This window comes from Hippopotamus amphibius, chromosome 11 (assembly GCF_030028045.1).
Source record: "Hippopotamus amphibius kiboko isolate mHipAmp2 chromosome 11, mHipAmp2.hap2, whole genome shotgun sequence".
Taxonomy (NCBI): domain Eukaryota; kingdom Metazoa; phylum Chordata; class Mammalia; order Artiodactyla; family Hippopotamidae; genus Hippopotamus; species Hippopotamus amphibius.
Window position 1 is genome coordinate 107,877,357 of NC_080196.1, and position 288,358 is coordinate 108,165,714.

The following is a 288,358-nucleotide window of genomic DNA, read 5'->3' on the forward strand; positions in this document are numbered from 1 at the left end:
AAAATCCTTGCCATCATGGCACTTACATTCTAGTGGGAGGAGACAGAAAATAAAATAAAGTACGAAATAGAGTTAGGTGGTAACTGCATGAAGAAAAGCAGAGCAGGAAAGTGGGGACGGGGATGGGGTGGTAGTGCTTCCCCCTGGATAGGAAGCCAGGGGGGTCTGCACTGAGAACGTGAGGTTGGAGCAGAGTCTGCAGGGCACGGGGGAGGGGCCTGCAGCCCCCCAGCGGGCACAGCCCACCGGGCGTGGCCTTCCTGTCTCCTCTACCTTTTTGCTGACTGCAGGCATTTGCTTCGGGGGTGAGGGAGGGACCACTGAAGGCCCTCCAGATACCAAAGTATCGCGGCTCAGGGTACATACAAATCCACCATTGTCACTCATTTTTTTTTAACTTTTTATTTTGAAATAATTGTAGAGTCACAGGAACTTGCAGAAACAGTACAGAGAGGATCTGTGTACTCTTCACCTAATTTCCCCTGACAGTTCCGTCTTATATCATCTTAGTAGGTACGTCATTGCCCCTTTCCCTCTCTTGTAAAATAACAGTTCAGTTTCCTAAGAACTTGCCAGGAACGTATAACCATGTTGGCATAAAAATATGTTATTTCCTCTGTAACAAGAGGCAATAATATAAGAATGCATTTGACCCCCGATTAGAAGGTCAAAATAAAAGGTGGGTAAAAATTGAGCAAAGGGGGAGCAGGAACGACTAAAGAAGACTTTGTCTGATGCTGACTCCAAGCCTATGTGGGTCCACCCAGAAGCTCACCTGTAGCTGCCTTCTCCTTAGCATCAGCATCTAATGTGGGACCTTTCTCAAGAAACATGAATCAAGTATGACAGAAAAATGTAATGAAAATCAGAACAAAATTATAATGTGTCTGTATAATAACGTATAGTGTTGCCTTACGTGCACAGAGCATTCTGTTTTCCAAAACATTTCACATCTATATTACCTGTGCCTATAACAGCTCTGTGATATAGTCAGATGAGGTAACTCTTGTCTCTGTTTTGTAAGTAATTTAATCAAACAATTTAATGAAAATTTTACTGAGCTCTACCAGGGACCCTGCTTAGGTCCTGGAGACACAAGCATGAGAAAGACACGCTCTCTACCCTCCAGCCATGCATAACGTCTTGGGGAAGAGATTAAAGGAGCAATTTATTATAATAAAACTAGATCATTTCTTTGATCAAGTTCTATGACATCCCATAGAGGAACAATTCATTCTAGCAGATTTGGGGAATATTTCATAGGAAAAGTGAACCACACCCTGAGCCTTCCAAGCTGAACGAAACTTTCTAAGTAGAGAAATGAGAAGAGGAGAAAAAGGTGCAAAAACACAGGGCATTTTCAGGAAATGATGTGACTACCATCTAGGGAGTGGGAAGGGACAAAGAAGAAATTGGGTCTGGACTGAAAGTGTCTTGAATGACATCCGTGAAGGAGTTCAAACTTGGCATCTTGCTTACATCTGTTACTCCAGCACCAAGCACAATTCCTGGGACATGTGTCTATGGCATAAATAATCACAGCTCTGGAGAGAACTTTAAAAAAAAAAAAATCATTGTAGCTGGAGCCATTGAGGGGAGATGGGGACCAAAAATGATAAGAGATTAGATGGCGTAGATAGATAGGGTGAGGTTATGTCTGCCCTTGTAGACTTTCTGGTATGATTCTAAGAGCAAGTGGAAGCTGTTGGAGGCTTTTAGGCACCAGAATTACGTGATCTGGTTTAAATTCTTAGAAAGAGAGGTGAGCATCACCCATTTCCCTCTCCTCACTTCTAACAAACACCTGTTTGGTTTGGGCATCCACTTCTCCCACACCACTGGGAGATTCAGACAAAACAGAGCCATTCCACTGGCAACTATGACTAAACTGGGGGGTGGAGGTGGAGAAGCCCAGCGTGGACTGAGCAGGTCCAATCAGAGTCAAGGAAATGTTTTACATTTCACGTCAGAAAGACAGAAAGATCCTCAGTGAACTCCCACCCCACCCCCACCCCCTGCTGGGTGTAAGGACTCAGGGATGTGGGGGGATTGCTGGGAAAGGGGGGCTCATTGACAATAACCTGTGGTAACCCCTTCACTTCCAAGGCATCCAAAGCCAGTGTAGCTAAGAGATGAAGGGAGCAAAATACACTTGTGTTCTGAAGTGTCTAAACTCAAGGGACCCAGAAGTCGCAGATGTGAACAAATGGTGCAAGAAGACATGGGGCTGAAGATAAAGCTCAGCTGTGACAGCTCTGCTAAAGGTGAGCCCTATTTATCAATATCTAACCAAAGGCAAACGGAGACTGCGCTGGAGCTATTTTTGTTGTATAGGCAGCCATTTTTTGCATGATTTATGAAGGGATTCTGGCTCAAGGTTTTTTTCTAATAGAGCTGTCTATATAAAAGAGCTTCATTCCCAAGCATGGCATTAATCAAGATATTCCTGGATTTCTCTACTGTTGAACACGTCTCAGCAGACCATGCAACTGTGACTTCATCTCCCAAGTTCACCTAGGCTGGCTGCCCCTTGGTGGCCTGGCCTCGGTGCCCCTCCGCAGACCCGCTGCATCCTCTCCTGGCCGTCCTCACAGAGCTTCTCCACCTTCTCAGCCACGCTGCTCTGCTCTGTGAGATGTTCTGCTTTCCCAGATGCTGGTGCCCTTTCCGAAGCTGGGAGGATCCCATCTCTACTTGGTTCCCCAAGCCCGCCTTCCCGGCTTGCGCTGAGACTCCTGCTGTGTCTGGGCGCCCGTTCCTGCTCCCACATCCTTCCTCCCCGGCTGGGACAGCTGTCCACAAGCTGGGGAGCCGAGGACTGTGAGACAGAAAGCCTGGGCTATGCCCTGAACACAAGCCACAGGGCCGGGAGGGTCGCAGCTGTGTGGTCCTTTGTCCCTCCCTTGTTTTCACAGGCAGAGCTGATGGTGCCCGTGGCTGGGAGGTCTGGGCTGCGCAGAGGCTCCTGCTTCCAGCAGATCAGGGGAAGCAGGTGGTCCAGGTGTCCCTGCCTCACAGCATCTCTTTAAGAGAATCTTTCCAAGCAGGGCCTGTGGCGAGTCAAAGACCTGCCCCCAGGACAGGTTCCCCCGCTTCTGAGGGGCCATAAAAACTCATTTGCATTCAAAGCAGAGACTTCAGTTCAGCCTCAGGGGATCCTCTGGAACACGCCAGCCCACTGTCCCAGCTCTGGAAACAGTGTAGCTGGACCTCAGACACTCCCGTCTGTCAATGTGGCTACGGCTGTTTCTGTGCCGTAATGAGAGCTGCATTGGAGACCGCATGGACTGCAGAGCCCAAAGTATTAACTTTCTGGCCCTTGGCAGAAAAAGTTCACCAGCCCTTACCTAGGGTTATTTACACTTGGAGAGCGAACCTTTATTATTGAAGTTCATCCTTGCTCAGGCTTTCTTGAAGGAGGGTAGATTAAGCCTGATCGCCTGACCCTGGTAAAAGAGCTCAATTTTCTTATTCTCAAGATCCAAACTATCAGATTTCCCCAGGAACAGACTGAGAAAAAGGACTTTAAGCAACACGCTTTTATTAAACTATGCCCGTCAGTAGACTTAGAGATTCACAGAGATCAACCTTTCTGAGAGTTAGTTACAGCTTCTCCGCACAGCTCTTCTCCTGCTTTACCTGTGGGTCATCCTGCTGTATCCACCTCCCCCACCTTCCGCACACCGATGATTTTAAAATCATGAACTTGGCCACATCCAGTCTTTTTTCTAGAAGGTTACTAACCTTGAGATGTGACAGCTCTGCTCGCTCTGACTCGTCTCTCCCGGTGTGTGCCTCGGGTAAGGGCTTCCTGTTTACTGTGGCCTCTCGGCCTCACCCCCTTTTGGTAAAGGCCATGTCCCCGCTCATCCCCTGGTTGGCATCGCGGGAGCAGCCGGGGGCCTTCGTCCCAGGGCCTCTCTCGTCCCACGCCCTCTCCACCAGAGCTCCCTCAGGTCGGAGATGAAGTAAATCACTAATATTTCACTACGGAGGATTAAAACCAATCAAGAAGTGTCCCTGATTCTGGAAGCATCTTTACCGTTTTAGCTACTCAGACTCATTCCCAGCTCAGATATATTTCTGTCCCTCTCTTTCCCCCACCTAAGCATCTACAATTTGAAATGATGTATTTTCACTGTGAGTGTTCTAATTCTGAACTGAAACTACACACAAAAAACTTGAAATTGGTTACTTTGCCTTTTCTTCCCCATTTGTTTTCCTGCCAATCAAAGCACCTCAGAGTCAGAAGTCTCTGAAGTGCAGGAAGCTTATCTATGCCCATATCTAAGGGCGTTTCAGTCCTACCTCCTAGGTACTCTTTTTCAGTTTTGTTTTCTGACTCTCCAGTTCTCTGACACAAAAAGCACACAAGTTGGTGGTTTCCTAAGAACTGTCCCCACAAGTCTCTCAGCTTCTTTGTCTCAGACACACAATAATCTCTAGGCTGTGCCAGAGGACAGCAAAGTTAGTTTTACTTATTCTTTTGAATTACTCAGGAATGGAGGCTTAAACACCAAGAAGGGTTGCGGCTGAGGTTGAGGTCATGCAACCGTGGAAATACTAGGGAGAGAAGACACATGTGACAGAAGACAAGGTAGCTGCTGGGGACTAACCCGCCCCAAACGTTGAACGACGGGTCACAGCCTAGGGCTGGCCTCTTCTGCAGACCACGTATAAGCCTGAAAGTGTGCAAAAGACCTGGAAGTGCTGCCTTCATTACACAAATATCTTTTGAGCACTTAATTGTGGGACAGAGGACGCTTCCTAAAGCACCTGCTTGACCCATGTCACTCTCTTCAACGCCTTACGATCCTCAAAAGAATATCCAACTTCTTACTGAATTACAAGGACGGACGCACTTGAACTCTGCCATTTTTTCCAATCTCTCTCCCTTCCTCCACTCCAGACCCACCTAATAGTTTACAATTTGGGGAACGTATTCTGAAGGGCAGGGCCTTTGCATGTGGGATCACGTCACCTTGACTTCTCTCGTCCCTTTTCCATCCAGCAGGTCTCAGCTCAGACGTCCCGTATAGGGTCCTCTCCCTGAGACCCCCAAGGCAGGGTAGGTGTTCCTCCTTTGAGTTCCCTGGAAATCCCAGATATATCCTTACTGAAACACTTATCACATCCTTTGCAACTGCCCATTTATTTGCTGAATTTCTTATGCTACCTAAATAAACCCCTTTGATGCGGGGCTAAGGTCTCATCCACGCTCCATCCACAGGGCCTTGCATGGTGCCTGGCACGTGGCGGGTGTTCCATCAAAGTGTGATGAATGCGGGTGAAACAGTGACTTATTTTAGGTTTCATGTGTGTGATCTAATCACAGTGTGGAATCTGTCCTGTTTTCAATGTATGATTTTTTTTTTTGTCTCATCTTTCTATTTCTCCAATGAAAAAGACAAAAAAAAAAAAAAAGCCTTCATCCAAAATTCAGGACCAACCCAAAGACAAACTTTCCAGTTTGGGGCCAACGCTTTCTCAAAATGACACAAGAGGCCCCTCAGTTGAACCTCAAACATCGGCTGGAACTGTCACTGTCTACGCAGATGATTCACATCACACCGAATGTTGGAACCTATTGTAACGGACGTGCTATTTACATCTACAGGGTAACGCTTGAAAAGTAGTTTTGTCTGACACAAAATCCAGATTTATATAGGCTAGGAGTTTTTCCAAAATTGCTCTTTTATGATCACTTCCTAAGTTTTCATCTCCATGCAAACACAAGCATCGTCATCACACCAACATCACCCTCAGTATCACCTCATCTCATAATAAACATTGCTATTATTAGGACAGGAGAGATGGAGACACCTTTCGTTGCTTCTCTGTAGGATCCATCACTTTTTTTTTTTTTTTTTTTTTTTTTGTGGCTACACTGTGCGGCTTGTGGGATTTTAGTTCCTCAACCAGGGATCAAACCTGGGCCCTCAGCAGTGAGAGCACGGAGCCCTAATCACTGGACCACCAGGGAATTCCTCTGTAGGGTCCATCTTTAGATTCTTCTTGGGACTCTTGAAATCTTGCAAGAACCTAACCATTAGCTTTGTATCTGTTCCCGCAGGGATACAAGCATCTCAACATCTCGGCCCCGGGAAGGCAAATTGTTCTCCCCAACATGAGCCTACATGATCTCACACAGCAAAGAGGGAAAATGTTAAAAGACCACGCGATCAATAATGAACCAAAAACAGACAATAACAACATCCTGAGCAAATGAAACTGCCTTAACACCTCCAGACAATAGTCGTCCTAAGTGTTTTCAACCAGAACAATGGCATGAAGACAAGGAACGTTAGCGGGGCAGGCTGAAGGGTACCTACCACTCAGAACAAAAGTCATGAACAAAAGTCCTCCCTCCAGTGTTTTTCGTGACCCTTATTAAGGGCCTTTTCAACAGTTTAAAAATACAAATACTTTTTACCATTTGTTGACAGAAATAGAAAGCACAGCTCAAACCCTCACATCTCTGCGAGGAGCACGACCCCCTGCCTCTGTCCTCTCGGGTGGCCAGGGCACCAACGCGTTGTTCTAACACATGGTGAGTAAATGGAAAAGCAAACGTTTACCCTGCCTTTCCTGTACAAACTACATTTCAGGGTGACCTAAATTTCTCTTTACAGAAAACTTCAGCTACTAAGTGGAAAAAAACAATAATAGATATTTTCAGATCACTGCTTTACAATTCCTGTTCAAGTAATAGATGGAGGCAATTGTCACTAGATGCTAAAGCCATTGGGTGAAAGGTTAATGGGGGTTTTATAACGACATATACTGATGATTGACAACACCTGAGCCCTCTGATCAGCCTAACCTCACTAACATGGTACAACCAGACAGGAGGGGACTCCAGACATGATGCGGCAGAAGGAACACAGTGCCACCTGGGAAGGACTTCTATCAGAGTGACGCAATCTGCATCCAGTCCCGGCTCTAGAGTTGGGGACATACCGGGAAGAGGAGAATGGGGCCACGAGGAAGCAATGGACTGAACACAGAAAGCAAGAGATACCACAGAACAGATGTCTTAGGTTCTCAATAAATAAATGGCAATTATGATTAACATGAGAAAATACCACTTAATCCAGTAAATTCTCAAAAGGCACTTGATAATTTAAAATATCTTTTCTGGTGCTTCCTAGGTGGTACAGTGGTTAAGAATCCTCCTGCCAACGCAGGGGACACGGGTTCGATCCCTGTTCCAGGAAGATCCCACATGCCGTGGAGCAACTAAGCCCTTGCACCACAACTATTGAGCCCATGTACCGCAACTACTGAAGCCCAGGCGCCTAGAGCGCATGCTCCGCAACAAGAGAAGCCACGGCAATGAGGAGCCGGCGTACCACAACAAAGAGTAGCCCCCACTCACCACAGCTAGGGAAAGCCCGCGTGCAGCAACAAAGACCCAACACAGCCAATTAAATAAATAAATAAATACATTTAAAAAAATAAAAATAAAGTATCTTTTCTGGATGAAAGCTCAGAGTGATTTTGGAATTTAATTAGCATAATAAAAAATTGATTAGAAACGAATGACAAATTTGATGGTAAGACACTAGAAGAATCTTAATTAAATTCCTAAATAAGATAAGTATGACCACTATCGAATGCCACTTTTTGACATTGCTCTGGAAGTTTTCACTGATACTAAAGTTGAAAAAAAGGAATAGAAGTTGTAAATACTGAAGAATTATTTTAAACTTAATATTACTGTAGATGATCAACAATGTGTGTAGAGAACACAAAAGAATCGGATAAAAAAGAACTGATAAAAGAATAAACGAGGTGTCTAGCAAAATGATTTCATAAGGCTCAACAGCTTTATTTTATGTCATATCCAAAGAGCAGCAAAATGTACACATGCATATGTAAGTGTGTGTATACATATGTATGTATAAATATATAGGAATATTCCTTAAGAATGCAGTAATTATACAAAATCTGTGAATTCTATCAAAGGAAATAACATGTCTTGAATAAATGAAGGTAACATGTTCCTCTACGGCAAGAACCAATTTGGGGAAAACATATCAAAAATATTTTAATTTAACTGGAATTTTAAAATCTTTTATATTCTTGAGCAGGTCAGGCTGTGAAAGACTGATCATGAGACCCTCGTTGACTCCTGAGATGGCAAAAGTCGTGGAAGGCAGTTGGGGGAACTTTTCCTCCGCACTTAGCGTGGTTTGTGTGTATGAATGTTCACAGGACAAAAATCTCTTGAGAGCAAGAGCTTTGTTTAAACACATAATAGCAAAGTGCATTTTTAATAAGGCAAAAATGGAGTTAAGTCACCAATACTACCAGATATTAAAATGTATATTAAAACAACAGTGTGAACGGGCTTTATTCTGTTAGAATCGATAATTCGGAAACAGACCCAAAGAATTACAGACGTTCAGGGGTCAAGATTCGAATTTGGTTAGATGAAAAGGACACTTGCGGCCTCACCCCTAGGTAGCCCCTGAAGTCTGCAAGATGGTGCTGAGTGAGGGGTCCTGGGGAACCGCTGGAGCCCAGAAGATGTGAGAGGCCTGCCCTCACTGGGCTTCTTACCCCAACACCCTCCTCCCACATCTAGTGCCTGCATTTCTCTGCTGAAAATCACGTGGGGAGCAAGAGTTCCATCATTATGGTCTATACATCACATAAATACACCCGCTTTACTTCTCCAATAAGAAGACCTTCCGATGTCACAGTACATTGATGGTAACGGTAATAAAGTGGAAATTAAGGAAAATGTGTTCACCAGCAAAGATTCTGAGGGATTATGCAGATGTATTCACAACAGACACCCGGCACACAGTACTCTCAGAAGCAGCCTACTGAGTTCCTCCAATGCATGTATTTGAAAGACGAAGAAACTGAAACTGAGGAGCCTCGCATATCCGATGTGGTTATTTATTCAGTCAGGACAGATGATGTGTGTGCATTTATACCAAGGTTTGGGCTTAAAGGTGCTGTGTACCTAAAAAATGAAGATGGTTTAGTGAGCTCATGCAGCCAAGGAGCAGCTCTGAATGGAAACCACGATCCCTTCAGCAATTTCAAAACAAATGTACCTCTCCTGGGGCAGGAAGGGTAACACAAGAATATCTGCACAGGCGTTGCCATTCTGATACAATCAGGCTTTAAATAATAATAAGCAACAAACCATGCAGGAAACCAATACAGAAGTTTTTCATCAGCGTTCTCTCTGGCTAAACAGTGAGTCAGTGAAAGAAGTAACCAGATCTGTGGCGGAAGCTCAGCCCGCCTGAGATGTCAGCCAATCTCATTCAGGAATAATATCAAGAATATGGCCAAGCCAAGAGAATAGGCCTCCTAGAGGAGAAAAAGATGCTCTGAGCAACTGTGGGACATGAAATACTCTCTTACTTCATTAAAAGGGCTCTCTTTGTCTTATGTGAATGGTTTAGCATCTTTTCAACACGAACGTCTAATCTCCTCATCAATGTTCTAGTAGGTCAGGACTGGGTAAATGTTTCACATGTGTGTAACATGTTTTCCCATAATTAAGTTGCCCCAAATAAAATGTAATTAGGTTACATGGAAAATGATTTTTCAGAAATGAGTAGACAGTGAATGGTGGCTCGGCAAGTCAGGTTGTCAGCCTCTTTTTAATAAACCCATAATTAATGTGGGTTTAAAAAAAGGAATTACAGATTTTCAGCATGTGACAACTGTGACATTTCAGCACGGGGGGAGGAGTTGTGGGAGAAGAAGTCATTGTCTAACGTATGGTGTTAGAGAAAGGGACTCGCTATTGGGAAAAGCTGCAGCTGGCTCCCACCGCCAACCTGTGGAGATTTGCCTTCCCTGAGCAGCGGGACCTCCCCACGCCCACCTGAGGGAATGCACAGCTAGCCTCTGGGTGTAGGACCTAGGCTCTTGCCAATACATTTATTCCATCAGAATCCAAATCCAAAGCTTAAGAATTCAAAGCAGGGTATCAGTAGGGCCCCAAGGGTCCATTCTAGCCTGAGGGCGACAGGGCTGCAGCCCCACCCCCACCCCCCCCCCATGACGGCAGCACACACGTCTGCCAGCAGCAGGGGAGCTGGGTGTCCCTGCGTAGGTGGCGGCAGGGCCTATGCCAAGTGACAGCTGTAGGGGTGTCTTCACAGGCCCGCAGTGGTGGCCCTGGGGGAACTGTGGCCCGCCCAGCAGCAGGGAGCCAGCTCCCCTCAACTCACACCATTCATTCTGTGACCTGCTCGGTGTCCCCGGTCCTTTCAAGTCGCTTCCTTCTCAACTTAGACAGAAGTACTGTACTTTGGGAAGTTACAGCTAAGAACTTGACACTCAACTGTCACAGCAGCACACATTTCAAATGTATTAATAATTTGAATAAGGAAAGTATTCTAAAAAAGGGGAGAATATGTTTTATAAACTTGAGGATAGAGATGGATTTTTGGTTTTGAGATTACATAGGTATATAATATGTATATATATAAAATATATTAAGATACACACATTAAGATGTGTATATACATATATTTTATATATATATGTATTATACGAGGGTGAGTCAAAAATTATCCACACTCTGGCTGTGTGGCCAACAGAAGTTTTACCATAACCAAAGTGCGGATAATTTTTGACTCACACTCATATATGTATATGTGTATTTTATATATGTATTTTATTATATATATTATATATAATATTATAATATATAATATATAATTATATTAATTATGATCATTTAATATTATCTATATTATATATAACATATATGATATATACTATAAAATATTATATATATTATATATATATATATATAAAATGCCAAAGCCGAGGAAAATGGGATAGCTTTTCCTACATAAAATTTAAAACTCTGGCATGGCAAATATCACACACTAACAAAGCAAAAGGCAAAACAATTGGGAGAGGGATAACACAGAAGTATAATATTTTCTAAGTGCAAAGTACTTAAATATCAACAGCAAAAAATCCCACAGATGCCCCAATAAAAAACAGGCAATGGACACTAAACATCAATCACATAAGGAGGCCTACAGGTAGAAAGATGTGAAAAGCTATTTAATTTCACCAGTTGTGATAAATGAAAATGAAAACAGTGACAAACTAGTTTTTGCATGTCAAATATGTAAATATAAAAATGAAAATAATGGTAGTGACCATTGCTAACAAGAGTGGATGGAAACACAAACGCCAGATGCTGTGAGTGCCAGTGCAAACAGGTATGCCTTTTCTATGGGGAAGAGGGAAGCAGTGACTTATTGTATCATCTGACCCAGCAAGGCCACCACAAGATATTTATCCTGAAGAACAGTAAATTTAGCAAAGATCTGTGTTTAAAAATGGAAATGTTTATTACAGCATTATTTCTATTAATGAAAATTGGGAACAACCTGCATGCCTTTCTCTAGCGGACTGGCTCAATTAATTGTGCTAAGTCCCTCGCTTGGGATGCTCTGTGGCTCTTCAATTGTTATGCAGATCTATGTTTAGACATGCAAAGTATCTGTAATATACCAAGCGAAGAACTTTTCTCAACACATATCCATAAAAATTAGACAGCGAATGAGCGATTCTAAAAAATTCTACCCAGACTGGGTGCCCATGCCCTCTCCTCACCTGGTGTGGCATTGCTGGGCCCAGCAGGCTGCACCCAGGACTCCACTGGCCACTGTCTTCTTCTTCCTCCTCTGTTTATAAACCTCCTCTCTCCTGACAGTCTCAAGGTTTCAAGGAAATAAATTCTTGAGCACACGTTTTCTGGACTCCTGGCGTGAGTATCAGGCCTGGGTAAGTACTAAGTTCCTCTTTGGGAATTTGTTCTAAAGACCCCAGGAAGCAGCAGCCACTGTCCACAGACAGACAGGGACTTTCAGATATCCACTATCTCTTCCCCACAGCCATCCCCTGACAGAGCTCCTTTCTTTCTCCTCTGCATCCCATATTACTCTGTGCTGCTGTTATGTGATAACATTCCCTCTGCATTATGATTAGTTAGTGAGAGAAAGCAAGAGTTACTCCCCCATAAACAACAGAGTGTGGGCTTTGCAAAGAGACTTGAGTTCAAATCCCAATCCATCTTGGACTAGCTGTGGGGCCTCCAGCTCCCAGTACTTTGATGACAGCACAGACTCTGCCAGCCCCAGAGGAGCACCCAGGCTGAAAGACCCCACCCTCATGTTATCCCAGCCAAGTGCCCTCCACCCAGATGGGGAATTTCAGACCTAAAGCTCTGAATATCTTATTTGTCCTCTTGTACTCTCAATATTGCTGCATCCCAGGTAATTTAAAGAAATTTTTTACTTTCCAAAACAGCACAGACCATACATGTGCTAGGATACAAAATTAATATACAGAAATCTGTTGCAGTGAACTATCAGAAAAAGAAATTAAGAAAACAAACCCACTTACAATTGCATCAAAAAGAATAAAATATCTAGGAATAAACCTACCTTAGGAGGTAAAAGATCTGTAGTCAGAAAATAAGACACTGATGAAAGAAATTGAAGATGTCACAAACAGATGGAAAGATATACTAAAGCTACAGTGATCAAAACAGTATGATAGTGGCACAAAAATAGACACATAGATCAATGGAGCAGAATAGAGAGACTGGAAATAAATCCACACAGTTATGGTCATTTAATCTATGACAAAGGAGATAAGAATATTCAATGGAGAAAAGACAGTCTCTTCAATAAGTCGTGCTGGGAAAACTGGACAGCTACATGTAAAAGAATGAAGTTAGAACATTCTCTAACACCATATACAGAAACAAACTGAAAATGGATTAATGACCTAAATATAAGACCAGAAACCATAGACCTGCTAGAGGAAAACATACTCAGAACACTCTTTGATATAAATTGTAGCAATATTTATTTTTGGAACTGTCTCCTAAAGCAAAGGAAATAAAAGCAAAAATAAACAAATGGGACCTAATTAAACTTAAAAGCTTTTGTACAGCAAAGGAAACCACCCATGAAACGAAAAGACAATCTACTGAATAGGAGAAAATATTTACCAATGAGTGACCAATAAGGGGTTAATATCCAATATATATAAACAGCTCATTCAACTCAATGTCAAGAAAACAACCTGAATTTTAAAAAATGGGCAGAAGACTTGAATAGGTGTTTCCAAGAAGACTTATGGATGGACAACAGGCACATGAAAAGATGCTCAACATGGCTAATCATCAGGGAAATGCAAATCAAAACTACAGCGAGTTATTACTTCGCAACTGTCAGAATGGCCATGATCAAAAAGAACATAAATAACAAATGTTGGCGCGATGTGGAGAAAAGGGAACCCTTGTACACTGTTGGAGGGAATGTAAATTGGTGCAGCCACTGTGGAAAACAGTATGGAGATTTCTCAAAGAACTAAAAATATAACTACCATGTGACCCAGCAATTCCACTCCTGGGTATTAAAAAAAAAAATTCATTCAAAAAAATACATGCACCCTAGTGTTCATGGCAGCATTATCTACAATTGCCGACATATGGAAACAACCTAAGTGTGCAACAACAGATGAATGGATAAAAAAAGATGTGGTATAAATATATACAATGGAATACTACTCAGCCATAAAAAGGAATGAAATTTTGCCATCTGCAACAACATGGATGGACTTGGAGGGTATTATGCTAAATGAAATGTCAGATAGAGGAAGACAAATACTGTATGATATCACTTATATGTGGAATGTAAAAAACAAAACAAACTAGTGAATATAACAAAAAAGAAACAGAATCACAGATAGAACAAACTAGTGATTACCAGTGGGGAGAGGAAAGGGGGAAGCGGCAAGATAGGAGTAGAAGATTAAGAGATACAGACCACTATGTATAAAATACATAAGCCACAAGGATATATTATACAACACAGGGAATATAGCCAATATTTTATAATAACTATAAGTGGAATATAGTCTTTAAAAATTGTGATTTATTGCACTGTACACCTGAAACATATAATATTGTACATTATCTATAGCTCAATTTAAAAAAAACATATATATGCTTAAATTAGATCATTGCTAGATATTTTTATTGCAGATTTCTGAACTTTTGTTGCTGTTGTCATGGTTGTTCCTCTGCGTTGCTGGTGCCCTGAGGACAATTTTGTCTGCATTCTGGTAGTGGAGCTTATATTTGAGCTGTGTGGTTAACAATGACACCAAGGTCCCTGTCCCCATAGCCTGTCACCATGGCAGGGTGCCTAGATAAGGGAAGGTTTGCTGCCTCAGCTGCTCAAGGCCCCACATCTTCCTGGAATTTGAATCCAGAATAAATATAGTGTAATATAGATCGGGTCTCAGGCTCTCCAGGATGGCTCCAATATAGAGCTGGTTGCACTGGTGTGTTTATTAACAACCTCCCATTTCGTTCTCGAAAGTGTCTTGGTTTGGATGATAGGTCATCTTAAAACCCTCCTTATTTTGCTGTGGGTTTGAAGTCTCATGAGCCAGGAAACCCGTCAGTCCTGGACAAATCAGGATAGTTGGTCTCCACTTACACAGCACTAACCAAAACCACCTAGGCCCTGGTGCTGGGTCCAGCCCACCTCCACTCCTGGTCAGCTCCTGGTCAGCTCCTGGTCAACTTGGGAGGCTATGGTGTCTTTTCTATCCAGCCCTCAATCAGGATTACCCTTATCCATCAGAAAGCTTCTAGCACTGCTGGCTCTTAAGGAGGCGGGGCCAGAGTCTCCATCCTCCTCTTCCCTGTGCATGCGGCCTCTTTAAAGGTTTCCACCAGGTACTGTGAAGGGCAGCCTGGGTCAGAAAAATGGTCCTTCTATTCCTTTCCCTCAGGGCAATGGGAGCCTATCACTTCATGTGTATCCACTCTGAGGGGGTAAACAGTGATCCTTCTGAAAGCCGAATTATGACCTAGGGTGACCCTCTCTTTCCTGCACCAGATATAGAAGGAGCCAGCTCCTTTTTCAAAATGAATAGATGAACCGATATATAAATAGTTTACATTCCTTCTAACCGGATGCTGCACTATATATAAAACTGTGCCTTTTGTTCTATTTTTATCTGCTTTGTGGCTGTCTCTGGACCTCCCAGCTCGAATGTGAGTTCCTGGAGCGCAAAGACTGCCTTGTTCACTGCTGTGCCAAGTGTGACCCGCCGTCCTGGTTTGCCTGAGACCAAGCAGTCTCCTAGGATGTGGGATTTCAGTGCTAAAACCAGGGCAGTCCCAGGCAAACCTGGGCAGTTGGTCACCCTAATGGTATCCCCAATTCAAGAGCAATACCCAGTATGTAGCAGGTGTTCAATAAACAAAAACTATGATCTAACTTTTACTTTCAAGTTTGTTTTTATAGTAAGAAAATGCCCAACAGGAGCTTGATAAATAAGAGAGTTGGCAGGAAAGAGTCAAATAGAATCTCAAAGTGACTCCAGCATGACAGCTATGCGCCAACCATGGAGATCAGTCAGCCCAGACTGGGGCACTTCAGAGATACGATGAGGGGTTTCTGAATGAAATGAAATCTGATAATTTTGAGAAGAGATTTAGACAACTAGTAGGAATTTGGGGACTGAATTAGTAGTAAGAACATGAAATCATAAGTAAATGAAAAATAATGCAATGATCGACTTTAGGGAAAATAAAGCATGATTCAAGAAAGGAACAGCGTCACAGAGATCCTAGATGGTTCCCCTGGAAAGAGCACGTGCACAGCCATAGCCGTGTCAACACTCAATATTTATGGTGTAAATATGTTGGGAGGATGAGAGTGATGATGTGTCAGTCAGATTTTACTAGGTTATATTGCAGGAACGAAATAAGTCTCAATGGCTTACAAAAAACAAACAAACAAGCACAGAAACAAGAGTGTCAGCTCAACAAGTGAGTTTAAGGCTTTCTCCTCCTAGGCTCTCACCAAGTCCTGGGAGGAGACAGGATGCTGTGGTTGACCAGATGTGCCAGCTCATCTCCTGGCCAAGCAGCACTGTCCTCTCTTTCCATGTTTTCCCCTGCATTTCAGGAGCTAGAACACTAGGCACTGCATTTACCAGATCCCTGCCAGTAGGATTCTAAGCTATATTTTGCCAAAGAAATGCACCTGCATGAGATCTGGAAATCAAAAGCAGGATTTCATTTCTGCTGAACTGATGTCACACTCTCTGTAAAATTATGTTTACTGTTATTCTTCAGCTGCAGTAGGCAGATGTGAGAGGCCTTGCAGGCGGGAGGTTTGAAGCAGCCTCCCCTCCAGGGCCTTCCTGGAAACATATCTATGCTCGAGGTCACTGTGAGTGGTCCAATGGGGTCCCCTTCTACATCTTCAAAGTCAACAACATCACATCTCTATGACCATTCTCTGACCATTCACTAGTCTCAGCGCCTTCTGACTCTCCTCTCTGCCTCCCTCGTCCACTTTTAAGGGCCCTGCGACTTCAATGGGTCATCCCAGATAGTCCAGGATAACCTCCCTACTTAAAAGTCCTTACCTTTAATCACATCTGCAAAGTCTCCTCTGCCGTGAAAGGTAACATATTCACAGGTTCCTGGGATTAGGACATGGACATCTTTGGGATGTCATTATTCTGCCAATCACAACAGCGAAATACAAATTAAGTGATTTCCTTCCTTCTTCCCCAAAGCATTGACTCTGGTTTATTCAAAGCCCTACTACTTGGCACAGAAATAAGCCGTATCATCTGAGAAAATTCATTCATGAATTTGGAGGAAGAGCTAGTGAAAAACAGATAGAAAGAAGAAAAATTTTAAACTAAAGTTTAGTAATATACAAATGCACACACATACACATTTATCGACTAAGATGCTAACTCGTTAAAATATTTCTTGCTCAAATGTTTTAGACTTGTTACTTTCAGATAATGCTGTTCTGGTCAGTTCCCAAAGGTTGGGATCCAAAGGCAGTATGTAAGAAAATGAGAAGGTGAAAACAAAATCGGGATATATTCTAACTCAAAGCCAAGTCCGTGATTATGCATGCAGCATGTGTTAAATCTTACACATTTGGCTTATTTTAAGTAATTTTACCAAGTTTCCCATTTGCTCCAATCTTCTCTGCTATTGCGATCCCATTTTCCTTGTCTCCCATTCTTTAGGTTATGCTTATTGATTTCTCTAGGGACCTTTCCAATTCCTCCTCACTGTATTGTTTTTCTTCATTCTGAGCACCAGCATGCCTTTCTCTCTCTTAATTTCCTCTGAGGAGCAATCCACCGCTTCAGTGCCCAAAATAAAAAGCTGAGACATCCTCAAAGTTCAAAGTTGCATCACGGGCATAATTTTCCTTGTAGTATAGCAATGTAATCAGATCGTTCCTTTACCAACATTGATCAGATTTCATACTTCAGCATAAACAGAATGAAACTCTTTATTTTCCTGCATTTATTAAAACCAGAGATTAAAATACTTATTATTTTTTAACTAGAATGCTAAATTACCTGGCTGACATATTAATATCCAGGACACACTTCATTCTTGGGGGTACAACATCCATTTCCCTAATGCTGAGGCTGAACCCTGGTGTCATCTTTGGGTCATTTTTTTCAACCCCCCGTATTCAATCACCAAATACTGCAGAGTCAAAAACATATTTTAAAAAGCAATCTCTCCATCTGCATGCTCACTGTCCTGTTCCTCAAAGCATCCAACATGGAAGCATAGATTCACTGCTTCTAACTCATCCTCCTAACTTGGATTTACTTTCCTAATAACTACTTTCTTAATAATAAAATTGATAGGTGTTTTTCTGATCATCTCACTTAATCCTTCAACTATTATCAGCACAGGGAATGACTATTAAATTGCTAGCATTTGCCTGACACTTCTCTAAGGCTTTGTATGTTTCATTTTTAAACCCTTTTAAAATCTTGGAAAATAGGAATTGTTACTATTCTTACATTACACTTGAGGAAACTGAGGCACAGAGTGATTAAGTAACTTACACAATGTTCCCCACACCTTTTAGGTAGCAAAGCCAGGATTTGGACTCAGATATTTGACTGTATAGCACACACTTTTCACCTCAACACCCATCTGGCCACCCATGGGAGTCAGGTGGGCACTCAGCAGATAATGAAGTGAGCCTTCAGCAGGTAGGAAACCTGCCTGAAGTTCCATGTGTAAGAGCCACCACGGCACACTGCCTTTCTATACTCTCCAGGTCAGAAATTTTCATTGGAAAAAATTATTTCCTATGGCAATGTTTCCCAAAGTGCATCTTCCAATTACAGACATTATGGAAAATGTGGATTTTTGTGGATAAACTGGATTTGGAAACTTTACACACTTTATTCCCTTTTTGGATATACAGATATCATTCAATGCAGCATATTAAAGGTTCTGACAAATTCGGCAGCAAAGAAACCTACTGAGTTTAGTTTCACCCACTGTTTCTCAAACTAGTTTGACTGTGAAATCACATTTATGTATCCTCTATTAGAATATATCACAGGACTACTTTGGAAAATGCTGTGAAATAGATTCACATCTAAAAACCTTGGCTTCATCTTCAAGGTTTTACACAGTCTACTCCCTTCTTTACCTGTCCAAAGTCACTTCTCATTTGAGAATTAAATAAATGTAATCCAATATATCAACAAGTTAAAGAAGAAAAATTGTGTGATCATATTGATTGAAAAGAGAAACAAACAGAAAAAGCATTTGACAAAAAAATGTAACATCCACCCAAAAATAAAAGCCCTTCATGAGTTAGAAATAGAGGAGCATTACCTCAACTTGACCAAGATCATCTGCAAAGAACATATAGCCAGGACTGAATGCTTTCCCCTTAAGACTTGGGGGAAGTAAGGAGGTCTGCTTGAACCACTGCTGTACAACATAGTACTGGATGTTCCAGCCACTGCAATAAAGCAGGAAAAGATACGAAAGGCATACAGATTAGGTAGGAAGAAATAAAACTATTCCTAACTGCAGAGGACATGATTGTTTATGTAGAAAACCCAAGAAATCTACAAAATCTTCTAGAACAAATAAGTGAGTTCAACAAGGTTGCAGTATTTGAGATCAACACCCTGAAACCAACTGCATTTCTACATGCTAATAATAATCATAGGGAACCCAAAATTTAAAACATAATACCATTTACAATCACTCCAAATAAAATTAAAAAACAAGTATCTGGTATATCTCTGCCATGGGATACTACTCAACAATAAAAAAGGATCAAACTATTGATACATGCAAAAACTTGGAAAAATCTGCAGGGAATCATGCTGAGAAAAACCAAAAAAAGCCAGCCTCAAAGGTTTCATGGTGAATGTATGCCATCGATTCAACATTCTTGAAATGACAAAATTTTTTAAATTTAACAATTTTAGAACAGATTAGAGGTTGCCAGGGGTTATAAACAGGGAGTGATGTGGGAGAGGAGTATTTGTTACAACAGGCAACACAAAGCATCCTCATGATGTTGGGACTGTTTAGTATCTTGACTGTGGTGGGAGATATGCAAATTTACACAGGTGATAATGTCGTATAGATCTTAATTTAATTAATGTGATTACTTTTGTATTAATATACTTATGCATCTTACACAGCTTAATACAACAGAACTTAAAACACACACGCACCCACGCACGAATGAGTACAAGTAAAACTGGGAAAAGCTGAATACTGTAGGTGGATTGCACCAATGTCAACTTCCTGGTTGTGATGTTGTACTCTATTTTGTAAGATGCTACTGTTGGGGGGAACTGGGTAAAGAATATATGGAGTCTTTCTGCATTATTTCTTACAATTGCATGTGAACCTGCAATTATCTCGATAAAATTTTCAATTAAAATAAAGAGAGAAGGCAACAACATATCATAACTTTTATGGTTCTTCGGTGCTCCACCACCAGGCATCTCCTGCCAAGAGTCGGAACTGGGGACTCATTCACCTTTTAGGTGCCATCAAGAAGGGTATTTAACACGGGCTTTTGAGAGTTACAATTCCTACACTGCCTGTGAGTTTCCCACCTCAAACAGACTGTGATATAGACAGAAAGTAGCACAGGAGATACTAAACACTGCAGTTCCCTCTTCCCCATAACTTTAAGGAAAGCAGGGGAATCATCCAGGCAGAATCCAAGAGCTTAGGCAATGCTAGCAAGTGAAAGCAGATGCCACAGCAGCTTGTAAAACAGTGGCGAGGACTTGATTTTCTTCCCTTATGCTTAGCAAGAAAAGAGAAGGAAGAAATACACTACACTGTCTTCAGCTGGTAGAACAGGAGTGATATTTTCTTTTTTCTCTGATATGAGCATGCTTTCATTTGATAAAGGAGAAATTAAAAAAAAATGAATCTGCCATTTTTCCTGCCACTAGGCAATTACCTTATTGAGAAGTTAAATAAGTGAATATGATACCACGATGTAAATGGTGGTGGTTGTCTGGGTTGGTGCCTTAAAGGCAATCTTTATATTTTTATTCATGAATCTCTTTATTTTACAAATTTCATACGAAAATGTATTATTCTTACAATCAGGAACATTTTAAGTGAAAAAGGCAGTGAGTAATTATTTATTGGGTGGATTAATAAGTGCTGCAGTCAAATCTTGTATAACCTACTGCAGTAAAACAATCCATGAAAATGTGGACAATCTCTCCAACAAGTATTGATTGACCTGAATAGGTTCTGAATGAAAATAGGTGAGCACAAAAACTGTGTGAATGTGTGAATGTGCTTGATTCTTAGGAAGAGAAAGTCATTGCTAAAGCCTATTTCAGGGAGAGAACAGTGCCTTGGAAGCAGTTTATTTAGACCATGTAACTCTGAACATAGGTCCCACACAGAGCAGACACCCTCATTCGAGTTTGTGCTCTGCAAATGGCATACGGTGTCCTTCACAATTTGTCCACAATGGGTCTTTATGAATTTCCAAATTACACACTCCAGTCACATTCACAGCAGCGAATTTCAAGCTGTTTTTCAAACAAAGCATTCTCTTCCAACCTCTGTGCTTTCACATTGAAATGGGCCTCCCCTCTGAGTCTAGTAAACTCCTGCTTCTCCCTCAGGATGAGGAGAGAGACACAGGTGCTGGAAGTGGGCAGCTGTCAGTCACCTGGAAACTGTCAATTGCAGCTGTGGAACTCAGGTGGGGTTGGGGAACGTGCACCAGAGGTTAGTGCATCTCCTACGGCTCTGGAGAGACAGGCCTCACATACATTCCTGGGACAGGTGGGGTGGGGCGGAGACCAAGGCGGGGCCCCAACAAAGGAATTTGGAAGGAGTCAACAAAACTACATCTGCTTTTACCCAATTGACCTGGCAATTCTACTTCTAGAAATTTGCTCTGAACAGACACCCCTACAAGCACAAAACAACATAGGAACAGGTTTTTAATACTCGTGGCATAATTTGTAATAGCACAACATCAGGAACAACTTGACAAACAACCATGAGAAACTGGCTGAATAAAGTACAGAACATCCACATGCTGGAGTCCTAAGAATCGGGAAGAGCCCCTGAACTCATGAACAATGACCTCCAGGATATATTTTACATGAAAAAAAGTACAAAAGAGTGTGTACAGCATGCTGTCCTTTCTGTAAGAAAGAAGGAATAATTATATATATATATATATATATAAAAAATCTATCTATATATAATTTTTCTTTGCAAAAAAGAACTGCAGAAGGGATGTCACAAACCAGGGATGATATTCATACGCAGGGTTGATGGGAAGCAGGTGGGATGTATGGATAGGAATGAGACCTCTCTTTAGTTGATTTTGACTTTTTAGTTATGTATGTTTTACATACATTCAAAAGAAAAAAGTTAAATGTAAGGGTTAAAAAAATCAAACTAAAATTGACTGCATAAAAATTAACCTAAGTATACATCAAATATATAACCACACAGAAGAAAAATTAATTCCAGCCACTTTGTAACTCAGTTCTCTGACTATAAACTTTAATACTACCAAAATAATTGCAACTCCCCCCCAACCCCCCTCCCCCCAAAAAACAAAAGATTTGAACTTTACTTAGTAGTAAAACAGGACCAACTTGTTGCTGGTGATATCACTCATGTAGTGACTCTGAAACTAGTTTGCTGGGATTGTAGGGTAGAGGAAATGAGTAGATATATTCATTCTCATGTTATAGGGAACCAGGGTTCTCCCTGTGGAAGAGAGATACACATACATGGAATGGGGAAAAGGGGAAGAGCTGTATGTTCCTAGGCTAATATTAAGGTTATTAGTGTAAACTCATGAAATTTAAAAATGTTTCCTGGCTCTGTCCACTGAAAGGGTCTAGAAGCAATGACAGCTGAATAGCCAAGTACAAGCCTATCTACCCCCATTGGCTTGGTTTCTAGATCTCATTCCCTATAGTATTTTGGAGAGTTATGAATATATTAGCAACATTGTACATTTGATGACACAATCGGACACTGAGGCGCCTTTTACTTTAGCCACCCATAAAATGAGGTTGTGTTAATTTTCCGAATCTAAGGCCCTTGAAGAGGAAGTGGGAGTGGAAAGTAAAGGGACCAGTTGTGAGAGTGTTCTGGGTGGGGCCATTGCAAAGCATACTCGGTTATGCTGTAATTTTGAGAAGGTCAGTGGACATGAGAGAGCAGAAGTGTTGCCTATTGAAAATTTGGAAACATTTTAGAAGAGATAAACATGAGCTTCTAGTAGTATATTTCATTCCTTTTCAAAGTCAATCATTTATCCCTTTATTATTCTTTAATTACCATAATTATAAAAATTTTTGTATAAGACCAAAAAAATTCTCCAAATTACTTGCCACAATTCTCTGCAGTCTGCACAGGTCCTGCCAAGACTGTCAATAACCTTGGTTGTCTGATTGCTGTCATGTCAGCTTGAACAAACAGCAGTTACAGTGACAAAGAGGAAGGAAGTATTAACAACTGGATGATTCCACAATGTAGTGCATGGAATGTGGAGGAAAGCTTAATTCCCCTGGGACGGGTGGCCACTTAGATCTAAAAGGACCTGAGAAATCAGGCCGACAGGGAGGCATACGGATAGCGAGAAGGAACAGTAGGAATGAGATGAGGGTTTACAGGTAGAGTCAGGGTCTTCCCAGTAGAGGCAATAACTGAAGTCAGAGGGGGTGATATGACATCCTGGGGAAAGTACACAGGAAAAAGAGCTGAAGAATGTTTATAGTAAAACTAAACCAAAAATGACACCAACCAAACCCTAAACCTTACATCTGTAAAGGGTCCTTAAAAGATCAGAGGACAGATCTTATGGTGGGTTCAAATTCTCAGAAATGAGAATGAGCTCATCACTGAGTAGAAAAGTGAAACACAAGCCCTTGCCACAAGTGTTTTCAATTTAGCAACCATCCTATAGCTAACAATCAATAATAACAGTTCTCTTCTATAAAAGAGTACCAACAAGGTATGCCAAATAAGAAGGAGGTCTGGAGAATAAATAATAAATGTTTAGCCATCCTAAAATGCTAGAAGAAGACTATTAGGGGTCCACAAGACACACACACACATACTGAATTCAGATATATGAAATGTCTCACCTAGTAATCGAGTAGAGGGAAAGAAATGAGTGACTATTGCCTGAGAACTTGGGACATACGATTCTCTAAGTATGGAATAGAAACAGACCTGCAGTTGTTTTCTTTTCAATTTAATAACTGTATTAACTTGATCTGTGCTCTTATCAGCTCTAAGCAGAGAGGAGACAGACCTTTAACTTTATTGGGATGTAGAACAATAAAACACAATTCAAATGTTTCAGGCAGTGAGGCTGGTGATTACTGTTTGGCATCCAAATGTAAAATTCAGTTGAGGATCACTGTATAATCAGAAATACCCTATTTGTGGGAGTCAGTGGATGTTCAAGCTGGAGGTTGGTGGAGCACCGTCCAGTGCAAGGTGACGGGACGCAAGTAAAGGGCTCTGCAGATCAGGGCAGCCCTGCCTGTGGCCTCGGAGCCCAAGCCACCTGGGGGTAGCTTTTGCACAGGAGCACGGCCCCACCCAGCACAGAGTATCCGAGCCCAAGCGATGCTGCAGTCTGAACGGGGTGTTAAGTAATCAATTTGAAGATGTTTGTGCTGCTTGATATCAATCTGTCTCTGTCTCTAGGTATTTTTTCTAAACTCTAACATATATGCCCATGACGTGTGTTTGTACACACGCGTTGTGCAAGGCAGAGGTCTACTTTCTCCTGTCCTAGAGGATACTGGGGGTCAAATCCACGTATTTCCAAGTCCATTCAGAGCTAACCTCTTCCTTATCCACTCCTCTCCATTGGGATTGAAGTACTATTCAGTCTTTTGTGGATTGTGTCTGAATACGAGTTCAAATTATACTTTTCTAATTTTAGAAGTAACCTGAAGACAACCGTGAGCTGAGGTAGTTTTAAGGTGCCCCATGAAGTCAGCATTGACTATATAATAAGTGATGTCTTCAGCACTAGTGGTCTGGGGCCAGGTAAATTTAGCTACCTCATCTGTTGGACTCTAGGAGCATCATTCTTATTTGGGTCACGTCACCTGGCAGTCAATGTGTGTACATTTGTCTCTGTCCTGAAGGCTGGGAGCTGCTGAACCAGGAGCTCTGTGTTTCATCCCATGATGTCCAGACTTGGAACATAGTAAGTGTTCAATACATGTGTGCTGAGTTAATACAAGTCTGTGCCAGGGGAAATGCACAGCAGCCTAGTACATAGCATTTTTTTGAGATTTTAGACAGTGATGCTCAAAATTCCAGGTATGCTTTCATAACAATGAAGTCTGAGAGGTTCTTTCTAAATTAAGGCAATAGGTTAAAGGCTTTTTAAAAAAAAACTTTTCGATTACAAATGTTGGTAATTAGAGCCCTTTTTAAAGAAGCATACCATTTCCATTTTTCTTATTCTACCAATTTATTTCTCAATTTGTTTCCAAGTCCTGAATCAAATAATGCTTTTTTCCTATGTTATTCATACATAACCAGAATAAGAGATAAAGCAGTCAAATTGAATAGTATACCAGACTTACAAACTATATGAATATATATTATCAGGTTTTGTTCTGTGCATTTGTGACATGAACTTTTAAAAACCCAGAACACATTATATAGCTTGAAGCAACCTATATGAAGGAATCAATTCTACAAAATCAATTAAATAAAAAGCTCCAAGTGACTACTTTCACAGGTTGTAACTCAAAGGAAAAGAAAAAAACTTCCACTCTCAGTGCAAATATCAAACCTCACCCTGAAACCCTAAGCAGCCCATGTGGGGAAGGGGAAGAGGTACATGATCAAGAAAGTTTGAGTCATGCCCCTCATAACCACCAGAATCTATACTGATCTCAACAAAGGAGGCTGGGAAAACTGGACATCCACATGCAAAAGTATGTTCCCTCTATACCAACTTTCCTGGGTTTTACTGTGAATGGATGTTGGATTTTGCCAAAAGCTTTTTTTCTTTTCTTTTCTTTTTTCTTTTCTTTTCTTTTTTCTTTTCATTTCTCTTCTTTCCTTAAGAACTTTTATTGAGGTATAATTGACATATAATAAACTGCATATATTTAAAGTGTACAGTTTGATATTTTTTTCTTATTGGTAATGTATATATGGCAATCCCAATCTCCCAATTCATCCCCCCCACCCACCGCCCACCACTTTCCCCATTTGGTGTCCATATGTTTGTTCTCTACATCTGTGTCTCTCTTTCTGCCTTGCAAACCAGTTGATTTGTAGCATTTTTCTATATTCTGCATATATGCATTAATATACAATATTTGTTTCTCTCTTTCTGTCTCACTTCACTCTGGACAGTCTCTAGGTCCATCCATGTGTGTACAATTGTCCCAATTTCGTTCCTTTTCATGGCTGAGTAATATTCCATTGTATATATGGACCACTTCTTCTTTACCCATTCATCTGTTGATGGACATATAGGTTGCTTCCATGTCCTGGCTATTGTAAATAGTGCTGCAATGAAAACTGGGGTGCATTTGTCTTTTTGAATTATGGTGTTCTCTGGGTATATGCCCAGTAGTGGGATGGCTGGGTCATATGGTAATTCTATTTTTAGTTTTTTAAGGAACCTCTATGCTGTTCTCCATAGCGGCTATATCAATTTACATTCCCACCAACAGTGCAAGAGTGTTCCCTTTTCTCCACACCCTCTCCAGCATCTATTATTTATAGATTTTCTCATGATGCCCATTCTAATCAGTGTGAGGTGATACCTCATTGTAATTTTGATTTGCATTTCTCTAATAATTAGTGATGTTGAGATGCTTTTCATGTGCCTCTTGGCCATCTGTATGTCTTCTTTGGAGAAATGCCTATTTAGCTCTTCTGCCCATTTTTTGATTGGGTTGTTTGTTTTTTTGATATTGAGCTGGATAAACTGTTTATATATTTTGGAAATTAATCCTTTGTCGATTCATTTGCAAATATTTTCTCCCATTCTGAGGGTTGTCTTTTCATTTGTTTATAGTTTCCTTTGCTGTGCAAAAGCTGTTTCATTAGGTCCCACTTATTTATTTTTATTTTTATTTCCATTACTCTAGGAGGTGGGTTAAAAAAGATCCTGCTGTGATTTATGTCAAAGAGTGTTCTTCCTATGTTTTCCTCCAGGAGTTTTATAGTGTCTGGCCTTACATTTAGGTCTTTAATCCATCTTGAGCAAAGCTTTTTCTGCATCTATTAAGACAATCATGTGATTTTTTTATCCTTGATTTTATTAATGTGTTGTATCATGTAGACTGATTTGCAGATACTAAACCATCATTGCATAAATCTGGAGTAAATCTCACTTGATCACAATGTATGACCCTTTTAATGTATTGCTGAATTTGGTTTGCTAATATTTTGTTGAGGATTTTCACATCTATGTCCATCAGCGATATTGTCTATACTTTTCTTCTTTTGTAGTGTCTTTGTCCTGTTCTGGTTTCAGGGTTATGCTGGCCTTATGGAATAAGTTTGGAAATGTTCCCTCCTTTTCAGTTTTTGGAATAGTTTGAGAAGGTTAGGTATTAACTCTTCTTTAAATGTCTGGCAGAATCCCCCCATGAAGCCATCTGATCCTGGTCTTTTGTTTATGGATAGTTTTTTGATTAACAATTCAATTTCATTGCTAGTAATTGGTCTGTTTAGATTTTCTTTCTTCCTCATTCAGTCTTGGAAGATTATATGTCTCTAAGAATTTATTCATTTCTTCGAGGTTGTTCAATTTATTGGCATGTAACTGTTTATAGTATTAAGATTGTATTTCTGTGACACTGAGTAACTTCTCTTTCATTTCTAGTTTTATTTATTTGGGCCCCTTTCTCTTTTTTTCTTGATGAGTCTGGGTTAAGGTTTGTAAATTTGGTTTATCTTTTAAAAAGATCTTTTCATTTATCTTTTCTATTATTGTTCTTTGTGGTTGTGGTCTCTCTTTCATTTATTTCTACTTTAATCATTACTTTCCTTCCTTCTGCTAACTTTGGGTTCTGTTTGTTCTTCTTTTTGTAATTCCCTTAGGTGGAAATTTAGGTTATTTATTTGGGATTTTTCTTGTTTCTTGAGTAGGCTTGTATTGCTGTAAATATTCCTCTTAGAATTGCTTTTGCTGTTTGCCATAGATTTTGGAAAGTTACATTTCTATTTTAATTTGTCTCAAGGTATTTTTTAAATTTTCTCTTTGATTTCTTTGTTGACCCATTGGATTTTTAGTAGCATGTTGATTGGTCTCCACATATTTGTGTTTTATTCCAGTTTTCTTCCTGTAATTGATGTCTAGTTTCATAACCTTGTGGTCAGAAAATGATACTTCATATAATTTCAATATTCTCAAATTTATTGAAACTTCTTTTGTGGCCTAGCATGTGACCTGGAGAAAGTTCCATGTGCACTTGTAAAGAATGTGTATCCTGTTTTTGGATGGAATGTTCTGTAACTATCTGTGAATTCCAAATGGTCTAACATTTCATTTAAGGCCATTCTTTCCTTATTGATTTTCTGTCTGATCAACAATCATTGATTTAAGTGGGGTAGTAAAGTCTCCTACTATTAATGCATTATGACCAATCTCTCCCTTTATGTCTGTCAATATTTGCTTTGTATATTTAGATGTGCCTATGTTAGGTGCATGTATGTTTATGAACGTTATTTATATTCTCCTTGTATTGACTTCTTTATCATTACGTAATGCCCTTCTATGTCTTTTGTAATAGACTTTGTTTTAAAGTCTATTTTGTTTGATATTAGTATTGGTACCCCAGCTTTCTTTTCATTTCCATTTGCATGGAATATCTTTCACCATCCTTTCACTTTCATGTGTGTGTGTCTCTAGCTCTAAAGTGAGTCTTTTGCAGGCAGCATACATATGGGTCTTGTTCTTGTCTGTTTATTATTATTCATTCAGTCACTCTGTATCTTTTAATTGTGGCACTTAGTCCAGTTACCTTTAAAACAATTATTGATAAGTATGTACTGTCATTTTGTCACTTATTTTCTGGTTGTTTTGTTGTTCTTTTCTTCTTCTTTTAGGCTTTTCCCTTGTGGCTCGGTGATTTTATTTAGTGTTTTGTTTGGGTCCCTTTCTTTGTGTGTGTATGTATCTATTGCAGGTTTTTCACTTGTGGTTACCATGAGTTGCATATATGTTACTGATATATTGATATATATGATATATATATTGATATATATCATATATATATGATATTGATTATATATATATATGTTTTAAACTGGTAAGATCCAACATAGCCTAAAAACTACACTTTTACCCCCCACAATGTTTTATGTTTTTGTTGCTATGTTTTACATCTTTATATGCATCCTCTGTTTATTGTAGTTGATTTTACAATTTTTGTCTTTATTCTTCATACTAGCTTTCTTAAGTGCTGATCCACTGCCTTTACTATATGTTTGTCCTTACCAGTGAGATTTTTTTCCTTCATATATTTTCTTATATCTTCTTATGACCATTTTTCTTTCACTTAAATAATACCCTTTAACATTTTTTTGTAAGGCTAATTTAGTGGTGATAAACTATTTTAGCTTTTGCTGGTCTGGGAAACTATTCCACCTCCTTCAATTTTGAATGATAACCTTGCTGGGTAGAGTATCCTTGGTTGTAGGTTTTTTCCTTTCAGCATTTTAAATATATCATGCCACTCCCTTCTGGCTTGCAGTTTTTGCTGAAAAATCAGCTAACGGCCTTATAGGGGTTCCCTTGTATGTCACTCTGTTTTCCTCTTGCTGCCCTAAAATTTTATCTTTAACTTTTGCCATTTTAATTATATGTCTTGGTGTGGGTCTCTTTGGGTTCATCTTGTTCAGGACTCTGTGCTTCCTGGACCTCAATATCTGTTCTATCCTCCAGGTTATGAAAGTTTTCAGCCATTATTTTATCAGATATATTATCTATCCCTTTCTCTCTCTCTTCTCCTTCTCGGACCCCTAATTGTAAATGTTAGTATGCTTGATGTTGTCCCAAGTGGTCCCTTAAAAATTTTCTTTTTCCTTTTGCAGTTCTGATTGTGTGATCTTCACTATTTGACTATTTGACTATTCTGTCTTCCAGGTTGCTTATGCATTCTTCTTTATCACCTAATCTGCCATTAATTCCTTCTAGTGTATTTTTCATTTCAGTTACTGTGTTCTTCAGTTCTAACTGGTTCTGATATTTTCTAATTCTTTGCTGAATTTTTCACTGTGTTGGTCTATTCTGTTTTTTTAAATTAATTAATTAATTTACTTATTTTATTGGCTGTGTTGGGTCTTTTTGGCTGTGTGCAGGCTTTCTTTAGTTGAGGTGAGTGGGGGCTACTCTTTGTTGTGGTGTGCGGGCTCCTCGTTGCTGTGGCTTCTCTTGTTGCGGAGCTTGGGCTCTAGGTGCATGGGCTTCAGTAGTTGCAGCACATGGGCTCAATAGTTGTGGCTCACAGGCTCTAAAGTGCAGGCTCAATAGTTGTGGAGCATGGCCTTGTTGCTCCACAACAAGTGGGACCTTCCTGGAACAGGGATCAAACCCATGTTCCCTGCATTGGCAGGTGGATTCTTAACCACTGCACCACCTAGGAAGCCCTGTGTTGGTCTATTCTTTTCCCAAGTTCAGTGAGCATTGCTTTGAACTCTCTTTTAGGTAAATCAATCATCTTATATCATTTGTTGTGTTTTGTTTTTTTTCCCCTGGGGTTTATCTTGGACCAGGGCCTTTTCTGGGATGTGCTGGGGCTGTCACTTTGGTGGGGGTGGGTTGGAATGGGGGATGGTGGCTAGAGACAGGCTTGTTGTGAGCCATGGCTTCTCCTTGGTGTGCTGGAGGTCAATCATGTAGGTGAGGGAAGGGCTGGAGCCACAGCCTATTGTGAGCTGCAGCTTCTCTCCTGGGGTATATTGACAGCCAGAGCCCTGTGTGGGCTGGGGGGGATGCTAGGTGGTCTTGGGAGGCCATCCAGAGCACCAGCCACTTTTCAGACTGCTGCCTTTATGCAGGGACTAGCAGCAAGCAAAACTGGGTGCACACAGTTTAAGAGTGGAGTCTCAGTTTCCTATAGCCCTCTGGTAAGCCCAACTGGTTTTTGAAACCAGCCAAGGAGGCTCAACTTCCTGGTGCTGGACCACTGGGCTACGGTGCCCAATGTGGGGCTGAAACCCCCTGCTCCTTAGGGAGGCTCCCCAAACTTGAGATTTCACCCTCCTCTTCTTGGTCACCCACTGGGGGTGTGGGTCCCAACTAGATAGCTTCTCTTCCCCTCCTACCTGTCTCGGTGTGTTTTTTCTTTATATCCTTGGTTGTAGAAGGCTGTTCTGCTAGTCTTCAGGTTGTTCTCAGAGAGAGTTGCTCTATGTGTAGCTGTAGTTTTGGTGTGTTCGTGGGAGCAGGTGAACTCAAGGTCCACTCTGACATCTTCATCCTGCCTCCCTGGATGCCAAATTATTTTTGCCAAGTGGTTGCAATTACTTACACTTCCCCTGACAATTTATACAAAGCTCCCATGGATTTATATCCTCTCCAACATTTGTTATTGTCAGACTTTTTACTTTTGGTCAGTCTGATTGTGGTCTTAATTTCTATTTCTCTAAATGAAAATGATATTGAAGATCTTTTTATATGTGTATTGGACATTTGAGTTTACTTTTCTTTGAAATGCCTGCTCATGATTCTTGCCTATTTTTCCATTGGATTGTTCGTGTTCTACTTACTGATTTTAGAAGTTATTTATATATCATTGATATTAATCCATTGTCAGTAGCTTATGGTTCAAATATTTCCTCCCAGTTTATAATTTGTCTTTTCAATTTCTTGTTGTTTTTTAAATTAACAAAGTTCTTAATTTTTATATATTAAAATTTATCAATCATCATTTTCAATGCTTTCTAAAATCTAGTTAAAAATTTTTTTTCTTAGCCCCAAGTGTAAAATAGACTAATATATTCTACTAAGAGTGTTTATGTTTTCTCTTTAACATATCAGTCCTTAGTCATTTGGAATTGATTTTTACACATGCTGTGAAGAAGGAATCCAATTTCATCTTTTCCCTTATGGATAACATTTTCTCATCTCCTATTAATTGAATTGGCCCTCCTTTCTCCATTATCTATCACGCCACTTTGGTCATATACCAAACTTCCATAAACATCTTTTGCTTATCTCTGCACCGTGTCAGACAGTTTTAATTACCATAATTTCATAAGAAATTCTGCTGCTTATAAGGTAAATCCCCTCCTCCTCCTATTGTTCTTCAAAAATGTCCTGGCTATCTCATTATTCCTTCATGTAGACTTCAGAATAATCTCATCAAATTCTACCAGGAATACCCTGTTGAAATTTTGGGTGGAACTGTATTAAATCTATCTGTCAATTTGAGCAGAATTGAAAGTTAATGATATAAAACAACCACCATTTTGTTAGTCAGAAATCTGTCGGTCAGGATTCAGAGGAAGCACAGCAGGGACAGTTCTTCTCCTACAGTGACATCTGGGCCCTCGAGTGGGAAGATGGAAAGGCTTGAGGGGACTCAGTGGCTCACAGCTGGACTCATTTGAAGGCTCCTTCATTCATATGTCTGGCTGTTGAAGCCACCGTCTGCTGGAAACTCAGTGGTGGCTGTCATTCAGAACATCCACTTGTGGCCTCTCCACGTGGCTGCCTGGCTTTCTCACAGCATAGTGGCTTGGTTACCAGACAACCAAGAGGAAGCTGTACCACCTTTTATGGTCTAACCTGGGAAGATATGTAGCATCATGTCTACCCTAAAATCATAAACCCACTTCTGAAGGGAGAAATACTAGTCACTTTCTAAGAGAGTAGATGGGATAGTAGATATTGCTGTGGCTATCTTTGGAAACTACAATCTGCCATATAAGCCTCTCTGTCTATTCACGTGGTATCACTCATTTTTATGTGTTTTTAGTTATGGCTTAATAAACATTTCTAATTTTCCCTGCAGAAATAGTGTGTGTTTAGCTAGATTTACAACTCAGTACATTATATGCTCCACAGCTATTGTTAATGATGTCTTCTCTTTAAATGTTTTTAGTTGCCTGTGATGTAAAGAAATGCAAATGATTTTGAATCCAGTCACCTTGCTAAACTCTCAACTTCTAAAATGACTTAAATTGTTTTGACTTTTTCATATGATTGTGTCATCTGAAAATAATGATACTTTTATTTCTCCTTCCTAATTTTTATGATTCCAGTCAGTATTTTTTTTAACCTCATTATACTGCAAAGAACTTCCAATAAAATTTGAATAGAAGTGATAATAGCAAGCCTCCTTGTGGCACTCTTTAATTGTAAGGGAACAAATACAGCCATCCCCTGATATCCACAGGGGGTTGGTTACAGGACCCACACAGGTACCAAAAATCCGCAGATACACAAGTCATATAAAATGGCATTGTATTTGTGTAGGGACATCCTCCCTCACACTTTAAATCATCTCTAGATTACTTATGACTCTTAATACTATGTAAATAGCTGTAAATACAATGTAAATAGTTGCTGGTATGTGGCAAATCAAGTTCTGCTTTTGGAACTTTCTGGAATTTTTTCCTAATATTTTTGACCTGCGGTTGGTTGAATCTGAGAATGCAGAACCGCAGGCACAGCACGCCAACTGTACTTCTACTGTTTCCCCATTTAGAATGATGGTGCTCTATGTTTTTTGAACATACTCCTTATTGTTTAAGGTATTGCCTTCTACTTCTGATTCACTAAGAGATTTTGCCATTAATTAGAATACTATCAAGTACTTTTCCTACATCTACTAAAAGAAACATAGATGTTTTTCTCTTTTTAATACACTGTCTACTTGATTTGCTAGTAATATTGTTTAGGATTTTTGTCTCTATTCATGAGATAAGTGGGCCTACACTTTTCCCTTCTCATACTGTTCTGGTTTGGTTTTGGTATCGTAGTTATATAATGAATTGGTATTCTTCCTTCTTTTCCTATAACTCTTGCAAAGAGTTTGAATAAAATTGGGATTGTCCTTGGAATGTTTGTTAAAACTTGCCTATGAAACCATGTGTCTTGTGTTTTCTTTATGGGAAGATTATAATCACTACTTCAAGTTCTTTAATAGCTATAGGACCACTGAAGTCTTATTTTTGAGGTCAATTCTAGTAAATATTTTTCCAAGAATTTGTCCATGTATGCTTTCAAATTTGCTAGCATAGAATTGTTGATAATATTCCAGTAGTAATGTTTTATTCTACTTTTTCTGTACTTATGTCCCCCTTTATGTTCATTATAGCATCCTTGTCCTTTTGCTTTCTCAGTCGATCATTTATGGCAGAAATTTGTCTATTTTTTTCAAAATTCCAATTTTTGCTTTGTTGATTTTCTATATTGTAAATAATACCTTTGATTCTATTTCATTAATTTCTGCTCTTGTTTTTCATTATCTCTTCAACTTAATTCAGGTTTATTCTGTCATTATTTTTCTAATTCTTTAAATACATAGCTTATTCATTTTGAGGTCTTCTTTTAGACAGATTTAAAGCTAAAAATTTCTCAAGGATTAAAAAAGTGAGGGAACTTTCACTTTTGCTACATCCCACAGGTCTTTTTGTATAGAGTTTTCATTATCATTCACTAACTTTCCATTGTGGTTTCTTTTCATTGTGAGTTAGAAGTTTGTCTTTTAATTTCCAAATATACAAAGATATGCTCCTTATCTTTTTGTTATTAAATTTAACTCAATTACATAGCAGCAAGAGTTTATTCTATAAGGACCTATTCTTTGAAATTTATTGCATTTTTGTTGCCTGATACTTGACTCAACTGTAAATGCTTCACATGGATTAAGGAAAAAATGTGCCTTCTCTAATTCTTGGTTGCAGAATTCTGTACACACCCATTAGATGAAGGTTAGCAATTGTGTTATTCTGATTTTCTATATCTTTTTTGAGTTATTGCCTACTTGACTTATAAAAAATCAAGAGCGTGGGTTGAAAGCTACTCCTGAAATACCAGATTAACCATTTTATCCTTATACTTCTGCCACTTTGGGGTCCAAATATTTTGAGGTTATTTTGTTACATGCACTTATGTTAAAATTGCCACATCTTCTTGATGAGTTGAATCTTTTATCATTATAGTGACCTTTTTCATCTCAATTTAAATGTTTTATCTTAAGGTCAGTTTCATTGTATATTAATATCAGTTTTATTTTTGTTACATGTGCTTTTTCATTCTCTTATTTTAACCCTGTAAACAGCATATATTTAGATTTTTTTAATTCAATCTTTCAAGATTACCTTTCACTTGAGTTTAGCCCATTTACTTTTACTGATGTACTCAGATGTGGTTCTGTCATCTTATTCCTTCAATTTGTCATCCCTTTTCTGTTTTTCATCCTTACTAAAAAGAATCTGTTATCTGCATTCCCCTCTCAATAACAATACAGCATTCTTCTACTTGCTTTATTCTTCTCCTCACTAATGTCCATCTTGTTGATATTATCTAAGCTTAATTTTTTTCTTTCAGGTGTCTTACTGAGGTATAATATACATATACTAACATGTACATTTTTAAGACTTTTTACATATGCTTACACCTCTGTTACCACAACGTGGATCAAGGAATAAAATGTCATAGATCAAGATACAGAAGCCAGATGACTGCTTTGTGTGTTTTCAGTTAACACACCCAAAGAGACGATCATTATTATAAACTCCTGTAACCAGAGGTTAGTTTTACCTGTTAACTTCATATAAGTGGAATCATCCAGTATGTTCTCTTTTGTGTCAGACTTCTTTTGCCCAATTTAATGTTTTTGACATTTATTCATAATTTGTGTTTACCAGTATTTTCTTATTTTTTATTGCTGAGCATATTTCATTGCATAAGTATACCACAATACTTTTTAACTTACTCTCTTACTGATGGGCATTTAGGTTGTTTCCAGTTTGAGGTTATTATCATTTCTTTTGGGTTGTTTGGGGGTTTTTTTGTCTTCAATGCTGTTAGATTTTTGCAATGAGTGTGTGTATATATATATATTTTTTCTTCCCTCTCTTTTTCAGCTTTCTAGTAAGCTGTTTAAGTATAAACTTTACAGTCCCTTTTTAGTATTAGGAAACTTATTTCCACATTTCTCTAAGTACTTATTTCATTTTTGTTCTTTTTCATTTCTGAGACTTCTGCCATCCAGATATGAGCACTTCTACTTCTATCCTCCATAGCTACTCATTTTTATATTTTTATTTTCTATTTCCTACTTACTGTTGCTCTCTTCCTTCTCAAGATTTCCTCAATCTTGTTTTCTGATTCATTAATTCATGTCAGCTGGATCCATTCTACTACCTATTGTTGTCTTTCAACTTTCATATCTGCGGTACATATTTTTTGTACCTTATTAATGTTTTCTCATTTGGGTCTTATAGCTTTAATTTCTTTATCTCTTTCAATGTATTTATTTGGCTACTTTAAAATTCCTGGCTCATCTGTTTTAGTATTTCTGCTTCTTTGAAAAATGTATTTCCAGCATGTGATTTTCCTTTTGAAGTGGCTGTACTCCTCTAATGTCTCATTGTTTTGGCCAGTGAGCTCATTTTCCCACGGGAATGTAAGGCAAATACTCACAGTGAAAGGCCATGCTCTCGTCTGCAGAGGCCCCGACAACTCAAGGGGTGGAGAGTGCAGAGTCCAGGTACCACTGATCACAGTCACTTCCCCCTCCAAACACTACCCCGCTGGTGGGCGAGAAGCAGCGTTAGGAAGAGACACTTCTGCACGGCAGTGCCCAGGCCCTGCTCTGAAGCGGCAGGGCACAGGTGGCCTGATGGAGTCAGTGAGCGCCACCTGTTTTCTCAGCACCTCGCCAGTGCAGGGGTTCTGTGTTGCGGCCTCGAGTTTGTTCATGAGCACGCCAGGCCCACAGATCTGAACGGAGGGGCAGGCACTGCTTCCCTTGAGGCAGCGCCTGGTGGGAGGGAGAGCAGCTCCCCGGTGTGTGCTTTCCCCCACATAGCCCCGTGGGGCTGTCTTCTGCCGCCCCCTACACATGGCAGTTCCAACAGCTGCCCTGACACCGGGGTCTGCTCACGGTTCTCCCTCTCCACCCTGGGAGTGAGTTTGGGAGGAGGCGCCAGCAGTCCTGATGGTTCAGCATCATGGTTACTACCAGCCCCAGTCTCCTTAACAACTTCAAATCCTTAAATCAGACAGAGAAAATGCCATGTATGTTGGAGCTACCAGTTCCGAATCGGATTCTGTACACCTAAAGCTTCCCCATTTGGGTCAAAACTCAAAACCACTGTGCAGGGTCTGTAGTGTTACCCTTACCGTGCAGATGGAGCTGCATGTTATCAGCTGTGGATAGGAAATATGCAAGAAAAATGAAAAGTGATGCAATCGCAGACTTCACTCCCCATGGCAATGGTACCAATAGAATAAGCATTTTCCCCAGTTTTAAGTCAAACTATTAAAAGTTTCCTTTCAGCCTTTACCACTGCCCTCTCCTCTGTTTCTGTGCAAAGCAGTGTCACGTTTATTTTAGTCGAAGTCAGATTCTCACAGTGCCTGCTGTGCCAAATGTGGGCACTAAGAAACAGGAACTGGAAGGAAGCTGACAAGTTATCGGTTGATTTGTGCTTTTTACACAGCATGGGTGATGCAAACTGGCTGCTTCTGTGTTTTCCAGCCTGCTGGAGCTGCAGCTTATATAACTTTCCAATTTTAAGGTTCTATTTGCAAAAAGCTGATACCTATATCCTGCCTCCCCAAAAGAATAGCCCAAATAAGATTCCTAGTAAGCAATAGATCTTGAAAGTTTAGAATCTTTGTTCCATGTCAGTGCTGGTTATATTTTCAAATTGTATCTAAAATATCCGGGTTTTATTCCTTGTCTACTAAACTAAAAAAAATATTCTAAGGATTTTACAGTGTTTTTAAGCAGTGATTTCTGCTTTCATTCTTTATCTTTAGAACCTAACAAAAATCTATTCTCATAAAAAACCACTTATAGTAGTGCACATTTTGACAAAGTTTACAGAATTTTAGCCTAATTTACACTATGAAATTCTGTAGCTTTCTCTAGTAAAGTATTTCCCATATTCATCTATTCCTCCATCCATCCATTCATTCAAGTAAATAACTATAAATTGAACAGCTGCTTTGTGAGGACTGTGGAAGGCAGGGGGTCATAAGCTCAGTCAGAAGTCACGTTTTGAAGCAGACGGTGGGAACAATGACTTTATGCAAATGAGTACAATACATGGGGAAAAGGGCTGATATAAAAGTGAAAAAAGAAATTAAAAAACGACTAAAATTGGTGTGGAAACTCAAAGAGTAAAGACTTTCCTGCCAGCTGGGGAATCTGACACAGCTTCGTGGGAGAGGTGACGTTTGGTCTTGGCCTTTCAAAGCAGGCAGAAATGGAAACGTAAAGGTGGGTGGAGGCACACGGGTGAAGGAAAGTTAAAAGAATTAAATCAAAGAGGTCGGAGAAGAAAGGGCATGGATAAGCAGGCCTGAGAATGCGAAGAAGGTAAAAGGTGAGTTGAGAACAACGTCCGAACAAGGACCCGTGTCCTTTAACCTCTGGCCATCTTTGTGTCTAATATAAGGAGCCAGGCAAGGATTAACCACAAAAACAAACAAGAGTAAGTTCAAAGTTTCAAGAAATCTTAGAAGCTCGTAGTGTAACCTTTTGGAATCTGCCACCATAGAATGGATTTGCTAAGCTTCAACAATTCTCTCCATTTTCCCAACAAACATACTGGCCAACCAACGCCAGAGCACACAAGCATGGGGGCGAGTGGACCTCCCTCCAGCACAGGCCTCTCTGGTGTCCCCCAAGCGAGTTTCATACTGACCAGGATCTGGCTGTGTTTGTTCCTAAAACCTCTGTACCACTTGGACTCATTACTATAATTACAGAATCTGGTTAAACACTAAGGACAGAGGTGAGATGAAAAACAATTATTTCTATAAGAATTAAGTTGAATGCTTTGCAAAAAATTAGAAACAAGGAGTCACGAATTGCTGTTAAATCTGGTATGGTGACTTATGTACAAAAGAAAGTCAGAAATAATAGAAATCTGGAAGAATTCCTAGATAAAATGGTAAAGAAAAATCTGGAAGAGGTTGAGGTTTAGATCACCTAATAAGTGTCTTACTTTTCGCTCCAATTCCAGAAACTGACACTGGAAATTGTCCAGAGATGTGATTTATGCCAAAAAAGAATGTTAACATCAGTGAAGGAACCACCTTCACAAAAGGCCTCAGCCCTTATTAGGAGGCTGGATAATGAACACATATTTACATATTTGAAATAAATGGTAAAGGTACATATGTTTTTTAATTTTCCAATTAATTTTTTGATGAAACAATCACTGAGGATGCTGGAGTCTGCTCAGACCAACTACTCTGTCTTCACAACCATATCTCTCTCTGATAAGCAGGTGGGTTCCGACAGCTGAAGGCTTTCATGTTACGGGGATAAACCTGCACCGGAAAGTCATCTTACTTTACTCTCTGACATTCTATTTCTAGTTCTAAACGCAACTAGAATTAACCACAAAGTCTAAATGCAGACTGAATAAATTTAATAAGCAACAAATCTCTTATTTTTAATTTTTGGAATACAATGTTTTTACTTGTATCATGTTTTTCTCTTAAATCAGCTAGAACGTTGGCCAGTGGCGTAGAAACTGGTGGTTGCCTAACCGAACCCCTCATCCCTTCCCGCCCAGCAGAGGCCTGTGTTACTAAACACGCAGCTGAAGGACTATGGACCTTCGCCTCCCTTGTAGTCAATACATTGTTCTGTCCAAGGATGAAAGGGCAAGTTGTTAGACTGCTCTACTGGGGAGGCTCCTGAAAGGGGCAACAGACAGCTGGGGGAGTTCTCCTCCTTCCAGATGTCCACGTGATAACCTGCTGAAGGAAGAATGCATCAAAGAAGGATGGGCCCTTGAGTCCCTGAGGACACTGTCAGCCAAGGACTGCCCCCCACCCCCCGGGGGCGGGGGCGGTTTCCTGGCTGTGGAAAAAAACAAAAAGAAAAAGAAATTCTTCTCTTACTGCAGCCATTACTATTTTGGACTTTCTACTCTGTGCAATCATGGCTTTTCCTAACAGATATAAGAGGTAACTTTTTATAAGAGGTATCATATCCATAAACTGATTCTTGGTAATCCAATCTTCACAAATATCATCAGAAAACGATTAAAAATAGTTTTCCATTTTATAATCTGTCTCTTTCCAGGGTAAGCCAAGGGAAGAATGTTCTAACAGAGTATCTGAGGAAGTCATGTTTCCAGAACTTGCCCAGAACTGCAAGCAATCTGCTACGGGACGCCGAGCATTGCCGTCCAGACACATGACGCAGGAGGGGAGCAGCCGCTGCAAAGGCACAGCCGGGGCGGGGCGGGGCCGTGGGGAGAGGCATCGCTGGACACGGGGAGGCACACGCCAGAACCTCCCCCTCGAGTCTACACGACAACACAGGCACGTCTCCTGCCTTTCACGTGAAATTAGCTACAGAGAAATTTATTGAACACTACCGTATGGGTCTTTTACGAAAAACACTGTTTTAAAAGAGCAGGGTTTTTTTCTGAAGCAGATTTCCCACATGCAGAAGGAGCAAACGAAACGCAAAGATGCAGGCGGTTGGGAACAGTTAAAACAGGATCACGCCGAGCTCCTCGTGTGTGGCCCTGAGCCTCAAGGCCCCACACGCTCTCACTCCACCCTGGCGACGTGTTCCCTGAGTTTTATAAGGAATTTCCTCTGAGGAATAACTTCTGACTGAAGGAGAATAAACTCTAAGTTCCCCAAAACTAAGTCTCCTGATTCACAGAAACAATGGCCTTTCATCATCCACTCCCCTCACTCCCACAGGTCGACAACAGGTGGCAAGAAGGAGAGGTCTGCTCCCAGACGGAGGGATTCTGTAAGCTAGGGTTTTCTTTTGGCCGCTAAGGCTATCATTTCTTGTATCTTCCACTTGCACAGTCCACATGGAGAAAGAGCAACACTTCACCAACTTACACTCAACCACGACAACCTGAGCCAGAGAAAAAGCAGCGAGCCACCCGGCTGTATTTAGCACTTCTGTGCAGCGCTTTGCGAGACCTCGTTTTCCCCGACCACTTGCTCAGCGTCTGTGCCATCGGCAACCTCAGGTCTGTGGACGTGAACCTCCACCTGAAGCAGCCGATGCTTTCAAGGGAACGTGGGAGCCTTACTTCTGACAACGAAACTCGCTTTCCTGTACATCCTCTCGCCAAAGGCAGAGAAGTGTTGCAAGGACACAAAAGAGTTAATGTGTTAATGAAAGAGAGAGAGATTTTTGAGACTGTAAGGATAATTAATCATTGATAACATCTAAGACACAATCAACTATGTACCAGGTACACAGAGAGGACCGGGCACTCTATCCTCGCCCCAGTTTCACAAGGTGGGTGTCCTTATTTCCAGTGACAGCGGAGGAAACAGCCTGGAAGCTGTCCCAGGCCCCCGCAGCTGTGCAGGGTGAGGCCAGGACTGGCCCCAGGTCCGCATGATTCCAAAGCCCTATGCCTTAACCATGAACCACTTCGCCACGCTCTCCCGTTCCCCGGAAGAACCGTGGGCACACCTTGCACGGCAGGAGCGGGGACACCGACTGTTATTCTTACCCATCAACCTGCCAAATCTGAGAAACATCATGGGTCAAGCAGCAGATCTCTGGAAGTGGGGGGTAGACAAGGCACAGCCACAAAGGCTAATGATGGAAGCTTACTACGGATGATGAGTATGTGTAACGCTACAAAGGAAAATGGGTGACCTGCAGTTAAACGGGCAAATTCTATTTTTCACTCCATTATTTACAGAATACCAAAGAAAAGTACTTCCAGTTATTCACTTTTGAAGCCGATTTTAGGAAGAGTGGGGAAAGGCTCCAACGAGCTCAGCTAATTATTCTATTTGTTTCCTCTGTTTTCAAAACCAGGGGCTGCCTCCTCGCCCAGACTGCTCCAGGCCTTAAACACAGACGCCTCAGGATCAATGTCTGCCTGCTCTGGTTAACACGGCACAGTCTTCAAGCTCATTCTTAGCACAGACACACACGAACCCAACCAACTAAAGAGGCTGGGAAATGGGAATCTGCAGACCGCGAGGCATGAACTTGTTCCCTGCACCTGCCTTCTGGACCTCTGCCTAAGCGAGGGATGTGTGAAAGGAAGAACCCGTGACTAGCATTCATGAGATCCAGATGCAAGTTCTGATTTCCTCACTAAGTAACTGAGTGCTGTGAAGCCAGTTTCATGTTCCAGGCAGTCTTCTATAAGGTCAGGGGATTCATCAGTGGTTCTCAAATTGTGGTGAGCGTAAAGATCACCTGGCGAGTTTGCTAATGATTCTAGACACAGGCCTAAAGCTATGCTTCAGTGGGCCCAGGAATCTGCATTTCAACAAGCATCCTGGGGATTCTGATGCTGGCGGGTCCCCAAGGTTGTGCCATGGCAGCGGCTGAAAAAGTGGGCCGGTCACCTCAGGGGTCTTCTGCTTAACAGCTTCCTCACTGCTTGGCTGGACATAATCTGAAGAGACACAGGTGGGCGGGAGAGCCACCAGGGCCCTGGAACACCACATGCCCCTGAGGTTCAGGTCCCGGACATGTTCTCTTGAAGCCAGGACCTCTCTCCCTCTTCCCAGGGCTTCTGGGCTTCAGCAGGTAACATCCCTGCTGGGGTTACAAATCCCCCTGTAGCACTACCTTGACCTGCTAAGGAACATAATCAATTATAATTCTCTCCGATTCCAAAGGCACGAGGCAAAGCAAACCCTGAGATGTGAATCGATCAATCAATGAACCATAAGGGAAGTGATCATTTCCCTCAGAGACCTAATTTTTGCAGAAAAATGGAAGTTATCTATAAGATCCAAAGACAAAGACAGGGATTTCAATGAGAAAAAAAAGGCGGGGGCCGGGTGTGGGGGGGCAGCAGAGCACAGTGGTTAAAACCCTGAAGCTTCTCAGCAGTTATCCCGGGTTCCAACCTCAACTTCCCTCTTCATCACCCACAAACGGATCACCCAGCCACTAGGTTCACTCACCTCTGACACAGGAACAACGGTAGTATTTTAGAGGAAAACCGATTAAATAATAAATGTTCTGTGAATAACGCCTGTGATGTGAAAGTGCTCTTAAATGGAAGTTACACAGAAATCCACTCTATCATTCATCAGTGAGGGCTTAAAGGTAATACCAAGAAAATGACACAGAATATAAGAAACCACAGGAAAAAAGGAAGACATAATTCCTAAGATTCCTGCTCTTAATATTTTTCAGAATATTGGCATGTTCCTTATTTCAACTTAATTTGGGTTGCCCAGAAACTTCTGAACTTCCCAGATCTATTTTTCAGATCTCTAATCAATAACTCTCAGACACTACAAAATTTTCTGCTTCTATTTCAGTATTTAACATATATTTTGTCCCCATGCTTCCAGCTTCAATAACATCACATGGCTTATTTTATTAATGATAGCAATTTGCCAACAGTACTTAATAAAAAATGGGTTTTTTCTTTTTCTTGTTAACCATCATTTAATTAGAAAACTTTTTCCTAAATAATGAGTGTTTGTATATGTGTGTGCTGTATGTGTGTATAGGCAGGATTTTAGTTCCCCGATGAGGGACTGAACCTGGTCCATGGCAGTGAAAGTGCCACGTCCTAACCTGCAGGGAACTCCCGATCTGAAGTTCTGAGTTCAGAGCTACCTGTTAGTTAAGAGTTATGTCAGGAGGCCTCGACAGAGTTGTTCTTGCTAGATTTTTCACATTCTTGTTCTTCATGATGTTCTGAGCTGAGACAGAATTTGAACCCAGGCGTACATGACCATGAACTCTATTTCTTTCTTTTTTATTACACATTTCAGAAGCTGAAAGGTGAAAATAATAGAATATGATGTTTTTATAAATCATATGGAAAGGAGTTAATATCACTGAAAATTGCAACAAGAAGCTGCTCACAAAATTATACACCTTTACTACAAATATCCCTTCACTGACATGCATGCTTTGAAAAATAAAGATTTGTACTGACAAGAGCCAAATTTCATGTAAAAATTTTTTTAAAAAAAGGAAATCAGAACACAATGTCTTCTTTCCATTCCTAACATTTACATTCATGAGATTGATAAAAGCCTGCAAGCAGCAATTATTAGTCAATTTCAGTTGCTAAAAGTTTATTTTATTAAATAACTGATAAATAGGATTTTTACAAAACACACTGCATAGAAAAAGATAAAAAGTCTGTGCTCCCAGGACTCCCTGTGCCCTCGGCTGCAGAGGCTTAGCACGTCTACAGGGACAAGTCCGTACACACTGGCTTCAGGGTTGGCTCACCTGTCCCCGTGCGGTGGCCGCCAGCTCCGGGGCAGGGCATCTCAGGGCTCTCATGAAGAGCTAAGCTGCTGCACGAGGTTTTCAAGACATTTCAAATAATAGGCGTTTAGAGGGGTTTCTTCCGAGTTTGAGAAAGCTGAGATAGAAAAATAAGAGTGTAGAAGAGCAAGTTTATTAGTTTAGCACTTCACTGAGCAGTGGACACACAAACATACGTGAATAGGATTAAGTGTAACAAAGTTCCATTTCAATTCTTGATGTTATAGCATTACAAGAATGTTTTTAAAATTTAATATTTAAAATATTAAAGGTTTAAAAAATTGAGACGTTATGGAATTTATTTTTATTTTTAATTAATGGTTTAGCCAAAGAGTACAAACAAAAAACAATATACCTCCAAAATGGACACGATTACCTACAATCCCAAACGAACGTCTCGCTCTTTTTATGTACCACCCCTCCATAAACGCATAAACTTTTCACATAAACTCAAATATTCACTACCTCCAGAAACTCATGGTCACAACTAGAAACAAACCGAAGGTGGGAAAAAACCCCACAACCAAACTACTTACAAAAAATCAGCCTATAAAAACACAAATTAATAACCAGCAGACCCAGAACAGTATAGGAAAGAGTTCAGTGTCTTAGCAGAAAAAAAGTTTAGAGAATAATGCTCATTGAAAACTGATGTCACTTAAAATGAAAAATGCACTTTGAGAGGAAAAGCTGCCTCATACCACGATCACATCGCAGGGCCGAGTGGATGCAGCGGCAATGGGATCCATTCTTGGAAGACTGTAATTCAACTCCCTGACGTTAGATCAAAGTTTTCTGTTCAAGGTCAATTCTAATTGGGCCCAGTTCTTATCACCTCACAACACACTTTAGCACAGTGGTAGCCACTGGCAAAAAGAAATTTGGTACAAGAAAAAAATAACTTGGAGAAAGATCACTGCCATGTCTTAAGAAACTACTGTATCTCAAGCATTTCTCTATTAGAACATTTTATTACATAAAAAATGTTACAATGAAAAGCATGGACCAAATATTGGCACACTTCACAATGCTTCATCAAAAAGCTCCTCAAACATCAGTGTAAAACATCAGTGTAGAAAACTGTCATTTTACTGCGAACTGTCCAAATATTTCATTTATCAGAGAATTCAGTGAATAGCTTCCAAGTTTAATCTATTTAATAATAAAACTTACTTTTCTTTGCTATGGAATATGCTTCATCCACTCTTCTTTTTATTGACGGACTTTTCAAAGTTGTTTTTGCCTAGAGATAATATAGAGCAATCCATTAATTAGATTTATTCCCATGTGTTTAAGAACAGTACTAACTCTGCGCTTGTTGACTATAGCACTAAACAGGATGCTCTGGAAGAGCACAGTGCAGCTGGAGGGTTACACACCAGCCCGTCCCGCTGTGCTGCCGCCTACATCCTCCCCTATCTGACTTGCTTCTTTCTCTACTGTCCCGGGTTCTTCCTTTCCTCTCCTTTACCCCTTCTCTAATCTCAATTTGCTATTTTAAACTATGCAATCTTAGTTTCAGTATTTCATTATTTTCTCAAACTTCAGATTTCACATCAAGGATATGGAATATTAGCAGTCGGTCAGTTGGTCAACAAGGATTTACTGAGTGACTCCAAACTGTGCAACCCTGTGCTGAGCCCTGGGGGTACAGGGGTGACCGTGACAGGAACGCCTCTGTCCTCAAGTGCGCTGACACCAGCCGGCAGGAGGGCAGGCAGCGCAGACCAGAGATGGCCAGCTATGAGGGCACCATTCGAGGATCGCCGTCTATCCTAATACTGTCACCTGGCCACTACTCAACCACTAGGCACACGCAGGCATTCCTCTCAGGAATGAGACGTCTGCAATCAAAGAGAAGACCAGAGGCCAGAGAGAGCAGCTGCAAGTCCCACCTGCCGGCCGCTCCCCCGGGGCCGGCCCTGTGCCTCAGCCTTACAAGAACCGACCTGACTTCAAACTCAGCGATGACGCCTCCTAGAGGAAGGTGAATCCCACAATTGGATAAAACTTCATTGTTTGGCTTGATTTCAGGATGAATTTTTTCTTGACGTGTCTTTTTGAAGAAACAATTCATACTAATATTGCACCAATATGGCAAACCAAGCTATATTAACGGAGAATTCACTCAAGAGAGAGATACTTCTAAACTGAGACACCTCCTGTTGAAATAATTACATGGAAGATCTCAACTGACCGTTTACTAATGGTCTGAATGCACAAAGGCAACACTGTCGCAGACTCCGATTTTTTCCTTGCTGACACTCCTCTGATGTCCCGGGACGCTTGGTATTTCCCCCCAGGGACAATGGCGATTTTAAAAACTGACCTTTTGGTAATTGTGAATCAGAGCCCAAAGCGCAGCTGCTCCAATCCTCTGAGCTTGTTGATTCTCACTTTCCAGACAGGCAGCTAGCACACCAATGACTTTTTCTAATAATAAATACATGAAAAAAAAAGGTCAGTCCCAGAAAGTACATTGTATTCATATCTCAGACTAGTCAGACACCCCCTTTTTACCCATCAAATACATACAAAGTTGGCAAAAACAATCTTTTATACCATGTGGTGTGTGGGAGGACAACCTCGAAACAAACTTTTCACAACAGACACAGAACTGTCAGCGAAGCCACGGCTGCTTAACTTTTTCGGCCCTAATTCAGCAAAGGCACATTCGTTGAAAGACAACGACCGAGCAGGAAGAAGCAGTTACACAATGAGTTCATTAACGAGCTGTCTGATCGTATCTCACACTTTCATGTGCAGGAAAACAGGACTTGCTCTTAACGATAAATTATAGATATTATACACACCTGTCAATAGCATGTGCTGCTGTATAACACAATGATCAAGAATGACCATATTAGTTAAGCCTTTTAAGAAAGGACTAAACATTTCAAAGCGTGTGTGTGTGTGCGTGCGTGTGTGTGTGTGTGTGTGTGTGTAAAAAGTTATTTAAAGGCATAACAACACACAAGATTCGCGCCCTCTGGGCAAAGCTAGCCAGAGTATGAAATCAAGGCTTACAAATTACCCGCAGCAGCCTACTCATTTTAAAGAAGTGGAGACGTCTAGCCCCAAGGAGATCGTCCAAGTGTTTCAGCACAATACAGGAACCTATTTTATTACTTAAATTTATGTATCATTAAACTCCTATCAAGTTAGTTCCCCTCCAAAATGTGTGATTTTAGAAACATGTTGTGGGCTTCCCTGGTGGCACAGTGGTTAAGAATCTGCCTGCCAATGCAGGGGACACGGGTTCGAGCCCTGGTCTGGGAAGATCCCGTGTGCCACAGAACAGCTAAGCCCGGGCATCACAACTACTGAAGCCTGCACGCCTAGAGCCCGTGCTCCACAACAAGAGAAGCCGCCTCATGAGAACCCCGTGCACCCCAGCAAAGAGTAGCCCCCACTCGCCACAACTAGAGAAAGCCCGCACACAGCAATGAAGACGCAACAAACCAATGAATGAATAAATAAATAAATAAATAAATAAATTTATTTAAAAAAAAAAAAGAAACATTGCATTCTTAGGGGTGAAACACGTGCGACTGGGAACTCTCTATGCACTATCCCTGCCCCACCCCGAATGCACCTAATGAAACTGTAACCTGGTTGAGGGCAGAGTCTGCATGTCTGCTCACTGGTGAATATTCCAACCATAGTGCAAGGTTACTGTAGGGGCACAATAAATACTAGTTGGATGAAAGACTCCATAATGAAAGCAAACAAAAATGCTGTTTAAGTGATTCTATTTAGTGTTTTAAAAAAAATTTTTAAGAAATTTAAAATCTTTTAAAGAAAAAAAAAAAAGCTGCTCCACAGAGCTCTGTGCAGGGGAGGGACAGAGAGTGTGGAAGGGGGTGTGGGTGCTGTGACCTTCCTGCCTCACCACCTGCTCTGCACTCCCTGCTCCCCCTAGATCACAGCCTTCCTGGGACCAGCCGACACACAGTGTTACCCGACGCGATTCACCACGTGAGGTGATGGGTGATACTCTTAGGGAACACCATCAAATGGGAGGGTGATTTCTGTGTTCTGCATCTGAGTATCATCCAGGGATGTTTTCATACTTTGTACTGAACCCTCAGAACATATAACCCACGGTCTAAATAAGTTTATATAACTCCTCTGACCAGTTATTATCTTAAATTTTTTTTAATAAAGTACATATATAGGTCAATTAATGTAGTGCCCCCTCTAATTATGCAAGTGGATCAATTTTTTTAAAAAACACATTTTATTGTGAAATATAACACGTGCACAAAAAGCATGTAAAACATTTTTAAGTTTAACAAATAGGTATGAAGTGAACGCCCACAGAAACATAAAAATAACCTCAAGAGAAGAGATGTGGATTTATTTTTATTTATCTGCTTGGAATTATCTGGGTCTCCTGAACCTATGGATTAGTGTCTGATGAAAACAGTTCTTAAAATGTTTAGCAATCATTGCTTCAAACATTTCCTCCCTCTTCTCCTCTCCTTTGAAGACTCCAATTAAACATGCAATTAGACTGTCCCAATGTATCTATGTCACTTCCTTTTTTTTTTTTAACCCTTTATTCTTTTAATCCTTTCTCATCTTTTTTAGCTCTGTGCTGCATTCTGGATATTGCTTTTCTGATCTATCTTCTAATGCCTAAATTTTCTCCTCCACTACACCTAACTTGCTGCCATGCATGTACACTGAGTTTTTAATTTTGGCTGTTGAAGTTCTAGAATAGTCCTGTCCAACAGAACTTCCTACAATGATGGAAATATTTATATGTATGTGGTCTAATAAGATAGCCATGTGCAGCTAGTGCAATTAATGAATTAAATATCTTAATCAATTTATATTTAAACACCTATAAGTGGCTAACTGATTATCACACTCAACAGTGAAGTTCTGTTTAGTTTTTTTCAAATCTTTCAATTTTTCAATTTCCTATTCCCTGAAAATACTTTCAAGTTTGCCATTTATTTACCTAAATATGGCACAAAGTCGTTTCCACATCTGTGTTTCATAATGCCAACGGCTGAAATCTACACAGATAAGTTGGTATTTCTCCCCCTGTTGTTTCTCACTCATGTGGCCATTTTCCCGACATGCTTGGTCACCTGTAACTGTGTACGGGCTGATGCTTTTGAAAAACTGTCTGTGGAGGTTCCCTGAGGCCTAGTGTGAACTTGCCCTCCATCCGTCAGAAGGCAGCTGCTCCTGCTCAGCCCCTGGTGGCACTGTCAATCGAGGCTTGGCTCCAGCCAAGGTCACAGGCCGCTTGCCTATGCCTCTCTGGGGTGCGGAGCTGTGAGGGGCAGTCGCGGTGCCATCCTCACACTTGTTTTTCATTTCTTTATAGTTGCCTGGACGAGGTTTTGGGCACCAATTCTGATTCACCCTTTTCTAAGAGGTTAGTTCTTTGGGATTCCAGCTCAACACCTGCAAGATGGTCCACAAGAGTCGGGAGAGTCCCAAGGTCTAGCCCTCCCCACTTGGCACTCCTGGACAAAAGCCCAAGCACATATGGCAGGCAAGTGTCCTTGGAGCAAAACAGCCTTCTGCAAACTTCTTATCACTCTGGGTACAGACTTTCAATCAAAACTGGTCTGGAAGTTTCCCACTATCTCTTTAGTCCTTTGATTTCTTAAGGTGAATTTTAATATATTTTACTCAGCATGTTTTTGTTGCGTTCAGAGAGGAGACCTAGCCCGACATGAACAGAAACAAGGCGTACTCCGGATCTGTTTAAACAGCAGAGTCAAGCACCACTGCCCACTCTACTCCTGGCCGTCTAAACCGGATGTTCGGCTGCTACTGATCTGAGCCACGCAGCTGCTGCTGACTCTGCCAAGCACCTCCCTCCGGATCCCGAGTGGACGCGGAGGCAGCGCCTATGACCTGGCCATGTAGGAACTGCACGGTTGCTGCCTCCTACCGTGCCGTGAAGGCCCCTGATCTCAAGTCTGGAGGGCTGGGGAAGCTCTTTTGTCAAGCTAACAAAGGAGAGAGAACATTGCTGATACAAGGAAAGGCTTAAAAATAAGTCCTGAGTGATCCAGAAATGGAAAATGCAGACTCCTCCTTCAGCTCCCTAAAGCCTGACCTCCTCCCAACCTTCTCAAAAATAAAACTGCAGTTAGCAGTCCCCAAAGAAAAAATTTCTTCTGAGAAAGGTGAATGCTAACAGGTGACGGCAGGATGGGAAGAGACACCTCACACAGGCTGTCTCCCTGCCCTGTGAGGTAGGGCCCTCTCGTTACCCTTATTTCACAAATGTGACGACTGAGGGAGACAGTGAAGGAGGATGGGAACCTGGAAACAAAGTCACCCCCCTCCCCAGCCCCTCCCCCATGTCCACACAGGGTCAGCAGAGGGGCCACACAAAAGATCACAGTTAATTTAGATAAGTTAAAGGCTGGCTGAGATTCTAAAATCTTTCCTTGCTTTTCCAACAATTCAATAATGATTATCAGAAAAACAGAATCATGACTATACACAACAGAATGTAAGCAGAATCCTTTCCACTTGGAAAACTCCATGTTTCATAGAAAAACACCTCTAAGAAAAGAGTAAGTGAAAAACATGAATGGAAAAAACTAATACATCTACCAAGTACCACAGATAGTGATAGACACTTTATGTGTAAAAAACTGATTTCTACCAAAGTCAAGAAAGGAGGGACCATTTTATAGATGAAGACACGGGACCCAGAGACGCTGGCCCAGGCGGTGATGAGTGATGCACGAGGGCCTGGCATCCGGCATGAGGAATGTGGGGGCCTAGAGCCCACTCCCCCTTTTTTTCATGATAACACAACGTCTCCTTATAAAATGTGAAATCACACACACTCTGAGAAACAGCACATGGCTGCACAAACAGATCTCCCCATTTCTCTCCTTCTGTCTCAACATTTTTCTGAATCCCCAATCAGTCCTGGCCTCCATCTGTCCTGAGATCAGAGAACAAAGCCGCTGTAAAGCTGATGTCACCATGTGCTCTTGGTCCTGAGCTCTGCTGCCTGCTCAGCACCTGTCTCGACCTCACACAGCCACCGGGTGCCCACTGGGGACAGGCACGATGCTAGCTGCCCCAGATAAACACGAACAAGAGAGACAGAAACCTCTTGACCTGTAAGAGCTTATGCGCTAGCGTGGGCAGACGAGGAATACCAAGAAATATACTGAAAACACAGTATAGCAGCTGGTGGTAACGCTGCGGAGAAAAATAAAACAGGGAAAGGAGGTTGGGGGTGGGGGTGGGGTGGGCAGGAGGAAGGGCGTGGGGATTACCACGTGGACAGCCTGGTCTTACAGGCCCCACGGACAGGATAGCACCTGCTCAAAGGTGAGGAGGAGTCAGAGGACCAGGAGGAGGGGCAGGAGGAGCAAGGTGGGGCCCAGGCCCTCCTCAGTACCACCTCTTGGGTCCAGCCTGGCCCCCCATGGGGTGACCAGCTAACACAGGAGATCTCACAGCTTCTCGAGGGCTGGAGTCACGCCTGATTCGCTCCTACAGCCGCTGCCTCCCACGGCGCCTTGCACATGGTGGGCGCTGAATACACACCTGGCACGTTACTTACAAAACTAGTCTGCGTTTTAACCTGAATGGAAGGCTCTACGAACAATCACATGTATAAACGGGTGCACGTGGTGTACAAGGAGAATACTCACCGTGAGCCAGGATCCTGGGCTTATTGGCAGGACTGAAGCAAATGTTATGAAAAATAAGAAGCGGTATGCATGGGGTGCTCTTACGCCTGAAGCTGCTCATCTCTGTGAGCAGGTCCAGACAGCCCTCGAGCCTCAGGATCATCTGCTGCCCGTCTTCTGCAAATGACATATTCAGGAGCAACTTCAACCAAAGGACGGTCAGCTTACTGAGATGTTTATCTCCTCCTTTTGGCAATGTTAGAGACAGAAAGTTCTGTAAGAAGTTACTCTGTGGATACATAGAGAGAATATTATTTTCTTATTAAGTCTTTTCATTATTTTCCTAGTCCCTTAGCAATCAATTAACTAGCATTCTGCTCCTCTTTTCCCCAACGATAATTTCTCCTTCCTCCCAATACCTTCCAAATACTCTATCTATATTGTTTCCAGGTCTAAGTGAAAAAGTTAAGGAGAGCAAAATAGTGCTCAAATTTTAATTCTTACTAAATCCTTTCCTGATGACGGTTAAAGTAACCAGTTAACTCTTAATTGTTTAGGACTGATTATCCACTTTGGGGATTATTTCAAGCTTCTTGAGTGTTCTCTGTCTGTCTTCTGGCAATTTTGCTACTCATTTAAAGGCATCCTACAGGGAGGAAAAAAAAAACAAAACCCCAGTCAGTCTTGGACACCAGTTAACAACTCTGATAGTACCAAGGATATCTGAATCTTTATAGCTACAAGTATCTTTTTAAAAACATCCGTGGGTACATCTTATATTCACTTTACCCCAGCTGCTTCTCATTACAGATGATTTCTCATGGCTACATGTCACGCTTGTAAACTTCCAGATGAGAAAGCTCCATTACTTGAACTGTAAGAGTCATTTCAACCTCCAGATAGAACCCCTTCCATAAAACCACACCAAACCCTGAACTATGTGAAAGACAATAACCTATTGCCTAGAATAACCTATATGCAAACAAGGAAAGAAAGCATAGAAGTATTCTCTCAAGAAGAAGCCCAGGACAGCATGGGAACCGTAGTCAGGTGGGCGCTTGGATCCGGGTGCAGACACAGGATCACTCAACTTCCACAACTCTCCAGAACACCTCAACTCTCCTCCTGTTTAACAGTATACTCTGGCTTATTGCTTGGATTCCCCTACACCTAAGTCAAGATTTTGGCTTGAATCCATAAGATAAATTTAGCATTTTTATGTAAAAGGACTCTGAGTACAAGAAGGAAAGAAGCTACAGAAACACGAGCAGCACCACCCGAGCAGCAAGTACACTGCAGAACCGCTCCCCTCCGCCCTGCCCTTGCCATCGCTCGCATCTGCTCCCCACCTCTCAGCCCAAATCAGTGCTCTTCAGAGTCATCCTTGTCTTTCCCATCAGCTAGATTCTGCCATGATCTTGGAGACCTGGGGTTGACAACAGTGATAAAATACGTGCTTTGAATTGTAAATGTGCTGTGGGCATTCCTCCTTTTTGCCAGGCCTAGAGACGTTTTTAGACAATTTCCTACACTGGGTAGGATGCAAAGAAACATGCCATGGAAGAGAGAAAACAGATATTATAGAATCTTGGTTGTACAACAGCATTCGCTACATGCTCTAATAGCCACAGATGAGTTAAGGGAGATGTAATAAAAGTGTCCAGGGCTTGTAACAATGCAGCAGAGGAAGGCTCAGAGGATTCCCAATTAGAGCAGAGGAAACACAACCTGATTGATCTGCACCTGAAACAGTGTGATCACACTTCTATCAAAATATGCTTACGTACAGTACCAAAATCATACACTGGGGCTTGAAATATCTTAGAGATCATTTTGTTCAACCTAAAGTTTTTTTGAATGAAGAAACTGAAGCTTAAAGAGAATAAACGTCAGCTCAGTCACGCATTAGATCCAAGAGTGGCACTTACATTCTACTTGAGAATTTCTACTTTGCTTCCTACCAGCCTTCTCTCCACAAGGAAGTGGCAGAAAACACTGGCCCCACCCCGAGTCTGTGTTCTCACGTACGTGGAAGTATGATAACCACAAAAATCCAGTTCACGATGACTACACACACACACACACACACATACACACACACACAGAGCAAATATCCAGGCATCTGCTGGTAAATAAACAGCTGAGGTGAGAGTAGTTGGTCCCTGATTTACATGGTGCAAGTACTCCCACCATGGCTGATTTCAAGATACCACCCTGATGTCAGCTGGCTTGCAAAATCCCTGAAAATTAATAAGACTCATGAACCAACATGGAGTTAGCGCAACATACCATGGAAAAGATCTTTCTTTAATAAGACTGCTATTTATTTAGAGATTGCACTCAAAGTGTGGCTTTTTTTAGGGGAAGGGGCAGTTGGGGAGATGATACAGTAGAGGAAAAGGAGACTCAATTCTTTTAAGAGCCATCAACTTTTGCAATTTATCTTGGCCTTCTTGTAAATGAAACAGAAGCACTCAAATTACTATGTACTAGTCACAGCTGATTGTATTCAAATTTTAAGGGATCTTCCAAATTAGGGATTCTGTTTATATACATCTAAATATAGTCTAACGGAACATGTGTACCAGATTTTGTTTAAATCAATCCTAAATTAAAACTACTGATAGGAAGTCAAGCTTTGGCACAGGAGTCTCAGAGGACTGAAAAATCACCTATACATTGTAGAGAAGTTAGGTCAAATTGGAGGAAAGGGGTCTGTGATCTAACCATTTGACAACGTAAATTGAACTAAAATTGTTACTGCTCAATTTGATCTGTTTAAAGACCAATATATTACTTTTATGATCTCAAATAAATGTAAGACAGCTGTGTTTCTACAACCATCATTTTTGAGAGAGAGAAAATACAACCCAAAAGCTAAGAAGACAAATTAAAAGGGAATGGTATGATCATACTCTAGTTTCTGTCACTTTACACACATCGTCTATCAACAGGCTTTAAACAAAGTGAACTTCCTAACCCTTTTACAATCCTTTAAAATAAAATGCCTTGAAACCATAATAAATTAATCCCAGAAACTGAGTTCTAGACTTTTCACACATGTCCTTGGTTGGAAGGATTATTTTACTGAGTCTCTTTTTTATGACACGAAGGAGAGGTTAAGTACTCACTTTTTGAATCACCCCTTTACAGTCATGAGACAAGGCCAGGTTTGAAAGAAACATGAAGACCATTTGCTGGACTGCAGTGTTCTCGAGAGACACCTGGGAAGCCATCTTCAGGATACACAGCATCAGGGAGCTTCCGGGGGCCCCTCGGTGTGCAGCCTGAACAGGATACTGTCCGTAACTTGACCAACAGAGAGAACTGCAACCTTCAAAAACAACAGTCCATCACAACGTGGCTCAGAAGCTTTAGTTCGGCAACCTGAGTGGTAAAGCATGCCTGTCTATCAAAGACTCGGCCATTAACCTGTGAACTGCAACAGCATGGAGGCTGGTGCTGATGCCTGCATCCGATCTAACAGACTGAGGGCCTAATGATCTCAATAAAGCATTTAAAAACCCTGTGCTCTAATGCCTCCATTTTACAGAAGAAGAAAGTGAGGAACACGATAACCCTGGGTGGGGGGATGGGACAAATGCCACCAGCCATATACACTGGAGTGGCTCAGGGCTCAGAGATGTTAACGATTTACTCAAGGTCACACAGCATACAAGCAGACAGCGCCAGCAGCGGCATCAACCGGTTTCCCAGAGTCCAGTATTTTCTCAGTAAATTAAACAACTCTATGGGACTTATCAAGGGAAAAAAGTAATCATAAAAGAATTAGAAATGCATTTTACCCTATTGTAACATAAACCTAAGGTGTAATTAACTTGTAAAAGTCCATGCAGGGAGGCCAGCTTAAGCATAAGTAGATCCAAATCAAATACATTCTGTAAAATGAACTCATAAAAGGCATGTAAGCACAAATAAATACAGTGATCTTTCCTGTAGGCATACTACACAGCAGTATCCAAATACCATGGTTTCCATTAATGTTGTATAAAACTATCACTAAATGATGCAGCTTTGCTTGGAAACAAACAAGACAGGAAAATAAAAAGCTTTTTCCTCAATTTTTCCTCAATTAGAACCACATTCTAATATTTGCATCCATTATAAGTATGTAAGTAACACAGATTGTGGTTTCAAAGACTTAAAGTATATGTTTCTTTTGCTCCATATTTTACAACAGATTCTTTTCTTCCCCTAAGTATGCTTCCCTAAACCCTAAGTTAAGGAGTGAAGGGTGGGGTAAAGCAGGACGACGTGCAGAAGCCACGCTGCAGAGACAGCCACGCCTTGCCGGTCACGGTCACTGGCGGGAGGCGGTGAGCGGGGGCGTGGGGAGCACGGACCGCCGGGCAGAGCAAGGCCGGAGAGGCCGCGGGTGCAAGTCCAGGAGCCAGAGCCGCCAGGGGCAGCGTCCGCGGCCAAACCTGGGGGGAAGAGCCGCCCACAGCGCAGAGTGGTGGCGAGCCGGGCTGGGCCTGTTCCCGGGGCCGGTCCCTTCTCTGTCTGTGTTGCGGTATTTGGAGAATCCCATTGCTGAGCTGCTGATGTTGCTAGAAAACGCACGCGAATCTCAACCTTGCCGGCTAACCCTTCCATCTGTGGCCCGACATCCACGCGGGAGAGCCCCGCTGCCCGCAGTGGCCCTCGCCCGCTCCGCGCACACAGCTGCTCCACACCTGGTCCCCTCCTCCCAGCTGGCCTCCCGCGCTCTGCTCACGCTGGGCTGTGGGCGGCTAACAACACAGGCCCTCAGGAGGCTCCCCTGAAATGTGCGTCAGATACAGGAATGAAGAGGCACCCCAGTGATGTCTGCCGTCACCAAGCCCAGTGAGCCCTCAGCCACCCTCCTCACCAGCCCCCTGCTGCACAACCTCTACAGCCTGTGCCCTTGCCCTGGTTTGAGGTCCTCCGTCACGATCCCACTCTCAGCTTTCCTGTGACTCTCCACGTGCGGCTGCCACATAACCGAATCAGCTTCTCTCCATCCCGAGCCGTCTGACAATTCTCCTATTGCACCCAGCATGCACGAAAATAACCGTTTGTTCTCATAACACCCTCAAGAAAGCACACCTCTAACCCACACACCCTCAGGTAAGCAGGAGAGACACTTCAAAATACACATTTTTTTTTTCCACTTTAGTAACATTACAAAATTAGTAATTTAGCACGTTATTGGAAGGCAGCTCTGGGTTCCATTTACCATTTGGGAAATGTGCAGTATAGACGCAAAGCAGCTGTAGGGCAGTCTGCATCAGGGAATCATCCAGCAAAAGCCAAGGCCAGAGAGAGTGCAGGACGGGGACGAGGTGGGCTTCCAGTGCTGCCTCCTGTTGCGGGAGGGAAATAATGAAAACAAATTAAAGTCAAAGCCAAAAATTGTCACCAACACAAGGAGACCAAAACTGGGTTTATATTTGTTCTGATGAGAGAAAGGAATCCTGTGGACAGACTCAGCACCAGCAACCAGCACTGTCCTGACCATGAGCCCGGCTAGTCTCAGGAAGTCCCTCCAGCACTGGGGCAACCAGGATACACAACGCAGGTAAGAAGTGTAGAAAAACAGCTGCTGAACATGTAAATTAAGCAAGACAGGGATATCTTGTAACACTGGATAAACTCTTGTGAATGCTATGATATGGTTAAGAAAAGGGATTTTCTGGTTAAGGAAATATTCTGATCAGCTCTGAGTTCTCCCCCCTCCCCCCACCGTGTGTCGTGTACGTATATATACATCTAATATGTGTGGCTAGACAGACACAGCAGAAGTAGATTACTATTTTTAAATAAGTTCAATGTGATAAAAATCCAGTCAAAATATTATGCTAAGTCAATAATTCTTAAGTAACAGTTTTTATTATGAAGATCAGTTACTGCTGGGACAGCATTATGGATAAAATATAACTACTGGCAGTAAATGCAGCAATTTTTTAAAAATTTTTATTTATTTATTTTATTGGCTGTGTTGGGTCTTTTTTGCTGTGCGCGGGTTTTCTTTTAGTTGTGGTGAGTGGGGGCTACTCTTCGTTGCGGTGCGCGGGCTCCTCATTGCCGTGGCTTCTCTTGTTGTGGATCACGGGCTCTAGGCACGTGGGCTTCAGTAGTTGCAGCACATGGGCTCAACAGTTGTGGCTCACGAGCTCTAAAGTGCAGGCTCAATAGTTGTGGCACACGGGCTTAGTTGCTCCACAGCATGTGGGATCTTCCTGGAGCAGGGATGGAACCCATGTCCCCTGCACTGGCAGGTGGGTTCTTAACCACTGCGCCACCTAGGAAGCCCAGCAATTTTTTAAATGAATAGAATTACTAGGCAATCTGTAGACCCCTGTGCACACACGTGGGCCTTCATATTAATGCCCTACACAACGTCATGCAGCATCAGTGACAAGAGAGATGGGCAACTCATCCCCAATGTTACTCCGCATGCTCCCCACCCCTCCCTGCACAGGAGTGCAGCCCTAGAACTGTCACAGAGAAGACAGAGACAGTGAGGCAGGAGCTCCTTCTCTGTTCCATGTCCTGTGCACACGGTTCACCTGTGCTCCCTCCATCCACCCTGCCGCCCGCCCGGCAGTGAGGCACAGGTGCTTCTCTTCCGGTAGAGACTGACCCGTCCATCTGGAACTCACCCCCGCCTGCCTCCTCAGGGCTCTGTATCCATCCATTAGTTCTTTTCCTCCTGTCTCTTTAATAACTAGTCCCCGATTTGCTCATTTGTGTTTATATTTAAGCATTTTACATGTTAGAAGAAGGAAACATACAGACTAGCTTCCTTTAATGCTATATGTCCTAAATTATAAATGCTGCTTTTCATAACCAAGCTTCTAGAAAGAACAGTCTTATTGTTGCTATTTCCCAGCTATTATTTAATATTCAGCTTACTTCAATTTCTTTTCTGAACTGGTGATGCTGGTAAAATCACTCCTACCTTTATAGCCGTCAAACCCTCAGGCACTGTGGCATCTATTAAAGGCTCTTTGTTGTTCATTTCCACGCAGCCCCTCTATCTTAGATCACCTCCAAACTCTCTCCAGCACTCCCTTCTCAGTTGTTTTCTGTCTCCTCTTAAATAGTCATATTTTCCAAGGATATGACCTAGGCTTTCACTATATGCTCTCTTGGGAAATTTCAACAAAAGTCATGGCTACAAATGCCTCTATACACGGCTAGCTCCCAGTCTGTGTTGCCCCTTGGAATCCCAGACCCATGTAATCCACTGACTACCTGCCATTTTCCACCCTGATGTCCCAACGACACCTTATCCTAAGATGTCCAAACCCAACACGAGGATCACTTACGGCTACATTCCGCTCTGTTATGCACGCCTGAGTTAAACTTGAGCCTGGAAGTCGTTCTACGTCTGTCTTCTTCCCCCTCAGTATCTCACATTTGCTCCCCGCTCCTTCCCCTCTCCCTGCCCCGAGTAAGGTCTCGTCACCTCTTGCCTGACCAGCACAGACCCCCAACTCTAACCCTGCCCACTGTTGAATCCATCTACCTCACAGCCCCTGTGATCTTCCCAGGATGAAAACTCCTCAGCGTCACACACAGAGACACCGGGGTGGGGTGGATGCAGGTGACCAGGTGAATCACCACAAGAGTGACCAACAATTAGTAATGGGAGTGTGTCACACACCTTGGGTAAGCTGGAACAGGAAAAGAAATTAAGAATCTTTGCCCCACAGAACTATGTTTATCCTCAAGAGTAATCTAAATATCCTTCTTTGGATTTATTCCTTATTAAACAACTTGGAAATGCAGAAACGCTTTGACTTATTGAGAGATTATACTTTCACAACTGGCTAGTGTGTTACAGTTGTGGACACTACACATACCCAGCGCCCAGGCGAGCATCTCTTAAATCCACAGGCAGATCCTACCTGGAAAGGGTGCGGGAGTGTTGCCTGAGTGAGGTGTCACGGATGACTACTAACTGCAGGCAGTCACGAGGACACTAATGGATTTAGTAAATGACACCTCTATTTGGAGTAAAAAGTTTCTACATTGGGAATTTTAATGAAATATATCAATACTTAATTCCCATCAAATTGCTTTGAAATGTAAATTCTTAGTCATGTGACGAACAAATTATTTTATACAATTTAAGGACTATGTGTTCAAGATGCTCATTTTCTAGATTCTGTACTTTATCTTCACCTTATTCATTTTCCACAGTGTTCTGTGTGGAAGCTAGTTCTCCAAGTGTCGTATCACCATGACCAAGCAAATCAAAGTGCTCGGACACCATGTTGTGTTTAACAGCACCAACAGCTGTGTTACAATGTCAGCGTCAACGCTCACAGACAGAGCAAAACATCTCAACGTCACCGGCACAGGGGCTGCGGTGGGGGCACTGGGAGCCGGCAGAGCTGGGAGTGAAGAATCTCCCCGACGTCAACAGGCCCACACTCAGCAACAGCGTAAGTGATGTCTCCTCTGAAGCAGGAGACACACTCGTCTTCTTTCCTAGGGATACAGACACCTCCCCTCGGACAGTTGTCTAACAATCGCCTTTGAAAAAATCCTGCTTTAAAAGACATACACAGCCATTCATTCCATCTTAGTTAAAAAAACAACTGAAATGACTAACAGTAGAAAAAAAGAGGCTCAAGTTTGTTTTAGCTGCCTGAAGTCAAAGTTTCAGTGATAAAGTTAAAACGCTGACATGAATAAGAAATGTCATCGGGGCTGAAGAATAACAATAAGATTAGATGCGCCCGTCTCTGAGGATCAGCACTGAGCTTATAGACCAATCAATTGTGCATGTAAAAATAATTCAGGGTTTTCATTTTCCCTAATTATCTCACATAAAGTTTAAACTGTTTAATAACAGCACTGCTATCAAAATTTCGAAAAGAAGCTCTACTTACTTTACATTCTTCATTTTGATAAAGACAGTTTCTTAGGAGCTGCATGGCAACGCTTAACTCGTTAACAAAACCATCCTCCTGTTTAAATAAAAAGCAGTTGGACAACGTGAGCGACAATGGCATGTTCCACTTTTACATACAGTAACCCCTCCTCCCCTGGGTCACACTACAACACAGCCATGCTCTTGCTGTGCCCGACCACCACAGCTTTGAGGGGGCCGACAGGCTAATGATCTCTGAAAGATGACCATATCTCGAGAAGCGCATCCACCACGAAAAAGCTATTTCTGTTCTATCAAGCACGGAGGAACTGATATATATAATAAGCTCCGTGTTTCATCACAATAAAGTGAAACAGGTACTGACTGGTTTTCAATCATATTAGGTGTTGGCTGCCCTTCTCAATGATGAAGTAAAGGGCCTTTGCATGAGAGGAAAAAAGGCAAGAAAAGAAACTGACAAACATATAAGCCCCTGGATCAATGAAATTATCAAATAAGGCTTTTTCTTGGTTTCTTATCCAATGCAGTAGAGACTAGTTATTACATAGACCGCTGCAATAATGGTCTTAGATTGATCTATCTATATATATTATATCTATACTTATAAACACACACACGTTTTCGTTTTCTCAATAAGCCTGTGTGGCAGATCTTTTTAACCACAGATATTATTTTTAACCATTGCTATTATTATAAAAACTGCTATTTCCAGTAGCTCAGATATGGAAACAATCTAAGTGACCACTGACAGATGAATGGATTTTTAAAAAATGTGGTGTATATATACAATGGAATATTACTCAGCCACACACACAAAAATCTTGCCATTTGCAACAACACAGATGGACCTTAAGGGTATTACGCTAAGTTGAACAAGTCAGACAGAGAAAGACAAATGTTGTCTGATTACATTCATAGGTGGAATATAAAAAACAAACAAAACCCAAAAACCCCAAATAAATGAACAAACCAAATCAAACAAAAACAAACACGTGGATACAGAGACCAGAGCAGTGGTTACCAAAAAAGGGACGGGATGAGGGGGATGGCAAAAGGGGCAAAGTGAGTCAACTGCACGGTGACAGATGGAACTAAATTTCTGGTGATGAGCATGGTGTAGTGTATACAGAAGCAGAAATATGCTATTGTACACATGAAACACAACGTTATAAACTAATGCTATCACAATATAAAATATAATTTTTTTAAAAACCTGTGTTATTTCAAATTTACAATGAACATGCAGTTTGAACATGAGTTCAACAGACTCAGTGCTTAAAAGAGACACTCAGAAGTCATGGAAGGAGATAAACAGAGATTAAGAATACCAGCTCTGCAAATCACCCAGACAGGGCAAACACTGGCTTTGTCCATTACTAGTTATGTGACTGTGTGGTCATGAGCACGCAGCGGGTAATAAATATGAAACCTTTAGAATAGTGCCCGCCGTACAGAAAACACTCAGTAAGTCATCCCATTCCTAGGGAACCGATGAGAGAAAGATTTTCCTATAAAAATGTATACATAACAACATATAACATATAAACCTCATTAAAATATCTTCAAGTGAGAACTAAGACACACACACACACACACACACACACACACACAGACCCCGAACACAAACCTGCTAAAGTAGAAATCCCATTAATTTATCTGGCTCTACCTTTCTTCTAAAACAAACACTCATTTCAACCAAACACTGGGGTCATTTATAAGCACAAGGACACTGGAGAGACGGTCTCTACGTGTGGCCATTCCTGCCTCCCAGCATGTGGGAATTCGGTCACCTTTTTCTTCAGTGCTGCCCTCCCAGGCCTCAGGGAGTCCAGGTTCAGCTGTGCGTGAATGTGCTTCAGCTGCTCCACGCAGCTGTCTATTAGATGTGCTGAGAGACAAAATCCAAAACAATCAAAAGGATATTGCATTTCCAAAAAAGTTAAAACTACATATAACAATCAAATTCTCAAAATAATAACATTTTCTGTTTCTGACCGAATTCTTTTTCACATTTTCAGTGAGACATTAATGAATGAGAGGATGAAAACATAAGAGGACTAAAATGCTAAAGCCCACTTGCTTTCAACTTAGTACGACCCCACCCACATCTCAGATACGTTGAAGGCATGCAGGGTTTGTTTCAGTAGCAAAGTCACAACTCAAGTCAGTGGGCTTGATGTTGCTGCTCAGTTCTCTTCCGTCTCTGAGACCTGTGTTCCCTGATTCCAGAGGAGAAATTACGACACTCTAAAGGCAAAATTTACATGAAAACATAGGGTCATTTAATGAGGATGTTAGTACTATCAAAACTACGTGTTTTCTTCACGTGTGCAACATGTGCTTGTGGTTAATAGGTAATCATTATGAAATTGAGTTATGTGCTACTTTTAAAAGCTTCTCTAATAATTAGATATAGATTCTCTAGACTAAGAATCATTATACAAAAAATAATCTACGTATGTAATCTTCTTATTTTAAAAGTAATGCAGGACTTCCTAGGTGGAGAAGCGGGTAAGAATCCACCTGCCAATGCAGGGGACACGGGTTTGATCCCTGCCCCAGGAAGATACCACATGCTGCGGAGCAACTAAGCCCATGAGCCACAACTATTGAGCCTGTGCTCTAAAGCCTGTGAGCGACAACTATTGAGCCCGTGTGCCACAACTACTGAAGCCCACGCACCTAGAGCCCATGCTCTGCAACAAGAGGCCACCACAATGAGGAGCCTGTGCACCACAATGAAGAGTAGCCCCCACTCGCCGCAACTAGAGAAAGCCTGTGTGCAGCAACAAAGACCCAACACAGCCAATAAAATAAATAAATAAATTTATAAAAAATAAAAAAAAATTTTAAAAGTACTGCATATTTACTATGTTTCTGTATGGGGAAAAAACACTTTTTTTTTAGTGAAACTAAGACTTTTTAATTCTTTATACTTTGAGTCCAAAGAAAATTAAAATGAACAGGCAGTAAAATATATCAATTGAAAGCATGCCATAGAGACAGCCGATGTGTCAGGTGGCTCACCCTTCAGAGCGTGTCTCTGTGCTCTTCTGCTGACAGCCAGAAGTGACACCAGTGCGTTCGCAGCGACTCTTTTCAGGACATCTTTGGAGGATTTCCCTTCATAACACTGCAAAGAACACATGTCAAACTGCCTTCAAGGAAAACTTAAGCTGGAGCAAAATGGATGTGAATAAAAGATGTGTTTTATTTAAAAACTATTGTTAGTTTTCAACTATTCCATGGAATTCACTGGAATTTGATACATTATTAAGATTTGAGAATGCCCTGTGTGGATAAGACTGAATAAGAAATTTATAATATGGAAAAGGCCAAAAATCAAAGACTTATCATCTAAAGAAAAAAGCTACATTTAGTATTAGCACACAGCAAGTTTATGCACTTAATCAAATTCACCACGGAATATATGTACACGTGTAATTTATTTAAAAGGGCCCTTGGAAAACTGCATAATTGGAGAACTGTCCTCAAATTCCTCCTGTCTTCTTCTTGAGACACATTCCCCTCCCTTGATTTCTACTCAATGTACCCCTGTACCTCAGGTGATTTGGTTCTTTCCATCTTTCATTTCTATAGTAACATTAACCTGTCATATGACGTTTTTCAAAAAAAATTAATTTTTTGACTCTCAAATAAATGAAAAAATCACTTGTAATTTTGAAAATACTAATATTTTGGTATATTTCCTTTATACATTTGAATTTATGAGTTAAAAATCAAATATATGTAAGAGTAGAGAAAACAGGATAAAAAACTCTTAAACTCTTTTAAAACATTTTTGGCTGAAGTATTTAAAGTAAATAATAGATGTTATAATATTATAAAATGACATACTCCAGTATACATAACCATAAGGCTGTTAGCATGCCTAAACTACTTACCAATACTTTCTTGGTATCAGCTGATATGCAGTCAAAATGCAGATTTTTTCTTTTGTCTCAAAAATATCTTCTCACAGTTGGCCTATTGGAATTAGGATCCAATGGAGCCTTCACTATCTGCACATTATATCTCCCAGGATCACCTGCCTTCATGCCCCCTACCCCACCCCACCCACCAGGGTTTTTCACTGTTGTTGTTGAGATGTTGAATATATCACAGTCAGTCATCCTACAGAATGGCTCACGTTACAGAACAGTCTGTTTGCTTCCTTACAATGATTTTAATTTGTCTTCTCTCCTCTATTATTTCCCATTTACTGGGCGTTTTAGCTCTAAAGAGCTGACTAGATTCAGGTGAATTTTTCGTGGTAAGATTCTTATGTGACTATATGAATACATTTTCATTACAAGCTCAAGGGGTCCGTAAGTTCAAGAATCTAGAAGTTCCTCATTTGGTTTATAAATATTAGATATCATTCAAATTCATAACTTTTCCTTCTACCAGTAATTTTCAGAATGATCCAGCTTTATAGTACCATTATTAAAATAAAGCTTAAATGACATGATTTTACTTAAAATATAGTACAGCATAATCACATAGATGCAACTCTACTTACAACTCCTGCCCGGCCTACATTTGGCATCATGACACTGCAGGAGCCTGCAGGGTACAGTGGGGGCCTCTCAGCCCTCCCACCAGGGGCAGTGATTCCATCTTATTTAGCTCACTTAGGCTGCTGCCCCAAACCAGGCAGGTCCCTGTCTGGCCAATGGATTAGATATTAAGTGGTCAGGCCAGGGATGCTTGATAAAGATCATGCTGAGTGTGGCCATGAGGAGGGGCTAAAAGGCAGTGAAGTGCTACAGGATGATGCATGTCTACGGAGCACAGTCATTACTATGAGGATCCCAAGTGGTCCATAAACTTAATCTTCACCATTAATAGGAAAATTGCCTTCATATACACATCTTAATTGAACTTGCATGTATTAGTGATTTGAGAAAAACCAAATTGAGCTCACTGAGGAATGCCACTCATCTACTATCTGCAGCAAGGAGGGGAAAAAAGGAGGTAATACTTCTAGGGAAACAGTTGTGCACACAGATGTCTTTTACTCCCTCGTGAAATCTCATTAAAATGACAAACGGGATTAAACACACACACGTGTGTGCAAGTTTGGAAACTAGAAAGTCGATGGATGAATGGCAAATGCATTCACAGGCTTGAGAATCTAGATTCTAAGTGGTGAGTGAGAAAAACTGAATATCCCCTAGTCCAATCACTGAACTGCCAACGGCTGAGGAAGCGAGAGTGAAGGAGAAACTGAAAAATCTCTGAGAAGCAGTGACATGACCAGATTCTTCTCACCACTTACCAAGCTCTGTGCAGCCAAGCACAGAACTTCCTCCCCAGTCCTTATAAAAAAAACTGGAGGTTTGGTCTCTGGAGAAGATGAGTTAGAAGGATTCTAAACTGGCAGAGATTAGGCACTTGTGTGGGTGAGGGTGTTCTACTGAAAACAGGAAGGATTATGTGAAACTGTTCAAATTAAATTCTAAGGCCCCAGCTCTCTCCAACTTTGCTGCAAAACAGTTGGCAGTTGGGTTTTCAGCCCCAGGCAAGAGGTCGGAAGATTTTTCTCTCAGGAATACGACAAGCTCAAGGAGACGGAGTCACAAAACGATCCAGCCGGACCCCTCGCACACAGCCTGCAGCTGACCAGCTCCACTCACATGTTCAGGGCCTCCTGCTTTACGTCTCCCAGTTTTAAATATAACAGACAACCAAGACTACCAGACACTTGACAAAAGCCACCTCACCAGGGAATAGAAAACAAAATAATGAGAGGAAAAAGAAGAGAAGAGAGATTATGTAAGAAGAAAAAAACATAATAAAAGTTCCAAACACACAGAGCTTACAAAGTGTCAATGAAATAATTAAAAAACAGGAGTTTACAGATGAAAAGAACCCCTGAGAAAGCCCAGCACAACAGTAAAAAAAGAGACCCACTCCAAGGTACTTCATCAGGAAAATGCAGAATATTAGGGACAAAAAAAACTGTTAAAACTTCCAGGAGAGAGATACCAGGAATTGTAATGATTTCAGAATTCTCTACAGTAACATGAGAAGTTAAAGGGAATAAACAATGCTTTTTATATTCTAAACTGAATGATTTCCAGTCTAGGATTCTCACTTGACCAAACTATAAACTTAATGGAAGAGTGGCTAGATTTCAAAAGAGACTCCTATGGGCCTTTTCTCTGGAAGCTGCTGGAATAGGGACTCTACCAGAAGGACGGTGCAAACAAGGAAAGGAGGGCACAGGAAAGGGCAAAAAAGGTGAAGAGATTCCCCAGAAAGGAGGTGAATGGAGATCCTAACATGACACTGGGCACCAAGAGGTCAGAAGGAATCGGGAGTGATTTCTTCTGGAAAATGAAGCTGATGTAAGTTCTACATTTCTGAATATACTAGAAGGACATTCAACAGCTGGCAAAGAACATGGAGCTTTCCAGTGATAAGAGAAAACTCACCAAATGAAAAATAATACAATTACCTCTAAAGAAAAACAAAGCTGTGAAGGAAAAGAAAGGTGAACATTGCAATACGGTTCAATTGTGTACAACGTTTTCACAGATTTAACAGTACACCCTGCCTAATCCTAGTCAACGTGAAGATATATAATACCTGGGGAATGAGAAGGGAACCCACTGTGGTTGAGTAGGTGGGTGGGACGTGGAAAGAGAGTTAAAAGTCTCGTTTTCCACACTAGAAAATCAACAGTGTCCAAAACTGAATAATCAAGAAAAAGAAATACAAGCATGTTATTTAGAGACACGGAAGGGAAACTATAAAATAATAAGCTAAAAGAGGTACAAGCAGTCACCTCCGAGAAGAGGGAAATGAGAGAAGAAGCCAGAAGTTCCCTACTTTGGGTAAAAAAAAACTTATAAAACTGGTACTCTAAAATGTGCAGGTGGTAAAACTGGTATGATAACCCAAAACTAAAAAAAAAAAAAAAAATAGAGAACTAATCTATAGTAAATCCACATACTTTTCAACACAGACTGAAGGTCAGAGCCCAGGATTTAATTTCATTTCCCACTTAGCTCTTCCTGCAGACTGACAAGGAGTTGTGAGCATCAGAGCAGGACACCCTGTGAGGGTGAGGAGCAGAGGCAGGAGGGGAGGCTAAGATTCCAAGTCTGACAGATGAGATGACAGAAAACTGGCTACTGAATGACACAGACACACAAAAGATGGAAAATAAACCAAGAGGATTCAGAGCAAGAAACCATAGATGGAAGGAAAATAAGAGGACTCAATGTAATTTGTTTAACTGTAACACGGTTTTTAGATATAATTCCTTCCATATACTAGGTGATCTGGACTTTCTGCTTTCTTTCCACAAGGTACTAAAGTAAAGAAGAGCCTTTTTAATTACAGTGAACATTCGCTAACAGAGTGGTATCTCAGATATAGAACAAGTCTTCTCTCCAACAGATTTACTGTTGAATTTTACCACTCACTAAAGCAGTAGTGCAAAACCTACCTCCTGAAAAGTGACATAAGAGTTTGCCATTTCCTTGCATTACTATCCTTAGTATATCAGATCAAATAAAAGGAGTAAAAAGAATTCAACATATCAGTTACAGACAAAACCTGTCATAGAGACAGTTTTTACTAATCCTGTTATCTATATGTATTTGCAAATGAAACACACTACACTGAGTATCCCACTAGGGAAGGCAAAATCTCCATTCAGTCAAATGTGTTCAATATTTTATGGTCAAAAGACAGCTAAAAGTTTTAGAACCTGAAACCACCTCAGAAGAGAATTACAAAAATTATGAAAAAATAAACATACATGATTTAAGAGATAAGTACCAAATGCAAACTTTCAATATGTATCATTTGTAGGATACTGCTGTAAAGCGGCTGTTATAAAAGATTCTATGTGAAGACATTTTAATTGAAGTTACAAACAATATAATAATTTATTAGAAGACAGAGAATTTTAGAGCCAGCTGAAACTTAGCAATAATATAATACAATCCTCCCATTTTGCACTTGAAGAACCGAATCAGAAGAGGTTAAGTGATATGCCTAAGGTCACACATCTAATATTGTTTGAGCACAGTTTCACAGAGAATTTAAATATGCCTTTGAAGAGTAATTTTAGAATACTATTTTTTCTGATAATTTAAAGCCTATATAACACCCGGCACAATTCAAGGTCCACATGGATATATATTAAGAAACATATATTATTTATTATAATGTGCTGCTGCTTAATGCATTCTAACAGTATGTTAATTCACATATCATCTGTATATAGGGCAGAGGAAAGAAAACATAGTATCTGTAGTTTAACAAGTTCATTACTAAATGCCCCATCTTATGTCAGGCATACATTTCCTCATAGATTGACATCGGTACAATTCCTTTCTCTGCTTTGTCTTAATTTCTGTGCCCTTCTAACAAAAGTCACATATTCACGTCCTACTGTTTACATGAACAAGAAGGAAACATAGTTTAAATGACTGGTTATCATAACCATGTCCACGCAGATCTTGTATCTTGTGTAATGTGGAAGAAATGGAGAGGAAAATTAGCTAATCACTAGGAAAATCACTGAGACACCCTGTTTCCCTGAGAAGGAAAACATGTTGACAAGAGCAAAGGCCCCTTCCCCAGGAGAAAAGTGTCCTGCCAAAGCCAAAGCTGGGAAATTAGTAATGTTTTTTGACCGGGGCTGGGGGAGAACTTCAGTAAAGGTGTAAATTTTAGTTTCCTGCTTATAACACAATTGTCCTTCGGTATCCACAGAGAATTGGTTCCCAGATGCCTGTGAATATCAAAATCTGCAGATGGTCAGGTCCCTTATATAAAATGGCGAAGTATCTGCGCATAACCTATGCACATCCTCCCACACGGACACTTTAAATCATCTCTAGATTACTTATAAGACTTAATACAATGTAAATGTTATGGAAATAGCTGCTGGGTGTGCAGCAAACTCAAGTTCTGCTTTTTGGAATTTTCTAAAAAAATTTTTTTTAAATATTTTCGATCTACAATTGGTTGAATCCACGGAGGCAGAACCCACAGGTACAGAGAGCCAACTGTATTCTTTAAAGTGCAAAATCAGACTCAATCACTGGTGGAATAAAGCTTATTGTTGTGATGATGACTGAGATAATTAGAACAGTGTCCAGTTTTGGTTCTAAACTAAGAAAAACTGAGTGGAATGAGTGAAGGAGTAGCTACAGGGAAGCTGTGGCCTCCCAAAAATAAGTGACTTGGAGAAATGCTTTGAGGACCTTGTCCCCTAGAGATCCAGCTTCTGAAGGAGCTGCTGAGACAGAGGAGAAAGTGTCCGGGAGCCCCTTACCATGCCCCTTATCGGTGCTCTGAAGACAACTAGCGTCTGTTGGACGAGGGAGCAGAAGTCCTCTGAGGAGCCCGTGAGCCCCTCCACAGGCAGTATGGGCTGGACCAGGGAGCTGCCCTCGCCTCTGCCTCCTCTGCACCCCAAGAAAATCAACACCACACAAGCAGTCGTACCCAAAAGATCTGCATGACCACGACCCTCATAGGCGTAAAAGAGGCAAAAATCCCCAAATCCTAGGCAGCAAAGGGACAGTAACGAGCAGGCAGAAGGAACAACGTTCTGTCTGTGAAACGCGGCTGGCAGCCCAGGAAGCAGAAGCAAACCCTTCAATGTGCCCACCCACCACTTTCAGTGAGAAGACACAAATCATAAAACCATGTGATTTTTTTAAATTTTCATTTTATTGGAGTATAGTTGATTTAAAACCATATGGTTATTAAAAAGGATTCTTAATACTGATAAATCTAGAAATATTCCTATCTGTAAAAAACAACTGTGCAACTTAGGAAACACTTTCAGTTTTTTTTTCATTGTTAATCTATTTATAAAATAACAATACTTTAGTGACTTTAGAACAAAATTCTTAGTTCATATTTTAGGATTGCAAAAAATAAGCTTACAAGATAAAATAGGCAGCACGGTTTGAGGGGGCATTTTCTCACAAATGTGCCAACCAAGTCTACCTACCTCCATGGGCATAACCACCTTAAATTTATAGTTGATTTATACAAGCCAAATGCCATTCTAGGTAAAAATATTTTCAAAGATGTAAGCATGTCTTGAAAGAGGCAATAAACTGTGAATTATCCCTGCATTCCTGAAACGTCCATTCTGGTCATGATCTGGCAAACTACTCTGATGAACGGCTGGATTTAAATTACTAACATTTCATTTTGAATTTTTACATCATGTTCATTAAAGAAACCGGTCAGCATCAGAGGAGTAAGAATGGAGAGGAGATGCTTAATTTAACTTTATATACTTTTCTATTATTTAAATGGTCATAATGAGCAATATTTTTTAATTCAAGTGGTTGAAAAAAAATTCTTACAAGACCAAGACTGAAAGTCAATTCATTTAAAAACTAAACGAAATTTTGAAAAAGCAGGAAATCACATACCTGAAGAATTCTTTCATTAAGTTGTTCTAGAGATTTCTGATGTTCCTGGGTTTCATCAAGAAGTGAAGCCATTGTTGGACTGTGGCATAAACTTGTTTTATCCTTTTCCTGGAGATGCCTTTTTGCTTCTTCAGTCAAGAGAATAGAAAGGAATTGCAGGCTGGCAGTACACAGAGTGGGGCATGTGGAAGACAAACCCACACATTTGCAGATCATATCTGAAAGAGAATAATTGCATTGTAAATGACTGAAAACTTCTTCAAAATTAAAGAAGTTAATCAGATATACTTGAGTAATAAAGTTTATAGCTTTTCTATTTCTAATGAAGTAAAGCTTATTAGCACACAAACAACTGCAGTGCTGAAAAGTAAGTTAAACAGTACTAAGAAAAGCTGCTGCTGAAGGAATCTAATTTTCATTTCGTTCTTTTCATACAGGTTCTTTTTTATATGAATGTGTAAGTGTGTGTGTACACACACACACACATGCACACACATACACAATATCTGCTAGATCTAAAATAAGAGGATTATACATAAATGAGTATAGACCTGTCTGGGGTCTACCGGGACCCAAAAAGTGTCTAGCGTTTTTTTGACTTAATTTTTATTTCAGTGCTAACCTTAAAAAATAGTTAATGTAACTGTACTCTGGATACTTTCCCCATAACCCTTCTTCAAAACTACCACTCTGGTGACAAAATGTATCATACATGTAAGTTTACAGAATGACCAAATGATAAAATGTGAAAAAATAAGTCAATTGAATTAGTGGTAACTTGGAAACTTAAAAGAACTCAACTTTGAAAACATTTTAACTGGTTATTTCCAAAAGGTAACAATGTTTTTTATATACATTTACATTAAAAAAGGCTCTTGCTAAAATAAGCTAAAATTTAGGAGAGACTTTTACGAAAAACTGAAGGCAGTAGTAATTTAAAAAATAATCATGTGTTTATTCTAGTAGGCAACAATCATATGGAAAACATCTTACAAAAATAATTAACTACAGAATACCCTTGGCTATCAGAAAATCATTGTGTCTCAAGACACTATTTTTATTATAACTTTCCAAGTTATCATGTAAGCAGAATATTATACATGCAGTTTTACCCATTCACAATGCATATGTGTGAGAAAAAAAATGGGTTTCTACACCAACAGAAGAAAACCTATCTCATTGTTTGATAATCACCTCATATGTGTCTTCATAATGCCCTAGGCTTTTCTTACTTATTTTTATGGTACCTTGAAATATGTTTTTTTTTTTTAATTCATTTTTGAGCTCTTCAAGAGCACTGCAAATTTCTCGAACCAAGTACCTTGTTCCTCTTTCATATACCATGCCATAATTACTTAATTTTAGAGAATACATGTAAATTATGTATAAAATCATAAAAAAGGGATTATCTTAATTTTTATTAGCAGAACAACCCCAAGCCCAGCAAGACTATCTTCTTACCGATCACTGCCGCCCAGTACCTGGCCAGACCCATCGTAACAGACGGGAAAGAGGCAGGGCCAGCTTTCCTCAGGAGTGTGACCAGAAGGTTAAATAAATGTGTCCATGTCTGATAAAAAGCCAAAATTAACTCTGCATCTATAAAATTAATCAAAACATTTCAAGTTGTTAATACAAAAAAGAAAAACAGCCTTTTAAAACACAAAACTCACCAAGACACTTCATTACACTTAAAATAGAGGTATGTACTCGTCAAATGGAGACGTAATTCAGCATGATCCGAAATTTATTTCCATTAATTGCTCTTTTTCATTGCTTCTTAAAGATCTCTCTTCTACCCACCCTCCTACAGATAAATGAAGACACATGCACACACCCTCCTCTTATTAAAGCATAGTCAACAATAAGCAGAAATTGGCAAACTGAACGTTAAGCCATAGCCTCAGAAGTACATGTGGGGCACTTCGTAAAAACATGGCATTGCTGTGCTACTTCTATAAAAGTGAAGCTTCTCCTCTCTTCTTTATCCCCTCGAGCAGCTTTGTGTCCAAGGTCATAGCAGTAAAGAAAAGAAATCTCTTTAAAGAGCAGAAAAGTGTTCCCCCCAAAGCAGACTATGACACAAAAGAGGATTCCGCAGGTTTGCTTATGTTCTCAGGGGAAGAACAGCTTTTCCCGTCTCTCTACCACACAAATGGGAGCTGGAGGGCACTGGCTACCTTACGACCGTCCTCTGTGGCCACACCACCAGCAGTTTTCTGCCAACTTTGTCAAACTCATTACCAAGCAACCAGGGGCTCCCCTCTTGGTGTTCTCAGCACCCATGAGGCACTGGGAAAGAGCATCTTCCAGGGAGTTTGGATTGGAGCAACCCCTGGTGTTTCTCAACCTTTCTGTCATTATCGGCTCTAAAAATAGAAGTCTTTTTAGATCTATGTCACCTTATTACAATCCCCATGAAATATTAATTTCACAGATACCGTATATCTGTTTATGTAATATCCATATATTGGTACTTTACACATAAAAAGAGTAAATATAAAGCTTACTAGCTTTATTTAATACAAGCTTAAGACAGCCAAATAAAATGTTTAAGTTGAAAGTTAAATTAAAAATTAGTTATTCACATTTAACTTTATAACTGTGCTTGCTAAATAATTTTAATGTAATTTATTTACACATAAATTAAGATATATAAAATTATATATGAAAATTAGCAAATCATATAACTATATACTATAAGTATAATCAATTTTTTATAAAATCATTCAAAACTGTTATTTTTCCAGAAAAAAATTTTAATCTTTTAAAAATTATTTTAGTGAATGTTTAATGTTTGAAAGATATGAGAAAATAACTTTTGGGCTTCCCTGGTGGCACAGTGGTTAAGAATCTGCCTGCCAACGCAGGGGACGTGGGTTCAAGCCCTGGTCAGGGAAGATCCCACATGCCTCAGAGCAACTAAGCCCGTGCGCCACAACTATTGAGCCCACGTGCTGCAACTACTGAAGCCTGCGCACCTAGAGCCCATGCTCTAGAAGAGAAGCCACCGCAATGAGAAGCTTGCACACCAAGACAAAGAGTAGCCCCTGCCTTCCACAGCTAGAGAAAGCCCGTGCACAGCAACAAAGACCCAAGGCAGCTAAAAATAAAACCAAAAAAAAAATTTATATTAAAAAAATGTAAAAAAAAAAAAAAGAAAATAACTTTTAACTTAACCACCTGCTAGATATACATTGAGATATTGTTGATATTTTTCCTTTCCAGCACTTGGCATAATTAATTATGGGTTAAATAACTTTCATATAGTTAAATATTAACATATATACCATTTTTATTTAATTCTCAAAGCCCCAAATCAAAGCGAGAAATTCAATAAAACATCCACAAGGCAGCCAGTGGCAGCCAAAACCTGCAGGCCACCTGTTGCCACGTGACTTTGGGATCAAGCTTTCAATCAAAAGCACCCCATCACAGCCATGTCTGCACCACAGTGTCCAAGCACTGATCCTGCATATTCCTTGTGGATGTTCCATGAGCTCAACGTCGATGCTTCTCAAGTGAGACCCAAGAAAACCCAACAAGAGAAGTTAAATAGTTAGGAGTAAGGTTCTATTGAGTAAAGGCAAGCTTTTGAGGGCCACAAACCACTCTAACAGCTAGTATTTCTCCCCCACCCCTTTCCCTCAAGAATCACTTTTTGCTCCTTGGGGGGAGATAACACCCTTGTGGAGAATGCATGGTGTAACCTAATTAACTTAAGACATCACTTGTAAAACTTGCATGTAAGTAATTACTGCTCCTCTAGCACTGGGAAGACTTAGTACTGATGAGACACTGAGGACTAGCTTTGCTGGGCATCGTAAACCACTCCACTTACCAGACCTGAAACCTGCAAATCCATAAATTCAAAGCAGTAAATAAGAATGAAGTGATGGGCAGAGAGAGTTACCAAATGATCAGTTACCTCATGATAAACTACTTTAGACAACTATCATATCTTAATTTTGATAAAGAACCTTGTCATTTTAATTTTCTCCACTACTAAGCTCTTCGTTCAACATTTCATCAAAGTATATTTTTTAAGAATTCCTGACCTTAGGAAAATTTCTGATATTATTTTCTAGACTTGCATATACTTGCTATTTAGCCATAGACTATAAGAATAATTACTATCTAATACTTAGTGTACCTTCTAACATTACATAAAGAACTTCACCCTCATTTACAATGACAGCACAGGGGAATGGGCCTTTATTACACTACATACTCACCTCAAACGGTCTCCTGGAACCACTTAAAATATCCAAACTATAAAACACATTATAAAAGCCTTCCAAAATAGTGACAAAGAACCACCCAAAATGTGACCTTGATCTGAATACCTGGGGCAAAGTAAGATTTTTTCCCTCAGTATTATTTACTTTCCTCCTAAATTAAAAAATAAAGCTTACCTGATATATCTTTGGTGCATATGGTGAGAACTCTGATGATGTTTGTGATAAGAGGTTTCAGAAGCTCATCCTGAGTCACAAGGTCAGGATCTACCAATAAACATGACTGCAGAAGCCTGGACAAAGAGGACAGGTACTCTAGGAAAAAGGACACCTATTCAAAAAAGGAGATAAAGTAAAACAAAGCATATCATATGAAAAGCCCATCTTGGTGATAAAGCATTTGACTTCTCTATGCGTTACAGGAAGTCACTTCTTTGTAACATAAATTAGTAAAAATTAACTTACGTAATAAAATATTCATCACAATTTTTAAAGACCTAAAATGAATACATAGCAGACAAGACACTATTTTTCTCATAAGCATGTCATTAACGGCCACATTAACACCATCAACTATAATAATACCAAACAAAGCAATATTTCCAAAACCAAATTCCGAATTCTATTTAGAGAAAGAAAGCCTTTATATTTTTCACGTAGCTAAATTGTGGAATCAATATCCTGGAAGAAGCAAAAAAGGAAGTCCAAAGCCATAAAATCTACAACTTTGTAAAGAAAGATTATAAAATATTCTTCAAAGTGTAAAACTGAGGGGTGGGAGAAGCCAGCCTAATAGCCTAGTTATTGCTACAAATAAAATGCAAATATGTTCAATGATGGTTTGCCCTCAACTACCCTTCAGCATAAAATACTATTCTTAGTTACAAAAGAAAAATTAAATCTTCCCCCAAATTATCAATAAAACCATCTCTGGAATGTTGCTAACATTGATGTTGCTAACATTGATACTAACACCATAAGAAGTATTGACCGGCAAAAGTACTTTAAAAAAAATTCTCTAGACATGTCATAATTAAAGAGCCAACTGCGATGACTCATTTGCCCACTATTCCCAGGCAATGAGATAGCCCATATAAATGAGCTTCACAGAGGTATTCTGAAGCCTCTCTCTGTACACACATGTGCACATACACACACTCAGTTTTCCCTCCCACCTTATTCTGCTGTTGTGAGAGTCAGGGACCGTCGGGCATTTGTGGAGGCATAAGTGCCTCTATGGTAAATGGCCTCAGGCTATTTCCAAACAGTTCTGCTGTCCTACTTTTCTTGATGAAAGGTACTCCCTTTATCTAATCTGTAGATATATTTTACATAAAAGTATAGGTGGCTCTACGCTTTTCCTATTGGGTAAAATGCAAGCAGTGTGTGAAATTTAATTTCCTTATTGCTGTGAAGTACTTTTTGATGCCTTCTGATGCTACACTGTTGAAGTTATAGTGAGTCTGCCCTCTCCAGGTACGGTGTAACCATGAAGAGATAAGCCAGGGGAGGTGAGAGCCAGCAGGAAGCATTAGAGGGAAGAGCTGACCTGTCAAAGATTCTTTTGTGAATTACCATACTGAAGATGTAATCAGCTACTGATGTGGTAGTTCATAAAGTACCTCTTTTTTACGTTTGAAACTCTTTCTTCAAAAAAAATAGACCAACTGACCGACCCTGTGCTTCAGTACCCTTATACCTTCGGCTGCCTGCAGGCTCACCGTGCAGCTCTGCCCACAAACCCTGCCCCATCACCCACAGTCTGTTTCCTCACCTCCCAGGTCTCTGCTCAAATCTCACCTTCATAAGGCCTTTTCTGATCACCCTACCAGAAAAACTGCAACCTATCCCCTCTTTTACCTATCCTCATTTATTTTTTTCACATCATTCGTCACCATCTGATAAAATACTTCAACTTTATTTACTGTTTTGTCTGTCTCCTGCACCCCGAGGATGAAGATGTCACGTGGGCGGGGTGTGTGCTGCGTTGTGCACAGACGCATCACTAGTGCCTACAACATGACGTGGCAGAGCACACGCGCCCAAACTTCTCTGGAATGAATGAATGAACGACCTCATATAAGGACAAACAGGCAGGAAGCATTTAGCCGACGCAGGACCAGGCAGGGCAACGGTAAGCGTGTGGATTCTAGAATCGGCCTGCGTGGGCTGGGGTCCTGGCTCTGCCTCTTACTGTGGGGGCGACCCTGGGCTCCAGTCGTTTCCCTCATACAACAGAGCCACTGACGGTACTTCTTGTGATTGATGTGAGGATTACATAAACTCACACAGACAAGCACCCGTGAAGGTCTGTTCCTGTTCGTATTCATTCCTCCCACAGGGACTGAATGAGCACCTGCCATGGGAAGGGCACCGTGCCCGGCACTCAGGACACAGGGCACGAAACAAGCAAGCCCTGCCTTCAGGGAGCCCTGAGCCCTCTGGCCTCATCTCTGCCTTGTGGATTCAGCTCCAGCTGTCCACACTGCTTCTTGAATAGGCCAGCTCTCAGGGGCCCTGCTATGCCCACAGGACCAGCTTCCTCACTTACTCAGGCCACACGTCACTGTCTGAAAGCCCCTTCCTGACCACGCTGCCCTCCCAGCTCTGACACCACTTCCTGCTTTAGTTTTTCTTCTTAGATGTCTAAAACTTCAACAGGCATATATGTATTTGCTCACTATCTACTCTCCCAACTTGAGGGGAAGGGTCTTTACTTTATGCATTTAGGGAAGATCCTGGTACACAGTAGGCCCCCAATAAAGATCTGTTGGATGGAGAGACCGAAAAACGGAGGCGATGGCCATTATGCAAATAAGCACACTCACAAATGGAAACATTGCACTGGGACAGTGTTTGGATGATAATGTACAATGTTACCCAACCCTGTAGTGGGGGGGTCTGCCTTATTCAGAAAGCTCAAAGAAGATATCACAAAGCAAGAGATACTGGTCCACCTTTAATTATCTATCACCCCCTATAAATCTTGTAGCCCTTCTTAAAAACCTGATTTTAAGACACTATTTATATTAGCAACAACTACACTACGTGTCTGTGAGGTAACAAACATGAGTTTTGAATATACACAGAATGCTGTCGCTAAGTATTTTCACAACTTCAATTTAGGTGGAAGTGACAGAAATAACCTAAAACACAGAAGGGGAAGGTGGGCTATACAATGTCCCCGTCTTTTAATACAGTGTTCAAAGATACCCAGATCCTTGATTAAACATTTCCAGCTGGTTAATGATGGAAGCAGAAGTAGAATCTAGGTCTTCAAACCCCAATGCTCTTTTCTAACATCCAAAGAACGCCTCAGATTAAAATATTAAGTCACCTATTTCAAATAACCTTGTCATACCACGTATATCCTGAGAGACTTTCATCCCTGTCCTATGCTTAGTATATCCTCAGCAGAATGTACATTTCTGGCACTTAAGAGGAAACACATGCACACAGAGCCAGGAGGCGAGAGGGAGACGCGGGCGCTTACCTGAGCCTGAGTGTGTTCAGCGGGAGGTGGCGCGGGCAGCAGGCCCTGCAGCTCCTGGACGCTCGTCTCTACGAGGGCAGCATCTGCGATGCTGCGAAGGACAGAGGAGGAGCTCCCGTCAGACGATCAGTACAATTATTATCGAAGACTAATAGATCAAAATTTAAAGTTTGGATATAACCATGACTAGAACTCAAGAAGAAGGATTTTTACAAAATGAAGGAAATAAATGTTTATAAAAAGTTATCCTACAATATTCCAGAACACAGGAAAAGACCTCCTCAGATACATGTGGGAAACAGAATTCTGGAGAAAAATATCTAATGAAACCTATGAAAAGCAGAATAAAATATAATAAAGCCCTTTTAGAAGGAAAACAAACAAGAGACCTTGGTGGTTACCTCCCTACTTGAAAAAGGAAAACCATTTGCTAGGAAATAAGTTCTGATTTAGAAAGCAAAAACCAAAATAATGAAAAAAAAATTTAAGTCAGAAATAAAGAATAGGGATGGAAATATAAGCCTTTGCCATAGAAGATCCTTTAATACGTCTGTGCCATCAATGTCACAACAGATTCTTAACAGACTCTGGAGAAGCAAGAATATTCCTAAAGCTCCATTTTGACCATTTTTGAGGCAGGAAACATTCAAGAAGGAAAGACAATCAGCTGGCAGTTTCCTCTTCCAACCCTAATAGTGAGCATCATAACAGAAAAGATGACAAAGAAATGTAAACAGAGCAAACGCACACCCGGCTGCTTATTACAAAGGGCAGAGTAAAGGAGCAATCACAACCGAGGGAAGGGAAGCGAGGCAGGCTTCTTTCTGTTTAGACTGTGCTCATCCCAGAAAGAAAGAGAAAGCACCGTGACCTGGCAAAAGGGAGGACGACATTTCAGACAGTGAATGTTCAAAGGGCAGAAACAGAGAGACAGAAATGCAAATGATTATGTGCTGAGCAGGAGGGGGGTACGCCTGGCTAGAATAAACACGTGTCAGGAGGGAAGGAATGCTTACTCAAGATAAGAGAGTATCCTAGACAACACCACTTTTAATCCTAACAGTAACATTAACTAGGTGTTATTAATGACACTTCAGAGATTAAAGTGACTTTCCCAAGGCTGCAACATTAGTGAGAGAATGAACTATAATTAGGACTTAAGTCAGACTGAATTCAATATCCATGGCCTTTTTAACTATACCATATAGCCAATCAGAAAATCAGAAAAAATTTTGTCAGACGCTAATTAATACTGGATAAATGAAAGAAGCAAATGATGAGTTCCTAAATTTTATCAGACTACTTTCTAATGAAACTTTCAGGCTCCCATAACTAAATAACTCCAGATGAACTTTAAAAATAACTTTTCAACCCAAGAACATTATTCTGATATGACCACTAGCGAGATGAACCCCCAAACTCCTCTTCCATTCTGAGTTCTGAGTGACTAAGGAGACTTGCATCGTATTCCTTGAGTGTGGCAGAGGACAAATAAGGTTTCAGAACTTCTGAGTTTAAAAAAAAATCAGGATGGGGGATTGGGGAAGCTTAACAGTCAACATAACAAACCAATCCAAGTGATTCAACAGATCTAAAATAAAAACTGCCCAGACAATTCTGGCAAAAGCAAAACCTGCAGCCTACATGCCTCTCTGGGAGTATTCATCTCTTACCTACAGAGAAGCTCTATGAGATGAGCCTGTCGTAAAGCATTTGCAGTGTCGCCTGGAGAAGTCGCCAAGAGGCTGTCTAGGAGGCTGCACATCGCGGAAAGAAGAGGCGGAGTGACAAAAACACACTGTCTGGGCAGAGGAGCAGAAAGGGATGAATCATGAGGAAGCCGTGGAGATGCAGTTTCATGCTGACCTATTATTGAGATAAGTGTGAACATTAGCACCATTTTGTTTACCTTGTGGTCATGTACAATATTCACAAGTACTGATAATCAGAGGAAAGTTCCTAAAAGTACCAAAGAGAGATGGTTGGGGAATTCCCCTAACTGCTCGACACACCTCAACCCTGAGGCCAGGGAGTCACACATGCAATTCCTCCAGAGTGTGTGTGTGTGTGTGTGCGCGCGCGCGTGCGTGTGTGTACATGCATGTATATTGGGGGGGGGGTCCAGCTCAGGTGACAGTGTACTAGCCATGACAAGAAGGGCAGGGCACAGTTCTGTGTCCCAGGCATTCAGACACTGAAGAACAGATGCTCCACGGTCCTTTTTTTTTTGAAACTCTAGGGGCCAGAAGTGTTTCAGAATTCAAAATATTTTTAGATTTTAGAAATGTAATAAGATATGTGTACCATAGATTAATTAACACTTCCAATGAATCGTGGGCAACACCCCATAAAGAGTAACTATTCCTGCAGTGTAGCAGACGCATGATCAGAGCAACAGGATGAATACATAACCAAACACAACCTCAAACTAGAATTGGTCAGATTTTGCAGCCAAACGTATTCAGGTACGGGCAAGTTTTACTGCCACCTGAGTTCTGAGAAAACTTTCCGTTTTCACAGATTCTGGATTTTAGAATTGAAGATATAAGAGTATGGAACTTTCCTAGAAGACTCAGCAGGGGACTGTTAACAAGAATTAATCTGCCTCAAGATTTCCTCATGACCTTCATTTCTTATTTCTTTTTTAAAGAAACATTCTATTTTGAATAAATCAAACTTAGAAAAGCACAAGAGTACAAAAAATTCCCAATATACCTTCACCCAGATCCTAAATATTAGTACTCTACCACATTTTATCTATCTATCTACCTTCTTATGAACCGTTTATGAATTGCACACTTAATGGCCCTTTAATCCTAAATTAACTTCCTAAAAATAGGACTTTGTCTTTCATAACCACAGTACCATTCTCAAAACCAGGAAATTAACATTGACGCGGTGCTACTATCTAATCCATAGACCTTTTCCAAATTCTGCATACTGTCCCACCAACATTCTTTACAGCAAAAGGAAAAAGTTCTTTTTCTTGTTTGGGTCCACTTCAGCATCCTGCTCTGCATTTAGCTGTCATGTCTCTGGGTTTTAAACTGGAAGGGTTCCTCAGTCTTGCTTTGCTTTTCAGGACCCTGACATTCTGTGAAGAGCACTAGCCGGTTCCCTTGTAGAGTGTCTGATGTTTGACGTTCTCTCATAATTAGATCTTCAGGACATCACATCAGGGGAGACATGATTCCTATTCGTCCCATTATAGGTGGTGTTAACCTTGACCATTTGATTGATGTCTACTAGGTTTCTCCATTATAAAGTTATAATCTTTCCCTTTGTAGCTAATTAACTCCTTGGGGTAGGCACTTTGGGACCATATACTGTCAAGACAGATTTGATATTTTAAACTAAATTGGGAAAATTAAATTTAGGCAATTCCACAGAAATAGTTCAAATGGTTTTAAGGGAAAAATTTAAGTAGTCACAGAAGATGTATCATATGCCTTCAGCCCTTCTAGGGCAGCACACAGGAGAAAAGAATACCAATAAAAGGGGTGGTTCTTAACATTTAAGAAATTCAAACTCTTTCAATATATTAAAAATTTTCATATTTTATCTGGAAATGACTACCTCAGTTATTTTTATTTATAATACTCAAATATACTAATATTTTTATTTTGTAATGATTCTTTTCAACTTTGTATATCAAATGTAGGCTTACAGCTCATTAGAGACTGCTAAAGGTTTTCCTAAAACATAAAAGAATTTTTCTTTTACAAAAGTTAGAAACTAAACTTAAAAATGAAAAGCTGGATATCTAAAGTGGCCCTAATGCACATGCTAGGGAAAATTCTTGTCATTCCACTCTAAATCACTTGGGGCATAATAACCCCCGGTTAATCGAGAATAACAGAACAAGAAATAAAATGACTAACCATCTTCACTGGGAAATCCTTCACTGAGAATTCCAGCGGAGGGAACTAAAATCTCATTATCACTAAAAAAAAATTCTCTTGATACTAAGTATTTTTTTTTTTGAGTTACACTTAACATACAATAAACTGCATATATTTAGAGCATACAATTTGGTATCCCAATCTCCCAGTTCATCCCCCCCGCTTCCCCTACTTGGTGTCCATAGGTTTGGTCTCTACATCTGTCTATTTCCGCCTTGCAAACCGGTTGATTTGTATCATTTTTCTATATTCCGCATATGTGTTAATATACAATATTTGTTTTTCTCTTTCTGACTCACTTCATTCTGTATGACAGTCTCTAGGTCCATCCATGTCTCTACAAATGTCCCAGTTTCATTGCGTTTTACAGCTGAGTAACATTCCATTGTATATATGTACCACACCTTCTTTATCCTTTCATCTGTTGATGGACATTTAGGTTGCTTCCATGTCCTGGCTATTGTAAATAGTGCTGCAATGAACCCTGGAGTGCATGTGTCTTTTTGAATTATGATGTTCTCTGGGTATATGCCCAGCAGTGGGATTGCTGGGTCATATGGTAACTCTATTTTTAGTTTTGCAAGGAACCTCCATACTGTTCTCCATAGTGGCTGTACCAATTTACATTCCCACTCAACAGTGCAAGAGCATTCCCTTTTCTCCACACCCTCTCCAGCATTTACTGTTTGTAGATTTTCTGATGATGCCCATTCTAACTGGTGTGAGGTGATACCTCATTGTCGTTTGATTTGCATTTCTGTAATACTTAAGTGATGTTGAGCAGCTTTTCATGTGCCTTTTGGCCATCTGTATGTCTTCTTTGGAGAAATGCCTATTTAGCTCTTCTGCCCATTTTTTGATGGGGTTGTTTGATTTTTTGATATTGAGCTGGATGAACTGTTTATATATTTTAGAGATTAATCCTTTGTTGATTCATTTGCAAATATTTTCTCCTATTCTGAGGGCTGTCTTTTCATCTTGCTTATAGTTTTCTTTGCTGTGCAGAAGCTTTTAAGTTTCATTAGGTCCCACTTATTTATTTTTGTTTTTATTTCCATTACTCTATGGGGTGGATCAAAAAAGATCTTGCTGTGATTTATGTTGAAGAGTGTTCTTCCTATGTTTTCCTCTAGGAGTTTCATAGTGTCTGACCTTACATTTAGGTCTTGAATCCATTTTGAATATTTTGTGTATGGTGTTAGGGAGTGTTCTAATTTCATTCTTTTTACATGTTGCTGTCCAGTTTTCCCAGCACCACTTATTGAAGAGGCTGCCTTTTCTCCATTGTATATCCTCACCTCCTTTGTCATAGATTAGTTGACCATAGTTTATCTCTGGGCTTTCTATGCTGTTCCATTGATCTATATGTCTGTTTTTGTGCCAGTACCACACTGTCTTGATCACTGTAGCCTTGTAGAATAGTTTGAAATCAGGAAGCCTGATTCCACCAACTCCGTCTTTCCTCCTCCAGATTGCTTTGGCTATTCAGGGTCTTTTGCGTTTCCATACAAATCATAAAATTTCTTGTTCTAGTTCTGTGAAAAATGCCGTTGGTAATTTGATAGGGATTGCATTGAATCTGTAGATTGCTTTGGGTAGTATAGTCATTTTCACAATGTTGATTCTTCCATTCCAAGAACATGGTATATTTCTTCCTCTGTTTGTGTTGTCTTTGATTTCTTTCATTATAGTCTTATAGTTTTCTGAGTACAGGTCTTTTACCTCCTTAGTTAGGTTTATTCCTAGTTATTTTATTCTTTTTGTTGCAATGGTGAATGGGATTGTTTCCTTAATTTCTCTTTCTGATCTTTCATTGTTGGTGTATAGAAATGCAAGAGATTTCTGTGTGTTAATTTTGTATCCTGCAACTTTACCAAATTCATTGATTAGCTCAAGTAGTTTTCTCGTGGCATCTTTAGGATTTTCTATGTATAGTATCATGTCATCTGCAAACAGTGACAGTTTTACTTCTTCTTTTCCAATTTGGATTCCTTTGATTTCTTTTTCTTCTCTTATTGCTGTGGTAAGGAATCTAAAACTACAGCGAGAGTGGACATCCTTGTCCTGTTCCTGATCTTAGAGGGAATGCTTTCAGTCCTTCACCACTGAGAATGATGTTTGCTATGATCTTGTTGTATATGGCCTTTATTATGTTGAGGTAGGTTCCCTCTATGCTCACCTTCTGGAGAGTTTTTATCATAAATGTGTGTTGAGTTTTGTCAAAAGCTTTTTCTGCATCTATTGAGATGATCATGTGGTTTTTATCCTTCCATTTGTTAATATGGTGTATCACATTGATTGATTTGCATATACTGAAGAATCCATGCATTCCAGGGATAAACCCCACTTGATCATGGTGGATGATCCTTTTAATGTGTTGCTGGATTCTGTTGGCTAGTATTTTGTTGAGGATTTTTGCATCTAAATTCATCAGTGATATTGGTCTGTAATTTTCTCTTTTTGTAGTATCTTAGTCTGGTTTTGGTATCAGGGTGATGGTGGCCTCATAAAATGAGTTTGGGAGTGCTCCTTCCTCTGCAATTTTTTGGAAGAGCTTGAGAAGGATGGGTGTTAGCTTGTCTCTAAATGTTTGATAAAATTCACCTGTGAATCCATCTGGCCCTGGGATACTAAGTATTTTAAAGAGATGGAAAGATATAAAATAACAACAGAACTGCTTCAGTCTTAAGGCTCACTGACAAAACATATTTAATGCTTTCCAGGACTAATCAAAGATTCATTGGCAGGTTCACCAAAAAGGAGTAAAATACTTTTTTTGTCAAACACATACACTGAAGTAATTGGCAACTAGTAAAACTGTGCATGAGTATACGTTCTCAGCACAATCCTTGAAAATAAAATAAATGCAAGTCAAGAACAATGAAACTTAAAAACAAACAAAAACCATAAAACTGTGTGTTCACATAAAAACCTCTTTGACTGTAGTGTTACTATTCCTAAAAGCCAAAAAGTGGAAAAAAATCCAAATGTCCATCAACTGATGAATGGGTAAATGAAATGTAGTATATCCATATAGTGGAGTATTATTCAGCAATAAAAAGACATGAACCACTGATACATGCTACAACATGAAGGAACCTCAAAAATATTCTACTAAGTGAAAGAAGCTAGACACAAAAAAACACATATTGCATGATTCCATTTTTATGAAATGTCTAAAACAGGCAAATCTATAAAGAGGGAAAGCAGATCACTGATTGCCTTGGGCTGGGGAGAATGGGAGAGGTCAGGAGTGACTGCTAACGGGAACAAGGTTTCTTTTGGGGGTGATGAAAATGTTCTAAAATTGACTGTGGTAATGGTTGCACAACTCTGTGAATATACTAAAAACCAATGAATTGTACACTTAAAATGGGTGAACTGCATGAATGTGAACAATATCTCAACAAAGCTGTTTAAAAAATAGTAATACAACACAAACACTCTTCAAAATAAATGTTCATGAAACTCATTATCAAATTTCATTTCATGCTCTGTGTCCTTAGGTACTTAAAACAACCTGAGTTTGCTTCTTGTTTTCTTAAGAGGATCAAATAAGTACTGTATAAACACTTTTGTATATTGTTAACATAAATTACTAAAAACCAAAATGAGACATTGTTTAGGAAGTTATGGAAAAAACATCGCAGTGGAAATTCAGAGTAAAGTCTTACTTAAGCAAATATAAGTTTTAGAAAGCATTTTCTCTGCAGATGCTTATATTTCAACGTTTAAAATTACCTGCTTTTTAAGCAGTACATTCCTTACAGGTTAGGAATTTAATGCTACTGAATAAAGGCCTATCTACTATCTTTGAAGAAACAAAAGCTAGTTGTAATCTATATAAATATATAAAGCATGAAGCATAATACAATTAGAGACAGTCCCTAATACAAAGAGTAAAATTTATACATTGTCATTAATAAAAATAAATCCTAGGCTACTCTACATGCATTTCTTTAAAATAAAGACTCCAAACATTTTGTGTGCTTTTAAAACGAAAGCATAGGCTTTGAAAAATACTTATGACCTGATTCTCATCACTTTCAAGTGGATTCACCTTTCAAGTGGAAAACTGAGGTGTTTTCTCAAAAGAAGGGGAAAAAATGAAGCTAATTAATATCCATCAGCTCCTCGATTCAAACACCAAATATCTATTATTATCTAATAAGGAACCATATGGCAATTAGACTATTTATTTGATGACCAAATTCCCATTTGTTAAGAGTATTTGTTTTGTTAATTACTGATGTATTTATTCTATCACATTTTGTGACATTTCATTTTGTTCTTATCTAGACACTTTGTTCTGTGACTAATTTGGTTCTTATCTAGACATTTACTTTCAAAATATCTGTCTAAACCAACTTGTCATTTTTCTTTTTGAAAGTAGAATGTATTCCTAAAAGGATACCTTGAGCCACAAACTGGTCGTGCGAGGCTTCAGGGACAGGCACCATAGAGAGCACAAGTGGCTGAAATTCAGCACTGCCCGACGAAGCTGCCACCTAGGGATCAGCAAAGAAAATCATTTTATACTCAGACAGTCACTCATTAACACTACTCACTGAGGGACTCCTCTGGTGGTGCAGTGTTTAAGAATCCACCTGCCAATGCAGGGGACACGGGTTCGATCCCTGGTCCGGGAGGATCCCACATGCTGCGGAGCAACTAAGCCCATGCACCACAGCCTGTGTTCTAGAGTCTCTGAGCCACAACTACTGAGCCTGAGTGCCACAACTACTGAAGCTGGAGCACCTAGAGCCCGTGCTCCTCAACAAGAGAAGCCACCACACTGAGAAGCCCATGCACCACAACGAAGAGCAACCCCCACTTTCCGCAACTAGAAAGCCCCCACGCGATGAAGACCCAATGCAATATTTAAAAATAAATAAACTTTTTAATAAACAACAACAAAAATTACTAACTGGAAAATGAAACACAAGCAATATAATGATATGGACAAGATAGCCTCAAACAAAATGTTTAGTACAAAAGTACATTAGTTAGTATAACTGAAAAACACTACATATCTTGAAAGTTGTAACAGTTTTTTGCATGGCATTTTCTACTTCTTCTTATAGGACCTGTTACACTTTATATAAATCAGTAACTCAAAAGAGCAAAGTTCTGATTTGAAGCCCATCTAGGATTTTAAGTTCCTGATAAAGCCTATTCCCACTCACGCTCAAATGTTGAAAAGCTAAAAAAAAAAAAACTACTTTATAATTCGTTGTGTCCTTGAGATATTTTGCACTTCTTAATTCATAATAAAAGGGTTTCTTTTAAGTTTCAAATGGCATACACAAATTTTAACAGTGCCTATAAAAGAATTAGCAGAAGTATTACAAGATTTTCCTCTCTCTCTCCCCATGTCACACATGAACTGTTTTTAAAAATTAGGTAAATGCTGATGCTGTGCTTCAGAATACACTTTTTGGAAATATTAAACTTAACAGAAACTCTGTAGAAAACAAACACAATTTCACACACAGGCTTACCAATGAGCAGATTATAAAAGCCTTAAAACTGAAAAAGCCCAGACTCATGTCAAGTACCTTCTATGTGGAAAATACTGTATCTTCCCATCAGTTTCTTTTCCCTGAGACTGCGTGAACTTTCCGCACCTGGATAAGCTCCAGGTCCGTGCATGCACACAGGTCAAGCTGTCAACAGGACTTATGAATTAACCCTACCGCAAACCAAGATACTGTACAGCTCACGATATTTGTACACTGATTGCATATTTATTCTAACACTTAAAGTAGGTACCTTAGACTTGATACAACAGGACGAAAGCAAAACCCAAGGTTATTTTCATTTGCAGTTTCTGGTAGTAAAAAGAATATGAATTGAAGAAAATGGCAAGTGAAATTAATACACAGTTTCTAAAAATCCCTCTCTCAACTTACGACCTCAATTGCCTCTCACCACTTCAAGGATGACATTACAGTAATAGAAATAAGTGACAGCTGTAGCCAAAATATGTAAGCTAAGCACATAAAGTCATCTAAAAATGAAGGCTGGATAAATTTCAGCCTAAATAAAACACTCATAAATAAGCATGTAGTAAATGCCTTATTTGATATATTAGATCTACGTAACAGGTGGGGAAAAACCTAAAGATATTTTTGGTTATAAGAGATGTATTTAAAAGAAAAAGTTCCCGTCAATGGACATCCAGAAAACTTTCAGTGTGTGAAGCAACAAGCACACACTGACACTGACATCACAACTGTGCAGGAGCTGACGAATGAGCCTGGCTCCTCCACGAACTCCCTTGGTTACGTAAGAAAATTTAAGAGGACAGGATGCTGGAATCCTTTATCTTTTCACTGAACATCCTTTCAGTTGGCAAAGGATGTTCACTCAAGCAGTCCTCACTACTGATGAAAACAGAGATAGCACTCACTGCAGGAAAAGAAAGCTTCTCAGAGCCCACTAAATACCTGGCTCGTTAGAAGAATGCAAAGTTGCCATTCGTCACCAAAGGTCAGGCATTAAGAAATGCCGTGATTTTCCTCAGAACAGTCCAAGGAAGGGATAAACAAATTTTGAAAATACGATTTTAGAAAGCATCTAATAGTTGCATTATAATCTACCCCATATGGCTGAGAAAACATAAGAACAATTTTCTATAACAATATATTGTGTTTTAAGAATTGATTAGGGGTTATTAATATTTCTACTAGCCTATCTATATTTTTAAAATTTGCTATATTAGCATAACACTATTTTAATAAATAGAAGTAAAAAGGTATTAAGCTGACTTGCTCTGGTACTACGCTCAAATCCTGCTTGCTTGAAAATAATTTCCAATGGACATTCATTTGATTATATTTAATAATACACATCGATACATAAATGTGTTGTCATCCTGTTCTATAAAATAACTTTTTAACTACCATCAATGTCAATTCATATTTCTCTAATGTCAATTATGTTTCATGACATTTTACTCTGCTGAAATGTCTTTATATCTTTATAGCTGTTATATCATCTCTCTTCAAATCTAAAAAAATGGACTCAGCTCTCCTAGCTAATCCCATCTGGTTACACCAGTAATTAAACTTCAGCTTTCCTCCCACACTCCAAACAACCCCATGTATTTTCTGAGTATCTAATGCTTTCAGTACCACACAGCTTGGTATTCAGCTATTTTCTAATTATGCTTTATGCTCTCAACTAGACTTTCATACCTCCTAAGTGGGTATTGAATTCAAAGACATATCTGAATATCTTTTTAGCTCCTTGAAAATGTGTACATAATACAAAAAAGAAGGGATTGATCCTTTAAAGCCCATTTCAATTGCCACTTCTTACACAAAATCACTCCCTATTTCATCATCCTGTCTAATCTAAGCTCACCGCACCCTGACTGTAACATCTGTTTTGGCACCGATCACATCTCGCTTTGTAGTGGAGTATAAAACATCATGGCCAACGGCTTGGGCTCTAGAACCAAACACACTCCTGGATTCAAGAAATGCTCCACCAATTAGCAGTGCTGGAACCTTGCACAAGACACTTATTCATTCTGTGCCTTAAGCTCTTCTTTTGTAAAATAGAGACAGTAAAAATGATTTTCAAATTTTTAAAGACTATGAGGAACCATGAGTAAAATTTCTCTATAAATGTTTAAATAAACTTAAAGTAAAATCAGTTTTCCTTAAAATTAGTGCTCCAGAAAGTTTGAAAGAATCACAAATTTCACAAAGAAAAGCTCAAAAGGAAATGACTCACATTTCCTTTATTCTGATAATTGATAAAACAGATTTTTAAAAAATACAGACATAATTCCATTCAGGAGCTGCAGAAAAGATCAAATTTTGGTCTTAAAGCTGTTGCTATACACTGGTATGTCCTAGGCATAAACACCTATCTGGTTCGGACATTTCTGAGAAGTAGAAATGTGATTCCGGAAGGAAAAACAACTGATGCCTGACCCCTCCTGCCCTGAGGAAGGAGACATTGAGCGAAGGAAGCCAGCTATGAAAAGGGATTTATTTGAAAGGGCAACACCCCAAGGTAATAGTAACACACCTCACTCTATCTGTAATTTACAAAACATACAAGTTACAATCAACTAAACTAATATTCACTAGATAACACCATGGAAGTCCCTAATGTGGCATTATCAGCACAGAAAGGACAATGACCCAGCCACTGCACAAGGGATGATGTGACCCAAATTGAAAGCCAGTGCTTTCCTCAGAAAGACAAAGTGAAAAACAAACCAATCAACAAACTATCTTTTCTCAACTCTGGGAGACATACAAAATAATGATATAAATAGCCAGATAAGCTTATTAGCAAGATTTATATCCACTAAACTGATACCTCAGTTTGTAACTTCAACATTTTCTTATTCCTGAGAAAGTATTAGTTGGTCTGGGTACTGAAAGCTTAGGTTTACAGTAATACTGATATAATGAATAAATGCTCCATATTTATCTCCAGCTGGAAAAAAGATACACAATATCTCGCATATGGTAAGGAAAACATGACAATTCATAGAATTGGGGTAATTAGACTAATTTTTGCGGATAAAAGTCACCAATACCAAAACTCTTCTGTTTGGAAACCAAAAAAGAAAGAAAGAAAAGAGCTGACTATAAAAATTAAAAAAAAAAAAATTCTAGCAAGTAATACTAGTCTCTTGAGAAACTGTAAGAAATCTTACATAGGACTATAAATAAGAATTCTTTTAAAAAATAGATTACATTGGTATTATTTCTAAAAGTCTATGTGATATCCTAACACAAACAAAAGGTAAAAAGCTTTTGCATTAATAGAGGTGCTCCTATTTTAATAATGAGTACAATAAGTGACATATTTCCAAAGTGTTTCTCAGAAAATCTAGGATCTAAATCTGTAAGATTTATATATTATTATAAAATAGGAAGGAGAATTAAAGATGGCGGCGAAGTAGAGAGACGTGGAGTGCATCCCTCCCCACAGATGCATTGGGAATGCACGGAAGGACGCAGTAATTCTCACAGAGAACCAGCTGAACACCAGCAGACGGCCTCGGACACCGGATGGGACTGCGGGGAGCCCGACATAGCCGGTAGGGAGGCATCTACGAGGGCTCAGAGAGGGGGAAGCGGCGGAGCTGTGGCAGACGGGAGGGAGTGAGAAACATTCGGAGGGTCCGCAGCGCAGCTCAGCGTTCCCGGACCAAGACATCGATCCGCGGCTGAACGGAGGGTCCAGGAGCGGGAGTGTGGGAGCAGGAGAGCTGGTTCAGTGTGGGAAACATTGTTGCCGGTAGGGTGACGGACCGAGAGGACAGGAGGGAGGAGGCCCGCGGAGAGGAGTGCCCGTTCCTGAGAGCTGCCCGGCCATGATGGCGGCTGGAGGCTGCAGGCTCACTGGCGGCTGGGAGGAGCCACGCGCATAGCCTCTCTCTATCTTTCCGCGCCTCTGCAACAGGCAGTGGAGAGACGCCCTGCGGGCCACCTAAGGCGCTCAGGGATAACAAGTACCCTCAGGCACTTGGGTGGGGCTAGATTAAAACCCCTTGCAAAGCCAGCAGCAGGGAGGCTGCCAAGAGAAAAAAAAAAAAAAAAAAAGAAAAGAAAAAAAACCCCAGAGAGAGGCCCAACTCTAAGACTTTCTGTTTACCCCTGAGCCACCGGCGCCCTCTGCAACAGGCACCTCCAAGCCTGACTGAGACATCAGTGCGCCACTGCTCACTCCCTCCCAGGAGAAGGAGCCACTGTTGTACCCTCTCCCTCCCCACACACCGACGCTTACAGACGAACAATAAAGGAGCCTCTGCTGGTCACAGAATAACGCAAAAAAACCCAAGGACAAGCAACCCCAAAAGTCTGGACAACCATGAGGAAACAAAGAAACACCATGCAGGCAAAGGAGCAAGAAAAAAACCCACAAGACCAAATAAATGAGGAGGAAATAGGAAAAATGCCTGAAAAGGAATTTAGAGTAATGATAGTAAAAATGATACAAAATCTCGATAACAAAATAGAGAAAGTACAAGAAACAGTTCATAAGAACTCAGAAAAACAAACAGCAATGGATAACAAAATAACTGAAATTAAAAATACTCTAGATGCTATAACCAGCAGAATGACTGAGGCAGAACGAATAAGTGAATTGGAAGATAAAATGGGGGAAATAACTGCCACAGAGCAGGAAAAAGAAAAAATAATAAAAAGATTAAAAGACAGTCTCAGAGACCTCACTGATAACATTAAGCGTACCAACATTCGAATTATAGGCATCCCAGAAGAAGAAGAAAACAAGAAAGGGTCTGAGAAAATATTTGAAGAGGTGATAGTGGAAAACTTGCCCAACATGGGAAAGGAAATAATTCACCAAGTCCAAGAAGCACAGAGAGTCCCATACAGAATAAACCCAAGGAGAAATACACCAAGACACATATTAATCAAACTAATGACAATTAAACACAAAGAAAAAATATTAAAAGCAGCAAGAGAAAAGCAACAAACAACATATAAGGGAAAACCCATCAGGATAACAGCTGACCTTTCCACAGAAACTCTGCAGGCCAGAAGGGAATGGCAGGATATCCTGAAAGTCCTGAAAGAGAGAAACCTACAGCCAAGAATACTCTACCCAGCAAGAATCTCATTCAGATTTGAGGGAGAAATCAAAAGCTTTCCAGACAAGCAAAAGTTAAGAGAATTCAGCACCACCAAACCAGCCTTACAACAAGTGCTAAAGGAACTTCTCTAAGTAGGAAACACAAGAAAAGGAAAACACCTACAAATACAAACTCAAAACAATTAAGAAAATGGTAATTGGAACACACATGTCAATAATCACCTTAAATGTCAATGGATTAAATGCTCCAACCAAAAGACACAGACTGGCTGAATGGATACAAAAACAAGACCCTTCTATATGCTGCCTACAAGAAACCCACTTCAGACCAAGGGATACATATAGACTGAAAGTAAAGGGATGGAAAAAGATATTCCATGCAAATGGAAGTCAAAAGAAAGCTGGAGTAGCAATACTCATATCAGACAAATTAGACTTGAAAGTAAAGACTATTAAAAGAGACAAGGAAGGACACTACATAATGATCAAGGGATCCATCCAAGAAGAACATATCACAATGGTAAATATCTATGCCCCCAATATAGGAGCACCTCAATACATAAGGCAAATGCTAACAGCTATAAAAGGGGACATCGACAGGAACACAATAATAGTGGGAGACTTGAACACCCCACTTACATCAATGGACAGATCATCCAAACAGAATATAAATAAAGACACACAAGCTTTAAATGACACATTAGACTATCTCGACTTAATTGATATTTATAGGACATTCCATCCAAAAACGACAGAATACACGTTCTTCTCAAGTGCACACGGAACATTTTCCAGGATAGATCACATCTTGGGTCACAAATCAAACCTCAGCAAATTCAAGAAAATTGAAATCATATCAAGCATCTTCTCAGACCACAACGCCATGAGACTAGATATCAATTACAGGAAAAAAACTGCAAAAAAGACAAACACATGGAGGCTAAACAATTCACTCTTAAACAACCAAGGAATCACTACAGAAATCAAAGAGGAAATCAAAAAATATCTAGAAACAAATGACAACGAAAACACAACAACCCCAAACCTATGGGATGCAGCAAAAGCAGTTCTAAGGGGGAAGTTTATAGCAATACAGTCCTACCTTAAGAAACAAGAAAATGATCGAATAAACAACCTAACCTTACACCTCAAACAACTAGAGAAAGAAGAACAAAGAAACCCCAAAGTGAGCAGAAGGAAAGAAATCATAAAGATCAGAGCAGAAATAAATGAAAAAGAAAGGAAAGAAACCATAAGAAAAATAAATACAACTAAAAGCTGGTTCTTTGAGAAGATTAACAAAATTGATAAACCATTAGCCAGACTCATCAAGAAAAAAAGGGAGAAGATGCAAATCAACAGAATTAGAAGTGAAAAAGGAGAAGTAACAACGGACACCTCAGAAATACAAAAGATCATGAGAGACTACTACAAGCAACTATATGCCAATCAATTGGATAACCTGGAAGAAATGGATACATTCTTAGAAAAATACAATCTTCCAAGACTGAACCAGGAAGAAATAGAAACCATGAACAGACCAATCACAAGTACGGAAATTGAGGCAGTGATTAAAAATCTCCCAACACACAAAAGCCCAGGACCAGATGGGTTCACAGGCGAATTCTATCAAACATTTAGAGAAGAGTTAACACCTATCCTTCTCAAACTCTTCCAAAATATTGCAGAAGGCGGAGCACTCCCAAACTCATTCTACGAGGCTACCATCACCCTGATACCAAAACCAGGCAAAGATGTCACAAAAAAAGAAAACTATAGACCAATATCACTGATGAATATAGATGCAAAAATCCTCAACAAAATACTAGCTAACAGACTGCAACAGCGCATTAAAAAAATCATACACCATGATCAAGTGGGGTTTATCCCTGGGATGCAAGGTTTCTTCAATATACGCAAATCAATCAACGTGATACATCATATCAACAAATTGAAGGATAAAAACCATATGATCATTTCAATAGATGCAGAAAAAGCTTTTGACAAAGTTCAACATCCATTTACGATAAAAGCTCTCCAGAAAATGGGCATAGAAGGAAATTACCTCAACATAATAAAAGCCATATATGAAAAACCAAAAGCCAACATTGTTCTCAATGGAGAAAAACTGGAAGAATTCCCCCTAAAAACAGGAACAAGACAACGGTGTCCACTCTCACCACTATTATTCAACATAGTTTTGGAAGTTTTAGCCACAGCAATCAGAGAAGAAAAAGAAATAAAAGGAATCCAAATTGGAAAAGAAGTAAAATTGTCACTCTTTGCAGATGACATGATATTATATATAGAAAACCCGAAAGACTCTACCAGAAAACTGCTAGCACTAATTGATGAGTTTAGTAAAGTAGCAGGATACAAAATTAATGCACAGAAATCTCTTGCATTCCTATACACTAACAACGGAAGAGCAGAAAGAGAAATTAAGGAAACTCTCCCATTCACCATTGCAACCAAAAGAATAAAATACCTAGGAATAAACCTGCCTAAGGAGGCAAAAGATCTGTATGCAGAAAACTTTAAGACATTGATGAAAGAAATCAAAGACGACACAAACAGATGGAGGGACATACCATGTTCCTGGATTGGAAGAATCAACATCATGAAAATGTCTGTACTACCCAAAGCAATTTACAGATTCAATGCAATCCCGATCAAATTACCAATGGCATTTTTCACAGAACTAGAGCAAGAAATCTTACGATTTGTATGGAAACGCAAAAGACCCCGAATAGCCAAAGCAATCTTGAGAAGGAAAAATGGAGTTGGTGGAATCAGGCTTCCTCACTTCAAACTATACTACAAGGCCATAGTGATCAAGACAGTATGGTACTGGCACAAAAATAGAAAGGAAGATCAATGGAATAGAATAGAGAACTCAGAAGTAAGCCCAAACACATATGGGTACCTTATCTTTGACAAAGGAGGCACGAGTATACAGTGGAAAAAAGACAGCCTCTTCCATAAGTGGTGCTGGGAGAACTGGGCAGCAACATGCAAAAGAATGAAATTAGAACACTTCCTAACACCATACACAAAAGTAAACTCCAAATGGATTAAAGACCTACATGTAAGGCCAGACACTATCAAACTCCTCGAGGAAAACATAGGCAGAACACTATATGACATCCATCAAAGCGCCATCCTTTTTGACCCACCTCCTAAAATCATGGAAATAAAATCAAGAATAAATGAATGGGACCTCATGAAACTTAAAAGCTTTTGCACAGCAAAAGAAACCATAAACAAGACTAAAAGGCAACCCTCAGAGTGGGAAAAAATAATTGCCTATGAAACAACGGACAAAGGATTAACCTCCAAAATATACAAGCAGCTCATGCAGCTTCATACCAAAAAAGCAAATAACCCAATCCACAAATGGGCAGAAGACCTAAATAGACATTTCTCCAAAGAAGACATACAGATGGCCAACAAACACATGAAAAGATGCTCAACATCACTAATCATCAGAGAAATGCAAGTCAAAGCCACAATGAGGTATCACCTCACACCAGTCAGAATGGCCATCATCACAAAGTCTGGAAACAACAAATGTTGGAGAGGGTGTGGAGAAAAAGGAACTCTCCTGCACTGTTGGTGGAACTGTAAATTGGTACAGCCACTATGGAAAACAATTTGGAGGTTCCTTAAAAAACTACAAATAGAACTACCATATGATCCAGTAATCCCACTCCTGGGCATATACCCAAAGAAAACCATAATCCCAAAAGAAACTTGTACCATCATGTTTATTGCAGCACTCTTTACAATAGCCAGGACATGGAAGCAACCGAAATGCCCATCAACAAATGAATGGATACAGAAGATGTGGCATATATATACAATGGAATATTACTCAGCTATAAAAAGGGATGAGATGGAGCTATATGTAATGAGGTGGATAGAACTACAGTCTGTCATACAGAGTGAAGTAAGTCAGAAAGAGAAGGACAAATATTGTATGCTAACTCACATATATGGAATCTAAAAATGGTACTGTTGGACTCAGTGACAAGAACAAGGATGCAGATACAGAGAATGGACTGGAGAACTCGAGGTATGGGAGGGGGCGGGGGGTGAAGGGGAAACTGAGACGAAGCGAGAGAGTAACACAGACATATATAAACTACCAACTGTAAAATAGTCAGTGGGAAGTTGTTGTATAACAAAGGGAGTCCAACTCTAGGATGGAAGATGCCTTTGAGGACTGGGGCGGGGAGGGTGGGGGGGGCTTGGGGGGGGGCGTCAAGGAAGGGAGGGAAGATGGGGATATGTGTATAAAAACGGATGATTGAACCTGGTGTACCCCCCAAAAAAATAAATAAATTAATTAAAAAATAAATAAATAAAATAAAATAGGAAAATGCAAAGGTTTGATTTGCTTTTGTTTTTTGTATGTAAGTCTCCTCATATAGAATACAACTTGATATCTATGAAATAGCTACGATAACTCGTTATTTAGAACAATTACTATTTACTGCATACCTACTAGCAAAGAACTGAAGAACATACAAAGATTTCAAAATTAGTCTATAGCCCTTTAAACAAACAGGGTAACCTAAGAAGAATTATTTTTAAGCAGTATTAACGTTGTCCTTCTGTGAACTAAATAACCAATTAACACAATTCCCTTTAGCACTGAATCATATCATTGTTTCTCTTGAGACAAAGATACACACTATTCCTAGCTTGCAGAGGAAAGCATGACATCTAGTGGAATCGGGGTAATTATCCTATCTTTCTAAATAAAGGTTCAATTTAGCACTAAACATAAACTCTTCTGAGTCTAGGGGGAAAAAAAAACGACTCCTAAAACTTAGCAAAAAGTACCAGTCTCTTGAGAAACTGTAGGAGGTGAATCTTATTAATGCCTGCATACTTATTTAATTTTCATTTATTTTTGTTCCTGGAAGCAACAGTGCCAATCCTTTGCCTTCCTAACAGGTTCTACAACACAGTAATTGTTCCAAAAACACACTGCAATGTTTTCCAGTTAAGAATGATTTTGTATGCTTACAAAACAAATAAAACCTAGCATGTCATTATTTAGAAATACTTAGTGTCTCAAACTTTTTAGAACAAAGCAACTTATAAATAAAAAGAAAAAGGAAGAAAGGCAGGCAGGTGTACATGAATTTCAGGTATTTCAGATAATCAAGCTTCTATCTGATGCAAGTATTTAGAAATGTGTTTAAAATCATCAGTACCACACTAGAGTCATCTGAGTGGGTCAACATTCTTCAAACTGCCTTGTCCTTAAGCAAAATTTCAGGGTAATCAAGCATTACTAATCATATGGGATCTGTTCTCTTCTTCTACTACTACTGATAAACATTTTAAAACTTGTGAACTTCTGGTTCTATCAAAAAAAATGTAGGAAAGAGGTTGAAAATTCATCTAAAAGGATATTCAGTGTACTTATTTTGACCAAGGCAGACCCTAGTTCTGCACAGACAGCACTTAAAATAGATCACAGTCGTTATGGTCATAACATTATACTTCACATCCATCCTTATCTCTCCTCTATGTAAATTCAAGTTTTTTCAGAAATTCAAAATGCAGCACTTATGTATTCTTTGGAAGTACCATTGTTTCCAAGGTGGAGAGAGAACTTGGGTCCCGATCTTGACTGGACATCCGAGACGGAGCCCTCCAAAACTTGAACGAGTCGTCTAAACCTGAGACAACAGGAAAACTGTCAACGTGAACAACCTTCTGGGCACTGTAACAATTAACAGGAAGAGTAGTCCTTACATAACACTAATGCAGAACTAAGGAAAGAAGTGTGCCTGATTTTTATTATTCTTAATTTATATATACAGCACGTTTCACAAAAACATTAATAACAATTAGCTGACTGTGCTTTAGCTTAATCTAACACAATTTATCAAGAGCACCAGCTCCCAAACTTCAAAGTGCAGAAGAATCATAAAGAGCTTGTTAAAGCGGTTTCCTGGGTCCTATTCCCAGGGATTCCATTCCTCAAATCAAGGTGGGGGAGGCATAAATTTGCATTTCTTACAAGCTGGGAGCAGATGTCAATGTTGTTGGTTCAAGGACCATGCTTCGAGTAACACGGATACAGAGAAATCCAAACAATTAAAGGGGACACTTTCTTCATAGGGACATTTGTTTAGAATGTTCAAAAAGTTCATCAAATGTCATTCTCCTCTTAATTCTCCAAAAAGTGTGCAGAAAAGTGAATTTGAAATTTCATGGTAAAGGAACTTCATGCTTGCAATTTACTCAGAAATGGCTCAGAAAAAAAATATATATGCATGCATGCACATAAATAAATTTCACTTATACATACATACATATACATAGTGCAGGAGGGCAAATATAGTAAAATGTTAACATTTGGGAATTCTTTGCTCTATTCTTGTACCTTTTCTGTGGAAAATTATGTCGACTTTTTAACATTACTTTAAAATTTAAATTTTAAAAATTTTTTATTATTTTATATTTATTTTTATCTTAAAATTATTTTTATTCTTACTATTAAATTATTATTTATTATTATGAGATATAATTCTCACTTATATGCACCAAGATCTTATACTTAGGAAATCCAAGAGAATCTATAAATGAGTAGAAATGAAAAGATTTCAGCATATATTCTGATAAATGAGTAACATGCCGAAAACAAATAGCTTTTCAATATATCAGCAAAACACATTAGAAAATTTAGTAGGAAAGGTCTCCTTCTTGATTGACCGGGAAGAACCTTCCGAAAAATTTAAGACATTAATAGAGGAAAAAAACTATAAAGCTTTATTGAAGGGCATGAAATAACTTATGAAACATTAATAAGATGTCAAAAATGGTTTCCATGAAGAATTTATAACACAGAAAAATGCTTAGGCAATGTCTAGTGAAAGAAGGAAATACAAAAAGGTACATAAGATATGAACACAATTATGTAAAACAAACAAAAGCTATACAGAGAAAGAAGACAGGAAGAAAATATACCCTAATTGCAACAAAGGCAACCTCTGGGTAGTGGGACTAGAGTTGAATGTTTTTCTGTGTACTTTTCATTATTTCTCAAATATTTTGTAACAAACACATAGGTTTTTAAGTGTTTAAGAAATGTTACGTTTTATTAAAAATATAAATATAATACACTTACCATTTAAATCATTGCCTTCAGAAGTTCCATTAAGAGCAGAACAATTCAAACCAAATGTATACCGTCCCAGGTAACAATGCTTTACCATCTGTTTCAAATGTTCATAAAAATGGCAGTGGTACAAAAGAGCCTGGAGGGCAGGTTTCCCTACGAGTGACAGCCCAGAGTCCTCGTCATGCACACAGGGGCCCTGTGGGACAAGAGGGGCAGGAAGAGTGATTTATCACATAATATTTTCAAAACGACCCACTGTCTCCCCACATTCCCTCAACGAAACAAACGGGTCCCAGATGCCACCACGCTCTTTCACCTTTCTCTGTCCTTACACATGACACCAGCCTGACCCGGGCAGAGGATTTCATGGACTCCAGTCTCTGCTGCCTAAAATCCACTGGAGGCAGAAGGCTGATCTAGTCTCTCTCGAGGGGCCACTTAGTTTAAAATGTTTCTATGAGATGGTACAGCTTTAGCCAAGTAATTACATACTTAAGCCACAAATACAGTAAAAATAGTATTTTACAACCCACAAAGAACAATAAAACGATTCGTATTAAAATATCTGAAGTAACATGGTCCAAGTAATTATGTTCAAAATTATCTTTTGTAGCTTATCAATAAACTAGATAAAATGAAAAGGCTCATTGATGTTCACAGTAAAATCTGTTTGCCACTTTACTTCCCACTGAATTAACCCTTCTTCCAAGGGAATTCCACATGCATGTGTGCAAATACACACATACATGCACACTTTCCAGGAGGAGGCTGAGAAGAATCTGCCATTGCACAATTTTAGTCTCTTTGCACTTTTTTTCAAATAATGTTTGCACCACTACTCTCTACTTTTCCTGGAATACCCAAATGGCAAAAATCAAGCAATTAGCTAAAAGTATGCAAAGGATCAATTTAAAGTATGCAAATAATCACATCAATAGTTTATAACTTTCTATTTTTTTGAAAATGATAATATAGTTAAGACCCTAAAACAGATCATAAGAGAAAGAAAAATGAAAGATAGAAAATAGAAATCTAAGACCAACAGGAAAGGTCTGGTCAAAATCTATTCAAAGTACATCACTAATTGTGAAATCTGCATATGTGTCCCTTCTCTCACACCTACTGATCACCAAGGAAAGCTGGATGTTAAAATTCACTATCCGGGAAGATAAAGTAATAGTTAAAGGTATAATTACAAGTTACAGGTATACTTATATTAAGAAGATTATTTCCATTAACCCTTCTCTTTAAGGATACAATTAAAATTAAACCTCTTACTTCAGTATTAAATACTTTTTGTTATGAATTTGTTTTTGTTGTGTTCTAATAAACCTAAAATACCCAACAGTGTGGGCTTTACTGTTTACAAATAAAGCAACGTACTTGTCTAAGAAGAAATAAGACTATTTGATAAGCAGTCGCAGATGCTGGTCACCGAGTAACTTTAAATCCAGAGCTCGGGAAGCAGCAGGTGAGACAGAGAGGAATGCCTGGAGAACAGGGTCACGTGGCTCTCATTTGTAAACCAGGTGTATGTTTCAGGCGATGTGGCCCTTTCATGCATTACCTTATTTTAATTCATCCAAAGCCACAGAGCCAATCCTAACATTCACAGCTTGACAATGTTCTATCTTTTAAGCAACTTATAGCATTCATAAATGTAAAAAGCACATCAAACACACAAGGGATTTGCAATAGTTGCTTAACACCACAAATTAAAGCTCTCATTACAATGATTCCAAGAAGGATCAACAACCAAGATGAGAATTAAAAATAGTTCAGCTAAGGTTACTAGCTTAATTCCAACTATGTAACAAACCCCAATAAATCAATAAAATAAAATTAAACAAAGTATCACAACACTATTTTTTAAATATATTTCTTAATGCTCAGAATAATTTTCAAGTATTTTATTATACAGATTATATAAAATTATTCAAACATTTTTCTTGTGCAAAATCATGTCTATGTAAGTGTTTCCTAGATGAATCACAGCTACAGTCCAAATTAACAAAGGTTTAATCAAAAATAGATGAAGGAGGACTTCCTAGGTGGTGCAGTGGGTAAGAATCTGCCTGCCAATGCAGGGGACACGGGTTCGAGCCCTGCCCCAGGAAGATACCACATGCCGCAGAGCAACTAAGCCCCTGCGCCACAACTATTGAACCGGTGCTCTAGAGCCCATGAGCCACAACTATTGAGCCCATGTGCTGCAGCTACTGAAGCCCACGCGCCTAGAGCCTGTGCTCTGCAACAAGAAAGGCCACTGCAATGAGAAGCCTACGCACCACAACAAAGAGTAGCCCCCCCTCACCACAACTAGAGAAAGCCCGTGTGCAGCAATGAAGACCCAACACAGCCAATTAAATAAATTTATTAAAAAAAAAATGGATGAAGGAATGTGAACTGTATAAATGTTGAAAACAAGCTCCTCAAGAGTTCTTAAATCTGCTGATTCTTTATCCTGTGAAGGCCAGCTGAGGCTGATGGTTTCACCATCTGCTAGAAGGAAAGGTGTTACAAACCCACTGTCTTCTAAAATTCATCTTTTCTTTAGTTATAAGTATTTTCAAAGTGAAAAATGACACATGTAAATACAATGTAGAACTATAGAAGTGACTCCACTAACGTATAATTATCATGGTAGTAAAGAATATAATGAGCATGGTCATATTTGCCCTTCAGTTACTGTATTTTAAAAATTTGCTTTTTCTCTAGTTCTTACACAAAAGAAAAAAGATTTAGAAAATAAAGATAACAAAAGAAGTCATAAAAGACATAAATTTAAATCTACCTGATAAAGTTTTAGAACCTGGTTTTTTTTTCTTTGCCTATAGATCACAGTGAAAATTATTTGGCCTACCAAGATTGAAAAAGTTAAACTAATTCTGATATAAACAAAAAATTAATATCCCTGAATCTAAAGACCAGGAGATAGAAATGTAAAAGATAAGGAGCAGAAAATTAATTCAAGAGGCCTAATATAAGACTCAGAATTTCTGGAAAAATAAAACAAAGAAAAAGGAAAAGTCATTTTTAAAATAAAAATGTATGAAAAAAAATTGTCAGAGCCAAAAGATATAGAACACCTATATCTCCAAATTAAGAAGCTTAAATATCAAGCAAGAGAAATGAAAAAAAGACATAAAACTATAAAATTCTAGAATATCAAAGACAAAGTGAAGATGGTAAAAGAAAAAGTCATCCATAAAGAAGTAAAAAGAATCAGATGGGTATCCAACTTCTCATCTGTAGCACGAGATGTCAGAAGACAGTGGAGCAAAATTCTTATGAGCAATGATTTCAGTCTAATACCTGGTAGCCCAAACTACCAATCTAGTGCAATTGAAATACATTCTCAAACAAGAACTCAGAAGTTTGTCATGCATGCATTTGTCTTTAGGTAGGAATACAATTATTTCAAGGATGAGTACAAGGAAAGGGGATTCTAACTAAAGAGAAAGGATGATTAAGAGCTTAGAAAAACTTAAGCTATGATATGGACTCACAATGCAAGAAAAAAAATTAACAGAAACTCCAAGGGAAAAAAAAATCACCCAATGCCCAAATCAATTTTTTTTTTTTATTATTATTTTATTTTATTTTTTTGGGGGGTACACCAGGTTCAATCAACTGTTTTTATACACATATCCCCATATTCCCTCCCTTCCTTGACGCCCCCCCCTCGATTCCCCCCCACCCTCCCTGCCCCAGTCCTCTAAGGCATCTTCCATCCTCGAGTTGGACTCCCTTTGTTATACAACAACTTCCCACTGACTATTTTACAGTTGGTAGTATATATATGTCTGTACTACTCTCCCGCTTCTTCTCAGTTTCCCCTTCACCCCCCACCCCCTCCCATACCTCGAGTTCTCCAGTCCAAATCAATTTTTTAAATCACACACACACACATACACACACACACACACAGCAGGAAAGTTTTCCTCTAGTGCTATAGGGGTCACGGCCCTGGAAGCAGAGACAAGGAAGTATAACCACAGCCCAATAAATGGATCTAGCAAATTACTGGTTTTCAGTTTTTAGAATCAATTTACAGATGTAATGAGGCTGTAGAAAGAGAATCTACACGTAATCAGCCTTCACAAAGTAAAAGTAGAGATGATACTGGCAAAGATTAGCAGTGGAAGTGGGGGAGGAGATACCCATAAAAGGAACACTTTAGCCACATCTTACCTTCTAAATGAGGGGCCAAGAGATAGGATCCATAGGTAAGGAGACCAGAAACAGCAGCGGTGACCAGCAGAGAAACTAAGACTGGTAATAGAACTATGTACACAGGACACTGTTTAAGTGAGTTAAATCCTATGTACTGACACAGAAAAGGAACAAACGTACTATGGCAAACGTACTATTTAGAGACAGGAAGGTAACTACCTGAAGAATTAAAATCAGTAGGAGGTAAAGCTGTCTCTGGGAATGAAGAGGACAATGAATTTCATTATAAGCTCCATTAGCTTTTTTAACCATATACATTCATTACCTGAAAGAAATAATTTCTTCTAAAAATTCAAACAATTCATTCAAACTATTTTTAAACTTCTCAAAGAAAACCAAATGATCTGGCATATGTGCATATTACATGACAATTATTTATTTTTATTTGATTTATTTTAGCTAAGCATGTAGCCTGAATCCCCAATCTCCACATGCCAGAGCTGCCTAGTGGCACATTATCAACAGACCTTTCATCACAGCAGTGAAGCCACGTCCAGCACACACACAAAAGATGGTGTGACTCAGGCTTTCCACACGTGACTAATGCACAGAGCCAGAACAATGAAGCCTTTCACGCATATACGAGGCTCTGCTCCACAGATCCAGCAGTAATTGATGGGGCTTGTCTCCTGGCAAAGTGGGGACATCAGCACAGCCTAACTGCTCTGCCTCAGGATGTCTATATCCTTACCAGCCTTGCCCTCCGGTGAGTGCTTGGGCTGCCAGATCGCCTGCGAAACTGCCAGGGAGAGCTGAGAAGGACAGTGTGCAAAGAAAGAAAACTCTTCAAATCACTAGGAGCCACCACAAATAAATTTGCAAAGAAAACAGCAAATTAATTACGTCACAGAACACTCCAATTAATTTGAAAATTTTGTTCTCAAGGATGCAATAAGCTATATTACATTTAAAACATTTTACTCCTAGCGTCAGAGTACTCACATACCCATTAGCTATGATTCAAAAGGAACTAGAAGCAAAACAAAGTTACGTATAAGAAGAATGGAGAATATTTTTAAGAAGAAAAAAATTATTTTGATACATAACAAACTTTTAAAATGCTATAATGTAATGCAGAGATTGAAAAAAAGACCAATTACATAAGAATCCCTAACTACATATAAATTATGAATATAAGTAAAATGATATTGCTTCTCTGACACCAAGTATTTGTTTTGTGAAATCAATACTCATAATAATTAGTGATGAATACATTAAGAGATGAAAAGTATGCATTGATAATTATCACTTCAAATATGAAAATGATACACACGACAACTATAAATGAGTCACCGTCTGTCTGCAACACACATAAACACATACGCAGACGGTTCAGCTATGTCCACTGAGGGTATACACAGGCAAAGACCCCTCCCTAGAAACAATGAGCCTACCTAGAACCCAGATCTCTTTTCTATATTCCATTCTCCACTGAAAGCAATCAGGGCTCTTTGAGCAAATATCTGATTCCAGGGGGAGGCTGGGAAAGTCTAGAATACCTTGCTATACCAGAAAGTAAAGAAGTGATCAGAGGTTGATAAAGACATGTTAAAAGGACATTGGAGTCTTCATGAAGGAAGTCCTCCTAGTCAAATCTGAAACAAGTTGAACATCTAAATAAATGATAGAAAGAGATTATAACCCATGAAACAAAGAGTCCTTGAATCCACACTTGTATAAATAAATAAGAAAGGAAGGCTCTTCCTTACAGTAAAATGTAATAAATGTGGAAGAAATAATGGAATTAGAAAATCATCACATTTGGCAACCATTCTGTAATAACTGTCTCAGATAAGAATCACAAATGGAAGTTAAAACTAATCAAAGTTGATAAGAAATAGGTATTTTACAGTCTCAAAGCATCTCCCAGCAAAAGGAAAAAGTGTAAAATCCACAATGGAGAGAACAGACCAACCCTACCTTAACCAAGTAAGCAAGGCTAATAGCACCAGCAATGGGACAAAGAGATACCCTGTCTCCTAATGCAACACAATAAGAAGCACAAGCACTTTTGTGGCTTTTCTGCCAAAAATGCACAACCTGAATCCAATCATAAGGAAACAGACAAATCTAACTAAAGACTATTACAAAAACTAAATAGCCTATGCTCTTCAGAAATGCTAAGGTCCTAAATGTTAAAGATTAAGGAACTATTTTAGATGAAAGAAACCAAATAGACATGACAGCTATATGCAACATGTATTCCTGAACTGGATCCTAGATCCTGACTTTTTTTTTTATTATGAAGGACAGTAGTGGGACAATTGGAAAAATTTGAATACTTTCCTAATTTTGATAATTATTATGGCGATTCTGTAAGAGAATGTCCTTGTTTTTAGGAAACCCACAATTAACTGTTTGGGGAAAACAGAAGTGCATGTCTGCATCTCTCAAATAGTTCAGAAAAAAGATATGAGGTAAAGTGAAAGCAAATATGGTAAAATTATAACATTTGGGGAATGTGGGTGAAGGGAATATAAAAACTGTTATACTGTTTCCGCAATTTTCCTTTAAGTCTAATTTTTTTTCAAAATAAAACTTTAAAAAATAAAATAAAATATATGTGCCAACCTCAAAGTCCTATCACAAACATGGAAAGGAACTAAAGCATGAACAAGTCTATTTACACCATAAACTGACATCTCACTATATTATTTAAGTAATACACATGCATGAAATTACCTTTACTTTTAAATCTGTGATACCACTTTCAAGGGAAAGAACAACTTTATTTAATATCGTAAAAATTACACATAAGCTACCATTACCACACAAAGAACACTGCAGTAACGTTCTCTTGGTATGTGTTTGTCTTCCCCCACCGGCATTAAGTCTGATCATCAGTGAATCCCCAACATTTAAATACTCAACACATGGTCACAGAAATGAACTGAAACAAATGACACAGACAATCCCTATCTAACAGACTGTTGGTTGTAATCAACTCTAAACCTCCATCCTGGTTGTTAAAGTTGCAGGGATATGGATTTGTGACATGTTTTAGTCCTCAGACTCCCAGCGACAGACTCTTCCACATCCAGGAGCACTAAATCCAAGTCAGACTGGAGACAACCAGTTTACAAGACACTGGACAGCTGGGAGCACAGCACAGCTGAGGGTCCCTTGGACACTGATTCTGTTTTCCCTCCCTGAGAGAGAAATGTAGCCTTGAATGAAGAAAGACCAGTATTATTAAGGCTGCTCCTTAAAAATCACGCATATTTTCCTGTTCAAAAGTGAAAAGGAAAGACCTGTGACGCACCAGGAACCGGGCCCTACTAGGGCTGCCGGGTGCCCAGGGGAGCTCCTTGAGACCACCCACTCGCAGCACGCTCTGTATCCCCTAAAAGACAAGTGGGAATTACACTACAAAAATTAAGACCTGATTTGCAACTTTATTTACTCAGCAACATCAAGACTAACAGGATAAATGGAATGATTTGCACATTTCTACTCATTAGCAAAGACGGATGCAGCACCACTCTCTGTGGTTGGGGCTGGGAGAAACATTTTTTTTTTAAATATTAAAAATATGGTCCTGAAATATACATTCCACTTAGGAAGATTAACTAAGGTAAATGGTAAGAAATAGGCAAGGCAGTAAAGGTAATATATGAGAAAGACCTAATTTAATGGTATAGACATTAAACGCTAGTATCTTCAGAGAAGAGGAAGATTGAGAAGGATTATAGCAGGCAATGAGAGCCCACTGCAATGAGAAGCCCATGCACCGCAACCAAGGGTAGCCCCCATTCACCACAACTAGTGAAAGCCCGCATGCAACAACAAAAACCCAACTCAGCCAATAAATAAATAAATATTAAAATTATTTTTAATACCACAGAGAAGTTGTAAATATGATCAAGCATAAAAAAATGTCTGCATTCTCTTTTAAGAGATTCTGTTGGCTTGAATAAAGTTTCATCACTAAGGAAATGTATACATATATAAATATATATATGCTGAAACTTTACTACCAATTAATCTCAAATATCTACTAAGTTGTTCATTGTTTAAAGTCACCTACCTGCCAAGTATAATCCTTTATAATTACTGAAGGCATTGGAATCACAAGGAGATTCTGAAAAATAAATGCAGCCTGAAATTAAAGGAAAAAAATGTCAATACTGCCATCTTGTTGTCATGTCTGAAATAACCAATATATTATAATTTAATAACAAAAAAGCATATCCCTGGTCAGCTGCACACAGAGAGGTCATTATGAGAACTCCCCACTGCCCTTCCTGTCAGGTGATGACATAGTAGTGGGGGAAACTACTTCACCAGGAAAGATATTTTTTCCTATTTCAGAATTTTGTCTTTCCAAAAAATGATCTATCAAACACAAACTGTTCTGGTAGCATTTAGGAAATATACTTCATGTTTCTATTATCTTCTTACAGATCACACACACACCTCTCTCCCCCTCTCTTTCTTCTCTCATTCGAGCTCCTCTCAATAAAAAATTGCTAACTAGAAATACTAGCCACAAATGTCCAACTTAAGCTCCTAGGTCCTGAAGACGGTCAAATTAAATAATTATACTAACAGGAACACTGATGATCTATTTAGTGAAGGACTGTGATATAACGGGAGAATAACCAGAGTAACAGAGGGGATCCGAAGGGAGTGAAATTTCCAATCATCTTAACCGGAAGCCAAGAGATAACCTTTAAAGTTGGTAAATCAAGAGAAAGCTACAAGTTTAAGCATTACTATTAAAAAACAAATAACAATAAGACTATAGCCTTTGGATTTTGGAACTGGAAACTGGCTAATGGTGGGCCCAGGAGCTGTCGTTTCTTTCCAAGCCTCTCAGCACTATTTGATTACTGTTCTTAAAACGGTCTGCATCAGTCATCACTTTTATAAAAGCAGCAATAAAAAAAATCACAAACTATTTAGAAAGAAATAAAATAGCATCTACATTTCCTCTTACATTTTGTATGATAAATACTACAGAGTATTTTGGCAGCCCCTTATCTTAAGTAAAGCTATTTATAAACTTAAACACTGAGAATATAAAAGTAATTTTTTTCCCTGTAAACTACTTCTCAACGTGTAATAAAATAGAATAGTCCATATTAAAATACACTGAATTCTGCTTTGATCTCTCAGAGTAAAGGACTCCTGTTTTTACTGGGAATCAATACCATTTTGTTCTTTACAACCATTTCATTTGGGTTTTCCGCAGGCAGAAGAGACATTGGTCAGTGGTCAGCCCACCGTGTTGAGCAGGGAGTACAGTTTATAAGAACTTTCACAACAGATTTGTGATAGTTGTGGAAAAAGGGAAGGAGAGATAAAGGGAGGAGGAACTAAGCAGACAGGCCTACCTCCCGGCGCACCATGCTGCATTCCGACTGGTCCAGAAGAATGTTCACCACTGTGCCCCAGAGCCCACCAGAAATGTTTTGACAACTGTTTGCCAAAGCCACACAGCCAGTTTCAACAGTGGTGAGTGCCGATCCTAACCCCAATGAAGTGAACCTCACCTGTTCAAATTAGGGTAAACATTCTGAAATCACAGAACCCGATTTCACAACGTGAATTCTTAATTTTTCTAGTACACAAAATATCACATTGTCTTGACAATCCTAAATTATGAGACACAAAGAATACTGTCTTGTAAGTTTATGAATGAATAAAGATCCTACTCCATGATTTAATAAAGTAATAATATAGATAATAAAAGCTAAGTAAAAGCAAATATCACAAAAAGTCAAAACCAGATACAAATAAGAAGACTGAAAATTATAGTTCAAAAGCCTTTTTCTAGGAAAAGTATAAGGTGATTCTTGTTTATTTCTCATTTTTAAGAAGATACAATAATTTTCTTCCTCCTTCCTTGATTTCTCAGTGTTTCCTTCAAACAAATGGGTTTTAACTTCTTTGAAACTTATTTTCAAAAAGAAGTAACTGAATTATCTTTTTATAAGGCACTTATTTTCCCCAAAATTATTTTAAAAGGAATATGTTTCAAATAAGGTTGCTTTGGTGTAATATGTTTGTCATAGTACCCCTGCTGCTCAAGCTACGTATTTTGGTGAACTTCTGAATTCTGATTTCAAAATAGTTTCACTGATAACTACAGGTTAACAAAAAGCAATGCAGTCATAACACAGTCAAGCAACAAGTCCAAATTCAATGTGGCTAAAGAATGCGCCTCTAGCTGTTGATATACCATTGAATATATTAGATACTCAAAAATTTGCTCAGAGAGTAGATGTTATGGTAAGTGTTCTAATCACAAAAAACCAACAGTAAAGAGGACAGAAGGTCAAGGATATGTTTATGGCACTGAATCTGGTAACGTGTATTTCAGGGGTGTATACTTATTTCCAAATTCATGAAACTGTACACATCAAATACGTACAGCTTTTTGTATGTCAATCACACCTCAATGAAGTGGTTGAAAAAAATCAGATCAGTAGACAAACGGCTAAAACTGGAAAATTCATTAATATAAAATGTTGCACTGTAATGATACTATCCTATTAAATGACACTCAAATGTCACTTGGCTGCTATCCTTCTAAACTGTTCAAAAATGGCTGGACTTTTCCAATTATTTATCTCTGTTCTTTATAAAATTGATAGAGTCTATAACACGTCCTTTCTTACTATTTTTAATCTGTACTCTGAATTTGACTGAATGGGGGTGCCATGAACTGAATTATGTACCCCCAAAATTCAGATGTTGAAGCCCTAACTCCCAATGTGTTTGAGGATAGGGTTTTTAGGACATAATTAAGGTTAAGTGAGGCCATAAGGATTGGGACCTGATCTGATAGGATTGGTGGCTTTGTAAGAAAAGGAGGAGAGAAAAGGTCATATGAGCATGCAGTGAAAAGGGAGCCATCTGAAAGCCGAAAAGAGTCCTCACCAAACCTGACCATGTGGGTGGACACCCTGATCTTCAACTTCCAGCCTCCAGACGTGTGAAAAAATAAATGTCTTTGCTCAAGCCACCCAGTCTATGGTGTTTTATCATGCAGCCCAAACTGACCAAGACGGGGGTAAATGTACCTTAAGGTATAGTCACTAAAATAACCTCATTTTGGAAAATATGAACATGTATATGCATATATGTTTTGTTTCATTTGTTCTTTAATCTACACATAAAGGACTCGATCTTCTTTCACACTGACCTCTGGGTCTCGGTCAACCCACAACGGAATCAACCAAGCCAATCCCTGCTGCGTGGGAGCATGTTCTTCACTGTGACTACCCAAAGGCAAGAACCAAAGTGACATCCACTCCTAGAATGAAAAAAAGGGAACAGAAACACATCAGGTAAGTTCCCAAGGATAAAGCAAAGTTTAAAATAACTGAATTTTTAAAAATCAAAACAAAGTAAAAATAAGCTTGACTTGGTTTTAATTCATTATTTAGCCAACACAAGGCAAACAAAAATCTCAGCTTCTCCTTAAAAAGTTATACATGACAATTTTTCTTCAGAACAATTATTTTCCCCTTGATTTAGACAAAACATAGTTCTGTAGAGCATGGAGATTTCGATCAAAATAAAATAAAATTCAGGTTTGTGTAATATACAGCTTCTAAGAAAGATCTTGGTTAAAAAACATTTTTTGTCTCCTAGAAAAGAGAAATCAAAAGACATTTTCCTAGAGTAAACATATAGGCTGGAAACATGTTAGACACAGCACATTCCTTTTCTAGCAACTGTGGGAAGACACGCAGCTTTGAGCTCCCTCACCGAGCTCTGGGCCTGGGCCATCATCTCGTGGGATAAGTGAAGCAAGCAGAGAACTGTGCTCTTCGTGACACCTTTTCCCATGAAGGACATAGCATTTCCTCCACGCTCCACATAAAAAGAAGTAATGACCTGAAAAACAAACGCAAACAATTTTGTGGCAGCTTTACTCTTAGTGGCTAAATATATACCTTTCTATTGACTTGTTTGAATTGAATCCCAACCACATAAAGTATATTATAATATTCTTAGTTCATACATTTAAAAATGGTTAAGAAGGTAAATTTTATGTTATGTGTATTTCACCACAATTAAAACAAACATTCTTAGTTTAAATTTTTTTTCCTTTGGAATTTGTACAATGTGTGGTATCCTCCAAGGAGATTTTGTCATTTAAAATATGCTCGTAACATTTTTCAAATGTTATAGTATCCTTTAAGTAAAAGAATTCATTTTATAAGTACCTTGTTGAAAAATATACTTAGAAATTGCTAGCTATATAAGACTTACTAACTACCAGAGTTAGGCTACGTTTTTGAGAATTATGGTTTAAATATAAACGTTTCTCCATTTGTAAGTGATCTTAGATTTCTTTTTTTAAAGATATATTTATTTATTTATTTATTATTTTTTGGCTGCATTGTGTCTTCGTTGCTGCACACGGGCTTTCTCTAGTTGCAGCGAGCGGGGTCTACTCTTCATTGTGGTGCACGGGTTCCTCACTGTGGTGGCTTCTCTTGTTGCGGAGCATGGGCTCCAGGCATGTGGGCTTCAGTAGTTGCAGCACGTGGGCTCAATAGTTGTGGCTCACGAGCTCTAGAGCACAGGCTCAATAGTTGTGGCGCACAGGCTTAGTTGCTTCGCAGCCTGTGGGATCTTCCCGGAGCAGAGATTGAACCCATGTCCCCTGCACTGGCAGGAGGATTCTTAACCACTGTGCCACCTAGGAAGTCCCGAAGTGATCTTAGATTTCTAGTCCATATTTAGGTGTATATTATTTAAATCATTGGCTGTCAACTTTTTCTCTCCCACACATCTGAGGACTTTTTAACACGTTCCCATCAGTAACAACAAAAGAAATGTTTCGTATCTGAAGCTATATGTCCTTATCTGAGAATCTAGATCAGAATGAACGTAGGGAGTTAGGGGACAGCAGTTTGAGAAGAAGTCCTTCCAAATGATTTAGAAAATCCTTTAAAATATGTGACAAACTCTTCTGGAACACTTCTGTGTAAATCATATATGGTCCCCCATATAGGGGTTCAATAAATATGTTGACACTGAATAACAAGAATCTTTACAGCTTTCAACTCAAATAAAAACTTCAAAGTGACAAAAGATCACTTTATAATTCACAAGATTTTAATAAAAAAAAGAATGCTAACTATATTTAGGCACCAATACATTATGAAGGAAAAACCTGTAAGTCAAAGCAATCAAAGCCACTTGTTATCTAATACAACAGAAAGTATTTCAATTCATCCACCCAAGGACTCAATGCTTTTATTCAGCACAATAAGCCAAATTTTGTCTTATAACAGAGACTACTTTTTAGTTTGGATTCCTTTTAGCTCATGCAGCAAAGAAGATTAGTTTTAAAAAAGTGGGCACAAATATAAATCATGTTAGGCAAAGCTTATTCAACAAAAGTAATTTATTCATAAGATACCTTAAAGATTTTGACTTAAATTAGAATTTTCATAAACCAAATAATTGTATAGTATGTGTGAAAATGAAACAAGTTTGTCCAGGCATTAACAACTACAGGTGACTGCTACATAAGCTCTGCTCTACTATTCTTTCTGCTCAGTATATGTCTAAGTTTTTTCATAATTAAAACTTTAAAACTTTATGGGACTCCTTTAGAAGTAAGAAATTTGAATTAATAAGTCTTTATTATCTTCCTATAAGTCACTGGAGAGAGCTACATTATCATGGTTTTAGTTTTAGCTTATAAGGGACAAGTCAAGAACTTTGATATTATCTCCTTTTAACTTGACTTACTGTCAGATCCCTGGAATTATACTTTCTATATAATTTTTAAGGATTTAATTATCATAGTTTATTCACCTACCATAAGAAATCATGCTTAGTCTAAAAGTCTCATTTGTCAACCCCAAAAGGGAAATACTTGCATTCGAATTTCACCATGCAAAAACAAAATACCTAATAATGAATTATAGCTCCCATCTGAAAAGGAATCAGCTTTAATTAGTGAGAAACTATGAAGCAAATCATTTGGACCAACAATGACTGTTTCAATGTCCATTCATATAAGCATCACTTTACTCTCTAAAAGTTCAATTTAGTCAGTAGTGAAAGTAAAAGTAGTCAGAAGGACCCAAGTAAGGTTAAATAGGACTCCGACACAATTTCTAACAAAAGTGACAGGTTTTTTTGTATTATTTTCCTGTCACTTAATGTAAAGACAAAGATTTTCTTCCTAAGATGTTGTATGCAGCATAAAATGTACTCCTGTTTATACCAAATCAAGATTTTTGAATCAAGTTTTCATAACTATGAAATATTATGAAACAAGCATCATACTTCTTATCTATTCCTTAGCTAACGAACTGTGATTTTTATTACCTCAAAAAACCTGAGCTTAGAATTGTCTTTTAAAAGCTTATTTTAATTTCAGGTATTTGAAACACAGGTGTGATCTGAAGTCTCTCCTGTTACACAATTTTACAAACAAAAGTACTTCTGATGGTTTCTAAATATAAACAACGTAACACTTCTTCAATTAAGTAGCAGGTCCTCACATATCCCTGATCTGAAACAGACAAAAGTCACTTAATAGAGGAGATGTGTTCTAAAAGGTTTATTAATGGAGTATTTACAAACCACATTACAAATAATGCTATAAATTAGGTACTGAAGTATACAAAATGCACTGGAGGAGCTGACTGTTTAAAAAACATTATGGTAAGTTTTTAGCTAATATATCTGTTCTAAAAATTCATATATTTCTGATCATGGACACCTTGAAGCATGAGATAACTAGTTAATATACTGACAGTTCGCTCTTTTTCAGTATTCACAATTATTCAAGATAACATTATTTCATTAAAGTGACTACACTAAAATTCATATTAAATTTTATAGTACAGCTGAGAGTATTTAGAGTTTTGAAATATTTTTTTAAAAAACAAGATATACTTTTGGAAACAAATCCTAGATAATATCATCTGAAACATGATTTACAGGTGAATATATAAGTATCACCTAAAGCAAGATTTAATAACGAAAATACAAAAATTAAACACACATCATTTACATTCATTTAGTCATAGTTCCCATTATGTCAAACTTTATTCTAATTTTAAAATCATAGGTAAGATACAACTAAGCTATTCACTATCGGTCTACCATGTACGAATCCCTGTGCTAGGCTCATGGGGAGCTAGGGGTAGTGGACATGGTCCACAGATGCTCCTCACAAGCTCACAGTCCAACAGATCAAAGCATAAAGCAAACTAAAAGTACAGTGTACATAGAAACCGCTTCAGGCACGTAGCCTGTAGAAGAGATGGGTCAGTTCAGGCAATACTCATTGAGGGACTATGTCTGAAAGAATAAGAGAAGGCTTATTAAAAGAAGGTAAATGAACAAGTAAGATCTTAAACGTTGTGCAGAGACTGTCACCCAAAAAGAGAAGAAACTGTTTGAAAAAAATAGACTTTTTAAGTATGCTTTATTTAATGGGAAGAGCCAAATATAACTGAAACTTCGAGATGTGGGGAAAATTTTTAATGGAGATAAGACTCAAAATGCAAGATTATAATGACCCTTATGCATTTGAAAAAGGAGATCTGAAGTGAAAGATTTCTGTTTTGAAGATGATATGCTGGTCTTAGAGACCAGTGGCAAGTAGGAACGCGCAGCATGAAAAGGAATAGGAAGTTACAGACACAATTTGATCAAGACATTCCATGTCTAGGACGCCCATCACTTGTGATCAGTGTACTCATCTTCCAAACCTCTCCCTACACCATCTCCTCCAGGAGCCTTTCCTGAGTTCCTGACAGTTAAAGATGCCAACCTCTGACCTTCCCTGAACCTTTCAAGGCAAGCAATGCTGACAGATTTGGTCACTAAGGAAACAATGAGCCCTTTATAGACTCAGACAGTTTATTACTTACATAAAAAGCATAAGCAAAAGTAGGCAAAGGTGCCAGCTCCCAGTGTCCCTGTTACATGGTGACACTGAAACAAAGGAGCCAGATGCCAGCAGTGCAGCGGCAGAGCACTCTTGCTGAGGAGCTCAGGCCAAGCTGCAGCTGAGCCATCTAAAGCCTGCTGTAGTACCCCAAGGGCACGAGGCAGAAAGCCCCTGGGCATCAGAACCCAGGAAGCGATAAAAACAGGCCGGGGACAGGCTTCCTACGAGAGAGTGAAGCGAAGGAGCAACGGCCTCATAGCAGATCCTTACAGGCTTCTATCTCATGTTGCAGAAGGGTCACAGGAAGTTCTGCCAAAGCTTAGATCCGCTGCAGCTAAGCCCCACCTATGCGGCCCACATGCACGCACACAAGGCTGCCAGAGCACCTTGGCGAAGCTGCTCTCCTACAGAAACACATTACTGCTCTATTCACTGCATCATTCTTAAAATATACTGGGCTAAATGATGATGAAAACATGGCATATCCGAATGCATGAAATAAAGTTAAGGCCAGGCTTGGAAGGTGATTAGAGTTAAAAATATATCTTTGAGGAAAAAAAAAATCAAAGAAATAAGGCTCTACCTTAAAAAATAGAAATGAGGCATAAATTAAGCCAAAATAAGAAGGAAACAAATACAGGAAGAAATTAATCAAAGAGGGAAAAAAACATTAAAGAGGGGATCAACAAAGCCAAGGATTCATTCTTTGAAAAGATTAATAAAACATACAAACCACTAGTAAGCCCAATCGACAAAACTGGAGAGGAGGAAAAATCAATGTCTGAAATGAAATGGGACCTCACCACAGATCTGACAGATATTTTAAAAATAAGATGATCTGATGAACAATTTTAGGGCAATGAATTTGAAAATTCAGATAAAATTCCAGTAAAACATAGCTTACTAAGATTGACACACAAAAAATAGGAAATCTAAGTAGTTCCAGATCTACTTTAAAAATTCATCTATAATCTTCCCAAAAAGAAAACTCCAGTCCCAGGTTGCTTTACCGTCAATTTAACATTTAAGGAAGAAATAACACCAATTCAAATCAACTATTCCAAAGAAAAAAAGATAAAGTTATATAAAGAAAAAGAGAAAATCATATAAGGATGGACTTATGTTGATATTAAAATCTGACAAAATTTTATGAGAAAGAAGATAGACACAGTAATTCTAGAAACTTTTTTGCCTATGAAAACAGATAGAATAATTCTAAAAACGTTAACAAACTAAATCTGTTTATATATAAACAGAAGGATACATTACAAACTAGTTGAAATTTTTCCATATATGTAAGGTTGTTTAATGTTTTTAAATCAACCAATGTAATCTATCACCTTATGGAATACAGAAAAAAATCATATGATTATCTTAAAAGACATAGAAAAAGCAATATACATTTATGATCAAAAAAATTCTTAGCAAAGTAAGACTAGAAGAAAATCTCCTTAATCTGACTTTTCTTTAATTAATTGAAAAAAGACTACCAAAAACAGCTTACTAAAAGATGAAACATTAAAGGCTTTTCTTTTGTCTGGAAACAAGGACTGCTGGGTACACAATTAACATATAAAAACTAAATATACTTCGATAAATCAGCAGTAGTTAGAAAATAAAATTTCACAGAAGATATAATATACTCATTTTCAACACAAAACAAGAATGTGCACAGCGGCAGTATCCAAAATTGCCCTAAACTGGAAGAAAAAGAGAAGCAAATTGTCCTGCAACACTGCAGTAGAGAGAATACTGCACAAAAATGAAATAAAACTCCACCTACAGGAAGCAAAATGAGTAACTCTCATAAGCATAATGTTAAAAAGAAATATAATTCCATTAACAAAATCAAGAGAATCAGAAATTATTGTACATATGGACACACAATTAAGTGGTAAAACCATCAAGAAATGCAAAGAAGTTATTACCATAAAAATCAAAATAACAACTACCTTCTGGGGAGGAGTAGAGACTGGAAGTGGGTATGAAGAAAGCTGCCAGGGTGCTGGCTACTCTCTCTATTCTGGGATCGATGTGGTAACGTGTGTTCATTACGTGATCATCGATGAACTATGTATTGATGTTTTGTGTATTTTCTGCATTATGTTGTATTTCACAACAAAAGGGTTAATAAACACAAATAAACAAGTTACCCAAATAAAGGGGCTTAAGTGTAAGCCTTACTTTTCTTGAAAGTGAGTGTATTCGCAATAGTAATCTTACTTACATATTTGCTAATAAAAGTCATTAAAACATTTAACCACCATGAGCCATGAACTCATCACCATTACACACAGTAACACATACAACGCTCCCGGTACTGTGCCTGCTACACCCTGAGCGCTCAGTGAAGAGTACACAGCTACTATTTGGGGGGTTTATCATTGCTGTTTATAGTTACTGGCTATTTTTACTTACTTCGAGGAGACCCGACAAGTACTTCACACAGATTTCGAGTGGCTTTGTGAGAGGAGAGTGTGAGCTCCACCCCGGAAAGGCTGTGAGGTGGGCCATCCCTCGTAAGGTCCTCTCGAGGGAAGGCAGGCCATAGAAGTGAGGAGCGTCCGTGACTCTCAGACACTGGAGCAGTTTCAGAGCCAACTGCGTTTGGAAAACATAAAAAAGTTCCAAGCATTTCCTGTGTATGTAAAGGAGGGAAAAAAATCAACCGCAGAACAAATGTAACTGGCTCAATGGGCTTTCTTTTTGGTGGTGGACAGTTACTAACAACTTCGCATATCAAAAAAGTATGAACTACTGGAAATGGCAGAAAACACTCCCTCTTAAAACAAGACTTTTCAAGAAAAACACAGTTAATATACCATCCAGAGTATACGATGTAAAAGCAAGTAACAATTACATTGAAAAATGCATAAATGGGTATCAGTATTGCCAACCAATAATGAAATTAAAAGTTAGCAGAGTTACCACGTGAGCCAGCAATTCCAGCCCTAGGTATATACTCAAGAACTGAAAACATATGTCCACAAAGAAATCTGTATATGAACGTTTGTAACATCACTCTTCACGACAGTGAAGGGTAGAAACACCTCAAACGTCCCCCAACAGATGAATGGACAAGCAAGACATGGCCTCTCCACACAGGGACTATTCCTCAGTCACTGTCTCCCACTACAACAGGGATGGACCTTGAAAACATGATGTTAAATGAAAAAAGCCAGACACAAAAGGTCACATATTGTTTCACTCCATTTCTATGAAATGTCCAGAATACACTGATTCATAGAGAGAGAGGGACTGCTGGTTACCAGGGGCTTGGGTAACAGGCAAATGAGGAGAGACTGCTTAATGGGTATGAAGTTTCTTCTGGAGGTAATGAAAACGTTCTGAAATTAAACAGTGATAGTTGCATAACACTGTATATATACCAAAACCCACTCAACTGTACACTTTAAAATGGTTAAAATTGTGCATTTAAAAATTTTTAAGTCTGAGCTACAGATACACATTTGAAAATCATCAATGCAAAAATAGGTGAAATGGGTATGACTGCTCAGGCAGGTGTGTAGAAAATTAAGAAAGAACTAAGAACTAAACCTAGATACAACAAAATACTCTGTGTGTGTGTGTGTGTGTGTGTGTGTGTGTGTATGTGCGTGTGGGTGTGTCTGTGTGTAGAAAATTACAATCAGGCTATATCAGGAACTGAACTGAAATAAAAACAAACCGCCACAAATGATTTTTACTGATGTCTTTTCTCCTCTTAATATGAAACAAGTGAAAAGTAAGATTCCGGAAATCAAAAGAAAACTAGGTTCTGTATAAATGTCCCCAAGCCTCCAATGATACAAATGGTACCTGTCAGTAACTGGCATGAAACTGAGCAGCAAGGTACTGAAAAGAGCGATCAGTTCTTTCTGGAGTTGCTGCCTGACAGCAGTGCGGATGTCATCGCTTTCCTCTCGTGCCTGGGACTCTGTCAGAACCAGCAGGTCCAATAGTGGATTTGGACTCTAAAAGGTGAAATTTATAAAACAGATATTTACCCTCTAATTGAGCTATATGTTGTTTCCCACAAAAGTTTTTTTGGCTAATCATGTTCTGGAGTAACTAAGTTATAGCGCCTAACACATCTGTGCGCGTGAGATGTTCTCAACTCAAAAGGTGCTTCATATGTTACTTCAAGAAAACGGAAGCATATTCATTACAGGAGACTGAGGAAAATACAGAGGAGTACAATGAGGAAAACAAAAACCACCCATAATCACACCTCACAGAGACAGCTGCTATTAGTACACTGGTACATACTACTCTCTTTATAATTCTCTGTTTTTAACACAATTGAGATCAAGTGAAAAAAATCTATTGTGGCTATTTTTATAAACAATGTTATTATCAATATTTCTTCAAAAATATTATTTTAGTATCTGACTGTTATTCAACCATAAGGATTTACCACAACTACTGGATAATGAGTGATATCTAATCTCACTGAGCTGCAGTGGTGTGTTCAACTCTGATTATATCCTATGTATGAATCCTAAGCAATGAAATCACTAAATCAAAACACTATAATAGTTTTAATGCTTTCAGTGTACACTGCCAAATTGTCCTTGCAAAAGGTGTACCTGTACCTATGACGAAGGTCCACAGCATCCAAGCCAATGTTGAGTATTATTACTGTTGTAATCTTTGCCAACTTGGTAGGCTGATAAACAAAGAAAACTCATACTCGTCAAATTTTAACCTGTTTTCCAACTTAAAAAAAATATATAGCTAAAGAAATGTAATAGATGATTTCTAATAATATTGAGAGAGCAGAAAATGTTACATTAACCAACAGCATTAAAGATAGATGGAATATTTATAAATCACCTATAATGTCATAGGCACTGTGCTAAAAAAAAAAAGAGAGAGAGAAAGAAAATAAGATTTTATTTAACTTTTGGGTTAAACTAGATTTGCATTTTCATGTTTAAAAATGGGCAAAAAGAGGTTCATGAAAAGGGTAGGTAACTTTTTCAAAGTCATATGAATGAGCAGAACAAGAATTCAACCTCAGGGCCATCTTACTTCAGAGCTAGTTAACATTCCATCCCCAGCATATGTCACATCAATAGTGCATATTAAAAACATATAAAAAAAGATAAAATCAAAATGTAATTACTGTTGTCATGACATACTTCAACTAAAGAACTCAATTCAAAAATAACTACATTCTTTTTAAGGAAAAGAAATTTTTTTCAATGGGAAGAAAATTCCAAGTTGTTTATATTATGTAGTATGTAGAGTATACTTCAACACAGAATTAAAAATAATCTGATTGAGAGCTCTCGGAAAATACTGAGGAGAGATGTTTTGCCTTTAACTTACTTAACTATGTTTCACACCCAAGCAACATTTTTTTTCAGCTTTTCCTTTCATCTTGAACAACAAGCACCTCATTTGATTCAAGTAAAATTACATAAAATATAACTATAACTTCTAAGATTTATACATGAAAAACAATCAAGACATATTTAATAAAATCACAGAAATAAATATATATTCTATAGTATTCTTAGTCCCAAATAACCAAAGGCTGACTTATACCCACACTTCCGCCAAATCCCATAAATACTGACTAAACAAACGAGCTGTTTTTAATACAAACCCCATCCTGGTAAAATGTAATTTTACCATCAGTAATTATTAATTCTGATATACATATAAAAATTAAGTAGAAATTACTAACATATTAATATATTGAAGCAGTATGTAAATATATACCTAGAACTAAGACTCTTCCAAAGAATCTCATCCTATTAATAACTTACTTCTGCTGGTAAACTGCTGAGGCTTTTTCCCTTTATAACATATCTTGGATTTACATGTTAACACTAAGATTCAGTGAACCTCAGCAACATCACTTCTAAAATATGGAATTTATTACCATTCCTCAAGTACAAGAGAAAAATAGATGTCTCTATTGATCTCAAGTACTTAATTATTTCTGAAGGTTTTGTCTTTAGACATTAGTATTCAATCCCAATTTTAAACCAACTACGTGGGACATTATTTCGTCAGTGCTGATCTCCGAAAGGCAACAATGTCTGCAATGGTGGCTCATTTTCTTTACCCACACAGTTACCACTCATCACATCCAATTTTCCATCCATCAGCAACCTACAAAAGTAGGATGTACAAGGCCCTCCGTGGACTCTGAGTGCACATGAGCCTGTGAAAGTCCGACAACAGAGAGATGTGTGCCATGTTGTTCTGAATCTTGTCCCCCGCCAAAAAAGTATGGCCCCCACTTTTATAAACTTCCATCAACAACTCATTCTAAAAAGAAATGCACTCAAATTCAGCACTTCTCAGTTATTTTATATACTAACAAAATATCAATATGTTAAAATATAAATTAGTGGTACAAAAAATTCCTTAAGTATGTAAAATGTTTGTAATAAATGAATGTTTTGATAAAACATGTAGACAAAATTTTCATAAGAGAAAGTTTCTATATCTTCCCTTGGTTAGCTGATTTTTCTTTATATATCTTATCTACACTCTTCTGCTTGATCAAGTATTCATTTCTGTCTAATTTTGTTTTTGCCACCATCACTTTTGCACATCTTCATATGTTATGTCCATACATTCAAGTCATTTCCTTTCGAAATGTTATTTTACTGACCTTCTTAAACCAATACTCACTTATTTTACCCACTTCAGACAATAAACTTTAAAAGTCACCCTCTGACTTTCTATTTTCAGGCTTTCTTTATTTTGACCATTGGTCGTTACATAATACGTAATAATTTAATCCTCTTAGTATGATATTTAGAAAGTAAACTCTCCCGATAGTGGATGCTTAAGTCCAGTTTGTTCAACCTTAAAAGTATTACTATTATTTATTACACTAGTGACGATAATATATGAAGAGACAAGGTAAAAGCTTTCCAAAGACAGCCTTGATACCATACAAAGTCAAATAAACTCATTATACCAAAAATCCTTTTCTAAAATTGCATTAATTGACCCACCTCCTAGAGTAATGCAAATAAAGATAAAAATAAACAAGTGGGACCTGGGAGGAAAGCCAGGGCGGGGGTGGCTGGGCTGGGATGAATTGGGAGATTGGGATTGCCACATATACATTACTAATAAGAAAAAAAAATCAAATTGTACATTTTAAATATGTGCAGTTTATTGTATGTCTAAATAAAATAAATCTGACTCTAAGGGGAAAAAAAAGAAAAACAAACAAAAAAACAAAAAACAACAACAAAAAAAAGTGGGATCTAATGAAACTTAAAAGCCTTTGCACAGCAAAGGAAACTACAAACAAGATGAAAAAACAACCCTCAGAATGGGAGACAATATTTGCAAATGAATCAACAGACAAAAGATTAATCTCCAAAATATATAAACAGTTCATCCAGGTCAATATCAAAAAAACAAACCCAATCAAAAAATGGGCAGAAGACCTAAATAGGCATTTCTCCAAAGAAGACATACAGATGGCCAAGAGGCACATGAAAAGCTGCTCAACATCACTAATTATTAAAGAAATGCAAATCAAAACTACAATGAGGTATCACCTCACCGGTGAGAATGGGCATCATCAGAAAATCTACAAACAATAAATGGTGGAGAGGGTATGGAGAAAAGGGAACCCTCTTGCACTGCTGGTGAGAATTTAAATTGATACAGCCACTATGGAGAACAGTATGAAGGTCCCTTAAACAACTAAAACTAGGGGACTTCCTAGGTGGCGCAGTGGGTAAGAATCCACCTGCCAATGCAGGGGACATGGGTTCGATCCCTGCCCCAGGAAGATCCCACATGCCACGGAGCAACTAAGCCCGTGCGCCACAACTATTGAGCCTGCGCTCTAGAGCCCGTGAGCCACAACTATTGAGCCCATGTGCTGCAACTACTGAAGCCCACACACCTAGAGTCCGTGCTCCGCAATGAGAGGCAACTGCAATGAGAAGCCCGAGCACCACAACGAAGAGTAGCCCCTGCTCGCCACAACTAGAGAAAGCCCGAGTGCAGCAACGAAGACCCAACGCAGCCAATAAAATAAATAAATAAATAAATAAATTTATTTAAAAAAACCTAAAACTAGAATTACCATATGACCTAGCCATCCCACTCCGGGGCATATACCCAGAGAAAACCATATTTCAAAAAGACACATGCACCCCAGTGTTCACTGCAGCCCTATTTACAATAGCCAGGACATGGACGCAACCTAAATGTCCATCAATAGATGAACAGATAAAAAAAATGTGGTACATATATACAATGGAATATTACTCAGCCATAAAAAGGAATGAAATTGGGTCATTTGTAGAGACATGGATGGACCTACAGACTGTCACACAGAGTGATGTAGTCAGAAAAGCAAATATCATATATTAATGCGTATATGCGGAATCTAGAAAAATGGTACAGATCAACCAGTTTGCAAGGCAGAAATAGAGACACATGTAGAGAACAAACATATGGACACCAAGAGGGTAAAGTGGGGGTGGGCTGGGATGGGATGAATTGGGAGATTGGGATTGCCATATGTATACATTACTAATAAAAAAAAATCAAATTGTATAAATACATGCAGTTTTTATGTCAAAAAAATTTTTTTAAATAAAACTGCATTAAAATTACAGTACAATCATCTAGAGTCCTATAGAAATTTCATTTTAATTTCAAAACTATCAATAAATTATGCAACATATATCGGCACTCATACTACAAAATTTATAATCATTTAAATGTAGAGTTTTAACTAACACAATTTAGGTAAGTATATTTTAATCTTTCTATTGTTATATATACTATTTACAGTCATATGCAAACATTCACCTATTGCACAAATTTTCAAGAAAATATTCTAAAACTAAAGCCCACCATATATCTGTTATTTTCACAAACAAAGCAACTACAGCTCCCATAGTACAAGAACTCTAACCGAAGAAGGAGGCTGTTTTAGAGGTTATTCCTTTTTTAAAATGAGTAAAAAGATTATGAAGTTATAAAAAATGTATAGATAAAAAATCAATTTATCAAAGAACTCATTCAGAGGAAAAGCTTCACAGAAATTATTTTAATAATATTTTAATGTCTAATCTCTAAAATATTTAAGCAGGCCTAAAAGCTGAAAGAACTAGGACAATAGGTTTTCCTCTTTGCTTTATTAAAAATATTTAGGAAAAAAACTGTCTTTGAACACTGCCTTAATTTTTTTAATAATTAAAAGACAAGAGAAAATCAAAGTAGATATGGTACTGTGAAATCATCCTTGGGAAAGTAATAGAAGAGCAAACTTTACTGAACAATAAATCTATGTACTCTGGAATTCCAACCATCTTATTAAGGACTCAAAACTTATAATTTAAGGAAATTAGTATGTTGTCTCTCATTTGTGTGATAAATAATTTTCTCAGTTTATCCTGTCTTTTTAACTATGCTTAAGGTATTTCTTGCCATACATACGGAAGCCAATAAAATTCACATGCAAATGCCCTCCTATTGGACAAATATTTTGTCATAAGTTTCAAAAATGAAAATAAAGTTAATCTGAAAGAAGTGAAATGGCCAGAGAAAAATATAAAAAATAAATTACATTAAGGAAAAATTTGCTATGATAATTTTAAAATGTAGTTCTTTAGAAAAGTATACATATAGCAAAGGAACATAATACAAAGTTCAATCAAAGAGTCATGCACATACAGGAAATCAATTTATGGTTTTTAAAAAACGGTGCCAATTCAAATCAGGGATAGACATAATATGAGAAAATTGCTAACCATTAAAAAAAATAATCTACACCATAAGAAATTCCAGATGAATAAAGATGTAAACAAAACCTTAAAAAGTATGAAAGAAAACATGAGAGTGTTTTCTCAAAACGCTGGAGAATAGAAGACCTTTCCAAGAAGATACATAATTTAGAAACTATTATAACATCTATAAATCTGGCTAAACAAAAATAACACAGCAGCGAATACAAGTAACATAATCTGTCCTCACGGAGGCTACATGCTAGCTGGGTGGGGTGGGGTAGAAAGAAAATGAACAAAGATATTCTGCAGGGGGGAGCAAGAAGTACAATGAAGAAACACAAAACAGGATAAGAAGGCGCAGAGAGTCAGGCACAGAAATGCCGCACTGTGATGCTAATGACGACTAACCTCTGAACAGAGTGAGGGCTCCGCTGCACAGACATCTAGGGAAGAGCACTCCAGCCAGAGAGAAAAAGAAATGCAGGGGCACTCAGGGAGCTATGAGTGCCACGTCTGGTAAACAACCAGAGGCCAGTGTGGCTGGAACAGAGTGAGTGGAGTACAGTGGTAGGAGAGAAGGTCAGAAAGACACTCAGAATCAAGCTCAAATAGAGCCTCGTAGCCTATGGAGTTTCATCTGAACGAGAGGAAGCTGGTGGAGGGTTTTGAGCAGAACAGGGACATGATGTGACTTAAGTTTAAGATCACTGCAACAGTTGTCTTGAGAACCACAGGCAGCATGGGTGCAGGCTGGACAACTTTCAGTAATCCAGGGGATGGGTGGTGACGGCTCCGCCTCGGGTGGTAAAGATCAAGGTAGTAAGACGTCAGGGTTTTCACTCACACACACACACATCTGAAGGACTAAGCCTAAATGTGGAACTTATGATCATGGAACACAATTTAAGTACTATAAAAGATAAAAAAGTAGAAACAACATAACTAACAAAAGCTAGGAGATGAAAGGGGTAGATAAAATAGGAAAAGAAGTCCAAAATATAGTAAGTAAGGTCAGAATGACAAAAAAAGACATTTGCAACTCATATCACAGATAAAGGGATAATCTCGCTAATGTACGAGGGGCTCTTCTCGTAAGAGAAGAGAGAGAGCACGCATGTGTGAGCGAAAAGACTAAAAACCCACTTGTGGGGCAAAGCTAGCAAGGGCATCAAGGGACAATTTGTGGAAGAGAAAACAAAAAAGCCCCAATCATGAAATCTTCATATCATTCAAAAGAAGAGTTACCTATTTAAAAAAAAAAATACAAACACATATACACATATATCTTGGCAACTTGTAACGACTCAGAAATTACAGTTCTAGGAATTTAGTCTGTCAGTATACTTGCATATGTAATATGGCCCAGAGTTTCTACTTCTGTTGTATTTTAATATGTTATGAGATGTTTCTTCTAATTAACTACATGGCTTCCTTAAAGTCATATGTTTACTAGTGAGTTAATAAATGTTTACTGAGAGCTCACTATGTGCAAGGCACTATGGCAGACGCTGGGTTTGCAAAACAGTCCCTATTTTCACCCATCCACAACAAGGCAGAAAATAACAAACATCTTAACAAGCTTTACACACATATAAACATTCATATACATAATACATTTTTAAAATCTACAAACACTTTTAAAAGTATTTTCAATTAGAATTTCTAATCTACATTATATTAGCACCTTACATTTTAAATGAGCTTTGCAAATGTATTAACATATAATGAAACATATTTGTTTCATAAGGTCTACTATTTTCTATTTCAGTTTAGGCCCTTTTTTCTAATTTTAATGTGTTTTTTCATGATGGTGCAAAGGTTTACCTTTACTAAGTAAATCCATACAGTGTTTGCAAAACAAAAAAACAAAGAAGCTAGCCTCCTGAGTTCTTAACGAGTTTCTCGGAACACAGCTACAAAAAGTACAGAGTAGTGGGGGCTGGAAGGGTAATTACTACAGTGAACTGACATTAAAGCCTGAGCACAGTTTCCAACCTCACCATCACTATCGCCCTCACTGCCTCCAGGCTTGGCTCCCTCCCCTCCATAGTCCTATGTCAAGATCCTCACTTTATAAAAATACAGTTGCAGCTGAAAGCTCACATATAGAACAGTTTTGTTAAACACCAAGACTAAAGATCCCATTTAGTCTATAGAGGTTGAGTGTAAACTTAAACCTAGTAACAATCATGTCAGGAGGGCATATTGCTAAAAGCCGTCTATTGCAACATAAGGACTACCTTGCTAAGCACCGGCTATGTGAAAATTATACTCTTCCATATTTTCATATACAGTATTAATGATTTTTACAAATATATCATTTGTCAAACCTAAAATTCAAATTCCTTAACAACACTTACATGTCTAAGAAGTAATTCCAGAAGCCAGTTTAGAAGCTCTACGGACACATTTTTTCTTTGTTCCTTCAATAACTTATTTAGAAAATGTATGATATCTATTAGCAGTTTCTCATCTTCAGTGCAAGCAGGAAGCACTTGCAAAAACCTACAATAAAGAAGACAATAATCATGGTTTCTAGCTCTTTAAAGTAAGCGGCGTCTTAGAGGACTGGGGCAGGGAGGGTGGCGGGGACTCGAGCGGGGGGAGTCAAGGAAGGGAGGGAATACGGGGATATGTGTATAAAAACAGATGATTGAACCTGATGTACCCCCCCAAAAAAAATAATAAAATAAAATAAAATAAAGTAAGCGGTGTGCGGATAAGTACATAACAAGTGGCTGAGGATAGGGGTGCTGACTTGCTGTGTTTGCCAGCTTCCGCAGTGGGAACACCCGGCCTGTCTGGTCTCCCCCACCGCTGTGGAGAGAGGCACCGCGGCACCCCATGACACAGCATTCCCCCAGCACACCCGGGCCCACGTAAATACTCCTGTGAAATGTTTTAAAATCATTAGGAAGCGATGACTCTGCACAATCATTACCTTCATTTTTCATATAATTTATTTAATTGTAAGTTTACAAAATTTAATATTTAAGAGTGGTTGTGTTTAACAACTAACTTGCTCTCTCACAAGGCAGTCCTAGCAGGCTCCAGCACACCACAGAAAAGGCGAATTAGATATCCCAATTGCAAGAGCTACACTCAGTAAGAGCCCATATGTTAGAAACTCATATAACCTCATATTTTGAAAATGGCACACTTTCCGCTTAATACAAAGTTATACATTTTATACTAAAGTCAGTGAAGACTAAAATGTAAAACTGCTGGTGACGGCTGCTTACCAGTCTTGTTTTAAATGCAGCCATCTGCTAGCAGTTAAACGTGTTAAATTCACAAACCAGGGCCTTCCCAATAACTACTAAAGGACCTCCACATGGCTATCAACTTCATGGAATTCAGAGTAAAAAGAAAAATGAGATAATTTACTTAAGAACAAAACAAAAGCAACAACAACAAAGAAAAACCAGCCAAAGTTACCAAGACTTTAATCAATTCCCTGATGTCTCTTTTATTGACATAATATGAACAGGAATAAACATTCAGTTTATTTACCTATGTCTTACCCTAATCATTCACTTTTGTGAGATAACAAAATAAGATTTTCTATGATAGTATATAAAATATAATAATTATATTTGCAAAAATTATAACAATTTATTAATAATTCCAAAATGCAGTAATTATATTAAAATTTTCTCTTCTGCTATTATTATATACATATTACAGATAATAAAAATCCTTAAGGTTTTCTTTCTAAAAAAACATCTCTCACGATACCAACAAGTAAGAACGCATACTCTTATCTTCAAACTTGTGGCGATGACCCCAAATACAATTCAATCCAGGTCTCTGAAACCAGCAGGCTTAGCTGACACTGACCTGTTCAGTGTGGTGTGCCAAGACAAGGACTTCAAGGTAACCCCACAAGGGCCAGTGCCACCCTTGAAAGACAATCGGTCGTTCAGAAGATAAAAACTCATCCTCGTGAGAGCAGCCCTCACTTCTCTGTGGGCTGCAGCCTGCACAATGGAGCGGAGACAGTCCTTCAGTCCACTAGCTGTGTGTGTCATCTTCAGAGTGAGGGTGTCCTCGGTGGATAACGTCAATGTATCTAAAAATCTAAACAAAAAGAAAAAAAGAAAGAGCAATATAAAGCTATTTAAATAAAAGCTCACGATTATTTTTACTATAAACTATGTCCCCCAAATTCTGTTTTACCTTTGTTTCCTTTTAATTAAAGGGTGACTAACAGCCAAAAGAAAATCTAATGTGTATTTGTCAATATTACAGTTTCACACTAGCATGAGGATGTTCATATTGACATTTTCCTGCTTACAGAAATACAATTTTCATTCAAATAAGAAAGCACTGACAGACTAGAATCCTGAGATATTTAACAGCCATCCTCATCACCACAGTAATGAAAACAAAATTCACACATGTATTTACAGAGCTTTTACTCTAACCCAGAGCACTTTTCCTAGTGAATGACATCTATTAACTAACCAAACTTTAATCTCCAAAACAGCATAGAGCACAATGCTTTTTCATTTAAATTTCTTTGTGTGATAGTTTTTAAAAAGTAATGAACACATGTAATCTTTAAAATAAAGTAAAAATTATAATCTTCAGTGAAAAAGCAGAGTCAGATGATAATAAGTAAAAAAGCTACTTAACTTAAAGGAAAAATAAGGCCTACCTAATTAATTACATTTAGTTAAATGTGAATGTTTTTCTACTACATGTAACAGCTTACTCTTCGATTTTAGTTTCAGAGTTCATCTGCTTCAACAGATTATCACTCCCATGATACCATGATAGGTTCCAAGCTATTCTCAGCATATCAGAAACAGGCTTCAAGGCCAAACAATCAGCAGATAACGGCAAAACTATGGAGTAAGGACTCACAGCATGGTGGCCAAGTACATGTACTGGGAGATGATACCTAAAGAAAATGCATAAAAATAATTACAAACTTAAATTCTTAAATGCTTCTCAAAAGGATGAGCCACAAGTGAGGGCTAGTTCTATGCCCCCCATTCTACAATAATACGAAGATCTCTCTCGTGGTCCCTATTTTGAACAGTTATCATGCTTTACTCTTTTGCCATCCTCTAAACTTCCAAAAACACTTGATTAAACGCTTTCCTGAGGACTTGCCACACTCTATGTTGTATTAGAGCTACTTGCAGAGATGACTGACGCCCCTTGAAGTCAAGGCCCACGGCTACAGTGAACCACAAATACAAGGTGTTCAGCTGAAACACAAATGTCTACTTTATGCTACACACTGTACTTATCTACCTGTCATTCAGTTACATGGCATGACACTATGATACCCATTTTACAGATGATCAAAATGAGACTTAAAGATGCTAAATGAATTGCCTATGTTCACAGGAGTCAATAGCTGACAGAATGACAACTTACTATTTTCACTTGAGAACGCAGTTGCATCATCAATAAACTCAATCACTGTGTCACCAAGAGAACCCAGAAATATTTTTAGAGCCAAGAAAAAATTCAATAGCAGTATCTCTTAAACTAATTTAAGTTAACAGTGTTTAGCAGGACAGCAATGCCTAGCATCTCAAATGTTAAACAATAATTTTGCTAATAAAATATATCCCAAACCCCTAATTCATGTATTTGTAAGTAATGTTAGATAAACACAATTGGGCAGGATATTTAAGGGAAACAGTGTGCTTTTTCATTTCATGCATCTCAAAAAAGAGGCTAAGGTAGAATTCTGTATACAAATGAGACTGCATAATTTAAGAAAAGATAAAAAATTTTTAAAAAAGTGGAATTTTCCTTAGCAGGACTCTGGAGAGAAATGGCTAACGTTAGGTCTGATATAGGAAAATCAAAGGTGAATTCTGGACATCTCTTCATGCCAGAAAGCAAGAATGTACTAAAAGGCTCATGAAGCCATAGCGAAAGGACACAGGAGCCTCCTTGAAAGGACCTGCACTAAATGAAAAGAGTTAAGGCAGTCAATCAATGGTCAAGCCTTGAATAAGTTATAAAACGTACTACAAATTAAGCCTGAAGCACATGGAAGAAAACAATAAAAAGCAAAGGGTATTACATCATGACCAGTTTGAGAAACCATTACACATCCACCATTTAGACAACAATTTTTAAAATGACATTACTGTGTGTAAAAAAAATTACTGTTGCCCTTTCTTCTCTATGGACAAGAACTTTGATCTTGAGCTAACTCACTGGCCCTTTTCCCCAGGACAAACCAAATAGATATGGAATAACAACTTTACTAAACTGCTTTGCTTATGGTGACAATGACTCCCTGCACCTGGCTGGGAGGTGTGGAAACAACCTATAAATGCACAGTGGGAAGCCACAGCTCTGAGCATCCCTGAGTGCTGTGGCTCTCACTCATAACATGTCTTGTGGGGACCTGGACATTATGCCTACGGCACGCTTCCTACAGATCACATTTTCTACTGGGACGTGGGCCTCCTAAGCCAAGACCGCTTCCAGCACCCACATGTGTGATCACATTTCAAGCATGACCTACTGTCATTATGTGTGTTTTATTTTTTAGCCAAAACCTAAAGACCATAGAGAATGTGATGTCTACAACTAAAGAATTTCACTCCCAAGGATATACCCAAGAGGAACTCTCGCACACATACCCCAGGAGATACACACAACAATGTTCACAGGGACGTATACAGGAGCGAAAGCCCAGAATGAACCCAAATACCCTATGACAGGAGAAGGAATACAATGTGGTATCATCTAACAATGGAGTATTATCCAGCAGTGAAAATGATTACACAAGGTGTATTAATATCTTGCAAGTATAACATGTTATTTTTAAATTAATCAGTTTTATTAAGACACAATTTACCTACCTTTAACATACACAGATTTTAAGTATATAGGCTGCTCAGTGTTTATATATGTATTCATTTGTGTAACCACCACCCAGAATAAAACAGAACATTTCCAGCCCCTCAGAAAGATTCGCTGTTCCCTTTTCTCGTCAATTACTCTCCTCGCCCTCCTTCAAGAGGTAACTACTACTGTTACCTATTCTGACTTCTCTCACCAGAGGTCAACTTTATCTGTTGACGAACTTTAAAGAAACGGAAGCTACAGTATATACTCTTTCATGGCTTCTTTCACACTATGTCTATGAGACGTTGTTGTGTGAAAAGTAGTTTTAAAATGTTGCATAGTGTTCCATTGTATGAGTATAGCACAGTTCATTTATCAATCCTCTGTTGGACATTTGGGATATTTCAAGCTTTTGGTTACTGTAAATAAAGCTGTTATGAACATATATATATACACACACACACATACATATACATATGAAAGAATAGTGAGTGATGCCAATACCAAGAGCTGGTGAGAGTGTGGAACAGCTAGAACTACTACCCTGCTACAGGGAATGTAGACCAGTGCACCACTCTGGAATACTTTTTGGTAGCATCTACTAAAGGTTAACATATAAACATCCTCTGATCCTTATGTGTTCAAGAATGTTCTTAGCAGTCATTTATTCATAATAACCCCAAACATAAAACAAACCAAGTGTCCATCACTGATAGAATGGTAACTACACAGCTGTATATTCTTACACAGAATACTACACAGCAATGAAAATAAACCAAATACTGCTTCATGCGATGACACGGACAAAACTCAAAAGAAGCCAAATGCAAGAATATACTGACACTCTGTTTATAAAGATCAAGAACAATTTATAATAACAGAATGTATAAATTACCTTGGTGGGTGCTGGAAGGTAATGAAGTAATATAAAAGTTTTTTGGGTTTTTAATTTTTTAAGGAACCTCCAAACTGTTTTCCATAATGGCTGTACCAACTTACGTTCCCACAAACAGTGCAAGAGAGTTCCCTTTTCTCCACATCCTCTCCAACATTTATTGTTTCTAGATGTTTTGATGATGGCCATTCTGACCGGTGTGAGGTGATACCTCATTGTGGCTTTGACTTGCATTTCTCTAATGATTAGTGATGTTGAGCATCTTTTCATGTGTTTGTTAGCCATCTGCATGTCTTCTTTGGAGAAATGTCTATTTAGGTCTTCCACCCATTTGTGGACTGGGTTATTTGCTTTTTTGGTATGAAGCTGCATGAGCTGCTTATATATTTTGGAGATTAATCCTTTGTCAGTTGCTTCATTGGTAAGTATTCCCTCCCATTCTGAGGGTTGCCTTCTTGTCTTGTTTATGGTCTCTTTCGCTATGCAAAAGCTTTTAAGTTTGACCCAGTAATCCCACTACTGGGCATATACCCAGAGAAAACCATAATCCAAAAAGAAACATGTACAACAATGTTCACTGCAGCACTATTTACAATAGCCAGGACATGGAAGCAACCTAAATGCCCATCAACAGATGAATGGATAAAGAAGATGTGGCACATATATACAATGGAATATTAGCCATAAAAAGGAATGAAATTGAACTATATGTAATGAGGTGGATAGACCTAGAGACTGTCATACAGAGTGAAGTAAGCTGGAAAGAGAAAAACAAATACCGTATGCTAGCTCATACGTATGGAATCTGAAGAAATGGTACTGATGAACCCAGTGACAGGGCAAGAGTGGAGATGCAGATGTAGAGAATGGACTTCAGGACATGGGGCTGGGGTGGGGGGTGAAGGGGAAGCTGGGACGAAGTCAGAGAGTAGCATAAACATATTTACACTATCAACTGTAACACAGATAGCTACTGGGAAGTTGCTGTATAACAAAAGGAGATCAACTTGATGATGGGTGATGCCTTAGAGGGCCAGGATAGAGAGGAGGGGAGGGAGTCGTGGGAGGGAGGGGATATGGGGATATATGTATAAATACAGCTGATTCACTTTGGTGTACCTCAAAAACTGGTACGAGAGTGTAAAGCAAATATATTCCAATAAAGAGCTTAAAAAAAAAGAAAAGTCTTTTCCAGTGTGATATTTTCTACTTAAATCTACATGTCAGTTACATGCATGTATTTCTCTGAAAAAATTCATGATTTGTAAACTTTATGTCATACTCCAAGAAAAACAATTTACTTTTTAAAAAGTCTAAAGAGACATGAAAACCAAATGCAATTTATGACCTTGATTGGATCCTGCATTTTTTTTTTTAATCTATATATTTGGGGTATAATTAGAGAAACTGGATCATGTTACAGAAGTATTTTTACTTTTCTTAGATGTGACCATTCATGGTACAGTAGTTATGTAGGATAATGTCCTTAATTTAAGGAGGTACATGCTGGAATAATTGGAAGGGAAAGAAAATTATGTCTGATACTTATTTTTTAATGAATCGGGGAAAGATTATAGAAAAATAATGTACTGAGAGAGAGAAGGAGAGAGAGATGAAGGAAAATAAACAGACTTATGTGTTAACAGTAGCTGAATTTAGGCTGAAGGGTATGCAAGTGTTCACTGTGTAGTTTTCGGTAGACTTGAACAATATCAAAATAAAAACTTGGTGACAGGGACGTACACTTACTGAAGTCTCCGAAGCACCACTGTGAAGGAGACATGAAAGCACTACAAGTTATGTGATGAAACACTAGGTGAGACAAATTAAAGATTCTGATTTCCCTTTCTGTAACAATATTTTACCTTCAAGAAAATAAAAGAAATAAGTTCTTTACCTTCTAGAAACTGAAACAGGCAAACTGAAGACTGATGGTGAAGAAGGTTTATTGGAAGGATTATCAGACCTATTGCACAACAGAAACACAAAAGGAAAGAAACAATTGAATAGACCCTCATTTCATCTAACAAATACAACTTGCTTCACTTCCTTCCCTGAAACTCAAATCAAGATTTGCATTTGGTTCTGTCATTTAGTACAGTTATAACATGCTATACCCAGATTTGCTTATGAAGAGCAAATTATGCTTTTCTTTAAGAAGTCGCTATAAAAAATGATTCATACAAGGCAGGCGCTGTGCTGGCAGGTGGCCTCTGTGTCTCGCTCCCACCGATCCTGCTCAAGGTCAGTGTTAATCAGATATGACCATACTAAACATCTTCCCCAAGGTTTTCTTAAATTAAATATTAAAGAAAAAACATACAAAAATTGAGAGAATATACTAAAGAATGCATTAGTGATAAAACTTACTATACTAATTATCAAATTCTGTGCTTAATAATGTTCAAAAATAAAAGTTCACGGTGACTTTCTGAGCCAATGTGTTTTTTAATACTGCTTACTCAAACCAAATATCATATCACATGTATCTACCATGGAAAGCATAAGCTTCTTAAGTCAGAAATTTCCAAGCATTGCTATAAGACTGCACCAGATACCTTAGACAGACAATTCAGAGTAGAAACCTTTTAAAACTCCTATAGCTCACCACATATCCATTCTTGATACTTCCTCAAATAAAAGAAGACAAAATAATGCTCCAACTTCAGTCACGACGGTACAATCTTCATGAAATATCAAGGAAACTGAGAAATAAAAAGAAGCATAACTTTATAAAATATTTTTACCTGTAGAAAGAATGAACTTCAAAAATTTAACTATCTTAACTCAGAGATGCCATGCTCAGAGAAACGCGATGTTAACCCAGGTAAACTGACATCACCCAAACAGCGGCTCGCAAACGTCCAAATCCACACACATCTCTGCAGGGCTTGTTAAAACAGAGTTTCTGATCCAGTAGGTTTGGGGGATATAGACACTACTGGCCTAGCTCACAGGATGCACTCCATAACTGTCTGCTGAAGGATGAATCTTCCTTGTTGAGCACCTAGTTAAAAACTAATTTTGCCCTGAAACTAAATTCATTAATGACAGATATGCTAATTCATTTTCAGACTCAAGTAGTTTTTGGAAACATCAGTGAGATAGAAAAAGTATTAAAAGGGTACAGATTATGTTGCCTTAGAAAATGCCTTTGAATCTAGCAGGTGCTCATAATTAGTTGACTGCTTGAATAATTTAAATCAAAATTATAAATGAAGGTAAACTAGGAACTAAATTCTACTGAATGAGGTTAACAGGAAGATGATTATTAACCAGACAAAAGAAAACTAGAGATCCATAACTGCTCCTCTTACCCATCAACCTAGAAAAGAATTATAAACGTTCACACAGTATTCAACATCTATATGGCTGAACACACTGAGTCTCTTTAGAACTTCTCCTGGTTTGAAAGTTATCGATGTTACTTAACTGTGTCCTACTCACTTGGCAAGCAGAAGCCATTAGAAGAGAAGAAAATGCTAAAATAAAATGCCTATATTCCAATAAGATTTTGAACATAAATATCATTTATCTTTTACATGCCTGATAACTAACAAGGTTAACCATATTGAGACATTTGATCAAGATGTCTCCTGTAGAATATTTAAAAGCAGTGGCCTACACTTTCAGCAAAGAAAACAGCACAGAATGTTACCAAAGCTCTCTACTGAGAACAGTCAGAAAAGAAGAGGAAAAAGAAGAGAACAAAATTACATGGAATTTCTCCATCTAAATACCTTACTCAATTACAACCAAATTGAAAGGGGTTAAAAAAAATCATATAAATGCTGGAGAGGGTGCAGAGAAAAGGGAACCCTCCTGCACAGCTGGTGGGAATATAAATTGGTGCAGCCACTATGGAAAACAGTATTGAGGTTCCTTAAAAAACTAAAAGTGGAACTACCATATGACCCAGCAATCCCACTACTGGGCATATACCCAGAGAAAACCATAATCCAAAAAGAAACATGTACAACAATGTTCACTGCAGCATTATTTACAACAGCCAGGACATGGAAGCAACCTAAATGCCCATCAACAGATGAATGGATAAAGAAGATGTGGCACATATATGCAATGGAATATTACTCAGCCATAAAAAGGAATGAAATTGAGTTATTTGTAGTGAGGTGGATGGACCTAGAGACTGTCACACAGAGCAAAGTAAGCCAGAAAGAGAAAAACAAATACCGTATGCTAACTTATACATATGGAATCTAAAATAAAAAAACAATGGTTCTGATGAACCCAGTGACAGGGCAAGAATAAAGATGCAGATGTAGAGAACAGACTTGCGGACATGGGGTGAGCGAAGCGGGGGGTGAAGGGGAAGCTGGGACGAAGTGAGAGAGTAGCATTGACATATATAGACTACCAAATGTAAAACAGATAGCTAGTGGGAAGTTGCCACATAACACAGGGAGATCACCTCGATGATGGGTGATGACTTAGAAGGCTGGGATAGAGAGGGTGGGAGGGAGTCACGGGAGGGAGGGCATATGGGGATATGTGTATAAATACAGCTGATTCGCTTTAGTGTACAGAAAAAAACTGGCACAACAGTGTAAAGCAATTATATTCCAATAAAGAGCTTTAAAAAAAATGCTTTATAAAATGTAATAAATTAATGCTCAGAGTCATTCAGGATGGTCTAGTTCCCACTCCCCACAGGTTGGGTCTACACACTCTTAATGCCCATTTAAGGACATAATCAGTTATCACAGCAAAGCGTCAGATTTAAAGGCACAAACAAAACAAGACTGAGGAAACAGACACAGGAAAGAAGGCAGCAGTGACAAACAGCTGCAGCGCTCGCTCTCTCCAGGGGATAGCTGATCGTCCGAGCACCAAACGCCAGCTACATCAAGGAGCAAAGAGCCATCAGAGGTTCCAGTCCTTCTCCACTGTAAGGGTTAACTCTATTACAAGATTTTAAGAAAATTTCGACAAAAGCGTTAAACATTTTCCACTGCAATGGGTTTTTTAGTGGCATATTCACCAATAAACTTTGTTATTCTATAGTAAAGTGGAAACTAAATGTTACCTACAGTTAAAGCTTCAGATTGAGCTCGCTACTATGAGAATTTATTCACCTCTGAACAGCAGGGTCAAGAGAGCAGGCTGTTGGGAGAGGGACACGCGCAGCACAGGGTCAGCACAGAGGACCTTCCTCAGCAGTGTAAGGCTCGGCTGCACCAGGCACTCGACCACCTGGCCAGCGGGGAGAATACAGTCATTTATTTTTATCAATTCTAAGATGAAATAAGATATACTATAACATCATCTTCTTCTAAATGTCATACTTTTTCACCAAACTTCTGTGAAACTAAAATGCAATCATTAAGAATTATTTTTCACTGAAAGTAAGTTTTGTATATACTTCTGCTTACACATCTAATAGAAATTTTAAGGTTAGCTTTCCTTTAGAAACCTCAGTCACTTTTAGAAATAAAAAAATGAACAAGGTAGTGGGTGTTACTCAGGATTGAAACTCCAAGTACTCAACCAAATCCAGTTGAATTCATTTCAAATTTAATTAATAAAAACACCAATTTGTAAAAATATGTCTTACCTCACCATCCTGACCCACACATTCACTTAAATACTCAATTATCTTGTCAATTAAGCATAATTTTTTCACCACAGCATGCATTTTAATATCTGTAGACCAAAGAAAAATGACTAAAAGTTAAAGAACATTTTCTACAGTTATAAAAATACAGACATCTACACAACTTTCAAACTTTTAAAAGTTACACCTAGTGCTGAAAATTAGAGGATGACACTTTAAACTTCTTACTTTATACACATCTGAACAATTTGAAAACTTTTAAGTAAAGAGCACATCTTACTTCTGTAATATAAAAAAATAAATAAGAGTAATTCAATGAACTAGCTCAGATTCTGAAAAGGACTAGAATTTTAAGTATACAAATGAACCCTTTTACTTATACATGGAAAATTATTTTATGTTCTTTCATTGACATTTCTTCTCTTTTCCAAATCCATCATCTCAAAATGTTTAGAATTCTCCACAAGCTAATGTGTAAATATGACTTGCATTTTTCTATCAGTATCAATGCAATATTTTTAACCTCAAACTGTTAAGAGCAAATATAAAAGAAAGGCTCCATAACATACTCTACATATTTCTAAAGAATATGAACTCTCTTAATAAACATACACGTGCGTGCGTGTGTGTGTGTGTGTGTGTGTGTGTATACACTGCCACGGTCTGAATGTCTGTGTCCCTGCAAAACGTGTATGTTTGAAACCTAATCTCCAATGTGGTGGTGCTAGGAAGTGGGGCCTTTGGGAGGTGATGAGGTCATGAAGGTGGAGTCTTCCTGAATGAGATCAGTGTCTTTATAAAAAGAGGAGAGCTTTGTTGCCCCTTCTCCATGTGAGGACACAGAGAGAAGACAGCCACCTATGAACCGAGAAGCAGGCCCTCACCAGACACTGAATCTGCGGCGCCTTAATCTTGGACGTTGTCCAGCCTCCAGAACTGTGAGAATAAATTTCTGCTGTTTATAAGCCACCCAGTCTATGGTATTCTATTACAGCAGCCCAGACAGACTAAGACACACACACACACACGCACACACACGCACACACACAGGTACAAGAGATATTACTAGCACCAAAGACTTTACTTGCTTATAGATTAGTTACAAGTATTTCACAACTTGCAGACAAATTTTCTTAATTTGTCCTCCTATATTGTCATTGAGAAAAACGTACAAATATAAAGTTGATATCTAATTCATAGCTATCACTGTAACTACCTTTAGCTGCCATTTTACAAAGGTAGTTTCCACTACCCTCCAATACAGTACATACCAAAATTAAGAACTTTATTTCTGAAATACCGAAACAATACCAAAACGATACCCTCTAGAAGTTTTCTTTAATCTTCTTAGCCAAGGCTCTCCACATTTGCTCCAGCCTTACTTTCTGTAGTCTCCATTATTGTTATTAAAATCATAAATATGGTGAATGTGCTCTTTCAAACTACTCTCTCCTCCCAGTTTCCACTAATGTCAGGAAGAGAATGTTCATCACACCCCACCTTTCAAGCTAAAAAAATTATTTTTATGTAAATGCAAAGTTATTTCTCTCAAACATTAAAGATAAATTACATACATCACATATAGGAAAAAATTAAAAACTCAAAGAATAACAACACTATGAACAAAGCTAAGAGTAAATTTTACTACTTGTTTTTAAAAATAAACCTTTAAAGAAAATACATAGTGCATTATTTTTATCTTACGTACCCACAAAGTACAATTTGATCAATTTCTCTAAGCAAGATGGAACAAACTGAAACATCATGTACTAGGTAAACTGATAAAGGATCATGTGATTTACTGTTAGAATTATATCAACATTTCAGAAGGAAGATAATTTTATCAAATGTCATTCCACAGGTCAAATAATGATAATTCAGACCAGGGGTCAGCAAACTTTTTCTGTAAAGAACCACATGGTAAATACGTCGGGCTTTGCTGGCCACATATGGCCTTTGCCATGTATTCTTTGTTAAAAATATAAAAACCATCCTTAACTTGAAGGCTGCAAAAGGAAAACAGGCCACAGGCCAGACTGGCCTACAAACCACACAGCATCTAAAGTTCCATTCTCAGCAGCATCTTCCTTAAAAGACATTACCTTGCATGATCACAGCTAACTGCTCTGCGGCCGACTTTCTCAAAATAAGATCAATATCATCAGAGATAAAGATTTCATATACCTTTTCAACAGTCTCCAACTGAAAACAAACAAAAATAAATTTTTTTCCATCTACTTCCAATTCTCCAGTAAAATTCTATAATTATAAAAACAAAAGCTCTAAAGCCAACTTGTTTAAGTAACTGATATAGTTACATTTGCAACAATGATGAGCTAGGTCAGGGAGGGAGTTAGGATCTAAAACAAAGAACCATCATGTGAAATAAGCCTCCTCTTAATGTACATTTCTGCTCGGAAGCCATTCATAACCCATTAGCCACTTTAAGAATTTCACAGAAGACATCCAATTTACACAACATCACTACAGTTAGTTCCAGGCTGGCCCGAGAACAGGGACCCAGACATGCAATTCGGGATTTCTCTGCTGCTCCAGAAGCCACAGCTGGCATCCCCTTGGCCCTCTCCCCTGCCCCCTCTTAGGGACCCTGAGGCAGACAGCTCCCTGGGGCCTGCTGCCCAGCACTCCGACCAAGCCCCCTTGTCCCGTACCAGTCCCTGACTATCACTTCCTGCCAGAACAGAGTGTGAGGAGGCAAAACACAGCAGAAAAAGCGGAGAGAAAAGGACAGAGACCACACTCCTCCTTTCTCCCACCCACTGCCATCTGCAGCCCTAACGTGGGCTCAGGAAAGACAGTTCTAGAACCCCACTCCCACGTTCCTCCACACCACACACAGGGCACAGGAAGCCACCTGTGGCTTAGTATTCAGGAAGTCCCCAACAGGACCTGGTCAGTGGCCTGTGGAAGGTTCTCCAATCCTCCTAGAAGAACACTGAATGTGTTTCCCCATTTTAAAAAATCCACTGTGTTACATGTGGCTCTACGGCACTACCACAGGCCTCGGGGGATGGTCTAGACTTAAATAAGAACTGCCAGACTGCACACCTGGAGCCACAGGAGAAGCTACAAAACACAGGAAAGAACCTGTGACGCTAAGGGGCAGCGTGCTTTATCTGATCCTGCATTGTCCGTGAAGATTTGGGTGCAGTCCTGGACAGACAGGGAGATGAAGACTATGCCTCTGAGGAGAGGGCAAAAGCCAGAGATTTAGAAAAGAGATTCACAAAACAAAAAAAAATCTCAGAACCACTGTAACATTTAAAAGAAACTTCCTTTGCCTTCTATAGTATTTTTCCTGTAATAAAGAGGCTGAAAACTTTTCTCATAGGAATATTTTTTTTGCTATTAACAAGCAATTTCTAACAGAAGAAAAAGAAGTTTTATGTTAGTAATATTTGTTTTTAAGAGTCATCACAGCATCTTTCCACTAGATTAGCCTTATGTTGTATTTAAGATACTATTCAAATTAATTTGCATTTCCAGTGTATATTCTGAATGAAAAGGGACATGATGCCTGGCATATAGCAGGCACTCGGGAAATATTTGTTCAATAAACAAATGTATCCAGAAGCCACAAAAAGCCAGGACACAGTTTCACATTAGGCAGGAAGAACCACACTTGATGCCACCATTTCTCTCCCTCGGTGTGTAACACAAATTGAAGAATATAACATAAAAGACATCAAATAACCACACAGTTATAAATAAATAAACATGCTTGAAAGTTATAATCACCTTAATAATCAGTTCCCTTCTGTCATCCAATTTGAGGTCAATAGGCTTTTTCACAATAAATAAGTTAGTAACTCTGGAGAGAACTCTGGCATCAATTGAAGGGCGCTTGGTATCCGCCCCCTCTTCCGCTGCAAGGTGACATGCTAAAAGCTTTAATGCCAGCGCCCGGACCCTGAAGAAACAAAGTCTTGAGGTTAACATTCTGTAATATACAAATGTATAGAATTATAAAGGCCCATAATCATAAAGAATTATTACAATCAACACAATAATTAGCTATGCTTATAGTGACATTACTGATGACATCTTACTTTTTGTATTAAAATATTTAGTGTATAAGTAGCTATTCTTGCATTTTACATTTATAAATAAGCAGAAATAAACAATCAGTAATTACAAGTGAAGATGCAGACTGAGACTTCGAACTTCACTGTCAACATCACCTCAACTCCAGTAAGTCAGTACTCAAATTAAAAATCCTAACTCCTAAAAAAAAAAAAAAAATCCTAACTCCTGACTCCAAGTCTAGTCACCCATCTCAATCATAAAAACTATCACAGACCCATGAACAGAGTCCAAACAGCAGGTCATATCTCCAGGACAGTAATCATTCTAATAGCTAAAGTGAGAAACTGGGGGCGAAACAGATTCCGTCAAATATGAAACCCATTTGGTTCCCATTGAACTTCTCATTTGGGATGGATTAGCATTAAGGTCAGCTGAGTGGGGAGGTGGGCGATTTCAAGAAAAGGTTCACTCCTGCATGCCATTAGACAATGAAGTGGAAAACGAGACAAACCATCGCGTGCACGCACAGCAATGAGCTGGGAGATACCGAGGCAGGTTCCTGGACTACGTGGACACTGGGCGAATTTTAAGCGGTAATCCAAGCTCCAGGTTTCAGGTACTACGTGTGAGACAGCGATTAAAACCTGCACACTCAGGGAGGCCTCCCGACCACAGCACAGCCTGTGTCCTGTCACCCTGAAGACCCCCATCACAACACTGATCTTGCTTTATTACAATTAATAGTAAAGTATAACTGATACATCTTTCTTCTCAATTACATGCCCATTTCTGGAAGGGCAGTGTCGTGTCTCTGTCGTGTGCTGCTAGGTTTCCACAGGCGACCACGCTTCTCCAGTGCTTACCAAATCTACAGAAAGCAGGAATTTACTGTACTGCTAATAGATATCATCTTTGGAAGGCAAATATTTACTCCAAGATGGTGTGGGAAGTTAGGCAAACCTCCCTCTCCCACCTGCTGGGACCTCATGAAAGCTTAGTGCAGCCAGACACCCCCGTGACGCTCTTCCTTTGTGCCAACGCTCTCGGCACTAACATCGGGGGTTGTCAGCGCAGGAAGTGCCACCACCTCCAGGGAAAAGGCCAGAGCGGGAGAGGTGAGGCATATGCTCACGCATCTCCTCCTCTGGTAGATAAATGCAGCATTTTTAGATTTAGCATGAGCACCAGAGTCTGATTATTTCTCCTCATTTACTTCTTTTAACAAATACATTTTGAGCATATTTTTGCCCAAGGTACTCAACGATGTTCTGAGGATGTAAAGATAAGCCAATGGACGGCTTCCTGCCTAATGGCTTTTATGGTCTGGTGAGATGCGTAGAATTAGTCAAACAATGAAAATAAATATGTAATCTAGACTGCTTAAAAAAAAGAGGTCTGGCCTTGCCCTTGGCTCCTGGGAGGGCGTCTCTCAGCCCTCAGGATGTCCTGCCTGATAAGAGTGTTTTCCTTTACCTGGAGACTTTGGGCCCCCAAAGGTGAGCGGAAAATAAATATCTACTGTGTTAAATCACCAAAGTCAGGGTAGGGAGCTCTCCACTAGCACATTAATAAAGCCACTGCCCAGGGTGTACGGGAACATCTGCAGAAGCCAATCCCTGAGAAGCGCAAACACACTAACCTGACTGCCCCTCCGCCTCCTGCACCACCACCCCTTTCCTCTCTACATGACCCAGCGGCCCTCACAATCCCCTCTGATTTTCCTCCTTCCATTCTGTTAACCTTTTAGTTTATTTCACTGACCTCCTTATCTTTTCATCTGATCATCTGCTTATAAAAAGCCACTGTATTACCCTAATGTAGGTATGGGGAAAACAAAATTATCCACTGTCACAAGGACGTCTGCTTGTTCCTCCCAGCCTTTCCAACCAACCCCTTCTCTTCATCACCGCTTATCCATCTTGATTCTAAGCTTTTTTCCTCTTCTCAGTGAGGGAAAATCTAACCGCTGTCACCTAAAGAGAGTAACAGAAGATGCATGTTGCGCTGACAGAGAGGGAAGGAAGACAATCTTTCTCTCCTTTTCTTTTAGCTAAAATGACACACAAATGGTGGCGGAAAGGACACTTTTTCAGTTTCCCAAAGAGGACAAGCTAAACAAGATTAATACCTTGTACTTCATACCCTGGTACGTGAGGCAACTGGTCCACTACACTTTCATGAAAAACTCTAATTTTCAGAACAAATATTTAATGAGAAAAGTTTCACTCCAGGAAGCTAACAGTTTCTCAAGCGAGAAGGCGATGAGAATGCACTCCAGGTTCTGCAACCTGCTCCCCTCCTCGGCTGCGTGCACAGCACCAGGGCCGCGACGCCGCCACACAGGCCGATCCAATGGCGCAGCTGCGAGACCAACACTGAGTCTCAGGCCTCGTGCAAAGGGCCTTTTCTCGGGGAGTTTCAGGCAGTAACTCCCCGTCTCTGTCTAATACGAGAATCACTTTCCTTTACCTCCTTTGGTTCTATACTGTTGGATATAATTACCACCCTCTCCTAGAACATCCCCGTTCATCTTCCCCACGCAGAAGACTCTGCTGTACGTACGACGGCTTCTTCACCAGCAGCAGTCTCAGCATGAACTTCAACCGGGTGGCGCAGGGCAGAATCCCTTCGCCGGCCTCAGAACTCGCTTCGCCCAGGAGGAGAATGCAGTTACCCAAAGGGTCCTCCGTGTCCGCGTAGCCCTAACACATTTCATAAAAAGAGAAATTAGAATTTGATTGTGCACATATACTGCTTAATTTTTTAACTTGAAAATAAGAATTGTGTTGACCTGTCAGGCAACTCACAAATTTCTTTCAACTCAGTTGCATGATGACTTTTCAAAATAATCTCCGTGAGGTAAGAAGCCTACATACAACTGTATTTAAGAAACACTACCGGGGACTTCAGGAAAATGGGCCGACCCTCCTGACACTTGCTAATTTTTCTACTTTCCACGATTCTAGTAGTGGCACTGCCCCTGGATCCCAGAGCTTCAGACCCGTCCCCACCGCTACACAGACAGAGTGCTGCCAACACGCCTGCGTACCACTGAGCTGGGCCAGCGGCAGGGCAGGAGGCCCGGGCCCTCCCTTCTGAGAGGACTGTTCCTGTGATGGCATCTCCCATCTCCACCTTCTCATCCCAGGGAGGGAGGGCCCCGAACTCCTCTTGCTCCTTCACCTAAGCCCAGAAGGACTGCTAAAAAAGCTTTGTTTCTAAGAGCTCATTAATCACAGTACCACGCTACTCCATATACACACAGATAGAGCCCATGAAGCCAGGTCTGTTATACAGTCCACTTAGAAAGTCAATGCTAAATGCCTGCGCCTCACTCTTTAACCTCCCACCCAGACACACAGTGCACGCAAATGCACAAATGTAACCTTCTGCCAGAAACAAGACAGCCGCCCACTTCCTGTTCCTTAATCAGAGTGCCTTCGTGGCTTCATTTCACTTCTTCACAGCATGACGGTTCTGCTGCTTGCGTGTTTAAATCAATCACTCACCAAAGAGAAAGGGTCGCATAAGTGGGGGAGCACGGAGTACCTGCAGCACTGGGATGACAGGACACAGAGACTCGACAAACTTGTTCCAGGTCAGCGCCGTCATCCTCAGTCGCCCCTGCAGCAGGTACATCAGGATGGCCCTGGCAGTGGCGTTCACCTGCTCAACAACACAGGGGAAACAATCCAACAAGAGGAAGAGGCCCGCTAAGTCACCTTACACACCTGTAACACTTCATAAGATCTGGAAAGGTGCTGTAATTAGCATCCCTTCCTTCAAACATTCCTATTTCCACCGCATCATCTCACATTCTGTTCTCAACCAGTTTTTCCCCCTTAATGATTTCCCTTTTTTTTTTTTACCTTTAAAAGTATATTTTTCCATTGACTAAAAATGTTCCTTAAGGAAATACTCTACTTATTATAACTACTGCATTGTTCCTGCATCTTACATAAAAAACTTGTTTGATCTGAATTCTCTGAGAACAAGTATGTCCTGTATTTCGAGCCTCATTTTTTTTTAACATTTCTTTTTAGTTAAACAACAACTTAACTGAACCCATACATCAAAGACAAGTTTCTTTTTAGTTTCTCATCATACTATCTTGTTACATTAGAATATTACTTTGATTGAGCTGAGTATCTAAAGAATTAGAGTGGTCTTTTGTACTTACTTCTAACATGCCATACCTCATTTTTGGGCTCCTGAATACCAAATGCAGAGATTTCATACAGAACTTTTGGGTGAAGCAGAAAATGAATTCCATTACAAAGGGAAGACACAGGTTTACCAACATTATGGATGCCTAAACATTCCTGCAAAATAATACCAAACATTTTTAAAACTGAGTGACACTGATTTTTCCAAAGCATCCTTCTTTCTTCTGTTTATAATTCAAATCCAATTTTAGTACTTATGTCACTGAAACTTTTCTTTTAACTGGTAGAAGATTAAAAAAAGATTCTCTTGACTAACGGTCGCTGAGTCTGCATGAGATACCTATTACGTTTCCCTCAGCCAACAAGGGTGGTCTTGACAAATTAAATAACCAAAATGCTGAGACAACCATAATCTTTTAAAGTTATTCATAATAACAGACACAAAGGAAATAAACAACATCATAAACTTATCCTAAGGTGTTTGCATTTTGCTTACTGAGGTTTGACAAAGAGAAAATTCAAATCAAAACAGACAAATGTCTGTGTGAGGGGAGGACACCATACATGTGGGACTTTCATTATCACACAGCGATGCACCTGCATGTAAGTGATGACTCTGTGCCATCTCTTGACAGATTATCACAAATTCCACTCTGGATATGCACCCAAAAGAACCGAAGCACTGTTCACAACAGCCAAAAGATGGAAACAACCCAAATGTCCACTAACAGATGAATGGTAACAAAGTGTGGTATATATACAACAGAATATTACTCATCCTTAAAAAGGAATGCAACCCTGATATATACTAAACATGGATGCTAAGTGAAATAAACCTGACACAAAAAGACGATAAGATTGCACAAGTATGAGGTACCGAGGTACCTAGAACAGTCAAATTCAGAAAGTAGAATGGTGGCTGTCAGGACCTGGGGGGGTTGGAGGGACAGAGAGTTATTTTTTAATGGGTACAGAGTTTCAACTTAGGAAGATGAAAAAGTTCTGGAGATGGATAATGTTGATGACTGCACTATGTGAATGTACTTAATGCCAATGAACACTTAAAAGTGGTTAAAATGGCAAATTTTATGTTATATGTATTTTACCACAATTTTTAAAAAGCAAATTAGACATAGCTGAGCAAAGAATCAGTGTACTGAATGACAGCACTGAGGAATTCCATCCAAACAAAACAAAAAAGATATGGAAAATATTAAGAGGGCTTAAAAGGCAAGAAGGGTAAAATAAGATCTAACATAGATCTAATGAGAGTTCCACTTGTAGAGAACAGCAAGGATAAGGAAACAATAATGACTGAGAGTTATCCAAAAGTGAAGGCAGACATGAATCTTCAAACTGCAGCATACTAAAAAAGATAAATTAAAAAAAATGTATACAAAGTTATATTGTAATGAAATTGCAGAACCCAGAGATCAGGAAAAGATCTTAAAAGCAACTAGAGGCCAAAAAAATGCTAAGAAATTATATTTTAACTGATAGCAGACGTCTCAACAATGATAAAAGCCTAACAAGAGCAAAGTAGTATTGACAAAGTGCCAAGGAAAAATGGCAATCAATCTATAATTCTATATCCAGCTAACCAAATCATTCAAGAGTAAAGTGAAATCAAGACATTTTCAAACACATGCACTATCAGTTATAGACTGTCACTGAAAATGCTGAAAAATGTATTCAGTAAAAAAGTAAACTGAACCTACTAATTACTAAACAGAAGAAGTATATTCAAACTAAAGAACAGTTATGATGAATCAACAAAGTAGATCTCAAACCTTACTATTAAATGAAAAGAAGAGGCAGCAAAAACGTGTATGGTGTGAAATTATGTACTTTTTTATAAACAATAATATACATTATTTATACAGATATGCATATATAAAACACAAGCATGGGAAGGATAAATACCAACTTTATGAATGGTTATCTTGGTGGCAGTAGAAAGGGGGAAGAGAAAGGAAAGAAGCTTCACTTATAAGTAATATTTTTATTTCTCTGAATAAAGAAGGATCATAAGTAAAAATGGAGAAATGTAAACATTATATGTAGATACTACTTATAAGAGTATTAAATACAAGAGGACATTTTCAAGAGTACATAGGAATACATATATTTTTCGATATTGTCCTATGTACAGTGTTCTTTTCAATATTAAAATAGTTAATATTTATGTACTATTCTATGCTGAAACACTTTATAACTTAAAATAAATAGGAAATATTTGTTTCAAAAGAAAGAAAAGAAAAATATTACTAAGAAAACAAATCTGAAACTATAAAATTTAAGCCATAATAACCTAAAACTTTTCCTGAGCATAGAAATCACTTTTGAATACTTGATAGAAGTCAACTTTTCCTTATAATTTTTCCATCATTAAATAGCACAACATAAATGTAATTCTTAATAAAACTTCTAATAAAGCCATTCAGTTGCTAGACTTACTAAGTTAAGGGAATTTAAAAGTATAAATTTCTTAGAGTTGACTAACAACTACCATCTATTTTTATGGTAATAATTCTTGTGTCACATCCAAAAGGTCAAGTAATTTAATTTTGGAGTTATAATAAGAGAATCCACTGTTAATGCTCCCCAAAAAATCAAAAACCAAAAAATCTACCTTAATAATTTCCAGACAGCAGTGGTAAGTTTTAACTTTCACTTGTAGCAAAGGGTGAGACAACATACGTAGAAACACCTTCTGACTTTCTCCTTGTAGTAATGGACTGGCCTGTGCAGATTTCCAGCTAGTGAAAAGGTAAACATCCGAGACAGTTAAGGCAAGTAAGGTATTAAACATGAGACTGAAAAGCACAGTGAAAGGGGTTTCTTCCTATTCCTATTCCTACAACTGGGATCTTATTTAACTAACCCAGAATTAATATCTACCCAAGCATTTACTTATTTCAAGGCAGAGAATATTCTCTCTTAAATAGTACAAAAAAACAAAATGTCTTTAGAAACCTATATTTAGAATGTAAAATGGTACCGCCACTATGGAAAACAGCATGGAGGTTCCTCAAAAAACTAAAATTAGAACTACCATATGTTCCACTTTTAAGTATGTATCCAAGGGAAATGAAATCAGTATCTCAAAGAGATATCTGTACTCCCATGTTCATTCCAGAATTAATCACAATAACCAATATATGAAAACAATCAGTGTCAGTTGATAGATGAATGGATTTTTTTAAATGTGGTATGTATGTGTCTGTGTGTGTGTATATATACACACATATATATATAATATATATGTAATGGAATACTATTCAGCCTTAAAAAAGAAGGAAATCCTATCATTGTGACAATATGGATGAAGCTGAAGGGCATGCTAAGTGACATAAGCCAGGGCACAGAAAAACAAATACTGCATGATCTGATTTATATGTGGAATCTAAAAAACTCAAACTCTTAGAAGCAGAGAGCAGAACTGGTGGTTGCCAAGGGCTGGGGGAAATGCAGAGACGTCAGTCAAAGGGTACAAAGTTTCAGTGATGCAGGATGGGTAACTTCTGGGGACTATGGTTAATCATGCTGTATTATATACTTGATATGTGTTAAGAGAGTAGATTTTCAATGTTCTTATCACAAAAAAAGGTAATTATGTGAGATGACTGATAGAAAAACAAATCCCATATTTAAAGGATTTTTATCACTATGGAATTTACTCTTTTCAAAAGCAATGAAAATATTAATTTTTAAAGAAAAACCTGCTCCAGTGGCCCCAAAATAAATTAACCAATGCATGATGCTTTCCAAAAATCCAAAAATCCATATAAAAGGTAGGAATAATAAAATTTACATTTAAAAAATCCTCAATTCAAGTTATTAATTACAATGCTAAAGATAAACATATGTGCTTGAATACTTGTTTGGAAAGACACCAAATGTATAAAAATCCAAGGATAATTCATGCTGATTCCAGGCATGACATTTTTAAAACTTACTCTTGAATAAAACAGTTAACTGTCCTAATGCAGCTATACATATACAGTTTAAAGGTCAAAACATAAAAGCAATTTAAACTAAAAAATAACAAGATTTAAGACCAGTTTCATTTTCATTGCTGCTAAGCTTACACACACACACACACCCATGACCTATAATAATATAACCATATTAAGAAAGAAAATATTACATCTTTGAACAAATGCAGATGATTTCCTTTATTAGGGGGAAATGCTGATGATAGGAAAAGCTACGTAAGGCTTGGTCTGCCAGTTCCACTAATTCTAAGAGATTCTTCTCTCCCTAAAAAAAGAAGCAGAATGGAATAGTAAATGTCAAGGTCATGTACAGTAAAATTCTCAACAGCTAACAAAGCAACTTCAAGAAATTAGATCATCCAGAGGCCCTGAGACTGTTCACATTTGCTTAAGTCAACCCTCTCAACAAGCACACCAAAAATGTCAGCGCAGGAGGAAAGATGTGGGGAAGAAGCCTAACTCAGCGCCACTTGAGACATTATATGATCTAACCCTGAGTGGCATGGTTCTTTGACTGCTCGACTATGGCCTTATCTCCCTACTAATTGCAGCTTAAGGCAGAACTCATGTATTTTAAGATCCACCTCCCACTTCCAACATCCTGCCTGGTTCTAGGAAAACAGAGGACGATCACTACATGTGTGATTAACTGACCATGCAGAATGCCACAGAAATAATTCAACTAAAAGGCAGTTCAAAATGCTATCATGGAGGAAACAAGATACAGTGGCATAAAGATGTGGGGAAAAGAAAATAAAAATAAACAACAGTGGATAAATAAGGAAAACTTAAAATATGAGGTTCAAAAAAACTTCACTGTAGGGACTAAACGGAATAAAAATTTTGCTCCTAATTTTTCCAAGATCTTCAGGTCCCATTTTGGTATTTTCAGACAGTAAGCAACTATTGTAATCGACATCTATTTTAAGACTCATTAACCCTTTCGTTGATAACATACTAAATAATATACTAAAAGAGATAAATAACAAACACATAATTATTGCTATAACGTGGTATGAAAAGTCATTCTACTGCCTTACAATCTAGTTCATGACTTTATGTAATAAAAAATCAGGCTCTTTCTGAGAATAAATAAAGGTCTATAAAATAAGGGGGAAAAAAACGTGTCTACAAATAAGCACTAAAACGGCCCCTATAATTCTGTTTATGTCCATGTCACCCTGTTCACATACAGTAAGCCACTTCAAAGAGGAGCTCACTAATAAAGATATTAATAATTATTGTTTTTTTTAAAAACCACTGGTCTCATGAATATACACCATTCATTAATCTAAATCTTCATTTTACTTTTTTATATAATCATACCCTTAATCTTATAATTGGGCCATTCAGTAATAATAGATTCCACCCCTAAGAATTCAATTGTTAAATGTCCATCAATTTGAAAACTATAGGTTAAATTTTCTAAATAATTTATCAAAGGAATTTTAAAGAGATATTAACAAAACTTTTTACCTCTTTCCCAACATCAGACAAGAAGTTACAGGTACACTCAATTGAATAAACAGCCTCTGCAGTTCGTTTATAAATACTGTAGTTTTCAGAATTCAGCTGTTCCAAGTAGGCCACAACAGCTTCATGAATATTTGGATATTCCAAAGAAACAGGCATGTCCAAAGAAATTAGAAATAATGCTGCTGACATAGGCTCCGGTAAAAAGTGGCTTGCCTTGAAAAATAAATTAAAAAATTAACCATTTTTACATAAATATAATAAACTATAATCTTAATGGAGTTCAACTTTTTTAGTAATTCTCTATCACAAAGTCTATGCTTTTCCAAAGAAAACTCTATCCCCCAATACATCACATCGAACACCTTTGTTCGATGCAATTTTTCTCTGCCCAAAATATCCCAAGTCCAAATTTCAACTCTTTCCCGGGCTTCCCTGGTGGTGCAGTGGTTAAGAATCCATCTGCCAATGCAGGGGACACGGGTTCCATCCCTGGTCCAGGAAGATCCCACATGCCACGGAGCAATTAAGCCCATGTGCCACGACTATTGAGCCTGCGCTTTAAAGCCCGTGAGACACAACTACTGAGCCCACATGCTACAGCTACTGAAGCCCACACGCCTAGAGACCATGCTCCACAACAAGAGAAGCCACAGCAATGAAGAGCCCGCACACAACAACAAAGAGTAGCGCCTGCTCACCGCAACTAGAGAAAGCCCGAGTGCAGCAATGAAGACCCAACACAGCCAATAAATACCTAAATTTATAAAAAAAACAAAACAAAAAACAAAAAAACTCTTTCCCAAAACCTGGGATTCGGAATACCTCCTCTTCCCCACACCAACACCAAGAACTGCTCTCCCCCTGGGCCCACACCTCGTTTATGCCTCTGCTACTGAACTGAAGGCACCAGGCCTTTTTCTCTAAGTATTTTGTGCAGGTGCACACAAACCTCCAGGAAAATGCAATAAACCCCTGAGGATATAGCCCAGGGCTTATTAACACACTGAAATGAATAACGCTAAATCAAGTATAGCTAAAGACATCTGAACAAAAATTAATTTTTATTTGGTTTTGTTTGTGCTTCAGAAGGGAAAGGAGAAATTCAACGTAATATTTAAAATAGTTCTAGAACACTCACAAAAGACTGACCTTTAATTAGTATAAAATCAAGAGGCCCAAATGAAATAGTGTATGTTTTATATCAAATCAGTTGACTTAAAACTGAAAAGATTCTTTGTTCGTTTTTTTTTAATGATTCTAGTTTTGCGATAGGATTCTATGCATCAATTAAGAAAATGAAAAGGACTGAAAATCCAACGTTCAGAGAAAATCATGTGGCAGAGTTCACTACTATGGCTGAAATGCTGCCTTTGTTAAAGTAGGTTTGGTCATAACTTTTTCATGGATAACCTATTTTAAGGATAATCGTTAACTGCCTGAACGCCTAAGAGCTAAATCGGCTAAACAATGCTTTTAAACGAAATACAGATGCCAAATGAATATCAAAAGCTAAAGGATTCAAAATTTTAGGTTACTAAGCATGAGAAAAGAAAAAGAAAACTACTAAGACAGCAGCTATTACAAAGTCAAGAAAAATTTATCTTATTCTGTGAAGGACTCTCCTAGCGGGGAAAAAAAAGGAAGAGAAAGAGAAACTAAATTACCTAGTCACCAATGATTTGCTCGCTCAGCAGATACTCACTGGGCCCCCACTGTATGCCAGGCACCATTCCAGATCCTGGGGACACAGCAGGAAGTAAAACAGAACCTTTGCCCTCACGAAGTTGACATTCCAGTGGAGAAAGAGGAGAGTAAACCATACTTGCCCGGTGTGGCTAGGAGTGCTAATAACATTTTAAAACTGGGGGATAGGGAAGATGGAGAGGAACAGAGAAGTGACAGCAGGTGGAGGCAGAGGAAGGCCTCTCTGATAAGGTAACATTCAAGTAGAGAACTGGAGGAGTCAGGAGCCATGTGGATATCTGAGGGAAAAGCATTCATAGAAGTGGGAACAGCAAGCGCAAAGGCTCAGACACAGAGTACACTTGGCAGCAAGAAGGCCAGTGGAGCCGGCACTGAGGGATGGAGTTGGGGGCAGTGGCCAGATCAGGTAAGGCCTCAGGTCATCATAAGGACCTGTCCTCAGAGGGAGCGCTGGAAGGTTCTGAGCAAGCATAAGGACGAGTCTGGAGAGAACAGATGGAAAAGACCAAGGGTGGAAGCTGAGAGACCAATGAGGAAGCTACTGCAATAAACCAGGCAAGACAGGGTGGTGGTGTGAACTCAGGAGCAGCAGTGGGAGTGGTGAGAAGAGTTCAGGTTCCAGACAGATGTTCAAAGGAGAAAGAAGGCATTTTGCAAAGGGATTGGATCTAAGTGTGTGTGAAAGACAGGAATCAAGGATGACTCTACGGTTTTCTCCTGATCAACTATCAATGAAGAATGCCCTAGAATGAAGGTGCCCTTTACTGAGACAGGAAGGACCACAAGAAGAACACATTTGTGAGGGAAGTAAAGAAGGTTTGGGACATGTTAAGTTGGAGATGTGAACTGTAAATTGAAGCTGTCAAAAAGGATACTGGATATATACATATGAGTTTGGGGTTCAGGTGACACGTGTGGTCTGGGAAGATAAGTATGGGAGGTGTCTGCAAATAGATGGCACTTAAAGACCGAAAATGGGACGATATTTCACAAGGGCCATGGCCAGTCCTGGGGTTCTACCCCTTTAAGAGATTAGGAAGATAGAGAGGAATTAGCAAAGGAGACTTAGTGAGTTGGGCGCTGTGCTAAAACAATAAATCCTAGTGGATCTATCGCCAAAGGCACTGTGCTCTAGTTTAAAAGTGCTTTCTCTGACTCTAGGCAGAAAAATAAAAATAACTGATATGAGGATTAAATAAGCACCGGGCAGAGTGTGAGGATAACACACTCAATAAATATTAATTTCCTTTCTTTCCTCTTTTCACCCCATCACTAACAAATTCTGACATTTTCACTCTGCATACATATATCGGAAACTCATCTCAGCAACTCAAAACACCAAGGTAAGGTCATACATTTAATCCTTGCATGGCCCAAGTTTATCCCCAGACTGAAGACAGCAGTCCTACGTATGTAAGCATTAGTCACATGTCAGCTGGGACTAAAAGTGAAGATATTTCAGTGGAAAGCCATTACCAGTATTAGATAACTACAACAAAAAAAGGGTCAACATTATTATCTCATTTGTGCTGGAGGAAAGGGTACAGTGTCGTTTTCTCTAAACCTTGCCACTCAGAGCAGCCCGGGCACTATCCTGGCAGGGCTTGTTAGAAGTACAGATTCTCAGGCCCTATCCAGACCTTACAGACCAGAATATGCAAGATCTGACTAACAAGATCTTTGGGTGATCTACTTGCACATTAAACTTTGAGAAACGCTGCTTTGAATCAATCAGCTATACCCAATCATTAGATTTTATATACCTCACTAAAAAAGTCAAAGTTTTGTGGTATAAATTCTTTCTTACCTGCAGTCTGCTTGGCTGAGAAAGGGTCACCAGGGGTTCTAGGATGCTCTGAGATCTTACTTCTGGCACAGAGCCAATGTTTTTAGCTCTTATTTCCCAGATATTTCCACCAAATGAAGTTAACTTCATTTGTCTTACCAATTTGATTTACCCAACCAGAACATTTTTAATAAGATTACCAATGCATTTTAACCTTTACATGGGTATTCTCCAAATCTATTTAAAATGAGCAATTATCAATTTCAAGAAAAGGTCTTCAGGGGCATTTTGCCAAAACTTTCAAATTCAGGAAATTGTTCCATAGATTCATACTGTCATTTTCTAACTTCAATATTACATACTTGGTAAATGGCAACTCAAATACTTAAAAGCCACTTTTAAGGTAGAAAGTTTCAGAGTTCAAATTCCACTTCACTTTTTGGTGGGCTAGCAACAGGCAGAGGGCAGCATAAGCTTGTACTTATATAACCTTCAGGAGAAATGTAACAGCAATCGAAGAGCATTGTTGTTTAGATCTCATTTTAAAGTTCTCAGTTAATCAATCAAAGCAGTTATGACCATTCATAAACCAATACCTTAATTACAACCTCTTCAATGACCCCATTTACTGTTCTAATAAAATTCCAAGCTACATGTTTAAAAGAGCTCCCAAAAATTACAGATATTGATTTGCCTTCAAAAACAAAAACCAAAAATAACTACCTTAAAAAAAAGAGATGGAGAGTTGGCTTTATATTATTCTAACACTAAAGTAAGTCAAATAAAATAAATTATTGATTTCTATTTTAATTGATTCCTGCCCAAATAAGCATATAGATGAAAATAATCAGGAAAGCAATAAATAAGCTCGATGCCTCAACTGACAAGTAACTTTTCCAACAGTACCTCAACCTATAGATAGATCATTCATAACACTTAATAACAAGTTATTGTAGCACTACTGATTTTTCAGTTATATAATATCATCACGTAAAGTGAGATACCTATATTTTAAATGAAACTCCAGTCTTACGTGACTTAAATTCTTCAATTTATAATGTTTATGCCTTGGAAAATTATCATTCTTTAACACAGAGTTTTATGCAGAAACATAATGACTGATGAAAAAAGTTAAAAATTAAAATGAACAGAAATGTTATTTTCCCCAAAGGAAAACACTATACTTAAAATTTAATGTTCTATTCACATTTTTCCAGATGACCTGATAATATATTGCATATACTGCATATGTGTTATTAAAAAATGGAGTTTAAACTACATGCTCTGCAGAATTCTAGGGAACAAAAGGACAGATGGCTATAAAGAAGGAAAACGAAAGGCACAGCAAATAGTTCTTTAGCTGCAGTAATTCCTCCCATACCTTCAATTAAGCGTGATGCCACACCTTTCCTTTTGCAGTAAGTACACTATGCAAAACTCGCATGAGTCATTTGAGATATTTTTACCACTAACGTTCAAATTCAGAGATATAACCTCCATTGAAAAGTACAGTCCATAAGATGATTTAAAAGAAATATTTACACCTACTAAAATCACCTTTAACATACCATCACATAATGGAATAGTATTTTGCAATAAAAATTAACAAACAACTGCTACAAGCAACAACAATGAATCTCAAAAAAAAACAAACAAAAAAAACTCAAGCAAGTACATACTTTATAAGTCTATTTACATAAAGCTCAAAAACAAACTCTTCTAGGATGACAGAGGCCAGAAAGGAGTTTAGCTTGGGGGGGTGGGGACAGGAGAGGTAACGGACAGAAAAGTCTGGTCATGTTCTACTTCATGTTCTGGAGGGTGGTCGCTTTTTAAACATACACTCACTTGGTAAAAATGCACTGAAATGTGCACTTTTCTAAACATATTACACCACAGTTTTAAGTTACCTTAAAAAAAAAAAACTTTACAAAATTAGCGAGTTTTTTCCTATCAATTGATTTGTCAAAACTAATCAACAATGTCAGCCATTTCTTAATTTCTGCATTTCCAGTATAATCTTTGTACCCCATGAAATGATCGGAAGGAATTTACAACAGGAGAGAGAATGTAACGCCCAGTAAACCACAAATAAGCCGCACAATCTGCCTTACCTTTTCAACAGGAAGAAGCGTCTGCAGCAGTCGGACTGCAAGCAGCGAGATGCTGACAAAGGCCATTCTGTGGTGCACCAGCATTGCCTCTGGTTGCTCCAAACTGACACTGCTTTTATGGTAGCACATGGTGTCTCCAAGGGACCCCAACACCGCGAGCAGTTTCTCTTTCTGCAAACATTTGAACACAAAACAGAGGAAGACAATCAATCGTAGGGGCCAATATGCAACTATCATGGAGAACAATACAAAACGTTACGGTTAAATAACACAAATGTATTCCTCTCTATAAGAATAACCAGGGACTTCCCTGGTGGTCCAGTGGTTAAGACTTGGCACTTCCAACGCAGGCAGCACAGGTTCAATCCCCAGCAGTGGAACTAAGGTCCCATATGCCACACAGTACAGCCAAAAAAAAAAAAAAGTAATCATTTAAAAAAGAAAAAAAAAAAAGAATAACCAATACATGCTAAGACACTTAACAGCAGGAAAGAGTGATAAGCATACCTAAATCTTTTAAAAAGCTAACAATTTTTAAGTATTTAATATGAAGAATTCTACCTAATAATAAACAAAATACAAAAACTTAATGAACCATAAGTTCCTCCTAGTTTCTAGTGCTTAATTGTTCCACCTGTTAACACTGCATGTAATTTCTCATCCAGTATTTATCTGATGAGTGTATGCTTAACACAGTGGCAGGTATGTGGGGGAAAATGCATTAGTTCAAGAGACATGATCCCTGCCCTCAAAGTGATCCCAAAGTTACTAAAGAAATGAAACAGGGAAAGTCAAATAATTAACAAACAATGAAATATTAAATTGTATAATCTCTCTCTCTTTAGGTAATAAGGTTGTTTCACAGCTAATGTTCCACCATCATAAATTTCTAGATAGCTTACTACTTACTTAAATAGAAGTTATATCTTTTAAATTGAAAGGTATGCATAAAATATGAAGAGAAAGCTAAAATATAGTAGACTAACTGGCAAATCATAACAGAGACCAAAATACATTCTTGGTATGTTGACGTGACCCTATCAACAAGCTGCTGAAAGGACAGCATCAGAAAAAGGGTTGAACAAAAAAAGCACTGGAGTTCTCACTCTTAACTTTCCATGGAAAATATATGAAAATTAAAATGAGAAATTACCTGTAAACTAAAAAAAAAGTTTAATCTATGTCAGAAATTTCTTAATTCAAGGATAAATATAAGGGAAACAAAACTAAAAGGTATTGGGCCTATAAAAGTTACATAAAGTATCAAAGCCACAACAAGATACACTTCACATCCATTAGGATGGACATTATCAAAAATAATAGAAAATAAAAAATGTTGACAAGGACGTGGAGAAAGTGGAACACTTGTGCATTACTGGTGGGAATGTAAAAGGTGCAGTCACTGTGGAAATAGTATGGCAGCTCCTCAAAACATTAAACACAGAATTACCATACGATCCAGCAATGTCACTTCTGGGTATATGGCCAAAAGAGTCAAAAGCAGGGATTTCAAACACTTACTTGTACATCAATGTTCACAGCAACATTATTCACAATAGCCAAAAGGTAGAAATGTGTCTATCAACATATGAGTGGAAAACAACATGCAGTAGATGGTATACGTACAATGAAATATTATTCAGCCTTAAAAAGGAATGATATTCTGACACATGCTAGAAAAAGATGAGTCTTGAAAATATTAAGTAAAATAAGCCAGATACAAAAAGACAAATACTGTATGATTCCTCTTATATGAGGTACCTGAAATATTCAAATTCATAAAGAAAGAAGGTAGAATAATGGTTATCAGGGACTGGGGCAAGGGCAGAGTGGGGAGATACTGTTTAGTGGGTATGGAGCTTCACTCTGAGATAATGAAAAAGTTTCGGAGACAGATAATGGTGACAATTGTACAACAATGTGAATGTGCCTAATGCCACTGAATTATACACTCAAAAAAAGCTAAATAGTAAATTTTACATTATGTATGTTTTACCACAATTTTAAAAATTATATAAAGGAGTAAACACTTTTTGTTACTTACATGGACCATTCAATAAATGTAAATTTTAAGGTAAACACAAATAAAATTAAAACCATGATACTTTCCAAATCACTGCAGAAGTAAAAGGAAGATAAAATAATCTATACAGTAAAAAAGAAAAAGGAAACAAAAGACAGCAAAGCTTTTGCATGAAGACCAAGTATAATAACTGTACTAAAAATGGTTAAATTTTCCTATAAGTGAAGTATGATTTCATACTGAAGAAAAAAATCAAAAATTAATAATTTACACATACAAAAAAGACATTATATTTGTGCATAAAAGGTTAAAAATTAGTGTAGTGAAATATGAACAAAAATCTATGAAATATGAATAATGAATAATTCAGAACAAAAAAACTAGATAAAGTGGTAATTTTCTATTGATGAAATGCATAATAGAGCGTAAAGACCCAACATGTGTGAGTCACTGTGGTCTGAATAACATAAATATCAGGCAAAACCTTTAGGTGTATTTACAGGTTTTAACTCAGTCTTTTTGACTTAATTAATAAATTAAACAGATACAAACTTTGAACATTTGTCAAAGACTACAACTCCTCAGGTTCCCAAGGAACACTGACTAAAACTACCCATTTACTTAATCGCAAAAAAAGGTCAATGTATATTTAAGACTATGTTCTCTGAGCTCACGGAAATAAAACTAAAAATTTTAAATTTAAATCAAAAGTAGGGCCACCCTTACAAAACGAAAATAGAAAAATTTAATAGCACTTATATTAATAACCACTGGTCTAGAGAAAACAAATTGGAAACACAGTGGCAGTCTTATTACTGGACTGGCAATTCTTCCACACAGTGCTTCTCCATTAAAATACTTTTATATACCTACAAACAACATATCTCTGTTATTCAAGACGAACTTTGACAATTTACAGTTTAAATCAATGAACATATTTAAGACCTCAGTATTGTAAGGCTTTTTGTAAAAATCTATTTACTTGTGAAATTGTTTCAAAGAATCAAATGTACTTCTCAGAACAGTATAAAAAGGAAGTTACTATAAGAATCAATCTTGAAGCTTTTACTATTACTAACACTTCCTCTAAGCCAAAAAAAAAAAAAAGTGTTTTATTTTCAATGTTTTAGGAAAAGAAAGGATTTTAAAACAATACTATCTGGTCCAAGGTTTTAATTTGCTGGGCTAACGATAATTAAACAGCTGTAAAACAGTTGATGCCGGAAAAAAAAAAAATTCCAGTTTTCAGAGACTATTCAAAGCTTTTACAAAATTACAGAATTAAAATATAAGCAAAATATTCTAAATATTCCCAGTGAAACAGAATGTACAGTGCAAACAACTTCTCCACTATCCACACAACATCAAACAGGGTTTGGAGTCTGTAAAGCATATGAAGTGCCTCTCCCCCACATGCTCCCAGCCTCACACTCCCCACTCCCCTCCCACAAGGCAGCCAGTCCCTGCTCCACATGCACGTCTCACCAGGCACTGCACCACATCAAAAGGCTTCTGTGAGCAGATCCCACCTGACCCTCCAGCCTCTCTCCCACCAGACCCACCTCACACTTGATGCTCTGGTGGCCTGCGTTCCTCCCAACAGCCCTACCCTTGACCACCAATGAGCACTATTCACTCTTCCCCATCATCCTCTCCCCCTCTGCCAGATAAAAAACCTGACCTTTACCTTAGCCAAATCGTATTCATAATTTAAACTCAACCCAGTCACGATTTACAAAAAGCCCTCCCTGAGACTCCCTCCTTGGGAGTGTCTTCAAAGCACCCTTGGCCCGTGAGAAGATACTCAACGTTACTAGTCAGAGAAATGCAAATAAGAACAACAGTGAGGTATGACTTCACACCTATCAGAATGGCTATCAACAAAAAGACCACAAATACAAATATTGACAAGGATGGAGAAAAGGGATCCCTTGTACACTGTTGGTAGGAATGTAAATTGATGTAGCCGCCATAGCAAAAAGTATAAAGGTTCCTCAAAAAACTAAAAAGAGACTATCATATGATCCAACAATTCTACTCCTGGGTTTATATCTGGAAAAAAAATGAAAACAATTCAAAAACATACATGCACCCCAATGTTCACAGAAGCATTATTTACAATAGCCAAGATACGGAAACAACCTAAGTGACCACCAACAGATGAACAGATAGAGAAGACGTGGCACATACGTACACAAACGCACCCACATATACATACAATGGAATATTAATCAGCCATAAAAAAGAATGAAATCTTGCAATTGTGACAACACAGATGGACCTAGAAAGTATTATGCTAAGTGAAATAAGGCAGATAGAGAAAGACAAATAGTGTATGACTTCACTTATATTTGGAATCTAAAAAACAAAACAAATGAACAAACTTAACAAAACAGAAACAGACTCAGATACAGACAGCAAACAGGTAGTTGCCAGAGGGGAAGGGAGGCAGGGAATGACTGAAACAGGTGAGAGAGACTGAGGTACAAAACTTCACATTTCAAAATAAACGAGCCGTGGGGATGAAAGGCACAGCATGCGGAATGCAGTCGATGTTCTCTCTATCTCCCACGAGAGTGAGAAGAACTGCTGCTTACTCATCTTGCACCCCCAGTGTCCAGTGTCAACCAGAAAATAATTCACAGCCTAAAAGTTGAGCGTTATATTTTATTCGGCAGGAATTTTTAGGACTTCAAGCAGCATTTCAAGTAACCCTGAGAGAACTGCTCCGAGGAGGCAAGGAGGGGAGCCAGGTTATATAGAAGTTTTGTAACAAAGGGCAAGTAGTCTGAATGTCAAAAAATTATTGTTAATTAAAGAAAACCAGATATCTCCAGTTAAGGAATTTAGCGCTTTACTATGTATGGGAAGATGCAAGAGTCTGGGCTCACTGAAATCATTCCTTCAATGTGCACCTCAGCTATCTGGGGCCAGTATCCCATGTGTTCATATCCTGAAGTTTCCCCAGGGCTCACCATGGGGAGTGGCTGCAGTCTGATGGCTGCTAGATGGCACGTACTCCTTTCCTTCCTGAGTTCCCCCAGGGCTCACAGGCTCACCATTGGTGGTGGCTGCAATCGCGATGGCTGTGACATCCTTTGTTTACTGATATGGCAGGCAATATTCCATTTATCACCAGCATATAATAGGCAATCAAAGAATGTTTGGTGAACTAAGCTGTCTCTGGACTGGCAGGCAGTAGCAGGGAAAGCATATGCTAATTAGAGATCCCACTCAGCCAATTACAAATTCACAATCTGCTTCCATTACCCTTCTTGAGCCCTTCCTGGATACCAAGCCCTCCTCTCTAGAATCTTTCACTATCCTCTCAACTTCACTTGAACTTCAACCAGCAATTCTTCCAACATGCCTGGAAATCTAAGTTATTAGCTCATAGCAGGTCAGATGGGAATTTAGAAGGAATGAGTCATAAAGGAGAAAAGACTGCTTTTCATGACATCAAGTGACAGCAGTGACAGAAAGAAGACAGACAAAAAATGAACAGAAGACAGCCCCAAGAGCCTGGGGTTATCTGGCATGAGGAGAAGATCCTTACTCTGTGGACCTAACTTACCATGTGAATAAGGAAAAAATAAACTTAATTTCATAGGAAGGCAAAGAAAGGATGACATACTTCAGGTCATCCTAACTTTTACAAGTGCTTATCGAAAAAACTTTTTACGTTAACAAAATATAATAATTTCAGTGAAAATATTTTTTTCTTTTATTTACTTCGAGTGAAATAAAAATATTCAATTTGTGGGGAAAAAAATTTCTTTGACTATGCTTATACAAGCTGAGTTATGGAATTCCAGACATGAGTGCTATTAGCACTCTTCAGAAAGATCTAGAGAATTGATTACATATCCTCAGGTATCTAATTACTGAATTGGTCAACATTTATTATCTTTAATGACAACAAAAATATATTTCTGCTTTCTTTTTAAACTTGGCAAAAGTAGGGACATTGAGAAATCCTACTTAATTGTCTGCTTCTATTAATACATAGCTCAAAGGAATGAGATTTTTCCTAGGAAGCATTTATTCTTTTAAATAAGTAAGTCAAATATAATTTCCAGCAGTACTGTTTTATTTAACATTTCCAACATACCAATTGGCACTTGTACAACAGATTTAACCTTTAAAATAAAAATAATTCATTGAATCATAAAAGACCAGCAGCCAAAAGTTAAAAGTGAATGACTAACTTTTACAGATAAATGTTCTGGCCAAGAAATTTAAGCTATTTTAAGAAGCAACTGATAAAACATTCTTCACACTCCTAAGGAAAAACTCACTGTTGAAAACCTTCAATATGTGAAAATCTTCTAAAAGTACTACAAAATAGTGTGATAACCTTAAGGACTAACAGAAAACTAAGATTAAGAATTATTATCCCTATTTTATAAATAAAGAAACTGAAGGACTTGAAATAATATTATAATATTATACCTATTGTAAAATACTTATGTCTTTTTTCAAGCGATTTGTGTATATAAAAAAAAATTGGGGGAGTTTTTCCACACATAAGTATTGGTACTAAGTAAACATCAGAATTTTATTTATTTTTTGTGTTCTAACTTCTATACACAAGGATTTCAGGCAGCCTATTAAACAAAGTTTAACAAAACATAGACAGACCTAGGTCAAAATAACGTAGAGAAAAAAATTGGTAACTCTAAGAGTCAATATATATTTTTATGACTGATAAATTTTACTTTCACTTCTCTGACAAGGAAAAAAAAGGAAAAAAGAGGCATAAGTTACCAGTTCATTAACAGAAAAATAGAAGTTCTTCAAAGAAAACAAGCTCATCAGATGATAATTTCAAAATAAAAGATACAAAATGACACATGGTTTATGATATATTGATATGTAAAAAAAAGGATATGGTTTCCATTACATGGAGACATACTCTTAGTAGGTCAGAGATTTCTTAAATATTATGTTGTAATATAACGTTCCTGAGCTCCTGTTCATGTGTTGATTACTTATGCAATATATTACTTATCAAAATACTTCAAAAAGAAAAATATTTAGTGCCATACTTTCTAAAATTATCTTCCCTACTGAAACACAAATAGCAAAGAACAAAGCATCCAGCAATAAAATGAACTACATTTGAATGCTGCAACATGGCTATATCTCAAAGTAATCACATTGAAAGAAACGAGACGAAAAAGCATACAAACAATGAGTTCATTCATACAAAATTCTAGAAAATACAAACTAATCTATACAGTGTATGTATCCATATGTCAAATGTATCAAAAAACTTTAAAAAATATGTGCAGCTTATTATATGTCAACTATATTTCAATAAAACTGTTAAACACCCACACATATATTCACACACACACATAGATGAATAAATAATAAGAAATGTGCAAAAGCTATATGAGGAAAATACTGCTGAAATTCAAAAATGTAGATTTCAAGAAATGGGAAGCATGTTTTTCTCAAGATGTGGAAAGAATATTTCAAACTATGATTCAAAATCCAGAACTAATTTTTAAAAAAAGAAAGAAACTGATAAATCCAGCTACATAAAAATAAATAAATCAATAAAGGCTTCTGCATGGTCAAAAGTGTCATTAGGAGAGTCAAAAAAAAAAAAAAAAAAAACCAACAACAACAACCTAACTGGGGAAAATGGTTGCAACATTTCAGAAAGTCAACATCCTCAACATACAAAGAGCTCTTGAAATTCAAGAAGAACAAAAGACCAAAGACCCAAAAGAAAAATGGATAAAACCCTAGACAGTTTACAGAAAAAGAAATGAAAATGGCCCTTAAAGCTACAAAAAGATGCTCAACTTTACTCACAGAGAAGTGCAAGTAAATACCATACTGACATACTATATCTCATTTATCAGGATGGCAAAAATCTGAGGTTCAATTACAAACCCTACTGCTGAGTCAGTAGGAGAAACTGCTGGTGAGTGAATGAAATGGTATAGCTATGTAAGAGGATGTGACAGTATCTACAATTAAAAAAACATTTACTTTTGGGGACTTCCCTGGTGGCACAGTGGTTAAGAATCCGCCTGCCAATGCAAGGGACACGGATTTGATCCCTGCTCCAGGAAGATCCCACCTGCAGCGGAGCAACTAAGCCCGTGCACCATAACTATTGAGCCCGCGTGCTGCAACTACTAAAGCCCACGCACCTAGAGCCCTTCCTCCACAACAGGAGAAGCCACCACAATGAGAATCCTGTGCACTGCAATGAAGAGTAGCCCCTGCTTGCCACAGCTGGAGAAAGCCCATGCAGCAATGAAGACCCAATGCGGTCAAAAATAAATAATAAATAAATAATAAATTAATAAATAAATCTGGAAAAAAAAATACATTTACTTTTTGATACAGCATTCCTACTTAAATAAATCTACCCTAGAGACACACTTATACAAGTATGAAATGATATGCACAATTACTCATTTCACATAATTTTTGTTAGCAATAATGCCTCTCAATAGGGAAAGAATGATACCACTAACTATAAGCAACCCTAATGGACTGTTTTTGGTCTTGATGTGCATTCCTGCATTAAAAGTAACCAGAATCTCTGGAGAAATGGCCTATTCCAGACTATGTGCAAAATAAGCCTGGGATCTACTGTGTTTAAAACAAAGAAAGCTTTCAAAGACTAATGAGACAATGAAACCAGCGTAAAAGGACCAAGATAAAATAAAATACTAATATTATTACCCATATCCCAAGGAAAGCCTTTATGCTCACCATATCTATAGCAAAAAGACTGCTGTCATCCCAGATATCTGCTGAAATCGCTTCACCAATAAGTACCATATCCTCTGCAAGCAACTCCAGAACTCTTATTATCATTTGTCTACTACCTAAGAATACAAATAGGAGAGAGATAAGAAAAAAAGTTAGCTTTCAAATAAAGCTGAATATCACACTGCCCAATGCTCTGGTTAGGTAATGCCCCCAAATTCTCATTTCTCTTTTTATTTTTTGATGTTTTTAGAATTGTTATAAGACATGAAGAGGGAAGTTACAATATACAATCACCATTAGACTTCTGACTTCTGTTTCAATCACAACACTATTTAACTATTGTACAAAAAAAACAAAAGTGCTTAAAGTGGGAAAGATACTCAGGAAGAGAATAATAATAATCTAAAACACTGCGATATAGATTAAAATAACTTTTCAAATTCAGAGACCATTCATGTTACACGTAATAGGTGACAAAACACAGGTTAAGTTGAGAAGACACAGTCTAATAAATTTCCCACTTAGGACTGGAAGCCTTAAGACGTCTCATGAATTAGTAGTTTCCTACACGGGAGTTGCCTGGGAAACCTACTCTCATCTTAAATCCTAAAAACATTCCAGAAGAAACGGTACTGTCAGAGTCACACCCACCTGAGAAATCTCCCTTCTTAACAGAGACAGAACAAAGGAATTCCACCACCCATCATTCTGAGCAAGGTGAATGTTGAATCAAGACTTTCCTGAGGCCAATTTCTAATGCATAAAAGTAAAACAAACTACTAGATCATAAGGATCTAGATTAATTGTTTCATTAGAACAGCTGGAGCAAATTCTCTCAGAAATCTCTTATGACATTGAACAATTACAAATTATGCAATAATTTGCTACAAAAGGGCAGGAGAACATTTAGAAAATTTTATGTACCATGATACAGCTTTATAATTATCAATCTGACTTTTTACAGCAAATTAAGAAAAGGTTAAATGCAAAATCATTAAATCTAAAACTGCTCTCCTCAGTATACCATGCAGGCAAACATATACACTTAATGATGCCAAAGTTCAGCTCTTCCTTCATGTCACATTATTAGTACATGAATTAATACATACTCCTCACTCCCAGAAGCAGAGTTTTTCAGTCAGTGAGAAGTTAAGGTATAGAGTTTTCCTCACAATAAAAAAACTGTTAATATTCCCAAATACACACCTACTTCCTGCCTTCTTCCCCATCACTCCCAAGCAGGCAAAAAATAGCCACAGGACTTAAAGAACCATTAGCATGGGATACATTTTTCACTCAGCCAGTATAAACCAAAAAAAGCAAAACTTGTTTATTTTGTATGCATATTTCGACAAGTTTATCATGTACTTAAAGTGTATATATTTAGAGAATAAAAATCATTTATTCCAAATCTTTCTTTACTGTGCAAAATGCAAAGTGCATGGACTTTGGTCTCAGAACTGTAGTTCAAGCCTCTGTTCTTTGCTGTTTGACTCTGGATAAGTTTCTAAAGCACTCTAAACCTCAGCTTCCTCATTGTAAAACGGCGAGAAAGCAGTAACTACCACTAAGGGATGTATAAAATGGACTTGTGTGAGGAGTGCACGGAATAAGGTGCACAAGACCACATCTGGTAGCCGAGCACAGCATGGACTCAACACGTGGTAACTTGTTTGATTACTAGACTCTGCTGGACATTGGCCATACTGTTATCCTTCTCATCACTCTCCACTAAAATCACAACTGCATCCCAGGGTATATACTGCAGTACATCTTCACAAACTTACCCAGCACACCTGAGAGAAAACGTAACTCCAGAATATTTGGGTTTTCTGAGTTTTATTTTGTTTTTTAAGAAAAAGAAATTACTGCAAAGGTACACATCCAGTGTTGGGGTTTGTTTTGGCTTTTAACACATTTTGTAGCTCAAGTAAAAATTGAACGGGAAGAGTGAACAACTGAAAGCAACTCAAAAATTTTCTAAAGAGCAAAGCCAAATAGTTTTTTATTCTGGTCTATTCATGCCAGTCCATCTTCTCTAACTTACTCCAGTTGCTTTGTTTTTTCAGCGCTTATCTTTAAGATAGCCAAACACAAGTGGAAGTCTGTGCAATAAGAGGCCAGAAATGGAAGGGGGTACTCCATCTGAACAGTGCTGCGTGGCATCCACGTTTAATTAAGACCTTACTAAGCTCTTAGGAATCTGTATCCCAAAAGGTAAGTAAAGACAGGTTTTAAAGCTCCTCAGATAGATAAAAAGCAAAGAAGAGAAAAATTAGAGTCCTAGCAAACAGACAAAACAAAGTATATAAAAAGAACTCTGACTTCAGGGACAACCAACCTGTTCTTAAGAGAGGAGCAGCCGACTCCAGGATGGAGACGCAGAGCTGGGGCAGGCTCAGCTGCTGGAAGCGCAGCTCCAGCGCTTCCTCGGCCTCTAGCTCCGGCAGGTCCAGGTGCACCATGTCCAAAGGGGAAGGGACAGAGACCCTGGAGTTGACATGAGCGTGACTGCTACTTCCACTGTAAAGCAGACAAGGATGACAACAACCCTTGAGTACGGAAAGCCCACAAACAGATGTGCTGCGTAGCTGCTGCCTGTATATTAGAAGCCGCAGGCTGGGCACAACTATATTGCTCTATGAAACAATTCTGGGCAGGTCTGGAGAAACCTCGACAAATTTATGAGATTAAATTCCATAAAGATGGCTCAAAATTGTAAGTGAAGAGAATGCATTTATATGTTGCTTTTCAAATTGATGTTCTCAAAACGTGTCAACGTTCCTACAGCAGCAATCAACATTAGCCCTGACAGCCCACCCATTTCTAAAGGGAAGCAAACATTCATAGCAAAGTTCTTCCGTAACTTATAAAGGCAAAACTAAATAGTTCATGTGGTTTCCTAGATTTTCTGTGATTTTCACCAAATGTTCTAAGTAAGCCAATGTTAGCAACTGAAGAATGCTAGAAAATGCCAGAAAAACATGATGAGAAATGGATTACTTTATTTAGTACAGTCAACATCATAGGATTTTGAAAACGTACCCAAAAATGGAATATCCCATCTTTCTTGGCTTTCTTTATAAAAAAAATTCTTACCTTGGGTGTAAAGGGGTGGGGTGGGGATAAAAGTGCTATAAAAAGGCTTGAACTTCACATTTACAAAGCACCTCAAAATGTTGACTTTTGATGTTATCCACAATTGAAGCTGAATCACAGAGATGCACTAATGCTACTGAACATGTAAAACTCCCCAATTTTAATACATTTTGTCATTTCTTCAATTCCAATATACCAAGCATCCCAAAATATGGAAATGAGCTGGGCTTCTCTCAAATTCTGGAAGGTCCCGGGAGGAAGTTCACTCAGGAGTGAAAATTTACAAGCATGTAGCATGCTAGATATAGCTCAGAGAATGAGGTAGAGAGAAAACCACGCCCAATCAACAGCAGCTACCCTGTAAGGAAGAGGAGCACAGGCTCTTGGACCAGACCGTCCAAACCTGCTCTCTATCAGCTGCATAAACTGGGGGTCGGCAGCCACCTCGCCAAACCTCAGGCTCTGCTACAACATGATGATAATAATAATACCAATCCCATTACAGGACTGTTATGAGGACGACCACAGGAGACAAAGCATGGGAAGCACCTGACGTAACACCAAACACACAGCAAGCGTCAGTGTTTGGCTGGAACAGCAGTCGCCGTGTCACGAGAAAATCATCAAGCCAACAGACAAGGGCTGGTCTCACTGAGCATTCAGCAGAATGACACTAAAGAAAAGACTAAGAGGTTTTTAAGATGCTTGTAGCCTAAGGACGAAGTAACATACAAATAGCATGCCAATTCCTTTAAGAAAACTTAATGTACAAAATTCTTTCTTTATACAAACAAATAAAATATCATAAAATATGCACCTTGAAAGGGACTTTGTTTCATACATTCTCCAATCATTCCCTTTAATAGTAAACACTGATGCATTTAAATTATGATTAAACTTACAAAAATGGGTTCAAAATGTTATCAAAATGTATCACAGCATTTAAAACTATGCTTTTAAACTAGATCACACTCCATCTGTGGCTGCTAAAAACAACTTAGCGGGTCAGAATCACCATATTTTTGATGAAATAGAAACACACTATGTAACGCATGGAATCAGAGAACAATTCTGTGAATATTTTGCTTTGGTGCCACACACGCATCCACATGCACACATGCACACAGTACATGTCTGTGAACTGAGTACTGAGTTGCAGTGTAATACTTATTTCTTACTGGGGGTCATGGTCAAAAAAATATGAAAGTCACTGGTTTAACACAAGGCCAATACCTGTGCTAATGTTTCAAAAAAAAAGACGAAAGAGAAAAATAATGATCTCCCTCTAAAAGTGAAACACACACACAAGTTAGCCTGGCTTCTCTACGGTCACCTGGAAGACACGGCATCCCAGTCCTGGCCATCTCCCCTGGGCCGCTGGCCTGAGCGTCCCACCACAGAAGGCCGAGGGCTGCTGCTTCCTGGGGAAGGGTTCTGCGAATGATGAGTGACTCTTGCTTCATGACAATAAGACAGAGAAGAATTCTGGGAAACTGTATCTGGGGAAAAAAGAAACAAAATAAAATTATCCCTTGGTGGAGACAGATTACTGATTATGTAGTTTTTATCATTCTTCCAAAAAAAATAATTAACAAAATTAAGATAATAGAAATGTTTCTATGAGGTAAAGGTCAACTTTTTCTGCAATACTCCCTTAGCACATTTATGTCATAACTAACTAACCTGATTACATGGAACCTTCCAGCCAACACTGTTCACTTACAACTTAGAGACCAACTCACGCACTCTCCCACTTAAAACACCCCAACAGACCCTTCCTCAAACCATGTGCAAAATTAACTCAAAGTGGATCAACAACCTAAACATGAGTTAAAAACCATAAAGCTCTTAGCAGAAAACATAGGGGTGAATCCTAATGACCTTGGATTTGGCAATGAATTCTTAGATATGACACCAAAACCACAAATAACCAAAGAAAACATAGATAAACTGGGCTTCAACAAAATTTAAAACTTTCACGCATCAAATGACATCATCAAGAAAGTAACAACCTACAGAATGGGAGAAAATATTTGCAAATCATATACCTGATAAGGATTTAATATCCAGGAAATACAAATAACTCATAAACTCAACAATTAAAAAAAACCATACAATTTAAAAATGAGCAAAAACTTTTATTTTTTTTCCCCCGGTTGCTTGGAGTTTATTTTCCACTTGGTACAAGGCACAGGGTTATGGGGTGTCAGGAGGGCTCGCATGTGGCTTGGATAGTAAAGAGTGGGGTTCTCTTAACTTCCTTTTTGGTGTTTTGCTGTTTTGATATTATTAAAAACCCAACTGCTTCCGCTGGCTGCAGCCTGCTTAATCTTGGGGAGGGGAAGAAGGGCGGCGGGGAAGGGGGGCCCTGAGGAGCCTAGGGCCTTGGAAGGAAGCCTGGCAGCTGGTGGTGGCCACTCAGGACGGGGGGGCTGCAGTTGGTTTTGCCAGGCTGGCTGCCAGGCTGCTGCTTCCCGACGGCTTCCCAAGCCAGGTCACAGGTGATCACGCCAGTGGAGGCCTGGGTAGGTTCCGAGTGCTCTGGGGACTCCAGCACTGTGGCCACGGATGGGAGAGTAGACTTCCCGAAAAAGAAGCTAGCCCACCAGTGTCCTGGGTCAGCTCTGGGGAGACCTGGGGGGTGGGGGATGGCTTCTCCAGGGTACGCAGCACTTCCGCAGGAGCTGTTACTGGAAGTGGAGCTCAGGTGGCGCCGGTAGTAGTCGTGGGTGGCCATGAGCGAGCCGCTGCGGGGATGGCTGCCATGCTCTTGCTCGTGGGCTAGTGGAAACCTTGGCGGCGACCCCTCGTGGGCCTTGGCGCGCAATCAGGGACGGCGGGGACACGGGGCGCTACGCTACTGAGCCCATTTGCGAAGGAGGCCAAGGACGGCTGCTCCACAACCTAGACGCACGGGGCAAGCAAAGACTTTAATAGACATTTCTCCAAAGATACATGAATGGCCAATAAGCATGTGAAAAGTCACTAGAGAATCACTAGTCATCAATCAGGAGGCATTAGGGAAATGCAAATCAGAGCCACAACGAGATACCACCTCACACCTACTAGGATGACTAGGACTGAAAAGAAAGAAAGAGAAAGCGCTGGAGAGGCTGTGGCGAGACCGGAAGCCTCATACGTTGCTGGCAGGGATGTAAAATGTGGCAGCCACTGCAGAAAACATTTTGGTGGTTCCTCGGGAAGCTAAACACAGAATTAACAAAGGACCCAGCAGTTCTCCGCTCGGGTATATACCCAACAGAACTGAAAGCAGTGACTCGAACAGATACGCCAATGTCCACGACAGCATCACTCACAATAGTCAAAAGGTGGGAACAGCCCCCACATCTACCAACAGACGAATGAACACAGTGTGGTGCATACATACAACGGAATATTATTCAGCCATAAAAATGAATGAAGTTGTGACACGTGCTACAACATGGGTGAACCTTGAAAACACGATGCTAAGTGAAATAAGCCAGACGAATACTGTACCACCCCACCTACATGAGGCACCTCGACAGAAAACAGACTAGAGATTACCAGGGGCTGCGGAGGGAAGGGGAAATGGGGAATGCTCCTTAAGGCTTACAGTTTCCATTCAGGATGATACAAAAGGTCTGGAAACAGATGATGGTGAGGATTGCACAACAGTGTGAATGTCTTTATAAAATCCTTGCCAATATCTGCAAGTCCCATTACACCCTGGCCCTGGGCCCCCTCTCTAACCTCACCTCATTCCCCTCTCTGCACCCCGACCCCATTTACTACTCTCCACTGACACCAGCCTGACTTTGGTCCCCCAAGCATGTGGCCCTCATGGCCGAGGCCTCCAGCCTTCCTGGAATACTCTTCCTGATGCTCTTCAAGTGCAGGTCCCTTCTCAGCCTTCAGGTTGCCTCCAGTCAGAGACCCTCCCTGACCATCCTGTCCAAGAAGGCCACATCCCCGGTCACGTTCTGTCACATCACCCTTCTTATTCCCTTTGAGCACTTCGTTATCTGAAAAGGTGTCTGTTTACTACCTGTCCCAACCTTCTACAGCATAAGCTCATAAAGGTGAGGACCTTATCTGTTTCATTCAGTGTTATACCCCCTAGAGTACTGGTTGGCACACAGTAGGTGATAAATATTTATTTAATACATGAAGAAATCTTCTGATTTATCCACTGTTTTTACCAACATTGTAACTTTTTCTGATGAAATACAGGGTACCCACAAGCTCTCAAGAATGTTAATGAGCAAACCCCGTGCACCTGGGGTCTACAATAAAGCTAGTACAAAGCATAAACATTCAAGTAGCACGGGATCAGTGAAACGCTCAACAAAATAGGCCTTAACTATGAAGCATCATGACAAACCACTGTGACTTAATATTCGACTTTCAATGTATATTGTATAAGTGCACAGAAATCCTAATCTGTAAATGCTAGTTTGACAAGGCCAGCCTAGTACTCTATTTGGCCAGTAGGTGGTGCTTCTTCCCTGAAAAGTCTGGCACTGCTGTCATATAATACACTGCCTACACCACAAGTTGCATAAAAACAGCTTTCATAAAATACAAATAGGTATTTTTGAAACCAAACAATTTCTTAACACAACATATAACTTGCTAAAATGCCCCAAGTCCCACGTGAATAACTGGACGCAGAATCCTGGTCCTTAGCTCCCAACAACACTCGGCATACATGAGAGAAAAAAACCTTGCAAATGTCTCTTACCAAAAAAAAGAGGATGGGATCCTGAGTGCTTCTGTCATTCACACAGTTTGTTTTCAAAGATTATAATCTGATTACACTTAGGAATGGCGAGTTTAGGTCGTGAAAATGTACCCACAGTAAGCCCTGACAGTAAGTATAATGCGGAGTTCTGGGAAGAATCTACTCATACCGCCAGTGACCAAGGAATATATACACACAAATACCTTGTTTACTGGAGAAAAAACTTGGATCTCGGTGAAAGTTAAGTCTGTTTCTTAAATTCGCGCACAGCTGCTGCAAGCAGGACACTGACTGCAATGCCAGGCGATGTTTTCCATCTCCCCCGAAGGCCAGCTCCAACAGAGACAAAAGGCTCTGAAACACAGAAAACGATGAAAATCAAGGGAACAAAGCACTCGACTTCAGAGAAGGATGTGGCGCTTACGTGAGGTTAAATGAACAATCAAAGGAATTAAGATAAGGTGCCACATATTTATAAGAAACAGAAATAAATGACTTAGCATCATGTAAGAAGATGGGTCAAAGTAAGATAAAATTTAAATAAAGCAGTCAGTGTTTCTCATGCCTGAACTGTTAGTGGGGTACCTATCCTGAAGAACACAGGAACTATTCCCCATTCAGGATATTAAGTCACACGGTACTGCTTAAAAACCATGGCAAGCCTTTTTCATCTCAAACAGCTAAATCATTTTGCACGTTTTGATAATGAACAGCTTTTCCTCTGCTATCACTCACAGCTGGGACAGTGTGTATTAACAGCTGCCACTCACCAGCACCCATCTCAGCCCCGTGACTGCGGAACAAGGGTGCTGTGATCCCACCACCCCAGCCCAGGACCCAGTCTCTCTACTACTACGTATGTAATAAAGTGCACTGCAAAGACTCCACCTGCACGGCTCACCTCGACTGTACTTCTACAGCATCTGGCACCGCGCCTTGAACACCCAGACAGAGCCATGCGATTCTTACTATTAAGACTGGTCTCTGCTGCCCAACCTCAGTTTCCCAAGTCTGTTCTCCCCTTTCAGTGATCCATAAATGGGAAGTTCAAGGTGGTCAAATGGACTGCACGTGTCAAATAAGACTACCTCCTATGAGGAGGACAACCACTATCCAAGTGAGTTAGAGAGTAAGTGATCTAAATAACCACACACGTCATCATTGAAACATGGTAGTGCAAATTTCCTTCCCAAGGACTCCTACTTTGCAAAATGTGTTTCACTTCAAAAAGTTCTCTATTTCAAAATCTAAAACTATTACAGAGGAAACACACCTGAACAATTCTTGGCCTCTGAAGGAAAATCTCAGCAGGAAAATCTTGCATGATAACATCTTTCAACAGTTCACAGGTGTTCCAGATTAAAGTATGGTTACTACTTCTTAGAGAGCTACAAAATATACAAAATACAGTATGATTTATTTTTAAAAAGCACTTACTTATACCAGATGCCAGGTAACCTGGTGGCCTAATGACTCTGTTCACAAGCCTTCAGGTCTCAGCCAAGACATCTTCCCCTGGGAAGCCTTCCCAGGTCTCCTCCATAATCCATGAATAACCCCAATGTGGCTGTTCTTTCATGTGATTCCAAGCACAAAAAAGAAATTTGATGTGAAGCCTGATTAAAGGCAAACAGGAATTTTCTGGCTTGCTTTTTGAAATACTGAAAATCACTCCTTTATTTCCCCCTGCTACCTATCACAGCCACTTAATATCTTTTTTCCTGATGAAAATGTATCATAATAACTCTCACACTTGATGGGTATAAATATCAATCCCAAAAGCCAAAACCCCTGAAGCACATCAGGTACAATACCTTACATTAGAGGAGAGAACATGCCTATCAGCTGCAGTCAGGGGGAGCCAAGGGAAGGTAGAAAACTTCAAACACTTTGCGGCCGGATTTGCTGCTAAAGGAAGAGCAAAACTTAAGACAGTGAATGAGACACTGTTGGCAGATTCACAATATTCACAGTAAAGCTTCACCTTTAAAACAAGTCCTCAAAGTCACAGCTTACAGTCCCCTAAAATATACCAAAAAGATCAGCTGCAAATTTCCTCCCTCACGGAATAAATAACAGAGCTCTCTTTTCATAATTTAAACAGAACTCATATATTATTATTAGCAAAAGAGCATTAAACACAAACCAATATTGAACGACATTCAGAGCATCAATTAAGTTTTCTGTTTTACCGTGTGGCTGGCCAGAACACAGAGCTTACACACAAAAGGAGCTGGCACTTGGAGAGCTCTAATTGTAGAAACTAAAAATAATATAAATGTAATCATACACTATATTTAATTAGTTGTGTTCAAATATCCTAAATCATGTTAGATGTTTAAACCTCTTTGAAGATGACTTGAAGACCATAAGATTAAAGATCAAATATCAGTGCTCAAAGAAGGAAAAGAAATTCAAGAAACCGAATGCAATTCTATACCACCTCCTTCAAATTATTTGTATACACATCTTACAGTGGCAACACATAAGCCCTTCCAAATGGCAGTCTTTCTGCCAAATGCTCTGAAAAGAGCATGGAATCGTTAAATTCAGATAACAGTATTATTAAATTCCCAAACATAGCACAGTTGTTTCCTTCAAAAGCGCTAACATAAAAGCAGGGTTTACTGTCTAATGGAAAAGCAGAGGTGGGTGGAGGGAAGGACAGGCTTAACATGCACACGTAAAGATGTGTCCCAAACGAGCCTCACCATCAATCCACAAACTGCAGCTCACATAAAAAGGTGCTACCATTTCAACTTTCCTGAGAGTGTCAACGGTTTCACTCCAATACCCACGACTCCCAGACCCAGACACTCCCTTCAGGTGTCTCTCATTGTCACCCAAGCCTCTCAGCCACAAAGAACCCCATGTCAAAACCAAAGCTCCCGGTAAGCCTCGCAAAACTTTTCCAGATAGGAAAGGTAAAGTATTTGAACTGCTGAACAAGTTCTCTGTTCTTTCTTACACTGTACTCAACCTGAGAGTTTCTACAAAACCTTTTTTTTATAACGGAGGGCTTCCAAACTGAGTTAAATTGAATACCTGACATCCGCAGATATATCCTTGGAAGCAGCCTTTTCAACTATACAGGCAATAAGATGTAAAGTCCATGCTTATTTAATCATGCCCTAACTGTGTCATCCAGTACAAAGGTTTTATCCTTTCTGAGACCCAGTGTCCTCATCAGTAAGATGGGGTTAACAACAATATTGGTGTCACTGGGACTCTATGAAGATTCATTCAAAATACACATACTGAGTGCCTAATACATGGTTCCCCACACCCACACCCACACCGGAGAAAGCCATATTTGCAGCTGTCATTAAGTTTATAATGAGGGAGACAAACAAGAAGTAATAAGTACGTAACATAATAAATACCTATAGGAAGAAAGTCAGCTATAGATAAAAAGGGATCACGGCTAGAGTCCTCAGGAAGGTCTCTTTGAAGAGGTGGCATATGAGCAGAGACAAGACACAAAAAGACCTGGATGAGATGCCTGAGAGACGCTCTAAATCAGAACTCTTCGGCCAACTGGATGTTGAGATAAAGATAAATGAAGAAACAAATTTGATCCTGAGTCTCTGGTTTGAGTTGCTGGACAGACAGTACCGCTTAGTGAGCTGGAGAATTAATGAGGTGCCGTGTACCGTGTACAGCACAGCTCCTGACAAAGACTCTGGGCTCAATAAGCACCAAGAACCATGGCCACCATCACCACTGCCTAGACAGCTGCTCAAAGGCACTCAGAACAACACAAAGTTTCACCATGTAGACACTATATCCTAATCTGAGGAAACAAACATCCAGTTCGGTGCTTAAACATTTACGTCTGACCACATATGCCTTCACAACAATAAAGAAAAGTAAATTAATTTCTAGTTTCCCAGGTGGACAAGACCTACATCCCTACAGATACACACCAACAGGTCGAGGAGGCACTTGCATCTGCTGGAAAGTACTTTTGTCTTGAGGAAAATATCCTGTTAAGGTTTTAGGTTGCTGTGGCAATTCTGAAAAGAAATATATATTACTGTGTTATTGATGCATTATTTGCTAAAAGTGAAACCTGCTCTTTTCAAATATTAATGATTTATATTAAGCTTTTGAATCATTTTAAAAACCAGAAAAATAATCCAGCTATGTTTCTCGAAATAGCCTGTCCTCCTAAGAAGGAATAAAATGTGAACACCAAATCAATTTCAAATTGAGGCCCTTGTTTCTTCCTCTCTCTTTTACTGTTACTAATTACAATTATTTCTTAGACTGAAAACATCCACAATGTAAATAAAGAATCTGTTACAAGGTATTTATTCAAGGACTGTTCATCTCTGCTTCTTAGTCCACCTCTCTCCTCTCTTCTACTCTATGCAGTTCCTGATCACTTCGATCTTCATTAATGTTTTTTAAGAAAAAGTTGTCAAAAGCAAAAGTTAGGCACTATCTTTCAATACCTCTGACGATTCCCTATCAGACATGATTACATACTCAGCACTTCAGTTTTGATGAGATTAATAATGACAAAAAGGCTAAAACTAAATTTTGTAATTTTCTGTTTCAAGTTTGCATGCCAGTAGTTCCTAATACTAATACAGATAACTAAAAATTAGCCCTGGAACCACACCTCTAATCTCACCTGCAAGAAGCTAGATTGAAAGTTCATAATTTAAGATTCTACTTTATTGGTTACGGCTTAGACAGAAATTGTAAAATATATCGTTAAATATCACACAAGGACTCAGTAAACGGCAGCTGCTGTTGTTCTTGTTAACAGCAGGGCAGAGGGTCACAGCAGTGGCAGTACAGCACTGGCGCAGAGAAAAACAGGATGTAAGATTAAGTGAGCCAAAACACAGTTTTTTATACTGTTTCTACTCAATCACATAAATTTCAAGAGCATTTTCTTTTCTTCAAATCAATATAAATGCTTTCCATGAGCAAGGCACTATACCGGACATCGAGTAACAACAAGAACAAGTAACAGCAACAGGCGAGGGTTCTGTGCTTAACACATGCCAGGTCCCACGCTGAGCGCTATCCAGACAGACTCCCTTCACCCTCACAAAAATCCTATAAGATGTTCTCACTTATTGTACCAGCTTTTGGATAAAAAAACTAAAGCCTGGATGGGTTAAGTACCTTAGCCAAGGTCACACAACTGGTGGCAGAACTGGAACTTAAATCCATGCCTCTTTGACTCTGATTTTAGCCAGTAGAGCATGTGCAGCTCATTTTGATTGGACCCCGTAACAAAATCATGAGCAGGGAAGACATCATCACTACATGAAGGACACAGCCCTAAAATGCTCGTATACAATATTTAAGACAATGTCTGGCACACAGTAATGAATGCTCAATGAAAATTTGTTGTTATTGTTAAAAAAAAAAAAATCTGTCAAACTAGTCTCACGAAAAGAAAGTCACTTGCATCTTTCATGTCCCTTGAGCAAAAGAAGCAAAAATACAAAAGTATCCTCCTCTCCATAACATTAGAGGAGGGGAATTAAGGTCAAACTCACGTAAGTTAACACGAGAAAAACAAGTTGGGGGGGGGGCATCTTTTTTTTTAATCTAAGTTCCCTTTCCTTGCAATTAACTATTAGAATCAATATATTATATTTTAACAGATTGACCGATTTCATCAGATTGATTTCAAAGTTACCAGTTTGACTGGTTTGGTAAGATGCAGAATACAGTTCATGAGCTTCCGAAGGAAGAATAAAAAGTCCATCCAGAATGCCATCAATTTCAGCCTGTAGATTCGGCTCCACGTTGGAACGAAGTTTAGATAAGAATTCGACTGCACCGAGATCAACCAAATGCTGGACTGCTGGGGGATACTGAAATAAGAAGAGGAGAGTCTTGAGAATAACTATTAATACCAAAACCTCTAGACTTTATTTTACAGCAATCAAAACAAGACATTATCTTTGGCATACCAGACCTTCCTTTTTAAAACATAAATCTTACCGTGATGTACATACGATACAGACTTGTAGAGACATACATAAAACATTTAATAACACTTATGAGAGAAAAGCCCAGACACTGAACACTAGAAATGCACGCTATCAATTTCTACTTTTATTTATTAAATTGATTACTTCTCTGCACGGACACACTCTATCCTCTCCTACCGCCAATAATTCAAAGGATGCCGAAGTAATAAGTAACCCCTACAACTGCACAGTGATTCACAGTTTGGAAAAGTTACACTACCACTTTAATATTTGACCCTGACAACTAACTACTCTCAAGACAGACTGAGAAACATAAACCCGAAAAACAAATATGCGAAAAACAATTTAACATACTTGTGCTGTTTATTATCATGGTCTGTGACCCGATCTTTAAACGTGTTCTCTTTTATACAAAGACATCGAATTTTTAACATGTAAACAACAGAGCCATAAGGGAAAACAGAATGACAGATATTAACCTCCAAAAATCAAAACACACCTGAACTAAGCAACTGAGTTACTTCAGAACACAAGAGAGACGATGTGAGATTCGACATCACAAATACGAGAAAGGGGGGAGGGGGCACTGCATACCCGAATGAGTTAAAGCTCAACATCTCCAGCTGTTTCTTAAAAAGCTTAATCATTCCAATTTTCAACAAATGCTACAATTAAATGACTACGATACGCTCACTTGTTTGATTCTTTTATTCCAAACTGACCCTACCTTAACCAATCTGTCCAACAGACTCAGAACCTCTTCTTTCATTGGGACGGACGGGAAATTGAACCATTCCAGCAAATGGAGAAAGAGTAGCCTCTCCTGAACCAGGTCAGCACAGCAGATTAAGCTGTGCTCGATCTTGCAGAGAATATTCTTGAGGGCGCGTTCCCGGATCTCGGCCAGCGGGTGACCTGTCAGAGAAGCACAACACAGAGCTACTTTCCGACCCCACAGAGACGCCCACGGGGAATCCGCCCTAACGTTTCGTCACCCACGCCGGGGGCGAGAGCGGGGTGAAGAAGGAAATAAAGGCATCAAGTTCTTCCGCACGCAGGCGGCCGGTGCATCCGCGACGCAAACTGTGGCGTTTACACCACATCCGAGATGGGCCCCCGGGGGCTGCCCCGCCGACGCCCGCGAGAGATCGGGAGCCGTCGCGGGGGTGGCCCGGCCTCGGAAACGTGACACGGCCATCCTCAGAAAGCGGCCACGACAGGTGCACGGCCCGGGCGAAGGGCAACTCAGACTGTTACCGAGTTTCCTGATGAGCCCCGTCAGGACCATCTCCTCCCGCTCCATCAGCCGCCGCCGGAGAATTTAAACTGCCGCGCCACAGCGTCCGGCCACAATCCCTGTCCCCCTGGAAACGCGGCCGGTCCGAAGGCGGGTTCCGCAACGCCTAAGCGAAGGACCCCAAAAAAGAGGCATTCCGTGGGCTGTCCCGGCCCCCGCGCCACCAGAGAAGCTTAGAGTCTCTGTGTAGTGACTACTGTGCAGTTCCTAGGCAGCAGACTCCGTCGTAAGAACTGGAAAGAATGAGGAGTCAAGCAGGGAGAGAATCGGCTTTGGCCGCCGTGCACGTCGGGAGTTGTAGTCTTCGCGCATTCGTGCTCTCCTCGCGGAATTCCGGACCCGCCACCGCGCCCACCTGCCTGGGGTTCCGGCGTCCAAGCGCGGGGCTGCGGCGCGGGCTGCAGAGGCCCGCCCAGAACCCAACCCGGCGCAGAGTCCTTGCTTTACGAGGCGTTCGTGTTTGACCCTGCCAGTCTGGATGCTCAGCTCCCAGAACTTTACAATTTAGATTCTAAATGCAGGGTTTTGTTAGGATTACCCACTCCACTCCACCCCTAAATAACTTAACCTCCTTAAATGTGAGATGTAACTGCACAGCCAAGCAATGACCTTGGATACCTAGGTTCAGAGTAAACAAGCCTCAAAGGGAATGAGGGCGGTGGGGAATAAGTGAACAGGAGAGAAAAAGGGGGCTGTAGGAAGAAAAAGGGATTTGAATTCGTATTTGAATGCACTGAGGTTGACTTTTGCACTGTGATCGGTCTGAACTAATAGAAAAAAATCTAAGCAATGGTAAGAGCAATGACAACAAAACTAAATTTGTAAAATGATTTGCATTTTAGAGAACATTTTATCTCACAGATCTTTTCATCTCTGGATAAGAGATGTCAAGGCAGCAATTCCCATTCCTATTTTTGGAAAAAGAAAAGGGGGTGGAGGGGGTGGAAAGGAAACAACTTAAATTCTGAGAAGTACCTGGCCCACGCTCACATCAACTAGTAAGTGGCTGATTGAGAGCCCGACCTGATGTTTCCTTGTCCCATTCTTGGGACATTGCTGCCTCTACAAGTGTGTAGGTAAAAGAGTGGTGATAGTTGAGCTGGATCCTGCGGGATAAGTAGGAGTTTGTTGGCCAGGCAAAGAAATGGAGTAAGGGAATTTCTGCCAGAGAAAAGAGTAAATGCAAAGGCAAGAATTCAGAGTGACTCTGCCAAAGTCAGGGAAAATGAGAACGTCTACGTGGCCAGATTGCCTCTGGGAGGAAGAGAAGAAGGGGAAGGGGCAGCTAACATGCTGGTCATTCTCCATTTGGCCCTCCGGCGGCTCCTCCCCACTCTGCCAGCCTCTGCAGGTCTTGTAGGCTGTGAAAAGGCTGCACCATCCAGGCTCCCTGGCCCTCCAACATCCAGTTGGCTGTGGCCAATGGGAGACACCGGAAGGAAATCAGACAGGGGAGACTATTTAACCAAGACTGAGCCAGCCCATACCTAAGCCTGCCTGGCCAAGATTGTAACAATGGCTGCCATTCTCAACCCTAGGACAACAGCTTCTGATGGGCGGTGTGCCAAATGGACCAAAAAACGGACACTGTGGAGGCACTTACACCAGCTGAGAGTGTGTGTAGTTATCCAGGTATGAAGGATTTAGCTGTGGATTTGAAATGTCAAGGTCAAAAGGCGCAAAACAGTTCAGAGGAACAAGAGAAATAATTTTTCAATGATATTTGTAAGTTGAACAGTCGTAGGTGAAAAGAAACTGAGGATGTCGGTGGGGAAGTGGTGAAGATACTGTGGGAGAAAAATAATTTAAAGCAGCCACTTTGTAAGTAAAATAAGGGATCAAACGATGAAATGATATTGTTTACATTGCTTTCATTTTCTTTTATTGTCATTGTTGAACATGTATTGCTTTTTAATTAGACAAAAATCATTAAATCCTGCTTATTACATTCAAAGCAAAACAGTTATCCATCATTTTCCTGTTAGACTAAGTACTGATTTGCCAATTTTTCCTCAACGTATCAACCTTCAGTTTATTAATTTTATTGTTAAAACAACACACGTAGGGACTTCCCTGGCAGTCCACTGGTTAGGACTCTGTGCTTCCTCTTCAGGGGGCACGGGTTCGATCCCTGGTCAGGGAACCAAGATCCTGCATGCCAAAAAAAAAAAAAAAATACACACACACACACACACACACACACACTAATGTATTAACTGTAATTTAATATCAGTTACTTTCTCCTTAGTTCCTTAGGTTTGTTTTGCCATTCCTTTTCTAATTTCTTTAGCTTAAGGTTTTGTTGCTTTACTTTTATTCTTTCTTATTTAGTTATAGTGAATTTTAAGCCCATGAATCTGCACCTAGGAAAAGCGTTAATCATGTATCATGAATTCAGATTTATAATATTCTATTATTATTCTCAACCATCGTGAAGCTGCTTTTTTGATATTTCTTATTTCACCCAAGATCTATTTAGAAGCATGCCTTTTATTTTTATTTTTTTCTGTTGTTTTCACCTTTATACTTTTTTAAGCTCTTTATTAGAATATAATTGCTTTACACTGTTGTGCCAGTTTTTGCTGTACACTAAAGTGAATCAGCTGTATTTATACATATATGCCAATATCTCCTCCCTCCCTCAACTCCCTTCCACCCTCCTTATCCCAGCCCTCTAAGTCATCACCCATCATCAAGTTGATCTCCCTGTGTTATACAGCAACTTCCCACTAGCTATCTATTTTACATTTGGTAGTGTATATATGTCAATGTTACTCTCCCATTTCATCCCAGCTTCAGAAGGGTGGTTTTTAAATGCTGTCTTATTGCATATACTTTGGCTATTAATGTCTACTTTTTTATATCCCAATTAACAGCTGGGGCTTTTGTAATTTTGAACTTCAAGGTCAAATATTTTAGGTGATGCCCAAGTTCTTGAGAAAAATGGATGACAGACATCTGTGTAGCTGTATGGAGAACTGTCTGTGTATGTATCTTTGTAATTTTCCATGTGTACTTACAGTAGTTTTTGTTATACTTATTTGAGTGCAAGCATAATAAATACACGTCAGATTTTACATGATGGTGAATGACAGGCATTCAGCGGGAGAGGCAAGGGGTAGAAGATGGAGATCTTATGTGTTGGGGTCTGCTTATCAGCACAAGCCATGCAGCATTGTGGAGAACCACACGTGAACCCAGCGCACAGGTCAGATTCCACTAATTACTCCCAAGGTCCACGTAATTACTCTTCAGCCTCACAATCAGCCATAAATCAGTCACTGCCTCAGCCTGCTCTATTGGATCAGTCAGATTAGATGAAGATATTTACACAGGAAATATTCAGTTGCCCTCCTAAGAACTCATATGGCTACTATCTATGGTGATTTATTCTAGGAGAAAAAGAAATGCTTCCTTTTTTTCTTGAAGAGATGTACAGTTTTGGTCTTCCTCACAATTTGGAAATGAATTTTAACACTTGGGGTTATATACAGTAGGTCTGTAGGTTGTGAACCTTAGCCTTTCATACCCTTTATTCCTGTTACTTGACTCACTTAAAGTATCTGGCTCATAGCTGTCTAACCAAAGTATTGCATAGAGCCAGACAGGCAGAGATTTAAAACCGGTTTTGCAAACTTAACTGCATGATTGTGGGTAAGCTTATGGTTGCAAATGACAAAACTCTAACTCAAACAAGTCAGCTAAAATGAGTTATTTATTATCTCACTCTAGAAAAGAATCTGGCCTCAGAGACTTAAAAACATCATGATTCTTTTTCTCAATCTCTTTGCTATGCTTCTCTCAGTGTGTTTGTTTCATTCTCTTGTATTACAGGCAAAATTCTCCAAAAATGTAGGGCAAGAGAGGATTGTGATCCAGGCTTCCATCTTTCCATATGATGACTCTGGGAGAAAAGGAAAGCTCCCTCAGCATCTGGATATAAAATCCATGATAAGAACTACATCAGAATCATTATCATGAGATTACCTGATCCTAGGATACTTGTTCACACTCTCTGAACAGTAGGGCAGGATATTATAACTAGATATTATAACAGGATACTATGCTAGGGTCACAAGGAGGTAGACAAAAGACTTCCACTAAGGCAAATGATGGTATTAACAGAAAATGGGGACTTCCCTGGCAGCGCAGTGGTTAAGAATCCACCTCATCCCTGGTCCAGGAAGATCCCACATGCCACAGAGCAACTAAGCCCATGTGCCACAACTACTGAGCGCACGTACCTAAAGCCCATGCTCCTCAACAAGAGAAGCCACCGCAATAAGCCCACGCACTGCAACGAGAGTAGCCCCTGCTCACTGCAACTAGAGAAAGCCCACGTGCAGTAATGAAGACCCAATGCAGCAAAAAAAATAATAATAATAAAATAAGTAAATTTAAAAAGTTCTAACAGAAAGTGGGGGAAAGAATTTTGGGTAGGGGGGAAAAATCTGATGCCTCTATAACCTTAACTCCTACAAATAGAAATTGAGATTAATAATAGTACCTACTAATAGGATTGTTTGAGGACCAAAGGAGATAACTTAGCGAAAGCACTTATCCCAGGACCTCCATAATAGATGGTTACCACTATTAATAAACATTTGAGCAGCTGTCGAAGTGAAGGATGCCTCTTTGCTATGGACTGAATGTTTATCCTGCTCCCTGCGCCCCCCCTCCAAAAAAAATTCATGTTAAAATCTAATCCCCATTGTGGTGGTATTAGGAAATGCGACCTTTGGGAGGTGATTGGTTTCTGAGGGCGGAGTCCTCATGAGTGGGATGTGTGCTCTTATAAAAGAGGCTCCAGAGAGTTCCCTCCTCCCTTCTGCCATGTGAGGACACAGAAAAAAATAAATAAATAAAGGGAAGAAAAACAATGGCCATCTATGAACCAGGAAGCAGGTGGTCCTCACCAGACACTGAATCTGCTGGTGCCTTGATCTTGGGCTTTCCAGCCTGCGGAACTGTGAGAAATAAATTTGTTGTTTACAAACCACCCAGTCTACTTTGTTATAGCAGTCCAAAAGGACTGAAATAATCCTCTTTCTAGGAATCAAATGCAATATCAGACCATATCCCAGTGCTACCTGCAGGTATAACCACAAGGTAGGAGCTCCCTTCATCAGAGGGGTCCTGGGCCCCCAGAAATGACCTTGCGGCTCGGGAGGGAGGCTTCAATGCTTGGAGGTGCTTCCAGCCTTGCAGCCATTTGTACAGCCATATCCAGGTGAAATTTCCAGAGGAGGGGGAAAAAAGCAGTGCCCTGACTGCTTTTCCTCATTTTTTACAGGGAAGAAATTATTGGCCCAAAGGTGCAATCTTTTTACAGGCTACTTTTACATTAATTGGGATACTAATTTATTTATGAAGACAATGCGAGCAGGATTCCTAAACAAAAGGAAGAGATGTGCGAAAGTTATTCGCAGTCTCTCAGGGCAGCAAACATTCTGTGTGCCTTCCAAGAAAGTCACCTGGACCCCAGCCTGCCTTATTTAAGAGTAAAGCTCATGATTTATTAATAATTCTGATCTCTAAGAAGGAAATATGGTGGAAGCCTGAGGTTTCAACCCTCACTCATGAATTTTCCTAATCATGCCCCATAACTTTGTCCTGTGACTTTACATAATATTTAATTTTTAAGGGGATTGTCAAATTCTAATTTATCCTCCCAATACCAAAATAGAAAGTTAATAAATATTTTATGCCCTGTTAAAGTGGAAGGATGGAAACAAGATATATTCGTGCTCCATTTCAAATAGCAAAGCAACATAAATTTGAACTCTACATTTTTTGCACAACTTAATAAATAAGGGTCTTAATTATGGATGTGGAAAAGCAGACAAGGATGTCTGCTATCACCATTTCTGTTCAGTATTGTACTGGAGGTTTTATTTAGGGTGATTGGGCAAGAAAAAGAAATAAAAGTCATCCAGATTAAAAAGGAAAAATACATCTGTTTCTGGTTGCAGTTGACATGATCTTATATCGAGAAAACCCTGAGGAATCCACAAAGAAACTGTTAGAGAAAAAATAGACCTTAGCAAGGTTAGAGAATATAAAATCAATATACAAAATCAATTCTATAATCTGTATACTAGCAATAAACAATCCAAAGATTAAGAAAATTATTCCGTACAACAAAAAGAATAAAACACTTAAAAATAAATTTAACACAATACATTTAAGACCTACACTGAAAACTGTACAATATCATTGAAAGAAATTAAAGAAGACCTAAATAAACAGAAAGACATCCTGTGTCGTTGCTCGGAAAATTTACTATTTAACAAAGGTTGGGGGGTGGGGGGAATAGTGAGTGAGGGATAAATGGCTACAGAGTCTTTTTTTGGGGTAATGAAGATGTTTGGGACCTAGATAAAGATGAGGGTCACACAACATTGTGAATGCACTAAATGCTACTGGATTATACAATTTAACATGTTAATGTTACGTTATATGCATTTTCTCTCACTTAAAAAAATAATTGAAACTTTTAAAAAAGGTCAGAGAATAACAAGTTTTGGCGAGGATGTGGAGAAATCAGAACACTTATACGCTGCTGGTGACATGTAAAATGTTGCAGCAACTTTGAAAAATAGTCAACAGTTCCTCAAAAGGTTAAATACAGAGTTGCTATACGACCCAGCAATTCTGCTGTTAGGTATATACCCTCTCAAATGAAAACATATGCGCTTACTAAACCTTGCACATGAACGTTTACAACAGCATTATTCATAAGAGCCAAAAGGTAGAAACAACCCAAATGTCCATCAATTCATAAAATGAGGAGCAATGAGTGTATGGAATGGATAAGTCATATCTGTACAATAAAATATTATATAGCTGAAAAAAGGAATGAAAGACTGAGACATGCTGTAACATGGAGGAACCTTAAAAACATTATGCCAAGTGAGAGAAGCAAGTCACCAAAGACCACATATTATATGATCTCATTTACATGAAATGTCCAAAACAGGCAAGTCTATAGACACAGAAAGTGATTTCGTGCTTCCTTAGATTTGGGGACCATTGGGACATACAGTGGTAATCGCTAAGGGGTTTCTTTTTGAACCGATAAAAATGTTCTAAAATTGCTTGTGATGGTTGTGCATGTCTGTGAATATATTAAAAGCCCCTGAAATGTACTCTAAATTGGGGAATTACATGGCACATGAATTATATCTCAATCAAGTGTTACAAAAACAAAAGCAAGCCAAAGACATCAAGTTGAGAACAAGGATTTATTTTATAAAGAACTTATTTTGTAAAGACACCAGAATAGTTTGCTGAGGGAAATCACAGAGTGCCTGTTCCTGCAAATTTGTGAGAGTACTTTCCCCCTGTATCTGGTGACCTTTAGATGCGGCCCTTCTAAAGTGATAGATTAGGTGGGTGGTCCTCACATGAACCTCTGAGATTCGTTACATTTATCATCTACATTATTCAGTAAATGCAAGACGTACCTGCCCCACTTCCCTACTTCCTTCCAGTTGGGGTAACTGTCTATCGTTTAACGTCCCCAAAGCATTCTCTTTGGTAAAATGAGGTAAATATATTCCAAACTGTGATATTTAATTAGCTAATGATGGGAAAGTCCTTGGATAAGGAGTGCAGGGGAAGCTCAAAGTAATATTGTGATTATGTTTAGATATTTTTTCAATATGTAAAGTCACATAACCGCATTATTACAGTCAGATATATGATGCTGGGCAAGTGTTACTTCCAGAAAAATGTAATAAAAGCCAGCTCCTTTGAGATCCAACACAAAGATATAGTTTCCTGTGATCTTCAGGTGATTCCCATGTGGGTAAACTCTCTCAGCTAAATTTTAATAATAGTGACATCCATTTGTGCTCCAGCTGAAAGTAATCTATTTAATTGATGTTCAGAAAACGACCCTGACTTTCAGCCCTGCCTTTGCTGGCAATACAGCTGTGCTGAATGTATATTGGATCTGTAAATGAAATACTGATTCCGGTCACTGCTACAGACTGCATTTTGATACTGTGGATGTTTTTCAGGGCTGGCTCAATTTTAAAGTTAGGCATCTCTAAGGGAAAGTGGAATATCAGTTAAGGCAAAAAGGCAGTCCAGAGCTAACATTGGTAATTTTTTTAAAAAATGATTTCAGGTCTTCTCTTCATTTGGGAAGGTAACCTTGCACAGCAATCAGGTAGATTAAACATTGTGTCATTTTGACTCCCAAATAAAGGCAAAAGCCTTGGAATTCTAAAGAACATCTCTCATAGAGCAGGTGTCCACAATCAGTAGATGTTTTTATTTACAGTATTTTAGGACACCTCTCATGGCCCAGGACAAGCTGGGTCTCAAAGGGGCCTATGGCTGACTACTTGAAGACCTCTCCATCTCTGCAATTCTGTAGGAATCTAGCCCACATTATCTGCTTAATAAATATTCTGATTGAATAAATGAATGAACTTCCAGATGATGCTTTAGTTCATTGTGCTGGTAGTTTCTGATCTAAGTTTGTTCATCATTAGCATTCCTCTTCCAAAAGTTCATATCCCCTGTCTTCTGTTCTGGGTGGGTACCTGGTAGATAGAATGATGGCTCCTTTAAAGACATCCACATACTAATCCCTGAAACCTGTGAATATGTTACTTTATCTGGCAAAGGAGAATCAAGGTTGCAGATGGAATTAAGTTTCCTAATCAGCTGACTTTTAGAATAAGGAGATTACCCTAGAGTATCTGAGTGGGCTCTGTATGGTTACAAGGGGCTTTAACAGTGGAAAAGGGAGATAGAAAAGGAGGCCAGCATGAGGCGGTGTGGGAAAGATTCACCTGCTGTTGCTGGCTTTGAAGGCAGAGGAAGGGGCCTTGAGCCCAGGACCGCTGGCAGCTCCAGAAGTGGAAAAAGAAAGGCAAAGAGACAGATTCTGCAGAGAGCCCAGCAGTCACTTTGATTTTAGCCCAGTGAGACCCGTGTCAGACTTCCAATGCACAAAACTGTCAAATGTAAATTTGTGTTGTTTCAGGCCACCAAATTTGTGGTCATTTGTTATAGCAGCAAACAGAAGATGACTACTGTTCCCTCTCTTTTTCTTGTCGATTGACTAGAGTTCCTTGTTTATTCTAGATATTGATCTAACGTTCTCGTTTTTCATATTGAAAATATCTTTTTATCTTCTGTCACTCATTTAACTTTTTCTTTGTTGTCCTTCATTCAACAAAAATCCTTACTTAATTTTTATGTAGTCAAATCTCTCTCATTTTTAGTTCCTATGGATGGTACTTTTGGGGGTCTTATTTAAAACACCCCCTCCACCGCAAGTTTCAAAGACACCTTCCTTACCTTCTTTGGTTAGTGTCATGGCTTAACTGTTTCCTTCAGGCTTTCAGTTCACGGGGGTGGAGTTTATCTTTAAAGAGGTGTGAAGTAGATCCCTGTAGGTTGGGATATTGGCTTAGCTGCTCTAACAGAGCCCAAACTATCTGTGGCTTAAGAAAGAGAGAAATTTATTTCCTTCTCACTAGAGTCCACATATCAGCAGGCAATACAGATCTGTAGGGCCTGCACATTGCCTTCCATTTCAGAGGGCAAGTGCCTGTTCAAATACATGTTTTTCTTTTAATAAATTTATTTATTTACTTATTTATTTATTTTTACTGGCTGTGTTGGATCTTCGTTGCTGCACACGGGCTTTCTCTAGTTGAGGTGATTGAGGGCTACTCTTCATTTGTGGTACATGGGTCTCTCATTGTGGTGGCTTCTCTTGTTGCAGAGCATGGGCTCTAGGCTCATGGGCTTCAGTAGATATGGCACCCGGGCTCAATAGTTGTGGCGCACAGGCTTACTTGCTCTACAGCATGTGGTATCACCCTAAGGCAGGGATTGAACCCGTGTCCCCTGCATTCACAGGCAGATTCTTAACCATTGCACCACCTAGGAAGTCCCTGTTCAAATACATGCTTTATCTCAAAGGATAGGGAAGTTTATTTTTTTTATTTGCTTTCTGATAAGTGTATCCAAAGACATAAACTTATGTTATACTCTGCTTTAAATTTGTCCCCAGATTTTTGGCATGTAATGCTTTAAATGTCATTTATCTCTGAGTAGTTCATAATTTACCAAGGGATCTCTTTTAACACTTGGCTGATTTAGCCAGTTTTCCTGTTTTTCATCACATTGCCTGGCATGTAACAATCTTCTGTGAAGTCTTTGTTTTTTGGTTTTTATGTTACATCACGGTGTAATTCTTTTGAAGACATTTATTTGATAATTAGTGATCCAAGTGTTAATTAAAATTTAACCTCGTGAAATGGTACCAATGCAAATAATTAAGCTAATCTGATAGATGCATAGAATCTTCAAAGTGTGTCAACATTAGTAGGTAGGTAGGCAATGAGGATTATTTTATAATTGACAGTAGACAAGTTTCTTTTGATGCTAATTTTTTAGATTCATTTCCATTTTAGCAACATAGATGCAATAACAGTAATAGTTATAAATAAGAGAAAACTAAGCAATTGTTCCTTTTTTCACACTCAGATCTACCACAAAATTAAATTATGTGTGTATTTAGCACTACCAACTAATCAAAAATCTAAAACAGAGAGAAGCAAAGGAGGAATAAAGCACAGAAAAAAATGTGAAAAAAAAGTAAAAGAAAATGTTAAAAAGAGAGAAAGAGGGCGTCCTAGGTGGCACAGTGGTTAAAAATCCACCTGCCAATGCAGGGGACACAGGTTCGATCCCTGGTCCAGGAAGATCACACATGCCACGGACCGACTAAGCCTGTGCACCACAACTATTGAGCCTGCGCTTTAGAGCCCGTGAGCCACAACTATTGAGCCCATGTGCCACAACTACTGAAGCCCATGCGCCTAGAGCCTGTGCTCCACAACAAAAGAAGCCACGGCAATGAGGAACCCAAGCACCACAACAAAGAGTAGCCCCCTCTCACCGCAACTAAAGAAAGCCCGCACACAGCAAAAAAAGACCCAACACAGCCAATAAAATAAATAAATAAATAAAATTTATTTTAAAAAGAGAGAGAGAGAGAAAGGACTTGAATAAATATTTCTGCAAAGAAGAAATACAAATGGCAAATAAGCACATTAAATACACTCAACGTCACTAATCATTAGGGAAGTTCAAATGGAAACCACAATGAGATATCACCTCATATCCAGTAAGAGGGCTACTGTTAAAAACAAAAAACAAAAAAAACCCAAAACAAACAAGTGATAAGTGTTGTCAAAGATGTGGAGAAGTTGGAATGCTTGTGCACTATTGGTGGGAATGTATAATGGTGCTGCTACTACAGAAAATATACTACTACGGCCGTTCCTCTAAAAATTAAACATTGAATTGCCATTCTATTTGAAAGCAAGGCTTCAAACAAGTATTTGTACACACCTATTGCTAGCAGCTTAATTCACAACGGCCAACATGCAGAAGCAACCCAAGTGTCCCTCAGTGGATGAAGAGATAAACAGAATGTGGCTCTTCTATAAAATGGTATATGATTTAGCCTTAAAAGGGAGTGGAATTCTGATACACGTTACAACATGGATGAACCTCAAGGACATGACGATAAGTAAAATAAGCCAGACACAGGACAAATGCTATATGACTCCACTTATATGAAATACCTAGAGTAGTCAAATTTAGAGAGACAGAAAGTAGAATGGTGGTTGCCAGGAGCTGTGGGCCTGAAGAGTTACTGTTTAATGGGTACAGAGTTTCAGTTTCAGAAGATAAAAAAAATTCTGGAGATGGATAATGATGATAGTTGCACAACAATGTGAATCTATTTATGCTGATGAGTTGTACAGTTAAAAATGGTAAAAATGGTAAACTTTACCTAAGGTATATTTTACCACAATTTTAAAAATAATTTTTAAAAAAGACAGAAATTTCAAAAGTGAAAAGAAATGGCCAATGATAGGGTCCTGTAGTGTCTCATCACAGTTTCATGATTTTTTAAAATAAATTTGCTTGTTTGTTTACCAGCTGCGTTGGGTCTTCCTTGCCGCGCGGGCTTTCTCTAGTTGCGGTGAGCAGGGGCCACTCCTCACTGTGGTGTGCGGGCTCCTCATTGCAGTGGCCTCTCCCGTTGCGGAGCATGGGCTCTAGGCAAGCGGGCCTCAGCAATTGTGGCGCACGGGCTTAGTAGCTCCAAGGCATGTGGGATCTCCCCAGATGAGGGCTCGAACCCGTGTCCCCTGCGTTGGCAGGCGGATTCCCAACCACTGCACCACCAGGGAAGCCCCATTTTTATGATTTTGACCAAAGGTATCCCTTTATAGTTAACTGATGGGAAAACAAACATGTGACAACATCTCTCAGAAGTGAGACATGAGGGGCACATCAGCGCTGAGGACGTTCAAGTAAGGTCAAGAACCTGGAATGAGGAGGCTGGAACCCCAGAATGTGAGACGTCAAAATGAACTTAGAGATTGCGTTTCTGGTTCTGTTTTTTTGCTTCTTTATTTTTTATTTTAACCCAGTGGCCTTGGACCTCCAAGTGTCAGTCAATCCCTAACTTGTGATTCTTTTTTTTTTTTTTTCTCATTTATACACGTGCCCTGTTTAAAGAGAAAGTCCATGGCTTTCATCAGATTCCCAAAGCGTTGATTAACTTGCAGGAAATAAAGAAACGGATCCAGTTCACTCTCACCTTTTTCAGACGTGGAACCTGAGATTTGAAGAAATGAGGCTTCAAGCCCAAGGTCACAGAGTTACTTACAGGAGATTCTGCTGCTTCTTTTCGCTCAGGTACGTTTGAGTTTCAGGTGTTTTCCCCTGGGGTGGGGGGTGGGGGGTGGATTTCCGTTTTCAGCCAGCTCAGCTGGGACCAGCTGTCCTGGAACAAAGGAACGGATGACAGCACAACCCCTGACATCGCTGGCCCTGCCCCTGTCGATTCCAACGGGAGTCCTTTAACGAGGGAGGGAGGAGGGCGACCAGAAGAGCGGAGGGAGGAGGGTACAGTATTTGCTGACAGCCACGGGGAAGGGGAGGTGCAGACTGTAACTCTTTGGCTGTCCTTGGACCCAAACGGCTCCCTTGAGAAGGTGGCAGGAACTGGAACCATTGTGCTCATATCACGGCACAATCTCGCTGCCGGACGGGCACGGCACGATCCGGCTTTCAAGAGGGAGGATGGAAAGTGATTCGCAGCAGGACCTTCCCAGAACAAAAGGAGAAGGAAGAAATGTGGGCTGAGCGCAAGGGACGGCAAAGACCAAACGGGCAGTCTGATAAGGCACCGAGCCAGCCAACGAAACGTAAGCCCTCTTCTTGGCAAGGACTAGGTGTGTTTTAGTAATAAGGTCCTTTCTCAGGAAAGCAGGTGCTTTGGAGACAACTGGTCATAGTGAGCACACATCAGTAGGTCTGGCTGAACACCTCTCAATACTGCAGAGCAGAAGAGTTAAATCAACTAAGGAAGGTGCCATGCTGGTTCAGTAAGTGAAGGCACGCTGCCCAGAAGCTGTGCGCTTTTCCATTAAGTCTCAAAAATGTTGTGCCAAGTGACACAATGCTCAAAAGAAGTTAAACTAGTAGATTAGAATGATTAACTAATTAAATGATGGGGCACAGTCTCTCCAGCATGAAGTCAGCAACAAAGAACCTATTCCAGTTAGCTAGGGAGGAATGGCTTTCATAGGACAAGGAGCAGCTCAGCCAGTGCTCACCTGCACTACAGCCTCTGCACAGAATCAGCTCAGGGGGTTCCCTTAGTGATGCTGAGAGACAAGATTTACAAATGGGCGAGATTCAAGCAATAAACCATTTTCCTATCCACAACTGTAAATATGCTTCAGGTGATGTGGACAGCAAAAATAAGAGATGCTGGTTTGTTTTTTCTTGCATGCATGAAATGACCCGTCAGGAAGTCTGAGGTAAAGTAGACTGTCCTGATAATGACCTGTACCCTGCAGCCAGAATTTGAATTATTTACCCCATGAAAAATAAAAATCATTTCCTGTGATGTCAAATTCACAATTTTCCGCTCATAAATTTTTTTAAACATCATGTACTAACAATTGAGCTATCTAAGGATTCTCTATAGTAAGATATAGCATGCATGAGCTTTAATGAGGAATAAAAAAAGAAACTGAAAACCTATTTGGCAAAAAATGAAAAAAAACTAATAAGTAGAATACAGAAATGATTTGCATCTAAACAGTATATAATTGAATGCTACATGAGCTACTTAGCATTAGAAACTGCAGAAAAATTTATACAATTAACTAGTGTCAATTTGACATCAAATACAGCAACTTCATTTTGAGCATTGTAAAAACAAACATACAATAAACTCTCAAAAAGGATGTATAGTCCTTTTTATAGTTTAGTCTGGGTATTTTAGCTAACCAAATAATTCTAGATCATTGGATTTTTAAAATTATACATTTGACGTTTTCACAATAAGAATAGTCATTGTCATTAAAGACATTTGAAGTTGCAAAAAGATAGAAAAAGAGAAAAAATACATTTCCTTTTTACTTTAGGAGTTCCTTGTACAAATTTATTTGCTTAATAAACTAAATGTATGAACTAAAACCATAAAACTCTTAGATGATAACATAGGTCTGAATCTTTATGACCTTGAATTAGGCAATGGTTTCTTAGATATGAAACCAAAAATGACAGCAACCAAGGAAAAAATAATCTGGACTTCACCAAAATGTAAGGTTTCTATGTGTCAAAGGATGCCATCAAGAAACAAAAAGACAATCTACAGAATGGGAGAAAATATCTGAAAATTAAATAAAGGTCTAGTATCCAGAATATATAAAGAACTTACAACTCAACAACAGAAAAACTAGTAAACAAATTGAAAAATGGCAGTGGATTTGAATAGATTTGAACACCTTTTCAAGGAAGATGGCTAATCAACACATGAAAAGATACCCAATATCATTAGTATTTAGGGAATAGCAAATCAAATTACAGTGTGGTTACATTTACATTTCACACCTATTATGATGGCTAAACAACAACACAAAAGGAAAACAGCAACTATTGATTTGGCAAGAGTATAGACAGATTGGAAATCTCATACATTGCTTGTGGGAATGTAAAACAGTGCTGACACAGTGGAAGGCAGTTTGGTGGTCCCTCAAAATGCTACATGTAGAATTACCGTATGACCCAGAAATTCCACTCTTAGGTGTACACTCAAGAGAAATGAAAACCTATTCAGGTAGAAATTAGTACACAAATATCTATAGCAGCATTATTCTTAATATCCAAAAAAGTGATACAATGCAAACATCCATTAACTAATGAGTGAATGAATAAATAAAATATGGTATACAGGCCAATATCACTGATGAACATAGATGCAAAAATACTCAACAAATACTAGAAAGCAGAATCCAACAACACATTAAAAGGATCATTCACCATGATCAAATGAGATTTATCCCAGGAATGCAAGGATTCTTCAATATACACAAATCAATCAATGTGATACACCATATTAACAAGCTGAAGGATAAAAACCAAATGATAATCTCAATAGGTGCAGAAAAAACTTTTGACAAAATTCAACACCCATTTATGATAAAAACTCTCCAGAAAGTGGGCATAGAAGGAAACTACCTCAACATAATAAAAGCCATATATGACAAACCAAAAGCCAACATCGTTCTAAGTGGTGAAAAACTGAAAGCATTCCCTCTAAGAGCAGAAACAGGACAAGGGTGCCCACTCTCACTACTATCATTCAACATACTTTTGGAAGTTTTAGCCACAGCAGTCAGAGAAAAAAAAGAAATAAAAGGAACCCAAATTGGAAAAGAAGTAAAGTTGTCACTCTTTGCAGATGATATGCTATTATACATAGAAAACCCTAAAAATGCCACCAGAAAACTACTAGAGCTAATCAATGAATTTAGTAAAGAAGCAGGATACAAAATTAATGCACAAAAATCTCTTGCATCCCTCTACACTAACGATGAAAAGCCAGAAAGAGAAATTAAGGAAACATTCCCATTTATCATTGAGAAAAAGAGTAAAATACCTAGAAATAAATCTCCCTAAGGAAGCAGAAGACCTCTATGCAGAAAACTATAAGACACTGATGAAAGAAATCAGAGACGATACAGATAGAGGGACATATCATGTTCTTGGATTGGAAGAATCAAGATTGTGAAAGTGACTATACTACCCAAAGCAATCTAAAGATTCAATGCAATCCCTATCAAATTGCCAATGGCATTTTTCACAGAACTAGAATAAGAAATTTTATGATTTGTATGGAAATGCAAACAACCCTGAATAGCCAAAGCAATCTTGAGAAGGAAAGACGGAGCTACAGGAATCAGGCTCCCTGACTTCAGACTATACTGCAAGGCCACAGTGATCAAGACAGTATGGTATTGGCACAAAAGCAGGAATATAGATCAATGGAAAAGGATAAAAAGCCCAGAGATAAACCCACGCACATATGGTCACCTTATCTTTGACAAAGGAGGCAAGAATATACAATGAAGAAAAGACAGGCTCTTAAGTAAGTGGTGCTGGAAAATTGGACAGCTATGTGTAAAAGAATGAAATTAGAACACTTCCTAATGCCACACACAAAAATAAATTCAAAATGGATTAAAGATCTAAATGTAAGGCCAGACACTATAAAACTCTTAGAGGAAAACGTAGGCAGAATACTCTACGACATAAATCAAAGCAAGATCCTTTTTGACCCACCTCCTAGAATAATGGAAATAAAAACAAAAATAAACAAATGGGACCTAAGATAACATAAAATCTTTTGCACAGCAAAAGAAACCATAAACAAGACAAAACGACAACCCTCAGAATGGGAGAAAATATTTGCCAACGAAGCAACTGACAAAGGATTAATCTCCAAAATATACAACCAGCTCATGTAGCTCAATATCAAAAACAAAAAACAACCCAATCTAAAAATGGGCAGAAGACTTAAATGACATTTCTCCAAAGAAGGCATAGAGATGGCTAACAAACACGTGAAAAGATGCTCAACATCACTAATTATTAGAGAAATGCAAGTCAAAGCCACAATGAGGTATCACTTCACACCAGTCAGAATGGCCATCATCAAAAGATCTAGAAACAATAAATGCTGGAGAGGGTGTGGAGAAAAGGGAACTCTCCTGCACTGTTGGTGGGAATGTAAATTGATACAGCCACTATGGAGAACAGTATGGAAGTTCCTTCAAAAACTAAAAATAGAACTACTATATGAGCCAGCAATCCCACTCCTGGGCATATACCCTGAGAAAACCATAATTCAAAAAGATACATGTACTACAATGTTCACTGCAGCAGTATTTACAATAGCTAGGACATGGAAGCTACCTAAATGCCCATCAACACATGAATGGATAAAGAAGATGTGGCACATATATACAACAGAATATTACTCAACCATAAAAAGGAACAAAACTGAGTTATTTGCAGTGAAGTGGATGGACCTAGAGTCTGTCATACAGAGTGAAGTAAGTCAGAAAGAGAAAAATAAATACCGTATGCTAACTCACATATATGGAATCTAAAAAAAATGGTACCAATGAACCTAGTGGCAGGGCAGAAATAAAGACACACAGACACAGAGAATGGACTTGAGGACACAGGGTGGGGGGGGGGGTGAAGCTGGGACAAAGTGAGAGAGTGACACATATACACTACCAAATGTAAAATAGATAGCTAGTGGGAAGCTGCTGCATAGCACAGGGAAGTCAACTCAGTACTTGGTGATGACCTAGAGGAGTGGGATAGGGAGGGCGGAGGGAAGCTCAAGAGGGAGGGGATATATGTATACATACAGCTGATTCACTTTGTTACACAGCAGAAACTGCACAACATTAGAAAGCAATTATACTCCAATAAAGACCCAAAGAAGAATAGAAAAGAAAAGGAAAGAAAAGAAAAGAAAAGAAAAGAAAAGAAAAGAAAAGAAAAGAAAAGAAAAGAAAAGAAAAGACATTATGTGTCCAAAAAAAGGTATATCCATTCAATAGAATATTATTTAGCTATTAACAAAAAGAGAAAGAATACTAATGCACACTACTCCATAGTTGTATCTTGAAAACATTTTGCTGAGTGAAAGAAACCAAATACAAAACACCGCATATTTATGATTTCATTGTAGAGGGTTGGTTGCCAGAGTGCAGGAGGATTTGGCTGTGGAGGAGGGGTGATGGTTGTGAGATCATGGGAAATAGCTGCTAATGAGTACAGGGTTTCTTTTGGGGGGGAAAATGTTCCGCAGTTACATAGTGGTAATGGTTACAGGACCTTGTAAACAGACCAAAAATAAGTGAATTGTACTACTTTAAAAAGTGATTTTTATGGCATGTGAATTCTATCTCGATAAGAACAATTGATCTTAGAACATTTTGAAGTGGGTATGATGGTTACTTTTTTTGTGCCAATTTGGCTAGGCCACAGCACCCAGATAGTTGGTCAAACGTGAGTCTACATGTAACTGTGAAGGAATTTTTTAGGTGACATTAACATTTAAATTGGTAGACCTTGAGTAAAATAGATAAAGCTTCACAATATGGGTGGGCCTCGTCCAATCAACTGAAGGCCTTCAAAGAAAAAAACTGGGGTCCCTCAAGGAAGAAGGAAATCTGCCTACAGACTACCTTACACACAAGCTGCAACATCAACTCTTCACGGGTCTCCAGCCTGCAAGTCAGCCCTGCAGAATTTGGACTTGTCAGCCCTCACAGTCTTGTGAGCCCATTCCTTAAAATCGCTCTGTCTCTCTCTCCATGTACACACACACACACACACACACACACACATACACACACACACGTGCACCCCTCTCTCTGTCTTTATTTATATACATAAACACACCCTATTGGTTCTGTTTCTCTGGAGAACCAGAAAGGATTTGAATAGACATTTCTCTGCAGAAGATTAATGGTCAATAAGCATTAGTCATTAGGGAAATGCAAATCAAAATCACTTCACATCCACTAGAATTGCTATAATCAAAACTCTCTCTCTCCCCGCCTCTCATAGTTATAAGAACCAGAGTTGAGGTTACGCAGGAAATGCCTGGATTCAGTAACATGTATTTCCGCCATTAGAACACAGAGCCATGGACCCCTGGCCTCCACCATAGCTTTCCCATTGGCCTGCTGAACCACCAAGATACTGTCTGCATTTCTTAACTAGGGCCAGGATGGGTCTAAAGGAGTAGCCAACTAAGGGTTGACTCGCCCTTGATCTGGAAGTGGAGTGATCTGTACCTTATGACTTGATCATTCTCACATTGTTCTTTCTATAAAATAGACATGTTTTCTGGTTTTGTCCTATTTATCACATATCTCTAGAATGTTACTTACTATCTATATTGAACATATCTTATGAATTCTGCTGACGTTTCTCAAGCTACTTGTTTACTCATTTTCCATCCTTAACACAGCCTATGAATTTTACCTATAACACATAAGCTCCTAGCTTATTTAGCAGCTATGCTTACCACCCATGAGTTTCATCCACCCTATTTATGATGGCTAATTTTACATGTCAACTTGAGTGAGCTAAGGGATGCCCACATAGCTAGTAAAACATTATTTCTCGATGTGTTTGCAAGGGTGTCTCTGAAAAGATTAGTATTTGAATCAGTAGACTGAGTAAAAAAGATCCACCTTTAGCCCAATGGGGTGGGCATAATCCAATCTGTTTAGGGCCCAAATAAAATGAGAAGGCAGAGGAAGGGCAAATTTGCTCTCTCTGCTTTAGCTGGGAACTTCATCTTCTCCCGCCCTCAGACAGCAACATCAATGCTGCTGGTTTTCAGGCCTTCAGACTCAGACAGGGACTTATACCCCTGATCCTCAGACCACTTGTCTCCAGCTGAATTGTACCAACAGCTTTCCTGGTTGCCTGCTTGCCGATGGCAGTTCATGGGTCTTCTTGGCCTCAATAACCATGTGATCCAATTCCTATTGTGTGTGTGTGTATATATACACACATATAACTCCTATTGGCTCTGTTTCTCTGAAGAACCTTGACTAATACACCATTTTCTTTCTTGCTTTTTGAGCAGAATTAAATATTCAATAAAAATACAGCAAAATCATATTATAACAATTGAGAAAAATCATCGGATCTGGTCAAATTTTAGCATACTTTCATATTACTCTCTCTTTATAAAATATAAATTTTAGCCATTTGACCTTCCAAGTAAATGTGGACCTCTGTAACGTATCAGCCCTATTAGATGACTGATTTTTATAGTTGAATTGTTTTCACCCCTTTCTTCCAAATACAGTTGTATCAGTCAAGAGATAGAAATAACGTTATTTTGACATAGACAATTTAATATAAAGAAATATTCGAAGCACTGAAAGGGTAAAAAAAAAGAGAACACTTACCCACCACCACAGTCACAACTGTAGGAAGAAGATGGTCCCTCTTCTTTGAGGAACTAAGCAGAAGCTTGGAGGGGGGTCCCTTAGAGGTGAATCCCAGACCCCCGAGAAGGGGTTGCTCCTTGGCACTGGAAGCCAGACTGCTGGCTGATGCTGGTGTGTGTTGGAGAGGTACATTGAGGCTAGTCCTTCCTAGGTTAGAAAAACTGCACACTGGTTCATCCTCTGCCCTCGTAATCAGCTGTTGCTGCTGGGGTGCTGCTCAGAGAAACAGGACCAGACAGGAAACCCACAGGAAGGAGAGCCCTCTTCCCCAGCCTGGCAGCCTCCCTCCAGGCCTCTCTATAGGCAGGACCCACGGGGACCCAGTAGGCAGCGCTGAAATGTGGTTTGCAGAGATCACCCCTGCCCCCATGCCACAAAGCCTCGTAGAGAGGGTAGTTTGGAGCTGAGAGCCAATGACTTTGTAACTGGAACAACCATCCTATCCAACGTAGTTAGATAATTTGTTACACGTTATTATTACTAAAAAACAGGCGTCAATTCCTCACTGACATCAGAGCTACATGTGGACTGAACCCATGAGGGCCAATTTTTATTTCTATGTGTGATAAACTGGTTTTCTGTTCTAGATGAAGCCTAAGAATAGGTCCCCAAAGGAGTAACATATCTTTCCTCTCTTGAATGGGGAAACTGTCATGAATTATCAGCTAATGGTCAATTCTTTATCCTCCTGAATGTTTAATTTATAACCCACATTACTTCAAGCCTTCCCAAAGGTTTATTTGGTGGCTCCTGCTAGGATATAATGGTAAGACATTTCTAAGCATTAAACCTCAAGTAACTGCCCCCATTTTCTACAAATCTATAGAGGGTCACTCTCAATTGCCATGTGAATTTTTATCTCTCTCCCATGGGGTATTCAATTTGGCTGTAACTTCTTTCCTCAATGCCATCCTTCTACTGAAAGACTTAAACTGTGATTCAAAAGGAGCTCTATTCGAGGTATATCATTATCCTGGTTATGTTTAGTTACTTCTGCAGCACAAAGGTCAGTTTAACCATCGAGGGACTTATACTAGTATCATTAATCACAGATATACAGCTTGAATTGTTTTCGAATATCAGTAGAAATTCAAGGCTATATTGAAATTTTAATAATTAATCAGGAGTATGCAATGTTAGTGAAGCCTCATATACTCTGTATGACTTCCTATTACACAGCATGGGCGCCGAAAAACATACATCAGATTATCTACATGAGACCACAGAGGTGGGGAAAAACCCCACAACTCGTTGAGGTAACATCTTCCCTGTTTTAATTTCAAGCAGGTTTGCACCATATTATTGAGAGCAGGGTAAAACCAAACCTAGGATTGGCCTCAAAGAGCTGCTAACTGCACACTCTACTTTCATAAATGTTTTCAAAGTAATATTGGTAATATCAGTAATGATACTCTTCTTTAGTTTTGTATATCTGTCAACTAAAATAATGATTATTCACCTCTGTTGTAACAGAAGGATATGCAAGAATTATGCATTAGAGTAAGAGATTGTTTTCATGAAGAATATTGTTTTACTAACAATAAATGTAGTTTCAGTCGTGAAAATATTTTTTGAAAGATACAAGTCAAGATTTTAACCATTTTATATATTTGAAGTAACAATTATTATGTATTTATCAATTTATTTATTTATGTAGAGATACAAAAATAATGCTACTGCCCCTGCCCCAGTGGAACTTGGAGTTCAGTAAAATCTAGGATTTTAGCTCTGTCCTTCATGTGCATTCATCTTTCTCCTGCAGTCTTTGAATCTAATTATGGGCTTGAGAAAGCACCTGGTTTCAGATTGAGATATAATATTTGCAAATTTTGTCACAATGGTACTCATTCAGTTTAGTCTCTTCATCTTGCCTTAGTGAGCAAGTGCCTATGATACGTAATATATTTAACTAATGTGTTCAGCCACTGCTTATAGCATATACACGAGGTTATAGAAAAGGTTAAAGCACTTTTCCAGACAAGTAAAGTCAAACAAGAATTTTTTGGTCAGATTATATCACCAATCAAAGGCATCAGATCATATTCACTAGATAGTCTACAGTTTTCTCCTCTGTTTAACCATTAAATTAGTTTTTGGTTGTTGTGGTTGCAGTAGGAACTTTTAAGAACTTCTTATTGCTGGTTGCAAGAATTGAATTTAATGAAGTTTTAGTTTTAAGACATAAACATAGACGATGATTGTGCCAACAGATGAAAGAGTTTTATTTAGGATACTTTAAAGACTGTGCCTCTTTTACAGTCAGAAATTCCTTGCAATTTTTAGATGGCTGATGGGCAGGCAAGTTGCTCAACCACAGCAGTGCCGTGAGTAAACCTGAATATATTTAGTTCAGTAGCTGGGCTTTAGGATTTCAGGAAGATTATGAAATGATGATTAAAACTACAGAAGGACTCTCCATTTTGCAAATGCTTGCTTTTAATAATAATAACTACGACAAAGTGAACATATATGCCAGGTCTACAACTTAATCCTTCATTTAATCTCCACGATTTTATGAGGAGATTGTTTACACATGAGGAGAATGAGTTAAAAATCTTAAAGACAGTTATCTAGGATTACACAACTAATAAGCAACACAGTTTCACTCTTCCCATAGAAGTGCTGAAGAGCTGGTGTTCTTTAGAATAGTTTTATTTTCCCACAGTTTCAAGAGGACATTACACAAAGTCACAACTATGTAAAACTCTGGAACTTGCCAGGAGCAACAGAGCCTCTTGATTCAAAGTCTGACGTTGAGCCTCATGTTGAGAACCTATAAGACCAAACTAAGTCATGGGTTCTTATTTGGCGTCTCCAGGGACAGGAACTCCATTCATTTGTACCTGTAACCAGTCACCATCCTGACGGTGTGCAATCCAGCCTCACGCTGGAGGTCCTTCCATAGAAGGTTTCCTCTCTCAGCCTCAAATTCTGAAAGTGAATCTCTTAGATCCAATTCCCTCTTTGGCCATCAACCTTATCTCTGCTGACGTTTCAACTGATGTTGTCAAGTATGTTTATCATTAGCTCACGAAAGGATCTCCACAAGTACCTGTCACACAGTAGAATGTGTTGAATGGATGAATAAATAAATAAGTGAATGAACGAAAGTGTATCCCAATGACTAGGGAGACGTTACCATTTTGGAATTTACTCTGAGGTAGGCTTGACAACCAAGGCTAAAGACGGAAGCAACATCTCTATTGCACTGGAATTATCCACCTCCTTTTGATCATTTACTCTTTTTTCTTTTCTTTTTCTCCCCCCACCGGAATTCTAAATCAGAGACACCACTCTTTGCCCACCATCCCCAACATAGACACACCTTTGTAATTAGCGACTTACCACAAAAATCAGTATATCGCTTTTAATCAGTGGTGCGTGGGAAAGCGCTAAACAACTGACTGCGGGTGCAAAGGCACAGTGAGGTCAGTGCAGACTGCTGAAGACTTCCGAGAGAAGGCAAGAGCCTAACATTCTAGAACTGAAAGCCCTTCGGAAGTTATCTAATTCGGTGCCTTCTCTATTTTACAAGAAAAACCTGAGAACCAGCAAGAAGTAACTCCTCCGACTTCCTAGGTGGCACAGTGATTAAGAATCTGCCTGCCAATGCAGGGGACACGGGTTCGAGCCCTGCTCTGGGAAGATTCCACATGCCACAGGAGCAACTAAGCCCGTGCGCCACAACTATTGAGCCTGTGCTCTAGAGCCCGTGAGCCACAACTATTGAGCCCATGTGCTGCAACTATTGAAGCCCACGTGCCTAGAGCCCGTGCTCTGCAACAAGAGAAGCTACTATAATGAGGAGCCCATGCACCACAATGAAGAGTAGCCCTCACTCACTGCAACTAGAGAAGGCCCGTGTGCAGCAAAGAAGACCCAATGCAGCCAATAAATAAAATAAATTAAAAAAAAAAAGAACTCCTCAAGGTGGCAGAGTTAGTGGCAGAGGGAGGACTAGAAACCAGGTCCCTCATCCCTCACCCTTGTGGGTGGTTCCCAAATGCTGGTCCATAGATATCGTGCTCTGCAGTCATCTTTCCACAGCGTATCAACAAGGAAGGTAAGTGTGTTCACTCATTTTCACTTATTTAGCACTTCTCCCATTCATAAGTAACATAAAATGAAGATGACCGAGCTTCTTCACACTGGCATGTGCTCTAATTCCATGCCACCCTGTAGCACGCCTATTGTTATGTTTTTAATTACAGTCACTACTAGGTCTGAGGTCGAAATCAATCGCCAAGGTGGAAAAGGAATAAACGACACCAGTGTCTGGTAACAGTATCTTTCCTTAACTTTAAGTAATTGCAGGGCGGGGGGTAGGGGGGATCTATGGTATTATTCAAGACTTGAAGATAGTTTTCATGCCAAAAGATGCTCAACATCACTAATTATTAGAGAAATGCAAACCAAAGCCACAATGAGGTATCACCTCACACTGGTCAGAATGGCCATCATCAAAAAATCTAGAAACAATAAATGCTGGAGAGGGTGTGGAGAAAAGGGAACCCTCCTGCACTGTTGGTGGGAATGTAAATTGATACAGCCACTATGGAGAACAGTATGGAGGTTCCTTAAAAAACTAAAAACTAGAATTACCACATGACCCAGCAATCCCACTACTAGGCATATGCCCTGAGAAAATCATAATTCAAAAAGACACATGCACCCCAATGTCCATTGCAGCACTATTTACAATAGCCAGGTCATGGAAACAACCTAAATGTCCATCGACAGATGAAGGGATAAAGAAGATGTGGCACATACGTTCAATGGAATATTAGCCATAAAAATGGACGAAATTGGGTCATTTGTAGAGATGTGGATAGACCTACAGACTGTCACACACAGTGAAGTAAGTCAGAAAGAGAAAAGCAAATATATTAACACATATATGTGGAATCTGAAAAAAATTGGTATAGACGATCTTATTTGCAAAGCAGAAATAGAGACACAGACATAGAGAACAAATGTATGGACACCAAGGGGAGACGAAGAGGGGTGGGATAAATTGGGAGATTGGGATTGACATATATACACTATTGATACTATGTATAAAATAGGTAACTAATGAGAAACAACTGTACAGCATAGGGAACTCTACTCAGTGCTCTGTGGTAACAGGAATAGGAAGAAAATCCAAAAAAGAGTGGATATATGTATACGTATAGCTGATTCACTTTGCTGTACAGTAGAAACTAGCACAACATTGTAAAGCAACTATATGTCAATAAAAATTAATTTTAAAAAAGCCCCCACAGTTTTCATGCCTTCACAGAGAAAGTAAGGATCAGACTCTACATATCAAGAGTATGTATGAGAGTTTCCAATGTTCTCTCATTACCCTCCCTGCAATCATTTACAGATTTAGGAAAGAAACCTACACTTTCACTTTTGGTATTTATGCCAAAATTCCTTCTGGTCAGATGTACATTCCCTAATTCAAAAAGAACAGGTTCCTAGTAGCACTGACATATATACACTACCAAATGTAAAATAGATAGCTAGTGGGAAGCTGCTGCATAACACAGGGAGATCAACTCGATGATGGGTGATGACTTAGAGGGCTGGGATAGGGAGGGTGGGAAAAAGCCATGGGAGGGAGGGGATATGGGGATATATGTATAAATACAGCTGATTCACTTTGTCATACAGCAGAAACTGGCACAACAGTGTAAAGCAATTACACTCCAATAAAGAGCTTAAAAGAAAAAAATATAGAACAGTTTACTGAGGTCAAAAGATCTGAATCTGAGGTCTAGCTCTGCCATGGCTGGGATGGAAAACTCCATCTCTAGACCTCTCCCTCCATCTGTAGAGTGGAAATGATATGAACACTTCTTTACTTTTCAGTATTATGGAAATCAAAAGTGGTGATGCATGAGAAGAGACCTGGTAAATACATTGCTTTAATGTTTACCAATATATCTTCCAGAGAGGAAAAGTAATATATTTAAAGAGATCTGCCTTTAGAAAATAAATCAAAACAATTTTGTCAATAACCTGCTTGTGAAGTATGCTAATTTCCAATTTTGAGAATTGATCTTCACAGAGAAGAGAAGCAAAATATGATATATTTATCTGAATCAAAGATCAACGTTAGATCAATCCACTCCCATTTTTGTCAAATGGAGGCAAATAGTAGTAAATTCCTTAGAAGTTTCTGAATTTCACAAAGATCTTACAAAAATAAATTTATGAAGAATTGCAGTGTGGTTAATCTGTTGCTTTTTCCACTGTTATTATATTTTTAGACTTGAAAAAAAAATCACAGAAAACATCCAGGAAAGAAAAAATGACATTAAGATTTTTTAAACTCTGAGTAACTGTGTCTTGAACAAGGCATAAGTTCCTTTGCAGCTACATCTACAGTTTACTCTGCACCGCTTTACAATAGAGAACCGAAACAGCCGTATTCCCCAATCACAGTCACTAAAATTCTGTGGCTATTTTCAAGTTAAGTTTTACCTGGTTTATTCACTTTTCTCTATACATGGTAATAAGGTGATGAACAAGTGTTGTTCTTAATTGAAAAACTGCCTCTCAAAACAGTATTGAATTCAATGTCTATTGAGTATTTGAGGAAGGATAATCATCTTTTTTAAGGTTCAGTGATCCCATTTGTTTCATTAAACTAGGTTTTCCATTTGAAAGTACTTATCAGTTTGGTCAGGGAAATCTCCTGTGCTATTTTACTGCAGAAAAAGACACCTTCCACTTGGAAATTGCTAAGCCTTTTTCCCGAAGCAAGCTAAACTGGGTAACACAAAGTAAAAATAAAATAAGTGTGTTATGTGGCGTTCGCCAGGTGCAAGCTTGCTGTCACATAAGGCTTCATCACTGTGTATTTATATAGCCTGTCCTTATTGTCTCTACTCTGGGACATAAGTGCCAAAGTGCCGAGCAAATAAATATCCCACATATGGTTGAATAAATATCAGTGCTGACTGGTCTCTGTTTAAAAGAGAGGTGGGGGGGGGGGGGCGGGGAGAGAGATAGAGAGAGAGAAATAATTTTCTTTTACTAGATGAAAGAATTGTATAAACCGTTGTGGCAAATGCTCTTGGGAACCACCTTCCCCTACTCACGGCTGTGTGACCTAGGGGTGGTGCTTCGTGTCAGATGTTATGGGGCCAGTGAATAACACTCACTGGGCATTTTATATTATTCCTTGGGTTGTATTCCGTTACCAAGGAGATGAGCCCGTCCCAGTCCTGGGTGGGTGTGGGGGTGGGGATTGAACCTCCTTTGCTCATTTCTGACGGCTGGTGATGCAACACCAACCAGTGAGACAGGGAGGGGGACTCTATAGGCGGCCCATTCTAAAAACAGGACATGAGAGGGAAGGTGCCCTTTATGGCCCATGCAGCCTCTGGACACTCTTGTGTGAGCATGCAATGTTGGAAGCTTGCTGTAGCCAACCTGTGACTGTAGGAAGTCGTAGGAGGGACCTCCTTGCTGTAAGGAAGGCAGAGCAGAGAGGTGAAAACTTTATCCTCTGCGATGTCTTGAGCTTCTGATTTAATGACCCAGGGAACCACTCTCTCTCCAGACGGCTTGTGATGGAAGAATTTCCCCTTAACTTTCAAGCTGGGTGTTCCGTTACCATCAGGCAACAGTATCATAGCTAATACTTGATACAGCCAACAATCAGTGAGTCAGATTGATTTTTGGAGTTGAGTACCAGCGGGCTCAGAATCTAACCTTTTTTTTTTTTAATTTTTTTGATGTGGACCATTTTTAAAGTCTTTATTGAATTTGCTACAGCATTGCTTCAGTTTTTTGTTTTGATTTTTTGGCCACGAGGCATGTGGGATCTTAGCTCCCCCACCAGGGACTGAACCTGCACCTCCTGCAATGGAAGGTGACGTCTTAACCAGCGGACTGCCAGGGAAGTCCCTCAATATAATGTAATGATAAATTATTACCCTGTTCTGGTTCTAGCTCTAATAGAACATCACACTGACACCAAGCGCAGTGGGAGTTTTTTTGTTTTTTGTTTTTTGTTTTTCCTTTCTTCAGCTCCGTCTAGACAGACATACACAAAGAACCTTCACCATGTGGATAAGTAGAGGGAGAAACGGGTTTTTTCTTCTGCAGTCGCCAGGCATCCCCTGTCTCCTGCAAACCCCTCGGTCCTTTCCACAAGCATCTTGGGTACCTGGAGTGCGCTGACACGCCCACTCCTTCCCGAGAAGGGAAGCGAGGTGCTGCATATCTCCAGGTGCGGAGGGAAGGCCCCTGCTGCTGTCTGCCCACCTCCATTTCCCATGCCATTGCAGCCCTGGTCCTGTTGATGAAGTGAATTCACACATCAGGACCCACAGAATGGAGTCACTGCAGTGGCCCGGCGCCTGTCACAAATCTAACCGAAGTCAGCCTGCATTTAGGGGAAACGCCTGTCAAGGAGACCTAACAAACACCAATCACAGTCCTCCAACTCAGGCTTAGCTGGCTTACCTTCCCCTGGAAAATCGGACCTGCTGCCTAAAAAGGAAATCCCCCCACCTCCTAGCCAATCACGCCCTGTTTCTGAGTTGCCTCTTCTAGATCTGGATAAAACCCACTCTTTCCCCAAATCTCTCAGGAACCGCGTCCACTTCTTGTGAGGCCCGGGGCTCCCCCAACCTGTGGGTTGCTTTCCCTTGAACAGAGGACATCAAACTCATCACTAAATTGTCTAAGTGTTTGTCATTTGACACGATCCATCCTCCCCTTGTTTCAGATAGAAATCCTGAGTGGACCTAGCATCTGGCTGACACCTTATCACGTCCATGCTGTGTTTATGAAATTGCCACTTTGCCTCTTTTATCCAGATTTGATTTCTGCTCAGACCCTGATAACAGGGACTAACCAGGCAGGTACAGGAATTTGAAGTTACTTTAAGTGGGATGAGAAGCCACGGGATGGCTTTCCCCAAGGAGCCTGGCACAGGGAGCCACTGACCCCCACCCCCACCCCCGGGCTGCCCATCGTCCCTGCTTGGCTGGTTTCCCTCACTCACCTGGCAGGTCCCGGGGGCCAGGGAGCTTGTGAATCCCAGTGCAGGATGAAGCAGGGCTGGGGAAGCAACGCTGCTTTGAAGCTCACTGGCTGTAGGCTACCGGGGCAAAATGACTCCATGTCTTTCAGCCACAGTCCTGTTTAAGTCAGATGGGGTTGGAAAGGAAGTCTAGGCAGAGGAAGGAAACCAAACCGCAGAATCTTCCATCCCCATTCCTAATAAAAAAGTGAATGGAAAAACTAGTGAAAAGAAAAAGACAAAACACACCTGCAGTGATCAAAAACAGTGTGACTTCATAACAAAAGGTAGCAGTTTGGTTAATAAGCAAATCCTGGAGAAACTCCCACCAGAGTCATAAAGAGTCAGTAGAAGTCTCATGAATATATGTCAATTACAGAGAAATAAATTCAGGGGACCTCTTTTTTTAAAGTATCTGTTTTATTTATATATTTGGTTGCACAGGGTCTTAGTTGTGGCAGGCGAGCTCCTTAGTTGCAGCTCACCGGCTCCTTAGTTGTGGCATGCGAACTCTTAGTGTGGCATGAGAACATTTAGTTGCAGCATGCATGTTGGATCTAGTTTCCTGAACAGGGATTGAACCCGGGCCAGCTGCACTGGGAGCACAGAGTCTTATTCACTGCGCCACCAGGGAAGCCCCTATTCAGGGGATATCTTTATCTTTCCTCTGCTATGTGTGTCTCCCTGTGAGTGACTGTTGAGAAGAACTTATAAAATAGTGCAGTAGAAGGAGAGATCTGGCTCACTCAGCCTGATGCAGAGCCTTAGGTGTATTGAGCTAGATTGGGCAACCATCTGAATTCTGAGAGCATCTCCCCATGGACTCGGCGTGCATTCTGTCTGCTCTCTCTGGGTAAAAGGGCCCCCTGGATAGGACATGCAGCAAAATCTGATAAGAGAGAGTAAGACTCTGTAAGTTCAGTCTGTAAAGCATTCCACTTGGCCATCTTAAAGAACTCCAACATGTTCGAGGCGAAAAAAAAAAGGAATCTAAGATAAAAATCTCTTTGAAGGGAATGTTCAATAAATGAGTGCAGGTCTTTGGCAAGAACGATTTCCATTTGAACAATTTATCCCCATTTCCAACCACTACACTTTCACTTGAATAAACAAGAAATGACTCTTTATCCATTATAACTTTATGTAATTGCTTAAACATCAAGAGCATCGTTACTCAATGGTGAGATTGTATAACAAGGAAAAACTGACAGCACATCCTGCATGCTTTTCAAAGGTGTGCCTCTGTGAGTAAAAACCAGCTAGGGTGTGGTGGAGCCCACAGTCCGCATGGAGTTAAAGGCTTATAAAAACAAAAGCATTAGAGGACACCTGATTCACAGACAATGGAAAGCTCACAAATTAATGCACTGCTTTCTCTGATGTTTAGACTGGAGGCAGAAACAAACAGACAAAAACCAGTCTTATTGAAAGTTTTGAAGTAATTCTTTCTAAAAAGGCATTTTTTTTCTGTTTAACAATGATATGTTTCTTTATACAAATTTGCAGGGCATTACAATGCGAGCCAAAACATTGGCCAAGCTTGGAGGAATTACAAATAATTGCTTGGATTTCTGTGAAGACCAATAACTAACAGTGAATATCAGCAAATGACACTGTTTGCTAACTTGGGCACTCAGGAAAACTCAATGGCATCTGCCTCCTAATTGTAAGAACTGCCCTATTTACCTTTCCCATATCCAGAAACAAAAGATCCACCCATGATTTAACTGTGCTTACAAATAAAACATTTGGTGCTTTATTTCCTTCTCAAAATTATTTTTCTCATGCATAAGACAAAGGTCTATAACATAATATTCACTCCCTTTCGCCCTAGCAAAGAATTAAAAACAAAAAAGACTATCACAGGAATTTCTGACAACATTTCGGGAAAAAAATGTGACATTTTTTGAGTAGCAATGGAATGTTTTTTTAGTGGGTGGAAACAGTAACAACAGACACTCAGAAACATAATACTTTATTTTTTTATTTAACGGAAAAATACTTTTCAAACATATTGCAGTTTATCTATAAAAAAATCAGTGTACAGAAAAGTGAAATGTATTGAAAGTGAAGTAATTTTCAGAATCATAAAAATCAGACAAAAACTTAAGAACCTTTTTTTACATGGAGGATATATCAAAACCTCTAATGTAAAGAAATAATTTTAAAAATACTCACTGTGTTAAGATACTCAGATAATTAGTGCTTTTCTTTGTTTTTACAGATATTCCAATATAGATAGATACATACAAAAAGATAGAGATATATAGATACAAAAAAGAACTAATTTATATCAATCGTTTTTCAAATATATATTTTAAGTATAAGAGGACATTTAAAACAGAATCATTTACTCAAATCTGTATTGCATCATCTTTTACAGCACTGCTTAGGATCACAGGTATATTGTTGATATAATTATCAATACCTATTAAACGTCCACAGTACTCTGTAAAACAACTACCCAGACACTTTTATGCCAAAAATGCATTAAATGAAAAAAAAACCATGAATTCCAAGCTTACCATTTCCTTTTTGCAACACCCACGTTCCCATAACGTCATACAGGAAGACTTCTGCAGAATTTCTTTCATCTGGCCATGCAGCCTTTGCTATAATTCCTATCATAGCCAATATCCCAATATTCTGATGAGAGGGGAATACAGAAATTAGATAGCGGCCAGTGGTTCCAAGACTAGATGGACATCGGAATTGCACTGGGAGCTGATTTCGCAAATCATTATAAAGCCACAAAAAGGATAGAATTGTAAGTACTAAAAATTAGAAGTCCCCACACTTTTCCTTCTCCCTACAAACTACTTCCTAGAGATAACCCTGTTAACAGTACAACGTATATTTTTCTAGATATTGTGTATGCCTATATAAATATACAGGAGGTATGTAGAAATAGAAACTGGGCACACTAATTTGTAGATAACGTGAATCCAATTGTACATATTAAACACTTGTTTCCTCCCTTCATCTATGGAAAGACTAGAGGTTTATTCATTGAATACACTGAAGTAGAGGGTTCTGGACTACAGATTTCTGGCACAGCCAAAAGTATATCAGGCTGGGTCTTAGCAGGAAACAGATGCACACTTTCCCCTGTACTGGGAAGTGGGGATAAGTGAAAGTCCTCATCATGGAAAGTGTGTCCTCTGTCCCCTTCCCCAGAATGCAGGCAGCCACATCTTCCTTGCTGAGGAAACCGACCAGCTAAAAAAGAGAACAGAAACACACAGACATACAGAAAACGAACCTTAAAGATACATCTGCATCTCAGTAGCCCAACACGACACTCACAAGTAAAAAAGCCCTGCTCAAACACACAGAGCTTCCGAATAAGTCTTCTAGAGCCTCATCCTGCAATAGGAACAGACCAGGAGGGATCACTCAATATTTGAAAGGAGCCAGAAATGAAAGATCAAGAACAAACACAGGAAGAAAACTGCAAGGGACAGAGAAAGTTTGGGAAGCAGAGGGGAAAAAATAGATTCTCAAAGTTATACCAGAATATATTACCTCCATGAAACGAGGCCTGATCTTACACCAAGGGGACAATTCATAAGACAAAAAGAGCTCTGGGAAATTAATATTATGATAGTAGAAATAAAACATGCAATAGAAGGATTGGAAGATAAAGGAGAGCACATCTCTCAGAGAATTAAAAGGCAAAGAGGTAGAATATATGAGAAAAAGTATGAAAAACTAAGGTTACAAAACAGAGACCCAACATTCAGCTGGTAAGAATTCCAGAAACAGAACAGAGAAAATAGACTTACCGAAGGTATAACATTAAGAATATCCCACAGACTGAAAAGTAAGACCTTTTGGAATAAAAATCCCTACCAAGTGCATAGCACAATGAATGGGGAAATACCAATATCAAAGAATAACTTTGTGAGATTTCAATGCAACAGGCATATAAGGAAGATCCTAATTGCTCCTCAAAGGGAAAAACAGGTCACGTGTAAAGGCAGGGGAATTCAAACAGCTTGAAGACCATGGGGCCGGGTGGTCACACTTTTGAGGAAAAATTCCAATCTAGAATTATAAACCTACCTCAAACTCAATTAAGAATGAAATCATGATGGTTAATTTTATGTCTTCATTTGACTGGGCTAAATGATGCCCAGATAGCTGGTGAAACATTATATCTGGGTGAGTCTCTGAGGGTGTTTCTGGGAACAGGTGCGAGGGTGCTTCCTGGAAGAGATTAACATTTGAATTGGTAGATTAAGTAAAGACAATTGCTCTCGCCCTAGCAGTGGGCATCCTGCAATATGTGGAGGACATGAACAGGACAAAAAGGCAGAGGAAGGATGAATTTGCTCTTTGCTTGAGCTGGGACGTCCACTTCCTCTGCCTTCAGCCATCAGAGCTCCTGGTTCTTAGGACTTTGGACTTGGACTTCAGTTTACACCATCAGCTTTCCCGCTTCTCCAGCGTGTGCATGACTGTGGGACTTTCCAGCCTCTGTAATCACATGAGCCAATTCTTATAATAAACCTCTCTCTCTTTCTCTCAGTTCTATTGGTTCTGCTTCTATGGAGAACACTGACTACCAAAAAAATAGTTAACAGATTTTTGCAGGCTCTCAATCACCTCCTGCATGTAATCTGTAAGATGTAGCGAACCTTTTGATGGCCAGTGACAAGGTACATAACTGACCTCCAGAGCAATGTTCTTATCTTCTGTTTTCCTATGGCTCATAACCTGCTACTTCCTAGGGGTTCAGGATCTTGCAACAGTGGCTTCAAATCAGAATCACCCAGGCAGCTTTTAAAGTATATGATCCCCAGAATCCAACAGACCTAGGTTTGCATCTTGGCTCTGCCTTTTACAAATTGTGTGACCTTGGGCACATCCCTTAACCTCTTCTTAAACTTGGGCATTAATACCATTATGTACTCACTGAAGTTTTGTAAGGATTAAATGGGACAATATATATAAAGTATTATATGGTGCCTGAGTAAATACTTTTAAGAAAAGCCTGTGTTTTAAAAATTGTTGCTGTTGCTAAATTATGTGACCCCTCTATACCTCATTACTGTCATCTGTAAATGAGAATAATAACAGATTCTACCTCATAGCGTTTTCCTAAGGAAATAAAATATTCACAACATTATGCCCGGCACAGAGTGAATACCCAAAAAAGTTTGCTATTGTGATTACTCATAAGTTTACAAAAAGCAGTAAAACAACACCAGTCTCGACTACCCTGCTGTTTTTGTAATATTCAAATTAGTTCATGTAAGTGAAAAGCACTGCTCTTAAAAAATATATATAAATACTATAAGATACTTGTGTATAAACATGTCTACATATATGTGTGTATATATACATAATGTACTTATTACACAGCCGTGGAAATCCCTTCGTGTGATTGACTGAATAAACACCCCCCCCACGCCACCCCACGCCAAAGATTCACATCCTTGTTCTCCAGACACGTGCCTATGTGACCTTACATGGTAAAAGGGATTTTGCAGATGTGGTTAAGTGAGAGATTCTGACAAGATTACCCTGGATTCCCTTAGTGAACCCAGTGTGGTCACTAGGGCCATATAGAGGAGACAGGATGATCAGAGTGAGTCATAGGACATGTGATGATGGAGAAAGAGGTGGGGTGATGTGCAAACGGGGTCATAAGTTGAGGATGTGAGGGTAAATTTTAAAAAAAAAGGGACTTCCCTGGTGGCACAGTGGTTAAGAATCCGCCTGCCAATGCAGGGGACACGGGTTCAAGCCCTGGGCCTGGAAGATCCCACATGCTGTGGAGCAAGTAAGCCCATGCACCACAACTACTGAGCCTGTGCTCTGGAGCCTGTGAACCACAACTACTGAAGCCTGAATGCCTAGAGCCTGTGTTCTGCAACAAAAGAAGCCACTGCCATGAGAAGCCTGAGCACCCCAACGAAGAGTAACTCCCGCTCGCCGCAACTAGAGAAAGCCATTGTGCAGCAACAAAGACCCAATGAGGCCAAAAATAATAAATAAATAAATAAATAAATAAATAAATAAATAAATAAATAAATGTGAGGGGCCTCTAGCAGCTGAAAAAGTAAGAAAATGCATTCTCCCCCGAAGCCCCCCAGAAGGAACCAGCCCTGCAGACACCTCGATTTTAGCCCCTTAAGATTCATTTTGGACTTCTAATGTGCAGAACTGTAAGAACTGTGCGTGGCTTAAAATGGTTTTGTTTCCAGCCACTAAGTCTGTGTGATTTGTTATAGCAGTAATCAGAAACGAATACATTTCCCTTGAAGTGAAGGAAAAAGAGAAGTAAAAATTAAGCTGCGTGATCTGATGATTATTTTTAGACTCGGTATGTAAAATGATCTTCACAGGTATTTTATTGTTCTTCTGAAGCAGGGACATGAGTTAAAAGATAGTTTTTAACTCTTCTAACAAAGAAGAAAATTGCAAATTGATTAAACAAATATTTGACAGTTATGCAAAATCTTGTGTGTTTGTTATCTGATAGATATGAAATTAGATAGCAAATGTTCCATGGTTTCACACAACGACAAGTTGGAAAGATAGAACATGGTTATCTCAACAGCAAGATCAAAAGTGAAAGTCAACACTGTTTCCTGGTACTGCTAATATAGTTATTGGAGACTATATTATAGATAAGGCTATATTTTATAGGTAAGGGAATTTGATGGCTCAACTAATTCAAATAAAGTAATAACTTTCAAAATTATCAAAAATATATTTTAAAAGGTATTCATGGTAATAAAGGAAACCCTTGTTGATAGTAGACAATTATGTAGTTATTTTGACTTAGTATGTAGTTGTATATATGTATGTATTCAGGATTGCCAGATGTAGCAAATAAAAATACAAAGCACTCAGTTAAATTTGAATTTCAGATGAATAATGAATATTCTTAGTATAAATATGTCCCAAATATTGTATGCATACTTATATACAAAATTATTTGTTGTTTTCCTGAAATTTAAATTTAATGGGGCCTTCTGTATTTTATCTGGCAACCCTAGTTGTATGGTTATTGGTAAAGCCAGTTTAACATATAAGCAATCCCTATTCCTCAGCCACAAAAAGGAACAAAATAGTGCCATTTGCAGAGACCGTCATACAGAGTGAAGTAAGCCAGAAAGAGGGAAACAAGTATCATAGAAAACTGCTTATATGTGGAATCTAGAAAAATGGTACAGATGAACTTATTTGCAAAGCAGAAATAGAGACACAGACGTAGAAAACAAACTTACGGATACCAAGGGGGAAGGGCAATAGGATGAATTGGGAGACTAGGATTATTGATTACACACAAAATGGATAACTAATGAGAACTTACTGTATAGCACAGGGAACTCTACTCAGTGCTCTGTGGTGACGGAAATGGGAAGGAAATCTAAAAAGGAGAGGATATATGTATACGTATAACTGATTCATCTTGCTATACAGCAGAAACTAACAACACTGTAAAGCAACTATACTCCAATAAAAATTTTTTAAAAAGTAAAAAATAACCATATAAGCAATCCCTACTTTTTACTCTAGTACATTTATGAAAATCACATGAGAAAACTGTCAAATAAAGATCATTTTAATCTTACTAAACATAAGCTTTTACTTAACCAGAAATCACCCTTTGTATTATCAGATACCACCAAGCATTGGTCAATTAAAATGCAAATTGAGGCTATTTTTCCTGATGAACATACTTCAGACATGGATAAAACTCATGAATAACTGATTAATGGTGAAAAATGATATGTGGGTTTTAATGGCGTGGTTAGATAAGTTAATCAGTGGAATGGGAAGCAGGAAAAGGAATAAATGGTTGTATAATTATAAGATGCTCAATGGCATATACAACAGCAAAACATCTCCTTAAGGGAATTTGGTCCACAGGGCTATTTCTAGGAAGTATTGGGGCACACATAATCATATTTTATGCTTCCTTCTCTTCCTCACTACCAATTTTGTCCAGCTGAAATCTAGTTAAATAAATTTCAAATTCTCCCTTGAGGAAAAAGAGAGGCCACAAAAAGGCAGAGGGGGGCATAGTTTCCTCGTTTGCTTTAGAAATTTGGTGGGAAGCATGCAGAGTAAGTATATGTACCCATCAATTTAGTCATAATCAATGAGGAGAAGAGGTGGAAAAATACTGAGTCAACTTCTTTCTTTCCTCCTGCACTTCTCTAGCAATGAGCCCCTCGAAGACAGAGGACTGATGCCATCGACGGTCTAGGGATGACTTCCAACATGAAATCCAGAAACTGCAAACTGTGGGGAATTTTCTGGTGGTCCAGTGGTTAGGACTCTGTACTTTCACTGTCGCGGGGTCAATCCCTGGTCGGGGAAATAAGATCCTGCAAGAAACTGCAAAGCATTACCAGCTCTCAGTTAAAACTGAGATGTCAGAGTTCAGGGAGTTGTAGATTTCAGGGAGCAAGAGATGAGTCATTTGTTGCTCACAAATAATAGACATATCTTGACTGTCGACAATGGTGCAAAAGAACCATCCCCACGATGTATGCATCCACCAAAGTGTGAAACGCACTAGTTCTCCTGGCTTTTTGATGTTATCTCCTAATCCTCTCTTTCTGCGCCCTAACACCCTCGCCTCAGACACAGCAGCACAGACAGCCCTTATCACTCCCCGGTGACAGCCCTTATCTGGAGTCTGCCCTTCTGAACCCAGGCACAGGTCCCATGCCTTCCGTCTCGTTCACCACCCACAGGACTGAGAACCTAGAGCAGGTTCCCATTCTCCCACTATTCTTCTCACCCTCTTTTTTTCACGATTCTTCTCCATAAGAATTAATTTTGCTCTAGCCTGTGACTCTTATAAGACAGAGGTCAAGGCTGTTACGTGAAAGTTTTGTTCTGAATAAGAATTAGAATGTAACCATTTGTCTTGTAAATTTGGTATATTGGTCATCAATTTTCAGGTTTTGGAAATCGTCTTATACTTAAACAGTCAGATTTATGTAGATAAAATCTACTTTCTTCCCATGGATAGAGAAAATGTAAAAAGATTAACAATTCAAAGAGAAGCCAAAGTATAGAAAAAGCAAAGCTCCGTCAGTGGCGAAGAGCTGTAATACAATCACGGGTGACTGCAGTGTGATCATCGTTTATCACGCTTGGTTCTAAAACTAAAATGAGAGTAAAATCAGATTTATGTAACATAGGGCACATAACTAATATTTTCCCCTAATGAGTTTGTCTTTTTTTGCTAGTTAGAAAAGAATCTATCTTATTAAAAACTCGAAATTGTTTTTACCTAAGATGAACTTATATGACGGTACTTTCTCTGACAATCTCCTCCAAGCAGTGGGGGCCAGACTGATGTGTTACGTCCAAGACAAGGCTTGCAGGCACAGAGACCTCTCAATGATTCTCTTAGAACCAATATTTTGTGCAAATATACTAACAGATTTTGTGTTTGTCTTACTTTAACAAATGGTCCCTAAAAGCATTTGCTTATTTTTTCACGCCAATGCTATAGTTCCTCAGAATACCCTTCTCACCTTATCATCATAGGTTTCATACAAATCAAACATTTCTTTATTTCATTGCCTCCCAATACAATTCCCTGAAACCCATGACTCGATGAAGGGGGCTATATTTTTTAATATCAGGCACTTTATTATTGACTTGACATTAATTAGTCTTGTTTTTTTCTAGTAAACAAAATTGGATGTATGTAACATACAAAATTTCCAGGGAACTTTCAAAGAGGAGTAGACCCCAAAAATTATACTTAACCTGAAATGCATTACCCGTAATAGTCCCCTTCCATCACTCTCATTCACTTTTCATGTTATCTTTTTAATGTTTTCAACTATTTATTAGTAAATTTTTAAAACATAATTTGAAAGAACAAGGTGATGAGACACCACATTGCACACATTACGACATTTTCCCTCAATTTCAACATGTGTAATAGGGAAGAACATTTTGCATTCCATTATAAGTTAATCACTAAAGAGATGTTGCCTATAAGCTTAAATTATACATAATGGCCCACCTCTGGGAATGGGCTTCCCACGTAATGAGCGTTAAGCTAAGATACCTTTGTTTAGCTCACAGGAAACATTCTGCTCAGGCCCACCTGTGAAAGCCTGCAGGGAGGAAGAAATTAACAGATTTCCTCTGGAGGCTGATGGGAACCAGGAAGTGTTTGACTTTTCTCCCTTTCCTTCTAGTATAAAAGGATCCTGAATTCTAACTCTGGCAAGATGCTTCTTTGGGGCACGAGCCCAGCATCTTCCAGGTTAGCTGGCTTTCCGAATAAAGTCATGATTCCTTGCTACAACAGCTCATCTCGGCTATTGGCCTGTCATGCAGCGAGCAGTACAAGCTTAGTCTTGGTAACACATGCATCACCCAAAAAGGACCTTCTACTGTATAATCATGATACTATTACTATATCTAGGAAAATTAACAATAATTCCCTAACACCCAGTCTATTTTCAAATTTCCCCAATTTTCTGCAAATGTTTTCACAGCTGGTTTAATTTGTTTTTGTTTTCAACTGAAATGTAATATTTGTGCTAATTTAAAATTCTTTGCCAGGGACTTCTGTGGTGGTACAGTGGTTAAGAATCCCGACAATGCAGGGGACATGGGTTCGATCCCTGGTCGGGGAAGATCCCACATGCCATGGAGCAACTAAGCCCGTGTGCCACAACTACTGAAGCCTGCGAGCCTAGAGCCCGTGCTCCACAACAAGAGAAGCCACCACAATAAAGAGTAGCCCCCGCTTACCACAACTAGAGAAAGCCTGCATGCAGTGAAGAAGACTCAACACAGCCAATAAGTAAATAAACAAACAAGTAAATAAATAAATTTATTAAAAATAAATAGTAAAATAAAATTCTGTGCCAGTATATGAATATATAAATATATATTCCATTTTGTTTAGGTGTAAAGGCTTGATTAGATTCCATTTACATATTTCTATTTGTTTTATAGATGATGTGTATGTACTTCCTTCTGCATCCCAACGAGAAGTACAGGTTATTATAAGACATTTCATATAGACAGAAACACTTCACATAAGGCAGAGGCAGCCAGATCACTCTATTATGGGTATTTATAACGCAGCAAATGTGCTTCTAGAAAGCATCGCGTATGCAAAATTACAAAATAAAAACCACAGAGTTTGGGGGGAAATGAGCTTAGAGGTACAAATCGCAAAAACTTTACCGGTGACACAGTAAAAAGAAAAAGAGAAACCCAATAAAAATGGTAGCACAGTTTAACACATGTCAAATGGTTTAAGAAATACATAAACACTATACAAATAGGGAACTTGCTCCTGAAAAGACCTGAAGTTTGCATGTGGGTGTCCAGAGGATGACTCTGAAGGGGGAAATCATAAGCAAGTGGAAAATCTGTGTTAGACTCAAATTGTTCCCTAATATATCAGTCACATGGGAACCAAGTGCGGTTTTGAAATGTGTTCAAACAGAAAGTAATCCGTGGGTTGATGATTTGATACCATATGAATACCTGTTCCTCACCAACCTTTCTCTTCCAGGTTTTAGTGCCCATTGATTAACCTTGCCCAAGGCAGTGATTTCAATCAGGTTGGAAAGTGATGACTTGCTAATTCCATCAATCTTTCTATATTTATAAGCTAACATTGATCTGCAGGAAGAGCTTTTCCTCTTCTATACGAGGATGACAACTGTTCCCCCTTTGGACAACACAGGAGTCTAATCTTTCTTTCCCTGGCCATCCTTCCAATGTTTTAAAGCCATGATTTTAGATTCCTGCAGTCTTCTTGTCTCCTGATTAAATACCCCTATTTTTTTTTTCAGCTGTTTCCCATATCACATGCTTTGGAATACCTTCACCATTCTGGTCACTTTCTTTTGAACAAGCTCCCATTTGCACACAGATAATATAATTCCCAAGTGGGGTCTGATTGAGTGGATTGCAACGATTGCCTTCTTCACTCTGGACATTATAGTTCTAGTAATGCAGCTCAAGGTCAATGTAGCTTTGCTAAGGTCACATCATACGGTTGATTCATATTTTCATGAAAATCACTGAGCTAAATTTCCTCTAACCACACTTGTTCAAAAAGATGTTAAGACTAAAGATCAAGAACTTATTTTGTTAAGTTCCATCTTTGTAAATTCAATCCAATTGTCCAGATCATTCTATTTCGTTTTTTATACTAGCTGTAAATCTAAGGGGCTCTATTTTTATCCAAGTTATTAATAAATTTGATCGGCAAAGGGCCGAGGACAAACCTTGCCCTTGACCGTGATCATTTGACATTTCCTGATGGTGATCATTCACCCAGAGTTCTCTCTAGCAATCCGTCCTTGCCTCTAGCTAGCATTTCCCTGTCTAATTCTCAAAGACATCATGTGAGAGAACGTGTCAAATGCTTTGCTGAAGTCCAGATACCCTGGGTCTACAGCATGCCCCTTAATTTCCCCTTTGGTGATGCTGCCTAAGAAAGAAATAAGGTTAGTGCGACATCACTTGTTTTTAGTGAAACCAAGCCATAGCCTCGTGATCCTGGCTCTCTCTCCAAGGAGTTCACAAACTTCTGGAAATCAAGCTACTCATTCATCAATGTAACAAAAGATGCTTTTAAAAAGTGAACATGAAACATGCTTAGGGAGAAATCTTAAAATTCAGATAAAATATTAAGTTGCAAGGCTTGATTCTTTAGAATTTTCTAAATACCTACTGTGCGCTGACCATGGAAGAATTTTGTAAAAGCATGAAAATATAATAAAAAGAAAGCCTTTCATGTATGTTTTTGATGCACTGTATTAAGTTTAATTATTTAAGTTTAATATATTTTTAACAAGTTCTCATTATTTACAATTTTCTAAGGAAAAGAAGTGTTAAAGCTGGCCCTGTTCTCTAAACCTGCTTTTAAATTTTAACATCATAGTTTGTAACACTGGCGTGCAGCCTCGTTAAGTAACATTTCTACATTACTAGCTTTATGTGATGTTTAATATGTCTATAAATCTATCTAAACAGAGAGAGAAGAAATCAGTTAACAGGGTCCAACCAAAGGGATCAATCAGTAATTTCAGGGCAGACAATTCTGCAAATGGATTGGTCTGTATTAAAGTTTTAGCATTGCAGTTATATTCTGGAGTAGAAATTCATGCAGTAGAATCGACATAACATTACTTCATAAAGTTAAAACATGAGTGAGAAAAAGTCCATTGACTATTTTTGTATAGATTTAGAACACTAAAGACATGTTTCTGGCAATAACATTTCCTAGACTTAAACCACCATCTTTGTCTTTGAATTCATATAGGAAAATCAGTCAGTAGTGCAACACCCAAAATTTCTCTTGTAACTTAATGCTGCTGAAACCAACAGAGTGAGGTTTGTGGTCAAAATTTTAGAGACATATAAATATTCTCACATTGATGCACTTAAATGTTTGTTCTGTTTATTTTAAGATATTAAGACAGTTAAAGAGCTAACATCCATGCATAAGGTATTGGGAATTGAAAGTGAATATTTAAATAACTTTAATATGAACTAGAATGCTAGGCATCTAATCCAAGAAAAATAATATGCTTAATATTATCACCATATGTGAAAGGATCATTTCAATGCTACAAAATAGAAAATGTTGAAATCAATTTGCATCAATTCAAAAGGATTAAAAAAAATCAATCTTATTTAAAAGAGGATAATTCAATTACTCTGTTTTCCTGGAAAAGAAAATAGCATTTTAATTCATGTATTGGAATTCCACTAGGAATTCCAGATATAAACATTACTTGGTAATTTTCATCTTTTGTTGAAATGTTAATCTTTTTTTTCCAAAATGTCCAGTAATTGTTCCATTAAGCAAGGAATAAAATGCATAAGGCAAATGATCCCTTCCTTTCTCTCCACACTGAAAACAGAACAGAAATTTTCTGCTTCTTTCTCGGTGATTTTTTCAAATCTAGGTAATGGCTATTTTTGATATCACTGTTGATCATGTTAGCCTGTATTTTAAAGAATTATGGAATATACATCATAGGAATAAAATCAATTTGTTAGTGGTAAATTATACAAAATATATTTCACTAAGGAAAGTTTAGTATTAATGTCAGAGGCCCTTGCTATGAATTTATGTCTTTCTCTCCCCTTCCCTCAGCCTATCTAAACAAACTCTGTGTTAATTACAAACTCAGCTCTGGCTGAGAAGCACTGACCATGCTTCTCATCTGCTTGCACTGAGCTCCCCAGGACTATAAAATTAGTGGAATAGAACACTGTCCAGGTTCTGTGCCCATCACTTTTAAAATAAACACATTTTAACTAAAATGAACACTGTGCCAATATACATATTTGAAGATAATTTTTAAAATTAGAAGAAAGTCTTGGCTTAGTTTCTACAATGGTCTAACATTACCCAAGTCCATTATCTGCTTCAGATTGATGAGTTCATTGTGGATGCACTTAATTAAATAAGGTAATGCATGTTCTTATTAATATGAATGGACTTCCTTATCTCTTAAGAGGGAGTTCACGTGGTAAAAAAAAAGTTTACATTAAATAATATTTTTCAGGCTGGTGAATAGAAAAGATATTTAAAGTATAACTTTTTCCAAATAATTATTGTGCTATACTTAGTTAACTTCACAAATTGACAAATTAAGATTCTACTTTTGCTCTCTTACTTTCCTTTATGAAGTAAACAAAAGGTCTTATGATTCTTAGACATGCTGGTCATGTTTATTACATTTATCTTTATAAAAATAAATTTTCCCATTGCTAATATAAAAATATTTAGGTACAATCCACAATATCACATAATCCATAAAAGCAAAGGTGTTCATAAAAACGAAAGTCCTGACGTAATTTGTTCTGAATGTTATTACCTAATGTCGTGTCACGTTTTCTATCAGATGTGGATATCAGACAATGAATAAGATCTATGCATCCGAGTCCTAACTTGGAAGAATAAATTCCAAAACGAGAAATAAAATAGAAATGTAGCCACACCTAGAATTTTTTTTAAGGACACTAATTAGGACCCCTTGTTTTTCACATGCACAAAAGACATGGGTGACATAATAATAAGTTTCAAATATGTGAAAAAAATTCTATAAGGAGAATATGGAAAATGTTCCTGTGATTGCAAAGAATGCCACAATTAGCAATGTGTTCACATGGAGGGATTTTTATTGGCCCAATAAAAGAAGGCCTTTACCTTTCACCAATAAAACATGGAATGAAAGGATGCTGCTTACTAGAAGTAGTCTAATAAAAGAATAAATAACACCCATTTTCTGACCAATTTAGACATCCACAAACTAAAGAGAAACAAGGTAAGAGAGAAAGCATGGGATTAATACAGCTAAATGAAATGAACAGATCATTTCAAATTTATGTTAATGATTTTTAAAATATCTTCAAAAACCTAATAGCATACAATAGTTTGAGAAATATGAAACATAGCTAATTTGAATTTTATTTTAATTTCCAAATCTTAGCTTCTGTGAGGATGCTAATGGCCTCAAATCAGGCATCCAGACTGATCTTAATTAGTTAATTATGTTCTCAAAGAGAATACAATCTCACAGTGCTATTTCTGAGATATTTTAGAAGGTAATGAGGCTCCGAAATAATAGTTGAAATGGCATTAATAAAGAAAGATAAATAACAGAAAGTATTTGAACATCTAATGTACATATGGGAAGATAAAAGGATAGTAGTGTCAATAGGTGAGGGTTTTAGCATAGACACCAAACCACTATATATACATATTCTTTATTATTCACATATGGATACATTATAAAGATTGACATCACACAATCCTATAGTTAGTTAGGCAGTCTCTGTAACACTGTAGTTTTTTCTGCCTGGTGTTTGACCTTCAGTCTGTAGGGCCTCAGGCAGAAAAGGAAGAAGGTGAAAGGTTGGAGAACAGGAAAGGGAACGGGGTGCGTGAACTTGAGCTGGAGCCCACAAAGACACACTGGGACCTGGCACTTTTCATCTGGGAGCTACACACATACACCTGGCCCTGGCATCACAGATGCGAAAACGAGGATGTGGGTGGTGATGGTACAGCTACAGGGCCCAGGTACTGCTTACGCCCGCAGGGTGAGCCAGCTGGTAAATAACATGAGGGGTGAGCTGTGCCAGTATCTGTGTCTCTCCACCCATCTTCCGAGCTCAAGAGTAATATAACTGCTACTTCCCCTTTTCAAACGTCTCTGTGGCCCGCCCTAACCAGAAATATACAGGGACAAGAATTCCGAGAACTGTTGGCTAGCCCAGCCAAGTTAGCACATTGCCAGGCCACCAGAGGATGCTTAGGGATTATCCAGAAAATGAAACGAAATGCCAGCATGGTTCTAAGATGTATGCTCCAATAAAACTCCTCCAAGCTACAAAGCTGAACTGCAGCCATCTGCACGCTGTGTTGAGAAGAGGTGCTGTGTCACTCAGAGTGCTGGCAAAACACAAGGCAGACCCAAAGGGTTTACCCAGAGAAAGCATAAGTAGGAAGAGTACACAGAGTGGTGAGCACAGTTAAGGACTAACATGGGACGATGACACCCAGTGCAACAGTGGGAAGTCCCTCACCACTCAAATGGCAAGAAGAGGGAACAGCCTCCGTGAGCAACTGAGCGGTGGCTGAGAGGCACTTCTACAAGACCTGCAGCGGAGGGATGCCGCCTCTATCCAAACTGCAGCCCCGCAAAGATGGACCAGGGGAACAAGCGCCCAAATTCTCTCTGCTCCGGGTCTCCACTCACATACCCTTTCCTAACGTTGCTGGTCCTATTTGGACAGCAGTGGGCAAGAAAGCCCAGGGGATGTGGCCATAGAGCCAGCCTCCTACAACACAGCACAGACAGCAGAAGGGCGAGGATGGATTTGAGTGGAAAAGAGAACAAGCAGCACAAGTGATCCGTCTAAATCAAAATGGCCTCCTTTCACAGGCAAATATCTACACCTATATCTATATAGATACTTGCTTATCCTACTGAAGTTACAAGTCAATAACAGAATTGTGTAAATATTACTAAGTTTGGCAAATTTCTGGGAAATACTAATTTACTCAAAAGATACTTGTACCTGGTGCTTCCCTGGTGGCACAGTGGTTAAGAATCTGCCTGCCAATGCAGGGGGCACGGGTTCCATCCCTGGGCCAGGGAGATCCCACATGTCCTGGAGCAACTAAGCCTGTGCATCACAACTACTGAGCCTGCGCTCTAGAGCCCGCAAGCCACAACTATTGAGCCCATGTGCCACAACTACTGAAGCCCTCCCGCCTAGAGCCTGTGCTCAGCAACAAGAGAACCTGCCTCAATTGGAAGCCCACGCACCACAACGAAGAGTAGCACCCACCCCTCCGCCCCCGTAACTAGAGAAAGCCCGCGTGCAGCAAAGACCAACGCAGGCAATTAATTAATTAATTAATTAATTTTTAAAAAAATACTTGTTCCTAAGGGTCTGTCTCTTTACCATCAAGGTGTTTTTTATTTGCTATTCGATGTCATGTTCCCTCAGGGGCCAGGACACTTGCAGAGCAAGTGCAGACCCTCACGGTTGCCTCCACCCCCTAGTTGGTGCACGTGCAAGTTACCAACTGTTGGGTCCCGGGTACCTCCCCTCCCCCACCCCCACCCTTGACCATATCAAACCAACGCGCCTTGCCTGCATTGCCAGGAAGTAGAGGCAGCATCTCTCCTGCCCGTGGGCCTGCTGCCCCTACCCAAGGCCAAGGGGATTGCAACTGTCGCTGAGGGACGCACTAGGTACCTGGAAGGAGGGTGGGCAAGAGCCTCATCCTGCCGGTCATCTAGGATGAGCCAAGCGGCTGCCAGCCCAAGGTGAGCCACGCCCCATGTCAAGATGCCGTGCGCATGCGCTTCTGGCCCGGTCCCTTCCCACATCGGCACCCAGGCGGACCCTAGGCAGCGACCGGGTGGGGGGAACAGATGGGCTTGGAGCCGAGCTCGTGGAGCAGGTGACTTAGAACCACGGGAAGGCAGGGGAGCTGGACTACGAGTGAGCTGAAGCTCCGAGCCCCCAGAGCATGCTCCACTTACAAAACTCAAATTCAGAAAGAAAGCCATTCAGACCTCCACAACAGAGCAGTAACCCCCAGTGGTGGGACCCTCTGACTGTGGGACCCTGAGCAGCAGTGCTGGTCCCAAGCCCATGAAGCGAGCCCAGGGAGGGTTTTAGATTTTCTTCCCCCTCTGGAAATTCAGGGATTTTAACCATGGTTCAAATGAAGCCAGTTTCCTGAAGCGATCTTTTGTGTCTGGAACGTCTTGCAAATATTCATGAAATGAGGCATAATTGTTGAGCTGTTGAATGCCTTAAACCTCGAGATAAAGATTTTTTTGTTCTTCTTTTTTCCTAATTTGGTGATGGGGTTTTCTATTTATTAATTATTCATTAAGTGATGTTTTCTTATAATCTGGCTATATTTTCAGCAACAAGAAAGTTTTAATACTGACATAGGATGAGGAGAATTTTATCTTGAAAGACACTCAGGATTCTTATGAACCCAGGGTAGCTTTAATAAGCAGTTAGAAGATATTTTATAGAGCTACAGTTTTAATTCATATTTTGCTTCTTTCTAGATGTTAAGATTTTGAATTTTTATTCTGACACCAAGTGCATTACTACTCTTGGACAAATAGTTGAATCATTTTTTATGGAAACACTAAAACTAGATCTTGTGCAAGCCTTTTTTTTCTTGAAGAACTTTTATTGAGATATAATTGACATACAATAAACTGCATAGATTTAAAGTGTACAATTTGATTTTTTTCATGTATACATTACTAATAAGAAAAAAATTATCAAATTGTACACTTTAAGCCTTTCTACAACCTACCTGAGTTTCTCAAAGCTAAGCTATTGGTATCAATTAATTTAATTAGAACCAAATGTTAATTTCAATGTGACTATTTCCACTGATTTGATAAACTGAAAAGAATTGTCAAAATTTCTTGTTCTTTGATTTTTAGTTAGTTTAAAAATTTAACAGGAGTGACCTCCCTGGTGGTGCAGTGGTTAAGAATCTGCCTGCCAATCAATGCAGGGGATACGGGTTTGATCCCTGCTCCAGGGAGATCCCACATGCTGCTGAACAGCTAAGCCCCTGCACCACAACTTCTGAACCTGCACTCTAGAGCCCACGTGCCACAACTACTGAAGCCCACGTGCCACAACTAGTGAAACCCTCTCTCCTAGAGCCCATGCTTTGCAACAAGAGAAGCCACCGCAATGAGAAGCCTGAACACCAAAATGAACAGTAGTAGTCCCCACTCACTGCATCTAGAGAAAACATGTGCGCAGCAGCAAAGACCCAATGCAGCCAAAAAATAAATTAATTAATTAACAGGAAAGCTCTAATCTTGCCTTATAAAGTATGAATTAGTGTAAAATAATTTGAATTTTTCTTTCCTCTCTTGGAGTAATTACTTAGAAAATACTTCATTCTTGTAACAGTCTTGAATTATAAGATTGAATTAAATATATATATATATATCAGGTAATTGATTTAAAAGCCTCTGATGTAGGAGGCTAAAAGGTATAAATAAAATTAGAGAGGAGAATGCCTTCTGGATTCTTCTATTCACTGATTTAAAATAAAACAAAATTAAAACTCAACCAAAATATTTTGAAACAATGAGTCATTCTAAATGGGCAGCATTCATGTTAACATATTTAATCAGAGTATTTCTGAATATTAGCTATTATTTAAACCTGCATTTGTATTTCTTAATTTTTACCTTATGAATCCTCGCCTCCTCTTGCAAAGTTAGAAAGTGCACTACAGTGTATAATCAACAAGAAGCAGTAAATAAGCTTAGAAAATATAAAGAGAATTTATTTCATCTTGTAGAAAAGTCTGAGTTTTGTATTGCTTTACAAATGTGTTGGGGTAAAAGTTTTTGCCATGTTAAAGCATGGCTATGAACGATGGGACTTCTGTTGCTTGTCTGGATGACAGAATAGAGGTAAAATTGTTAAGGGTTACTTTGGCCCTGCCCTCAGGAAGGCTCTGGGACAACCTGTGGGCCAACAGAGGAAGAATCTTCCATTCAGATCTATCCTCGTGTGCTTCCTCAACTTTGCCTGTATGTGTTTGGCTTGGCCTCACCCTGTCCAAAAGTTAAGCCTGTTTCTCTGCACCAGCAAGAAATAGACTTAAATACACTCCAGCCATTTGTTGGGAATAAAATGTTTATCCTGTTGCCTCTCAAGCTTAGCAGCAACTGAGCTGAGAGATGTATCAGTGGCAGTGACCTGTCAGGACTCCAGTGAGTCCTCTGGAAAGCGCACTAAGTAGTTGGACTGCTATTGTTTTCTGCACCATCCCAGGAGAATTGTTTTCAAACAAAACTGAACCTGAAAATAGTCAGTGACAGAAGGAAGTCTGAATCACACTGATGTTTCCTTAATAGCTCCCCAGGTCTTCTGTTGCTTTCTCTTTTCAAGTTAAATCCTGGAGGTGCCAGATTCTTCCTGAGTTTATGCACACTCAGCAGTATTTTAAAGGGAGCGTCTGTGAGGAAACTATTCCCAAAGATCGCAGTCAAAATTATTCATTGACTATTTCTAATAGATGTTAGTTTGCTACTATAATAAAGCGCACACTATATGCAAATGAAAATGTAATATTCAAATTCAACTGTCTAGGTATTTGTTGCTAGACATTTACGCCGTTCCTTACATAATGAAGAATGTTTTGCCCAGTGCTTCTCTTAAGTGAGTGCACGGCCGTTTCTATTTCTGGGTTTCATTTGAAGTCATACCACCAAGCAGTAAGAAAGGGAGAGAGGAAAGCGGTGCGTAAGGGGCTGACTTAGCAGTGACCTCATTGCTAATCATTGTTAATGTATAACTACACGTTAACTCTACTTTCCAGTTAGTCTCAACTCCTCTTGATGACACTGAAATCTGGTTTGCCCCCTCCAATTTTTTCATATAATTGTTGCACCATTTCTTCCCTATAAAATATGGTTACCATGGATGATTGAACTTGGTGTACCCCCCAAAAAATAATAAATAAATAAATAAATAAATAAATAAAATTAAAAAAAATATATGGTTACCATGGGCACAGCAAGGGGATAATCCTGACATCAAGAGTAAACAGGGAGATAATAGGAGCGGCCCCAACCTTTTTGGCACCAGGGACCGGTTTCGTGGAAATCAATTTTGGGGGGGGCAGGGGGGTGGGAATGGTTCAGGCGGTAATGCAATGGAGAGCAACAGATGAAGCTTCGCTGGCTCACCCGCTGCTCACCTCCCGCAGTGCGGCCTGGTTCCTAACAGCAGGCTGTGGACTGATACGCCCGTGGCCCAGGGGTTGGGGACCTCTGGATTAGAACAAGAACGGGATCAGGGTGTGCCTTTTTTTTTTTTTTTAATGAGAACATGGGGTTAAGAAAGTAAGCAGTTTATTTTTGTAGATTAATTAATTACTTTTTTGGCTCTGTTGGGTCTTCATTGCTGCTCGCAGGCTTTCTCTAGTTGCGAGAGTGGGGGCTACTCTTTGTTGAGGTGCGCAGGCTTCTCAGTGTGATGGCCTCTCTTGTGATGGAGCACGGGCCCTAGGCACACGGGCTTCAGTAGTTGCAGCATGTGAGCCCAGTAGCTGTGGCTTATGGGCTCTAGAGCTCAGGCTCAAATAGTTGTAGCGCATGGATTTAGCTGCTCCTTGGCATGTGGAATCTTCCTGAACCAGGGATCGAACCCGTGTCCCCTGCACTGGCAGGCGGATTCTCAACCGCTGCACCACTGGGGAAGTCCAGTAAGTGGTTTATATATTTTGAACCCTCACAAGTGGATGTTGAATGTTACTTTCTTAAAATGTTCATATTTCCCTGGGTTATTTAAATTAAACATCCAGTCCGTTACCAAATTTTATAATCCAGGTTCATACGAATGGAGAAGAGGGGTAAATGAGGGTAAAAGAAATATATTCCCTCCACAAAAATTTTTTTCAATGAAAAGAGCAGAGAAGAATCTTGATTATAAAACATTCAATCATTATCAGCTTCTGAATATGTTCAAATACATGCAAAGCCTTGCTGGTTATAAAATAATCAGTATTTTCTTCTCTGAAAAATAAAGTTTATTTAAAATTCTGAAAAAAAAATCATATAATACAATAGTATCATTGGGATATTGGCCACTTAGAAATCCTATTCATCCCATGCTGAACACCATGCTTCACTTGTTTTCAGTAGTAGAGACATGGCATGTAATGGTTAAGGAAGGTGTTAAACAGTATTATCTCAATTTCTTTGGGTCAAGGATTCAGAAACAGCTTAGCTGGGTGATTCTGGTCTGAGGTCTCTGATGAAGCTGCAGTCAAGGTGTGGGCTCGGCTGCCGTCATTCAAAGGCTTATCTGGGACTCGGGTTCCCAATAAAGCTCACTGATGCGGCGCTCGTTTTGGGCAGGTGGTTCCTGCCCACTTGAGCTTCTCTTCCAGCTGCTCGAGTCTCCTCACAAGATGGTGATGGTTTTGCAAGAATCCCCATGCCTTTCATGACTCCTCTTAGTAGTTTTCCATCCACTGACCCCCTTCACCCTGCTTGTTATGAATAAATCCCTATGGATCCCTGGCTGTCTTTACTGTTTCCAGAGTTAAGCCCCATCACTTTCCCCTATTGCTACAGTCTTGGCACCTACCGAAATAAAGTCTTCCTTACTGTGTTAACATGTGTCAGAGCACTTTCTTCTTCAACATCCTGTAGGACAGGAAGCAGTCCTTTGTGAATTTCCTGGTTCCAGCTCGCATTTGCAGGTCCACAAAGCCCACAGGTGGCTCCCATGTTCTTGGCCTGCCATGCTTGGCGGCAGGGGGTGGGGGGTGGGGGGTGGGGTGGGGGGGGGTGGGGGTGTGGGGGGGGTGTGGGCTTGTTTCCTCTTTCTGCTGCTGGGTCAGGGCAGCTCTGGTCAGGCTATATCCTTCGGCATTGTCCTGTGAGAGTCTGACACCAGGTCCTCCACAGCTGAAATTCCAAGGGCATAAGTCAAGTGCTCTGGTTTTCTTGAAGCTTCCCATCACTTGGCTTAAAATGGGGAGGAAACAACTTCCCTCCCTCATTGGAGGACGGGACACAGAGCCTCTTCTGTAGCCTGAAGCTAGGTAGGTTGGCTAATTCAAGCAAAACAGGTTTTGAAGCCACTCCTTTTGCAAGTCTGGCATAGATTAGCACTTAATGTCAGGGTACTTAGCACCTATCATGCCCCATCTCAGCCAAAACTCAATGCCAAGGGGACATTAAAATGGATCCTGTTTGAGAGCCATTCGCTGGAAACACTTCTAAGGCATGTCCTTGTTTCAGAGAGAGTGCCTTTCGGTCTCAAGTTCTTTGCCAGCCACGGCTGGATGTGACTCAGGCTAAGAAATGTAGGCATACCAATTCCGGGTACGTTCACCATTGTTAGGTGGCAGGACATTTGAAAGACCAATATTTTTCTTGCCCGAGCAGAAATCTCACGCTTTTGAAATATGTCTGCTGCTAATAGAAAAGAGTAAAATTAGTTCAATAAAAACTATAGGTGAATGGGGAAACACAGATATGAAAAATGAAAAATGATGCAAAAATCGAATAACAATATGATAGTAATACATAGGTCACAGGGTAATAAACAACTGATGACATCTATTTTATTTTATTTTATTTTAATCTTTATTGGAGTGTAATCGCTTTACAGTATTGTGTTAGTTTCTGCTGTACAACAAAGTGAATCAGCCACATGTATATGTATATCCCCATATCCCCTCCCTTTTGAGCCTCCCTCCCACCCTCCCTATCCCACTGCTCTAGGTCTTCACACAGCACCAAGCCCACTGATCTCCCTGTGCTCTGTAGCAGCTTCCCACTAGCTGTTTCACATTTGGTAACGCGTATACGTCAATGCTACGCTCTCACGACGTCTCAGCTATTCCCCTTAGAACAGCATCTAAAAGTACTATTCCTTCTAGGGAGATATTTGTACTTATCTACCCCCCCGCCCCTCCCCCCCCCAGCAGTGAACGTGTCTAACCACTGGACCTTCAGGGAACTGCCAATATTCGTCCTTTAATGATGCCAAATCTAAAGGAACAAAGCTCTGATATAGGAGTTTAATCCGTGCCGTAGAAGGTACAGTATTTTTTTCTCTTTTACGGACTGTTAGGTCTTCCTAATGCTTTAGAATCACAAACATGGGTAGAAGTTTACTTTCCTGTAAAATGCTGACCCTACTTTGCACTTCTAGCTTTTGAATTCAGAGAGTTATCCTGCTGTAGAGAAGTGTTCTTTAAGAAATGGGATTCAACCCATCTAGCAGTCTCAATGTGAATGTAAGTTCAAGATCGCCCTGAGCTTGGCGTTCTGACTCGCTGTCCTTTGTAGGGAAGAATTCTGATCCCTTCTTCCATTGTCGGGTTAATTGGGGGGTGAGCGTGTCTATTGCGTTAATTCTCTACTACTGGACCTACTTCCTAAATTTCTAGAAGACACAAATGCTTACCATCGACTCCTCATAATAAAGGCTATTTGCTAGATTTTTTTTTTTGCATTAAATCAATAGGGTTACCTTACAGAGTGAAAGACCCCTAGGTAGTCAGCAGGGCTCTGGATCCTGGGAGTGTAGAAGGCAGGCATCAGTGAGGTATTTCTTTTCATTGTCCAAGAATTGGAACCTTTGATCTGAAATGGAGAATAACGGGACGCTGAGCCTACCAGGGACTCTTACCGGGTAAGAATGATATTTTGCTGAAGTGCCACCTTTCTCAGCAAAGAAACACGTACCTTCTGCCAGGTCTTGAAAACCCTCAGAACCCATTGTTCTGGGAGGTAGGCATTCATCCTTTGCTGTCAGCGTGTCCCCAGCAAGCAGAATCTAGCTTAAAAATTGTCGACTGAAAAAAATCGCACAACCTAAAAGTTGAGAATTATGTTCTGTTCGGTGGCCTTACTGAGGTCGATAGCCTGGGATTCAGCCTCTTGGATGGCTCTGAGGAACTGTTGCAAAGCGTTAAGGGAGGAGCCAAGATGTATAGGAGTTTTTGCTGTGAAAACATACAGTTGGACATCAAAAGATTACTGCTAATCGCACCCAAACACCCAGATCATCCCAAGATAAGGATTTTAGTGCCTTGCTCTGTGTGGGAAGATGCAAGTGGCTGGGCTCATTCAAATTATTCCTGTGAGATGCATCTTAACTATCTAGGAGTAGTATCTTGTTTTTCTCCAAGCTGAATTCCCCTCAGGGTGCACCGTCAGGGCTGCTGCTGTGGCTGAGGCCTTGACGGTGGGTAAAGTTCGTTGTTTACTGAAGGGGCAGGCAACGTATTTTTTTGTCCACATAATTATGCTCTGGAGATTAGGTATTTGTCACTTCCCAAAGGACAAACCAGCCACCTCTATATCTTAAAGTGGATCTTTAAAAGGATTTTGACATCCCATTTATCACTAGGCTGTTCTCAAATAGATGGAGAGAGGAATGAAATATTCTTATGTATTCATATTTCTTGAGTCCCTATTGTATGAAAAAATTTCATTCAAGGTACTAGCAGCATAATACAAAGACGAATAAGACAAAGTATCTGCATTCAAAGGAGAAGAGAGAATTCCGGGTAGAGTATGACTTGTGCTGTAAAACCCAAGGTGAGGTTTCTAGATAGAATGACATCCTTTCTGATGGGGTGGATCTGAACCTTGACTGATGATAAGTAAGGTTTTCAATGTATAGAAATAATCAGAGGGTGTGTTTGTGCGTGTGTGTGTGTGTGGGGGGGGGGGTGAAAGAACATTCTGGGCAGAAAGAAAAGCAGGAGTTAAGGCACAGGGTGGGGACTGTCTGGAGATGGAGTTACCCTGCTGGGCTGGGCAAAGTGTAACATGAGGAAGCAGTGGACGGCAGGGCTGGAGGAGTGGGTTGGGTCCGACTCTCTCTTTGAATGCCAAGTAACTGAGTCACTCTTCTGTACTTTATGGGGAAGGCAGGGCGAACACAGAATTTATTTTCGGAACAGGAACAACTTTGGGATGAAAGGTGGCACGGTTCATATCTGTGCCAGAACAGTAGTTACAACCTGGTGCTGTCCTGGGCAAACTGGGGCCACGGTGACTCTAGTAGCTAGGAAACTCTATAAGGGGAACCTTTGATTGGGAGGAGACTGCAGTGACTTCATTCCAGAGAACAGGCCCTCAGGGCGGGAGGGGTGGGGGCGGAGGGGGGGCAGGCCGAGGACTACTGCATCCGTTCCCCGTGGCTGCTGACAAAACACCACAAACTGGGTGCTTAACGCAATAGAAGTGTATCCTCTCCTGGTCCTGGAGGCTCGAAGAACAAAATCAGGGTGTCTGCAGGGCCAGGCTCTCTCTGAAGGCTGCAGGGGAGGATCCTTCCTTACTTGTTCCAGCTCCAGGTGTGGGCGGCCGTCCTGGCAGTCCTTGGCTTGTGGGCACATCACTGCCATCTCTGCCTTCCTGGGGGTCTCCCTGAGTGTCCTCACCTGGTCTTCCCTCTGCGTGCCTGTCTCCGTGTATGTTCTCCTCTTATAAAGACAACAATCAAATTGGATGAAGGGCCCCCCCTACTCCAGTATGACCTGGTACCAATTTAACTACATCTGCAAAGACTCCACCTTCAAACACGGTCACGCTCCGAGGTTCCGGGAAGGACATGAATCTTTGGGGGACACTTTTCAACCCAGTACAAGTACCAAACAGAGAACTTCAAACGTGTGGAGGACCTCTTGTGCTAACTGGGAGGTGAGAGGGATGTGGAGAGTGTGGAGTGCTGCTGACTTGGGTAGCTTTCCCCCAGGGGCCCAGAGGGTGCTTTTCGCACCAAGGACGTACTTGAACGACCAGGATGAGGTTGGAAGCTGCCCGCCGTATCCCATCCTGCTTCTGCCCAATTTTCTCCAGTCTTAAGCTCCTCTTTTTCCCTCTTCTGGAAGAAGGAAGGCATTCAATACTAGAAATCAAACCAGACTTGGTATTGGGAGATGGCGGCGGAAGTCATGACTCAGCTACGTTTATCTTTGTCGCCTGGGCAAGTCATATGATTTCTCAGAGTCTGTTTCCTCCTTCATACAATGAAGATGCCAAGGATGATCCACAAAGTTCCTTCTGGCTCTGCAAGCTATGGCTTTAGGAGGAAGAGGTAGGACTATGCTCTTCTGACCCGTTAAGGGGATAGACTTTTTTTTTTGGCTGCATGGTATGTGGGATCTTAGTTCCCAGACCAGGGATTGAACCCGTACCCCCAGCAAAGGAAGCTCAGAATCTTAACCACTGGATGACCAGGGACGTCCCAAGAGGACAGACTATCAACAGGACCCTTTGCCATCACCATCTTTTAGCAAGTGTATCTATCAGACAGCGTTCTCTACAGCCAAAGGATTGGAATTCAGCCAAGCCATGGAGATTTTAATAGTATATTTAGCCACTAGAATCTCTACACTAAATTGTTGTATTATTCATATTGCTACTATTATTTTCATTTAGTGGTTAGGAGCTCATATTTTGAAGTGAGAGAGACCTAAGTCTGAAGGCCAGCTCTGCCCCATAGTAGCTACGTGACTTTGGGAAAGTTATTTACTACCTATACACAAGAAGCTGCAGTTTCCTCACCCGTAATGTGGGGATGATGATACCATTGACCTTACAAATAGATTATTATTAAAGTAGACAATATATACCAAAAATATATTTACATGCCTTGCCTGTAAAATATACATTACCCAGTAATAACAATCATTATGGACCAGGTACCACCTTAAGCAGCTCTGTGCATTATCTCAAGCAATCTTCACAACTATTTAATATACTTAATATCAAAATGTCAAAACCCCCTCTCCTACTCCCCCCCCCCCCCTTCAAAGAAATTGAGATTGCAACTGAGAAACTTGATTACGGTCACACAATTATGTGAATTGTCATAGCTGAGATGCCAGACCAGCTCTGCCGTACTCAGAAGCCTGGGTCTTGATCCTGTCTCCTGGAAGAGTCAGCTCAGCGCACTGCTAGCTTAGTGCTCATCAAGCCCTGCTGCATGGCCCCCAGATACTGGCCTTCTTCAGATCAGATAAGGAGACACCAATCCCCTGATGCTCCAATCTGTCCCAGGTCTTCTTCTGAAAGGGCTTACAACAAGAGGGGTGGATTGAAAATTTTGCTTCTTTCCTAATTACTACTTACTGTTATCACTAAGCTCTCAGACCTTTCTAGTTCAGTCAACATTCATTGTGATTAGATATTTGAAAACTGAGTTGTATTTACATCAGGGTAACAATACTGGTAGGGGTTTAGTAATAAATTCAAATAAGAACTGAAGATGACAGGAGGGCTGGTGAATCACATATAACAAATGACATCAACCTTATATATACTATCCAGTCATACAAACCAGTTGAATCACCTGACAATACAATTTTTAAATTATTAATCATTTTGCGTTTAGATGAGAATTATATATTCAACATTTATACGAATTAAGACCAATTAACTTGCACCTTTTTTAAGTTAACAGATTTACTGGGGTATAATTCCGATATAAATTCACCTTTGAACAACTTCAAGACTTTTTCCCTAGTCTTATTTGTTTCCTTTTTAAAAGGTGCATACTATTCAACAAATACAACTTTTAGAGCCAACGATAATTCTTAAGTTAGATTTTAATGACACAACTTTAATCACTTTTCTTTGATGAAATGAGAAATAAAAAAGTTGCTTCCCATTGACAAAAGTACAATTTGCTGTCATCGCTCTCTGTTGGGAGCGCGGTTCAGCCAATTTCCAAAAGAAATGAGTCAGCACGCAACTTTCCATCACACTACCTTGGAATTTCGGCGGCACCAACAACAGCGAGCTGTTCCCGCATAAACCCCCACCACACAAGGACTGAACGGAAAAGCAGATGGCTTGACACAAGGAATGAGTTTTCTCTTAATAAGAACATTTTACTTCAGCTAGGCAAGGTGTGGGGAAGGGCTCCCCTCCCCGGCCCTGCTCGGGCGCGCGTGCACGGCCGCCCCCGTCCCTCCCGCCGCGCGGGGACCGGGCCCGGGTCCCCGCGCCAGGTGAGCGGACCTCGGCCGCCCGCGGGCCGCCGCCCGAGAGCCGGGACCGTTTCCCTTTCCGCGTCGGCCCGGCCGCCGAGGAGGCAAGGCTGCCGAGGCAGAGGCAGCCCGGGGCGAGCGGCCGGGCGAGCAGGCACGAGCGGGGGCCTGCCGGCGGGCCGATGCGCGGACTCCGACTCCAGGGGGTACCGCCGCCAGGCCCCTGGCCCCCGGCCCCCGGCCCCGCGCGCCCCCGCCGGCCCGCCCCCCGCGCCGACGCCCCCGCCCCCGCCGGCCCGCCCCCCGCGCCGACGCCCGCCTGCGCCGCGGGCCGAGTGGTGGGCGCGGGGCGGCCCGCTCGGCTCCTCGGCTGCGGCTCCCGCTCCGGCCGGCGGCCGGCGCGCCCCTCCTGGAGGAGGAGGAGGAGGAGGAGGAGGAGGAGGAAGGAGGCGGGAGGAGGAGTTGCGGGAGAGGAGGGCCGAGCGCGGCAGTCGCGCCGGCGCTGGGCGAGGAAGCGGAGCGGGCGGCCGCCGGGTGAGCGTCTGCGGAGCCGAGGCGGAGGCTGGGTCTGGGCTCGGCTTCCCGCCCCCTCTCCTCGGGGGCCCCGGGGAGCCCCCTCTCCTCGGGCCGGCGGGGGCGGCTCCGGCGCGGACCGGGCCGGGCCGGGAAGGCCGGCCGGCGGACCGACCGGCAGGGAGCGGCGAGGGTCCCGGCGGCGCGAGGCCCTACGCGCCTCGGCGGGTCCGCGGGCGGGGGCCGGGCCGGCGGGGAGCGGCGTCCGGGAAGCCGGGCCGGGGAGCCGGCCGGGGAGGGCCGAGGCCTGCTTCCGCCGAGCGCCGGCCGGGCCCCTCGGCCTCCCGTCCGCCGCGCGCGCCGGGCCCGGGCCGCCGCCTTTGTTGCCCGCGGTCCGCCGGGGAGAGGCCGGGGCTCGGCGAGGCCTGGGGCGCCGGCGCGGGGCCTGCGCGCTCCGCACCCCCTCGGCCGCGCTCGGACCCCCGGGGCTGGAGGCCGGCGGCCGGAGGGCGGGCTCGGGGGGCGCAGGCCGCGTCCGTGCCGCCCCCTCCCCGCCCCCCCCGGGGGTCGCGTCGGGCCGGGACCCTCGTCGGTTCCGCGCGTGGAGGCGCCGCCGGACCGTCGCGGACCCGCGCGGACGTGGGCCCTGGGGATGGGAAGCCACCTCCGGCCGCGAGACGGGCCTTGATTTTCACTTGGCTTCAGGTGTGGGCAACTTCAGGGACACCTTTGTGGCTCTTGGGTCAGAACCATTGCCTTTTCTCAGGGGCAGGTCCTGGCACAGAACTTGCAACACGTGCGGTCTTCTGTAGGCCGACTTAACAGTCGGAATGTGGAATTTGGGGTTCTCGTCCCCACTCTTTGGAGTTCAGGGCCAGGTGGGAATATGTGGCAGGACTCAGGCTTCCGGTAATGAAATGTATAATGTTGAATTCAGTTCAACCAGTGTTTGTTGGACGTCTACCCTGGAAAAGCCGATGTGCTACTTTCCCGTGTATGGGGATGGAGAACGTAGTGGTCACAATTAAAATGTGAGTGAGACGCAAAACGTGTCCCGAATACGTTCTTCATAGACTGTGTACCTTGGGATAAAGATATATGTGTAATCAAACAAAAGTAAACTGCCAGCTACTTCACGATGAAATGTCTGCGGTGTTCTCAACCACAGTAGGTGTACCTTTACCTTGACTCTTTTTGGTAACCCAAATACCCCAACGTGAAGTCTACCTAGCGTACTTGAATGAATGAATTTTAAGTGGACTACGTAGTGCTGTGGGGAATCAGTTTTATTTAGAATCATGAATGGCATTGTTTACCAAGTTTCACAGAGAAAGCCAAAAACATAGCCTGTGATCCGATCCTCGTGCTTTCTTATTTATTTCTCAGAGCTGCTCAGGTAGCGGATATGGTAAGTTTCGGAAGCCACTCCAGAATATGCAGAACAGAGTATGTGGCCTCAACCCTTCGGTTCCGACATTGTCCCTAAAGTTTCCTTGTTGCCTTTGGGGAAGCTGGTCCACTGACCTTGGACTTAACTCGGATTCTTAGAAGAACTCAGGTGTGACTTGGCAAGTGCTTTCCCTTGGTCTGGGTAGGATCATCCAGGTTTTATTCACCTGAACCTTTACCCTTTTTAGAACTCCCTTCAGCATCTCTTTTGAAGCACTTTTCCCTTTTTTTTAAAATAACCTTTAAATACCTCCTGAATTAATGGGAAGTACCTGGCACTGCCCCTTTCTGTCCTTTTAGTGGGAAGATGGGCAGGCCTTAAACATGGCCTTCGCAAGACCCAGGGGTGCCGCCTGGCACCCACCCCGGAGCACCTTGCAGGGAACGGTAGGGAAGGGTTTTGAGTACCATTGGCCTGGGCTGTGCGGTGACCTGGGAGGGAAACTCAGCTGTACTGATCGGATTCCTACTCAGCTCATGGTCCCAAGTGCTCCTTTTAAGGGCCCTCTTTTTAGAGAACAGAAGCAAACATCTTAAACCTGTCTTGTTTGGTAACGTTGCTCTTCAGAGAAAACTCTGATAGTTTTCTCCGTTGTGGTCAGTTTTCAGGAAACTTTTGTGTTACTAACATTACTTTTTGTTTCGCTCACAGAAGTAACCATGTGATCTTATTTAAAACTCATACTCCTAGAAGGGGAACTGTTATGCTCAGTTTCTGAATTTGTGGCAATTACTGTTATTCACTCAAAAATATGCAGTCATGCAAAATGGATAGATGCACACACACACACACACACACACACAAATATATTGAAGTATGAGGTCAGATACTCCACGTTATTTATCATCTCAAATAACTAATGGATGTGTATGCCTCTATCTTAATACTTAATAAGGGTAGGTAGGTAAATGACCTAGAGTTAAAAAGATCATCTTTTGCTGTTTTCTGCTTGTTGCATCTTTTATGGGACATGAAGATTGTGTATTTCAGTTCTCTCCCCTCATCCCTAACCTCTTCCAGTTTTGGAAATGGCACATTTGTGTTGCCCTGGTACTTTTGTAAAATTACTCCTTTTGTAAGGGAGAAATTTATAATATTAGCATGTCATAAAAAGGGGAAACTTTCCTGTATGAGTAGCTTGATTGAAAGAGTTGTCCAAGTAGAGAAAGAGAAACAGCAGTGGGACATGTTTTAAAGTGTATTGAGAGTGAAATTGTCATTAATATTTTTATAGTTAATTTATCATGCTGCATAGCGTGTTGGTTTAGCTAGTAATAGGGAAGACTTTCGGACTAAGGGCACATTTTACCTTAAACCAACTTCAGAGTCGTCTTTGGTGATTCATACAAACGTTATGTTTTACTTTGTTGTGACATTTGTTTTGGGTGACTCTTGGTCTTGTTGATGTTTGAAGAATAGACTTAGGTGAAGTTACTTAAGACTTCATTCTCCCTTTGCTCACAGAGGACGTTTTGGAGGAGTTAGGTCTTCAGGGAAGAGTGTACATGACTAGCTCTGTGAGCTTGAATACATTATGTATCCCCTCAGAGTCTTATTCCTCATGTGAGGCTAAGGTGGGGATAACCTATCTGACAGAGTTACTGTGAATACGTATATATTTTGTTTAAAGTAAAATCCAGATGCTTTACAGTGGACCCCAGGACTTCCGCCTGGTTCTTCCACCCATCTTGAGCAACCCTGTCTCTGCCTTAGCAGGAAGGTGTGGTCTCGCCTTTCTGTTCCTCAACATTCCAGGCTGCTCTGGCTTCCTCCCCTTGGACGCTGTTGCCTAGACTGCTCTTAGTGGCTCGCCCTGTGGTTGGTTGATTCGCAGGTCTCCATGCCAGGGTCACCATCTCAGAGAAGCTTTCCCTGACCACCCTTCCTCATAGCTCCTTCAGTTAGCCCATTTGATCAGTTCCTGTGTTTCTGCTAAAACGTTCCTTACTACGTTCCTTGTGAGGGCATGGGCTGTGGTCTTTCTCCTTTGTCTCCCACACGCATCTCATGGAGCCTGGCCACGGGCTGGGGACGTGGTGTACTGAAAACGCTTGTAGCTTTTACGTGGTTGTCTACACGTTAAAGGCAGAGATGTGCTGACTGGATCTTACACAGCCGTTGTTGTTTTGTGTGTTCCTTATTTATCCCTGGCTGAGTTGATTTGCTCAGCCAAGTACACCACAGCACTCATAAGGCGTAAGTGCTCGGAACTGCACACCCCACATCCCCATGCAGGGAGAATGGCCTCTGCTTGTAGAGCCGCGATGTGGGTCTGCATTCACTCACATACCCCGCTGCCTGGTCGTGAGGACGCGCAGGTCTCCATTTCTTCTGGAAGCACAGTTTTCTAGAGTATGAGGAGAGTAACTGCCCCAGAGCACATTTCCCTTGATGCTGCATTACAGAGCTTAGTAAGGTAAAACTTCAGTTGTCTGGAACCTCTGCCATCCTCAGGATTAAGCAGGAAGGAAGAACTCATTTGGAATTAGACAAGCCGGAGACCTCAGTAACTTTGATTGCAGCTGGTGAAGGCAGTCTCTCATAGGGTTGCAGATCGAGGTTTGAGTTGCAGCACTGTGATTTTATAGGGTAGGTTTTTAAAATAAAATTAAAGTCTTATTTGTCTTATCTGTAAAATAATAATAGTGCCTTCCTCAACATAGGTGTAATAATTAAGTGAGATAATGCATGTCTGTATATGAGTTCCGTGCCTGGCATATAACAGGTGCTAATAGTAATAATTAGTTTAAAGTGTACCGTGATCAGTTAAAAGGAGTATTCTGGTTAATCAGCAGTATCTGCATAAGACTTGTTTCTTCTTGTTGAGGAAGCCCTGAGTGGGGAGACGGTTTGAGACCACAGAGACAAGAAGAAGGGAAATGCATGAGGAAGGAGAATGGGTGTCTGCAGAAGTACTGCTGGTGCAGTTCCTAGGATTGTGAGGATTACATGTGGCTGCAGTGTGAACAGCCATGGGTTTACTGGCTCCGGGTCTCGTTGTGGTCAGTTGGTGGGAATTCTAGAACAGGAAGGTACTGCACGTGGCCTCCTGCAAGGCCCTCGGCATTTGTTCTCCTACTGATTGTTTTAATATTGTTTTATCACTCTCAACAGCCATCACACTGAAATTTTTTCTTAAAATTATTAAAAGGGCATCACACTTGGAGACTATGTTTGGGGAGCAGTGGCTATCCCATTGTCCTTGGGAGCCGACTCTTGAGTAGTAGAGAAGAAGGAAAGAAGAAAAGACCACATCTCTCTGAAGGCCTGGGAGACGAAGTTATCTGAGCATCCGTAAACCCTGCAGGCGTCACTATGCCGTCCTGAAATCTTCCACCAGGTAAATTTGGTCATGTGAAGAGGTGTCTGTCTGTATACAGTGGTGTAGTGACAGCATGAGATTATATTTAATGCACACACTTGTGTTTAAAGTGTCTCTTTTAAGAAAGCAGAGAAATATATGGCTCCTATTAGATAAAATTTCTATCAAAAAACAATTTTAAGATTTTAATGTTACTCTTTAGAACTATTTAGAAAAGATATATGCAGCAGGTCACCTATTATTTGGTGCTGCTTGCTGATGTACTTGTAGTGATACACGTTCTGGCCACACCAATAACACACTGGGTGGTGGAAGCAGCAGAGTTAATCACTCTTAAAGTAAGGTGGTGGATTCTTACTGGTAGACTTGTTATTTTGTATGCTTTTCCTTTTGTTTTGATGTTTACAATAATGAAGGTGTCTGTTATTAAACCTGAGTTTTGGTTTTAAAGGAAATATTGTCCCTCTGACAATAGTCATTTTGTTTGTTGACATTGCTTTTAAAGTAAAAAATATATATATTTAGGGAATAACATTATTACCAAATATTACTGACTGTCAGAAGTGTATATCAAACATAGAATTGTATTGGGATTTTAGTGGTTTTGTACGCTGGCAAAATTACTGCCTTTTAGAATTAGAAGGAACCTTTTGATAACCCCGTTCTTACATAGATGATGAGGAAATGGAGACTGAGTGGTTATGTAATTTGCCCGAGTCACATACCACATTGCTAACAGATTTCAGGATGCAGCTCTTCTTGCTATTGATGCAAGAGGTTTTCATTTACTTCTGGTAACCAGGGAATTTGGATTTGTATCTTCATGGAGGATGTCATAGTTGAGCTGACTCGTGGAGGGTGTTTGGGAAGAGCTGTAGATGGCCAGGACAGTATCCCAAACAGGCTGAGCAGCAGGAGCTGTACCATCAACCTCGAGATTCTTTTCTCCCCTCTCCTAGTGGGGTAACCTGTTCTCTGTTTCTTGGTTTTCTTCCTTAATTTGATGGAGCCCATCCTCCTAGTAGCTTCCTAGAGAGCTGATGGGTGTGTGTGTGTGTGTGACCTTGAATGTCAGAAAATGTCTGTGTTGTAAATGTTTGATTTGTAGTCTGGCTGTGTATAGAACTCTAGATTACGACTTTAGTCAGCACAGAGTAGGTTATGCTGCAATGGCAGATTAACTCTGAAATCTCAGTGTGTAAATAAATGCTTATTGCTTGCTTTCACCAAGTCTGCTGTGGACCTGGGGCACCTCTGGCATCTCCCTGCAGTTGCCCATCATGTCACTCCATGGCTCCAGGTTACTACAGCAGGTGCAAAAGAGACCTGACAGGTCACAAGCTGGTACTAAGTATTTGGCCCAGAAGCAACACGTGACTTTTGCTCACAGTCCATTGGTCAGAAGCAGTCACACGGCCCTGCAGGGATGCGGGGAGAAGTGGATGTGCTCAAGAATAGTTGTGACTGTAAATGTGTGCCGCGTCAGAAGCACATTTCCTCCTGGGATTCTGAAGATATTGGTCCACTAACTTCCAGCTTTCAGTGTTATCACTGTATCAGTTGCCATCTCTTTCTTTCCCAGTCATTTGTATATAATTTTTTTCTCTTTCTGGAAGCTTTGTAGTATCTTTTTGTTATTGCCTAAATTTTAAAATTTTCACCATGACGTGCCTGAGTATTATTTTTTATTCTTTGGGTATACTGAGCATTCCAGGGATTCTTCAATGTGTAAACTTGTCTTCTTCAGTTTGGGGGAAATTTTTAAATTTTCTTTTATAATTTTTTCCCCTTCATTTTCTTTCTTTTCCTGACGAAAGCTCTTTTTTTGTTGAATGTTGGACCTCCTGGATTGATAGATTAATTTCTTTTAGCTTTTTCTCAAATATTTAAGTCAGCTTATTTTTTGGTTCTTTTTTGGGGGAGAATTTTTTCAATTTTTCTTCTATTGAATTTTTATTTTGGCTATAGGAGTTTTTGTTTTCTAACTGTTCTACCCCCACTTTTTAATAAATAGCATCTGACTCGTTTCCGATTTGTGGTATTTTTTCTTAGCCTTGTTTTTATGGCCTTCCCTTCAAGCAGGCTTAGATTCCAGCTTTCTCTCATTTGTCTAAGGTGGTTCACACTGTTGTCATCTGCTGTCATTTGCTTTCCAGTTTTCACTGTCTTTGTGTTTGTTTTGTGTGTGTGTGTAGATAAAGAAGTATATGTTTCATCAGAAGCTCATCCAAAGTTTTTTTGGTTCTTTTTAATAATTTTTGTTTGTTTTGCTAGGATCAGTGAATATTAAAGTCTTTTACTTTGGGTGAAACCCAAATCTAATTTTTATTTAAATATAGGTTTTCAGTGTGTTTTCAGTTAGTGTTGTCATGAAGCCACACCTATGTCACTAAACTTTGTGTAACTTCATTTATGAAATTCATGCTGATCTGTGGTGGGTAACGTGAATTATTTTTAAGTTGGATCATTTTATTTTTTTATTTTTATTTTTTTAATGTATGTATGTATTTTATTGGCTGTGTTGGGTCTTTTCTGCTGTGCGCAGGCTTTCTTTTTAGTTGCGGTGAGTGGGGGCTACTCTTTGTTGTGGTGTGTGGGCTCCTCATTGCCGTGGCTTCTCTTGTTGCAGAGCACGGGCTCTAAAGTGCAGGCTCAATAGTTGTGGCACACGGACTTAGTTGCTCCGCGGCATGTGGGATCTTCCTGGAGCAGGGATCGAACCCGTGTCCCCTGCATTGGCAGGCGGATTCTCAACCACTGCGCCACCTAGGAAGCCCAAGTTGGATCATTTTAAAAGCATCAAGAGATTCCCTGTTTGGCAGCCTATAATAAGTGATTATTTTTGATAATTAAGTTATCATTTTACAATGTGTGTAACCTTTTCCATTTTGTAAGACTTTTATATTTGCTTAATAGGCATGTATCATTCATTTGAATAATTATTGCTGTACAGGGTCCCCTTTATCGCTAATGATCAGTGAATGAGGTTTACATTCGCTCTTAATATACATTTTTTTTTTAACTTTAAAAAATGCTTTTATTCTGCACATTAACCACAAAGGACAATAGCAAAAAATCAGTTTTAAGCAGTTCTTTTCTGTTTTTTACAAATGGAGATTTTAAGTATAAAATTTGTTTAATATTCTCCTTGAAGAATATCCAATCCAAGAAGACAGTGAGTAAACGTCATTGTGTTAACATTTTTTAAGAAAAAACAAAGTTAATCTGATTGTCAGAGATACCTGTAAGGGGAAATATTTATAGTAAACACTTGAAGTTGTGAAGTGTTTATATAGACATTGTATATTATCTATTTATGTTTGCATCTCTAACAGTAATAAAACAGCTTTAACAACATTATCATCACATACAAACAGAGAGTTGTTATCAGTGTTGGTAAGATAATTTTCAAGAATATTTTGAGTGTGCTGCTTGCCCTGGACTGTGAGACCATAGCTGTACACAATTTGCTTCCACTGTACAACCCTGGGAACTCTACCTAACCTCTCTTTTTCTTCATTTCATGATCTGGATAAGAAAGACAAAAACATCTGTACCAAATGGCTGCAGCTAGGAAAAAGTCATCAAAACTTAATATACATTTAATAAATCTTACGTGGATTACTTTTTGTATCTGAAATCTGCTATTCTTTATTAGGGTATATTTATATAAAATGAGGAAAAGATTATTTTAACTAAAATCTCTTATTCTCTAATGCAGATTGAGTTAAGAACTCTTATATGTTCTATGCAAAAGCATTTGAACACATAATTGACAAATTTTTAAATTGGAGCTTTGTGTTAAGACCTAAAGGCTGAGAGCAGTCAAAGCAGTTACTTTACTTTTCAGTTATTTTTACGTGCGTGTTGCCATTAGGAGTTAAAAATTTTTGCTTTAGTAGTTCAGTATATTTAAGAGACTTCATGTATTAACAAATTTTGAAGAAAGAAAAGTAATGAAGGCGCTCCATCGTTATATAAAATAAACAGCAAACAGATATTTGGGCCCTACTTAATTGTCAGCAGTTTGTCAGAAATTCTGGAAGGATCTTACCTACTTGATAGTTTAACCAATAGGTTAATACTTTCTCATAGGCAGTGGAAGTGGTGAGATTGAGAATTTGCTATGTTTTTAGCTAAAACATTGGTAAGTTCCTGGAAAGGTGTAAAAATGTATACATTTAAAAGATTAGCATGTATATACATAAAGGCAGTAATGAATTGGTAATAGGTGTACTGCTTTTTAAATACAACATATTAAGATCTGAATTAAAAAATTGAGGAGTGAGTTTATTTCATTAGTCAAATCTTAGAAGCCAGCTTCATTAACAGTTTAAATGATTGAATTTATCAACATTTATTTTATATTCAATGTAATAGGAATGTATGGAACACAGTTATAGGAAAAGATATTTAGAAGTGCTCACAAAGGGGGCTTCCTAGGTGGCGCAGTGGTTACGAATCCGCCTGCCAACGCAGGGGACACGGGTTCGATCCCTGCTCCAGGAAGATCCCACCAAAAAAAAAAAAAAAAAAGAAGTGCTCACAAAGAAGTTGTCTACAGGTTAAATTTCTGTCTCTGCATATTTTTGTTTTCATTGAATCAGATAATTTTAGAATTTGATGTGTTTTAGAGATCAGCCTCTTTATATGGGAAATCTGAGGCTCTGGACAGTGTCACACAGCCAACTCAGTGCTACCATGTATTTTTTTTTCTAGCCCACAAAGTGGGAGTTGAATCACTTGAAAATTTATTAGCGCTTCTGCTGTAATTATAAATTCATTCTTTTTTTTAAGCTCTTTATTGGAATATAATTGCTTTACACTGTTGTGCCAGTTTTTGCTGTACAACAAAGTGAATCAGCTGTATTATAAATTCATTCTTAATTTTAAATTATATGGCAACTTTAAGTCCTTTTTTCTTAATTTGATTATCTTTAAATGTCTTTCTGTACCTTTGTAGCCTTGCGAATATTCGCATTGCCTTTTAAAGTAAAGCTTATTGTGGGAAGATCCAGAAGCTCTAAAAGAAGTCAAAGCAATTCAATTACATTTACTACATTTCAGTTATTTAGTGAGGAGTCAGAGATTTTACCCTACTTGCAAGCTAGCAGGTTAGCCAGAAGCAGTTTCATGATTGCTGCCAGAAGACAGGAGCCTCCTGGGTCAGAGATGAAGGCCTTTATTACTCAGGATAGCAGCAGGCATCTGGTGGCAGTTCCCTGAGCACCAGTGCCATGTTCAGAAAAGGCTGGGGAGAAAGGAAACTAATTAGGAGGCTATTGCAGTGATGCAGGTGGGGTAGGACAGTAGCTTGGACCAGTGTGGTGATTGGATTCCAAAGGGATTGGATTTTGCACATATTTTGAAGATAGGGATTGAGATTTTGTGACATATTGGATGTGGAGTGAGAGAAAGAAAAGCCATGGATGATTCTGAAGGTTTTTGATCTGAGCATTTGGAAGAATGGAGTAGCCATTGATGAACGTGGGAAAGATTGCAGGTAGAGCAGGTTTGGGGGTGGGATGGGGAAAATCCAGAATTTAGTTTTGAACATGCTGAGTCTCAGATATCTGTAAGATGGTGCAGCGGTAAAGTCAAGAGGGGAGTCGACTATAACTGGGCTAAAGAGATAGTTTGGGAGTGGATGACACATCACTGTTATTTCATGCACGAGAACGGTGACATTGCTGAGGGACGTGTAGATGGAGTGTAGATGGAGAAGAAATGACCAGAGTCAGAGTGCTGGGTGCCCCAGTGTTAAGAGATTAGAGGCAAAGTATCTGAGGAGTGGGCAGCAGTGTCAGATGCTGCTGGTCGGGCTGTAAGATCAGCACTGGAGCTAGTGCTGGGTTTGCAGCGGAGACGTTACAAGTGACCTTGACAAGAGCAGTTTCTGTGTAATAGTGGTGGAGTAGATCTATGGCGTGGGTTTAAGAGAAAATGGGAGCAAGGGAATTGTAGGTCTCAAGTATGCATGATTTTTTCCAAGGTGTTTTGCTGCAGGGGGGATTAAAGAGATAGAACCATAGATGATGGGCAAAGTGGGTTCAGGAGAAGTTTATTTGTGTCAGTGAGAAGTGACATTTTTAGGAGTGATCCAGTAGAGGGAAATTGTTGGCACGTGAAGGAGACCAAGTGCACAAGTGGAGGGGGCCTTATATAGAAATCCACCACCCTATAGAAAGGTGCGTGGATTTATGTAGTAAAAGGATGGACATTGGTTGATGTGGTGTTGGAGTCTGAAGTTTTCTTCTGAAGTTCTTAATTTTCTCGGTGAAATAGGAAACTGGGCCATCAGCTGAGCTTGAAGATGGGGGAGTAGTTGTTGGAGGCGTGAGGAAAGATGTGACGTGGTCAGCAAGGAAGGTGAGAGGTGAATGGACCAGGGGAATGTAGTGTGATTTCCAGGTGGCATTAAGGCTCCACCTGAGGTTCATGGTGATGACTACAAAGTGAGGCCAGCCAGAGTGGTCACTTGTTTCTCAGCCACCTTCCTTGTAAGGGTGCAGGCGTGGTTCAGGCAGAGTCGGTTTTAACCGGCGTTGTGGTTTTGCCAAGAGAGTTTTTCTGAGTGAGAATGGAGGAAGGGAATTGAAGGTATGTGCTCGGGAATGTTGGTGGTTAATCATGGAGTATAAGCTGAAGTAGGGAGGGCAGAGGGTCCTTGAAGAGCTAGTGGGGTTATTACTCTTACCATTTAAACTTTGAATATTTCATATACCAAATAAAATGTATCAGATTTGCAACAAGTTCTTCTAAGTGGGCTGAGGAGAAGAAGGAGGCTGTCTAGGTTCTAATAAAACAAAAGTAATACAGTATTCTTATCTATTGACTGACTTTTTTGTTTGGTGGTCATGACATGTATGAAAGCCAAGCAAAGACCTTGCATTCTGCTCTAACCTGATAGGTTTACTCAGCCATTCCCTTTAAAAAAGTACCTTAAGGACAAACAACCTTATAGACTGTATTTGTATAAAAACATTCCATGTTTATCATAGAGTTATTTTGAAAATAAGGTATTAAAAATAATATTTACAAAGTCTTCTGTGATCCAGTTGACAGTTATGCTGTATTTCTTTCTGGTCTGATTTTCCTCCCTATTCTTTCCACATAATCGAGGCCACACTTTACATAAGATTTTGTTTCCTGTGTTTTTGCACTTAACAAATGAACAATATGAACTTTTCTCCCATGTTATTTATAACTCTATAAGTATCAATTTTAGTGGTTCCCTAAAGTTCCATTGTGTAGATGTGTAAGAATTTTGTTTACAGTTCTCATAATGTTGGAAATTAGAATTTCTCATTTTTTAAATTTAAATTTGTTTTTCACCACATAATAATGCAGTGGACATTGTTATGCTTTGTTTTCATATACAGGATTTATAAAAATAGCATTGTTGGGTCAAAGAGTATGAATATTTTTAAGAGTTGCATATATAGCCAAGTGCTTTTTTACAACTATATTAAGATATTTTTAAGTAATGAATATCATAATTTAGAAAAATCTTTACTGATTTGACTTGTGAAAAATCACTACTATTTTAATTTGCATTTCTTTGACTTATGAGGGTCAGTATTTTTCTGTGAATGTGTTGACCCAGTTGGTTATCCCGGTGGAAAAATGCAAATTAATTTCTACCTCACACTTAAGTCAGTACTAATCAAGTATTAATCAAGGACTTACATGTGAAAGGCAGAACTTTTAATAGATAACAAAAGATATGTGCTTTCAGTATTGAAAGAATTGGTTAAGACAATAGAAGCAGCCTACAATAAGGGAAGTCTTACAAATTAAACTAAAATACAGTGAGAAACTTCAGTTCCTCCAGACACCACAAAAAGAATAAAAAGTCAATACACAGGTACTATACAGCTCTAGAAAGAAAAAAGTAGATGATCTGTATAAACTGATATGGAATGATTCCTAGGGGTCTGAAATGTACCTGCCTTCTCATAAATCTTCTGTGTTCTGTATATCTAGTCATGCATTTTAATCAGTTTTTCCTATAACAAGGAAAAAAGAAAAATGTTTAAAAGACAACTCATTTTATTTGCCACCAGTGATATAGGAGGGTTCCAGTTTGCATTCTTGCTAAGGCTGGGTCTTGTCCTTCTAGTGGGTGGGTGGTGGTATCTCACTGTGGTTTTTATTTACATTGTCCTCAGGACCAGTAGTTAAATTAAGTACCTTTTCATGCACTTACAGGCCGGCCATTTGTATGTCTTTGGTAAAAGGTCTTATTTAAGTCTTTTTCCCATTTAAAAACAGGTATTTGTCTTATCATTCAATCTTAAGAGTTCTTTACATACTTTTCTGGGTACAAGTCCTTTATCAGATATATGATCTGCAACTATTTCCTCACAATCTGTGACTTTTCTCTTGATGCATTTTGGAACACAAAAGTTTATAATTTTAATGAAGTCCCAGCGTTTAGTGGTTTTTTATGAGTAAGCGTCTCAGTTGTATGCTGTTACTCCAAAATGCTGAAATGGTTGCTTTTGACAGTTTGGCCCAGCTTTATAGCTGCTTTTTACAGAGAGGATTTATCAGCTTCCTTTTCCATCATGCCAGAAGCAGACCCCCCTTGGTATATACGTTTTTTAATTCCCATTTTCAGATGAGGAAACTGAGGCATGGATGCCCAAGGTTTTAGGCAGTGGTGGCTGTGATTTGAACTTGGGCAGGGTGGCTGCAGAGTCTGTGCTCAGAACCACAGGGCTCTGTCCTCCCAGGCCACATAATGTGTTAACACAGTCAGATAAGGTGACACATGATAGGAAACTGCCAACGGTCAGCTCTTGTGTCTGTTGCTTGGCAACTTCCTTTGTGACTTCGGGGTAATTGTTAAACATGCTAAAGTTTCGTTTACTCGTCTATAAAATGGAGATAAAGATAGGACCTTCCGAATAGAGTTCTTGTGAGGATTCAAGAAAATGAGTGTGTGTGTTTTATACATAGTAACTGCCTAGTGGATGATGGTTGTGGTGGTATTGGTAGTAGAAATAGTCTACTAGCAGGAGTAGCAATAGTGACAGGACACCTCCCCTGTTCCTCCCGCTGTGAGTTAGGTCTCTCCTCTGAATGATGATCGCATCCTAAATATGTTTCTTTTACAACCCTTTTGCAAATGTTTGCTTGCTTATATTCTGAACTAGAATCTAAGGGCCTGGAAGGTAAGGACTTTATCTTTCATCCCCGTGTTTTTACTGTGGTTTGCAGCTATCTCCTTATACTGTTCAAGGAAGTGCAGTGTTTTATCAGTGTCAAGACAAGTATGTGAGCTGGAGTGATAGGTACTGTAGGAGAGAGAGGCAGAAGGTGGGCATAGCTGAGGAAACTTACAGAAATTGTAGTGAATGATGAGAACCACTTTTTTGGGGTGAGCTCAGTGGTCCTGAGGTTGTTAGATGTTAGGGGTTTGGCTGGATCTGGTGTTCATTCCTAGTGTTCAGAGGGAGCAGAGCCACTGGGAGATTGAGTCGTGAATAGGAAGCAAAAGACTGAAATAAGAGAGTGAGGTACCTGGGATGAGGCAAGGCAAGGCGCAGAGGGGGAGACGCTTCAGGAGATTAGAAGCTGGGGAGAACTGGGAACAGTTTCAGAAGGTTTAGAGAGCTGGATGATTAAGGAAAGCAGTTGAGACCTTTGACCCTGAGGGCATCAGAGTCCTGCTTTTCATGACACCAGGTGGCTGAAACACACAGACACACATTCCTTTACCTAGGCTGCATGTACTCTTTTGTAAGGGGAGGGAGTGGTAGTTGTTCTGTAGTAAAGTAAAACCTGCTCAATTGTAACAGGAAGATCTACTGTAGAAAATGTAAGTCTGCTTGTATATAGTGCTTTGTGATCCTATTCACTGAAAGTGTAATCACTGATATTTGGATATTCTTTGAGACATTTACTGTGCATATTTAGCCATATAAATAAGTACAGAAATGAGATTGTATTTGCATTTTATTTTGTAACTTGCCTTTTTCCAACAATATATCTTAAACTCCTTTACATAATATTCCACGATATTGATGGATTATAATTTATTACACTAGTCCACTGATTTTTTTTTTTAATTAAGTAATTTATTGGCTGCATTGGGTCTTTGTTGCTGTGCACAGGCTTTTCTCTAGTTGCAGCGAGCGGGGGCTGCTCTTCATAGTGGTGCATGGGCCTCTCATTGTAGTGGCTTCTCTTGTTGCAGAGCACAGGCTCTAGGCCTGTGGGCTTCAGTAGTTGTGGCACACGGGCTCAGTAGTTGTGTCTCACAGGCTCTAGAGCACAGGCTCAGTAGTTGTGGCGCACAGGCTTAGTTGCTCCGTGGCATGTGGGATCTTCCCCGACCAGGGTTTGAACCCGTATCCCCTGCATTGGCAGGCGGATTCTTAACCACTGCACCACCAGGGAGTCTCAGTCCACTGATTTTTGATGTGTGTCTTTATTTTTGCTCCCTGATATTTAGATTAATTCCACGTTTTTACCAAAATGAATTGCGCAGCAGTAGTCTTGTGTAGTGATTAAGTGTGCTCTTTCTGTAGAATCAGTTGTGTGACCTTATACAAGTGCTGAGATCTCTGACTCAGCGTCCCCATTTATACAGTTACTATTGTTGCTACTATTGTTAGCTGTAAGCACCTGTATAGCTTCATATGTGGTGGGCATTTTTTAAGGACATCACATTTATGACCACATTTAAACCTCACAGCTAACTTGTTTGATCGATACTGTTACTCCTAAGATCACACAACAGATAAAAGGTGGAGCTGGGATGGACATGAACTCGTGCCTTCTGGTACCAGATGACGCCTTCCTACTGTGTCACGCTTCCTATGCCTAGTGCTAAGCTCACTGGATTACCAGGGTTAAATGAGACACAGTGTATTCCAGAGGCTGAGACCAAGGCCTGGCACATATTAGGCCAATACGTGGCCTATATTTACCAGTAGTAGGCCATTACTAGGTAAATGATCTAGTAATGTTAGTTTTTTTTTTTTAATTCTGTAGGGAACATCATTTTCCATATGTCCCTGTTTTTGACATGAATATATATCCAAAAGACAAGTCCCTAATAGCATAATTACTTGGTTAAAGCATATGTGAATTTTAAAATTTTGATAAATATTTTCAAATAATCCTTCACAAATTGTACCAACTTACACTTCAGCGGTTAGTTATCAGTGCTAGTTTCCTACACCCTTGCCAACATTGTTATTGATTTAGTTTTCTCAGACTCATGGGTGAAAGATATTATCTTGTTTTCCATTTTAAAGTTGATATACAATTTACGTACAGTGAAACTCACTCTTTATAGTGTACAGTCTGTTGAGTTTATACAAATACATTCAGTCATGTAACCACCACCACAGTCTCAGAGTAGAAGAGTTCCCATCACACCCAAATTCCTTTAATTTCTTTGTGGTGAATGAATTGAGAATCTTCTAGGGTGTTGACGGGCCACTTGAATTTGTTTCCTCCTCGCTTGATTTCTCTCTTGCTTGTTTTCTTGACTTCTTTCCTTCCATCATTCCTCTGTGTGAACTGTTCCTTTGTATATTTTGCCCATTTACTTACAGGATTGTGTGGCTTTCTCTTACTGATTTCTAAGAGCATGGTCTATGTGATAAAATTAATCCTTGGTCCTATGTGCTTGCAGTTTTCCTTCGGTTTGCATTTTGGCTTTATTTATGCTATATTGGCTATCCAGAAATGTATACATTTTGCATTGTTACATTTGTCAATCTTTTCCTTTATGCAGTTGAGGTTTTGTGTTATGCATAGAAAGGCTTTCTTGCAGTGCAGGTTTTTTAATAAGAGTATCCTTCAACTTTATTTATTTATTTACTTATTTATTTATTTCGTTTGTGTATTTGATCTTCTGGAATTTATTTGTACGTAAGAAATAAAGTCAAAGTCTTACTTTCCCCACCACTCCCAGATGGTTTTCCAACCTACTCTCATCATTTCATTAATAACCCACCTTTCCTCCAATAGTTAACCTGTCTTCTTAGTCACAGACTCTTTCCTATGTGTCTTGGTCTGTTTCTTGACTTTTAGTCTTTGTCCCTCCAGGTTTAAGCTCTCACACTGTGTTCTGACATCCTGTACAGCTCATCCTCGCTTATTTGTCCTTTAGGATTTTCCTTATTCTTTTCATTGTTTATATGTCAGAGTTAACTTCAGTATCATTTTGTCAGATTTCTTCCAAAGACATTGGTGTTTTCATGGGATCTTGAATTAATATTTTAACAGAATTGAATTGTTTTATCGAAGAACAAAATGGGTCTTTCTATAATTTTAGATCTCTCATGATCCTCTGAGGAGTTTTAGAGTTTTTCATGAAGTTCTGGATGTTTTAAAAGTTAATTTCATCTTTTAAAAAACCATTATTAGTAGAATTTAGTCTTTTATTATTTTTTAAAATTATTTTATTTTATTTATTTGTTGGCTGTGTTGGGTCTTCGTTGCTGCACACGGGCTTTCTCTGGTTGCTGTGACCAGGGGCTACTCTTCATTGTGGTGCTTGGGCTCCTCATTGTAGTGGCTTCTCTTGTTGTGGAGCACGGGCTCTGGGTACATGGGCTTCAGTAGTTGTGGCACACAGGCTCAATAGTTGTGGCTCGCAGGCTCTGGAGCACAGGCTCAATAGTTGTGGCGCAGAGGCTTAGCTGCTCTGTGGCATGTGAGATCTTCCCAGAGCAGGGCTCGAACCCATGTCCCCTGCATTGGCAAGTGGATTCTTAACCACTGTGCCATCTAGGAATTAGTCCTAGTCTTTTATTATATTTTCTTACCAGCTTTTAAAAAATATAGAACTTCTAGTGATTTTTACATATGTATTTTGTAAGCAGTTACTTAACTGAGTTTTCTTTTCCCCCCAATAGTTTTTCAGCTGCATCTGTTGTATTTCCAGATATTCATTCAGTCATGTCACTTGTAAATAATGACAGTTTGTCTTCTTCTTTCCACTATGTATACTTATTACTTACTCTTGTCTAATTAATTGGTTAATATGTTAAAATAATGCTAATTAATAGTATTGCTATTTGGAATCCTTGTTGCTGGCTTTCAGCATTTCTTCATTATACATTAGGGCTCATAACTTTGTTATACGTATTATATGTCCATCTATTTCTGTCTTACAAAGATTATTTTTGGGGGGGAGTCAGGAATTGATGTTATTTTTTCAGATCTTATTTGTTATTTATAGCTATAATCATATGATTTTGCTTCTTTGATCTGTGGTAAATTATATTAATAAATTTACAACGATACAGCCATGTTAGCAATCCTGGAATATACCTTATCTAGTTGAATTGTTTCTGCTGAGTACTCTCAGTGTTGGCTGATATTTAAGATTTCTGTTTCGGTATTCATAAGTGAGATTGGTGTTTTGGATTTTTAAAATTTGTCTTTGTCCAGTTGTGGTATCAATGTTCTTTTGACTTCAAAAATAAATTGGGGAGCCTTTTTTTTTTCTCTATCTGCCCTGAAGTAGTTTAGTGAGTATTGGACATATATCTTTAGTGACTTGTCACTCTTTCTGCCCAAAGGAAGAGAGGGCCATGGTAGTTCTTGCATGACTTTCTCAGGTTCTTTGCCAGCTGTTAGCCTTTTTTGGATTCCTGCCTCTTCTGATGCAGATTTTGGGAATGTGTATTTGCCATAAAATTATCCATTCATCTGAGTTTCAGGTTAATTTTCATAGCATTTCGAAGTACTCTTAGTATTTTGATTTCTCATAGATCCACAATTATTGCTGTTTCCATGTCTAGTTTTTTAATTATTTATTTGCTGTGTTGGGTCTTCGTTGCTGTGCGCGGGCTTTCTCTAGTTGTGGCGATTGGGGCTACTCTTTGTGGCAGTGCATAGACTTCTCGTTGCTGTGGCTTCTCATTGCAGAGCAAGGGCTTTAGGCGTGTGGGCTTCAGTAGCTGTGGCATGTGGGCTGAAAAGTTGTGGCTCGCGGGCTCTAGAGCACAGGCTCAGTAGTTGTGGTGCACAGGCTTAGTTGCCTCGTGGCATGTGGGATCCTCTCGGACCAGGGCTCAAACCTGTGTTCCCTGCATTGGCAGGCAGATTCTTAACCACTGTGCCACCAGGGAAGTCCCTCCATTTCTAATTTTTTGTAAATACATTTTCTCCTCATTCTTGATTATGACAGCCAGTTGTTGTTAGCATATGCCGTTTTTCATTCTTTTCTGTTAAAGGATTTTTTTTTCAAAACAGTTAGGATTGGTATTTATCAGTTAACTGAAACACTGCACTTAAATATGCACTCATGCACTTTTAAGCATTTTATTTTAAATTAAAACAAGTAAATATGCACTCTCATTCGTTTCCAAGTATAGGACCAATGTCTTTTCTTTAAATATTTAGTGACTAAACTCAATCAGTTTGGATTATGTCATCTCTAGTCTTCCAGAACACATCATCTGTGACTTCTAGTTTGACACTTCTTTTAAGTACGATTAGAAGTTAATCACATTAGCAAAGCAATCTTTGTACAAAGGCCTAAATTTTGTTTTGAACTAATGTTTTCATAGTCCTTTAGAGTGGTTTTGCTTACACCTAATTCCACAGAAAAAGTTTTCAGCCACCTGCATTTTTTTAGTGTTTACAAATCAATTAACTTTTTTTGTAGAAAGAACTTTAAAAAAAAAAAAGAATCTGAGTTCAGAAAAGTTTGGATGAGCATCAGCAATGCCCAGAAACTATTTCAGGTCTAAGTGACCAGGCGATCGTGTTCCTGGTCTCAAGTAGAACACAAGTAGGTATAACTTAGCTGATAGAACAAGAAGATCACAGGAATGCTGAAGAAGAGGAGAGTTGGAAAGAGATGGCTAATAGAAATTTTGTGATATTTTAAACTTTATGAAGCAATTGGTTTTAGTGTGTTGTTTTTATGTAACATATGATTGAATTTTAAAAACCAGATCTGAAAGTCTTATTCTTCTTAAAAGTTGGGTGTATCCCATTTATATTTATTGGTATAACACACACTGGGGCCTGAATTCCATTACATCTCCTGTTGTATTGGTCATTGCTCTTATTTTCTTTTTTATTATATGATCTGTTTATTTCTCTCATTTCTACTTCTGTCTTTATAGATAGGCTTTAGTATCTGGTTTTCATTTTTCCTTTTTAATAAAGGTAGTGGCAGGTAGTGATCTGACAGATTCAGGAGCAGTGGAGTAGAATCCGCATACTGCTGAAGGTGTCTCGAGCGAAGCCTTGTGCCGTTGTTTGAGTTACTAACTGAACCAGCTGGTTTTCCATGACACACCACTTCTATCTAAAAGAACAACTGACAAGCTATGGTTAATCAACTTGAGTGTGTAGTCAGTATTTGCTCATAAATGATCAAAGTAAAGCCTTTCACTTGACTGACAATATCATTGCCCATGCTAAATTCAAGCTTTCAGGCAAAATTAGAACTGTGGAAAACTTCTCTCTACCACTCTTGGCTTAACTGCTTCCCAATACTTAATGACTTTCCTGATTAGATCAGTGGTGATGCTGAATGTAATTTTTGGATATTGTATAATGAAATAACTAATACATGATGTTAAAAAATCATGCATGCATAAAAGATTCATTCAAAATGTAACCTGGACAAATGGATTTAAATATAATGAGTAAAAAATTGTTGATATGGTTGTAGATTTCTCAGCACTACTAACTTTTAAGAAACTATCACTTGATTTTGTTCTAGTATCACAAGAAGACTATCTACAGTTATATGAAAAGGCTATTAAGTAAAATATCCTCCCTTTTCCAGTTCTATATTTGTAGGAGGTGGGATTTTCTTCTTACACTTTAGCCGAAACAACATATTGTAACAGATTGAATGCAAACGCAGATGAGAGTCCAGTTGTCTTGTCAGACAGAAAGAAGATTTACAATAATGTAAAACAGTACCACTTCTCTCACCAAGTTTTTATTGTTTGGGAAAATGTATTTTTCTTGAAAAGTTATTTATGTTAACATGTAATGAGTAAACTCATTTTTAAATGAATTAATAAATATTTTTAAATCTCAGTTTTAATTTCTAATAGGGATTGAATGTAATAGAGTAAAAAAATTCTTGATGTAGTTTCGGATTTCCCAGAGCTACTAAGTTTTAAGAAACAATTTCAATAGATATAACCCATAAAGACAAAGCTTTCTGTGGTCTTCAATAATTTTTAAAAGCACAAAGAGGTCCCGAGATATGAAAGTTTGGGAACCACTGACTTAAGCACTAGCACAACCAACAGGGCAGCTTATTATCGGGGAAAAATGTGAGCTTTGGCGTCAGCAGCCAGGTTCAAAGTCTGAATCTGCTATTTTTCCTAGTGGCAAATTATGTCACTTATTTGGGCAAATTCTTATCTCTCTAAGACCCAGTTTCCTCACTTGTCAAATGGCACTAATAAAGTTATTTTGTTCGTTGAACGTTAGGTAGTTGTTTTGATGTTGACTTTAAAAATTAGGTGTTACAATGACAAGCATAACTGCCTCCAATCATTCCTTAAAAACGAGATTGTGAAATTATTTGAAGATATTATCTTCTGCCTGTATGGGTAAAGTATTCATGTCTAAAACTTCCTCTTGAACCTTTATACACGTTTTCAAGTATATGTGTAAACTTAAAATTTTACAATTAGAAAAGCAGTGAAACTAATTCAGAACATTTACTTCGGCATGATGAGGCAGATGGTAATCCTATAAAAAGATGGCATATATTTTTGGAAGTGCAAACAGAAAAACAGATACTCTTAAAAATTCCAGAGTAATCTTTGCCTAGAAAATGAAGGGAAGAGATAAAAGACCATATGGCCTTATAGAAGTTTTTGTAGTTTCTAATGTTTAGGATTGAATTTTGTTTATTGAATGTTATATTGAGTTGCATATAGGTTGGTAGTTGAAAAAGGAATAATTATCAAGTAGATAATTACCAAGTACTTCTACTGTGGTTATGGGTCTTGTTTTCTATGAAATGGATGTGATGGTGGGAATCAGAACCATTTGAGCCCCAGATCTAGTAAGGGTAATTTAAGTGTAGTACTTACCACATCAGAGGCGGTGACTGATTCTGCTGTGGAGGCAATTACATACATCTGCATCAAGTTGTCCATCGTTGTGGACCAGTGTTCTCATTCATTTTACTTTGTTATTTAACAAGTACTTATTGAGTGCCTTCTTTTGGCCAGATATAAGCTAGGTGCTAGGATAACGTGCTATGAAAAAAATGGACATAGTTTCTGCTTTTGTGTCGATTATAGTCTGCTGGTGTGATAGATATTAATCAAATAGTTATACAAACAGATGTAAGCCTACATCTCAGATGAAAATTGTAGGCCAGAGAGGTATGCAGCATTCTGAGATCCTGTAATTGGGGCATTTCACCTAATCAGGAAGAGCAAGGTATGTTCCCCGAGGACTTGACAGATGAGCTGAGGTGTGAAGGAATCAGTCAAAGAGCAGAATAAACAAACAAACAAAAAACCCAAAAAACCAACAAAACAACAACAACCAAAAAGCCAATTCAAATCAAACAGTTCTGTGCTGAGTGCTGGTGTGGTGGATATGAATGGAGCGAAATCACCAAAAATAGCCAGACTGTGCAGAACTTTACTGACCGTGTCAAGGAGTTCTGTAACTTTTCCCTAAATGATGGTAAATGATCGCTTGGGGGGGGGGTGTAAGGGAGGTGAAGATGGGCAGGGTATCTGATCACCACACCTGATGAGGTTTGCGTGGCTAAAATTAACTCAGTTACTGAGCGCCTCCTGTGCCCTTGCTATGTCCTGAATGCTTGGGACACATCAGTGAGTAAAGCAGAGTTCATAGCCCTGCTTTTGTAAAGCTTATGTTCTTTAAAAGAGGGAGAGATTTACAGAGAACCTCATAAGACAGTTCTGTTGTCTGCCAGGGAAAATGCGCACGGTAAGAGGGTCTGTGTTGCAGCCTAAATGGCATGGTCAGGGCAGGTCTCGTTGAGAAAGCGACAGTCTGAAGACTTGAAAGAAGTGGGGGGTTGGCTGTGTGTTCGTAGTGTCCACAGAGAATCAGGAGGCGGGTGGAGAGGGCAAGGGAAGAGTGGTGTAAGAATGGGAGCACACGTGGGCCTTACAGTCCAGTGTAAAGACGTGTCTTTTACTGAGAGAGATGGAAAGCTATTTCAGGTTTTACTCTTCCTGCAGTTTGGCGTTGGATTCGAGGAAGACCAGAGTGTATGTGGGCAGGAGATTAGGCTGTTGCCTTCTTATAGGCTGCCTAGATCCTGCGGTGTGTTCTTATTCAGGCCTCCTTTCCACATCATGTTCTGGATCTTTCTTCATCTTCTGGACCTACTTTTCACAGCTTACCTAGTTATGGATCCCTAACACTTGGGCTTACAGTATGTGGCATGTGCTGTAAATGTCTTCCATCCAACCTTGGAATGAATCTGTTTGTGTTCCCAGCTGCATTAACTGAGTCTACGCGTGTGCGTGTGCACACACATGTTTCTAATGACTATTATATCCATAGCTGGTAGAGCCAGAAGAGTTTGCAAATACAACTATTTTCCTGCCAGAACTGAAATTGAATGTTACTTTATGTCACTAAAATTATATCACAAAATTGGGGCATTATGAAGAATTACTTGCAAATGGAAATTAGCTGTGAATAAAACCTTTCTATGCAGTTGACTCATGTTTGAGTCTCTCCAGTGCTTATATGTTGAACTTGAATTCTCCCCACCCATCCATTGTTAGAAAAATTTGAGGTGTGGGGCGTGTTAGGGAAACTTGGATAGTCCTCCCTTAGAGCTCCAAATGGCTCAAATGATTGTTTTAACATCTTACATTTTATACAGAAACTGTTCATCTACTTTTCAGATGAGGCCATTTGAGACCCCTGGGTTTTTTTGGTCTGTTTTTGTCATCGAGGTTACATTCCTGGTGGGTTTGTGTTGGAGAGAATGATATGTGGGCTCAAAACTGATAAGTGCATATCTAAACTAGACCATGTTGGTATTTGAAACTTTAGTTCTTCTCATTGCACTTAGAACCAGGCCCAGATACCTTGCTGTGCCTGTCTAGTGCCCACCCCTCCTTTGTGCCTTGGACTTCAGGCACACTGGGCTTCTCAGCGTTGCGTCTGCTGTTTCCCACCTCGGGGCCTTTGCACATGCTCTTCCTTCAATCTAGAAAGTTGTTCACTCAGCCTTCGTTTGCATGACTGGCTCCTCCTCATCATTCCAGCCTTGGTCTAAATATTTGGCTGTCAGAGAGGCCTTCGAGATGGGTCTTACGTGTTTATGGAGTCTAGAGTAGGAAGCCTGGTATTCTCTGATCGCCTCCCTTTACAAACCGTCATGTCCTCCTTGCTTTACTTGTTTCATGTCTGCACTCTCCAGGTGGCTACTCCCAGGAAATGGTGAGCCCTGGGACCTTAGGCCCACTGGCTCTGTTACCACCAAGGTGCATTCTTCTCACTTAAAAAGTTTTCTCTGAAGATAGAAGACCTTTTTTGTAGGTCAGGACTCCTTTGAGGGTCTGAGGAAAGTGACAGGTAGAGAAAGGAATATAAACAAAGTATTTGGTCTGTGAGTTCAGGGGATTGGCAGAACCACTAAGACCCAGTGTGAATGTCACCCACACCCTAGCATGTAGTGGGTTAGGGTGCAGCTAGAAAGCAAAATTAGGACTCACTATACCCTCCCCTGTGTCTTTATTTACAACCTAGTCTGACTTAGAGAGCTTTTAATCATGGGTCATGTTCAAAGTTTACTGCTTCAAGATACTCTGTCAAGAGATTGTATTGTGTCTGTCCAGCCTCTTCCTGACGTTTTCCTTGACCTGTCTTGGAGCTCACAGATTTCATCTCTTAGTTTTGAATCACACATCTTAACTCCTCTTAGATCTAGTAGAGTATGTTATAAATGGAGGGGGAAAGGGCAGTAGAGGGCTTTATGAAAGGTAGCTTACAAACAAGAAGGGACCATCTGTGGTGCCTACTGTAACATTTTGAGACTGAGGACAATTTTATGTTTCTTTTGAATCCTCATGACAGCATAGTCCTTATGTAGGTATCGCCATTGTTCTGCTACTTTTCACCCAGCCTCAATTTGTGAGATCAAAGATACTTTTTATTTTTAGGTGTACTTATGCAACTACAGGGTACTAAGTATTGGGGGGGAGGAGTGTTATTTAGTATATTTACTTATTTCTCTTTACTAGTATTTATTTGGTAGAATTTCTTAAGTAGTTTTTACATGCCTGAATGCATACCATGTGAAGTATGGGAGTAGAGACCTGGTACAGCTTACTAACTGATGGACATGTGTTTTTCTGTGTGGCCTTTTTTAGGTGGAATTGCTGATCCTTGATCAATTGGCAATGACTCAATTTTTATGACTCAATTTTTATAGGAGGTAGAGTGCTTTATTTTGATACGAGGAGATTTAGCCAGTTTTGCACAATGTGGATTTTTCTCTTTATTCATTTACTTGATAGCTAAGGAATATTTATTTGGTATCAAAGAGGTTCAGCAGTATATATTAAATATCTAATGATAGTTCCTGGTTAGGAGTATACAGATGAATAAGACATGGTGTCTATTTTTTAGTACTACAGTCTGGTTGGAGAGATAAGATATGAATAGTATACAAGCAGTTCTAAGTCACTATGTGACATACTATTAAAGAGGTACAGGTTGAGTATTTGGAGTCCAGAGGAGGGAGGGAATTCCCTTCTGGCTGGCTGATCAGAGATTTCAGGAGGAAGTATATTTTTTTAAGGAATTCCCTGAAAGGTGGATTAGGAAAGAAGAAGAGAACATTTATTAGGAGGTGGAAAATAGCATAAACCAGGCGCAGCAGTAGGAAAACAAAAGACTTCATAATTAAGATTGAAACTGAACTTTTTTTCCTTTTTTTAAATTGAAGTATAGCTGATTTACAATGCTTTAATTTCTGCTCTACAGCAGTGATTCAGTTATATATACTTTAATGTTCTTTTCCATTATGGTTTACCATAGGATATTAAATATAGTTCCCTGTGCTATACAGTAGGACCTTGTTGTTTTTTCATTCTGTACATAATAGTTTGCATCTGTTAATCCCAACCTCCCACTCCATCCTTCCCCCCAACTCTCTCCTTCTTGACAACCACAAGTCTGTTCTCTCTGTTCATGAGTCTGTTTCTGTTTCGTAGATAGGTTCATTTGTGTCATATTTTAGGTTCCATATATAAGTGATATCATATGGTATTTGTCTTTCTCTTTATGAGTTACTTCACTTAGTATGGTAATCCCAAGTTGCATACATGTTGCTATAAATGGCATTATTTCATTCTTCTTTATGGCTGAGTAGTATTCCATTGTATATGTGTACCACGTCTTCTTTATCCATTCATCTGTTGATGGACATTTAGGTCGTTTCCATGTCTTGGCTATTGTAAATAGTGCTGCTATGAACATAGGGGTGCATGTATTAGAGTTTTGTCTGGGTATATGCCCAGGAGTGGGATTGCTGGATCATATGGTAATTCTATTTTTAGTTTTTTGAGGAACCTCCATACTGTTTTCCATAGTGGCTGTACCAATTTACATTCCCACCAACAGTGTAGGAGGGTTCCCTTTTCTCTACACCTTCTCCAGCATTTGTTATTTGTACACTTTTTAATGTTGGCCATTCTGACTGGTGTGAGGTGGTACCTTATTGTACTTTTGATTTGCATTTCTCTAATAATTAGAAATCTGAACTAACATTTTATACCATTCCTAGAAAGTCAGCTGGGCTTGACCCTCTAGGTCAAGCTTTAAATAGATTTACGTGCTTGGGTTTGGGAGATGGTGGGGTGACACTCCAGACAGACCAGATATAAGCCATTTTGGATACTGATCCATTGATCTAGTTTATCAAGAGTTTGCTGATTTTCAGCTATTATTATAAATAGTACTTTCTTTGCAGCATCCCTGTTGTTGGGGCTAAACATGTATGTTTTCTCTGATATTCACAGCCTTCAGTTTTACGGATATTGGTAATTAAATTTTCTTAATGTCTGTGTGAACTGATGCCCAGTTTTTTGGTAGACAACATTGGATTCATTGCTAGTGAGCCAGAAAACTATCACTTAACACAGGGAGGCTTTTATTAGTCTTCAGGTCACCAGTTTCTGCCTGTTAAGACAGATAAATGCAGTTTCTACTACTATGATGAATTGTACTTATCTAGTTGTTATGAGTGTCCCCGGAGGTGGAAGTGTTGCAGCTGCAAGCACCTCTCTGGGGTGCTCTCAGCCGTGCCGCCTACTGGGAACGTGAAGGTGGATGGGCCCCGCTCTCACTGGACTCATGGCTATACAAGGACGTTTCTAGGCTTTTCCTAGATAACATCACAGATTATGGAATTCCTATAATTCATTTTTACAGATGTTTAATATTTTAAAATACATATAGGTTGTTGAATCAGTTAGCCTTGTTATGGACGTGGTGCCTTCTTTTGTTGAGTGTTGGCCGTTTGCAGGACACAGGCTCTTGGCGGGGAAGGCCGGGAATGGTGTGGATGAGTGTGAAGAGGACGAGAGGCTCTTTTGGAGCTGTGTTAGGAAGTATAGGCACACGAACCATAATTAGGGTAAAACCAAAGCAAGGTGCAGAAAGAAAAGAGGTAGAGTAGCGTTTGGTCTGTAAGCATTATCAAATATTCATCAAGTGCTCACTCCATTGTAGGCAGTGATTTACTGTGCTGTGTGAAATGGACAAAACCTGTCCTAATGGTGTGTACCTTCTTATAAATGTACTCGGGTGTCCTTGTTCAGAAGCTAAAGGAGTAAAAGTGACTAAAATAAAATTTTTTGTGGAAATATTTTTTAATGTGACCTTTTAAAAATTTTTATTTTTATTTTTTTAGAAAATGGCTCCAAAGGGTAAATGAAGCTGGAAAAATATGTAGATGCAGCATTGCATACAGCCTCACCAGATGTTCGAAGATAATATTCCCAAGAGAAATTAATCCCCTTGGATTAGATAACTAGTCAGAATGAAGAAAATTAGTCTTAAAACCTTCCGGAAATCTTTCAACTTGAATAAAAGTAAAGAGGAAACGGATTTCATGGTCGTGCAACAACCATCACTAGCCAGTGACTTTGGAAAAGAGGATTCCTTATTTGGTAGCTGCTATGGGAAGGATATAGCCAGCTGTGATCTCAACAGTGAAGATGAAAAAGGCGGAAAGAACAGATCAAAAAGTGAAAGCCTAATGGGTACGTTGAAAAGACGGCTCTCTGCGAAACAGAAGCCGAAGGGCAAGGGCGGCGCGCCCTCCGGGGGCTCCGCGGACGAGGACACCTTCTCCTCCTCCTCGGCCCCCATCGTCTTCAAGGACGTGAGGGCGCAGAGGCCCATGCGGTCCACCTCCCTGCGCAGCCACCACTACAGCCCCACGCCGTGGCCCCTGCGTCCCACCACGTCGGAGGAGACGTGCATCAAGATGGAGGTGCGGGTCAAGGCCCTGGTGCACTCGCCCGGCCCTGGCGCGGCCCTGAACGGCGTGCGCAAGGACTTCCACGACCTCCAGGCCGACACCGCGTGCCAAGAACAGACGAACTCGCTCAAGAGTTCGGAGTCTCAGGATGGGGACCTGCATCTCCACCTGGAAGAACATGTGCCTGTCGTTATCGGACTCGTGCCTCAGGACTACATCCAGTACACTGTGCCTTTGGAGGAGGGGATGTACCCTCTGGAAGGCCCGCGCGGCTATTGTCTGGACAGCTCCTCCCCCATGGAGGTCTCGGCAGTCCCGCCTCCCGTGGCGGGGGGCCCTTTCCCCGAAGACGAGCATCAGGTGGACCAGGACCTCGTCGTGGCCCCGGAGATCTTCGTGGACCAGTCGGTGAGCGGCCTGCTGATCGGCACCACGGGAGTCGTGCTGCAGAGCCCGCGAGCGGGTCACGACGACGCCCCCCCACTCTCCCCGCTGCTACCTCCCCTGCAGACGAATCCGATCCAAAGGCACTTCGGTGGGCTCGCGGGCTCGGACGCCCACGTGGCCGAGAGTATGCGCTGTCACTTGAATTTCGACCCTAACTCTGCCCCCGGGGTCGCCAGAGTGTATGACTCGGTGCAGAGCAGCGGCCCCATGGTCGTGACCAGCCTCACAGAGGAGCTGAAGAAGCTCGCGAAACAGGGGTGGTACTGGGGCCCCATCACCCGCTGGGAGGCGGAAGGGAAGCTGGCCAACGTGCCCGACGGCTCTTTCCTGGTGCGGGACAGTTCTGACGACCGTTACCTTTTAAGCTTGAGCTTTCGCTCCCATGGCAAAACCCTTCACACTAGAATCGAACATTCAAACGGTAGGTTTAGCTTTTACGAACAGCCGGACGTGGAAGGACACACGTCCATCGTGGACCTGATCGAGCACTCGATCAGGGACTCCGAGAACGGGGCCTTCTGTTACTCCAGGTCTCGCCTGCCGGGCTCCGCCACCTACCCCGTCAGGCTCACCAACCCGGTGTCGCGCTTCATGCAGGTGCGCTCCCTGCAGTACCTGTGCCGCTTCGTCATCCGCCAGTACACCAGGATAGACCTGATTCAGAAGCTGCCCCTGCCCAACAAAATGAAGGATTATTTACAGGAGAAGCACTACTGAAAGGTGATGAGAACCCTGCAGCTTGCACTTTGGGAGTAAGAGAGAGAGATTGAAATACAGTTTACAAACTTTTCATTGCTACCAGAATCTTTTGCTGCCATACTGTTTCCGTTTTATGTGTAAAAGGGTAACCAGTTCGATTAGGGGTGGGGCGTGTTGGCACGGTGTCGGGTTTATTTTGGTGAAGAAGGGAAGTGCTGAGAAGTTGTAGCAGTGTGAACTATCTTCCATCGGTGTGCAGAGTAATCGCAATGTGAACCATCAGATTCTCCCTCCCCTCCCCCCCCGTCCTTTGCTGCTATCCACTGTGATTTTTATGCATTAAAAGCACATTTCATGTGTATTCAATTCTAAGTAAAGTTGGATGGAACTTCTAGAATGAACATTGTTATGTCTCTTTCAATGGCCCATTTTCAAAAATAGTGTTGAGTAAACATAGCCGTGTGATAAGTCACAGAATTTACACCTACACTGAAAATGATTTTTAATTTCATACTTTAGGAGGATTTATTTAGAATTATGAACTGACATAATCTTGGGTAATGGAACACAGATCTGCAGCATATCTTTTACAGCATTCATTTCTAAATTATTTTTAAGGTTGTGCTATTTTTTGGTTGTGAGAAGTTGGATTTTTCTGTTGCCTTCATTTCATCTTGTGGTTTGTCTTTTAATAAATGGCCTTACATTAAAAAATTGTAAAGAAATGTATACCACCAGTTTAGAAATCGTTGCCTTTTCTGTCATTAAACTCTGGTACAAATTGGCATAACACATAAAGACCGACGGAACTAGAACTATTAAAGAAATACTAGATGATCGTAGTTTCCTGTGATAAGCAGTTTTTTTGTTATCTACACTTTCCTTTGGTAAAATGTTTTATCTGTGATTTCTTTAGCAGAGTCAGCATTTTCTTGGGTGAATCTGACATGGAAAAGATTTTCATAAATGGACTAGGTCCTCTGCAGCATTTAAGTTTATATAAAGTTTTAAATTGATTTGAATAGAAAGAAAACATTGTTTTAAAGTTGGGTTTTTATTTTTCTTTTATGTAGTCACTGTTAAGATGTGCTAGATTTGACCCTTCCTTCCCCCCACCAAAGAAACAAAAACAAAAAACAAACCCAGTGACTTTAGTTGAAAAATTGTGGAGCACCATGTAAGAAAAGTATTAAAACTGAATCAGGTGTGTGAAAGTGTTTGCCTACCATACATATACTGCCATTTAAAAATAGGTTTTCTGTTTGTTTCTTTTTAATTTAGCCAAGTCTTAAGTAAATTGGCGTCATTAGTTTTTTCATCTTTTTTATTCACTTCTTTGGGGGCGAGTATGTTATCTCCAATACTTTTTAGTTATTTTGAAATGCAGTGTTCATTCACTGCGTAATTCTTTAGTGTAGTATTTTGGAATTGCTCCATCCAGAAGATGTTTCTAGCTACATAACTTTAAAGGAAATGTTTCCCTCTCAGATGAAACATGTAATTTAAGACATTTTTTCCTTTGTCCCTCAGTTTTCCTATCTCTTACCCCCATTTAAAAACAAGAGTGAAGGTCGTAGGTCAAATTTAATAGCTTTGTCATTTGGACGTAATCAGTATCCCCATTTTTTTTTTTTCTCTCTGTTTTTTAGAGTCAACTGAGAATTACCAAGAAAAGGCACAGTGCCATAATATCTGTGTTATGGTATTTTGACTTAAAGGGGAAAAGGTACTTAATTTTGGTGGAATGTTTGATTGTACCTTGTTACAAAGACTCTTTCATTTTCTGATGTTTTCACCTAATAAGATGGATTACGGAGTATACTGTAATAATATAATTTAAGTGTTCATTATAAGCTATTTGGATTAAGAACTATTACAGAGTTGTAAACTTGTTATCAAATTAATGCAAGACATTTAAACTATTTTTTTGCAAAACTATTTATTTTTAAACAATTTAAAATATATCTAGGGTGAGTTAAAAGTCCCTGTGCATCTATATTAGATGGCAGGTATTGTCACAGAGTCACTGTGTATTAATAATAAATGTTGAGATGGCTTCTCCATGTTTCTAGAAGCATTTACATGTACTCTTTGTGAGATCATGGTGCACAGAGGTCTTTGGACTGCCCTGAACCCCGTCTTATGTGGGTGTAGCCTGTTCCCCACGCCTTCCTCATGATACCATGTGTGTAAGATCTAGCCATTTGGTTTCAAGTTAAGATCATTCTGATTTCCATATAAACGTTTTTAAAATTATATTTTGTGTTTTTATGGAGGGCAAGTCTTGATACTGTTCTAATTCAGAAAGCCAATTTTTAATGTGCTTTTTGTATGTTCATAATATAAAATACTTTCAAGAAAAATGCCCTATTCTAATCCAATTTCAAATTGCTAGGGTCTGATAGTGTATCAATAAAAATGAAAGTACTTGCCAAGAAATTATTTACAAACAGAGAAAGGAGTATCACAATATTTTCTGCTTTTGTTTAGAGAGAACCATTTGGCATAGGCAGCACAACATAATGTGAAAGATTGGCTTTATAGGATAGTGAAACAGTCTGGTTAAAGATGGAAAAGGGAAAAAAAGACAGAAATCTTCATCCTGTATTTTAGGTAGCATTTGGGTGAATTTCTGGATTTTTTTGAATGGTGGCTTAGGTGACATGGGCACTACCTGTAAGTGATTTCTTAAATATGTCCTTCTGAAAATATGAGCTCAAGGCAAGAAAAAGAAAATAGGAAAGCTGTATCTTTCTGCCATGATAAAATGAGTCAGAGTTGCTTTTTATCAAATATCTCATCACAAAAACATGATGGAGGCCAGAAGCTATTTCCAAGTTAACTAGGACACTATTACACATTTATACAAATAATAAGAAAGGATAGAAAGTACTTGAAAAATCCTCTTTTTTCTAAGGAAAACTGTTCTCTATTTGGTGCAATAATCTGAAAATTTTAGAAGGTCAAAAAATATCACAGGAAACGATCATAAAATTAAAAATAGTTTTTAAGGAAACCAGCTACACAGGGCAACCACCTTCTGTTAAAAGAAAATCACGTGACAAAAGGCTAAACCATTGGCATATAGGAACTAAAGCCCAAGTATATATACATGATCATTTCTGAGCCAGTATTACTGAAACAGGATAAAAGTTACTGAAACCTTAGGTAGGTTATATGCGGTGTCTGTTAGTGCTACCAGTCTGAATATCTTAACAATGCTTTCAGAAATGCCAATTTTGATCGATGTATATTTCACATTGTATATGAGAGAGATTTGCTTTATGAATGATTCAAAATAAGGTATTTTAAATCTTCATGGCTTTTCATCGAATTTGAAGTCTTAATTTGAAAATGAAATCACACTACCAGCAATAGACAGTTTTGTTGAAAACTCTAATAAGGAACAATCACCAGTTCCATAAATAACTTTAAAATTCTAAAATAAAGTATTGGTACGCTAATAATTGCAAATTCGGTTTCTTTTAATACTTTTTTAATCCTGTAAAGAAGATTTTTTATAAACATCCTTTTTATTAATCAGTCATAACATGGCGAATGTGTAGTTGCTGTTTCTGAAAAGTGATCTAAACTGTACATCCAGAGATGATGAAAAATCCTTATAGAATTTTGTAATAAGTATACATGTTGAGTTAAAGAAATTTTATAGTCGTTGGAGTGCCATGGAATTAATACTTGCAATCCAGATTGCTGTAGTTTACACTTTTTCTGTATGTTTCGAATCAGGTGTGTACCATTTGTACTGAGAACACCACAGAATGAATTATCCAAAGTCCATTGATTTTAATACGTGTTTTGGTTTGTAAACAAATTATAGTAATTTCTTGCACATTTTTGGAAATTAATCGTATAAAGAATTTATGTATCTGCTTCTAGATACAGTGTGTAAATAAAAATTTCGTTCACAAGATCGGCCTTGTCTATTTAATAACCAGATACAGAGTTTAATTTTCATTAGTATAGGGTTAACTAGATAATATCTGGATGTCCTATAAACTGGGAAGATACTGGAGGGGTAGGGACCAACAAATTTTAGTAAAACAGGAAAAGTGAAATGGTAACATCAAACAAATTAGGAATCAGCCAATGTTGCTAATATCCTGAAGCCTTGGATACAAAGGCTGGAGTGAGTTGGCAGAACATTTGCAAAACAAAGACTAATTAAAATTAACACAATAATAAAACCTCACCAAAAGAATGTTATGCTGAATGATAAAATGTTTGGATTGTGACATTTAAAAAATATGTCCCTTATTACTTAATGCTATTTCATAGAAATAGAACCAGGTTATCAAAGTGCTTTGTGTAAAAGCCATTTAAAAATCCTTTCATAGACAAGAGGAATTTCTCATAGCCACTGAATTTCATTATATGTTTTTAAAGTTCTTAAACACCACATTGGGTTAAATGTTCCTTAAAATTTTGTTGTTCTATTACTTTTTAAGAAGTCTTTTATCCTAGCTGATACAAAGATAAATTTTTAAATTACCTAGTTCAGAATATATCACAAATTTTGACTTTCACAGAACCCAAATAATGTCACATTGTAACCACATTTTCCAGCACTGGTGTGAATTGACAGCATTGATTCTAATGTCAGACTTTGCTGATGTTGGTGCTAATGAAATATGAAATTACAGATAGAGAATGGTCAGGCCTCAAGAACTATGTGGAAGGGTAGACTTTACAGACGTACGCCCTAGCCAAATAGATGCTCACTCATTCAGCAAGAGGGAGAAGACTTGCTGTTACAGTAGGCGATAACTTATTGAGAACATTGGGTTGACCTCCGAGCGTTCTCATTGATTATCATGCTGACCATAGTCAATTTCTTGTACTCCCTGCCACCTCACCTTTGAATTCTTTGCTTTCTAACCTCACAGGTGTTTTTTAAAATTAATATTTGTTTATCGGCTGTGTTGGGTCTTTGTTGCTGCGCATAGGTGTAGCTCATGGACCAGGGATCAAAGCCGTGTCCCCTGCATTGGCAGGAGGATTTTCTTAACCACTGCGCCACCAGGGAAGTCCCCCTCACAGATTTTACTTATTCTTTTACTAGACTTTCAACTTTCTGAATCAAAACTATTTTAACCTTTCTTTCACTTGAATTTAGCCCCTATAGTCTGCTGTTTTAGCCTCCAGTCTAGTTTTTTTTTCCTTCCAACTCTATAGCTTCATTTACACTTCATTATTTAAAAAAAATTTCCTTGAATTCTTTTAGTTTATTCCTATTCCAGTCTTAAGTGCTTCTCAGCCTTCTGAAACATCTTTGTAAAAAAAAAAAAAGCTGACTCGTGTTCTCCCTGCTCTTTTTGCAGGACCTGTCTTGCTAATGGAGGTTTTTGCATCAGCTGCTTTGTTCCCACTGTCCCCACCCCCTCCCCAAGCCTCCTTCCCAGAGTGCAGAGCCTCCTGTTAACACCAGGGCCTGACACTGACAGAGCCCAGGAGGAGTGGGCATCTGTATTGAGCATCCATTTCTGGGCCCTGCTGACTTCTGTAGCTGGACTCCTGGGGTTCTGTTTTAAATTGCATTTTCCCTACTTAGTACCAGGCCACTTCATCACCTCTTGCGGAAGAGTTAGAGGAGGGTCCTCTTGGGAAAGGAGGCTCCTTCAGATTGTGAAAGCTAAGGAGAGGCTGGCCAGAGCAGGGGTTATTTTTACAGGGTTTATAAACAGGGCCAGTTGCCTTTGCCTAGGGGTGATTTGGGGCCATCAAATTCTGTCCTTGGTAACTGGCTTGCAAATAAAGGTACATCTTAAATTGAAAAGGAGACCCTTTTTGACCACGAGCCATGGATTTCCCCACACCAAGGAAGTTGTAGGAAGCACAGAGTCTTTTAGGAAGCTAGCGTTTTCTGGTTTCTTACTTTGTTCCGTAAGTCTAGCTTTTGATAACACCAGCCTAGGTCACAAGTAAAGTTGTATAATATTCTCTTAAATATGTGGAATTCCATCCTAGAGTCGCATTAAAGAGAACCTCTCTTCCTTTGTGTAAATAATGTGCCCTCTGGCCCCGTTCCACCCCTAACGGCTTTAAGAGGTGGTATCTCTGGTCCTCTCCATTGAGAACTGTCATTCTGAAGCCACTGCTCACCTAATGCCTTTACCACAGCCCTCTTTTCTTCAATGTAGTCCTTGACACATTTTTTTTGTGTGTGGCTGGCAAGTGGTGAGCACCATTTGGCCCTAAGAATTATGAGTCTAACAGTAACTGTGCAGTGTGACACTTGCCTAGAAAACCAATAGATGTATATCTTTAAATGCAGATGAATCCATTTCCCTGCAAAAAATGGGAGTTCCCCTTAGTCTAGTTAGTAGAATCAATGGATGAAACCAGAAAGCTGGATTTTAGACCATTCATTTCTTAATTATAATAGCAAACAAATTGTGCTAATATATATACTGCTAATACCTAACATATATTTCACATCCTTATAACAGCCCTATGCAAGGCAGGCACCTGAGGGTCATAAAAAAGGAAACTGAGGTACAGAGGTGAGTTTCCCCAAGGCCACAAAGAACCCAAAACTCAACAGTCTGGCTCCAAAATCTATGTTCTCGTCCAATGTGATATACTTCCTTTCTTCAGGGTTTTCTGTTATTTAGAGCATTTCTATCTGTGATTGTCAGGGGAAAGAACTGTAGCATATGCAAGTAAGTGACCACTTTATTCTCCTCTAGGGGACTACTCTGTAGCTTAAACAAAAAATATTCTATCTAAGCAATGGCAGGTAAACACTTACGGATGCCTAACTGGTGGTATATATGGGGGGCTTCATCTTCTATTGCTGAGGAAGGGGACCACTGCTTTCCCTTGTATGGCCTCGTAAAGTTTTCTTAAAACTACCTAATATAGTAATATAGGAATAAGATTCAGTGAAGTTGAACTCTTGGGAGGACTTCTCCACATATTTGGTGCATAAGGAAAAGTGTTAACTCTGCTTTTTTTCTTTTATTTTTTGCTAATGAATTTGATCACATTGCCTGAGACATTCATCGTGCCCTGTTGTATAGGAGCCATGGGTTTTTTGCTTTATAGCAGAAAAAAGACTCCACCCTTTCTCTTTCATTTCCTATGCCCATGCTCAGCCAACTCTCTTCCACACCCTGAGCAAGAACTTCCTTCCAGAGGTTCTAGCTATACTTACACCCTATGTTCAGCTTCTCTGCCCGCATCTAAATGAGTAGAAAAATTAACCACCTGTGTTCATATGATAATTGTTATGATCAATCTAAGGGAAAATCTCCTCCATACTTCTGGGAAATAGCGATTCACATTATACATAGCTCAGTGTCGAGAAAACAGAAATATTCTTTTCATTATAGACTTGGAATTGTTGTCTTAAACCCTATCAGCACATATGATTAGCCTGAAAAGTTTAGAGGATTAGGTGAAACTGAAAGTAGCTAACTTCTATTTAAAATGAATTTTAATATTTCTCATAGTGCAAGTCTGAGAGCAATGAATTCTCTCAGAATTTTTGTTTAACTGAAATATCTTTATTTTACCCTCTTTTTGAAAGATATTTTTGCTAGATATAGAATTCTGGGCTGACTGTATTTTTCCTTCTTAAGCATTTTAAAAATACCATTCCATTGTCTTCAGGACCCCAGTGTTGCTGATGAGAAATTAGCCGTCATTTGTATTATTGTTCCTCTGTCAGTGTTGTGTAATCCTCTCACCCCCAGCAGCTTTTAAGATTTTTCTTTCTCTTTATTATTTTTATTTTATCTTTTTGATTTTTGTCTGTATCTTTCTTTTCCAGTAGTCTGATTATGATGTACTGAGTTGTGTGTTTCTCTTTGTATTTATTCTGCTTGGGATTTATTGTTCTTCTTGGATCTGTAAGTCATGTCTTTCACCAACTTTAGGAAATTTTAGTTCACTATTTCTTTAAATACTTTCTATCCCTTTCTTGCTGTCCTCTCCTTGTAGGATTCCAACCATTTTTCTCTCAGTGCTTCAGATTGTGTAATTTCTCTTGATGGAGCTTTAAGTTAACTAATCCTTACATCTACAGTCTCCAAGTTATTGTTAAGCCCATCTAGTAAATTTTAAATTTCAGATATTGTACTCTTTGATTCCAGAGCTTCCATTTATTCCTCTTTTGTAATTTCCAATTTTTAGCTAAGATTTTCCATCTAGGCCCTATTGTTTGGTTTTTCTCTTATTGCCTAGTTTGGCTTAAACAACAGGAATTTATTTCTTATACTTCTGGAGAGTAGAAGTCCAAGATCAAGGTGCCAGCAGGGTTGGTGCCTGGTAGACTTCTCTCCTTGGGTTGTTGACAACTGCCTTCTTGCTCTGTCCTCATGTGGGCTTTCCTGTGTGTGTGCAGGTGAAGAGACAGAGGAAGCAAGCTCTCTGGGGTGTTTGCTTCTAAGGACACTAATCCCACCCTGGGAGCCCCACCTTCATGAAATCATCTAAACCAAATCATCTCCCAAAGAACCCACCTCTAAATGCCATTGCACTGGGGGATTAGGGCTTCAACATATCAGTTTTAGGGAGACCACAAAATTCAGTCTATAATTAGGGGTGGCCAAGATCACAGCTGATCGCCAGGAGGCCCATTCCTCCAGCTTTTTTAACCCAAAGTCTCTTGCCCCATTTGTGTAGCCCTAGACTCCTCTCTCCATGGGACCCACACTTTCTTCAGGTGTTGTATACTTAAGTTGAATATGGTATCCAGAAATGTTGATATGTTTATAGAGCCATTTAAAGACATCTCTCAATATCAGCTTTGACCCATTGTGTTTCTATTTTTACTAATTCATCTTCATTAACTGTATGGTATGTTCCAGTGTTAATGAATTCATTCATTCATCGATTCATTCACTCAGGAAGTCTTTATTGAGCTTCTCTTATGAGTCAGGACTATGAAAGTAATTATAAATGAGATGAGTATGAAAGAGAGATAGGGTTCAGTAAGACCTATGCTAATCTTGAGGGGAGTGGTTCTCAGGGAGCAGAAGGCGATTTATTCCATCTTCAAAGAAAGAATGCGCTTACTTCTCCAAATCATAGATTATAATTTTATGGTTTGGGGGCTGGCTCTCAGAACTCAAACCAGAAATTCCATGCTGTCCTGACCCTCTTATTTCACTTGTCATCTCTGGATGTCAGCTCTGTTCTCTCAAGCTTTTCCATGTGGTAGGGCACCTGGCAGCTAGTGGCCCTGGGGTCACATTGGTGTAGTTTTGTGATCAGCAGAGAAAAGGCGTTTCTTTCCTCTAAGGTCCAGCAGAGAGATCCTAGCCAAGACTCCAGATTGTTTAAACTGCATCACATATTCATTCTTGAACCAATCACTGTGGCCAGAATAATAAAATTCTCAGATGAGTCTAGCAGGGTCACATGGCAACTCCTGTGGTCAGAAAACAGGAGTCTGTTCCAACAAGACCCGCCGCCCTCTTACTCACAGTGGGAAAGATGGTATCTAATGTTTCTTCCAAGGTAGCTATGTTAATGCACACAAAGAAAACGTGCTAATAAAATTAAAATATTTAAATATGTATAAAAATGTGGGCATTTTCCCATGAACAGTTTTAAATATGATCACTTTATATGAAGTGTATTTAAATACTGTGGTAGGTAGGTCTTTCACATTCTTTTTTCTGAGGTAATTGAGTAGGGTTTTATGATAGGCATAGTTAGATATTTTATAGAATAGTGAAATTATCTGGTCAAGCCATCCCCATAAGATAATAAAGTATGTGAAATGCAGAGATGTGGGACAGTAGGCCAGTGTTGACCATTTCTTGGAAAATTATGTGAAAACATTTGAAATCTTTTCAGTGTCATGTGATTAAAAAAAAACCAACCCTCTGATTATTGATCCATTAGTGGCAGATGAAAATTTATTGACTGAAAAGTTTCATTTGTCTGCCCACTCTGAGAGATCCCTCCTCTAGGCTGAAATTCTTCTGTTACAGTTTTCTCCAACTACCATTTATTAACCTTATAAGGTTATTGATTATATCAATCAATTTACATTGTTTTTTTTTAAATTATTTATTTATTGGCTGCGTTGGGTCTTTGTTGCTGTACATGGGCTTTCTCTAGTTGCTGAGAGCAGGGGCTACTCTTCATTGCAGTGTGCGGGCTCCTCATTGTAGTGGCTTCTCTTGTTGCAGGGCACGGGCTCTAGGCACGTGGGCTTCAATAGTTGCAGCACATGGGCTCAATAGTTGTGACACACAGGCTTAGTTGCTCCGTGGCATGTGGGATCTTCCCAGAGGAGGGCTTGAACCTGTGTTCCCTGCATTGGCAGGAGGATTCTTAACCACTGCACCACCTAGGAAGTCCTACACTGAGTTTTGATAGAGATCAAAGAAAATGTGAAATCCTCTCAGAATAAAGTCACCTCATTAAGATGAGGAACAGAGAGGAGGTTATCTGAATTTTACTACTGGTTTTACTACATTTTAACTTTAATAAATATTGCCTAAACTAAAGCACTTTAAAAATTCTAAAGTATCTTAATTAAAAATAACTCTGATTAACAATCTTTTGATAGTTAATAATTTTCAGATATATGAATTGCAGAATAGATACTCAATTCCCTGGGCATGAAATTTCCTACATTACCTACATTTCTCTGTTTTTTTTTTTTTTTTTGCGCTGAAAAGAATTGTCTGCTGTGATGTGAACACTCTGTTGTGCCCAGGGCATTTACTGTATAGATTAACATCAGGTCTTGCATGTACCTTTTGATCCATTTATGGGAATAAAGTAAAGCCTTTGTCTTCCTGAATTATTTAAAGGGACAACTTTTATTATAACAAGGTTAAGAACTTAGTATTGCCTAAAGGGCAGAACTTAATTTCTTTCCCATTTAGTTAAATGTTGAGTTGTAATGATATTTCTCATGGTTCGTATGACCTATAATGGTGTTTTTGGTTGTTTAAAAGTTCTAGACAAACCCAATCCATAATGCAGAGAACTTTCCCCCTCTTTCATTGTCCGTAGATGAACTGACTCTGAATGGAAAACATCCTGAAATTAATTTGCTTTTACTCTGCTTTTGCTACCCCCATCCCAGGAGTCTTCCAACTCTAGCTCAGCCTTTTTTCCTTTCCAGAAATAGCATTTTTATTCATTCTCTATTGACTTGTGCATGATGTGCGGTATCTTAACAAAATTCCCTTTTCAAAAACAAGGCTTGATTTTGGGGGAGAGGTAGAGATTCGTTTCTAAAATATTTCCTCCGTGTGAAAAGATTAAAGGTAAAAGGAAACCTCGGCTGCTGAAATGATTCCATGAGAGGTTAAAATCCACAACCTCTTTTCCTTCCTTTGGTACAGCACTGCCTTTCCTTAAAGGTCTCCCAATGAAACCATCTTAATGAAAAAAACATGACAAAGCACAAGGCAAAAATATGCATGGATACTTTTCTCTGCTGTGACCTTGGGGCTCTCAATAAAGTGTGCTTGCATGTCCCTCAATAATTTACAAAATGATTTTTTCATGGCTGTGATCCCTTTCTGAACCAGTTTCTTGACTCACCCAGGCGATGGTCTCATTTTCACGTGAGACTGCCTCTTTAAGAAGTAACAAGGTTGAGAAACCAAACTTTGATCTATATCCTTTGATTATGGAAAAAATACAAATGTGATTCACTTATTAGAAACCATGTAATTTTTGGAGCCTTCAGTTGAGAAGCCCAGCTAAGGCACAGTATGTAGACGTTTATATTAATGCCTCCATGGTCTCACTCAAATCCTGACTATTTATTTCCCCAGTAATAGTGGTTGATGGTTGGTTTTGATTGCTTTAAAGGTGATTTCATTTTCTTTCTTTTTTTGGTCTACTTCTGAGGAAGTAGTTTTTCACTGTTTAGAACTTAAAGACAATTGGTGGAATCCAGAAAATCGGCAAATGCCAACTAGAAAGGGAAGTCTGAGCTTGAGTTTTTACAACAATTTGAACCAGATATTGATTTTTTTTTTCTTCTTTGAATACTGAAATGCCTACATATTTATATTGTTTCTAGTCCTTTGTGGCTTTTCAAGCTATCTGCGTTTGCCATGTGTTGGGAAGATAACTCTGCCGTGGGCTGGGAAGATTAAATGGTAATTCTGCATTTCACTAAATTAATAATTTAATTAATATGAGTTATTAGCTCAAGGGCACAAAAGAGTTCATCTAAGTACATTAAATATGTAACATTTATCACCTACTGAATTGCAAACCTCCATCATTAATTGATAGCATCTTGGATGTTAACCTTTTTGTTAAACTATTTCAGTTGAAAGGATTTCTCTATAGGAACTGGGTGACAAAACTGTAACAGGGTGGGAATATATTTCTATTGTTTTCAGAGGAAGTTAAAGTGTAAGAGGTCTAAATGTTCAAATAACTCAAAACTCTTACTAAAACTCTGGGTAAAAGAAATAAATCTACTGTACTTATTTTATTCAGTTTTCATTTCCATGTTAGCCTTAGGCTAAAAATTCAATTTTAGTATCATAATGTTTGTTTCTATTCAGAACTTGTGGTAGAAATGAATATGCTTAGACCCAGAGGTTGAATATATATTAAGGTAATCTGTTTGAATTTTACTATGAATTTTTCAATTACATTTCTCAGCAGTTTACAGCTTAGTAAATTTTATTTTTCATCTAAATAGATTACAGGATAAAGTTCGGGAGCAAATTTCCTAATAGTCTAGGTCTTACATGATACTGAATCAGATATATGTTCATAGCTCTCATTTTAGCAATTAATCATAGACTGCTTAACTGTTCACTGTATAACTGTCTGATCTCCACAAAGAGATTATAAAAACCTGGAAAGTAAGGTTATAACATTGTCATAATATTCAGCATCTAGGACATGATGACTTTCATTAAAATTTTACTGAAATTGATAATAATTTTCTTTAGGAGGCAGGTATGCCAAAATTGTTCACAATAAAGAGAAGGGTGTTTATAAAACGATTGAAGTCTTTCTTTTCTGCTTTGTCTTGAATCCTTAAAATCATCTTTATCTTAAAATCCTTAAATATCACAAATCTCTTTTTTTATCTATAATGTGCATATAAATTTAAAATTTTTCATATCTTGCATACAGGACCATATATGTTTCCAACATAAATTTTAAAATGAGAAATAAAGGAAAATTGTAATCATGATGATTATAGTCGAGTATTCTAGACTCTAGAGAAATTTAGCTTATTGAACATCAGAATCACAAAGAGGCCATTGAACCACTTTTCCTATTGTTTTGTTAGGTGGAAGGAGGAGGTGTTACAAGAGAATGAAACAGATAAATCTCTTTGTTTCTATAAAAAGTAAATAAAGGGTAAAAAGCGAAAAATAAGGAGACAATAAGAAAGCTAGGGTTTTTATTTCTCTCTGCCTTTTGGGTCCCACATTTCCAGAATGAGTTAATGCTTTAAAACAGTAGTCCTGAATGGGGTTGAATATATACAAGTCTAGAGGTTAAGTACATGAAAGCTATTCTAAAACATGGAGGCATGGGTATTTTAAGGGAATCATTTCCCAGGTTGTCGAGTACTATGTCTGTTGTTTCTTGAGAACATGCTGTGGTGGAGGTGTCATTCTGGGCAACTCTTTCACAACTGTCCTTCTCTGTTACTCCATAGCTACAAGATGCCGTATAGGCCACTCTCCGCACGATTGTCTCTCAAATCTCAATGCCATTTTGGAGACAGGGAGGAAGATTAGCAACCCAGCATACTATACAGAGCCTAAACATTTAACAAATATGAGGGTAGAATAAAAATATTTTGAGACATGAAAGCTAAGCAAAATCATGCACCTTTCTCAGAGAACTGCTGGAGCATGTGCTCCAACAAAAAGAGGGATTAAAAAGGAGACAGTTAATCATCAACATAGGAGAAATGCGAAGGGAATCCTGGAAGTGAGACTAAAAAAATATCTCCAGGTCATTAATGATAATAGATTTGAGAACAATCAATCTAAATTTAAATGAAAAGGCATCGGTCAAGGAGGGATATTTTCAAGAAATGAGAACAAGCTAACAGATCTTCTGCTGTTTGAATTGTACTGAGAAATGATTTCCAATTTTGATGAGAACCTCAAAGAGGATTGATACATAGGAAGTTAAGTGAATGAAAGAAATGTGACATGTATATAAGAAAGAAAAGGTAATCATAGAATAATATCTACTTTAGTTATAAAAATGTTTACATGCTTATAGTAACGTAAACACCTGGATAATGTGTTGGGAATTTGGTAAAACGGGGAAAGGAGGAGTGTGTATGTATGTGAATGTGTGGGCACATAAAAGAGTTAAATCTTCACCTTAATGTTAAGGCGTAAACAAGAAATTTAGAAATAATAGTATACACTCGTAAAATAGTTTAAAAAGACTTTGGGATTGGGATGGGGAGTAGTGAGTGTGATGAGTAGATGCCCGAAAGATGTCCAAATCTTAATCCCCAGAACATGTGAATATGTTAAGCAACATGGCAAGAGGGGCTTTGCAGATGTGTTTCTTTCTTTTCTTTTTTTTTTTAATTAATTAACTTAGGCTGCACCCAGTCTTAGTTGTGGCACTCGGGATCTTCATCGCAGCATGTGAGATCTTTAGTTGAAGCGTGCAGACTTCTTAGTTGCTGCATGCAGACTCTTAGTTATGGCACACATGCAGGATCTGGTTCCCCAACCAGGGATTGAACCCGGGCCCCCTGCATTGGGAGCGTGGAGTCTTACCCACTGGACCACCAGGGAGCTCCCTGCAGATGTGTTTCAATTAAGGATTTTGAGATTGGGAGGTTATCCTGGATTGTCTAAGTGGATCTAATCTAATCATCCGAACCTTTGACAACAGAGAACTATTCCTGGCTGAAGTCAGAGGGAGGAGAGAAAAAGATAGTGAGAGGGAGAGAGATGTGACCACAGGGGAGGTGGGAGAGATGCAAGGCATGAGAGGGGCCTGACCAATCATTTCTGGCTTTGAAGATGAAGGGGGAGGGCGGGGATGACCCTAGGAATGTGGGCAGTCCCTGGAAGCTGGGAAAAGCTTTTGGTGTTGCAAAGATCTGGGTAAGCTTTACTGCCTAAGATGGCACATAAGCCCTGCCAGTTTACGTAAAAGGGTCAAGCGCCATGGCCCCCAGCTCTGGCTGCACAGCAGTTACCTGGGGAGCTTTTAGTCCCAGGGCCAGACCTCACCCCAGACCTGCTGGATCAGGGTGGGGAGGCTTATGCATGTGATTGTCACCAGCATTAAAATAATCGAACCCAAAGACGGAAGACTGATCTTGAGTGGCACAATCACTCACCTTGAAAATCCTTCTTACAGGTTTCATAACTCAGTCTAAGAAACTGTGACAAAACAGCCAGTTCTTCCTTCTTCCATGCTTTTCCTTTCTTTATGTAGATCCACGTTTTTGACCTATATCATTTTCCTTCTCTCTAAAGGACTTCTTTTAACATTTCTTACAAAGTTGGTCTGCTGGCAGCGAATGTTCTCAGTATTCGTTTGTCTGAGAGGTACTTTCTTTCTCCACGTTTGAGATTGGGAGATTATCCTGGATTGTCTAAGTGGATCTAATCTAATCATATGAACCTTTGACAACAGAGAACTATTCTTGGCTGAAGTCAGAGGGAGGAGAGAAAGAGATAGTGAGAGGGATAATTTCATAGGATACAGCATTCTGGGTTGGTGAGTTTGTTTTCTCTCAACCCTTTAAATATTTCACTCCACTTTCTCCTTGCTTGCATGGTTTCTGAGGAGAAGTTAGATGTAATTCGTATCTTTGTTTCCCGGTGGGTGAGGTGTTTTTCTCCTCTGGCTGCTTTCAGGGCTTTCTTGGTTTTTCTTAATCTGTGATTTTCTGTAATTTGAAAATGATACGCCTAGGTGTAGTCTTTTGGGCGTGTATCCTGCTTCGTGTTCTCTGAGCTTCCCCAGATAAACAAACACTTCCGTGAGGTAAGAACCCTTTCAGGTTGGTGCTGTTCCTGCTCCCACAGTAAACGTGATCAGTAACCTTGAGGCAGTGAGAGGTTAAAACACATGACTAGTACAGGGCAACACAAGGGTTTGCAGCACTGTGTATGTTCTAAAGACCCTATGCCTTATGTAGACTTTATTCCCAGCCACCTCGCATTATTTTGAAAGGGTTGTGGCATGCCTTACTAACAAATGAAAACAAAGTGCTCATGCAACCTCAGTTACCTCTCAAAGAGTACTTAATATATTTCTAAACTACTTCTTCCCTCTCCGCTACTGCTTGTTACTCTATTTTTGCTTATTTTGTAGACATTATTTGAAAATATCTCTGACTTTTAAGCATTCCTTTCTATTGGTGCTTTCCTTATATATTTTTTTTTTTTATTACAAATGTTTAGGAGTCAAAAAAATGACGATGGTGCCTTAATTACAGTGATTTCAATGAGCTGGTTTGATTTGCCTTTTCATCTGTGTTCCCTCTGCATCCTGGCCTAGTTTCTGGGAGGTGCAAGGACCTGAGTGATTCATGGATCATCTGCTATGTCATCAGGAAAGAGTGCCTGAGGGACAGAGGCTAGACTGGGATCTAAGATAACTAGAATCTAACCTCTGCTGGCTTACTGGCTGTCTTTACGTGGGGCTGCATGTTGACTATGATGTATAGGTGATCCCTTTTTCATGTTCTTTGTATCTTTTCCCTCTAAAATGGCAGCAATTATTCTTTATCCATCCTCCTCCCCACCAAGATATTGCAAAGATTGATTATTATTAAAAATAAAATTGTCAATCTCTCCAGAGATGTTTGCTACATAAATACAAGAAATGATTCTCTTGATTTCCTTTGTCTTTAAAGCTGTGCCTGCAGGGTAGGGAAGCACGTTCTCAATGAAGTGGGTGTGGTGAAATTCCTTCCAGAGAAGTCTGGCATTCATTTGAATTGACCTGGAGGCTGAGGAACCCTGGAATTTTTCCAGTTGGTTCTTACTCTGCCAGGTAAATATTTCCATGAACTAACAAGCTGTTTAAACTGATTATTCATGGATTTGGCTGTTACTGTTGCCAGTTCTCGAGTTATTTTTGTGTTATATTTTTAGAACCCCTATCATTTTGTAGGTCCCAATGCTGAATCTGAGTCAGTATTGTTCTTTTACGTGTCCTGTTAAGAGAGGACATTTATTGCAAACTTAATAAGATGTTTAGAGGCAGGTGTTTCCAGATTGGTTTGTGACTTCGTATCATGGCAGTCCCATGCTCTTTCTCCCCTTGTGCTTCAACATCTGTAGCGTGTTTAGTTTTATCCTTAGGTGTCATGCTTCATGGTTACCAGGTGGCTGCCGTACTCACAGACAGCAAGTCTTTTTTTTTTTTTAATTTCCTTTTTTCGTTGATGTCTGCTCTTACTTTTACTATTTATTTCCTCATGTTGGGTTTAATTTGTTTTTGCATTTTTAAAAAATATTTACTTATTTGGTTGTGCTGGGTCTTAGTTGTGGCTTGCGGGCTCCTCAGTTGTAACACGTGGGATCCTTAGTTGTGGCATGCATACTCTTAGTTGCGGCAATTATGTGGGATCTAGTTCCCTGACCGAGGATGGGACCCGGGCCCCCTGCGCTGGGAGTGCACAG

General features: G+C 39.4%; 2 protein-coding genes across 17 annotated transcripts; one reads left to right on the forward strand and one right to left on the reverse strand.

Annotated features, from left to right (window-relative positions):
* Positions 1 to 43,324: 43,324 nt before the first annotated feature.
* Positions 43,325 to 182,417, reverse strand: RTTN (rotatin). Of its 9 annotated transcripts, none has more exons than XM_057700124.1 (49): positions 182,374 to 182,417; positions 181,844 to 182,031; positions 180,819 to 180,996; positions 179,080 to 179,169; positions 176,968 to 177,058; positions 176,427 to 176,541; positions 175,357 to 175,507; positions 171,764 to 171,929; positions 169,673 to 169,854; positions 167,332 to 167,447; positions 158,568 to 158,738; positions 152,964 to 153,176; positions 151,640 to 151,752; positions 150,122 to 150,248; positions 147,520 to 147,645; positions 146,873 to 146,989; positions 145,886 to 146,025; positions 143,036 to 143,207; positions 141,379 to 141,478; positions 139,277 to 139,365; positions 138,798 to 138,915; positions 136,310 to 136,406; positions 135,599 to 135,667; positions 130,696 to 130,884; positions 129,819 to 130,058; positions 128,339 to 128,483; positions 120,067 to 120,221; positions 118,666 to 118,885; positions 112,086 to 112,214; positions 111,517 to 111,627; positions 109,703 to 109,861; positions 108,394 to 108,465; positions 100,137 to 100,326; positions 98,591 to 98,682; positions 86,811 to 86,904; positions 80,168 to 80,360; positions 78,495 to 78,585; positions 75,179 to 75,332; positions 72,225 to 72,362; positions 70,764 to 70,981; positions 63,370 to 63,475; positions 62,133 to 62,230; positions 60,341 to 60,418; positions 56,674 to 56,800; positions 54,584 to 54,786; positions 51,474 to 51,741; positions 46,148 to 46,251; positions 44,992 to 45,061; positions 43,325 to 43,915 (listed from the first exon to the last, which is right to left on the reverse strand). In XM_057700124.1, the coding sequence occupies exons 1-49, from the start codon at positions 182,402 to 182,404 to the stop codon at positions 43,830 to 43,832; spliced, it is 6,690 nt and encodes a 2,229-aa protein (XP_057556107.1). In that variant the 5' UTR covers positions 182,405 to 182,417; the 3' UTR covers positions 43,325 to 43,829. The 9 variants fall into 9 exon arrangements, with proteins under 9 accessions (XP_057556107.1, XP_057556110.1, XP_057556109.1 ...); XM_057700127.1 differs by having other exon boundaries at positions 43,618 to 43,915; positions 146,873 to 146,947; positions 176,968 to 177,061; XM_057700126.1 differs by having other exon boundaries at positions 43,618 to 43,915; positions 108,394 to 108,447; positions 176,968 to 177,061.
* A 58,858-nt stretch (positions 182,418 to 241,275) lies between these two features.
* SOCS6 (suppressor of cytokine signaling 6) lies at positions 241,276 to 271,472 on the forward strand. Of its 8 annotated transcripts, XM_057699617.1 has the most exons (4): positions 241,277 to 241,406; positions 242,323 to 242,416; positions 245,987 to 246,175; positions 269,040 to 271,472. In XM_057699617.1, exon 4 carries the CDS (start codon positions 269,169 to 269,171, stop codon positions 270,774 to 270,776), a length of 1,608 nt encoding a protein of 535 aa, XP_057555600.1. In that variant the 5' UTR covers positions 241,277 to 241,406; positions 242,323 to 242,416; positions 245,987 to 246,175; positions 269,040 to 269,168; the 3' UTR covers positions 270,777 to 271,472. The 8 variants fall into 8 exon arrangements, with proteins under 8 accessions (XP_057555603.1, XP_057555600.1, XP_057555599.1 ...); XM_057699616.1 differs by lacking the exon at positions 242,323 to 242,416 and having other exon boundaries at positions 245,950 to 246,175; XM_057699614.1 differs by lacking the exon at positions 242,323 to 242,416 and having other exon boundaries at positions 241,278 to 241,406.
* The last annotated feature ends 16,886 nt before the right edge of the window (positions 271,473 to 288,358 follow it).

Coding starts and splice junctions, on each gene's coding strand:
- RTTN (XM_057700123.1), bottom strand. CDS start 182,404: ATGGTCCTGACGGGGCTCATCAGGAAACTCG. Junction 86,905..98,590: donor TCTCCACCTTGGAAACAATG/GTACTTCCAAAG, acceptor GCTGATCCCTAG/GTGGCAGCTTCGTCGGGCAG. Junction 63,476..70,763: donor TTAATGAAAGAATTCTTCAG/GTATGTGATTTC, acceptor TGTTCTTTGCAG/TGTTATGAAGGGAAATCCTC.
- SOCS6 (XM_057699620.1), top strand. CDS start 269,169: ATGAAGAAAATTAGTCTTAAAACCTTCCGGAAATCTTTCAACTTGAAT.